We start from the raw sequence: 234461 nt of genomic DNA, 5'->3' as shown, positions 1-234461 counted from the left end.
GAAAAAGTTACATTTGTTTTCAACACCCAGCCAAAACGTTGGGAAAATGTAGGCTCAATATTCAACTACTCTCTCTCTCTTTGTTATTTTTTCTCCCTCTCAGAAGCCGACAATCGTCCGAGACTGATTCGGAACGATGGAGTCACCCACTGAATGAACCATAGTTTCCCCACTCAGCTGAGTTCCCTGCCCGATTTCATCGGTTGACCCCCAGCAGAGTGTTCTGCGGGTGGCTTTATGGAATGTTTTTCCCAAAATCTGGCCGCGGAGCGGCGGCGGCAAGAGGGTGGTCGGCCACCCAGAATGAGAACGATACTACGATGCTGACGCCGCCGACGATTACGATTCCGACGACGACGACGTCGACGCCGAGATCCCGAAGAACAACAACGGGCGCGCTCGAGAATGCATTCGAATTTTCCTCCTTCGCGCTTTTCATCTCAGTTAGAATTCGCTCTCGTCCGTTGCCAGACAAAGGTGGTGATTTTTCATGTGTTGTGATTGCTCGTTGGTTGGCTCGTGTTTGGATGGACCCTGAAAGAGGTGTTTTTTTCTTCTGCTCGGTTCTGTTCTGGCGGCGATGACGGCCCTTCGGAAGGGATAGGAAGGCTTCCAGAAATGTTAGTCGCGATACTCGGGACGACACTGTTGCTGGTTTCTGCTTCCGGCTTTAAGAGGGGTTGATCCATTGGAATCTCTGTTCCGGTTTCGTGTGCAGCAACAAACGACGCTGGTTCCGGCGGATATAGGTCGAAAGTTTTTCTTGTGGCTGCAACAAAAAACTTCCTGAGCAGAGGGATCTATCTATTTGTGTCTAAAAACGGGGGTTCCGGTGTCATCCCCCCATACTCAGTGTGATCTATCCGCAACATATGTGCGTATGTGAATAGAAAAAAACGGAAGGGCTTTGCGAAAAAAGGGAAACTGGAAACGGAAATGATGTGCAAGGCTCGGTCAGAATGCTTATGTGTTGAAATATAGGGGTAGAAAAAAATTGTTTACCGTTCGATCTGTTCTAGGGAACAGTTTCCGGGATAGGTGTGGGAGTGTCCAAAGTGGGGCGCCTCCATCATCCTAGTGGCTAGAGACGTGTGGTTTTCACCCAAACTGGAATGTTTGCCAAGTTTTTCCTGCTTCGTCATCTACTGCCATAGTGATGTGTTTTGATTTTTTGCCCTACTCGCTTAGCAAAAAACAGCAGTAGTAGTCGGGAAAACGGGTTAAACTAAACCCCCTCCGGGGATCATCATTCATCCCCCCTTTCCACAACCGATAACCACAGCAGCCACCCTCCCTACTCGAGGCGCTCTTATGGATGAAATAATTCAGTAGGGCTTCAATCAAAAATTATTGATTGCATCAAGCTGCGAATTGCGGTGGCCTGTGTGGTGCTTGGCCAGTGTCCGTCCGTGTGTTTTATTTGGTGAGGTGGTTGTGGTGAATGTTATTTCCGCAGTTGCATCAGAGTAAAAATAGCTCTGGATGATTCTGTCGCGATCGCCAGCATCCAGCAAAAAGTGTGAAGGCGCGCGTAATTTGCATCGTGCAGTGCACAGCGGCCAATTTCCGCTTCCCCAAATCGGTGGAATCAAACCCAATTCCAGATTGTGTGTACCCCATCAGTGTTAACCGCAAAAAAAAAATAACCATTCAAATCAAAAGTGGCAGGTGTTTGAAGCTTTCATCGTCATCATCACCTGTCTGTGTTTTTCAGGAATCTGTAGGTGCAAGTTTATAGAAGAAAATATTGAAACAGAAATTATCCTAGCGTCAAATTTAATTGAATTTTAATAGCACACGAGGTGACGCTCAACGACAATCAACGCAGCTCTACCACAAAAAATAGGCATAAGTGAGCAGTGAAAGTTCTGGCGAAATCTTAAAATTTTAAAAATAAAAGCCAACTTAAGCTGCAAATGAAGAGGTGGTCGTCAGGAGAGGAGTTGTTATATAATTTTATTTGAAATTGTTCCGTTTGCTGATGGGCTGCTGACTGGCTGAAGCTGAATGGTGCAAAAAAAAATAAGCAAAAAAAAACCTCGATTGGTAGACAACAGACTTTGGCTCCATAAAATAGGCAAACTTTGGCTTTGCTGCTTCGGTGGATGGCAGTCGATGTGAAGAACGGGAAGCTGACCTAGTTTTGTGTTGAAGGAGTTCTATCGTTTTGGAGCTGGAACACCCTCTCCGTGTAGACGCAGTACCGGATTGGAGAAGAACATACGGGTCGAGCTAGCAATTGGAAACGACTGTTTGCTAAAACTTCAATCAGGTAGGTAGGATCTCGGAATTTCGATTACGCAAAACTACTATTAGGTACTTACCAGAAACTAGAGACAGTTGGAACATTTCTTGTATGAATTTATGACATCCTTCAATTTGCCACATTACTCGATTTTAATTAACAATTGTAAAATATTATTGCTGGATCAAAAACTTCATATAAGCTTTTTATTGTGTTGGAACTTTGTTCATATTTCGGAATGGTTTTTTTTTATTGAAAGTTGGTAAAAACAACCCTGAAGTAGATATTTGATTTTGAATACAGATCAAATACGCATCAAAAAAACTCTTAGCTTCAGATTGATATTTAATATGATTTTTTGAAATAATTATCGTATTAGAAGGGAAATTTGATCTCAACTTAATCTTGAATTATATTAGGGCCGGAGTTATTACGAAATGTTATGTGTCAGTCAACATTTTCGAAAAAATTAAGGTTTCGATGGTAAAAATTGATATCTGGCAACAAGTGCTGAAATCATCAGGTTTGTAATTTTGTTGTTTTTTGTCTAATATTTCGTGGACAAAAATTTGTTCTCAACAGTCAACTGTCGCCACGGGCATTCGCAAACTTTCTCCAATTCTGAGTAAGGCTTATTTCTACATCCACTTTCGACGGGTATCGTATTCGAACCAACTCTTTTATCATGATTTCTTTTTAATGATTATCTCACTACTACAACGGCTACTTAGAAACATGAAGTCTGTACTCTCTAGGGTAGGGTTATCATATCCTAGAAAAAAAAACCAAAAAGAGTACAATGAACCATATTCCAAAATTTTAGGAGAAACCATCATTAAATTACTGCCAATGTGACTGACCTCACAATTTTGATTTTTTCTTAATACACTTTTATTCTACTAAAAATTTTCAATAACAGTTTTTAACTACATTCTTGGCATTTTTTAGAGAAATTCAAAGACTCAATTTTGTTGTCGGAAATTTGGAGAAAAATTTTTGATTTAATTCCGAGAAAACACACGTTTCTTTTTCGCTAGAACATTGTTTCCGATTCATGTGCTTTCTATGTGTGAAGCAAATTGCTTTTGCAAGTCAAACTCTTTCACTTTAGGGGTCGCAAGTTGAAATCGGAGCTCAACTTATTTCTCGCGGTATTCGTGCCGTTAATCATCATTAATTTATTTTAATTTCGCGTTTAATCTCCCCTAAGACACGGTAACTAATTACACATGGATTTTGGATAGGTATCTTATTTTATTTTTTACGATCAATGAACTTCAGGACAGTCGAAAAAGGGTATTTTTTTACAATTCGTTCATTTGAAACGGCTCAAACCATTTAGTTTCAAAGGGTAATTTTAACATTTTTCTTTAATGACATTCACACCTATTAAAATGCAGGGATTTCATTGCGACTTTCCTAGAACCAATCGAACCAATGACATTCGCTAGGCAAAAATGTTATTGAGGAGAAAAATTCCATGACATTTTGGTTGGCTAATGTCATTGCAAAACTCATAAACATTTTTTTTTCATTTGCGTAACATTTTTTGGATGACTGTCAATGTCATTAAAGTCTCTGAGAATTGTTATGGGAAATGTTACGCGATTGAATTTCGGAATTTGGGAAATGTTACGCGACTGGACGAGTTTGAATTTCATTTTAATGACATTCTCAAGCCTGCCTGAGACCTCAGACAAGAGACATGAGCCTTGAGAGTTTCATGTCTCATTTCTCAGGTCTCAGGTCTCAAGTCTCGAGCCTCAGGTCTCAAGCCTCAGGTCTTAAGTGTCAAGTTTCATGTCTTATTGTTTCAAGTTTCAGAGCTGCAGATTTTTAATAGTCTTTTTTACACGGTTTTCGGTTTCGGGAACTAACACGTTTTTTTTTAACGTGGTAGTAACGTAACCAGTGTAAAAAAAACTTTACTGCAGTAGAGAGAGCATTTGGGGACAAACTGTTATCCGACATATAATTGAAGGGGAATAAGCTCTGCACTTTATTTTTTGATCAATTCTGTATGTATGTATGTAGTGTATCAGTGGTGTATCCACCTTGGGTGTACGGCAGCGCCGCGGATATTTCTCCGGCTTTCATGATAAAACAATTGTGATAAATACGTTAATTAGAAAAGTAAATATAAAATATTCATTAACTGAAAAAAAAAACTGAACGGGTGGACTAGTATTTAAAAATAAAATTTTTTACAAAATATACCATCTATTATTGAAACATGTGATTCATAGCTGTAAAACTCACTGAAATAGAAAATGAGGGGTTTAGGGGTTTAACCCCCCCCCATAAAGATTTTTTCCAAGTTAAATTTTCACCTTAGTAACGGAAAATTACTTCATCTCAAATGTATTTAAAAATAAGTATTTAAAAACAAGCACGTCAGAAATTTTTCTCATCTTAAATCACCCTGGGCTTGAGACATTTCATTCTACGACACTATTCGACGTTTGCGAATTGAAACTAATAATTTGTAAAGAAACTGAAAACTTGACGTACAAAAACCCTACCTCTTCAGAATAGGATTTTATTAAGAAGTGTAACTAAATAAGAACAGAGTTTGAGACAAACCATTTTTGTATTTAAATAAAAAAGGTTTACTTCATCACAAATGTTATGCTGATATGAAATATTCTTCAAGAAACCAATTCCAGACTAAATTTCATTTCGTGTTTTCTGTTCCTCTAAATGCTCAACACAACAAATAATTTACACAAGGCCACCAAATTTACATTTTTCTGAGGTGCAATGAATTCAAAAGGTAATTTCGACGAATCTAAATGAATCTAAATATGCGATATTTCTATCAGCTTTTGTTAATGAAATGACTTTTGAAAATAAGTAAATTGAAATATTTGAGATATTTCTGCTTTTTTTTCACAAAAACTTAAATCAAAATCATATAATTTAAAAATAAAAGTTTAGAATGTATTATCAACTCTCCTCAAGGCTTCAAGTAATTTTGACTTCTGCGAAAAAAGTTATGGAAATTTTATGCTTTATCAAATTTTCAAGAGGATTTAAACCAAACTGAATTTTGTATATTTTTATGAGCATACATGTTGCAGGTTTCAACAAATATGATAAATGAATTCAAGTTTGTTTACACTTTCTGTTGTAATGTCAAAAATACTTGTAATGATATCTTTCCATTTTTTTTAAACTGTTGAATTTTACATTTTAGATCATTCAGCATTTCCATCATAATATTATTCCTTAATTGGATGAAGTATGATAAACAGAATCAGAATCAGATTTTTTCATATCTGTAGGTTTGTTGGTTAAACAGTTATCAATGTTTGATTTTACTTAAAACTGATAAGTTTTAAATCTCCTTATCACCTAAACAAAAAGTGTTCAACCAAATAAAAAAATCGAGTTCAGGACGATAGAATCTACCAAATCAATCATCAAAAATAAACCAAAATGCTGTTACCTTGAGACATCAATTAAATTATGTAAAAGCTTATGGTGAAACGTGTTTATTTAAAGATAAAAACCTTCTTAAATGTTTTAATACACTTATTTTATTCATTTTCATATTATGTTTCAATTTTCAAATAAATGTCTTTGTGTTTCAATTTGGAATTTTTATGTGCTTGACACATAAGTCCTTAAGTATAAATTTTTAATAAGAAAAACATGGTTTCAACCTTCTGTTCTTTCCAGGACCCAATATCAATCAAAAGTGACAAAATACTTATAGCTTGTAATATTAAACTTTTAATCCTGCAATTAAACATGTAAAAATTTATGTACATTTTAAATCGCAATTAAATATTTTTTTGTTAAAATTCAACATACGACAGCAAAATTTTTCAATCATCCCTTCAATTTAAAATGAAGAAAAGAATTTAAATTATGATGAATTAAAATTAACAATTACACTAGTTACAGCATTTTTGAACTCAGTAAACTGAAGGTCATTTCCAATGTGAAATCGGGCGCTGAATCTGAAAATGAAATTCAAAAAAATCTCAGTAGAACCGTTTTTGAGTTATGCTCCAAATATGAAATTGCGAAAAAAATAATAAAGTTCTTGTACTTAGATTAAAAAATCTGATTTTCTTTTGCGCTTAAATGTCAATTTAAAACAAAGATTTCAAGTGGTTATTTATCAAAATCGGTTGCAAATTGAAGAAGTTATGGCTACTTTACCATAACTGAAATTTTTGGAGTTTTTAATAATTTAACGAACCGCAGTACACTTATCATAGTATAGAAAGAATGAAACATGATAAATCTCACTCGCTCCAAGTCAAAATTATTTATTAGCTTACCAGAAGGTCACATGCCAAGTTTCAGGAAGATCTGAACATAGGGAGGGGTTGCTTAAGTCTCAAACGTGAATAAAATTTTGAGGTATTTTGCCCGGAAGGAACGAAAAATATTGGTTTTTTATCAATAATTTTTTTCATCACTAGCTGATTGTTTTTGATGGTTGATTTTCTTAAAGCCTAAATTGAGACAAATATTTCACCCGAAGACTGCAACTCGATTGGATTTGAAACAGAAAAGTTATTGCGGTTCAAAGATTGTATTTTGGTCGAAAATTCTCGTGTAAAACGCAATGCGTAAAAAGTACTCATTGCGTGTTGGACAAAATTTGCGGCCTTTGAACCGCAATAACTTTTCTGTTTCAAATCCACTTGAAATCTTTGTTTTAAATTGAAATTTAAGCGCAAAAGAAAATCAGATTTTTTAAATGCTACCATCGAGTCTAAAACTTTCGTTGAAACAAAATTTTCTCTTAAAAAATGCGTTTTTTATAATTTTTTTTCTCATAAAGTCACTAATATCAGCAATACTGTTGGCCAAACGCAAAAACAGTGTTCAGATGAGCGATAGAAAACTTATTCACCTTCAATATGCAAAAGAGGGATTTCAAATTACTGTTATGCCGTCCGAGATATTTTAATCTAAGTACAAGAACTTTTTTATTTTTTTCGAAATTTCATATTTGGAGCATAACTCAAAAACGGTTCTACTGAGATTTTTTTGAATTTCATTTTCGGATTCAGCATCCGATTTTACATTAAAAATTTTGGTCAGTTAATCAAGTTCACGATTTTTTTAAAATTTTGTAAACTAGTGTTATTATCATTTAAATAACAACTAAACCTTATCGGGTTTAATTTTTACCTGATTGGACATTTATTAGAGAATTCAGATTTGTTTAAAACTTTGTGTTCTGGAAATGATTATTCTTAATTTGCTTAGAAAATTCTTTGACACAAATTTCTAGTTCAGAATAAAGAACATCATTTTGAAATAAATAATCAATGACTTACCGAAAATTATGAACTTCCATCGTGATTTGATGGTTTTTTTTATCAGTCCATTTTTTTTGTTTGTGTGGTGATCATGAGTAAGAAACAGTGATAGAAGTTCCTTTCCTTTTTATTGTTTATTTTTGGTATTGTTTTTATTTTTAGCTAAATTTGAATTTTGAAACCCCCCTCCCCCCCATGGATGGGCCCTTCGCACGGGCCTGGTAGGTACCTATTAATAATCCAGACACCGTTGAAGCTGAAATTCAAAATATGAGAATGGTGGTAATGAAACATCGATAATGTTAACACATTTTTTTTAAAGTATTGTGGTTCACCGATACTGCAAGGCTTGTGATATAGCTCAGTTGGCAAGTCTGTTGTCTTCTGAGTCGATGTCCGCGAGTTCGAGCCCAAGAGTAAACATCGAACACTGTTGTAAAGGATAGTTTTTCAATAACTGTCCGCCAACTGCAACGTTGATAAAGTCGCGAATGCCATAAAGATGGTAAAACGACTATAATCGAAACAAAAAAAAACCGATACTGCAATCCAGCGACCAATTGGTCGGGATTCGATGGAACCGCATTGATCGCCATCCTACTCGATAGAACAAAATCTGTAACGTTTATAAACATAATCGGTAGTGAACACCGAAATCTATTTTGGTGACTAATTCCATAATTAACGTTATTATTCAGTCATGAAAATAAAGTTCATTATACAAAAAATGTTGCATGAAATTTTATCATGGCATACGGTTAGGTTTATTCATTACTGTTTTATTACCTTTGAAAAAAAGATTATTCATGAAAATAGAAAAGTAAATTACCTAATGTATTTACATATTAACTTCATCATCTACCTAAATGTTAACTACAGTCTCAATCTTATTGAAAACACAAAATGCTAACAAACACCGAGTACAAAACGCAGAAGAGATAAGCTCAGACTATTTCCTATAGATCATTGACTATTGACCTATGTATAGACTGTTGATATGAAATTATTTACATTATTTTGAGAAGAAATGAAGATGAAATGAAGACGTCGTGAAAAGCTGTCTTGAAACTAAATCCGTTTTGTATTTTCGTCTGATCTGCCGTTCTACACGTTTCCTAATGCAAACATTAGACCGCTGCTTTCAATGTTCGAAATTTCAAATTCTTAAATTTTTTCACCTTCCTTAACTTTTTTGGGTTGTTTTTGCTGCCAAAAATAGCAAATAAAATTTTGGAAGCGATCCATCCAGTCCTGAATTGGCGCAACGAGTTTTAATTTTGTATGGAAATTTGTATGGAAAATCAAAATTTTTCATTCAAGATCGCCAGAGATGTTCTGAATGTTCCTAAAAATATAACTTTGGATGAAAAATATTTTCTGATTCTTGAAAATTTTGTTGAAATTTTTTTTTAAATTTTAGTGTTTTTGACTTCTTCTTTCTTTCTTTCTTCTTCTTTCTCTCTACTTGAACTGCATCGCAGTTCGGGTTGTAAGGACCAGTGGCTAAGACTATATGCCCTCAATAATGAATAATTCCGTGGTTTGGACTGAATTTGCTCGGATATTGCCCGGATGTTGGGTTAAAAATTTTGAAATCAACTACGCGGATTGTGCCAGAAAATTGCCCAGATTTTTTCGGTCCGGATACGTCCGGAAAAGTTCTGGCAACCTTATCAAGCTTTTATTTTTTTTGTTAAGCTTGAATAGATTTAGTCTTTTTATATAATCTTTAAATGATAACAATATATTTTTCATCGTGTCCATGAGTTATCCAATACCTTGGGCTTGTAAACCTATATATACGACCTCTTTTGAAGATTATCTCACTTATCAAAATGAATGTAGTAGAGTAGAGTATCGTAGAGTAGTATATTCAAATTTAATTTGTACTTTTGATGAGAATGATAAGTTGTTTTAGATGTTAAAAGTTTCATTAATAGTTTTTTAAGTTATCAAAAAACACATCACCTTGGAACCGAAATCACCCATTTTATAATATTACGAAAAATTTATTTGAAATAAATTTCAATTTTTCTTTTTTCTGACACAACTATTCCATTCATTATCATGAATAGTGATCAATGTAAAAATCCTTTGATATCAGTCGTATGAATTTGCTCTACTAAAGGCTCTAGTTTTCTCATAATTGGATGGTAGAATTATACTTGTGAAAAATTAGACTACTCGTGTTTTAGATTCCGTATACATTTAGAATTTTTTTGATGTGTAAAATAACAGGTTAAATAGAATAAATATATGATTTTTATCATTAAACCTCAAATCTAAGCTTTAATAAACACCTTTAAAGAGAATTGAAGATCTCAAAACAGATTTGATAAAAATTTTCTTATGAATGAATTGCCTCCAAAATATAGCAACCCTAACTTTTGTTTTATTCTATTAAATAATAAAAGAAATAAATTTTTATAAAACTTCAGCTTTATTGAATTAAAGTTATCAGTTTCTAGCATTTCCAATGAAATTATACGGAAATATTGCCAAAAAAACAGAAATTTTGCCAAAACATAAATAGGCGCATGTATGCCTTGACCGGGATTAGATCTCATGAATCTTGGCGTAGATGACTTTAACTCTAATCACTACGCCGAAGCTGCTGGCTTTTTTTCTTTCCAAGAGCGAGCTAATGCGCTGATAATTACTTTTAATTATCACTCTGATCATAAAATTGGGTAAATTAGCCTTTTTTAGCTGTGTTCCAACGAAATACCCCTCGAAGCGTATGGTAGTGATGGTTTACGTTTCTTCTTTTCTTTTGATCCTGACGTCTCTGCGTTCTCTGCTCCACATTGGGCCCGGCCGGTTTATGTTTTCTATTTTTTTTAATGTTTTTATGTAAACATAATGGAAAACATGGACAAATACAATAAGAATAATAACAATCTTTCAGTATTCTCCTGGATCAGACCTAAGTTCTGGCTCTGGAAGTATGAGTGAGTTGTAGAAAAAAGGTCATATCTTTTTTTTTATCAAGGATTCTTTAACTAAATTAAGTATTGCGAAAGCTGAAGAGAAGTTATGGTGACCTAAAACATGTCCTTTTTTATGCAAAATGTAAACTTAAATTTTTTTTAAATGCTTATTGTTATCTCCTATATTCTCTGTCCGTATTTTCAACATAAATAAATCTTATATTTTGGATTTGGAAAGGAAAGTTTTAAGAACTATATCTACATGTGTATATCTGTCTAGGTGTTTTTCGTGTTTGAATTAAAAGGAATCTTTCGATTGCTTTGATTCAGTTTTTCGACGATTCTGAGCTTAATTTGGGATCACAACTTTAAAATGCGGTTTCTGGCCTTTGGAAGCGTTTTTCGGCGATTCTCAGCTTAATCTGGGATCACAACTTTAAAATGCGATTGCTGGCCTTTAGAAGCCTGTTTCCGCGATTCTGAGCTTAATTTAGGATCACAACTTTAAAATGCGTTTTCTGGCCTTAAGAAGCGTTTTTTGGCGATTCTCAGCTTAATTTGGGATCACAACTTTAAATTGCGATTTCTGGCCTTTAGAAGCCACAACTTTAAAAAGAAAAGAATATTCGCTGATGAATACGCTGAAAAGCTTCTAGAGTTAGTACTTGGTCGTGTAACCTTTGTTACGCATCACTTCACGCACCCGGTTTAGCATGGATTCCACCTGCTTCTGGCACGTGGTGACAGGAATGGCGTACCAACAAGCTTGAATTTCTGCTTATTCTTCGACTTCTTTGTGTACACCGACCTTTGCACGATCTCCCATAGATTTTCTATAGGATTAAGATCCGGTGATTGCGCTGGCCACTCCATGACGTCGACTTTGTTATCCTGGAACCACTTTAAGACGGTCTTGGCATTATTTTTCGGATCGTTATCCTGCATGAACTACCATTTCAGGGGCATCTCCCACTCGGCGTGTGGCAGCATAACATCCATTAGGATTGAAGTGTAGAGGTACTGATCCATGATCTTGGTATACTGTGGTATGTAAGCGTAGCCTATTGGACGATGAACCCAAGTTTTTCCGTCCGAGCCGATGAGGTTTACTGCTTCTCCTTCTCCGCACTGATCTAATCAAAATGGTCTTGAACGAATTTCATTCGCGCCTTCAGATGTTTCGGTGTCAACATCGGGACCTTCCGAGATTTTTACCACCTAGCTCTTGCTTCACCAGCCGCCGCTGAACTGTCCGGGAACACACGGACAAGTTCAGTTCGTCCTGGATCTTTTTCGAGGCCTTGAAAGGATCTTTCTTGGAGGCCCGCATTATGGCAGAATCATCTACCGCGGTCGTTTTCCTTGGGCGCCCAGTCGTTTCGGTTCATTTTACGGTCGTGAAGGGCATTAAACACGAAAGTTTTAGATCGTCCCAAGTATTCTGCGATTTTGCGTTGGCTGCTGCCTGCCTTGACTATTTTGCGGATAACCATCCGCTGTGTTTACGTGCAATTGAGTGCGCGACCCATTTTTCGTTGACCGCAACTAGAATTCCAGAATTAAAATTTTTTTTCAAAAATCGGTCGAAGCAACACTTGGTAGCCGAACCGAGGAACTGGTCCTATATTTTGCCGCATCGGTTTTCAACTTTTGACAGCTATCAGTGCGTTTTGCTAAAATGGGTTGCTTTGATTGCGTTAAGCTCGCGGTTTTCAAAGTTTTCATAATAGTAAAAGTGCTCGCTGCTAGGTTTCACATAAACCATATTTGAATTGACAGTGAAAAGCTAATTTGATTTTGTTTGATTAAGTGTGGTCTTAATGTTTTGTCCGACACTGAGTGTGTACCCCTTCCTTCTCATTCTATAAAGTTGCTTACGCTTTGTCTCAAAATTAGGCTAAGTATTGGACTTTTAAAGTTTTGAAACATAGAACAGTCGCGGGGCTTAAAACCAAAATTACATTTAAATACCATGCGCTTATTTTTGGAGATTCTTACAACGCCATATAGAAGTCTGACGACATTCTTTTTGGAAATATAGGCATCAGTTACCTCGACATTGTGCATTTCAACTTGTTTGGAACAGCAAGAAAAACCTACTCCAGAACAGGTGTAGCGCATCGGACACCGACAGAACATAACAACATCACGACGACAACATGATGCACCACCAAGGCTATTCATAGAAAACATCGCGCCGGACGGCATCACCGGGAGAGTGCATTAGATACCCCCACCTAACCTACATTTTCCCTTTTTCCACCCATTCATGACAGGCAGCAGACCTCACAGAATGGCGGCCCCCATTCAATGAATGGTGCAAGTATTTGAACAAGTAATATTAGAACAAGAACACGTTCATACGTACAGATCCAACCAAAGCAGGACGACCATGGCATTAGTTCACATGTGTACTCTCTGTGTAGAGCAACATCGACTATAATAGCGGATATAAAATGCAGCTCTCTACAGCTAACAGACGGCGCAAAATTGCATTGGCCTGGTGGCTGGCGGCAGCGGGAACAAATAACGAAATTATGCTATCCGAAAATCGCCATATCGCCAACAACAACCAGACAGAGGTAGGAAGGTAATGATAGTTTGGTTTGGCTTTCGTGGTTGTTCGAGGTTTGTTGAAATGCATTCCGGCTACGTCCAGTAGTGTAATCAGAAAGAAGGGGCCATGTGGCCCGGAGATGAGGGTCGACTAAAAGTCCCCCCTCCCTACCTCCGCGATTCATGTGCAAACCCAACGAATTTTAAACTAATTTCGCTCGAGGATAATGGAAAAATAGAAATCTGCAGGTTAAGTGCTTCCGGATGGAACGACTAATAAAACTTGGACCAGAATGAACTTTGCACATTTCTGCTCCTAGGTCAGATTTTTATTAGTTTATTCCAGAAAACATAAACTGATTTTACCATCTTCGAACCATCCAACGGAATATAAGTGATCTCAGATCACTTTGCTAGGAACCATATTGGCCGACTGAACAAAACACAAAGCATTTCTCTTGCCAATCATAAAAATCAATGCATGTGCCATAATTCCGGAATGGTGTATTCGCCCCAACCCCCACTCATTCAACATATGTAGAGTAAGGTGGGGTAAAAGTACGAGTCGGGTAAAAGTACGTTTTAGGATTATCACAAACCGATAACAGTAAAATTCAAAACTCTGGCGTGGATTGATAGTGATTTGAACTGCCAACAACCAGCCATAATTTTTTTTTGTAGAAGTTGAAAATACCCCGAAAAATGAGGTGAAGTAGCTTTTTTGCTTGAATTATGTAATATTTCAAAAAACGGCAAACATGTTTATTTAATCAAAAGTCTGGCTTTCAATGAAAGTTTTAATGTGTCTTTTTAGTTGTTTTCATTCACTATCAAATGCCGAAGAAAGAATTTAATTACTATTTCTCTATTCATCACAATAAACTGTGAATCATAAGAAACCTTGAAGGGGTAAAAGTACGAACTGCAAATGGGGCAAAAGTACGAAGGGTCTTCTGAAGTAAATCAGAACGGAAAATTTAAACTTCTTTTTTAAATGCTTTGGAAACAGCAGCGCATATTTTTGTTTCTTCAAGACTTGCTCGCGCAAAAAATTGCTCAAATACGATGAGAACTGGATTTCGAAAACCTGCTGAATATGGACAGCCTAGTGGAGAACTCCAAATTCGCACAGGTTATTTGCCCATGTATAAAATTTGTATCAGAAGCGAACAAAGATGCTGCTGCTGTAAGCAGAGATTAATACACAATAATTTTCCTGTTGACTTCATGCAGAATTGTGGAGTTTTGAATGGTCGTACTTTTACCCCACATCATTCGAACTTTTGCCCCAGAGGTGGGGTAAGAGTACGTTTCGATATCAGTTAGACATTTTCACTACTGCTATCAAATGCGTCGACCGATTATCTCCGTAATTTTGTAGAAGAGAGATCAAAGTTTAAAGAATCAAATGCTTTTCTTGTTTTTTTGGAAAACAACCGGCGAAGTTTTCTAAAAATAGGATAGCTCTAAAGTCGTACTTTTACCCCACCATACTCTACATATGTACGGTAAGTGCAACGTGCAATCACACAATGCACTTCAGTTCAGTTCCAGACCGAATGACCGAGCACTGACTTCATCGTCGTGATTATTTTATAATTTTGAATCTGACGGTCACAACATCAAACCAACATGGTCTGTTGACTTGCACCCGTGTTTCGCTACATAAATTATGAGTCATTATTGGTTCAGTCGGTGCCCCGAGTCTGGGCTATTTTTGAATCATGATTTAACCTCTTCGGAGCACTTATGGAACCTCTTTTTTTTTTAACTCAGTGTCTAGAAATAAAAACTACTCTCCTGGAATACAGTCTTTCGGAGAAGAATTGTAGGAAATGACATTTTGGTGGCTTTTCTGTTATATTTTTGTGATTTTTGTGTAACATTTTTGTGACATGACATTTTTGTAACATTTTGGGACATTTTTGGGACATTTTTGGAATATTAAAGTGACATTTTTGGGACATTTTTGGAACATTTTTGGGACATGACATTTTGAGGAAATATTTAAATCATTCTTGTCATTTTTTGTCATGTTTATAATTTTCATAATATTTGTCATTTTTTGTCATTTTTCAGGGTGGTCACAATTTTTTCTTTTCAAAATTCTCATTTTTTCCGATTTTCCGGTCATAAATTCATGGTTTGATCAAGACTAGGATAGGCTACGATATTCTATCATTTTTTAATATGTTACACGTCTATATTTGCCTTTTACCTAGACCAAGTGTGTCATACATAAAAAAATATATTTTAATTTTTTTATTGTTGTTGAAGTAGGTTTTTTTTAGAAACCATCAATCAAACATTGCACAGTGGTCCAGAATGAAACTTTATGATGACAAAATAACTACGAAGATACTATAAGAGATAGACAAATGGTGTCACACATAAAAACTTTTTCCAGTGAACAGATAGAGCCAAACTGTCTTCTACAAAGTTGTAGCCAACAATTCTTGAGGCAACTTTACCGAAGACACTTTGTACATATTACGTTTTGTAAGTGAGTTACACATTTATCTTTCAGAGCACAAACTTGTATCTAGAGGCGTTCATTAGTTATAACGGATTTTTTTTAGCGAAAACTTTTAAAACTGTCATATCTCGAATTTGTGTAAACGAAAAAATTATTTTATGACGGCATTATTTAGTTCAAATATTGAATATTTGATTGTACAATCATGGAAGATAGGTTATATTTTAAACTCGAGAAAAAAATCCAAAGTTTGTTGATTTTCAATACTTCAATACAACAACTTTTTTTTTAAAGAATTGCAAACAAAATTGTCGAGTTTTTGCTTATAATTTTACCTAAGAATTTCAAATTTTACAATTTTGAACATCGATGTGTTAAAATTCCTTCAAATTAAATTTCGATGAAACTTGTGCAGTATTGTAGAATGATTGAATTGTAACTTCCTTCATTCAACTCAAAACTCTATTTTGAAATGTTTGAAATGATTAACGAGAATACCGATTTACTTCCGTGATTATATTGATTTGTTAAAGTGTTGCCAGTTATTGTTAAAGTGTTGCCTAGTTCTAGATCATTTTTGTTATCAATTTCTAAGTTTTCTTCGAAATTAAACTTTTTGCCAAAAGATTTGATTAAAAATCTTTTTTTTTCAAAACTTTTCGGGTTATTATTTATTTTTGAAGTAATCTCAACACATCTAAGCATCAGTAAAATTGGAAGTTAAGAAGAGTCCAAGGTTCTGGCCTTCGGAAAGCCAAACTTCTGCTTAAAGTCTGAGCCAAAAACCACCCCCTATGACTCAAATGGGTTAAACACCGCTTTCATCGAGGAAAAATAACCTAAATGGGTTAAACTCCTATCAAAAACAAAAAAAATAGGAAGTTCTTAGGTAAAATTATAAACAAGAACTTGAAAATTTCGCAAATATTAAGAAAAAAAGTTGTTGTTGACCCCCAAATCGATTTTTTTTCTGCTGATAGGGGAGAGTTTCCTCAATAATGCAAATTCTCAGAAATACCATTTTTTCTTGAAATTATTCTGAAAAAGACACCGTGATGTATTTTATCTAACTTCTAGTTTTGGGGAAATATTCCCATTTTGAAATTTTTATATTACCAAGTTTTTAGTGAAATCAATCATTGATAACTAATGAACGGACCACTCTATAAAAAACAGAACAACAACCTAATAAAAATAAAAACTGATTTCAAATCTGTTTACTACCCTCCATTTGATAAAGGATTAAGACTTTCCCTAGCTATTCCAGTTCATGAAAAATAAAATAATGCAAAAAAATCCACCAGGTTTAGAAAATTTGATGGAAAAAAAATGTAACTATTACTGACATCACTGAAAAACATTTGTGAGGATTGTAATTGAAGATTTTAATTCAATTTACAATTTGTGGAAGAATGCAAATCGATTTGACTTATGCTTTAGAGATATCTTTGATTGATATTTATTGAAAATTATTTCTAAATATCCTGAAAATTTACTGGGCTGTAATAAATTTGCTTCTGTAACTTTTGTAAGTCAAAACTACTCGAGGTCAACGAAAAAGTTGATTATTGACTAAAACATTCGAATTAAATTATGTTCAAAAATTCTGCTCAAAAATTTTAAACTGATTTTAATCTTTTTCAAAAGTTGATCTCCAATTACCAAAAACTTGTGATAATACAAAAAAACAAGTTGCATATTTGAACTCAGCGCTCTTAATTCAATCTTTTGAGGCAAATGATTTTGAGGCCTTGTGTTATCAAGCAAGAGAAAAAAAAAGTAAAAACAATCAGTTCTAATAAAATAGTTTTATAATTTTGACTGGCAACACAATGAAATCTTAGCCTAAAAATGCCGAAGTTTGGCATGCTGTATTGGACTGAGTCGATTTGGAGTCATTTTTGAATTCCTCAAACCCTGCAGTTTTAAAAGCTTTGATATGGTTCAAAACTTATCCATGATATTTTGCCGAATTTTTAGGTAACGTTTACATGAGTAAATTTGAACTTTTAGTTTTGTATAGGAAAATTGAATATTTTGTACTGAAAAATCAATATTATTTTTGTTTCTTCTGTGGAGCCAAGTCTCCTTATGGTTTTTGTGTAAATTTATAAATTCTCGAAAGGAAATTTTCCGCTTAACAACTTTGTCGAAGACTTTAAGTTTGTATCTTATAAGGCAAGAAAGTTATTAGCTATTTAACAGGGGTTTTGAATTGATAAACAATTAATTCAATTGACATCACTGCTTGTGCCTCGTGAAGCATTGCATGAAAAGTAGTCATGCAATACCTTGCTAGGCACCAAGCAGTGATTTAAATTGAATTTATTGTTTATCATTTCAAAACCCCTGTTAAACAGCTAATAACTTTCTTGCCTTATAAGATGCAAAGTTAAGGTCTTAGACAAAGTTGTTAAGCGGAAAATTTCGTTCCGAGAATTTATAAATTAACACATAAACCATGAGTTGGCTTAATTTAGTAGAATGAAGTTTCATTGTTGGATTTTTTACAATCGCGTTATGCTTCCAAGCATAGCACAATCGTGGCAATCGTAGCCACTCGTAGCCAAAATAAAAATAAAATTTCTACTTTTCAAATATTATGAAAAATTTATTTTGTAATGTTTAATGTTGATTCTTCATATCTCATTAATTGGATGAGCTAGATCCAGATGTTTTTCTCTCGTTGAATTCTGCAACTAGCATTAGAGTAGTTTTGAGTTTCAAAACTCGTGATCTACTTTCTCACATTTTTTTTTCGATCTGTTGAACTCGAAAGATGTAGTAAAAATTCTGAATTTCGAATTTTGGTTTAAATTCCTGATCTTGGAACAAAAAATTATTTTTGTTTTTTTTGGCTATTTATACCGTTTAAGGATGTCATTTTTATCATTTCTGTCATTTTTATCATTTCTGTCATTTTTATCATTTCTGTCATTTTTGTCATTTTTGTCATTTTTGTCAGTTTTGTCATTTTTGTCATTTTTGTCATTTTTGTCATTTTTGTCATTTTTGTCATTTTTGTCATTTTTGTCATTTTTGTCATTTTTGTCATTTTTGTCATTTTTGTCATTTTTGTCATTTTTGTCATTTTTGTCATTTTTGTCATTTTTGTCATTTTTGTCATTTTTGTCATTTTTGTCATTTTTGTCATTTTTGTCATTTTTGTCATTTTTGTCATTTTTGTCATTTTTGTCATTTTTGTCATTTTTGTCATTTTTGTCATTTTTGTCATTTTTGTCATTTTTGTAACTTTTGTAGTTTTTGTAACTTTTTAATTTTTGTCATTTTTGTAATTTTTGTAATTTTTGTAATTTTTGTAATTTTTGTAATTTTTGTAATTTTTGTAATTTTTGTAATTTTTGTAATTTTTGTAATTTTTGTAATTTTTGAAATTTTTGTAATTTTTGTAATTTTTGTAATTTTTGTAATTTTTGTAATTTTTGTAATTTTTGTAATTTTTGTAATTTTTGTAATTTTTGTAATTTTTGTAATTTTTGTAATTTTTGTAATTTTTGTAATTTTTGTAATTTTTGTAATTTTTGTAATTTTTGTAATTTTTGTAATTTTTGTAATTTTTGTAATTTTTGTAATTTTTGTAATTTTTGTAATTTTTGTAATTTTTGTAATTTTTGTAATTTTTGTAATTTTTGTAATTTTTGTAATTTTTGTAATTTTTGTAATTTTTGTAATTTTTGTAATTTTTGTAATTTTTGTAATTTTTGTAATTTTTGTAATTTTTGTAATTTTTGTAATTTTTGTAATTTTTGTAATTTTTGTAATTTTTGTAATTTTTGGAATTTTTGTAATTTTTGTAATTTTTGTAATTTTTGTAATTTTTGTAATTTTTTTAATTTTTGTAATTTTTGTAATTTTTGTAATTTTTGTAATTTTTGTAATTTTTGTAATTTTTGTAATTTTTGTAATTTTTGTAATTTTTGTAATTTTTGTAATTTTTGTAATTTTTGTAATTTTTGTAATTTTTGTAATTTTTGTAATTTTTGTAATTTTTGTTATTTTTGTAATTTTTGTAATTTTTGTAATTTTTGTAATTTTTGTAATTTTTGTAATTTTTGTAATTTTTGTAATTTTTGAAATTTTTGTTATTTCTGTAATTTTTGTAATTTTTGTAATTTTTGTAATTTTTGTAATTTTTGTAATTTTTGTAATTTTTGGAATTTTTGTAATTTTTGTAATTTTTGTAATTTTTGTAATTTTTGTAATTTTTTTAATTTTTGTAATTTTTGTAATTTTTGTAATTTTTGTTATTTTTTTAGTTTTTGTAATTTTTGTCATTTTTGTCATTTTTGTCATTTTTGTCATTTTTGTCATTTTTGTCATTTTTGTCATTTTTGTAATTTTTGTCATTTTTGTCATTTTTGGCATTTTTGGCATTTTTGTCATTTTTGTGATTTTTGTCATTTTTGTTATTTTTTTAGTTTTTGTCATTTTTGACATTTTTTGTCATTTCTGTCATTTTTGTCATTTTTGTCATTTTTGTCATTTTTGTCATTTTTGTCATTTTTGTCATTTTTGTCATTTTTGTCATTTTTGTCATTTTTGTCATTTTTGTCATTTTTGTCATTTTTGTCATTTTTGTCATTTTTGTCATTTTTGTCATTTTTGTCATTTTTGTCATTTTTGTCATTTTTGTCATTTTTGTCATTTTTGTCATTTTTGTCATTTTTGTCATTTTTGTCATTTTTGTCATTTTTGTCATTTTTGTCATTTTTGTCATTTTTGTCATTTTTGTCATTTTTGTCATTTTTGTCATTTTTGTCATTTTTGTCATTTTTGTCATTTTTGTCATTTTTGTCATTTTTGTCATTTTTGTCATTTTTGTCATTTTTGTCATTTTTGTCATTTTTGTCATTTTTGTCATTTTTGTCATTTTTGTCATTTTTGTCATTTTTGTCATTTTTGTCATTTTTGTCATTTTTGTCATTTTTGTCATTTTTGTCATTTTTGTCATTTTTGTCATTTTTGTCATTTTTGTCATTTTTGTCATTTTTGTCATTTTTGTCATTTTTGTCATTTTTGTCATTTTTGTCATTTTTGTCATTTTTGTCATTTTTGTCATTTTTGTCATTTTTGTCATTTTTGTCATTTTTGTCATTTTTGTCATTTTTGTCATTTTTGTCATTTTTGTCATTTTTGTCATTTTTGTCATTTTTGTCATTTTTGTCATTTTTGTCATTTTTGTCATTTTTGTCATTTTTGTCATTTTTGTCATTTTTGTCATTTTTGTCATTTTTGTCATTTTTGTCATTTTTGTCATTTTTGTCATTTTTGTCATTTTTGTCATTTTTGTCATTTTTGTCATTTTTGTCATTTTTGTCATTTTTGTCATTTATGTCATTTATGTCATTTTTGTCATTTTTCTCATTTTTGTCATTTTTGTCATTTTTGCCATTTTTGTCATTTTTGTCATTTTTGTAACTTTTGTAGTTTTTGTAACTTTTTAATTTTTGTAATTTTTGTAATTTTTGTAATTTTTGTAATTTTTGTAATTTTTGTAATTTTTGTAATTTTTGTAATTTTTGTAATTTTTGTAATTTTTGTAATTTTTGTAATTTTTGTAATTTTTGTAATTTTTGTAATTTTTGTAATTTTTGTAATTTTTGTAATTTTTGTAATTTTTGTAATTTTTGTAATTTTTGTAATTTTTGTAATTTTTGTAATTTTTGTAACTTTTGTAATTTTTGTAATTTTTGTTATTTTTGTTATTTTTGTAATTTTTGTAATTTTTGTAATTTTTGTAATTTTTGTAATTTTTGTAATTTTTGTAATTTTTGTAATTTTTGTAATTTTTGTAATTTTTGTAATTTTTGTAATTTTTGTAATTTTTGTAATTTTTGTAATTTTTGTAATTTTTGTAATTTTTGTAATTTTTGTAATTTTTGTAATTTTTGTAATTTTTGTAATTTTTGTAATTTTTGTAATTTTTGTAATTTTTGTAATTTTTGTAATTTTTGTTATTTTTGTTATTTTTGTTATTTTTGTAATTTTTGTAATTTTTGTAATTTTTGTAATTTTTGTAATTTTTGTAATTTTTGTAATTTTTGTAATTTTTGTCATTTTTGTCATTTTTGTTTTTTTTTTAGTTTTTGTCATTTTTGACATTTTTTGTCATTTTTGTCATTTTTGTCATTTTTGTCATTTTTGTCATTTTTGTCATTTTTGTCATTTTTGTAATTTTTGTCATTTTTGTCATTTTTGTCATTTTTGTCATTTTTGTCATTTTTGTCATTTTTGTCATTTTTGTCATTTTTGTCATTTTTTGTCATTTTTGTCATTTTTGTCATTTTTGTCATTTTTGTCATTTTTGTCATTTTTGTCATTTTTGTCATTTTTGTCATTTTTGTCATTTTTGTCATTTTTGTCATTTTTGTCATTTTTGTCATTTTTGTCATTTTTGTCATTTTTGTCATTTTTGTCATTTTTGTCATTTTTGTCATTTTTGTCATTTTTGTCATTTTTGTCATTTTTGTCGTTTTTGTCATTTTTGTCATTTTTTTCTATGATAATGGATCTAGACTTTTAAAAGATAACACATCAAATTGCTTTGCAATTTAATTCACTTATTATAGTTTATTTGGCAAACAACAATTAGAACAGAATCTAATTGGGATGCTCCCAATGATTTTCGTTTATTCAATAATACACTCAGTCTAATTACAGATGCCTAAAGCATTTCCAAAAACAAAGAAATACCTATCTCCTGTATCGATTTCAAACGAAAATTGATCTATTTCCCTCGCGCTTGATTAAACTAATTCAATCAATATGTGCAGCCCTAGTTGAGTCAATAAATAGCCAGCGTACGTGCATCGATATAGTTAGCTGAAACCATTTTAAACGCACAATATTTATTCGGCTATGTAGCGATCGTATGGTCAGGCGAATAAAATTCAATTAACATTATTTCAACACCTACCACACACAAAGTTGTAACCCTCACGGAGATCAACGAGTGTCAAACTATCCAACAACGTCCCACGGCAGCCACGCCACAACACCACTTCGTCGTCCTATCACGTCCTATCATCGTCACCATTTTAGTTGTCGCCTGGTTTCGTCTTATTCCGCAGTGACACGCTCGCTCTTTCTCGGACACCGGATATGTAATTTGTCAGGAAAATTAAAGTGGAAACAGCGAAAGTGGGTGGGAGGTTGGCAAAGGGTCGCCCCCTCGATCTGAGCAAACACTCGAGGAAGGCAGGGGATCAGCCCCGAACTCGAACGACAACACATAGTAATTTGCTGCGCTGCCATTTTGCGTCCACGAGTACATCCCGCAAAGACCTCGGGAAAACCGGGCGACAAATAATTGCTCGGGACACGAGAGATCCATACGGACCACACCAACCCTTTCGAATTCCAGCAACACCCTTCTCCATGTTCCAAGAGGTGGTCCAAGTGGTTGCATCAAACTGCTGCTGCTGCTGCTTCTGGCATGCATTCTCAAGTGTACCGTGGAAATGTGGCTGCAACTGCTGATGGAATTCGGATCACGGATGGGTGGGTGACAAGGGGTCAAGTAGCAGCCGCTGAGCACGAGGGCGGTCAAATGACCACACCATCGCATTGTAGAAAGCAACAATTTTCTGGAAATTTTCCCACGACTGTTTCCATTACGGTTAACGACTGGTCAACGGACTAAAAGTTTGACTTTCTGAAATCATTAGCCTCTAACTAAATGATTGCTATTTATGACGAAAACTTGCGCCTGATAGATTTGAATCCTTGGTACAGAGTTGATAAAATAATTTTTTTGTAGGTTTGATTACATTAACAAAATTCTTTTCAACTTACTCCTCTTCAGCATTAGAATTTTTTTGGAGCTTGGTCTTGATTTGTCTGCAACACTAACTTGTATGGTCACATAAGAATAGTTCGCATCTTCAATCAACCGGAAACCAGGAAAAAGAAAACCCTACAACAACAGACCTCTGGAGGTACTTCATGGAAGTTCACGTGAGTGATACAACTGTTGTTGTAGAGGGAATACATGGAAAGTGGCATAATTTAGTAAATTTAGTTACAGATTGTCGTGGTTACATTATCTTTGTTTGCAAGTTGCAAGATAATAACGATTATCGTAAAAGCAGTCAAATAATACACTACTTCACTGTTTTTTCATAATTCCACAGCCAGAACTTTTGTCTGATCCCGGAGAATAATAAAAGATTGTTATTTTTTCTTCTCTGGTTGTTAACATTAGAAATATTAAAATAATAGAAAACATAACCCGGATGAATAAGGTGTAAACTAGGATACCTTTTTTCTTTCGAAATTCGATCAACACACATTTATCACCAGATATGAAAAAACTCCAGCCACAGCACATTTTTGAATCAACAATTGAAGTATTTCAGAGCGATGAAATTCGCCTTTTCGGCAGAATTTGTGAGCTCCGTCGGAAGTTGAATTCAAACGATTTCACGAAATTACCATTTCAAAAATTTGCGCATTTTAGGAGTAAACTAAATAACTTTACCTCCGGATGAAACGATTGAAACTTCCTGGACACTCACACAGCATATTTTTGCACACCCTCATAACCCAGTTTGAAACACATCCACTACAAACCCGTCGGACAAAAAACAGTTCCGGCGATAAGGGTTTCTATGGACTTCCGGACACTAATTTAATGTATTTGAGCACAACTTATCAAAAAAAAAAAAATTAAACTGAAAACAATCAATTTTAAAGAATTTCTCGGACACCAAAAAAAAAAAAAAAACACGTGCGATGCCATCAGGTCAACGCCTGCTCCTCCCATAGATACCGTCAAATAATTTATTTTACCACTGACCACACTGACTGGACACTTGATTTCGATTTTTGGCTGCTCGAAAAATTAACGAGCAATGTCGATGCCAGAGGCGCTTTGCTCGATGTTGTAGCCCGGCTGGAAAATTAAACCAGACATTTGATAAATATCGATCAGTTCAGACTGCTCGAACGGACTTAACAGGTTGGAGTGCATGTTATTTAGTCAAATTTTTATGTTCGAATGGTTGCCGTGCAATGTCGACGGTAGGAGGCTTTTGAACAAAATTTGAACGAAATTTTGTTTTAAGTGTCATGTCAGTGTAATCAGAGATTTTATTTTACTGCCATCCAAATTGTTCTATGTTTTATAATTTTTGGCCTTTACCACAATTCGAATTCGTTATAATTTCACTTAGGAAAAATAATTAACATCCCGCATGAGCCAATACTGTACGCTGAATCTTCCGTATCATTCTATTCTGATAACATTAATAGTAACGTTCGATATTGCATCTTGGCTAAATGTGCCTTTGCTTGAACGTATAAAATATTATTCCCGAAAGATACGATGAATATTCTTAGGAACAAAATGATAAATTTTGCAACGCAATCAAATGATAGAGAACTATTTTAGGAAGATACAATTAATGGTCTTCAGAATTAATTGAGTATTTTAGCAACACGCACACACTTCTTCGCTGTCACATCAACACGCGGTCGAACTTTGAAAAAAAAAAAGTTTCTCCCGGATGATGTCGGGCAAATTTTATTGTAGGATTCGTCCAGTTACGAAACTGGAACCGGAAAACGAAGGCTTCAAAGAAGGATATATGAGGGTAAGTAAAATACCTTTTTGTATCATAGTGGGAAACTGAAATTATCTTTTTTTTATTCTCAGGCACAGGCTGGAGGAAAGATCCGGAGAAACTTTTTCTTCCGGAGACAGCATCAATGCAAAGAAAAGCATCACAAACCCGCCGACCACTGTAGCAGCCGCGCATTAACAAAGGTTCGGCGGTGCTGCAGCAGCAGGCTGAAGTTCGTAGGTGCTGCAGCGATGGAACATCCGGAAGCTGTTCCTGCAAACATCCGCGGAAGGTTTGTTTTTTTTTTGATCATTCATTTTAGAAGACATCGCGGCGATTAACCAACATTCATTTTAGAAGAATAATAAACTATATGTGAAATAAAATGAATAAAAGTACATTAAACCTTTTTTTTATTTTTTTCTGGAAATCCAATTGCAATTTATAAAATTAACAAATCCCCAAATTAGGTTTGAATCATTTCATTATTGGGTGACGATATGCTCTATCGTTACATTTTTATGAGAGGATCATTAGATAAAGATAACACGAATGATCAAACCGTTTTAGAACGAGTAGAAAAAAGCAAAAAAAATGAATGGTTACTCTACTTAACGACCCGTTCGCTGTATCGTAAAGTGCGTCCAAACGATTCCATTTCATGGAAAAAAGACTACCTTAATCGTACATCAATAATCCAAAACTATAAAGATAATCTTTAGTGTGTCTTAGGAAGAAGATAATGGAAATCGTTATTGTATAATAGTGATTTATGCGGGATAACCAATGTTATGATATTTTTACAATTCAAAATTGATATTGTCGTAAAGAATTCAATTTCGAAAAATCGTGGAAAATTTTCAAGTTCTGTTAAATCTGTGAATATTTCTAAAATTCTGAAATTTGTGATACAGATTCTGTGATGAAAATTTGCTCAAAATTCTGTGAAATTATAGATTTTGATGTGATTACGGTTCCCTTCGTGGCAGCGCTTCTACTTTAAAAAAAAAAAAAAAATCAGTGATCGAATGTGCGGAATCGAATGTCTGGAAGCTTCTTGCGCAGTTTTGACCGGAAACTGTAAACTAATGCATGTATGAAGATACTATTTCAATCAGCTGCATCAAAAAGAAAAGATTGAACTATTCTCAATTTTTTAGATCTGATATTGAGAAAATTGCACCCATTTACACTCCTGAGCAAATAATTCCCACGCAAAAATATTTTCGCACTTACGCACACATAAGGTGGTATGAATAAGAATAAAGCAATTGCTTCGATAGCTTTTACTCAGCTCGAACTTTAGAATGGCAAAATTAGGAATCATTTGCTCAACTAGATATGAAAAAGCAGAGTAAAGCATTTACTTTCAACCAGCTCCGGATTAAAAATATGCATGCCATTCGAAGTATTCGACTCACAAAACTGCTCGAAAACAGCAAAAGCAATTACTAGAGCTTTATTCATATCAGCCATAGACAATCGGTGTCAATTTTTCAAATCATCCGTTGCTCGCTTCTCATGAAAAATAAATTTATTATTATTTTCGAAAGAAATTTTTGGTGGTACTAGATTTTTGTAGAAACGAAAGAAAATAATTTATAAAATCATAAATGGTTGCAAATTAAAATCAAAATAACTGGGAAATAAAGGAAAATTTTATTGCATCCAACGAACATGTTATAGATTTAAGCGATTTACAATTTTGAATCAAAGTAACTCAGATTTTGAAAGAAAAAACATGTTTTGATTCAGAGGAAAACATTTCTTCGAAGCAAAGGAAAATGTATTTGAATCTACTTTACCTACTTTTTATTTGTCCCAAAATGAAAAGAAATTGAATTTCTGCGAGAAGAAAATTGACACATGAGTCACATCAATTTCAGGTTTCAAATTTAGGGTCAGAGGTCGGCCGAAGGGTTCAGGCGCCCGGACAATAGCACGTCGGACGCCGCGTCGCGTCAGCTGTCAACGAGTACTAAAACGCTGACGCGACGCACTGGAAATTTTTTTCAGCACAATACAGATTCCACTGACAAGGCTTTCCAGAATTTATGGGACAAAACTCGGGATGCCAAACATCACAAAACACAGAAAAATGACGATAATTTTATTTCTAAGTATATTTGTGTCCAACTCTGACAAAAAAGCATTAAAAAGAAATATTCAAAACCCTACTGACGCGCTGCTGTTTAGAACAAGTTTAGCGTTTTAGTACAATACTGTCACTGACGCGACGCACCATTGTGGTGGCTTAAACGGAAAACGGTACTCTCCAAAATGAAATGTCAACGCGACGCTGACGCGACACGACGTCTGACGGGCTATTGTGCGGGCGCCTTTCGTCCATTTTAACACGTTTAATATCTTTGCGATATTGACATTATTCTACATTGGATTGAGATGAAAATTTCCGCATGGCAGATTTGAGGAACGCTCTATTGCTTTTAGTTTTCAAATTTTGGGTCAGGGGTCGGCCAAAGGGGTCGTTGATGTTATTTGTTTACTGTTTTTGCGATATTGTCTTGATTATGCATAGGATTGTAATGAAAATTGGCACAAGGGAGTTTTACAGTAAAGATAATTGATATCAGGTGTCAAGTTTTGGATCGTGATCTTGCTGATTCGATCTTGTGATTTGCTAGTTGTTCACTATGAACAATTGATTTCAGGTAGCAAGTTCCAGGTAAGGTTGCCGAAAAAAAGTTCTGTGTTTTAGAGAAAAAAAAAATCTAACTTTCTGTGATTTTATCCGAAAATTCTGTGATGGTTTTTTGGGATGCTGTTTCCTCAAGTTTCATTGAAAACTCATGATGAATTGGGTCCTTTTAACATTTTAGTTGGGAAAAATCCATTAGTATTACCAATTTATATCATACTTTTCTAGATCAAGGTACGAAATCTAAATTTTATATTGATCAAAAGAATTGTATTTTTGGAAATCCATTAAAAATTCAAAAATTCTGTGAAATCTGTGAATATTTCAAAATTCTGTGTTCTGTGATACAGATTCTGTGATGAAAATTTGCTCAAAATTCTGTGAAATTACAGATTTTTCTGTGATTTCGGCAACCTTGGTTCCAGGTCACGAGACGGCAAAAGAGGTCGTCTATATTAACTGTTCTCTGGTGTCAAGTTACTGACGTTATTATACATATTATTTAAATACATCGCATAAGGTAGTTGAAATTGGTTTCAATTATCGAGTTTTGGGCCATGGGACTTTGAAAGAAGTCGTCCACATTAAAAGTTCAGAGTTTTGTGCAATAATTTTGAGGAAGGCAGTCAATTGATACTTGGTAGGGGAAAGTCGAGTAAGACGGACATCCTAAGGTAGAATCGCAATGAAAAATCAGGTATTGGGTTTTTCATCGCATTTCTCGTGCAAATGGATAGTTAAGGATGTTTGCTATCGCATTAACTATTGAAATTAGTAAATTTCCATCATCAAAACTGTCATTATTTGAAATCTGAAACATGCTTGTAAATTACACACAGAAAATAAAAAAAAAGAGGAAATGTACCGAGAAGCGAGGTGATTTTTTCCACCCAGCTTTATCGGTAAAATTTACGTTTTTTTAATACACGTAGTCAAAAGGTAAATTTTAGTTTTTTGCATTCACCTAGCAAATAATATCGTTATCCCATGCTCTGATTTAAAAGGTAAATGCTGTTTTGGTTGGTTTCTTCGATAAAAAAAACAAAAACAAAATTCGTTCAAAAATTGATATTTATTTAACACTAGCTGATCCCATACAAACTCCGTTTCGCTTTCAACTTGGAATACGTTGTACGAAAGTCAATTGCCAAGCATTTTCCAGATGCACTTCTGAATTCATTGTTAAGTAATAATTGCAAAAATATTGGACGATCACTTTGTCTGTCGTCTGGTACTGAATTTGCAATCAGGAATCAATTGACCGTGCCAAAAAACTCCGTGTATGAATTTCGACTCAATCGTTGCATAACAACGCAATTATTGCCAAAAACCTTAACCTCTTTCGGTGGCCTCTTATACAATCTTTGATATCCGAAATCGATTGCCCTTCCCTCAAAACTCTCGTGTGCAAATTTTCAAAGTAATCAATGGTATAATAACGTCAATATTGCTAAAAAAAATAAAAAATTTATTTATATGGACGACCCCTTTCGTCGACCCCTGGCAAGACATTTGACATCTGAAATCGATTGCCCGTCCCTTAAAACAACCGCGTGCAAATTTTCATCTCAATCCGATGTAAAATAACTACGATATAGCAAAAATATTGAAAGGATAATATGGACGACCCCCTTTGCCGGTTCCTAACACTAAATTTAATACTTGAAATCCATTGCTCGTCTCTCAAAACTCTCGTGTACCGATTTTTGTCTGAATCCGATGTAGAATAGCGACAGTTTCGCATCAACAGTGAATAGTTAATATGGACGACCCCTTTGGCCGACCCCTGATTTTAGTTTGGATAAGTGAAATCAGTTGTTTGCCCCTAATAACTCCTATGTGCAAATTTTCATCCCAATCCGATATATAAAAGCGTAGATTTCACTGAGATACTGAAAATTTCATATGGACGACCACTTTTGCCGGCCCCTTACACTGAATTTGATACTTCAAATCGATTGCACGTCACTCAAAACTATCGTGTACCAATTTTCATCTGAATACGATGTATAATAACGTCATTATCGCAAAAACAGCGAACAGTTAATATGGACGACCCCTTTGTCCGACCCCTTACACAAAATTTGACACATGAAATCGATTGCTTGTCTTTCAAAACACTCATGTGCAAATTTTCAACACGATCCGACGAAAAGTAACGTCAATATCTTGTCTTCTATGGACGACCCCCTTCAGAAGGGGTCATCCGAAAATCTAAAAACATTTTTCATCCTTCCTGGTCCTAATGAGCATCCATGCCAAATTTCAGAACTCTAGCTCCGAAGACGGCTGAGTCAATAGAGGACAAACAAACAAACAAACAAACATACAAACATACAGAAATTGCTTTATATATATATATATAGACTAGCTGATCCCATACGAACTCCGTTTCGCTTTCAACTTGGAATATGTCATGAACTGTTTGTATGAAAGTCATTTGCCAAGCATTTGAAGATGCACTTCCGAATTCATTGTTAAGTAATAATTGCAAAAATATTGGAGATCACTTTTTCTGTCTGCGACTAAATTTGAAATCAGGGATCAATTGACCCTCCAAACACCCCTGTGTATAAATTTCAACTCGATCGTTGCATAACAACGCAATTATTGCTAAAAAGTTAAACACCTATCGGTGGCCTCTTATACAATTTTTGATATCTGAAATCAATTACCCGTCCCTCAAAACTCCCGTGAGCAAATTTTCAAAGCAATCCATTGCATAATAACGTCAACATTGCTAAAAACAATGAAAAATTAATTTATATGGACGACCCCTTTCGTGGACCCCTGGCAAAAAATTTGACATCTGGAATCGATTGCCCGTCCCTGAAAACTACCGTGTGCAAATTTTCATCCCAATCCGATGTATAATAACGACAATATCGCAAAAATATTGAAAAGCTTATATGGACGACCCCTTTTGCCGGCCCCTTACACTGAATTTTATACCTCAAATCAATTGCACGTCACTCAAAACTATCGTGTACCAATTTTCATCTGAATAGGATGTATAATAACGCCAATATCGTAAAAACAGCAAACAGTTATTATGGATGACCCCTTTGGCCAACCCCTTACACAAAATTTAACAACTAAAATCGATTGCTCGTCTTTCAAAACACTCATGTGCAAATTTTCAACACAATCCGACAAAAAATGACGTCAATATCGCAAAAACAATATTTGTCTTGTATGGACGACCCCCTTCAGAAGGGGTCATCCGAAAATCTGAAAACATTTTTCATCTTTCCTAGTCCCAATAAGCATCCATGCCAAATTTCAGACCTCTAGCTCTTAAGACGGCTGAGTCTATAGAGGACAAACAAACAAACAAACAAACAAACAAACAAACAAACAAACAAACAAACATACAGAAATTGCTTTTTATATATATAGATAAATGGGGACTTTTCCCTAATAATTTATGTTGGAATGCATCACCGTGTTTAAAAAAAAAATTGTTGAGCCAAGTCCAGACTGACTTTCTTCGTCAGGCTGTTGGCAATTCGGCTCAGGTGATCTTTGTTTTGCTTCATTGCCGGATAAGTACTCCTACTTCCTCCCGGTCATCTTCATCGCGTTCTTCCGAGCCACCATGGCCGCTGAATCCTCCTAAATTGCGTCAACATTCATGTCCTATCCCTTCGATTAATCCGGTCTGGTCCGGCTTTTCCGAAATAATCCGGGGGATGTTCCGGAATGACGTGGAAAACACTTGGAAGCTCTGTCGACCAATCTGTAACAAATGCAAAGTATTATGACGAGAACCAGCACAACTAAAGAAATCTAAGAAAACATTTATCGTACAACTTCCTCAATAAACGGCTTCGGCAAATTGTTACCTTTTTTTTCGAGATGAATTGTATTGTATTCATCAATGGATTCACCTTTTTTTCTACGTGAATTGTACCATTTTATTCAGCTCAATCCAGGTGAACTTCCCCTCACTACAAGGTAAGATTAACCTTTTTTGAGTTCATATTTTTTCTCGGTGAATTATATCATTTTTCCAGCTCGATTCAGGTAAACTCTACCTCGCTGTAAGGTGAGTTTCACCTTAAAGAGGTAGAAGTTACCTTTTTGGCTTTCACGAGCGTTCACCTTGTTATCTCGGTTAATTTTACCTTTTTATTATTTTCCGTGCACTTTTAAAAAATGAACGGGTAAAACCAGGGGGATGGCAAGTTGGTTCTTCTTGCGAACAAGAATCTTTTTCTTTTTTTCTATCTATCGGGAGAAACGTTTATGGTGTTTTCCTCTCAAAGCAGTACGGAGTTGAAAAAGTCAAAACTTCAACCAATGAGGAACCAGAACGATTGTTGTGTTAGTGTGTATTCATTCATAATTCTCTAGGATTCGACATTTAGTCTGGGTCCTTGACAGTCAAACGTCAGCTTTGTCATGGGCCCAGAAAATCGTGGGCCCGTAATTTTGATGGTTGTCAAATTCAATGACAAAGGATAGGGATGCCATCCCCTTGGGTAAAACGGACACTGAATAGAAATGGTACATCTTGCCAGAAAAATTACAGCAAAAGAAGGTTACATACTTTTGTGAGTTAAGTATGAGGAGAGAAAATTTCATCAAATAACGGATCTTTAAAGTTTTTGATTGTTTTGTCAACTATTATGAGACCTTGCTTAATGTAAATGAACAAAGGTTCTCGAAAGTGTTGATACACTAAGGTGAACATATTCCCAGTATTAGATTTGTGCCAAACATTGTAATTTTCTGAATATTGAAAGTGTTCGTTTTACCCGACTTTCCCCTATCCAATTTTACTGTGAAGGTCAAGCTGAGGAGTCGTGCATATGAAACTTTGCAGTTCATTTTTGACAAAATTGCTAATTTGGGATTGAATCTAATTAATCACATAAAAAACCAGGAAAATTGCTATTTGGACCTTTTACTAACAAACATGTATGAAGATTTTCGCGTAATTGAAGCGCAAAACCCTTTATAGAAAAACGAGGCTTCTCATACGGCGTTTGAATATTCCATATTTATACATGAACATCAAAGACCCAACGACCTGCCCAAAAAAAAATTTTCAAAAAACCTGAAAACAAATGCATTTGCAATCTTTTTGCAAGTCGTGAAGATCGTGATCGCGATTATTTTTCATTTTTCCCAGAATTCTCAAGGGACGTTAGCATCAATCAAGTTCATGTGCAGGATATTCTGCAAGGACTAAAAAATCTAGACGCTTCGAAAGGTCTAGGACCAGACAGAATTCCTTCTGTCAATGGAACTGACAGAATCGAATAACTGACAGGCAATATGGCTTTTTCGAAGCCCGTTCAACCTCAACTAATTTAATTGAATTTAGAGACTTTTCATTGAATGCAATGGATAATGGCAACCATGTGGAAGCTCTTTATACGGACTTTAGTAAGGCAATGCTTCTTTTCAAATCACAAAAAATTGGAATAAAATCTAAACTCCTGAAATTGCTTGAATACCATACCTAACGAATCGCCAACAAATAATAAATTTCAATGGAATGGAATCACTCCCTTTTCAAGTCACTTCAGGAATTTCGCAAGGATCTCATTTAGAACCCCTACTTTTCATACTTTATGTAAACGACATTTCCTTTATTCTCAAAAATCTCAAAATGCTTATTTATGTCGACGACATGAAGCTCTATTTGGAAATAAGAAATGAAGAAGACATCAGCATATTCCAGAATGAAATTCACATTTTGCAGTGCAAAAAAAGCCTTCTGAAGCTCAATGTAAATAAAATGCAATTTAATATCATTCAGCAGAAAAAGAACAACACCAAACATCACAATTACATAAGAAGATCAGAATGTAGGAAAATGTGAACGTGTCAGGGATTTAGGAATTATCTTAGACTTTCAACTTACTTTCACAGACCATTACAATACTATCATTCATAGGGCAAATAACATGCAGGGTTTTATTAAGCGCTTTTGCTTTAATTTTTAAGACCCATGAACAATAAAAACACTATATATTGCCTATGTCAGGTCATTACTGGAATATTGCAGCGTTGTTTGGTCACCATATTCAATTTCACACGAAGAAAGAAAAGAATCAGTACAAAAGCAATTTCTACAATATGCACATCGTAAATTAGGCTAGACATCATTTCCACTTCCATCATATAAAGCGCGCTGCATGCTCATTGGCATACAAAACCACCTAATGTTTTAACTACTAGTTTTCTAATAAAAGTTTATTAAAAAAAAAGTTCATAACAAAAAATGAAGTTAGAGCATTGGAAAGATACTGCCCAAAGTCAGAACATGTACAAAGATTTTTACCCATAAAATAAAATGAGGCCAATACCTACTTAAAACAAGCCCAGAAAATGAAAACTGGAAAGACGAATACTCTGGACAGATTCAATAGATTAAAATATTGCGCTATGAGACGAAACCGAATCGTAAAGACTGATGATGTCACAATGAAAGTGTGATATGAAAATGGATTCATCCTAAATGGCTTGAGTCTGTCCTGGAGTGGAAGAAAATCGATGAGCCCGGAAATGAATTTTGAATCTGAATTCCGAATTTCAACCTAACATCCACCAGATGAGCCAGTTAGCGAATAGAAATTTCTCGCTTAATTACGTTGTAATGTATTCCCATTTCCCATTTCTGAAAAGTTTCTGTTTATTCTCGCCCAATTTTACTGCTAATCGATCTTCAACCCAAACCAAACTGCCACGCTTTTCTTCGATAGACAAAGTTGTTCGATTTATCTAAATATCTCCAAATTCAATAACCGCATTCACATTTCGCGTGGAATGAAATAATTCAACCTCCCCTAATGTATACGGCTGCAGTTGCATAGAGAGATAGTTCGACTATGAAGTTGCTCGGGCACTTTGCACCCGTGTAGTGTAGTGTATCTGCAGGAAGTGCGATGCCAGCGATGCGATAGATTCTGAAAAGAAGCGTGGGCGGCAACGATCGGCGAACGCGCGAACTCTGGGAGCTGCTGTATAACATGATCATCATCATTGACAGCATCGACAAGTTGAAAAATGTGTGCAAAAACTGCACCCGTGTTTAGATGTACCTATACCTAGTAAAGTAGCTACGTGTAGAGGTTGTTTTATTATTGCAGCTCAGAAGCACCGTTCGTGAATGTTTTTCCAGCTCAAACTAATGCAGTAGTTATTCTACTTTGAAGGTACGGCGAGATGATGCTTACTTATTGCTTTTCCAATTGAACCAATAAACAATTCACGCAAGTTTCGGAAGGGGAAACGGAGAAAACAACTAGTAACGAGCATTTTCTAGAGCTAGATAGACAGCTTGTCTACGCCTTTCGACAGCACCCGGTCGAGAGAATTCTAACCCTGCAACCGGGAAAATAACGTACAAGTAACGCCGAGTAATTTTAAATTGTTCGACTGAGCTGGTCAATTGATAAAGTTTGTGAACGAATACGTTTTGAAATTTACAATAAGAAAATAAAAAACCCGATTTAGTACACTTGACATTGGATTTAGCCTTTCTTACAGCCTGTAAATTATATTTGGATACACATGGCACAAAATTATGAATTATAATTTTCATATGAATAACATTATTTAAAACTTATTGGAAATTTTTGAATGACTGAATTCTGCAATATCTTGGAGAGTTCTCGGTTCTATGACATTATGATCTTACATCTATAAAATAGAAGAGGTCTAAAAATAAAGAATTAAATTAAAAAAAAAAGATGCCTAACCATGTGTTTCAAATAATTCAACTTCTCAAGTGAAGAAAGCGAATATATTGAAAAAAAATTGAGTAAAATTACAACTGCTAGAGTAAAATACGATGCTTCAACGTAGGTTACAATAATTGATCGAATTAACTATAGATATGAAACATTTTGATAACTTTGAAATGTAAATAATTTCAATTTTATCATTTAGCCATTTTTGTCAATTTTATCAATTTTGTCAATTTTGTCAATTTTGTCAATTTTGTTAATTTTTTCAATTTGGTCAATTTTGTCAATTTTGTCAATTTTGTCAATTTTGTCAATTTTGTCAATTTTGTCAATTTTGTCAATTTTGTCAATTTTGTCAATTTTGTCAATTTTGTCAATTTTGTCAATTTTGTCAATTTTGTCAATTTTGTCAATTTTGTCAATTTTGTCAATTTTGTCAATTTTGTCAATTTTGTCAATTTTGTCAATTTTGTCAATTTTGTCAATTTTGTCAATTTTGTCAATTTTGTCAATTTTGTCAATTTTGTCAATTTTGTCAATTTTGTCAATTTTGTCAATTTTGTCAATTTTGTCAATTTTGTCAATTTTGTCAATTTTGTCAATTTTGTCAATTTTGCCAATTTTGTCAATTTTGTCAATTTTGTCAATTTTGTCAATTTTGTCAATTTTGTCAATTTTGTCAATTTTGTCAATTTTGTCAATTTTGTCAATTTTGTCAATTTTGTCAATTTTGTCAATTTTGTCAATTTTGTCAATTTTGTCAATTTTGTCAATTTTGTCAATTTTGTCAATTTTGTCAATTTTGTCAATTTTGTCAATTTTGTCAATTTTGTCCATTTTGTCGATTTTGTCAATTTTGTCAATTTTGTCGATTTTGTCAATTTTGTCAATTTTGTCAATTTTGTCAATTTTTTTTCAATTTTAGATTTTGTCAATTTTGTCAATTTTGTCAATTTTGTCAATTTTGTCAATTTTGTCAATTTTGTCAATTTTGTCAATTTTGTCAATTTTGTCAATTTTGTCAATTTTGTCAATTTCGTCAATTTTGTCAATTTTGTCAATTTTAAAATCATTTTGGAACCAGAGTTCTGATAAAAAAATTACTCTTAAGATAGGAATAAATAACCTATGTAGCACTCGAATTCATCTGGTTTATTTTTGTTTCCAAAAGATAATTTTAGTTAAGGAAATAATTTACTCTCCAATTCTATTCATTCATCATAAATTCGTCGTCAGTTTTGCGTCTACTTCGCGAAAGTCTCAAACCATTAGTGTGAATCCATTTTCATTTCACACTTTCATTATGACATAATCTGTCTTTACGATTCGGCTTCGGCTCGTAGTGCAAAATTTTAATCTAGCAAAACTGTCTTGAGTTTCCATTTTCCTTCTTTTTTTTCATTTGCCGGACCTGCTTTGACTATCTTCACCGTTTTGTGTTCGGGAAATCTTATTTTCCCCATTTTTCTCAGTCAGACCTTGACCAAGATCTTTTCTTTGCTAGTTCTTTTTTGTTATGATGCTCAATAAAAAACTTATGAACCCTTAATTTTAAGTGGTTTTCAAGTGTTTACGTTAGTTTATTTCTTGGCAACTCCATTTTCCACATCCCTAATTCAGCTGGTGTCAGTTCTGTCCACGCGTTTCAACTGCACAGATTTAATACAGTCATTAAAGACAGCAGCTTGAAACCACGGGTAGGGATTTTTCTAGTGTTTTTGTTTTTGCACTCGAAAGAGTCAACCAAAAAAGTCCAAGCTAGTCAGTCCGCGAGAGCCAAAAACCTAGCTAATCTAGTGATGGTCACAGTTATAAATTTCCCAAACTTTATTACTTATTACATACAGCTCAAGTCTGAACCCGATATTCGTCCCGTTTTATGTGACTATAAACAGGGACTGGTATCTACTGCAAACATATTTTGTACCGCTCCAAGATAGGCAATATCCTGATCAGTTCGAAGCTGATGCTGAGGCGATGCGTCAGCAGAAAAAAGATAATTTATTCGCCATTTTTTTTAGGTTAACTGTCATAATAGACTGAGTCGATTAGGGGTCATTTTTGAATTCCTCAAACCCTGAGGTCTTGAAAGCTACGTCTTGTCCAAAACTCATCCATGATTTTTGCAGAGCTTTTAAGTAACGTTTTCATGGCTCTGGCATTTACCATTGACTCTGTTTGTGAACCTATCAGATCCGCGTTAAATCTCTGAAAAAAGCACTATTTGAATCTAATTTCTAGCAACCAGTGCCCTAAATTTGCATTGATTCAGCATCAATCAATGCTAATAAGCTTGGCCTAATATGCCGCTGTAGTGCTTACATGGTGCAAAAAAGCATCAAAGCAAGCTTGTGTGATGCCAATTTAAACTTACTTACTTAATGATCCCGCGCCGATCCTCCGGTGCATAGGGCCATGGTAAAAGACCTCCACTGTTGACGATCCGGAGCCAGCGTCTTCACCTGGTCCCAGTCAAGATTTTCGTCGACAGTTCGGATTTCAGCGGCTAGGCTTCGCCGCCACGAGTTTCTGGGCCTGCCTCTTCTTCGATGACCTTCTGGATTCCAATCTAGCGCCTCTCTGCAAATCTCGTTTTCATCTTTTCGCAGCGTGTGCCCAATCCATCTCCACTTACGTTCTCGAATCTCGATTTCTAGCGCCCTTTGATGACACCGGCGATGTAGTTCCTCATTCGAGATCCAGTTGCCAGGCCACCAAGCGCGGATGATATTCCGCAGGCAGCGGTTTACAAATACTTGCAGTTTTCGCGTCGTCACCGCATATGTGCACCAAGTTTCGCACCCGTACAGCAATACGGATTTGACGTTTGAGTTGAAGATTCGGATTTTTGTTCGTAGAGAGATCTGGCGTGACCGCCAGATGTTTCGGAGACTCGCAAACGCAAATGGGGCCTTTCTGATCCGGGTTTCGATGTCTTTCCTGGTACCACCATCAGGCGTTATCTGGCTACCAAGATACTGGAAGCACTCCACTTTCTCAACTTGTTGCCCAGCTACCATGAAACTGGAGGGATTTCCTGTGTTGATCTCCATCGACTTGGTCTTTCCGACATTGACTTTGAGATCTGCTGCCTTGGAACTTTCGGTGAGGTCGTCGAGTTTGCTCTGCATATCCGGTTGCGTTTGGGCGAGCAAAACAATATCGTCAGCCAGGTCAAGGTCGTTCAGATGCTCCATTGTTGAAGGATTCCACGGCAATCCTCGGTTCGGTGCACAGTCGATCGATCCAGTCAGAATCTCATCCATTACGATTAGAAAAAGTAGCGGTGATAAAATACATCCTTGTCTCACTCCAGCAGTTACCGGGATTGGTTCGGACAAGACACCATCGTGCAAGACCTTGCATGAAAATGCCTCGTATTGTGCTTCGATGAGATGGACTAGTTTCTCTGGGACCCCTCGTCGCCTTAGAGCCGCCCAGATGTTTTCATGGTTGAGTCGGTCGAATGCTTTTTCGAAATCAACGAACACCAGCAGAAGAGAGTCCTGGAATTCGTTGATTTGTTCCAGTATGATTCGTAGCGTTGTGATGTGGTCCACACATGATCGTCCGGATCGGAATCCAGCTTGTTGCCGTCGGAGTGTAGCGTCGATTTTCTCCTGGATCCTGTTCAGGATCACTTTGCAGAGTACTTTAAGGGTTGTACAGATCAACGTTATGCCTCGCCAGTTACCGCACTCTGTCAGGTCTCCTTTCTTCGGGACCTTTACGAGGATACCCTGCATCCAGTCGGCCGGGAATGTTGCAGTATCCCAGATGTCAGCGAAAAGACGGTGCAACATTTGTGCTGACAGGGCAGGGTCGGCTTTCAGCATTTCAGCAGGGATACAATCGATCCCAGGTGCTTTGTTGGATTTCATGTTTTTGATTGCCGCTTCTATTTCAGCCAGCGAGGGCGCTTCCGAGTTGACGCCATTTATGCGACTTACTGTAGGCGCCTCGAGCTGCGGGTTCTGTTGGCCATCGCTATTCGTGACTCGGAAGAGTTGTTCGAAGTGCTCAGTCCATCGTTTGAGCTGATCTGTTCGATCGGTCAATAACTGACCTGCTCGGTCTTTCAGCGGCATTCTTGCATTAGTCCTTGCACCACTGAGGCGGCGAGAAATGTCATAAAGTAATCGGATATCTCCATTGGCGGCGGCTCTTTCCCCCTCTTCGGCTAGGGAGTTTGTCCAGGCTCTCTTGTCTCGTCTACAAGCTCGTTTAACTGCCTTTTCCAGCTCCGCATATCGTAAGCGGGCGGCTGATTTGGCTGACCCGGTACATGCCTGCTCAATTCCGACTTTCGCCTTTCTCCGATCATCGACCATCCTCCAAGTTTCATCCGACATCCATTCACTTCTTCTTCCACAAACTTTACCGAGAGTACCATGGCTCGTCGTGATAAAGGCATTCTTGATTCCACACCACTGTTCTTCGACTGTTCCGTCTGTCGGCAGCTCCGAGGCTCGGGATTCTAGCTGTTCAACGTATGCCCTTTTCACCTCTGGATTCTCCAACCGGCGGACGTCGTATCGACACCCGACTTTCTCCTCGCGCCGTTGGACACGCGCAACTCTCAGTCGTATCTCGCCAAGGACGAGGTGATGGTCAGATGCAATGTCTGCGCTTCGCTTGTTGCGGACATCAAGAAGGCTCCTTCTCCATTTTCGGCTGATGCAGATGTGGTCAATTTGATTTTCTGTTCGGCCATCTCGGGATACCCAAGTGACCTTATGTGCTGGTCGATGGGGGAAGAGCGATCCACCGATCACCATGTTGTTGTTGCCACAAAATTCTACAAACAGCTCTCCGTTTTCGCTCATCTGTCCTAAGCCATGGCGCCCCATGATGCGCTCAAGGTCTTGATTGTCGGAGCCAATCTTTGCGTTGAAGTCGCCCAAATGGATTTGAATGTCACCCTTCGGAATTCTCTCTACCACGCTGTTCAGTTGACTGTAAAACTGCTCTTTCTCCTGCAAATCGGCAACGTCAGTTGGCGCATAACACTGGACCATTGTAAGGTTTCTAACCCGTGTTCTAAATCTGGCTACGATTATTCTTTCGTTTATCGGTTCCCATCTAATGAGGGCCGCGTAGGCCTGCGGGCTTAACAGGAAACCAACTCCTCGTTCCCGAGTAGCATGTTCTCCTCGTATGCCAGAGTAAAGCAGGACTTGCCCGGATTGAGTCTTGTGTTCTCCAGTATTAGGCCAACGGACTTCGCTCAGTCCCAGAATTTCAAGCTTGAGGCGGCTAGCTTCTCTAGCAAGTTGAGCCAGCTTGCCTTGTTGGGCAAGGGTTAAAACATTCCAAGTTCCAATTCGTGTCCGTGTTTTCATGCTAAAAGTCGTCGCCAAAGTTCCAGATCGGTCATTTCTTTCGGATTCCGTAACAAGTTTATGAATCGGGAGCAGTAGGTTGTTAGCCTAAAGTCCCTATCCCGCGATGGGGCTGCCATCTTGGACTTAGCTGGCGGGAGCCGCATTTCATAAGTTCAGCCGCTTGCTGCAAGACAGACGCTGTTTGAGCCGCCCCTGACCTGGAGAACAGACGCTCGGTTGTTGTTGCACGCCGCCCCTGACCTGGGGAACAGACGCGTGCGGCCACCTTCTCAGTCTGCATGCGACCAAAGCATCCACCGGGGTTGGGTACCCGATCTCCGCTTAGGTTACTCGCACCCCAGCCGGCACCGCGGGGAGGTAGAGATAGGAGTTGTGAATAAGAGGTGATATGACCACTATGGGGTCTCGTGTTGCACATTATCCACCGTTTACCAGCCATGCCAATTTAAAGCTTAGAAAATAAAGCATATTTAATTCTGATTCTGCAAACACTTTTTGCTGAATAACCGATGAGAAAATATCGTCGTTCAATTTTTAATCAGCAATCTGGCTGAAAGAAGGCTTCAAAAATTTACTAATTCAAGTGTATTCAGCTTTTAATCATCTTAATCTGGAGAAGTTATTCAGCAAACGTCATTAAACGTCAATTGAAGGTGTAGACTTTTTGTAGTCCGTATTTGACGTGACTCAACTAGAAAATTTATTCTTTTGTTAATTTACAAAGTTGTTAATAAATATGAGACCAGATTACTTACAAATAAGTCTTCTTCTTCGATCAAAACGAGTTTGCCGAAGATCCTACAATCAGTTCCGGATTCGGATTCCTGTTAAGTTACGATAAAGTTACTTTCTGGTGTTTTTATAACAAAGAAGGTTACTTACGATCTGATGGAGAATATAAAGCAAGATATTTCGCAAATACAATATTTATCCGGGAACGACAATTCACGGCAGTGAATTCGACCTAATCGGAACACATTTCTTCAATTAGCAAATCGTATTTGATATTTGGAGAATATTATCATAACTTACGTTTAATCAACCTACTGATCGGAATCTTGCTAGAATAGCATCAAACTCAGCTAAGAAAATGCTGCACTTCGGCACGAGAGAATACAATTTCAAGCAGAACTAGAATTTTCACCAACCAATCTATCAAACACGTTTTTCAATTTTTTCCGACTTTCCTACTTTTTCTTTTCTCCTTTCTCTTCTCACCTGTCTAACTATCAAACTGTCAAACTAATCTGTCACAAAATGGGTTTGATGTTCCCCCTAATTTCACCCTCTCAGGGCCGTAGCAACAGAAGGATCAATTGGATCAATCACTGTCCCTGAATAGTGTTGTCGTACAAGTATGTGCAATGTGCGTTTGTTTACAGTTTCCGATCAAAATAACACAAGAAACTTCTAAACAATCGATTCGGCACATTCGAATTCTTTAGAAGCTTTCACATTTGGACATTCGATCGAGGTTGCTGAAAAAAAAACCTTTTTTACGAAAAACTGTGACTTTTTATGATTTTAGCCAAAAATTCTGTGATAGTTTTTGTGACGTTATTTCCATTAATTTTATTGAAAATTCAATCAAATCGGATCTTTTTCACATTTTTCATCAGAAAAATAAATTTATTTAACCAATTTTACCATATTTTTCCATTTAAATATTAAAAATACAAAAATCTTATTGAATAAAAAATTATGGTTTTGGAAAAACGTACAAAATTTAAAAAATCTATGATATCTGTGAATATTTCGAAAATTCTGTGTTCTGTCACGCCGAATATGTGATGAAAATTTACTCAAAAATCTGTGAAATTATGGATTTTTTCTGTGATTTCGGCAAACTTGCATTCGATGGGATTTTTGTTTCAAGTAGAAGCGCTCCCCTAGAATATTTAATGCAAAGTCGGTTGGTCCAGCACAAATAAGTTGAAAAAAGGCTTTTAAAAACATGTTGAAACATTTTAATAAACAAACCTCCTTTTAAATTTTTTGTAAAAAAAATTCCACTTTCTGTTCATTACCGGAGTTTCTTGCTTTCCTCAAACTGAGTTTTGAGTTAAATTTATTGACCTTGCAGCTACACGAAAAATTTCGCCGCACCGCATTTCTCGTTCGTCAAATTTTGTAAACAGGACATACGAACTGTCACCACAAAAGACAGCTACGTCATCGTGAACCGACCCATGGAAAATATGACAAGTCTAGCGAAATATTTTAAAAGGGCGAAACTGCCAAATCTAAACAAATCGAGTTACCGGTCATTCCGGATGTACGCGCGCGATTAATTATGACAACGGTACTTACCTTGCTTTTGACTTTGAAGTATCACGGCAAAAACTTATTAAAAGTAATTCAAGTGGGTCCGGGATCCGGATCCGATGTCCGGGAAGACATTCCACAAGAGCCCGTACACACGGAAAATTTCCTTGGAAGCTTTGTTTACATGGGCCTATGTTTTCTGTGGAGACGATAATGGGTTAGAAAATTATATGAATAAAACTTGATTATTTAGAATTCAATCAATCTTAACATACCTTGCTTATTATAAAATTATCGCCGGATAATCACTTCCATCTGTACCGTTGAGCCGTCAACACGTACGCCGGAGCATCGTATCGTTGCTGTGTACCTGCAGGAACATTTTACATTATTTATTTTTTCCTTACCTGTATTTCAATCAGCACTTTTCAGTGCTAAAATTATTTTTTTCATTTTCTTTTATTCATATTTTCTCTTTTCTTTCCAGCATGGGGAAGTCTTCGGCCGGCAAAAGGGCCGGAAGAAAACGGATTGCTGAACCTAATCCAGGGCCATCTGCCAAAAAAGTTGAAATTTCCAATTCATTCGATGTCCTTCATAACATCGGTGATGAGGAAATATTCATATTTAATTCTGATAAGAGTACTAAGAAACCTTCTTCTTCTTATACTCTTAAAAACGAAAAGATTCCACCAATAACGGTCACGATTCCTGACTTCAATGCCTTTCGAAAAGAAATCGTCACTTCCGTCAAGGATGTGAAGATTTCTTTTCAGATCGGTCGAAGGGGAACTGCTCGTATATTGGCGGAATCTTTTAATGATTTTCAAAAGGTTTTAAATTATTTGAATAATAAAAAACACCAATTTTTTACGTACGACGCTAGAAGTGATCGTCCATTTAAAGTTGTACTTCGTGGTCTCACTGGTGATCAGACACCGGATGAGATCACAGCTGAATTAAATTCTTTGTTAGGTTTTTCTCCAATTCAAGTAATTCAAATGAGGAAAAGAACCAACACGAATAATACCAGTAGTGTTGGTTTTGCTCCTGAACTTTATTTGATCCATTTTAAAAAGGATCAGGTTAATAATTTGCAAATTCTTGAAAAGGCTCGTCTTATGTTTCATTGTCGAGTCAAATTCGAACCTTTTCGTAAATCTTCTACCAATTTTTTACAAAACATTACGCAATGTCGTCGTTGTCAAGCTTTTTGTCATGGCACTAAAAATTGTAGAATGAATGCCAGATGCATGTTTTGCGGCTCATTCGATCATGAAAAATCTAAATGCCTTTTTGGTGGTGATAAGCCAAAAACAGAATTTTTTAAGTGTGCGAATTGCGCAGGTAATCACTCCTCGAATTCGCTAGATTGTCCCATCAGGGCAAAAATTATTGCTTCTAGGAAAAATCCCAAAGTTTCCAGAAAAGTTTCTTCTCCTCCTTCCTCTTTTTCGTCTTCACACGTCGGGCCGGCAAACAACCTGCCTGTTCGCGGTCAGCCTCGGTCGACATTGGAATCACGGCTGGGTAATACCCGAAGTGATTTTAATGTTACCTGTGCTGAATCTGCGCCCCAGACTCGTTGTTTATCGTTCTCAGAGGTGGTTGAAAATGGGTTTCCCTCTTCAGGTTTAACTAATAAAAATGGGAAAAAACCAAGTCTCAACGTTCATGCGAAGGCTTGGGAAAATCCCCGAAATTCAAATACTTGTTCTTCTCCTTCATTTTCTGATCCTAACAATTTTGTTGATTTGGGTGAGATTACTGAGGAAAAATTAAAATTTTTGCATCAAAATTTAATGGAAATGATGCAACTTATGTTGAAAGCAAATTCAATGTTTGAAGCTTTCCAAACTTCTTTTAATTATGCTAACAAAATTATTATGACTTTACGATTCCCTCATGGATCCAAATAGATGTTTAAATATTATGAATTGGAATGCTAGATCTTTGCTGGCTAACCAAGATGAATTCTTTTTATTTTTGAAAACTCAAAACATACATATTGCTGCCATCACTGAAACTTTTTTAAAGCCAGACAATAACTTGAAAAGCAATGCTTTCTTTAAAATTTTACGAAATGATCGACTTGATCGACAAGGTGGGGGTGTAGCTATTGTCATCAATAGTCGTCTCAAATTTAGACTTCTTCCTTCCAATACAAAAGTCTTAGAAACAATTGGAATTGAATTAGAAACTTCTATGGGGAAAATTATAATTGTTGCCGCATATTTGCCTTTCCAATGTAGCGGTGAACAGAAAAATTTTTTGAAGGGAGATTTACAAAAACTCACCAGAAATAAATCTAAATTTTTTATTATTGGTGACTTTAATGCAAAACACCGATCTTGGAATAATATTTCATCAAATTCAAATGGGAATATTTTGTTTAATGACTGCTCTGCAGGTTATTATACTGTTGAATATCCTAATGGGCATACTTGTTTTTCTTCAATTAGAAATCCCTCCACAATTGATTTGGTTCTAACGGATTTAGGCGAGCATTGTAGTCAATTAGTTACTCATGCGGACCTCGATTCAGACCACCTTCCAGTAACATTTTCTTTGTCCCAAAGTCCCATTGAAAACCCTTTAAAATCAACTTTTAATTTTCAAAAGGCTAACTGGGAGCGATATATGAATTTTATTGAACGTATTTTAGATGTCAACGTTCCACTGAATTCAATAGAAGATATTGATTTGGCTGTAGAAAATTTGACAACTTCAATAGTCAATGCTAAAGCCGCTTCAATACCTAAAGTTAAACATAAATTTAATCAACCTTTAATTGATGATGATCTTCAGTTTTTGATACGACTGAAAAACATTCGTCGACGCCAATATCAACGTACTAGGGATCCTTATTTGAAATTAATTTATTGCGACCTTCAAAAAGAGATCAAACGTCGTTTAAATTTCATTCGTAATGAAAATTTTGCTAAAGCAGTAGAGGATATAAAACCCTACTCAAAGCCATTTTGGAAATTAACTAAAATTTTGAAAAAGCCCCAGAAGCCAATTCCTACTTTGAAAGACGGGGATAAACTTCTTTTAACTAATTCAGAAAAGGCTCATAAATTAGCCCAACAATTTGAGTCTGCTCATGATTTTAATTTAAACGTTGTAAGTCCAATTGATGCTCAAATTTCCCTAGAATTTGATGATATTCCTTCCAAGCAAAATGTGTTTGAAAGTTCTTGTGAGACAAATATTGATGAACTTAAATTGATTTTCAAAAAATTTAAAAATATGAAAGCTCCAGGGGAAGATGGGATTTTCTATATTCTTATTAAAAAGTTGCCTGAAAGCACTTTAAATTTTTTAGTTAAAATCTTCAACAAATGTTTTCATTTGGCTTATTTTCCCAATAAATGGAAAAATGCCAAAGTAACTCCAATTTTGAAACCTGGAAAAAGTGCTTCAGAGCCTTCAAGTTATCGACCAATTAGTTTGCTTCCTTCTTTAAGTAAACTATTTGAGAGAGTTATTTTGAATAGAATGATGATTCACATTAATCAGAATTCTATTTTCCCTGATGAACAATTTGGTTTTCGTCATGGACATTCTACTACACATCAACTTTTGAGTGTAACTAATATGATTAACGCTAGCAAATCTGAAGGTTATTCAACTGGTGTTGCTCTTCTTGATATTGAAAAAGCTTTTGACAGTGTTTGGCACAAAGGTTTAGTAGCTAAATTAGCTCGATTTGATTTTCCTGTATATCTCACCAAAATTATTCAAAATTATTTGACTAGCCGAACCTTACAAGTAAGCTATCAAAATTCATGCTCTGAAAGGACACCCATTAGAGCTGGTGTCCCTCAGGGTAGTATACTTGGGCCAATTTTATATAATATTTTTACTTCTGATCTTCCTGATGTACCAGAAGGAAAAGGTAGAAGATTATTTGCTGATGACACTTTGCTTTCAGCCAAAGGTCGAAATTTACGGGTGGTACGCAGTAGATTGCAACAAAATTTAAATTCCTTTTTGAATTACTTGAAAATGTGGAAAATTTCTCCTAACGCTTCCAAAACTCAACTTATTTTATTTCCCCATAAGCCAAGAGCAAATTTTTTAAAACCTAATGAAAATCATTCCATAACTTTTAATGGGGTTTCATTAGAATGGTCTGATCACGTGAAGTACTTGGGACTTACACTTGATCGGAATCTTACTTTTAAAAATCACATTGAAGATATTCAATCTAAATGTAATAAATACACTAAATCTCTTTATTCTCTCATCAACAGGAAATCCCGGTTGTGTCTGCGAAATAAGATGCTCATCTACAAACAAGTTTTCCGACCAGCGATAATGTATGCAGTTCCGATTTGGTCTAGCTGCTGCGCGACGAGGAAGAAGGCCATCCAGAAGATTCAGAACAAGGTTCTGAAAATGATTTTGCGGCTTCCACCTTGGCACAGCACCGAAGATCTTCATCGGATTGCGGGCATTGAATCGATCGAAGAGATGGCCAACAAAATCATCTCCAACTTCAGAGGCAAATCGATGCAGTCTTCCATCGCAGAGATTCGTTCTCTCTATAATTAGTTTTAATTTAGGATAGTGTTAGTTTTTAGTAGTAAGTTTAAAATATTTTTTGACATTACAGGATGTTCTCCTACATAAAAATACTTGATTGCACTCAGCAAAATTAATTCAAATAAATAAATTATAGTGATGAGTAAACTATAGGGCTCTGGACAGTTCATCATTGAACTGAACACCTAATTTAATGTAATAATGTAATATAAATGTAATGATGAGTTGATACAAATAAAGACATATTTAAAAAAAAAAAAAAAATCGCCGGATAATGGCTTCTTCTATATAGCAAAGCATTTCTGAACAGGAACAACGGAAAAGGCAGAAACAGAACTGCGACCAAATTCCACAACACAATTCACAACAATCACGCAGCAGGCGGATTGAAATCGAGCCGAAAACGGACCGAAATCTAACCGCTAGAATTCGAGTGTCGCCATCTCTGTTTTGCAATCGGCCCGATTGAGCAAACGTTTCTGACAAAGCGGTTTCACTTTACCTGGGGCGAAACTTCCTGTTGATGCATTTTCGTTGGAACGTGAATTTACGCCTATTTAAAATAGGGTTAATTTCCTTATTCGTGTAGGACCAATAGGCGTAACCGAGTTGACCGTGTGTGACAAAACGGCTTAGTTAGGTTTTTTTGTAGGACCGATGGGCGAAGTTACGCCCATAAATTGGGTGAAACTTGCAGGCGTAACTGGAATCGAAAAAAAACTAGGACGAAACTAGAAAATATACGAAATTTAGTGAAAAAAGTTAAAGTAATGATAATCAACGAACAATAAGAGAATATAATGCACATTTTTTGATTTTCTTAAACTCAAGCTCAAAAAATCATTATTCCCCCATATCATATTTATGTGATTTTTTGTTATACAGGCTTATCTGTGAAAATTTATGAAATTTGCGAAAATAATAGTCATTGTTGGTTAAGGTCCTGGGAAAATTATTGCAATGAGATTTTAGGAATCTCAATCTTGCAATCTCAAGATCAAAGGTTATCTTTTAAGTTCGAAAAATTTTGCGCTATGGAGATATTAATTTAAAGTTGCGAAATTTAGATGCAAATTTAATCTTTCTGCCAAAATTCAATAATCCGACTGTTTTTTAGCAACTTTAAGAGTACTATTGCTTTCCGTTTCAATTATAAGATTTATTTGTTGGAATCAATATAAGTCAATTAAACTTAATCCGTGATAAGATGTTTGAAACTTTTTAACATTTTGATCATGATTTAAAGATAAATGAAATTTTTACATTATTACCTGAAGTTTACTTAAAGAATTCAAAACTTAAAGCTTCTATGAAATTTGAAATCATGGTTTCGAATATGAATAAAACTTTTAATCAGTAGATATTTTAGAAATTCTGATTTTAACTTGCTTTAAACGAACCGCATTACTGAATGTTGAGCCATAAGTTATAAATACTTTAAAATTGAACATTATATTTCTATACAACCCGAAGGACCAAATTTTAAAAGTTTGTCACTTTTGAGTAGCATTTTTCCATTTCGAAACATAGAACTTTTAAGCTATTTTTTTAATTGTCTATATCGGAAAGCGAAGTACGAGAGATTTGGAAAAATGATTTTTTATGATAATTCAAAATAATTAACTGAATAAGTTTGAATGTAGTTCTGAATTCTGAATCTCATCTCTTTTTACTCGATTATCTTAACCTTATTTCTGAATTCTTAAAATTCAAAAATGTTTGTCAAAGTAAGAAACTTGAATTCAATTTACACAATTAGTATTGAGAAATTTGAATCTGATTCAATAACCTTGAATTTTTGTTTTGGTGTGCATGTCAATCTCTTACTTGGATATAAATAAACTATCGGTAATAAAAACGAAATTTGAATTTCGAAGTCAAAAAGTTTTGACTCATGCTTTAAGAAATATCGAGGATTGAATTTTGTCCAAAAAATTTCTTCAAAATTTCCGTTTTTGATGAATTGGAATGAAAATGACAAAACAGAAACTTATATCCCTTTTTTCTCTGAAGTCAAATTATATGTGGTCTTCGGAAAAGTTGATCATTGAATTAAAACTTTTATTTTCAATATCTTTGTCATGTTTTATAGTTTAAAAAAAAGCTCACAAATTTATTGGATGAATTTTTAAATCTATTTTAAACATTCATATCGAACATAAGAGCTCATATTGCGTGGATTTTCAGCCTTGTGTTATCGATATAGATTTTTAATCTGATTTTTAAATCCTTAGCACATTTAGGACAGAAAGGCCCATTTACACTGAACTTGAAATATTTTTTTTCAATAACGCGATTAAACTAAACAAGATTTCGTAACATGGAAATCGATGGAAAATGTTTGAAAGATGAAAAGGAAACTGGTATTGCAATTTAAAACCTCCTAAAACTGTTTTTATTCCCAATCCCCATCATGATGAAATTTCCGCGTCGAAAACCAGGGGAATCGGAATAAAAACAGCTCTAGAAACTTTTGAACAACAGGACCAGCTGGATTTCTATCTTTCAACCAATCTCTATCGATTCCACCATGTTACAAACATTAGTTGTGACGCGGAGTTATAAACAGAATAAGTTTTTTTCAATCCCATTTTCACGGGAAGTGTAAACCAGGCTTAACCCTTCATTTAATGATTTTTTATTTTTCTTTAAAAATCATTTCAAACAGTTGCAAATGATGTGTACATCAAGAACAAAAATTAAAATAAAATACGATTTTCTACTTTTTTTATACATTAATTGTTGCAAATTTGTTGCTTTATGAAACGAAGGGTCCACTACGAAAAATCTCACCTGAAGTTACAATCAAAAAAATAACTCAAAAACTATAACAAATTTACAATATTATGTAATAAAAAACACTATACATTTAGTACAAAAATATAAAATGAAATGAGCTTCAGTGAACCTCAAAATGTAATACGTTTAATCTCAAGTTCTGTTGAAACAAAATTATCAATGCATTAATTTCCAATCAGTGCGTGAACCATATTGACAAATCCTTTTTGCTATCTTGATGAAATATCGAAATTATTTTTCAAGAATTTTCACCTGTATTTATGATTCACCCGTTTCAATGAGTCGACTGACTTCAAAAAAATGAACTGCATATCATATAATATGAATTTGAATTTATTAAAAGTGTCTTTTTTTTAGTTCAGGTAATTAGAAATCAACTTTATTCAGTTATTATCTGGTATTCTTAATGAGTTTTATTAATCAAAAACCTGACGACGCAAGCCTAATTGAATCTGAAATTAGAATTTTCTATATATGATTCTCAATCTATCTTCTTTTCAATTTTTTTTTTAAGTGAACCCTCTATTTGGGGTTTGGGGAGCTATCATTCACCGCTAAAAAGACAAACATTTAAGTTATGCTTACTGTTGAGAAAAAAAGACTATTGAAGCTCCCTTCCAACTAACCTAGTAAAAATGATAAGTACACTCAGAAAAATATTATTATGCATGCCATAAGATTCTCTTATGAAGTGGCGCCATAAGAAAAATCATTGAAACTCATAAGATTGTCTTATGACGCGAATGAATTCTGAAGATGAACACCTAATCCAATGAGGGTTTGTAGCTTTTCATAAGATGCTCTTATGGAAACAGAAAGTCAATTCTAATAAGAATAATTAATGATATTTTACGTTGAAAAGATTCACTTTATTGTTTTCCGAATTTGTTTCAAATAAAATCATTCAAAGTGTTATCAGCAGCACATCAACACCTCGGCTCCAACAAAGATTTTTTTCGCCGCATCCGATTCTTCGACCTTCCGTTTTTAGCCGGTCAGCATACTGAAAGTAAACAAAAAATAATATATTTTAGTTTACAAATATATTAAGCATTCACATCAAAAACATCAACTCAAACTTACCAATCAGAAAGATCACAATGACATTCAACTGTTAAGGAAAACTTATAACTAACAATCGAAAGCTTCGTACCGCTAGACGATGAAAAACTTGACAGAATGAATGAATGTGTTCATTATATTTTCACAATGCCCTTTCTTCTATTTTTCATAAGATGTTCATATAAAAACTGAAGGAATTTCATAAGACTCTTATGAAACACAATATTACACTCTAAAACGCGGTTCATAAGACGCATCTTATGAAAATTATAATAAGAATTGCCTGAGTGTATATGTGTGACTGACTACCAAACAAAGTCGTCATTGATTTTGAATTTATGAAAACAAATCTGTATACATATAGCTGTATTCATGTTAAAAAATCTGTATAAAAATCTGCGTCTGAATCTTATCTGTATTGACGTTGAAAAATCTGTGTAATACAGAAAAATTTGTATATATGACACCGCTGGTTTGGAAGTTCTGGAGCTCCATCTCACTTAATTAAGGTTGCCAGATTTTTTTCAACACGTATCCGGGCCGGATAAATCCGGGCAATTTTGCATAAGCTAAATCCGGGCATTTGATTTAAAAGTTGACAGTTAAAAATCTGATAAAAAGCCAGATATAACTCAACAGAAATCAAGATAAAAAAATGATTTTTTTTTCAAAACTCATTGACAGATTTATATTAGGCTTTTAAAAAACCTTTCAAGATTATTTTTGCAAAACTTGCTAAAAAAGTCTCGTTTTGGAGGCATAAATAAAAAATCTACATAAAAAATTGTTTTTTTTGTTTGATTTGTCGAATGAAGCGAATAAATCCGGGTTCTTTTCAAAGAAATCCGAACTGTTCCCAAATCGATTTTGAAAACATGATATGTTTTGAAGTAAAATTGATTAAGTTTTTATGAAAAAGTTTTTGTTTTGATTGCCGGAACCTGTAAAGGATGAACTGTTTAACAATGTTTATACCTCGAACGTCGTTCATTATGAAAAATGGGAAGAAATTGGCGTTGTAGCTTAGCTTTTTGGAGTACTCTCCTACATAAAGTACGGATTGAGTATTAGATTTGAATTTCTCTTAATTTTAAAATTGGTTTAAATTTATTTACTGAAATCTTAAAACAAGCATAGTGCTTCGTGTTAAACGTTGCTGTTCAATTTGTTTTTTGAATTTCAGTTAAAAGTGTGAATAACGCTATCTGATCGAAATTATGGGTAGGGTAAATGTACCTAAGACAACGGCTTAAGGAAGCTGTTTACATTAATTCAATAGAATTGCCTTCCATGTTGATTTTAAACTGATATTTATTCGTTGAACTATATTTCAAATACTATTTTATGAAACTGTGTAGGAAATAGATCAATCCATTACGTACTTTTGAGTCAATTTATGATTTATTTTTCTCATTCAAGTTCCTCCATTGTCGTACCAGGTCCCTAATTCCGTCGTACAAGGAGACCGGAGTTGTCTCAATTTATTCCACCCTCTTCAGAAATACATTTATTATTTTGCGGTTGCGGTTCATGCAATTAGCATCAGCTTACATCGAACGGATCAACCGCGCAGGATAAGAGCAGAAGTTCTCTCGAGTAACCAGTCGCAATAAGCTATGAAACTAGGATAACTTTATTCTAAACAGGTCTACTATTGCTTGGCTAATGCATCTGCAGGCAACAAAGTATTATACCTTCTATTCAATTCTACCGAAATTGTCTCAAACTATTCCTCCCTCATGAGGGATAGATTTAAAATTTTGCGGTTGCGGTTCATACAAATGCGATTATTTACTTCGCACGGATCAACCGCGCAGGATAACTGCAAAGTTCGAATAAGATCTAAGTCGCAATAAAATGGACTTGCCAAGAAATCCCAAGGTAGCGTTTTTGTAGCTAGGTAGGTACCATTGCTTGGCTAAGGCAATTGCAGGCAGCACAATATTAGACCTTACAAATTGAATCCACCCTGCAAATGTATTTTCTACCAACACACTCTCCAACGGACTGGGCTGCCATGATCCAGGATTTGTCCGTAAAATAAGATTTTATAACATTCAAACAGGCATTTTTCACAAATTACACGGCACAAATTTACACAGTTACTGCATATATTTAAAGAACATCAACATTTTTAATAGTACTGTATGTTTTTCTACGCAATGAGACTGAATAGTAAGACATTTGAGGAGAGGCAGAATCACACTTGCGTTTTGTCAACATGTGTATTCTTATTCATGTGGGAACCCTGGCGAAGGATATCGACACAAAGCAACGCCACGTTGATGCATGTAATGCGTATTAGACTGGTTCAGCTCATCTATTCAAGTTTTTTTGCGAGCGATAAAAGTTTTTGCAAAAATGTTTTTTTCGGAAATTGACGCTTCGTTATTCTTACATTTTGTTGTTTGGGTCAAATTTTTGGGAAATGGCGTAGAGTAATCCAACTGAATTTAAACTTTTGGACTTTTTTTTATTCAAATTGTAATATGTCAAAAACGACAAAACATCTTTTGTTGAAAATTCACTGAGAATTTATAAAAATACAGCAAACATGAGTCAAGTATTAAAATTTATATGGTAGAAATCTGAATATAAGCGGGTTTGATTTTGTTGAATTTTGAACGACTATATGTACAAAAAATCATATCTACCGATTTTTTATCCAAACTTGTATTGAGATCCAAACCAGAGACTCATGAACTCTTATTCCAAAGTTTAAATGAACCATTCATCCAAATTCTCTTGTCATTTTGACCTTCAACGGAAATTTTTTGCATCGTTTTTGCATGCATCGTAAAGATTCAATAAACATCGAGGTTTTCGGTCCAGGAATTGAATTTTTTTCCCCGAGTTGATCCCCATTTAGAGAATTTCTGAAAACTGTAGAAGTTTTAGTTTTAGTTTTCAAGGATCTCTCAGTGACCATTCTGTAGAGCAAAGCGTTTGGTCGTATATGAGATATTGCAGTTTGAATGCAAGAAGTTTAAAAAGTCTAATTTTTAAATAATTGATGTATCTCATGTTTCAAACACTTGAGAAAGGTTTAGTGTCATCAGATAATAGAACCAAAAATAATCAAATCTTAAAATATGAAATAATTTTGAAGAAACAATGTCATTGGAGTTGAACGTTAGAAGTGTGAAAGTTGGAGATATTCTTGCGTGCACCCAAACATCTATTTAATTCTGCACGATACTGTTAATAAATAATTTGTAAAACACCAACCACTAAGCTAAAAAATCCATCAATTCTTTGTTCATTTGAAACCATGCATTATAAGCAATGCTGAACACATTAAAGTTATTTATTAATATAAATAGAATTTATGCACTTCTCTCCCAGCGCATCAAGCTCCTAGCTTCAAAATAAACAAAATTACTGTATTGTGTTGTGATTACTTGGAAATCCATTATGTTCATTCTCTATGAGTCCGACTGTGTTCAGCAAAAAATAGTAAAAATGAACCGGTCTAATTCCAATTCTTGCTAAACGGTTTCCTATTTCTGTCGCAAAATTACGACGAATTATGGGGCCCGAGCGATTCGATTTCAATCGAATATTGACAAATTTATATAGTTCAGATTAGTTTGAAATCATTTTTCTAATTTTATTTCAACACTTTTCTGTTGAATTGGATGATTTTGATCGTTATATGCATTGACAGGAAGCGATAAAACAAAGAACTACGTTGGGGGGATCACTAAGTTCGTTTTACAATATGGCGGAGTGCGTCAATAATTGAATTCACTTCGCGATTTCAATATCGAATAAATTAAAAAATAGTTTTAAAAGTGACAAATTTGTGATAGAAAATAAATTCACAAGCTTAAGTTTATCATGTGAAGTAGCCAATTAAAGTGGAAAGTGATTTTTCGGCTCTAAAACATGCATTCTTGAATTGCGACGAATCAGAGGGATACGACGGAGGAGGGTACACCTACCCTACCTACATATACCTAACACAAAAAATTGTAATTTTTTCATTCACCCAGTATTTATCTTCTTTCCTTCCAGGATTCAATCCTACTAACCCGAACCAATTTACGGCGGACATTTCGAATCAGTTCTGGCTAGCGAGTTGACTTTTTTTTCGAATGGTCTCTTGGAATGTAGGTCCATTTTTGTCCTCCTCCCTTCTGTGGTTTGACGCCACATTTCATCATCCCCAACCAAAGAAAAAGAAAAAAAAAAAAAGGATCCATTGCTCGGATTGTCCGAAAATTGGAAGGACGATAATGACAGTAATTATCGTCACTTTGCTTTCCATTAACCGAAAGCTGCCACCGCTGCTAGTGCTGGTTCTGGTAGTGGGTAGATGTTTCCTGTCTTGTTATGTGAGCTTTTGTGAGTGGTTAATTTGGTTCTTTTCCGACAATTTCGGTTGTAACCCAATCGAATTGAAAAAGGTATATTTATTCAGAAAATAAATCAAAAACTTTTCAACAAAATATCACTGCAGACTGCAAAATTTGACAAAAGTTCGATCCGGTCCGGTTGCCCAGATTTAATTGAAAACAGCCCGGTTTTTGTGCGGATTTATTTACTTTATTTGCCAAAACAACAAAAAATTTTAAAAACTTTTAATTTCAGCGTCCAAAACGAAATTTTTTGAGAAAGTTTAAAAAAAATGATTGGTTTTTTGAAAGCCTGAAATACAAACTTCTGATAATTATCAGCAAATTTTTTTTCGTTATAAATTATAATTTATAACGAAAAAAATGTGTTTTTAAGTTTTTTTTTCTGGATTTGTGTTTAGTAGGCTTTCCCGGATTTTTGGTCGACAATTTTGAAATTAAATGCCCATGTTTTGCAAGGTTTTTAGATAAAACTCCCCGGTTACGTGCTGAACAATTCTGGCAACCTTAGTTTGAGCACTCAAACACTAAAAATCTTCGATTTATAAATTTGTTTACAAATATTATCTGGTCAATTCACTGAGGTAAAGTTCTGATATTTTTAAAGCCTATGGAAGCAAAAAAAAATCGCCCTAGTGCGCTATGAAGTGCAGTACATGCACCATGTGCTTTTAATAACGACGAATTAAATTTGCATAGAACAATTTACCGTGCGAAGGCATCGTTTTCGTTGAATATCACGAGGAAAAGGGGAATTTTTCAATTAGGCCCAGTTTTGTTATCTAAAACAGTTGCTGCCAATGATTATTGTAATGATATGAAGAGTCCCGTCTCGATAATAATAATATAATGTATAATTTATTACAATTATTTTCAGTATTTTTCTAAAATAAATCACAAACAGGAACAAAACTCCCCGAACTGGGAAATCGGATCTGATTCTCTCAACTTAATTAAAACTTTTCCTAAGCGCCCGGCGAAAACAAAAAAAAAGCTTCCCTCCGCAGTTAAACAACACAAATCACAGCACCATGATTGGAAAGTGAAATATGAAACTTTTCTACTAGAAAGTTCGATTTCGAGCAAAGCAAAGTGATACCGGTCGAAACTCTCACCCAAAACAGAACAACTCTCGTAATAACTGGATGGACTGCTTCAAAGTTTTGTTCATCGAGCTACCCGGACTGTATATATCCCTCCCTAGTATCGAATGGACATCTCTCTGAGCCAGTTTCCAAAAGGGGGCAACCCTTTTTCTCGTATTGTTTTATTTTTCCTATTGCAGTTGTTGTTGTTCGATGATTCCCGCTCAGATTTTCTACCCTTCCTCGAACGACCAGCAATCCCAGGAGGGCTTATGTTGAACATAAAAATTGAATTGAACACTACAACTTTCGGCAGCCGGAGCAAAACGAATCCAGTTTTCCATCCTCACGAGATGGCTCCGAGATGCCATTGCAACATCAATCAGAGTCAAAGTTGAAGGTGAGTTTTTTTTGGGTTGTTGTTTTTTTCTCCCTTCCGCCAAATTTATCGACATCGAGTCGATGGAATCTGGCTTGGGAAAGTTTTCCCTTTTTCGGAAAGCTCTCAGCCAGTGAATACTTTGGCCCGAAAGTGTTAGGTTTCCACGAAAAGGTCGTGTTGACTTTCGATGGAGCCACCCGGAGTAAAGTGTCGGGTGGCTCCTGAGAAAATAGAGATTTAATGTGATAATGTTAAGAAGAAAATGGATATATTTTTCATACAATTCTATAAAGGTTTTCAATTTTTTCATTTCTTAATGTATGAGGTTATTTTGGCTTCGGTCTTTTCAAATATTCGCAGCTGTCATTTTTTAACTGAACTGACTATCGAAGTTCAATATTAAAAAAAAAATTTGTTTTCTTCGGAAAAGCGTTTTGGATGCCTTTTTTTTTTAAACTGATTGCTGGTGAGGACTCTTGTTAGCTGGATAAAATTAGATGTAAGTTCCAGCTTTCCGTGCATACAAAGTTGTCAAGAATTAACGAAGAAGCGAAATGGCTAAGGATTTTTTTAAACTTGGAAAACGCGTTTTCAAAAAAATAGTTGTAAGATTTTCCGATTAATTTGATTATCTAGTTTGTAACAAAATGTTTAGTTTACAACCTAAGTATTGGAGAAAAAGATACATAATCATAAATTGATAACCGCTGGTATTCGCGGCACTTGAATGTTAGTTTGAGGAGTTTATTGTGATCATCTGCGCTTCCTATGCCAATCCCGTCTTCATCCACCGGAATGTCAAATTATAACAAACAATCAGCAGCAGCAGCCTTAAAAATCTGTGCTTCCCAAGCCTATTCCGCTTTTTTTTCCTTCGGAAGGCCAAATCAAAACAAACAATCAGCAGTAGCAGCCTTAAAATCAGCGCTTCCCAAGCCAATTCCACCTTTTTCCATCGGAGAGCCAAATCAAAACAAACAATCAGCAGCAATAGCCTAAGAAATCTGCACTTCCTAAACCAATCCGTCTTTTTTCCACCGGAAGGCCAAATTACAAAAAAAATCATTAGCAGATGCCTTAAAAATCTGCGCTTCTTAAGCCAATACGTCTTACTTCACCGAAAGGCCAAATCATATTACAAACAATCAGCAGCAGCAGCCTTAAAAATCTGCGCTTCTTAAGCCAATTCCGTATTTTTTCAACGAAAGGTCAAATCAAAACAAACAATCAACAACAGCAGCCTTGAAAATGTGCGCTTCCTATGCCCATTTCGTCTTTTTCCACCGGAAGGTGAAATCAAAACAAACAATCAGCAGCAGCAAATCAGTGCAAAACAGCAGCTTAAACAAACAATCAATCAGAGCAGCCATAGAAATCTGCGCTTCAATCTGTTTTTTCCACGAGAAGGCCGAATCAAAACAAACAAACAGCAGCAGCAGCCATAAAAATTTGCGCTTCCTAAGCTTATCCGCCTTTTTCCACCGGAAAGAATAAACATAACAAGCAATCAGCAGCAGCAGCCTTAAAACTCTGCGCTTCCTAAGTTAATCTGCCTTTTTTCACCAGAAGGTCAAATCAAAACAAACAATCAGCGGCAACAGCCTTAAAAATCTGCTCTTCCTAAGCCAATTCGTTTTTTTTCCACCGGAAGAACAAATCAAAACCAACAATCAGCAGCATCAGCCTTCAAAATCTACGCCTACTAAGCCAATCCGTCTTTTTCCTCCGGAAGGCCAAATCACAACACAAAATCTTTTGCAGCAGCCTTAAAAATCTGCGCCTCTAAAGCCAATCCGTCTTTTTCCACCGGATGGCCAAAATAAAACAAACAATCAGTAAGAGCAGCCATAAAAATCTGCGCTGCAATCTGTTTTTTTTTCCACCGGAAGGCCGAATCAAAACAAACAATCTTCATCAGCAGCCATAAAAATTTGCGCTTTCTAAGCCAATCCGTCTTTTTCCACCGGAAGGAAGAAACATAACCAACAATCAGCAGCAGCGTTAAAAATCTGCGCTTCCCAAGCCAATTCCACCTTTATCCACCGGAATGCCTAATCACAACAAAGAATCATTAGCAGCAGCCTTAATAATCTGCGCTTCTTTCGCACTTGCTAAGCCAATTCGTACTTTTTCCCCGGAAGGCCAAATCAAAACCCTCCGTCTTTTTTTTTCCACCGGAAGGCCGAATAAAAACAAACAATCAACAAACAACAAACAACAGCAAAGAAGGCTTGGAAATTTGCGCTTGCTAAGCTAATCCGTTTGTTTTTCACCAGAAGGTCAAATCAAAACAAACAATCAGCAGCAACAGTTTAAAAAATCTGCGCTTCCCAAGCTAGTTCGTCTTTTCCACCGGAAGGCCATATCAAAACAATCAGCAGCATCAGCCTTAAAAATCTGCGCTTCCCAACCCTATTCTGCCTTTTCCCATCGGAAGGCCAAATCAAAACAAACAATCAGCAGCAGAAGCCTTGAAAATCTGCACTTCCTATGCCAATTCCTTCTTTTTCCATCGGAAGACGAAATCCAAACAAACAATCAGCAGCAGCAACTCAGCGCTTCCTAGGCCTATCTGTTTTATTTTTCCACCGGAAGGCCAAAATAAAACAAACAATCAGTAAGATCAGCCATGAAAATCAGATCTTGAAACCATTTTTTTCCACCGGAAGGCCGAATCAAAACAAACAAACAGCAGCAACAGCCATAAAAATTTGCGCTTTCCGTCTTTTTCCACCGGAGATCAAATCATAACAGCAGAAAAAGGCTTGAAAATCTGCGCTTCCTAAGCAAATCCGTCTTTTTACACCAGAAGGTCAAATCAAAACAAACAATCAGCAACAACGGTTGGAAAAATCAGCGCTTCCTATACCAATTCTGTCTTTATCCACCGGAATGCCTTATCATAACAAATATTCAGCAGCAACAGCCTCAAAATCTGCGCTTCCTAAGCCAATCCGTCTTTTTTTCACCAGAAGGCCAAATCATAACAAACAATCAGCAGCAGCAGCCTTAAAAATCTGCGCTTCCCAAGCTAATCCGTCTTTTCCAACGGAAGGCCATATCAAAACAATCAGCAGCAGCAGCCTTAAAAATCTGCGCTTCCCCAACTAATCCGTCTTTTCATTTGGAATGCCATATCAAAACAATCAGCAGCAGCAGCCTTAAAAATCTGCGCTTCCCAAGCCAATTCCGCCTTTTTCCATCGAAGGCCAAATCAAAACAAACAATCAGCAGCAGAAAATCTGCGCTTCCTAAGCCCATATGTCTTTTCCACCGAATGGACAAATCAAAACAAACAATAAGCAGTAGGAAATCTGCGCTTCCTAAGTCTATATGTCTTTTCCACCGGAAGGCCAAATCATAACAGTCAACTAGCAGCATCAGCGTTAAAAATCTGCGTTTCCAAAGCCAGTCCGTCTTGCTACCGGATGCGGAATCAGAAACGTTTTTTTTTTCGTTAGTATCAGCAGACTTTAACAAATCTGCGCTTCCTGTGCCAATCCGTCTACCGGAGGTCAAATCAGAAACAAATTTATTTATTCTGTGCGCATCAAGGTCGCCGAAATCACAGAAAAATCTATAATTTCACAGAATTTTGAGCCAAATTTCATCACAGAATCTGTGTCATAGAACACAGAATTTTTTAATATTCACAAATTTCACAGAATTTTTAAACTTTTGACGTTTTTTTTTCAAAATTTAATTTTTTATTTCAATATAAATATTGGATAATCATCTTTGAATTGGAAAAATTTGATAAAATTGGTAATAATCATTGATTTTTCTTGAGTTAAAAGTAAAAAAGACGCAATTTGCCATGACTTTTGTATTAAATTATTGGGAAAAGCATCACAGAAAACCGCACAGAATTTATGGGTAGAATCACAGAAAGGCAGAATTTTTTTTCATCAAAACACAGATTTTTTTTCGGCAACCTCGGTGCGCATCCTTCATATCATCTCTAAATTCCTTCTCACCTCCATTCTCAATTGAATTTTTTTACTTATCGACTTTTGTTTTGTTTTTGTTCCTAAATAAGATTTTTTCTGTTCATCTTTATTCTAAATTCCATTCTAAGCCAAAGCTGTTGTTTATTTTTCCGAATATCCTTCCTCTTAATTTTTCAATCCATTTATAGCACAGACTTTTCAAATGTATAAAATTTAATTTATTTTCTGCATCCTTCATCTCATCTCTAAAGTTGGAATTTTCCTATAAATAGGGCTCTTGCACAGTTCATTAGTATTAGTTAACGAGCCTCGTAGTAAAAAAAGAGACGAGATGTCCCGATTGGAATTTTTCATTAAGCCGTTGGGCAAACAAAAGTGACAACCTCAGGTAAAATAAATACAACTCGATGGAAGACAGTTATTTTTTCCGAATACCTTATGAAAACTTTTGAAAAATTTCTGTAAAAGAGCACATTTCGAGTGAGGTACCCTGAGTAAAACAAAGATTCGATGATGGGTTCGACCAATTTCAGTGGAAACAGTACAAATATTGCCAAAAATTTTATGCTAAATTTCATGACAGAAGTTCCTTACATAATTTTCCTAATTGAAAACTCAATAAGATAAATCAGAGTCTTCCTAAAAAGAGTTTGGAAAAACCATTCTTAGTGCCTTACATAGATGGTCCTTTTTTTTCTGTTTCTGTTTCTGAACTAATTTTCAATCAAATATTCACATAATCGTTTTCACTTGTTAGCAGATGATAAAACTGGGTCTTAAAAATGATCAACTGGTCCAACTGATCCCTGGTCCAAAATCCAAAATCGCAATGTTTCAGAAAATGGTTCAACAATCTCTTGAAATTAAAAAAAAACCAGAAAACCGCCACTGCATCCAAAACTCAAAAAGCGGGTTGCAGCATCACGTTCGAATCTTGCTCAAAATAACCTTCATTTTCCCATCAGCCATTTTCCTTTCTTCGAAAAACCTCCCACTTTCCACTGGAAACTATTTTTGGGCGCTCTTTTTTTGTTTTTTTTTGCATTCCTGCGGGTGTAAGTTCCGGGACCCAAAGTTTTTTTTCGGGAAGATTTTCTTCCTTGCCACTAAATCTGGGCATCGCTTTGCGAGTGTGGGGAGTCTAACGATAGTAGAAGGGAGGAAAAAATGCATCTTTCCCTGCTGTGCTGCACCCGGCCAGCGAAAGTTATCTTATCATGGAAGGAAATCCTTTTCCTGGTGGAATAAATTCTCTGCATTTTTTTTTGGTTGGTTTTCCCTGCAGCGCACAGAGACGTACCCTGAGAAAAGTTTCTTCAGAGTCGAAGGTCTCTGTTTCCGCTTTTTTTTTTCCTTCTTCTGTCAGTCAGCCAATGAGGAGCAACTTTCGCTGCAGGTAATTGTAGAGCGAATCATTGTGAATGGTAAAAAGTTGAGCGGGACTTGATCGTAGTTCGGGACACTTCTCCGATGGGAAGCTAGCAAACGCCACCAGAATGCAGCAATTTCAAATCCTTCTTTGGTCTGTGACAGGTCCGGAAATTGATGTGCACACTCTCCGCGATGGTCGTCGATTCAGCTTCTTCTACTGGTGCTGGAGGACACGAGCCACGAGTGGCGGAAAAAACTAGAAAGAGTGTTTCCGATCGAAATACAGCGCACTAATGGTGTCTTGTGCTTTTACAGGAAAATAAAAATTTATTACTTTGGCTTTTTTGTGCGGACCATTTTGGGAAAGTTTTCCTACAAGAGAGGCTTGAAAAAATCGGAGCCAATCGTTCTGGAAAATGGAAAGTTGAGTCAAGTTGTTTCTCATGTTTTTTTTCATAGACAGAAACGTAAACATTTAAAGCTTGATCCCCCCTTTGATTGAAATTCGAGCCTGTCAATATTTAGCTTACGCAATCGGCGCGATAGAAAACGTGTCTAATTTACATGTGATAAATCACAAGTGCCTGGGAACATATTGGACAAAAATCCCCTCCAGCCAGAGGCTAGACTATAGACACCAGATAGCGTATACATGCAGGTGTTTTCGGAAAGCGATACCTTCGATGATGGTTCGTAAATTTCCCGGTGGGCAGCGTGTATTATAGCACCTGGTCCACTTAGCCCGGAAGGCCTGATCAAACAAATGAAGTGTTAATTAACGACACCATCAGCCAACCCAACCTAGTCATGTCCCATCATAGTCGTATAATAATTCCGGCCCATGCTTCTCACTCGGTAACAAGCCATTCGTTGCGGTGTATGTATGTATTTTGGTGACGATGATGGGTCGCGATGATTACCGTCAACTGGGGCAACATGCAACAATTTTCAACTTCAATAGCTTCTAAAAAACTTATGTTCACAGTTAATTGTATCCTTTATGCATCAATAGTTTTAAGGATGCTGGGACATCAAATTGGCGTAGTTAAAAAAATTATTGGTTTCTTCAGTTATTTTTAATTTTCTAAAAACATGCGATTTTCACCCTTCTTAGAAAATGGGGTAACTTGCAACAAACATTGTTTTTAATGAAAAATCTTTTGAACACGTACAAAAATTCATAATTTTTAATATATTTGCGATGTCTTAAAGACCATTACGCATAACAACACCAATTGCAGTAGTTTTTGGGTCTGTAAAAACAAATTTTCACATTTTTTCTGAAATTAAGGATGCTGCATACATTTAGGGGTTAAATAATACTACGAAAAATTCTAAAAGCTGAAATCATAAAAATAAATGTTTGGATGAATGAAATTTAAATGTTTACAAACGCGTGATTCAAAACATTCATATTCCAACACATGGAAACGCGATTTACAAGGTATTTCTTTGATTTGCATTTTGTTGCATTTAACCCCAGACACCTAACTGAATATTAAAAATATTCATTTAAAAAAATTGGGTGATTGTTCGAAAAATATTTTTACACCAACAATGTTGGTATAATATGAGGAAACCTGTAAAAAGTTTGCAGGTAATTTTATCAAGCCGATCCTTCATACTGGGTAAAGTTTTTTTCGGCATCAAAAAATGTTAAAATTTGTAAATTTATTGCTCGATTTTTCAAATTTTACATAAAAATAAAAAACTTAAGACAACTAGCTTAAGATGCGAGAAATTATGTCATCATCATTTTGTTATCATTAAAAGATAACTTTATTACAATACATTAAATTAAAAGTTGATTAAATGTAGTGTTATATAAATGTTGCATCGAACCCCGCTGTTGCATGATGCCCCGTTTGACGGCATGTACCCACGTTCGCGACCTGGTGATGCTCGACCAGGCGATAGTTGCACGAAATTATATACAAGGTACTTGGTCAAAGATGAGCTGTTTGACAAAAAGGTTGAATTTCATTCAGGTAGCTTAGTGAGTTGGAGAAATAAAAAAACGTCATGGATACTCCTTACTGAATCTGAGAAAAAAGAACTTGTAGCAAATTGATCATCGTTAATAGAGAGGATTGCTGTACAATTCTTAATCCTAGAAACCTGATTTTCCACAGAATTCCGTATGATAATTCCGTCGGTTAAAGTATCCACATTTTCGGAAATGCTGCACCGCTGTCATCCAAAATCGAGGTCGGTTTTTATTGACTTGATCCCTCAGAAACAAGAATTTTCCGAACAATACCTCGAAGTGCTTTCAAAGGCTTATCCTTTCCCATCACCAACTGTGTCCCTCGGTAATTAGATGTTTGAATTGGTAGCCTCCTCTTACCCAGAATGTAACAGATTGACACAAATGTATTTGTGGTCTGACAAGTCATTTCACCACCCATCGTTTTTCGGTTTTCTGATTAACTACATCATAAAAGGGTCCATGTACGTTTGATCCATAAAATGTAGAACGTCTTATGAAGGGAAAAGTCTAAAATGGAAGAATTTCTCATTAAAATACTACAAGACATTGGCTTTGGATCGGTCAAATTTGTAATACATGCTATCGACGAATAATTTTGCATCATTATGCGATGGTTATCTCTAATCGATGGTGCATCGTGTAATTTTGAATGCCATTGCATGTCAGGAAGAACAAGTAGAAGTACAATGAGTATCAGTAACTTGCTGTTGAGTACATAGAATTTGTCAATTCTCCTAAGAGAGTGTTTTCCAAAACGACTGTTTTTTTGCGCGAGTAATTGCTTTCATTATTGTTTCAGAAAACAGATCTTTTCTTGACTCAACTTATAACAATCGCTCAGAAGAATTAGGATTACAAATGGAAAGAAAATCTTCCGTTTCTGCTTGTAGTAAATCAGTTTTGTGTTCAGATTAACAATTGTGAATTTCGTGAAATCCGGTGAAGTTAATATTAGACGTTCCACTGCCTCCATAAACAAGCCAGCCAAGGGGTGTTTTCAGACCCGACTGGTTCGTGCATTTTTCCTTTACGACCTTTGAATGCGTAACCAAGATTAGCATTATTAATCCCAATGAGAATTTGTGGTTGAACATAACTGTATGATTCGGCTGGAATACCTCGTAAATGTTTGTATTTCTTATTCTTCCATGTCTAAAGATTGCTGGAAAAGATCAAGGTATTCGATTGTATGAAACTCATTCAATCGAAATTTTCGCTGATGATAACCAGTTCCCGAAATTCCCATCGAAACATTCTGTGAATTTGTTTCTGTCCAGGTTCATTTTTACCGTTCACTCCAAGCTCAGTTGCAAGTGTTGATTCGATCAGAGTTATTGAAGAATCATCATCCAAAAAGGCATACGTGGACACGTTTTTTTTAGGGCCGTACAAGGTCACGGGGACTACTCTAAATAGTGCCTCATTGTTGGAATAGTGATGCAAATAACACTCGCGCGAAGAAGGATTTGAAGTATTTTGTGCTTCTGAGGCTGCCGTGTGAAACCTTCAAAATTATGCAACAATGCATGGTGTTTATAAGGACATCCATCTTATGTATGTATGTATGTATGTATGTATGTATGTATGTATGTATGTATGTATGTATGAGAACCCACCAGTGCAGTGGCTGATAGGTCTTTCACTTTTTTACATCTTACCTCTTTACCACTTTAAAAGGATACTTGTCTTCATACTATAAAATTCTTCGTGAATATTTGAAAGGCCCACAAATCAGTGCTAAATATTTATCTGGTCGCAGCATGCCGAGAATGTTATAGCGATCGAACCAAAAAAAAAACATATTTTTCCATACCAGCATGATATGACCACTGATCACAATACGACCATCAGATTATAAAAATAACATTCAGATTCGTTGAAATTGGTAATTGGAATGTGGTGCTTATTCTTCAAACTTGATTACTATGTCCATTCAGTAAGAAGCATTCAAGAACTGAGAACAAAACACACTTTACACAACCAATGTTTTACACCAAATGGTTTCTGTTGAAACGAACCATTTTCACATAACCTCAATTACCACGTCGGAGCTTGCGGGTTCTTGAAGTGGTTACATCTCATCGGCATTATGATGCAACGTTTTAGTAAATTTAGTTTTTGTGGTGAAAAATTATTTCTCCTCACGACAGTCACGAACCAGAGAAAGTCACTATCAGTTGCACAAAAAACACTTGCCAAAGCAAACTTGCTGTACGCACGAACCATCCACATGTTCGTTCGAAAAACTTCCGGGGATCAGTGTTCCACTAGACATCCGCTCACTCTTTGAACATATTTTTGTACAATTATTCACAAAATAACTATTAAAAAAAAAACTTTTGAGACTAAATGGAAAATCCTTGAAAAATTTGCGAAGCTTGAAAATTTAACGTCAGTTGAAGCCGCCGACTACTTTGATCTATCCGTGTTCATAAGAGCATCCATCTTCACATCAAATTGTCTGAGACCTACATGGAGTCATGTGATTTCGTAGGTATATTTTGCAAAGCTTAAACTCGTTCACAGCTGACAAACGAGCTTTATAACTGAGAGCTTTAAAACGCTTACATTTTTCTACGTTGAAACAATTTCCTCTGCAGATTTTGCAAATTGTTTCTGAGAACTGCCGTTTAGCTGGGGATTTGTCTTCATATTCAGTGTGTGGACTGTTCCTGAGTTTGATAGAGTGCGGTTCATTTAATGATAGCTTTGCAATTGGCGAGACTGTCTCAGTAAGTTCATATAACCAATTTGAGAACGTAAATATTGTCACTTGAGTGATCGTGCGCCTATGCCTAAGCCATTCGACTTGGTACGATGTTGGAAATTTTCCAACTAGTTCGTGCAAAAGAGAAACATCTAATTCACACGCTTCAATCGTTGCACGTAGATTTTTGACCGTAAGTGCGAATTCAACGATGGTGTCAAGCTGATTTGCTTGAGGGGACGAAGAGTTCCGAATTTTGGTAACCAGGTTGAAAATTATAACTTCCGGATTTCCGAACAACATTCATAGTGTGGAAATAATGGTTGCTACGTTGGGCGGGATGCATCAGCATACAACGAACTGCTTCATGCGCTTTGCCTCGTAGACACTGTTGGAGTCGAATAAGGTTCTCGTCTTGCGTATATCCATACATGTTAATCGTTGTGTGGAAAGTTGAGATGAATAAAGGCCACTCTTCTGCAACTCCGCAAAAAAAGGATAACTCGCGAGAAGCTGCCACTTGACCGCTAGAAAGATCATGTGGATTGTCTGAGTCTCTCCGAAACACTCGGATGTAAGCCTTCCGCGGGGTAGATCGATGTGGCGGAATGAAAGGGCCATCTTTCATCGGTTGCACTATCGGCCAGTTGGTGCGTTCTAGTTCGTTGGGTAATAAACCTCTTGGAAATTGTTGGCGATTCAGTGTGTGAACGTCAGCAAACTGGTTCGGATTAGCGGCATCAGGTCGTCTTCTGGATATATTCAATTGCAGCTGTCCTGGCTTTCCTGCATCAGTCAACCACTGCTCTACCTTCTTCTGTGATTGGTGGTGCCCCATCGTCTGATATTTGGGAAGAATCACTGGCCATTTCTTGGAGCAGCTCGAAACGTTTGTTGAGATTGTCCATCTTACGCCTATGTTCTTCTTCTTCCAGTCGCTGTATCTTCTCCAACCTTTGTAGTTCAAGATCTGCTCGGCGATAAACTGCAGATAGTGTGGATCTTGGAGCTCGATGATAAATTTGTCGATCAGTTCGCCCTTCGCGAAATTGTTTAGGATCCGCCTCTGGCATTTCAGCTGTGTTTTCTATGGGCACGGTGACTACTTTAGAGAATGCACCGGTTGCAGAAACAGATGTCTTATGTGGAATCGACGATATAGGCGGGTTACACAATGGAAATGGTACACCGGTTAGCAGACGTCGGTGTCATCTTCTTGTTGGTCACTCCACTCTTTAGGGTAGCGGTCGATTTCGTAGTCCTACGCATCTTGGACTAAACAAATATTTTAATGTGGAGGTTCGGGAAGCATTATTAAAATATTTCTGTAAAATTTACATTTTTTTTGTGGTAGAGAAATTCGACTGGAAATATGTTTTTTCGGGGAGTTTTTTCGGCTTGCAGTCTTGTTTTTAGCAAAAACGACGTATTGATTTACGTTTCCAAAGTTTCGATCCTTATTGGATCTTCTCACTCACAAGAAAACGGCATCTTTTCGGTAAGAAAGCATACATTATAATCAGCAGAACTAACTAAATAAACACTATTTTAGTCCCTGAAGAAGATCCAATAAGGATCGAAACGTTGGAAACGTAAATCAATACGTCGTTTTTGCTAAAAACAAGACTGCAAGCCGAAAAAACTCCCCGAAAAAAAAAATGTAAAATTTACAATTATTCAGAATAGTTTCAAAACTGGGTATGGAATTGCTTACGTTTACTGCTCCTTATAGTTTAACTCCTCCACTCGACTTTCATCTAAAGTGTTTAGTGCCCAGAAACGCTTGTTTAGCTGGTACCTGTTGTGATTATATCACTATTCTTATAAACCTATAATACTATTTATGTTAAGGAAATCACCTTGATCGTATGATCATTCTATTGATGTTAACCTCGATTGCTGTTCTCTTTGTCCTCGTGCTGCTAGTTATCGGAACTATGTTATACAATTAATGTAAAATTTAACTGCAATTTCAACGGCAAAAAACGTGTCTTTAAAGATGAATATTTTTTTGTTAATCTTTTAGAATTGGCGCAAAACTTCTAATTCTAAGCTCACATTCATCATCTTTTTAACCTTATTGTTATTATTTATATACTAAATTTTCGAACATCGTTTTCTATGACGTTTGTAGACATCGAAATACCATCGGACTGCTGTTGAGTTTACGCTGAGATGAGACGTGTCGATTTGAAGACGTGACATTCACTTTAAGAATTTTCATTGGATCGGGAGGACCAACATGAAGAGTGTTCTGAAGGTTCACTTTATGAATTTTCGTTGGATCGGGAGGACCAACATGGAGAATGTTCTTAAGGTTCACTTCATGAATTTTCTTTGGATCGGGAGGACCAACATGAAGAATATTCTGAAGGTTCACTTGATGAATTTTCGTTGGATCGGGAGGACCAAAATAAAGAGTGTTCTGAAGGTTCACTTTATGAATTTTCGTTTGAATTTCCGTTGGATTGGGAGGACCAACATGAAGAGTGTTCTGAAGGTTCATTTTATGAATTTTCGTTGGATCAGGAGGACCAACATGAAGAGTGTTCTGAAGGTTCACTTTATGAATTTTCATTGGATCGGGAGGAACAACAAGAAGAGTATTCTTAAGGTTCACTTTATGTATTTTCTTTGGATCGGGAGGACCAACCTAAAGAGTGTTCTGAAGGTTCACTTGATGAATTTTCGTTGGATCGGAAGGACCAACATGAAAAGCGTTTTGAAGGTTCACTTTATGCTTTTTCTTTGGATCAGGAGGACCAACATGAAGAATGTTCTAAAGGTTCACTTTATGAATTTTTACATCTGGATGTCATTCATCCTTCCTAGTTTATGTTTTGAAACTTTAGTATCCGATAAATATTTGTTTGATTTTATTATTTTCAGTTCACTTTTCATTCAATATTAATCAGTTTTGATTGAAACCCCATCCCCCTTTTAGTTTTTTTCAACCGTGTTGATATTTTTACCACCAACAGATTGTCTATCCATTTTTATTTCCACAACAGCTTTTAACGCCTAGTCAATTTTCGAGCGGCAACAAAATCAACTTTTTAACGACACTTTTCTCACCGCGCCATCATCAGCTCCAGGCCAGTCAGTACCATTTCAAGTGACAGAAAAATACACTTGCACCTGACTTTTTCGATCGTCTCCGAATTAGGAATTGCTGCTATTATTAGCCCCAGAAATTTATGCCTTGGATATTTGCCAGCTTCCCTCTCAGAGAGACCCCAGTCCATCCTCCCCCGTGAGGACTCTCCATTAGCCACGGAACGAAAGCAATAAAATCTGCGCCAAACGAGCCAGCCAGTTTGGCCGATAAGTTTCCTTCTTCTCGCTCATTTATTTCGGATGGACGGAACCGAAATAAGATTGCAACCATGGAGGCACTTCCCTTTTTTGCGTCCTGTGCGCATAGAAATCGTAAATGGTGGCCAAGATAATACCGTAAAATTTTTATCGCCCCACCGATAAATCTTGAGACGAGACCCGCACACGGTTTGACACCTCTCTTGCTTTTCTGTTTGTTTGTTGATTAAGAAAGACGAGGAAATTGGCAAAAAAAATATTCTAAGCGTGGGCGGTCTAGTCTTATCGATGGCAGATTGAGCAACCGATTGCAGCGGCTCCACCTACACATTACTAGATGGAAGTTGAGTCGTGGACAATTTATTGCGAAATTAGCCAATTTATTTGAATTCGATCTGGAGGGTTTCAAGAGCGTCGATCAGTCGTTTGGTTGAGTTAATTCAGATTCTAACTTACTTATCTCTCATGTTTAGATTATGATTTTTTTGCTGGGAATTTCAATATTCAAGCAGGATATAAGGCTGCAGAATAATTATACTAGGAATTGGATAATAATAAGCAAACGTTAATCATTAATGAACAAACAACCAACAACTACTCTCTCCAGGCGAGATCTGAATCGAGAGCATACCTTCGCAATATAAGCCTCTGACATTGAAGCTCACGCCTCAGACCTTCAGAAAATCGACTCTTGGGTGCGTACATCCATAGGCCTTTGTTTGAACATACGCCCATATCAAATAGTCGAGGGGGTTCAAATTCGGACTGCTCGGAGGCCAAAGATCCTTCATCCAAAACTTCGTATGTTCTCCTTAGGTCCGTTTCAGTTATCCCATCTTCTTGAAAAACAACATTCTCGGGTTCATCAGAGTTTGCCCGAATCCACTGAAGCACCTGCTTCTTAGAAATGTCCATGTAAACTCCTGTTTCGATTTTTACTCCAATTTTTATGAAAACAGGAGGCATTTTTAATCCTTTCGAGACAACCACTCAAACTACCATAACTCCGGAGGTATTTTTGATAGTAAACTTGAAATTTGCATTCTCTGGAACATTTGCATTCTCTGGAACAGACGTAATCCACTGAAAAAAGTTTCTCGTGTGAAAACACGACGATCAGCTGCTTCCTGCTTCTATTTCTACTTAGACAGCAATCGCTTCGAGCGCTCTAGTCCCAGTGCCTTAATTCGTTCTATTATCAAATGACGCTTTACTCTTGCCCTTGATGATGTATTCAAGTCATCTTTGACCAATCGTTGCATGGAAGAATTTAAGATATTCGCTACCTTAGCCTCTGAATCTTACAGGATTCCGCTACACTTTCGTCTTGACCAATTTCACCATTTTTCGTGCATCGTTTTCGATCTTAATTTTCACGAATTTTTTTGCTGTGTACCCAGCTTCCGTGGACATTGTGGGGAATTCAGCAACTTATTTAACTGGCCGAATAATGGGAGACGCATGACTTGATTCGAAGATGACTCGTCTTTATCTGGCCGCGTTTCCCGGAAGTGGTGTGTGTGAGCTGTGAGTGAGTGAGGAGAAGAAGAGAGAGATGAAATAGCTCAGCAAATCCTATCGGGGTTCGGCATCGAAGAATCGAACAAAAACCGGTCGGGAATCGATTAGAAAACGAACCAAGAAACGACCCAAATTCGAAACAATTCAGTGCCAATTTTCCTGACGACGATAAGTTTTCGCGAGTGAGCTGTCAAAACAACCGGGTCGTTTCCAGACCAAAATCGGTTGGTTGTCCAACCAAAATTTCACAGCTTTCAGACCAAAATCGGACAAAAAATGGCTTGGATCCGAAGGGCAGAGCTCCTGTTGTTTTTCTGTTCAATTGATTTGTATAAAAAATTTTCGTTGAAAAAGTTATCAAAAACAGTTGAGGTCATGCATTTTACATAATAACAATTGATAAAAAATATTACTTAACACTAATATCACACAACATTTTTCTGTAGGCAACCCCTTCGCGTTGCCTAGAAGAATCCCGATTGGTTAGGCCAGACTTTTCGTCGAAAAATCCTCATTGCTGGAACTCGAGTGAATGTCGTCGGAATGTCTGGTACATCAATCATCCACTGACGTAGGCGCAGTTTACAAACCGGGAGGTGCCGGAGAGGGACATCCTAAAGAACTGCCAAATCTTCTGCTGAGAAATGCAACCTTTTTGCCAGTCATTTTTCCAGTGTTTTTTCGATGCATTCGTTAAGTACAGATCAAATCAATGCAGCCGTCACTCTGTTACCCAGAGATGTGTTAGACTTCGACATCTTCGCGATTACTGAAGAAATGGTTCTTGATGCTATCAACAATTTGAAGTTTTCTACCTCAACCGGAAAAGATGGAATACTTTCGTGCGTTTTGAAAAGGTGTAGCGCCATACTAGTAAAGCCTCTAACTCACATATTTAATCAGTCCTTCGATCAACAAAAATTTCCTGACATTTGGAAAAGATCACTCATGAGCCCTGTCTTTAAAAAAGGTGACAAAAAGGATGTGCGTAATTATCGAGGTGTCACGTCGCTTGCTGCCTGTTCGAAGGTTTTGGAGAGAATCGTCAATGATGTAATGTTTTCAGCGTGCCGGAATTGGATTTCTGAAAATCAGCATGGATTTTATCCCAAACGATCAGTAACCACAAACCTGACAGTTTTTACCTCATTATGTTTATCCAATACCGATGGCGACAAGCAAATTGATGCTATATATACGGATATTACTGCCGCGTTTGATTCAGTGAATCACAAAATTTTGCTCAGAAAGTTAGGGTTTTCAGAAAGACTGTGTGTATGGATCAGAAGCTACCTAACAAACCGTCGTTTAGCAATCAGAATTGGCTCCGCTGAATCAACCGAATTAAATCCGATTGCAGGAGTACCACAAGGTAGTAATTTGGGACCATTATTGTTCACGTTGTTCTGCAATGATATAAACACGATTCTTGCTGGATGGGGAGTACTTATGTATGCAGATGATCTGAAAATTTTTCTAATCAAAAACAGTCTTACTGATTGCTACGAATTACAACATTACCTTGATACTGTAGTGAACTGGTGTGATGTCAACCTTCTGGGTTTGAGTGTTGCTAAGTGTTGTATCATAACATTTGAACGTAGGAAACAACCTTTCTTGTACGATTATAACATTGTTGGCGAACAATTACATCGTGTAGACCGAATAAAGGATCTTGGTGTTATTTTAGACACTCATATGAGCTTTAAGCACCACTTCTCTGGTACTATTGAAAAAGCTAACCGGATGCTGGGATTTATAATTCGTTTGAGCAAAGAATTTACTCATCCTGCCTGTCTACGAGCTCTATACTGCTGTTTGTTTCGTTCAACATTAGAATCTGCAAGCCTTGTGTGGTGGCCATTTGAAGTTGTGTGGATTGCACGTTTTGAAGCAATTCAAAGAAGATTTGTGCAATATGCTCTTCGGGAATTGTCTTGGGAGAACCCTCTAAACCTGCCACCGCTCAGCGTTGTGCTTTACTGAGTCTTCACACACTCTCGGATCGTCATGCCATCGGCCAATCACTGTTCGTGGCGAAGGTTTTACGAAATGAAATCGACTGTTCATGGTTGCTATCTCGCTGTAATATCTATGCTCCAGAAAGAGCTCTTCGAAATCGAGACTGGCTTTCACTCGAATCAAGAAGTACGCGGTATGGTAGTAACGACCCTTTACGGTCTGCAAAAATTAGCTTCCTACGATTTTATACGCTTTTCGACTTCAATGTATGTACCACAACCTTTAAACGTCGTATTGAATCTTATCTAAGAGATGAATTGAGAAATAATAGTTGAAAAATCATCGCTCGAGCAATTTATTTATTTTTGTAACCTTAAATTAAGTTTAATCATTAAGACAACTATGTCAGACGATTTAAAAGCAACAATAAACAATAAACAATAAACAATAAACAATAGGGCTCACATTATCCTTAGTTATTACAGCCAAAACCAGACTCTGAACTCTGTATCTATTGACTCAGCATCATATTCATTTGACAATAGAGACGAAATCCCAATGCGCTTTTTCCACTTAGCGCGTTGCTAGTTGTTTCAGCATGACATCAGCCTAAGGCTGATGTCATGCTGAAGCAACTAGCAACGCGACCTACAACGCAACGTTCACACGACTAACCAGCTCTCATTTGATCTCCATGGAAATCGCGCAGACCTGTCATACTGGTCGCTTTGTGTAGCGCGACCAATCTGATGCCAATGTGTTTAGTAGCGCGACTAGTAGGAAATCCAATAGGAACATTGTTTTTTCTCGATTTGAAGCAGTGATTCCGGGTTTTAAGCACAATAGTACGAAGATCTGTCCGAACTTGTGATAATAAACTAAAAACTATCTTAATCGGCCAGAAAATTTTCATGAATTCTTAGTTCCGGCAAAAAAAAACAAGGAATTTTGTCGGTTCAAATTTCGGCATTCTTGCAATCCGGGTCGTGATTTGATGAGTTTTTGATGGCTCCGGAAAGAAAGGAGACGATTCAAAGCATTATCAGATGTAGAGGAGTGATGATTTGTAGGGAATTTCAAAGTGACAGGTCGCGCCAGCATGACATACCAATGCAATGCAACGCAATCTTATTGGAACGTTGCGTTGCTAGTTGTTTCAGCATGACATCAGCCTAAGTCCATCTGGATTACTTCTTATTATAAGATGTACCTATACAAAGTAATGCTCTTCTCAACCATTTATGTCTCACTGCCAAGTGCCATTAGAAAAATCTACCATTCTAACTGACAATTGTTCACCGAGATAACAATGCTCATCGTTGTTGATAGATAATATTATTTAGACGCCCAAATCACTTTTTTGCATTTAGTTAACTCAAATCATCACCTCGATTCTGCCAAATTGCATCCACGGTCAATGTGATGCGATAATTTGCATGACAAATTTTTCTCTCCGAAGTGCAGCGTCGTCGTCGTCTCCGAGCGAAAATACCCCGATTACGTGGTAGTTCCCAAAATATCGAGACAACTAGGTACCTACCTACTTTCTCTCGACAGTTTAGAATTCTACGTTCTGTTGACAAATTTGGCATCATTAATCTGAAGTTGCCATTCGTTCCCCGACATTTAATTTTAAGTGCACGCAGAGGCATTTTCTGCTTGCATCCGTCTGTTCATTAGGACCAAATTTGGAAAATATAGAATCTTTCGATTGCTTTGATTCAGTAGAATTATTCAACCAAGTAGGCTCACAACACAACATATTAGAGACAAAAATGACAAAAATGACAAAAATGACAAAAATGACAAAAATGACAAAAATGACAAAAATGACAAAAATGACAAAAATGACAAAAATGACAAAAATGACAAAAATGACAAAAATGACAAAAATGACAAAAATGACAAAAATGACAAAAATGACAAAAATGACAAAAATGACAAAAATGACAAAAATGACAAAAATGACAAAAATGACAAAAATGACAAAAATGACAAAAATGACAAAAATGACAAAAATGACAAAAATGACAAAAATGACAAAAATGACAAAAATGACAAAAATGACAAAAATGACAAAAATGACAAAAATGACAAAAATGACAAAAATGACAAAAATGACAAAAATGACAAAAATGACAAAAATGACAAAAATGACAAAAATGACAAAAATGACAAAAATGACAAAAATGACAAAAATGACAAAAATGACAAAAATGACAAAAATGACAAAAATGACAAAAATGACAAAAAATGACAAAAATGACAAAAATGACAAAAATGACAAAAATGACAAAAATGACAAAAATGACAAAAATGACAAAAATGACAAAAATGACAAAAATGACAAAAATGACAAAAATGACAAAAATGACAAAAATGACAAAAATGACAAAAATGACAAAAATGACAAAAATGACAAAAATGACGAAAATGACAAAAATGACAAAAATGACAAAAATGACAAAAATGACAAAAATGACAAAAATGACAAAAATGACAAAAAAGACAAAAATGACAAAAATGACAAAAATGACAAAAATGACACAAATGACACAAATGACAAAAATGACAAAAATGACAAAAATGACAAAAATGACAAAAATGACAAAAATGACAAAAATGACAAAAATGACAAAAATGACAAAAATGACAAAAATGACAAAAATGACAAAAATGACAAAAATGACAAAAATGACAAAAATGACAAAAATGACAAAAATGACAAAAATGACAAAAATGACAAAAATGACAAAAATGACAAAAATGACAAAAATGACAAAAATGACAAAAATGACAAAAATGACAAAAATGACAAAAATGACAAAAATGACAAAAATGACAAAAATGACAAAAATGACAAAAATGACAAAAATGACAAAAATGACAAAAATGACAAAAATGACAAAAATGACAAAAATGACAAAAATGACAAAAATGACAAAAATGACAAAAATGACAAAAATGACAAAAATGACAAAAATGACAAAAATGACAAAAATGACAAAAATGACAAAAATGACAAAAATGACAAAAATGACAAAAATGACAAAAATGACAAAAATGACAAAAATGACAAAAATGACAAAAATGACAAAAATGACAAAAATGACAAAAATGACAAAAATGACAAAAATGACAAAAATGACAAAAATGACAAAAATGACAAAAATGACAAAAATGACAAAAATGACAAAAATGACAAAAATGACAAAAATGACAAAAATGACAAAAATGACAAAAATGACAAAAAAGACAAAAATGACAAAAATGACAAAAAAGACAAAAATGACAAAAATGACAAAAATGACACAAATGACACAAATGACAAAAATGACAAAAATGACAAAAATGACAAAAATGACAAAAATGACAAAAATGACAAAAATGACAAAAATGACAAAAATGACAAAAATGACAAAAATGACAAAAATGACAAAAATGACAAAAATGACAAAAATGACAAAAATGACAAAAATGACAAAAATGACAAAAATGACAAAAATGACAAAAATGACAAAAATGACAAAAATGACAAAAATGACAAAAATGACAAAAATGACAAAAATGACAAAAATGACAAAAATGACAAAAATGACAAAAATGACAAAAATGACAAAAATGACAAAAATGACAAAAATGACAAAAATGACAAAAATGACAAAAATGACAAAAATGACAAAAATGACAAAAATGACAAAAATGACAAAAATGACAAAAATGACAAAAATGACAAAAATGACAAAAATGACAAAAATGACAAAAATGACAAAAATGACAAAAATGACAAAAATGACAAAAATGACAAAAATGACAAAAATGACAAAAATGACAAAAATGACAAAAATGACAAAAATGACAAAAATGACAAAAATGACAAAAATGACAAAAATGACAAAAATGACAAAAATGACAAAAATGACAAAAATGACAAAAATGACAAAAATGACAAAAATGACAAAAATGACAAAAATGACAAAAATGACAAAAATGACAAAAATGACAAAAATGACAAAAATGACAAAAATGACAAAAATGACAAAAATGACAAAAATGACAAAAATGACAAAAAAGACAAAAATGACAAAAATGACAAAAATGACACAAATGACACAAATGACAAAAATGACAAAAATGACAAAAATGACAAAAATGACAAAAATGACAAAAATGACAAAAATGACAAAAATGACAAAAATGACAAAAATGACAAAAATGACAAAAATGACAAAAATGACAAAAATGACAAAAATGACAAAAATGACAAAAATGACAAAAATGACAAAAATGACAAAAATGACAAAAATGACAAAAATGACAAAAATGACAAAAATGACAAAAATGACAAAAATGACAAAAATGACAAAAATGACAAAAATGACAAAAATGACAAAAATGACAAAAATGACAAAAATGACAAAAATGACAAAAATGACAAAAATGACAAAAATGACAAAAATGACAAAAATGACAAAAATGACAAAAATGACAAAAATGACAAAAATGACAAAAATGACAAAAATGACAAAAATGACAAAAATGACAAAAATGACAAAAAATGACAAAAATGACAAAAATTGACAGAAATGACAAAAATGACAAAAATGACAAAAATGACAAAAATGACAAAAATGACAAAAATGACAAAAATGATAAAAATGACAAAAATGACAAAAATGACAAAAATGACAAAAATGACAAAAATGACAAAAATGACAAAAATGACAAAAATGACAAAAATGACAAAAACGACAAAAATGACAAAAATTAAAAAAAAAATTAAAAAAAAATCGAAAATTTCGTCAACCTTTTTCGTTCGAAAACGTTATAGTCTTTTTTTTCTATCCAGATCAACTGAAGGAGTGTCGAATTTCACACTTCTATGTGTCAATCTGGATGCTTGCCTGGACGCCCCAAGCGCCTGACCAGTGTGCAGTGTGTATATTCTGAATAAATCTAGCTCCCTTCTTGAATGGCCCCAGAAGAACAATCGTTCGATATGAACATCCACCAGCAGTTGAAGGTACCTGCTGTGCTCTTTCTGGCCGCAGCCCACGCATTCACAATCAACCCACAGTTATCCTATCCTAGGTAGTTTGTTCGTTCATGGACAAGAAAAACACATCAACTGAAAAATGATTGATTGTTATGTGTCGGTGCGGAGTTTGACATATGCCATGTCATGGATGGAAAAGCCATGCTGGTCCGGACTGATGTCACATGGGCGCCTTCTTGAGATTACCACTTTGACAGCCAATTTTAGAATAATCTATTTTTAACAATAACATTTAGGAATGTTTCAAAGCTAATTTATTTTGAATTTTTCCACTTTTTTTACAGGTAATTAGAGGACGCCTCTGCAAGATCTGAGTGTTCAATTTTATGCCCTTGGAAAGCCGGGTAAGTTACCTAGGCTAACTAGAGTAAACCGATCGAATGTTTTGCGTGCCTGTGTGTCAATGTCAATGAACTATACGGACGACCCTAGGACAATGTTCATGTTCTTGATGATGATGGCGGCGTTTTATCCATTCACCTGAGCACCACCCACCTCCTGGACTGGAGGCGCACTGCTTTCTAGAAGGATATTTTTGTGGCTACACGATCGAAGCGACATCGCCTTTTTTTTCTCTTTCTCTTTTTGACGGCTACGGTACAATTGACGAGCTGTGTCGCCGTTGTTGCCATGTCGCTTACGCGGCTTGAGGCCATTTGGCCAGGTGGAAAAACGGTGAGGGGGGCGGGGAATTGCGACACCAATCATCATCTTTCTATAGGGAACAAACCCCAAAAAAGGGGGTCACCCACGCGAAATGGTTGTAATCAAAATTTTTACGATGATACTGGGAAACATTGAAATCCAGAAGATAAAAATTTCACCAAATGAATAAGAAGCAGATTCAAAAACTTGATTTAAAAAAAATTAAAATATTTTAACACATAGGGGAGAGTTGGGTAAGACGGACACAGCAGTAAAACGGGCACTTTCAGTATTTCGGAAATTACAGTACAAAAAAATTTAATGATGGGAATTTGTTTTCCTAGGGGTTAACACTTTCGAGAGTAGTAAACAAAATAAACAATAATGATCAGGCTGTCGCAACATTTTCGGAAATTTCAAGCGTTTGGAACAGTGGAATCTTTATAAGGCTTCTCTACGATCGATTTTTTTCGTTGACGGGCTTGAGCACCTTGAAAAAAAAAGTTGCTAGGTCAGGTAAAACGGACACATAAGTTTCTCGAGATATTTCAAATTTTTCATCGGTTTGATCCATCATATGCATACTGAAGACCTCGGCAAGAGCAATTGCCTGTCAAATAGTACTCAGTATCTGAAACAGGCCATAAAAGCTGCAAAAAGTTCATCCCCTGTGAAAACAGCGCCTGCAAAATACGGAATAACGAAAACCACACTATTCCGCTACCGGTTTCTATGCCTCGATATCAACCAAGAGGATCACACGAAAAACCCGTTGGAGAGCTTGATTTTGATGTTGGTAGATGCGATTATAATTCAGTTGCTGCTGCGTATTATTCTACAGATTGGGAATCTCTGCAGGCTGCTGAAAACGTGGAATCTGCTCTTGTTTCTTTTTATGTGAAACTTTATTCCGATTTAAAACAAAATGTACCTTTAAAGTCTGTTTCACATATAATCTGGTCGGATAAAATAGATCATTTCTCCGCAAAGAAATAACGTACAACAAAAGTAAAAATGTCATTTTGTAGGGTTTTTATTGCACTTTTTTTTGTGATACCACCCATCATTTTCTGCACAGTACTGCTGGTAACCTCATTCGCCATCTTGTTCCACCACTTTTCCATTTAAGCGGGTTTTTTTTCATAGTTCTGTCACATTTCTTCAGTTTGCCCTTAACTATTGCCCAATATTTCTCGATGGGACGAAAATCTGGACAGTTTGGTGGATTGATACTTTTTTCAACAAAATCGGTCTTGTTCTCCTTATACCACTTAACGACATCCCGGCTGTAGTGGCAGCTTGCCAGGTCCGGCCAGAACTTCACCGGACCTTTGTGGGACCGAATGAATGGCAAAACCAAATATAATTGAAATCAATATTCACCACACTTATTTTCTTCATACAATGAGAAGGCGACACCATCAGCATCCTCTAGCGGACAAAATGGAAGCACTAATTCGAGGAATTCGTCTAACTTGTGAATAGCGTGTATTCAGACTCGACTTGATCAGGGATGCCAGTTATAATAAATGAAATTGTTTCTTTCTATTCTTGCACCATAAAAATTTTAGTGAATCAACAAACAAACAAAAAGGGGTTTAAGAAAATGTCCCCATTCCATACTTGTAAATATTTCTGAACAAAATATGGAGCGGAGTAATTACTTTCAATTACCTTCCTTATTTGATTGTTTCAAAAGATACATAGATTTGGATGCGCATAAAGTGTTTTTTTAGAAAAGGATTTCAAATTCTATCGGTCAAAATAGAAAAAACTGCTTAACTGTTGATAAAAATTTTGTTAACTAATAGTAAAGGAAAAAAATATTTACGTAGAAATATCATTATTTTTTCTCTACTAGATGACGGGTGACGCTTTTCAATTTGGCAAAAAATGGTTTTTTTAACGATTCGTATTAAAAGATGGTATTGTTATTGCCTCATGCTAGATGTTTCTTGTTAATATTTGAACATTTTCAAACAAATTGGTTTATCATTACCAAACTATAAAGTTTGTTAGATCATTTATCAAATTCAGATCTTAGGTTAACGGATATTATACCGAGCTTTTATCCAGCAATAACATGACAATAATCTACTTTAAATGTTTATAGTTAATGAATTGACTGAAAAATCAAAGCTAACAAATCGTTTCCGAAATGCCATTGCTCAAAAAAAAAAAAAAAACAAAAGGCTAACAACTAATATTCATGTTTTCTGATAATGGACTTGGAATTATGCCTAAGAGACTTGTGACATATCTTCTGAAAACAATGAAAGATATGGCTGGTGGCGCGAATTTTGAATTCATTTCTTAAATGAGCGGAATTAAATGTTTTAAGTGTTTCTGAACTAAACAAAAAATTGATGAAAATTTGTTCGCACGGCATCCCTGATCAGCATTTTGACAGCTTTAGATTAACATTTTGAAAGGGCACAAATTGGTTTTTTTTATTAATTTAGACAAATGTGTGAAACAGAATTGTTTTTTCTTCAAAATTTAAACCATTTGTACTGAAATAAATAAAAAAAATCTTTCGATTCTCAATGAATTATCGGAATGCGATATATTTCTTAATGATTTCCCATCATTTATTTGTACTCGTGAACGCAAAACAAAAATCTAAACAAATACAAAATCAAAGCTGAAAAAGTTTCTCACAAACGATTATCAAGGAGAAAACGAAATTTAAGCACATTTTTTTTATTAACACGAAAATTGTGTGCTCATTAAGCATCATGTCATTTGTTGTTACTAAGAAGGAAAAATTCTGTTCCAGCCATGGAATGTGACGAAATTGAATAAAAATTTAGCTCAGGTTCCAAATGGCATGTATATAAGTTTTGAAATGAAACATTTTTATTTTTCTCACTATTACAAAACAAATCATAATCCAAAACACAAAAAAAAAACTATTTAAATGTAAGTAGGAAAAATTAATAATAATCATTTTTAAATTTCCATTTTTTTTTTTTATCTATATTTAATTTTCGTCTTTCAGCTAAGCTTTAAACACTTTTATTAAGCTTCCGCTTAATTTGATTTGCCGTTTTGTATGACATATATATTCTAGGAAACGGATCGTTGAAACTAAATAGCGCAAATGTTTGATTAAGAATATGTAGTTTGTTTGTTTTCTCGTAAAGTGCTGGTGGAAATTTGCAATGCAAAAGTCTAAAATCTGTGCTGGCAGATTTCATCGCGAATGTCGTAATTAAATTTATTTCTAGTTATTTATGAAGTCATTATAAATAAGTTGTTCATTACGAATGCTTGACCTTGAAGTTTTTGAGTCTAATAACATTCCCTTTTCATTCTTTATTTTGTGAAACTGTGCGCTAAATCGATAGTGATATTACAATCACGATGTTTAAGAGTATCAGCAGCGGTCAGGTGTCAAAGCTATAATAACACTCAATTTTGCTCCTTGGTATTGAAAAGGCAAGCCATGAGCCATATTTGAATACCGACCAGCTCATGACCAGCTCCAGGTGCTAAAGTGTCTAGAAAAAGATTACAAAAGAAAATAGCAACAAAAAACAACAACACCTATCGGAGCGTCACCAGTGGCAAAAATGGAAACCAGTTTTGCAAATGGACTGCTTAAGCAAAAAAAGAACATAGAATGTGTTCCGGGTTAACACCTAGGATAGCACTTACCGCTGCCGATGTTTTAAGGGTTTGGATAACGTTTTAAAAATTGTAACAATATGCGCTTTTTATAATTTTTATTTATTCAAAAAGTACTCATTTCACTTCCGCCTTTTCTATATCCTACGCCACACTTTTTGCGACAGTCAACTGAAAAATCACGACACCTGGCACCTCTGATCAAAGCTCCGCAAAAATTCACAGTGTAATACTTCCATTTCTGTCGCCAGATAGCGTTATTCGTGTCTCCCGATTTCTCGTTAAGTGGTGTATATCGGTTCTAGTATATCTGGGCAAAACCCTCTTCTGGAGGCATTCTTCTTCGTAAACATTTCCATTCATTGTGTCCCCAGTGATGAAATTCTTAGTCTTCTTCCCACAACTACAGATCCCTTGCCAAATCATCAACTTACGAGCGAATTTATCTGCGAAAACAAAATTGAATCTACCCGCAACATTCCCTTTACGCTTCGCAAGGTAAAATTTGTTATCGGGTATTTGTCCAAAATCCATTTTGACGTAAGTTTCGTCGTCCATCAAAATGCATCCGTTGTACTTGGTTAACACTTTCTCGTACAACTTCCTTGCCCTGATTTTGGCAACCAGGTTTTGTTTCAGCGTCCTGTTGGGGTGTTTGCTTGCGTGATACGACCGCAAGCCTTCTCGCAAACATATTCGTCGAGCTGTAGGTACTGTGGATCATCTTGAACTTTTTCGCCAAATCACGCAAGGAGATTCCAGGATTATTGTGAACTGATCGAATTACCTTTGCTCGCAGCTTCCGGTCATATGTTCCACTTTTACGCCTGGTTTGTTTAGCTCGATCCACCGTAAGGGTCTCCCGGTAGCGTTGCAACACCGAATTTACAGTCGATTTTGGATATTTCAGGAATTTCGCGATCTTTACCCCTGACCACGTCGGTTTCTCTACGTGAGTGTGCAGAATTTTCTCTCGGGTTTCGCGTTCCATCGTCGATAACTTTTGACTGACTGCTTCAATCTTGATGAAATTTTCACCTCTAAGTAAACAAACGATCCGGATCAAAACACTGTCAATAGATTCACGATGTGACAACTAGGGGCGCTGCAGTAAATGAAAAGAGGCGACCAGATTCAATGTGAAACAGACTTTAAAATGTACACATCGTTCCAAAACAACAAAGAACGCATGGTGGAACTCCGGTTTAAGGCGACTACCAGTGAATCAAATTGTCCCTGATTTTGTCTTAAAACAAGCGACAAAGTCGACGCGTTGTTTTGTCTTTATTTTGTCTCTGTGCGACAACATTTTGTCTCCTTTGTATGTGAAGCATGACAAAATGAAAAAGGATATTAAGAATTGTCGCGTCGTTGAGAAGATAATGGCAAATTCTTATGTGAAATTGTCCTGAAATTTCAAACTTGGGACAATCCGCTTCGGTTATGTGGGTAATCTATCTGATTTCGTAATAGGTAATGAAAAAATATGTGATCATAACCAATCTGAGAAGAGCTCTTGGCCTAACTTTAAGGGAAACCATGTTAGAAATGGTACAGGGACACTGGGTCTTCAGGAAGGGAACCGATAGGAGAAGCGATTCGGAGACACTAGGCCGTGGCCATGGCCAATCTGGCCGGTTCCGGAACGAAATATGTCAAAGTTATCGGATCGAGACTTGCGACATATTGATAGAAAGCTCTTGACCTCTTCATGAAAAGAATCGATAGGAGAAGCGATTCGGGGAACCTTGGTCGTGGCCATTGCCAATCAAGCCGATTCCGGAACGAAATATGTCAAAGCTATTGGATTGAGACTTGCGACCTATTGAAAAAAACCGCATGCTCTTATACACTGGATTCTTTTTTTAAACGATTGTTGTGTTCGTGCAAAAAGAAGAAATTGTTTAAAAAAAGTTCAAAACAATCGGGCAAAATTCATCACTCATTTCGAGAAAAGTGGCCAACTTGGACTGTAAATCAATCATTTCCAACCAGGTAGACCATTCTGAGGTGATTTGAGTGAAATCGGGAAGCTCAAAGATTTGTTTTAGATTGATCTGTTTTGGATATTAACCCACGGTTGTTCCGGAACTTCCGCAGAGTCTATAAGTGACCATTTCAGCCCATGTTTCTGTCCGAATCAATTTACCACCCAAGAGTGGTTTGGCAAAAAGCGAGAATGTCTAGAACCTGTTTTTGACATGTTCGAAAATCGTCTTATTTCGAGATAATCGTTGAAAGTAAAACCGTGTAAAATAAGATCGTTTAAAAAAAGAATCCAGTGTACTCAACACTTAATTTTTTTCAAAACTATTGAGAATTCGTTGCATCGAAGCAATCGATGGATTGCAATCAAGGTTGCCGAAATCACAAAAAAATCTGTAATTTTACAGAATTTTGAGCAAATTTTCATCACAGAATCTATGATACAGAACACAGAGTTTTGAAATTTTCACAGATTCATAGAATTTTTGAATTTTGAATGGATTTGCGAAATTATAATTTTTTATGACAGTATGAAAATTGAATTTCTTACTTTGAACTAGAAAAATATGATAAGATTGGTAATGGTAATTCATTTTATCCAACTAAAATGTGAAAAAGACACAAGTTATTATGAATTTTCTATGAAATTCAAGGAAATAGCATCACAGAAATCCGTCACAGGATTTTTGGGTAAAATCACAGTAAGTCAGAATTTTTTTCTCAAAAACACATTTCGGCAACCTTGATTGCAACACAAGCATGATGATGTTTATTAGAGCAAGTTCACTCGTGTTGGGAAAAAGTGGTTGAAACTTTGACACTTGTAGCACTGGACACTCGATTTCGATGTTTGGCTGCTCGAAAAATTAACGAGCAACGTCGATACCCGATTCGCTTCGATCGATTCTGTAGTCTGGCTGGAAAATTCGACCAGACATTTGATAAATATCGATCAGTTCAGACTACTCGAACGGGCTGAACAGGTTGGAGAACATGCTGTTAAGTCATGTTTTGATGATCGAATTGCAATGTCGAGCAATGTCGACCTATGAGGCTTCTAGCCAAAATTTGTCAGTTTGTAGCACATTTTGAAAATTTTACCCGGCAAAACAGTTTTCAAGATCTTTAGGCGTTAGGCGTTGAATTTTTTTACAACACTGTTTCTATTTCAGTCGTATGTGTTAGAAATCGAGCTATTTTTGCATCACATCATGCGAAAATAGAACACAGATTATGGGCTCAGCCAAGGTTTTTTGAAACACAAGGTTCTCCGACTTTCACAGTTAGTAGGCGAGTAGAGAACGGGGCTCTCAATGAGTTTGTTTACAAACATAACATTATTTGCTCAGCTTTTCGGTGGTTTGTTAGTAAACAAACTCCATGAGTTCCGCAGTTGCTTAGCTAAATAGCCAAAATGGCTGAATCGGGAATTCGATATTCGGTAACACCTGCTATATACACACACACACACCTTGGCCCCAGCAATAGTGGATAGGAGAAATAGCTGAATCATCAGTGGATAATAGAAGAGACAGCGTCGAAGGAAGGAGTAAAGGCAGGAACACAATACCGCGTCGAACGTCGCGTCACGTCAGCTGTCAACGCCGTCGTCGAGTACTAAAACGACGACGCGACGCAACCGAAAAAATTTGCATCACAATACAGCGTCAAGAATCATAGCAACCAAAAGTTTGTTTTGATTTGCTTCGGGACGAAGTTGGTTTTCGTGTCTGATTTGTTTTCGCCGTTTTTGCGGAAAAAGATACCAATAAGTTTTGTTTCCCCGGTATTTACGCTGCTTGAAGGACAGCTGCTGCCTCACAGAAGGGAGGTTTTTCTTGGAAAATTGGGTCATCATCAAGAGATACAACAGGTAAGGGATCTAAAATACTACTGAAATATTGAAACCAATTTATTTTAACCCATTCGAGACGGCAACTTTTTTCGAACGCGTCCCCCAGGAGCCAAAAATTTTTATTCTTTGATTCGATCAATTTTTATCTGAAAAACATGAATACAATGAAATTTTCAAAATTTAATCGTAAATTTACGAAAAATGTCCATTGCACACCGTGTGTGCAGTGCAATGGGCAGAAAAATGAAAATACACCATTTAAAACATGATCAACCTTCGTTTCAACTTTTGCTTGGTTATAGAAGAAAAAAATATAATGCAAAGAATATTATGTAATGTGGTTTGAACCAACAATAAGTGTTTTTAAAACTTTTTCCAATGAAAATGTGTAAACTCTTGTGATTTATGACGATGGTTTAACTTTGTCGGTTTCTACCCAATTTATTTCTCCTGTGGATTTTTTTCTATCCGAGAACTATTTAAGTAGTCTAACTATTAAACTCCGGTTAACTTATTCTTGTAATAATTTAGAACTTCTCATAAAAAATATGCAATGAAAAATTTAGTGTTCATCACATAATCTTCCGTACATTTTTCTGAATAGCCCCTTGGAATAAGGGTGATTTGTCCAACATTTCATGAAGGCACATCGAACGAAGCGTTCAAATTTAAAAAAAAATTGAATACAATATAAAACTAGAATTTCCTAGAAATTCAATAATTGATTGTTTGAATAAATTTCATGAAAAAAAAAATTAAATTCAATGATGGTGATATTATAAGCAAACACTTACAGAGCTAAAGTTTATTCCATTCGGGTTTTTTTTAAATAAATTGTAACAAGTAACCAATAATTTAAATTTTATTTGATCATTCGATAGCTACCGTAAATAATATTTTCAACTATAAGATAGAAATTTCATGAACACCTTTGTGAAAGTAGAATCTACTAAAACTCCCCGCCAAGGGCTAAATAACCCAATAGCACACTCTAAATCTTGAGAATTTAAAAATAAGACTTTACAATACGGAATTCACACAAACGCTAAACACCAGGTCCTAGATGCATATCAATTTCAGTTATTCTCTCCACACCATAATCTAAACAATCAACAACGCAAACTTCCACAACAACAGCACAAATAGCCTACAAATGCCCTATTGTCTGTATGTACTCTGTACGAAACGAAAATCTGTCTGCGCTGCCTAATTTTATGTCATTTTCATCCCCAGATATTTTGAAAACATTTTCATTCACAGTTAAACCATTGTCAAATTATGTTTACTTATGCTTTACAGATTCTATTGGTTCAAGAACCATTAAAATTGGTCCACTAGTTTCATCAAAATCATGAAAAAGTTAAAACAACTTCCATTACACACACGGTGTGCAATCGGTCTTATAGCCTCGGAAAGTCATTGCACACACGGTGTGCAATCCGTCTCGAGTGGGTTAAAGGCAAAATAATTATTTCTTTTCTGTTTCAGGTTATACTACACATCATAGGAAACGGCCTCCAGCTATTTTGAAGCATATTCGGTAGCCGATGGGTTTCGAGGACGATTTGAATCGGCCGTCGCGTCGGTGGAAAGATTAAACTGTAGAACGGACAAGGTTAGTTCAACTACTCAACTGTACGGAAAGGCAGGATGAAGGTTGGCACAAATTATCATTTCATTGGTATAGTTAAATAAATGTATTGACTCAAACTATTGTTAAAGAAAAACTAAATATCCGAAAATCCATTGGCACAACCACAATATTTTCATGAGACGGCTCCATACCATTGGTTACCCAAGGTATCAAAGAACATTTAAATGTTGAAAAATAATTTGAATGATAAAATTTGATAATTTCTACGTAAACGAGAATGTTGACTTTTATTTAAATTTAGGGTCTGTTTGTATCAAAATTCGGCATAAAACATAAATATGGAATATTCAAAACGCTGGCTGACGCGAGACAGTTTTGATTTTTTTCAAAAAACAAAAAGGCCAAGCCGAAGAACGCTGTTGTTTAGAACATGTTTTGCGTTTTAGTACAATGCTGTCAATGACGCGACGCACCATTGTGGTGGCTCAAACTGAAAATGGTATCCTCAAAATGAAATGTCAACGTGACGCTGACGCGACGCGACGTCTGACGGGCTATTGTGCGGGTGCCTTAAGAGTCGAAGCCCGGAAAGGCAACGAGCCAGGAACCATTTTGGGAGGTCACGAACTAGAGCCACTAGAATATCGTCGATGCAGAACCACAGCGAGGTCGTTGTGCCGGGGTAATCGGAAGGTCGGCGACAAGCCACACGAAAGGTCATCGGACAGGTGCCCTGGAAGGTCGTTAGTTCGGATCCATTGGAAGGTCGACGAGCCGAGAGCCAGCGGAAGGTCGCCTTGCCATTGGTAAGGCGTCGGGCTTAAAGAAGATCGTCTAGCCGGAACCAAACAAGATCATCGAATCGGTAGTTTGTTGGACCGGTGCCATGAAAGGTCATTGGGCTGGGACAACGAAGCAGTTCTCGGGCCAGGTCCACTGGGAGGTTGTCGGACCGGAAGCCACGGTATCATGGAAGGTCGTCAAGTCAGGAGCCAGGTGATGGTCATCGGACCAGGAGCCACTGAAGAACTTACGCGCGAGGTCCCACGGAAGTTCATGAAGCCGGTGCTATGGAAGGTCGTCGGACCGGAAAGCCAATTGGAGGTCGTCGGACTGGAACCATTTGGAGGCATCAGGCCATAGGAAAGGCGTCGAGACGCAGAAAAAGCTTCAAGGCGCAGCAAGGAAACGAGGCCAAAAGTCAACTGGAAGGTCGTCGGATCGTAGCCAGGTGGCGGTCATCGAGCCAGGAATCATGGACGGTTGATGGACTGGATCCACTGGAAGATCGTCAAGCCGGAAACCAGATGAAAGGTCGTTGACTTACAATGGGGACGAGAGCGACGAGCAAATGGAGGCGACGATTGCGGTCCGGTGCGTGCTTCGGAGAGAAGCAGAAGACTGCGGAATGCGTGTGTTGAGGAGGTGTGCTGAGATTTGTCTCATCGAAGCAATCGATGAGATGAAAAGCAACACACGCATGTTGTTTATCAGAAGTAGACAACTAGATATGTAACCATAGGGATGGTTTTACTATAAATAGGATCATAAGATAGAAAATAATGTAACCCAAATTCTACGACCAAGAACAGAACTAGTCTCTCCTTTCAACTGCTCCAAGAGCTGCTTCAACAAAAACAACATTAGGAATCTCTTCTTGGATTTCCGTTTCTTTTTGATACCTCCATCCAGCCAATATGGTATGCACGCATATAGAAAAAGAAGCTTAGTGTTAACTCGAAGTTGAAGTTCTTAATTGATTAAAATTAAACTTGTGAACAAAATGATTTTTTATTTTCCCACTATCCGTTCCAGCAATCCTCACGAAATTGCTGGTTTGGGTTGAGTTATTTGTGCGTACAACACACCACACCTTGTCCCGATGATGGCTGATGTACACATTTGGCGACTACTCAATACGATTGACCTTCAGGCGATACCGTTGTTGTTCCTGGTCCAACCCGGCTGTTTAGCCCGAAAGTAGGACCAACTGAGAAGCACATACATAGGTAGTTAGACTGATGGATCATCGAAAGGTGTGGGTGTTGTATTGTAGATTGTATTTGATTTCCCTCCCCAACCGAATACAATCCTCCTGGGGGTAACAACATCAATAAGCAGGTTGCCGCCTTCCGGGCCATCGCTCGACTGGTAGTGGTCCTAGGATCTGCCTCACCTTTGCTTGCCTCTGGCCGGAAAAGGCCAGGAAATTGATTTCATTTCGTATTTGTGGCTTTTGCGGCTAAATGAAACAATTGGCCAAATGGAACGATTATGATTACACCCGGCCCGTAGAGCGTGGAATTCGAGAAAAGTCTATGCGCTCCCAGTGGGATTTTAGGGGGGTAGGATCCACTCAACATTTGATTGAATTTTGGCCTAATTGAAACATCTGCTTTGTTGCGAATCCGATAATGGTTCCCCCCCAACAGAACATAATAACTTTCCGTTGCACTTTGACAAAGGAGTGATAAATGAAATAATTTCATAATTATATTCTTCAAGACCTCTTCCCCGGTTTGGACCACACCGATACGCCAAAATTATCGTCGAAATGCGTTAAACGCCTTCCGGCAGGCAGAAAAAAATCACTCTCTTCATTTTGGGTGTCCGTAATTGTTTCCATAATTCAATTACTTCCACCAGGCAGCGAGGCTTAAATCGAGCACAATCGGATAAATTATGAACCAAGACTGGCTCCCGGTTGGCCTTCTTCCCTCCCTTCAGAACTTACTTGGCCGCCATTTTGGATGATCCACCGATTATGGCCGCCCCGCGGATCCCGGAAACGAACAAAAGCCGAGAAAAGAAGGCCCCAGTTCCCGGTGCCAGCGCTGCTGTTGTGAGCGTGTAATAATGATGCGATAATTCAATTCTGGTTCAACTGCGTGCGATGGGATGTGTGATTAATGGTGTGCTGTAAATTGCTTTTGCATTTATGCGAGGGATTTGCTAGTGATAAGGGAATTACCATTTTTGTTTTCCTTTTCAGACAATGTTTGACCGAAATAACTGCGAGTCAGAATTCGCAAACTTTATAGTCTAAAATAAAGGTTTGAGTTCATTGATATGGAAAAGCTGAAATTTAGGAACCCACTGCTTCAAACTCTTCTAGAAACTCCCATTCATCACTGAGCTCTTTTGAAACCCTTTAGTTTGAGTCAAATGAAGCTTACAGGAGCCCCTGCAAAAAACAACCATCTCGAATTGGCAGGTTCAATTTCCTTTGTATCGGGCCATTTCCGCCTAACTGGAGTCAGCTGCTGCATTGATTTTCTTCTCTTCTGCTGGTGTCCTGCCAGATAGCCACTGGCAAGATTGAATCAAATTAACTTCCTCCCGCTAGAAGGGAATTTAACTGACCTGTACAAACTTCGAGACATTCATTGAGGCACTAGTTTTCCTGAACCGTTAACTCAAAACAAATGTCAAAATTGTCAAAATTGTCAAAATTGTCAAAATTGTCAAAATTGTCAAAATTGTCAAAATTGTCAAAATTGTCAAAATTGTCAAAATTGTCAAAATTGTCAAAATTGTCAAAATTGTCAAAATTGTCAAAATTGTCAAAATTGTCAAAATTGTCAAAATTGTCAAAATTGTCAAAATTGTCAAAATTGTCAAAATTGTCAAAAATGTCAAAATTGTCAAAATTGTCAAAATTGTCAAAATTGTCAAAAATGTCAAAATTGTCAAAATTGTCAAAATTGTCAAAATCGTCAAAATTATCAAAATTGTCAAAATTGTAAAAATTGTCAAAATTGTCAAAATGGTCAAAATTGTCAAAATTGTCAAAATTGTCAAAATTGTCAAAATTGTCAAAATTGTCAAAATTGTCAAAATTGTCAAAATTGTCAAAATTGTCAAAATTGTCAAAATTGTCAAAATTGTCAAAATTGTCAAAATTGTCGAAATTGTCAAAATTGTCAAAATTGTCAAAATTGTCAAAATTGTCAAAATTGTCAAAATTGTCAAAATTGTCAAAATTGTCAAAATTGTCAAAATTGTCAAAATTGTCAAAATTGTCAAAATTGTCAAAATTGTCAAAATTGTCAAAATTGTCAAAATTGTCAAAATTGTCAAAATTGTCAAAATTGTCAAAATTGTCAAAATTGTCAAAATTGTCAAAATTGTCAAAATTGTCAAAATTGTCAAAATTGTCAAAATTTTCAAAATTGTCAAAATTGTCAAAATTGTCAAAATTGTCAAAATTGTCAAAATTGTCAAAATTGTCAAAATTGTCAAAATTGTCAAAATTGTCAAAATTGTCAAAATTGTCAAAATTGTCAAAATTGTCAAAATTGTCAAAATTGTCAAAATTTTCAAAATTGTCAAAATTGTCAAAATTGTCAAAATTGTCAAAATTGTCAAAATTGTCAAAATTGTCAAAATTGTCAAAATTGTCAAAATTGTCAAAATTGTCAAAATTGTCAAAATTGTCAAAATTGTCAAAATTGTCAAAATTGTCAAAATTGTCAAAATTGTCAAAATTGTCAAAATTGTCAAAATTGTCAAAATTGTCAAAATTGTCAAAATTGTCAAAATTGTCAAAATTGTCAAAATTGTCAAAACTGTCAAAATTGTCAAAATTGTCAAAATTGTCAAAATTGTCAAAATTGTCAAAATTGTCAAAAATGTCAAAATTGTCAAAATTGTCAAAATTGTCAAAAATGTCAAAATTGTCAAAATTGTCAAAATCGTCAAAATTGTCAAAATTGTCAAAATTGTCAAAATTGTCAAAATTGTCAAAATTGTCAAAATTGTCAAAATTGTCAAAATTGTCAAAATTGTCAAAATTGTCAAAATTGTCAAAATTGTCAAAATTGTCAAAATTGTCAAAATTGTCAAAATTGTCAAAATTGTCAAAATTGTCAAAATTGTCAAAATTGTCAAAATTGTCAAAATTGTCAAAATTGTCAAAATTGTCAAAATTGTCAAAATTGTCAAAATTGTCAAAATTGTCAAAATTGTCAAAATTGTCAAAATTGTCAAAATTGTCAAAATTGTCAAAATTGTCAAAATTTTCAAATTTTTTTCAAAATTTTCAAAATTGTCAAAATTGTCAAAATTGTCAAAATTGTCAAAATTGTCAAAATTGTCAAAATTGTCAAAATTGTCAAGATTGTCAAAATTGTCAAAATTTGCAAAATTGTCAAAATTGTCAAAATTGTCAAAATTGACAGATTTGTCAAAATTGTCAAAATTGTCAAAATTGTAAAAATTGTCAAAATTGTCAAAATTGTCAAAATTGTCAAAATTGTCAAAATTGTCAAAATTGTCAAAATTGTCAAAATTGTCAAAATTGTCAAAATTGTCAAAATTGTCAAAATTGTCAAAATTGTCAAAATTGTCAAAATTGTCAAAATTGTCAAAATTGTCAAAATTGTCAAAATTGTCAAAATTGTCAAAATTGTCAAAATTGTCAAAATTGTCAAAATTGTCAAAATTGTCAAAATTGTCAAAATTGTCAAAATTGTCAAAATTGTCAAAATTGTCAAAATTGTCAAAATTGTCAAAATTGTCAAAATTGTCAAAACTGTCAAAATAGGCAAAATTGTCAAAATTTTCAACATTTTTTTTTTTTTTACTTTTCTTGTAAACCAGGACTTTAATCCGATTCAAAAATAGTAAGCAAATAGCTAAATACAACTCAAAAACATATGAATAAAGAGCTAACAATAAAAAAAAGTTTTTTCTTTTTCTCGCTTGAAAAAACAATTTTTTTCTTCGCTCTTTTCACAAGAAGCTGAAGGATGTCATCGAAAGCATTTTGCTGTCGTTAATTTCTTTCAAACTTTTATATTACTCTTTTATTGAAAAGCTTGTAGGAGGAGCTCGAAGAGCACACAGGCATTATAAAAGTTTCACCTCAGCAGAATCACCTTAGAGAAGATGCTGGTGTCCTCAATATCGGTGAGATATATTTTTTTTCTCAACTGCAGATTCCCTTAAAGACTTTGCTCGTTTCGATCATTATGTCTTGCAAGGAAAAGAGATTGAACGAGCAAAAGCAAAAATGTGCATGCAACATGAATGAACAAAAAAAAAAGCTTGCGTTTAAAGCTTCGGTAGCGTTTCGAAAACCGTTGAAAGAGATTATGAAAATTAAAATCTCGCAGAGAATGGTATCAACAAAGATAGCAAGGATGCAACCCATTTGGTTCATCTTTTTCCACTGGCTGTTGTGGTGCTTGTATGTGTTTGAGGAAATAAATGAGAGAAAATAAAAGAACAATTCCTTAGATCCTTCAAAATCGCTGGCACTGAAGGTGGGATTGAAGGAAGCAAAAAAAAAAGCAGCCACGAAGACGAGTGGGGAAAACCGTCATCCGGTAATAAATTGAAAAACTTGATCCATTTCTTTCACCGAGGAGAAAGCTCACGAAAGAATGAATGGGAGAGAGAAATGAAAGAAAAAAAACGCACAAAAGGTATTCTTTACATCTTTTATATGCCTCTGCCCGAATAAATTCCCTCCGGCTTTCCCATCGTTGGGTAATTTTTCCCACCCGCGACGCCACCCACTCGAACTTCCATTCTTGCTGCAAAAGAGAGAAAAATTCTCTGGTATGTAAGTATTTAGGCAGGTATGGATGGACTAAGCTTCCGATAAGTTGAATATTTCACTTGGCATCTGGCCCAGTCTCAAAAGAAGAAAAAAACGGTAAATCTGTGAATAATACCCTTGATGGAGATGTAAGTTCTCCCCCCATTTTGGCTGATTGATACTCGAAAATTGTCGTTTCATTGTTCTGACTTTGCCTTTTCTGTGTTGAATCCTTTTCTCGTTGCGACTGATGAATTGTTTCGAAACAATTGAATGACCCATTCGAATGATTGATTCAGTTGGAATGCAATCCGATTAGACTAAGATTAACAAAAGTTTAATTAATTACTTTAGTTCCTAAAAACCAATAGATGCTTTACAACTTTTTAATCAATGTAGAAAAAAGATAATATTCAACAGCATAGCCATCTTTAAATGTTTTGATAATTTTGGCATTTTTAATACAGACCTTAATCATTTTTATATACTGAACATTCTAAGATTAACTTTCCAATGTTATTCAAATTTTGAACTAGGATTTATTTATAAGAGAAAAATAAAATTTATCCAAAATGCCCCAAACGCCTTCTGAAAATTGAACCCTTCAAATGCGTGTGATCTTCTTTGGAAAAAAGTTGAATTGCGAAAGTCAATCTTTCTGGCAGAATTTTGTACCAGCTGAGCTCATGGATATCTTGAAATGATGGAATCGTCGATCGATCAGTACGATACTTTAGTTGTTTCAGCACTATTTCACCGTTGAAAACGCCAAGCAAACTCGAAAGTTTCACAATCCGGGACCCGCTGCAAAACTCAATCCAGCACACTTCCAGTCGTCCACTGTATTATAAACCTCACACTAATTTTCGTTTAAAAACTTGAAATATATTTGAATTTCAAAAAGAGAAAATAACCCAGCTCCGAAAAACGCGTCTGACACTTTCAACCAACGCCTACTCTTCGGTTTTGACAATTTTGTCAATTTTGATAATTTTGATAATTTTGATGATTATGACAATTTTGATGATTTTCATAATTTTGACAATTTTGACAATTTTGACAATTTTGACAATTTTGACAATTTTGACAATTTTGACAATTTTGACAATTTTGACAATTTTGACAATTTTGACAATTTTGACAATTTTGACAATTTTGACAATTTTGACAATTTTGATAATTTTGACAATTTTGACAATTTTGACAATTTTGACAATTTTGACAATTTTGACAATTTTGACAATTTTGACAATTTTGACAATTTTGACAATTTTGACAATTTTGACAATTTTGACAATTTTGACAATTTTGACAATTTTGACAATTTTGACAATTTTGACAATTTTAACAATTTTGACAATTTTGACAATTTTGACAATTTTGACAATTTTGACAATTTTGACAATTTTGACAATTTTGACAATTTTGACAATTTTGACAATTTTGACAATTTTGACAATTTTGACAATTTTGACAATTTTGACAATTTTGACAATTTTGACAATTTTGACAATTTTGACAATTTTGACAATTTTGACAATTTTGACAATTTTAACAATTTTGACAATTTTGACAATTTTGACAATTTTGACAATTTTGACAATTTTGACAATTTTGACAATTTTGACAATTTTGACAATTTTGACAATTTTGACAATTTTGACAATTTTGACAATTTTGACAATTTTGACAATTTTGACAATTTTGACAATTTTGACAATTTTGACAATTTTGACAATTTTGACAATTTTGACAATTTTGACAATTTTGACAATTTTGACAATTTTGACAATTTTGACAATTTTGACAATTTTGACAATTTTGACAATTTTGACAATTTTGACAATTTTGACAATTTTGACAATTTTGACAATTTTGACAATTTTGACAATTTTGACAATTTTGACAATTTTGACAATTTTGACAATTTTGACAATTTTGACAATTTTGACAATTTTGACAATTTTGACAATTTTGACAATTTTGACAATTTTGACAATTTTGACAATTTTGACAATTTTGACAATTTTGACAATTTTGACAATTTTGACAATTTTGACAATTTTGACAATTTTGACAATTTTGACAATTTTGACAATTTTGACAATTTTGACAATTTTGACAATTTTGACAATTTTGACAATTTTGACAATTTTGACAATTTTGACAATTTTGACAATTTTGACAATTTTGACAATTTTGACAATTTTGACAATTTTGACAATTTTGACAATTTTGACAATTTTGACAATTTTGACAATTTTGACAATTTTGACAATTTTGACAATTTTGACAATTTTGACAATTTTGACAATTTTGACAATTTTGACAATTTTGACAATTTTGACAATTTTGACAATTTTGACAATTTTGACAATTTTGACAATTTTGACAATTTTGACAATTTTGACAATTTTGACAATTTTGACAATTTTGACAATTTTGACAATTTTGACAATTTTGACAATTTTGACAATTTTGACAATTTTGACAATTTTGACAATTTTGACAATTTTGACAATTTTGACAATTTTGACAATTTTGACAATTTTGACAATTTTGACAATTTTGACAATTTTGACAATTTTGACAATTTTGACAATTTTGACAATTTTGACAATTTTGACAATTTTGACAATTTTGACAATTTTGACAATTTTGACAATTTTGACAATTTTGACAATTTTGACAATTTTGACAATTTTGACAATTTTGACAATTTGACAATTTTGACAATTTTGACAATTTTGACAATTTTGACAATTTTGACAATTTTGACAATTTTGACAATTTTGACAATTTTGACAATTTTGACAATTTTGACAATTTTGACAATTTTGACAATTTTGACAATTTTGACAATTTTGACAATTTTGACAATTTTGACAATTTTGACAATTTTGACAATTTTGACAATTTTGACAATTTTGACAATTTTGACAATTTTGACAATTTTGACAATTTTGACAATTTTGACAATTGACAATTTTGACAATTGACAATTTCGGCAATTTTGACAATTTTGACAATTTTGACAATTTTGACAATTTTGACAATTTTGACAATTTTGACAATTTTGACAATTTTGATAATTTTGACAATTTTGACAATTTTGACAATTTTGACAATTTTGACAATTTTGACAATTTTGACAATTTTGACAATTTTGACAATTTTGACAATTTTGACAATTTTGACAATTTTGACAATTTTGACAATTTTGACAATTTTGACAATTTTGACAATTTTGACAATTTTGACAATTTTGACAATTTTGACAATTTTGACAATTTTGACAATTTTGACAATTTTGACAATTTTGACAATTTTGACAATTTTGACAATTTTGACAATTTTGACAATTTTGACAATTTTGACAATTTTGACAATTTTGACAATTTTGACAATTTTGACAATTTTGACAATTTTGACAATTTTGACAATTTTGACAATTTTGACAATTTTGACAATTTTGACAATTTTGACAATTTTGACAATTTTGACAATTTTGACAATTTTGACAATTTTGACAATTTTGACAATTTTGACAATTTTGACAATTTTGATAATTTTGACAATTTTGACAATTTTGACAATTTTGACAATTTTGACAATTTTGACAATTTTGACAATTTTGACAATTTTGACAATTTTGACAATTTTGACAATTTTGACAATTTTGACAATTTTGACAATTTTGACAATTTTGACAATTTTGACAATTTTGACAATTTTGACAATTTTGACAATTTTGACAATTTTGACAATTTTGACAATTTTGACAATTTTGACAATTTTGACAATTTTGACAATTTTGACAATTTTGACAATTTTGACAATTTTGACAATTTTGACAATTTTGACAATTTTGACAATTTTGACAATTTTGACAATTTTGACAATTTTGACAATTTTGACAATTTTGACAATTTTGACAATTTTGACAATTTTGACAATTTTGACAATTTTGACAATTTTGACAATTTTGACAATTTTGACAATTTTGACAATTTTGACAATTTTGACAATTTTGACAATTTGACAATTGTGACAATTTTGACAATTTTGACAATTTTACAATTTTGACAATTTTCACAATTTTGACAATTTTGACAATTTTGACAATTTTGACAATTTTGACAATTTTGACAATTTTGACAATTTTGAGAATTTTGACACTTTTTACAATTTTGACAATTTTGACAATTTTGACAATTTTCACAATTTTGACAATTTTGACAATTTTGTCATTTTCGACATTTTTGTCAATTTTGGCAATTTTGACAATTTGAGAATTTTGACACTTTTTACAATTTTGACAATTTTGACAATTTTGACAATTTTGACAATTTTGACAATTTTGACTATTTTGACAATTTTGACAATTTTGACAATTTTGACAATTTTGACAATTTTGACAATTTTGACAATTTTGACAATTTTGACAATTTTGACAATTTTGACAATTTTGACAATTTTGACAATTTTGACAATTTTGACAATTTTGACAATTTTGACAATTTTGACAATTTTGACAATTTTGACAATTTTGACAATTTTGACAATTTTGACAATTTTGACAATTTTGACAATTTTGACAATTTTGACAATTTTGACAATTTTGACAATTTTGACAATTTTGACAATTTTGACAATTTTGACAATTTTGACAATTTTGACAATTTTGACAATTTTGACAATTTTGACAATTTTGACAATTTTGACAATTTTGACAATTTTGACAATTTTGACAATTTTGACAATTTTGAAATTTTGACAATTTTGACAATTTTGACAATTTTGACAATTTTGACAATTTTTACAATTTTGACAATTTTGACAATTTTGACAATTTTGACAATTTTGACAATTTTGACAATTTTTACAATTTTTACAATTTTGACAATTTTGACAATTTTGACAATTTTGACAATTTTGACAATTTTGACAATTTTGACAATTTTGACAATTTTGACAATTTTGACAATTTTGACAATTTTGACAATTTTGACAATTTTGACAATTTTGACAATTTTGACAATTTCGACAATTTTGACAATTTTGACAATTTTGACAATTTTGACAAATTTTACAATTTTGACAATTTTCACAATTTTGACAATTTTGATAAATTTGATAATTTTGATAATTTTGATAATTTTGATAATTTTGATAATTTTGATAATTTTGATAATTTTGATAATTTTGATAATTTTGATAATTTTGATAATTTTGATAATTTTGATAATTTTGATAATTTTGATAATTTTGATAATTTTGATAATTTTGATAATTTTGATAATTTTGATAATTTTGATAATTTTGATAATTTTGATAATTTTGATAATTTTGATAATTTTGATAATTTTGATAATTTTGATAATTTTGATAATTTTGACAATTTTGATAATTTTGATAATTTTGATAATTTTGATAATTTTGATAATTTTGATAATTTTGATAATTTTGATAATTTTGATAATTTTGATAATTTTGATAATTTTGATAATTTTGATAATTTTGATAATTTTGATATTTTTGATAATTTTGATAATTTTGATAATTTTGATAATTTTGATAATTTTGATAATTTTGATAATTTTGATAATTTTGATAATTTTGATAATTTTGATAATTTTGATAATTTTGGTAATTTTGATAATTTTGATAATTTTGATAATTTTGATAATTTTGATAATTTTGATAATTTTGATAATTTTGATAATTTTGATAATTTTGATAATTTTGATAATTTTGATAATTTTGATAATTTTGACAAATTTTGACAATTTTGACAATTTTGACAATTTTGTCTATTTTGATAATTTTGACAATTTTGACAATTTAGAATTCTTAGATTAAAATAAATATCTACAGTTTAAGAAAAATGTTGCATCGAAGTCTTATAAATATCACTGAGCACTTGACTTAGAAAATTTTTTCCCCATGGGGAATTATCTTGTGGACTTTTTTCCGTTCCGAGATTGCTCGAATCTAATTGAAGCAAACGAATTCGAAACCACAGTCAAGGGAATCGGAAATTGTCTGTGCCAGGTGTTTTAATCTAGTTTTTTTTTCTTCATTTTCTACTATTTCACACGGATGCACACTCGCTCCCAAGAAGTTTCTTTCTTGCCGGCTGACTGGGCGCTTTTGATACCATTTACCGGTGACGGTTCTTGTGGTCGTTGGAAGCTGCGTTCGCAATCATGGGTTGAACTATTTATGCTCGCTAATTAAATTTCGAATGAACTCATTCAGGATAATCAAGATTTCTTCCAAGGCCAAGGACACACTATGAAGTGAGATATTTTTCTGGATGATATCAAGAATTGAAGACATTTATATTTCAGACTTATATAATTTTTAGCAAGCACTTTTCGGTGGAACGTCATTCGGTAAAACCGGATTCTCATTCAACTCCGGTGGTCGGTTTCTTAAGAGTACTTCTTGAGAGTTGATTATCCATCTAAGGACTGAATGAAACGATATCCTTACTCGCGGCTCATGGCTAAGGGTCAAATTTCAAACCGGGAACGTCGAACGGTGGAATGATATTTCATATAATTACCACACTTTCGTCGTCGTTCACCTTCTACAGCCCCCATCCTACGGTTCTTTCATCATCCCCCCTTTCCCAAGGTGGTTTATCGACGGGGATTCGAATAATTAATGAGAGGTCTCGAGCGCATTTTTTCATCCCCTCTTTGGAATATTCAAAACAAGGCGAAACACGCCAAGGGTCTGCTTTAATTTCGCAAAGTGTTAACATAGCCATTTAAAGTTAATAAATTTCAAAATTATGACACGTTTTTATGGATCTGGAGGTAAGAACGAAAAAAAAACAGTTCATACTCAAACCACAATGTGGGTTTTAATTTTAATTTTATTCCTCGGAGCTTTCTTACCGCCTCAAAGCTGCTGTCCTGTTGATGGAAACTCTCAACGAACAAGGTACATGGACTTTATCCCAATGCCGGGCCAAATTATAAAAGGGACGAATGAAATTTTTGACAAGAATTTTTATGATGAACTCCGTGAGCTGATGTGACAGGCAAAATGTGATAGTGGATGAAATTTCTTGAAATCTGATATTTGATTTCTTTTCTACATTCTGATTTCTGATTCCGACTAAATTAAAATTTAAATAAACCTTCTATATTTGATTCTAAATTCTGTTTCCCATATGTGTTTAAAATTTAAAAAAATCAAAATTTCCTCCACTGTGCCTCACCCAGAGAAAAAGTAAACATTGTCTACCACCCACTCTCCCCGAAAAGACAATAAAAGTTTCACTGCCAAACAGTGCGTGGCAGCTTTCAACATAATGAGCACTTTGTGTCAAACCACATGAGCTTAAGCCATGGGTCCACGTCCAAGGTAGGTAACAGGAGATGCAAAACGAGAATGGAAGCGAGAAATGAAATAAAAGCACCTCACTGTCTCTCTCTCTCTCTTTCTATCAACACCGGATAGGAACTCACTCTGTAAGAGTAGGTACATTCTTTGTACGTACCTACGGTGTTTGTTTTTTGCCTTTGCCCTTCATCAACATAACAACTGTTTGGTGTGTGTTCAGGAAAGTGTTACAACGTAGCGCAGCTTCCGAGAAAGTGCCAAGAAATTTCATTATCTACCATCCCAATGCATTGTTTTATTTTTGTTTTAAGAGTGCTACTGTTTAGTCGATTCAATTTTGATTTTGTTTTTCACTTTTTCTCTTGAAGGAATCAAATAGGATCAAATGGCACTTTGGAGGTGCAGTAGCATGATGAAATCGGTTTATCGCTCTAATTTTTTTAATCGAAACAATTTGTGATAAATTACTGAAAGATGTGACTTTATATTACTTACTAAATATCCAGTACGTTTTTAAGTGATCTTAGATGTTTTAATAAATAACTGTATAGGTGCAACCAACCATCAAAAATTTTAAGAGTTTATTGACCAGAGTGATGTGGTTTGAGTTTATTTAAACGCTTACGTTGAATCGTGACATCAAGATAAAGCTTAGTTTGCTCATTTAGTAGCTTTTAAGTTCTATTAATCTCTGGAAACAATTTGGGGCATTTTGTGAACCGAATGGTGGCTCGGTGAATTCTGAATCATACAATGTATCAACCCTGGGAGCTTTAAACATAAATCATTAAGTTATGTAACGTGGCCTGATTCTTAAAAGTCAACAAGAACTAAGGTACTCAGCTATTTTGATTCGCTTCGGCTCCTTGAATCTCGGTATTGGCAACCACGCTGAGAAATAGCCAAAAGTTTATTCCGAGAATTTTCCATTATTCATTTAGCATAGTATTAATTCGGTCTTGCGAATCTCACCAGATTAATTTTAGGCCTTATCTCCTAAAGACTGTTCCGATAAGAAAAAAGACACTATAAAATAACCGTCATTTCGAAAATCGTGTGGTGTTCAATAAAATTTTGGCTGCGTACTGTTGTTTACATCCAACTGAAGTAGGCGTTGTCATTTTTTGTCGTTTTTCGCGAAGAGATCTAAAAATGCGTAGCCTTACTCCCGAACAAAGAAAACTGATTGTGCACAATTGTGGCACTGTTAGTAGTCTTTCAAACTAGCTAAGAAAGGTGTGAGTGTCGTGCAGTTCAAACCGCATTGAGAAAGTCTGAAGAACAGTGTACTTTCGCAGATTCCCCGAGACGCGTTAGGAAACCCGGCCCTGCTGACCCTGGACCAATAAAAAACCAAGGATTACTACAAACGGCATCCTTCGGCCTCAGTAAGAGATGTGGTTAAGAAACTAGGTACGCTATCTTAACGCTATGCGTGCCAAAGAGAGAATTGGATTTCAGACCCATGGAAAGCAGAAGTAGCCAAAAAGAGGAAACAAACCGGCAGAATCCAAGAAACTCTACGACAAACTTCTGATGGATGTTGAAACCTACATTAAACTCGACTAAAAAACTCTGACTGGATCACAATTTTATACCTCACCGAAGGGAAAGGATGTTCCTGCATCATTTACGAGTCATTTACACTGGAAAATTTGAAAAGAAGGTTATGGTGTAGCAAGCCATATGTGAACGCGGTAAAGTATCTCGTCCATTCTAACCACAGATACAGCATAACAATTCTACAATCTTTTGGCCTGATCTCGCTTCGTGTCACTACTCTAATGATGCATTGAAGTGGTATGAAGTCAACAAGGACACTTGTTTACCTAAAGACATGAATCCACCATACTGTGCAGAGATTCGGAAAACCGAAACTTTTTGGGCCTTAACGAAGAAAAGTCTGATGAAATACACGAAAACCAGCGGACAGTGTTAAAAAATTCAAGAAAGATTGCCCTAAAGTAATAAAAATGCTGATATCAATTGGCCAGCAGCGATATTCTATCGACATATAAATAGACACCAGGACGTACGGATCATGCCAATTAGGAAATTTTCTTCTCTGGCCACAAACGACCGACGGTTCCTGCAATAAGTCGTCTCGTTTTTCGGTCAGGTGGTCCAGGGGGAGGTTTCCAATGGCCATGCATCGGCAAGTATTCATCATGCCATTGATGCATCGTTTCTTCGAGCCGCTGAAATCATGGAGCATGGTGCTACTACCAAAACTTCCGTGCTTTACGCAACAAACCTGAAGAGTTGTATCTGGCAACAAATGATTGCAGTTGCAACATCGTTATTTTAACTGAAAATGGCCTGACTGGCTCCTTTGATTCGGTTCAGATTTTTGGAAATGAGTACGCTGTTTTTCTCTGTGATCGTAGTCCGCGGAATAGCGTCAAAAAAAGCTTCGGAGGTGTTCAGATTACAGTGAAACAATGCTACGCCAGCAGTTTTGTCGACACAGAAAATGGAAATGAACCGGAACAAGTTTGTGTTGCTGCTACAATCAATGGTAAAAAATTCCTATTCTGTGCTGTTTATATCCCACCTGATCAGAGCTGCTGTGTCCAGGTAGTTGAGCTCTGGTCTGTGGTGAATATAACCAGACTCGTTTGATGCGGGAAAAAAGCGACATCGGAGCTCAATTGTTAAACGTAACAACCCTTAGTGCTGCTGCCTCTTGCTTGATCGATGGTGCAAATTCGTTGAATCTATCTAAGTTTAATGCAGTCTGGAATCACGTTGGAAGGACATTCGATCTAGTTTTTGGCCCGAGTGAGGAAAAAATTAATGTAAGTACAGCTCCTGAAGTATTAGTACCGGTTGACTTGTATCACCCTCCCATTGTCTTTGATTTACCAGTTGCTTTAACCGTTAAAGAGGCTCAATCAAGTTATTCGATATTTATCATATAACCTCTCAATGTTCGGACAAATTTTGCGTTTTTTCCGCAGTATCTGAGTGGGATGCAGTTTTCAGTAACTCATCGATTGACAACATGACTGAAACGTTTTGCAGCCTAATCAGCAACTGGTTGAATGTGCTTGTTCCTAGATTCAAGCCACCTGTATCACCTGCTTGGAGCACACCTACAGTTCGAAAACTACGACGTGAAAGGAATGTGTGTTTGCGCAGACTTCGTAAGAATCAGACAGAAGACTGTCAAGAACAATTTGGAACAGCTAGCCCAGCATATCGTCGATTCAATGCCTTACTCTAAAACCTTCACGTGATGCGTTTACGATCCGATCTACGCAGTAACCCTCAAAGTTTTTGGAAGTTTGTAAACTCAAAACGGAAATCAAACGTAATCCCTTCGTCAGTGTTCTTCCATGTAACTGTAACTAACTCTCCACAAACGTGTTGCGATCTGTTTGCAGAGCATTTACGAGCAGTTTTTTTTTCGGACAATGCTTCTACTGAACGTGAGTTTATCGAAGCCGTTAGTAATGTTCCTATCGATGCAATAGACTTCAACACCTTTGAAATCAATCAAGAAATTGCTGCTGCAAATAAAACCGAAAAGCTCGTTTGCGCCAGGACCTGACGGAATCCATCAGCTTTTTATTGTCGATGCATCGAAGCAGTATCATCTCCCCTGGCTCAAATTTTAAACCGGTCTTTCCAACAACGGAAATTTCCAGAGATGCTGAAAACTTCGTTTATGTTTCCGATTTTCAAAACTGGCGAACTTCGTAACGTTAAACAATACCGAGGAATCATTAGCTTGTCCGCTTGTAACCCAAGCTGTTCGAGGTAATTCGTTTTGTTTGAATCAGGTTGAGAATAAGAAGCAAGTTGATGCCGTATACACCCTGTGGGGTTTATCTATAGGTGGGGTCAACCAAAAACTTTAGTAATAGTTCGTTGTATCCATACAGTTCGATTGTGACGTAACGCGACGCCATCACGGAGTCAAGTAACTACAAAGGTAGAATCCCGTCAAGACCACCGCCGAATAGGTTCTTCGATTCCTCTTACTGCAAGAAAGACTGTAGCTAAGTACTTGACGGCTACAATAAACCTCATCACAACTATGAGTAGTGTGTAGGATACCTCTACCGCCGCGGAGTATCTGAGTAAAACGCGCTCCCTACGAGGGAAGCTGCGGGGATAAGACTATACCTTTTCGTAAAGCCCCGGAAGTGTGCTGTGATAGGCGCGTGTCCAGGATAAGCTGCTCTCGACCGGCACACGGACGGGCAAAGAGGAGAGAGCCTCGAGCCAAGCCAGGCGGAGCCAAGATCTCAAGTCGTTAGAGGAGAGGTCATTGGTCTCTTGCAGTGGTCTCGAACAGAGGCGGAGCGCACGATTTTCGTGGGAACCAAGCTAGTCTCGAGTTGCGAGTAAAGGCCGGATCTCAAGTCGTTAGAGGAGAGGTCCTTAGTCTTGAATCGTAACAAGAGGCAGGGTATATATGCTGGAGTTTGACTCGAACTGGAGTTTGCCGATGAGCGCTTAAGCGCGGACTTGGTCTCCCATCTCGGGTATAGCTATCGTTGCAGGTCCGGATGGGAATTATGGCCAGAGGCCCCAGGTGGACTTTATGGCGTAGGGGTACTTAGTATCATGAGTCGCACCCCAATTGCACCCATGGACCTAGAGTAGCATACTGGGGGGACTCGGTCGCTCGCCGTGCCTTGGAATGCAATCCGTAAAAAGGATTTACCACCTGGGTGATCAACTAATAAAAAAAACACCTATGAGTAGTATAGATTAGGGTTATACCGCGATCTAACATCGCGTTGCTTTTGGATAGTGGTGTCTTACGAGGCCCAAGACCTTCCTTTAGCTTGGTAAGTTTGGTTGCCTATCTCTTTCTTTCCGTTCATCCTCCCTTCTGATCCTGGATTTATTGCGCTCTACCTCTAAGGCGAAGCTCCACAGAGACGTCTCTTGTTCCGGCATGATCCAGGCCAATGGATCGATGATTTTCAATGCACTTTCACAACAGTATTCGACATGCGAACCAAAACTGAAGATATTGTAGTCCATTACTCTGAGGTACATATTTCAGTTGCTGTAAGCCTGCCTGTAAGATGTGATCAGGAACTGGAGGAGGTACAAATCGGGTTACAAAACCCCAAAGGACAAAGAGTGTTCAAGAAGACACTACCAAAACTTTCTTCAGATGAAGACGTAAATCCATCATAGACGCCACACTCGATACTCCCGTGACTGCTGGGTGAGCGAGTCTTTGGCATCTAACAACGGAGGTGAAACGGAAAACAATTGCACACGAAGAATAAATTGTAGTTCATCGGGTCAACTCTATGAAGTCACTTGAACTAAAGAGCTACAGTTTGACTTGTTTCATCCGACGATTTGGCCTATTGGTTAGGTGTCGGAGAGGTAATCAGTGGACTCGAGTTCGATTCTAACTTCACCCATGTAAATAATAGAATTATGAGCTGGAATTTCGACTGACATTCTAGTACCACTTCTACCTCTCCCCGCCAATTCGTCTTCTTAGCTGTTTCCTTCAATGTCTGCATGACCCGGGGCCTAACATAAAGTGCTTTTGGATTCATGTAGCTTTTGTTCTAGCTCCTGAACCTTAGAATGGAACGACTGTTCGGACTCCACTGCCGTCAAAGCGCTGGCTGAATCAGAGAAGATTACTGCTGAGTATCTGGATTTATGCACTGTGTTCTTGAAAGCTAGTAGAATTGCCATAACTTCCGCGGAAAAAGAAGTGCACTTTTCTGAAAATCGGTAGAAAAGCTCTCTATTGTTCCATGATGTGCCAATACCAACCTGACCGCTTGGGTGCTGTATTTCTATGACCTCTGCTTTCAGTATCCGGATGAAGTGGTACATAGAGTCCAGCGCACTTCAATGCTACCGCCATCATACAGAGCTAACATCTGGCCACCAAATTCAAAATGATCAATCTGCATTGGGATGGTCATGGTTGGCCTTCTGTGACACTTTTATTTGGTCCAAGTCGGCCGCTGGCCTTCGACGCCACCAGTTTCTGGGTCTGCCTCTTCTTCGGTGTCGTTCTGGATTCCATTCAAGCGCCTCTTTGCAAATCTTGTTCTTATCTTTTCGCAGCGTATGCCCAATCCATCTCCACTTACGTTCCCGAATAACGATTTCTAGCGCCTGCTGATGACACCGGCGGTGTAGTTCCTCGTTTGAGATCCAGTTGCCAGGTCACCAAGCGCAAATGATATTACGCAGGCAGCAATTCTCAAATACTTGCAGTTTTCGCGTCTTCACCGCATATGTGTATTAACTTTCACATGTTAACAAAAAAAAACCAAAACGCGATTACTTTCGGCTTGGATTTTGCGCCCACTGTCTCTACTCCATTCGCTAAGACTTGATCGCGGACATCCTTTTCTAGTCGTCTCGGAACGCTGGATTTTTCTAATCCCGCACACGCTATATTGGGCGAATAAAACGGGTTCCCGAAACTCCTTCTTGACAGTCGTGCCAAAATCCCGAAAGTCACTCTCTCCCAAGGTGTGTATATATTCAGGAGGTGTTACCGAATATCGAATTCCCGATTCAGCCATTTTGGCTATGTAGGCTATGCAACTATGCGGAACTCATGAAATTTGTTTACCAACAAACCACCGAAAAGCTGAGCAAAAAATAAACAAACTTATTGAGAGCCCCGCTCACTCCTCGCCTACCTACTGTGAAAGTCGGAGAACCTAGTGTGTCAAAAGACCTTGCTCTCCCCAAAACAGGTCTCGCGAAACGCCAAAATTTTACCATCCTATGCGAGCACGATAGATGCCTGTCGCTGATTGGTTGTCGGCTCGATGCCCTTCCGTTCTGATGCGCTGTGTTCGGGTCTGCAACTATGCTGGCGGTGCGACATTCTTTGTGTCGAGTGAGGGATGTCCTAATTTCAATGAATGATCAAAAGTTGAATACTTATACAAAACATTACTGTTAAAGGACTAATCCAACGGTTGCACAGCTTGTGAATGTTGACTTGGCACATCATCTTTTGCCAATTTTCCAATGATCCACGGATGTCATGATACACATTGAGATAAAGTTAGTGAGATTGCCTCGAGGACGATGAAAACTATAGTTCAGTTATGAACTCATATATTTTTATTATTAAGCCACAGTTAACACATCCTGTACATTAGAAGTAAAGAAAATTGATTGATTATTTATGTTCATCAATTTAAAAAAAAAAAAAAAATGCAAAATCGCATTTTTACGGGTTTCGAAGGAGAACTTCGAAATTATTTAATCAGTTTTGAAGAAAACTTCAAAACTTCCCAAACAAGTTCAAACTTCGAAATCGCTTCAACAAGAAAGAAATGTTCAACCAGATTACAAACGAGAAATGAGTGCCAACAGCAACCAACCCACCAAGGATCGAGGTTCCGTTCCGGTTCGGTCGATGCGACGAGCTGAATCACCTTCCGAATACCAGACATGGACGACGACACGGGTACCCATAAGACTAGAAACGGTACTGGTTCCAGATCAAATCTAAACTGCCAACAAAAGTTATGAATGAAAGTAATTTATCCCGAAGTTTTGTGCTATAAACATTTTAGAAACCGGACACTCGCTCCACTAATCTGGTGGTTGGTCCGGGCAAGTTGGAGCTGATTGAGCTCCATCCCGTTAGGGAAAACTTTTTGGGAAAGGCTTCTCGTTTTTATGCAGTTTTGGAAGTTGTATGGCTTCCATCCTGGAAAGGATGTTGCTCATCGGAGTGGAAGTAATGTGTGAGCCATGGGGGACAACGATGGACGATGCTTGGCCGATGAGATTCTGCGGTGGGTTAGTCTAATTAAGCTGCGGGTGGAGATGATGGGTGGCCAGCCAAGCCAGCAGCCACAGAAGACAGCCCGCTTCCTTGCGAGGTTCTCCTGCAGTGTTTCACATCGGCATTAGTTCTGTGAATAATCGGAAAGTAGTTGCTAATGGGTTGGTAAAATTGCCACCGAGTGGGAAATAAATTGGCCAAGGGCTCCGGCAGTAAAACCGCCATTACGGAGAGGTCTCGGTTGTTTGAAATCGGATTAAATAGCGGTGGACTGGAAGTGGGTTTCTGTTGCAGGAGAATGGAATTCCAGTTCTGTTTAGTATTAATGAGAGAATCTACTTAGGGCCTCGTTAGTATGTTTATTACATGGGACAGTAGACTGAGTCGATTTGGGGTCATTTTTGATTTTCACAAACCCTGAGGTCTTAAAAGCTTCGTTTTGGTTCAAAACTCATCCATGATGTTTACGTTTAGTAACGTTTAAATGAGTAAACTTGAACTTTTAGGTTTGTATGGGAAAATTGAATATTTTGTACTGAAAATTCTACACACTTTTTGTGTGTTCTGTGGCACCGAGCCTGCTTATGGTTTTAGTGCAAATTTATAAATTCTCTATACGAAATTTTCCTTTGAACAACTTTGAAAAGTAGTCATGCAATACCTCACTAGACGCCCTGCAGTGATGTCATTTGAATTTATTGTTTTTAATTGCCAAAAGACATACCCCTTTCAGACACCTAATAACTTTTTTGTCTAATAAGATACGAAGAAACGGTCTTCGACAAAGTTGTTTAGTGGAAAATTTCCTTAGAAGAATTTATAAATTGGCACAAAAACTATATACGATTTCGATTTCACAGAAGCTATGGTATTGAATTTTCAGTACAAAATATTCAATTTGTCCATTCAAACATAAAATTTACTCATGTAGACGTTACTTGAAAAAGCGAAAAATCATGGATGAGTTTTGAATCAGAACTAAGCTTTTTAGACCCCAGATTTTGAGAAATTCAAAAATGACACCAAATCGCCTCAGTCTAATGGCACAGGGCCATAGCGAGTCAAACGGTTGTAATTAATCCATTTCATCCCAAAACAGGGATTTTTAGTTCTATGTATGTATGTATGTTTGACCCACCAGTGGCTTATAGGTCTTTCTACCCGAGTCGATACGGGAAGTCTCGATCGCACATTCAAATACTATAAATGCTTAACTCATCAACAATAATTGCAGCACAACCAAGGGGTCCGATACCACTGGCTTGGGACAGGTTTGACTCATCTTGCCCCCTTCAAACTGTTCGAAACAAATGAAGAATCCTGAAAAGTTACCAAACTTACCTACTCATGATTCTAAATTTGACGAGATACTCCGGCTGGCTTGAAATCATAATCCATTATACATCAGTTTTCAGCTCGTTTGATGCCTTGCCCTACACCCCCACTAATCCCCAATATTATAGTTAAAATATTTCAAATTTTAAATCAATCAAAGTTACAATTTGGTTTGCATTTTTGACATCTTACCTTGTAACCAACTGCAACTTCCTTCTAACATCATGGATTTACTACTGCTTATTCATAATTTAATACAGCAACTATAGATGTTCATATAGTTGATAAAAACCACCAATTTCACCGTATTTGATTGAAAGACTCTTTCAAGGATATGAAATTTTCATTTTAATTTCTAGTAAAAATTTACAGCCAAAAAAAACACGCCTTGACAATTCAGCAAACGCCTACTCTTTTTCATCCCAAAGCAGGGATATTTAGTGTTTAAAAAATACAGCAACTTCATTCAACAGTTGAAAGTTCGTTATTTTCGTTGTTTGATAAGTAACTCCAAGAACAGAGAAATAATCAAAGAAAAGTCTCCCCTCAAATAATCGACTGTTCGCTCCCTGGTGGTGCTGGGTGCTCCACAATAATATCTTAATTTCTGTTTCCGCTTTCCCCCTCCAGGAGAGCGCTCAATTTTTGCACAAATTGAATGCAAATCGATTTCCAAGCCCGGATAGCCTACGGTAAGCTGCGCACCAATTTTCATGAATATTTCATTGAAGCATGGCAGAAAAATAACACACACATATATTTCCAGACCAGCAAAACGGTCCAGAAAGAAAGGCAAATAACACTGAATCGCTCGACTTCAGCTCAGTTCAGTTCGGCTCGTTTCGCTTTCGTTGGATACTATTTCCAGCCGCAGGATGCAAAACGAAATTGATTCTGTGTTCAAAAATTCCAAGGAGACGAGAACGAGAGCGAGAACGTTCTTTCAAGCCAAGACATAGCTAGAAAAACAACCTACATAGCTACCGAATCTTCCTTTTAAAGCCCTGTGGGGTTGTTCTCGGAATAAGCGAAAGCAAATCCTTCTCTTCCCAAACCCTGGCTCCAAAATCGGTTCTTGTGGTATTGATTTTCTTTTCCCTTCACTTATTTTTGCACGCTTTGTTTTTTAACGACGTCTTTATCGTATTGCCAAAAATTGTTGTTGTTATTTAGATTCAATATATTTTTTCCCATTCACGTGTTCTCCCTTTCCAACTTCTGATAATTGTATAGACCGTTCATCGACCAGCTTCCTCCCCCACCTATCTCGATGCGTGGGAAAAAGCGGGAGAATTTGAATCCGTAACCATTAGACCTGCCTTTTCCACTCTCAATAATGAAAAACTCCCCTCCCCGTTGTTTTTTTTTGGTTTCTCTTCGATGGGACCCCGGGGCCAGACATTTCTATTTTGGTTGAAAAATATTCATTTCAATTTGGTCCCTCACCCGGTGGAATGTTTTTCCCCCAGATTCCATTCCATCTCAAATCGGACACCATGTTGATCTGACAGCTAATTTGTTGGAAATTCATTTATTATGTAGGGCAGTTGAATGATTCAAATGAGATTACAAATCATCAAAGTTGTTGTTTTTTTTGTTGGTCTTCCTTCCTTCCTTCCATTATGCCTCTGCTGTTGCCGCGTTTCCAAATTCCAAATGGCCTGCAGAACTTTGACTGATTCGCGACTAAATTGAGTGTGACCCCATGGCCATGCCACCCCCCCTCCGGGGAAAACTTTAGATGAATTCCACTGAAATCGGTAGGTTGTTGAGTGAGAGTGCTTCATTGAATCACTATACATAGACATTCCACCCTGAGCTGCTTACCTTAAGGAAAGAGATGAAAATTTCCTTTAAGTCGAATCCATTTTAATGCAGCTAAATACAATGAACATTCTATCATGTGTTTTGAGCCTACTTGGTTAAATTATTCTTCTGAATCAAAGCAAACGAAAGATTCCCTATAATTTAACCACGGTATGAGAAAAGGTCTATCTATCGAAATATCGGTATCTGAACTTATACCACTGACCATACTGACTGGACACTCGATTTCGTTTTCTGGATAATTTTTCCAACAGTACGCAATGTCGATTCCAGAGTGCGCATCGATCGATTTGAAGAAATGCTATCCCAGTTAGGAAATGCCACCCAACTTTAAAAATAAAACACGCAATTTCTACGATAAAATCGTGCTAAACAGGACCATTTTTCCTACAGGGCATTTTTTTTTTCAAATTTTTCACGTTCGCCACCTGCCGTCGGTATTGCGAACCTGCAAAATCTGACAACAAAAAATTAGACAGAAAATGGTTGAATTTTTGTTCTAAGTGGCATGTCAGTGTGGTCAGTGCTTATACTGTGGTTGAATTAAAGCGAATCTTTCGATTGATTTGATACAATGCACATATTTTTGGTAGCCATACATCGGGTTGAAATTCTGTTGAAAAGGCATACGTTGAAATTCAAACTAATGATTTCTGAAGGTTCCAGATAAGCCTTTTATGATACAGTTTAGTGGGAAGGTTCAAACTTTCAAATCAATGTACAGTGTGGTTTAAGTTAATTTAATAGTTAAGCTCCTGCCACAAGAAACACGTGTATTGCAGGCCCGCGCGAAGGACCCTTTATGGGGGTGATGGGGTTTCGAAATTCATATTTCGCTAGAAATTTTAAGTCAATATTTTCGAAACCCCATAAAATGAATGCGAATTAAATTGTTTTGAGTGATTGGGAAAAACAAAAACTGTGACAGGAAGAATGTTGATGATAAAGATGAAGAAAATTCAGCAGCATGTAAATAATGTTGAAGACAATTTAAAAAAAAGTTTGTTCGAAGAATTCTGTACATCTGTTTGTGGCTGGCTTAATCTTAGGCAAAACGCAGACACATGTTTTTTTTTTTGTTTTTTTGTTTATTTGTGTAAAAACATCAACGGATCACATGTTGATAGTAATGATTTTGATAATTTAAAAAAAAAAAAATGAATTAAAACTACTTAAATCTACAAAGTTCTCAAAACCATTAAAATTTTTCTTCGGAAAGTAGCCCTTGAAACGTCGATGGCTCCGTAGTTATTCAGCCGGATGGGAACATAGAGTCGCAGATTTTGATTCCTTATACCTCGGGGTCGCACACTGAGGGGAATAGCCTCCAACTGCATGGGAGAGTCAATTCTCGACTAGACTAGAGAACGTGCAGCGTTTCGACGAATTTGAGGCGTATCTAAATCAATTAGGCGGCAACGGTTTTCGTAACTTGGTAAACGAAATGGATCTAACCAAGGGAGGTGCAGTGATGTCAACCTTCCAGATTTTGTCTGGATCTTCCAGACTTTTGGACTTCTGCCAGACATTTTTTCAGGTTTCCAGACTTCCAGACTTTTGTCATTTCTTCCAGACAATTGCAGACTTTTGTGTTAGGACGTAATTTATTCTTAGAAACTATGAAAATTCAAAATGGTCATGGTAGAATATGACAGGAAATCATTATAATTTATGAATAATGCATTCAGGAGTGGTTGAAAAAGCTATTAATTGACAAGGAATATTTAAAGAAGGTAGTGTCAAGGCAGCCCTGGTTTAGTATTAGTACATACAGCGACGTCACAATCACGAAAAATCTGTTAATTTACTAGGAAATTTGCATTTTTTGTTGATAACTCGGAGAATTTTCTGGAAATTTTCCACTTTGAAAACATGTTACTCTAGAAGGATACTTGCTCTTCAAAATCGGTACGAAAAAGTTGGATTATCGAGTTAGTTTTATATAACAGAGACCATCAAAATTCGAAAAAGTGGTGTAATTTCCCTACTCAAATTTGCTTCACTTAAAATTTAGTTCAAATTTTTCCATGAAAATGATCAAGTCAGTGCAGTTTAAGATCCTTATTACAATAAAGTTATCAAAAAACAAACTTTCATACAAAACCACAATTATTTATTGGCATTTTAGTAAATCGAGTTAACAATCTTTAATTGATGTCAGTTGTTCTACATTAGAATTGAATGTTTGATTAAAATCAGGACAATCAGTTGAACTCTCAATAACTACCAGCTAGACCTATTAAAGCTGATTTTTTCTTCGTTTTTGCACGTTTTAGCTTCAAGATGACATTGCATACATTATTAAAATGAGAAAAAAACATAATGCGATCTTCAAAGGACCAAAAAAATTCATAACATAGTGAAATGGAGGCCTTACAACACAATTAAAAAGAAATTCGAATTCATTTTCTTTCTAAAACGTGTTTTTCTTTGAAATTTCTGCCATTCGCATATAAATTTTTGATACATTCGTTTTTGCGACGTCACAAAAAAACCAATATGGCTCTCGATACTACCTTATTTGACTATCCCTTGATTATTATGGCAAATGCATCAAGATGTAGTCCAACAGAACATGTAACTGATGATAGTTACAGAAACAAAGGATTTGTGGCTATCTGCAACATGGAGATCTGGCGACCAAAAAAAAAAGGTCACCACCTTCAAAAGTAAGCTATCCAGACATTTTCAGACATTTCCAGACATTTTTGCAAAATCTTCCAGACTTTTTCGAAAAACAGTTGGCAACCCTGGGGAGGTGTACTGATCTATCGAATTTCCGAATCAGCCATATTGCTTTCTCAAATTGGCTACCGAGGCTACGTTGCGTTTGTTCACCAACAAAGCACTCAGTTTTTTTTAGTTTTATCATAAGTGTAATTTGATTCGAACCGAAATGCAGTGAAAAGCATATCCCGAAGGCCTTGTTTGTTTTATGGACGTGGAAGATTTTCAAGGACCTTAACTCAGAGGATACCTACAAGTGTCGAGAAGTTGGAATCTACTTCGAGAACGTCGTCATCAGTTGGAACAAGGAGATCTCCCTTCCCTAGGGATCGTGCTTTATTGATTGCCCTATTACGGGATGAATGTTGGATAGTTTTCGGAGCTGTTCTCCAGATCGCGGGACTTGCAGTAGATATTATTAACATGAACGAAAACACAAAAAGCATACAGGTTTACAATTTATAATTACAGATTTCTTTGCGATGCAAAAACCGAGATACGGTTTGGTAAGAAAAATACGTCTGCATGAAAGTTGAATAAACTACAACCGTCTGAGATTCAAATTCTTTATTTTAAATCACCCAATCCCGTAAGTAGCGTTCCATATGAAAATAAAAAACGAAAAATCGGGTAGCCGTAACCGCTAAACGCTGAAGAATTGAAAATAACCCGTCAAATAGCGTCGCGAAACGGATTGATAAGAGGTCATGAAGAACCAGAGCATAAGCGAAATATCACCAAATCGACTGGCTCACCGGACGTATTCTAGCTGCTTAACATAAAGTGAACCTGAACCGATCACTTGTGAAGAATTTTTACATTTCTTTATTAAATACAATGTGTTCGTTAAGGATCAGCTAATTATACAACAGATAAAGTTGAAATGATTATTGATTTTGTAAAACAGTAAATAATGAGTTGTAAAATATAATATTTTATTTTTTTTCCTGCTGATACAAAGTACATACAGTATCGGACAATAGAATAAGACCACAGCTCAATCCAAAACAGAAAGTGACAAAACTTTGAGGAAAAAATTTCCATTTAAGTACATCAGACCATTTAAAATTACAGACCATTAAGAAATTAAAATCATCCGTAGTTAAAACAATTGTCCTTTATTTAAAAATGCGTTTTAAGCATACTTACTGACTAAAATTACGCGACATAAAATAGGACCGCTCTAGAATTCATGGTAAAAAAATTAGAAAAAAAGAAATTCATACCGTGATCGATTTGCAGGGTTAGTACTTGGTGGTATAACCCTTATTACGCATCACTTCTCGCACCCGGTTCGGCATCGACGCCACCAGCTTTTGGCACGTTCTCACCGGGATAGCGTACCACACCGCCTGGATTTTCTCCCACAGCTGCTGATTGTTTTTTTGATTTTTCGGTGTACACCTAACGTTTAACTATTTCCCATAGGTTCTCTATGGGATTGAGATCAGGGGACTGTGCTGGCCACTCCATAACGTCAACCTTATTATCTTGGAACCACTTTTTAACCGTTTTAGCGGTATGTTTGGGATCGTTGTCCTGCTGGAACTGCCGCTTTAGGGGCATCTTTCCGTCCGAGCCGATGAGGTTCACTTTGGTCTCATCCGACCTCAGCACATTTCTCCATAGTTTCTCCTTTTCCGGACCGACCCAATCGAAGTGGTCCTTCGCATACTTCAGCCGCGCCTTCAAGTGCTTCGGTGTCAGCATCGGCACCTTCTGGGGACTTTTTCCTCCTAGTCCCTTCTCCGCCAACCGTCGCTGAACCGTCCGGGAACTCACAGATAAGTTCAGCTCGTCTCTGATCTGCTTGGACGCTTTGAAAGGGTCCTTTTGCGAGGCCCGCTTGATTGCCGAATCGTCCTTCGGCGTCGTTTTGCGGGGGCGGCCGGTCAGTTCCCGTTTGCCGGTGCTGTGAAGCGCGTTGAAAACGAAAGTTTTCGACCTTCCTAGTAGTCGGCAATCTCGCGTTGGCTTTTGCCAGCCTTGTACAGATTCCGGATGATCGCTCGCTGGACCTCCGTGCAGTGCTGTGCCCGACCCATCGCTTTTTCGCTGAAAACGGAGTAGGAGGAAGGAAATCTTTATTTTATGTTTGTTTTCATGATTTACATGATTAATTTTATGGGAAATACTTACCAGGACACGAAAATGGAAAAACAACCCCGAAAACAACGACGACGCTACTTTTTTTACGACGCTACTTTTTTCACCCTCTGACCTGACAGCTTTCCGGTCGAGTAGAACAAACGGGTTGCTTTGATTGCAACAAACGTGCAGTATACAAAGTTGGCATACTACAATAAGTGCTTGCCACAAGGTGTCGCATATTATTATATTTGAATTGGCAGTTTAAAGGTGATTTGAATATTTTGCATTAGAGCGGTCCTATTCTATTGTCCGACACTGTATAACTACAGTTTAAAGCTTTCTTAAGAATTCCGAATTGTGAAAAAATCGTTCTAGATGCATTATCACTTTAAAAACGAAAAAAAGAAATTTGTTCTTGCTGGACAGCGTTTCCACTAAACATATGCGCAGCTAAGGAATGTTTCTATTATCACAACCTTCGGATCCGGGAGGCCCATTCTCAAAATTCGGTGAACCTTGTCAAACCAGATCGCTAAAAACATCTAGGTGAGCTTAGCTTATCGATTGCTCCAGCTCACCTTTCAGCTGCTCATCGATCAGAAATTTACATTCCGTCGTGTTAACGTTGACTGAACACCTTCGGAACACATTTTCTGAATCCAGGCAGGAAATGGAACTCAATCTGCGATCCGCGATCTAATCAATCAGAATAACATTTTAACCATTTGAAAAATTAAATTAAATTTCGTTACATACCGTGCACAAGGAAGAGGAATTTATTTTCTTCGAGTTTGTAAGACTAGCCCCGAAAGAGATGAACACTTCCTAACGGAAACGAATTTCCGCATTGTTCGAGAATTTTCTACGAATACAATTTTTTATGTTTACAAACAAACGCAACGAGCGTACCACTTGCTTCCACTCATCACCGCGCTCTCCTCGCCTACTTACAGTAAAAGTCAGGAAACCTGATGGTGTGGAAAAGTTTGAGGTCGTCGGCATACGCAAGTTTTGGGCCGTCCAAGAGAGTGAGTACATCGTTAAAACAGATGACAAAAATTATCGGTCCCAAGTGGCTACCCTGGGGCACACCTGAACAAGTGAAGAATTGTCTTGGAAAGTAATTTCCAGTTTTCATGTATAACTTTCGTACCGTTAAATTTCGAAACCAGTCCAGTAGGGATCCACATTCGAGTTAAGCGATAGCAATGTCGTGATTTACTTTCTCGAAAACAGCAGACAGGTCAGTTTGGGACTTAATGGTGAAGCTATCTTGCACGCACGATGTAAAAGTCAGCAAATCTGTTGTCATGGATCGTTTCCGCAAAAATCCTTGATTATCGTTGGAAAAGTATTGCTTTTAGGACGAGAAAATCGAATTCAGAACAACCAATTCGAACAGTTTGGCTATCGAACACAGAGCTGATATTCCGTAGTTGTTCACATCTCTCTTATCTCCTTTTCGGGGAAAAAGGAAACATGTAAGCTTCTTTCCCGAGCGAGGGAAAGATTTCGAAGTCCAGCGAAACTCGAAAAACATGTCTGACGGGATGCATGAAACGTTTCAAGAAGTTAGCTGGCATCCCGTCCGGACCCGTCGATGATGAATTTTCAAGCTTTGCTGTCGTCTTCAAAATGGCTGCGTCATCGAAGGGAATACTGTTTAAGGAAAAATCTAAAGGTGCGATATTTCCTACAGCCATATCCCGTTGTTCTGAGGAATGTACCCAGTTGTGAAAACGCTAAAAAATTTCTCAGCAAAGAGATTGCAAATTTCAAGATCGGTGTTCGCTGCACAGCCGTTCAAAAACATTTGGGACGGAAGCCCGGATTCTTTCCGCTGATTTTTGACGTACTTTCAGAAATATCTCGGGTTGATCTTAAAATTACGCTTTGGCCGGTGGAGATAGTTCTAATAGCAACGCCTACTGCATTTTTTTGTACGGCGTGTTCAGCTTGTGGTATCCTTCCCTTGTGCAGAGAAGGAAGTTTCGAAGAGCACGGTTTTTAGCCGGCTTCAGTTGTCGCAGTTGATTAGTGACCCAGGGAGCACGTGGGTTGGAGGGTAAGCTACGTTTCGGAACATGGCGGTCGATTATGTAGTTCAGTATGTTTGAAAAAGTCGTAGCGGCTGCATCTGGATATGATATATCGAGCTCGTTCTCCCATTCGATAAAATCCAGGACGAGGGAGATAGCTTCGTAGTCCACGTTTTTGGAGTTCTGGTAGAAGAGAGCGGTTTCTTCTATGGGAGCGTTAATTTTAGTGACATCAAGTGAGACCACTAAAGCTGGGTGGTGAGAAACAACTTTAACAAGAGGAGCAGGAGCTAAATCAATAGTCGGATTCCTTGATCCGTTTTCGATTTCAAAGCTGTTGATCTGGCGAAGAGTCGCGGTGCTGAAAGAGTCCAGGAATATGTTGGAAGGAGCCGAGAAATAAGAGCGCATAAGGTCTGGGAACATAAAGCCGCCATTGGAAGGGCACCATTTTAAGCCAGGCATGTTGAAATCACCGATAGCAAGTAGCAAGTATGTCATCTTTGGGAGAGCAGATTGAGCTTACTTTGGATAGACACCGCGCGAAAAACTCAGCTACAAATAGGTCGCTAGAACGATCAAGAGGCACGTACACTACGCACAATTTCCGATCACCGAGATCAATGCCGTACTTTATTTAGTTTCAGTCAAAAATAAATCTGTTGGTATGATTTCAAATTACTCAAATGAGCATGGCTGGTTTAATGTTTAAAACTATATCTTATTTGTCTTATAAATTTTGAAACTATTACAATATTCGGGTAAAAAAATCATTTACATAAGTTTCAATTATATTTAATCGAAATATTTTCTCTTTTGAGTACGCTGCTTCATTACTTATCGAAACCCGTCAATGTATTTATGCAATAATTTTACATATTTTTTACTTAAGGTTCCATTATTATATCAATTTAAAGACGTGAATCTGAAAACAATCTAAAACAAATAAACATTTAAAACACAAATTAGCACATATCTAGAGAAATAAGATATATATTGCCAATCATTGTATTTTATTTTTTGAAAAAGTTTGCTGAATGGATTCGTCTCTTTAAGTGTAATAAAATATTTTAAGAAATACAAAAAATACCCCTAATCAACTCAGTCTAATGTACCAGTATCCCAGCGCCAGAATTACTTATTTATGCCGCTGCCACGCAGTAAATTAGTTGTAATTCTAAAATTCACTCTGTGAATTTCTAATTTTATATCATCTTAATCTGAGATTTTGTAAGTTATGAAATTTTAAATCAGATGGCCGACACATGCCTAGATTTCAGATGCTCCGTGGGAAAAATCCAAAACTGATTGCTTCGCATTGCAGGAGAGCTATTATTTTCTTGAATTATAGGAATCTCATGCTTATCGATTTTATCTGTTTGCAATCCAGGTTATATTTCAATTCACTTCAGAAAAAATAAACATAACGGATGATCAACGGAAAACGTTCATACAATGTTGCCTTGAAACATTATCGGTGGCTTAGAGTATAAACTGACATCAAAATGTAACAATCGATCATCATTGTTACTCGCACAGTCGGCCTTTTTACGGAATCGTTGCTGTGTGAGCTTTATTTTAACATCCAGAGATTGTGGAATGAATTCCCATGTTTTTCAACAATTTTCGGTTTTTCAATTTTATCTCAAAATGTTTGAATCTTGTGCAAAATATTCTTTTTCTTTTGCCCATTATCCAACCGAATGTCCCAGATGTCTCGATGGTCACACAGCCTGGAAGCGGTAAATTAAAAACAAACACTCGTACCTGGTGTACCAGTATCAGCTAGCACCGCCAAATTGGCCGAAGGCTCCCGGACGGAACAGTCGCGGTCTTATCGGTCCCATCTCTGGTTGGGGCGTATTCAATATGTATCGGGTAAAACCGACGACGACCGATGAGGTTTTCGAAATTCGATCAATGATGTTGCCAGCGACAAGGCATGTGATAGCGCGTGGATGGTCCGGGTCAATCCGAGGGATGCTGTGGTTTTCCGGTGGTTGGTTTGTCCTTGCTGAGATATTCGTAAAACTCGACAGTGCAACTTAATCGCTGCGGTTTAACTTCGGGGTCCAAAATTGGGAATGAAATAAAAAAAGGACTCCAAATCTGCAAATTTTCTCTAAAAATAAATTAAAAGTTCGAACCCTAGGTCTAAAAATATCCGATCATCGACCGATGGAAGTCACAACTCAACCACCTGAAAAAAGGAAGGTAAAGACACAACCACAACCCCGAGAAGGGGGAAGAAAACTATATCGATTTAACACATAACGACACCACCGATCGACCCAAGCAGAGTCAGAATTTGGTTTGGGTGACGGGCGGCGGCGAACCGAAAAACCACCTGATTGTGGCTTGTTTTGCTCCATTGCGGGACACTTTGGGGTAGGTCCTTTGCTGCGGCCCCAAACTTATGCCAGTGGGTGTTGTAAAATGACTTTTTTTTATTTTCCATTAACGATGGCCTCAATTCAAAATTTTTTAAAATGACAAAAATGACAAAAATGACAAAAATGACAAAAATGACAAAAATGACAAAAATGACAAAAATGACAAAAATGACAAAAATGACAAAAATGACAAAAATGACAAAAATGACAAAAATGACAAAAATGACAAAAATGACAAAAATGACAAAAATGACAAAAATGACAAAAATGACAAAAATGACAAAAATGACAAAAATGACAAAAATGACAAAAATGACAAAAATGACAAAAATGACAAAAATGACAAAAATGACAAAAATGACAAAAATGACAAAAATGACAAAAATGACAAAAATGACAAAAATGACAAAAATGACAAAAATGACAAAAATGACAAAAATGACAAAAATGACAAACATGACAAAAATGACAAAAATGACAAAAATGACAAGAATGACAAAAATGACAAAAGTTACAAAAATGACAGAAGGAAATCAAATAATTATATCCGATTTTTAATTTTTTTAAAATTAGTTGAATAAAAGAATATTTTCTCCTTAGGTTTTGATTCATTAAAATTTTAATCCTTTTTTCTTTAATTTTTCTTTCAGGTAAGCATCAAAAGGCATCACCTCCTTCAAACGAAAGGTTCGTATTCGTTTTAATAACAGCTAACGGAAGGCAGTTTTCCCACAGCTTTGAACTCAAATCTAGATCTAAAAATCAAGTACCTACAGTTTTCCATTGCAACCCACCACACACCGTGCCTCTCTATTATCGTAAAAGTTAATTGCATTTTGAGGAAAACTAGTACACGAAAGCCATTTGCATGCATTCATGTGGATGGGGATGTTAGTCGTTGTTCAGTTCTGTGCATTGTGCTGGGAGCGAGACTCTATTAACTACTGACATTTCCATTTTTGATGGTGAGGGAGTGTGATGCGAAAAAAAAACTGATGGGTGTAAAACATAACAACTTTTTTTGGGGGGAATTAAAAATAATAGAAAGAACGAAATTGGAAACGAAACCGTGAGCAGAAATGGAAATTTTTAAAGTTTTAGATTTAAAATTGTCAAATTGCAAGAAAGTTGAACATAAAATTAAATAAAATTTAAGAAAAACTGAGGAGTTTGAAGGGTAAAACAAAAAAAATAAAAAAGTACTATCATAACCATAAAGGAAAAGCTCAACTGCCAGGGCAATTTTCAGCCCCGGAATCACCAATCCAATGGCGCCAATGAGCGAACGAGTGAGCAAGCGACATGTGGGTAATGGAATCCCGTTAAATGAATTATTTTTCTCATTAAAAAACGGAGGATTTTATCCTTTTAAACCGGGCGCGGTGACAACATGCAGGAAGCAAAAAAAAAATTAAATGATCCATCATCAGGACACGCAACGACGACGTCGTGTGTTAAGTGGTTTTTTTTTTAGTTTTAAAAAAAAATCATCTGTTATTTGAATGTTGTTTTAATGTCAGAAGCTCGAACGAGATTTGTTCTTATTAATTTTTGAAATTAAATCTAACAAGAGCCACGCCGTGATTCGTTTCGCGGAACAAGGGCACATTCATCATTGCCATCATTTCTGTGGTTCGTAGCGCAGCGAATGGGTTTTTTCCGTTGAAAAGGAGAAATTAAAACCAGGGTAAAGACTCTTTTTCTAAGCTTTGCTACTTGAAACCTTTTCCACCGCGGGGAGGTTAAAGTTCAACTGCATCTTTGAATGGAAAATTTTCTGAGAAAATTTTAAATCTTTCTGCCCAGAGGCTTTCGAGTAATTAAGTGAGAACCTTCATTCGGAATCAACACAAAGTGATGCAAAAAGGGAGCAATCTTGTGCAGTTTAACGAGAAACCCCACAGAGAAAGGGGGGATGAAATTAGCATTCGAGTGTTGGATGAGTTTTGTTTTCTGTAATCCTTTCATATAGTTTGTGATGCACGGGTTTCCCGTTTTAAGGTGTTTTGCTACTTTCAACGTTACTGTTCAATTTTTTTTTCTGAAATTTGTTTTGAGGAAAGTTTTTTATAAAAAAGAAAAATAAAACATAACGTTTGCTTCCATTCATAGAATCTCATCAACTCTGTTCTGAATTTGAAACTCGTGAAGCTGTAGGTACCGGCAATCAAATGAAGTAAACCGATTCCAATTTTCCCACTTTCAGTGTGGTTGCTACAGTCACAGAATGTGGAAAATTTAACTCATACACACTTTTGTCGACACGTTCGTTGTGGGTGGAGTGTGAGCTTCCTTTTTCAGCGATCGAGCACAAAAGCAAAATGGGAAAGCGTATGGGTAGGTATTACCGTAAACATTCCGGTGGTTTTATGTTGGAAGCCTTTTTTTTCTGTGCTTCTCGTTCCTGCATTGTTTTTTCACTCCTCCTCTCGGTGCAGGAATCCGCACTTTTTGTGCGAACGATCAAGGAGTGGAAAGAAAAACAATTGAAAAAGTCCTGATTCAATTTAGTTGACAGTGGATTGTAGCCTTTCTTACAGTCTGTTATTTATACAAAATTATAAGCAAATGATAGTTATCTTAATTCTGAATCATAAATTATGATTAAAGAACTTCAGGGAATCCCAAATTATTTGAAAAAATTAAAATTCAAAATTTTATATAGGGTAAAAGTATTTGAAAATTTTCCTTACTCAATTTTGTAATTTTGGCAAATTAAATTATAACTGAAAATAATGTCAATTTTATAAACTTAGTTCAATTTTATCAATTAAGTGAACTGCATAATTTTTTGTAACAATTAATTTGTCATTTTTGTCATTTTTGTCATTTTTGTCATTTTTGTCATTTTTGTCATTTTTGTCATTTTTGTCATTTTTGTCATTTTTGTCATTTTTGTCATTTTTGTCATTTTTGTCATTTTTGTCATTTTTGTCATTTTTGTCATTTTTGTCATTTTTGTCATTTTTGTCATTTTTGTCATTTTTGTCATTTTTGTCATTTTTGTCATTTTTGTCATTTTTGTCATTTTTGCCATTTTTGTCATTTTTGTCATTTTTGTCATTTTTGTCATTTTTGTCATTTTTGTCATTTTTGTCATTTTTGTCATTTTTGTCATTTTTGTCATTTTTGTCATTTTTGTCATTTTTGTCATTTTTGTCATTTTTGTCATTTTTGTCATTTTTGTCATTTTTGTCATTTTTGTCATTTTTGTCATTTTTGTCATTTTTGTCATTTTTGTCATTTTTGTCATTTTTGTCATTTTTGTCATTTTTGTCATTTTTGTCATTTTTGTCATTTTTGTCATTTTTGTCATTTTTGTCATTTTTGTCATTTTTGTCATTTTTGTCATTTTTGTCATTTTTGTCATTTTTGTCATTTTTGTCATTTTTGTCATTTTTGTCATTTTTGTCATTTTTGTCATTTTTGTCATTTTTGTCATTTTTGTCATTTTTGTCATTTTTGCCATTTTTGTCATTTTTGTCATTTTTGTCATTTTTGTCATTTTTGTCATTTTTGTCATTTTTGTCATTTTTGTCATTTTTGTCATTTTTGTCATTTTTGTCATTTTTGTCATTTTTGTCATTTTTGTCATTTTTGTCATTTTTGTCATTTTTGTCATTTTTGTCATTTTTGTCATTTTTGTCATTTTTGTCATTTTTGTCATTTTTATCATTTTTGTCATTTTTGTCATTTTTGTCATTTTTGTCATTTTTGTCATTTTTGTCATTTTTGTCATTTTTGTCATTTTTGTCATTTTTGTCATTTTTGTCATTTTTGTCATTTTTGTCATTTTTGTCATTTTTGTCATTTTTGTCATTTTTGCCATTTTTGTCATTTTTGTCATTTTTGTCATTTTTGTCATTTTTGTCATTTTTGTCATTTTTGTCATTTTTGTCATTTTTGTAATTTTTGTAATTTTTGTAATTTTTGTAATTTTTGTCATTTTTGTCATTTTTGTCATTTTTGTCATTTTTGTCATTTTTGTCATTTTTGTCATTTTTGTCATTTTTGTCATTTTTGTCATTTTTGTCATTTTTGTCATTTTTGTCATTTTTGTCATTTTTGTCATTTTTGTCATTTTTGTCATTTTTGTCATTTTTGTCATTTTTGTCATTTTTGTCATTTTTGTCATTTTTGTCATTTTTGTCATTTTTGTCATTTTTGTCATTTTTGTCATTTTTGTCATTTTTGTCATTTTTGTCATTTTTGTCATTTTTGTCATTTTTGTCATTTTTGTCCTTTTTTTTCATTTTTGTCCGATTTTTAAGATTTTCTTTCCAATATAAGATTTTTTTGGGTTTTGAAATACAGATTCAAATGTGGCATCACTGGTTGTACCCCTTGATGCAATCCAATTTTTATTGATATGAAACAGAGCTTCAGCCCCAAATTTTTGGCTCCGGTTCGGCTAGAATCTGAACTGGAATACAATCCGAATGGAAAAAAGTTCTTATCAAAATTGCCATTTTGACTACTTTGTGGTTTTGTCAATTATTGTCATGATTTTTTTTTTGTCGAAGTTTCCCTCCTCGTTTTTTCACGGGAAATTGTACACTAAAATCGTGCGTATGACGTCATAAAAATTATGACGTAATATTTTTTTTTATCATCTTGAGTAGTGATTGTTAGATATTGCTAGCAAGCCTAATGGACACGTTTTTTGTAAGGATCATTGTATGATAATTTACTATGAAAAAAAAAAATTAAACTATTTTTTATTCTTTATTACAATAGATCAATGATTGCTGATGACAGGTGATGATGATAAACGCGGTACAAATGTTTACATCATTACACGGCTAGGGGAGAATACTCAAATTGGGTTTGTGGTAACACAACAGTGTTGCCAGATATTCTGGGTAAGAATATCAAAGTACTCATTGAGAAATGAGTACTTTCCCGGTTAGGGAATATAAGAAGTGGAAAGTGACAATTAGCTGATAACTGTACCATTCTGTAAGAAAGGCAAAAAAGCACGAAAAACGGTTTCATCCCCCCCTACCTTCCATTTTTACAACAGGAACAAGTGCCAGTATCAACCAGCAATAATAATAATAATGACACTCCGTTCTCGTTCCCGTTTTCGCATTGTTCTCTTATTTACCCGTTTAAATTGGAACCCGGAACAGGTGAGGTGAGTTTGATGAATGGAATTCTGGAAAACATTTCCCGGATCAGTTCCACTTGGCAGTGATGAAAGGCAGCCCCCATTCAGGAGTTGGGCAGTTATTTTTAAACACAATATTATTGCGGCAAATGATCTGGTGAAAATTGCAATTCCAACGCCGTATTGTCCTTCAAATGATGGCTATTTTTGTAAACTGAAGAACTTTGATTTTTTTTTCAATTCTGGGGAATACTTAAAGATTGTTTTAAAATCCACCTTCCAAGTTTTTCAAGTTTCAGAGGAAACTAATCCATCTGGACTCTATCCATATTATAGCTTAATAGTGATATGATTTCATACTGAACATTATTCTTCGAAAAGCACAGATGGATGCCTTTGATGAAACCCATCCAAGCACATTATCCCCCGGATAGTTTTACGTTTAACAGCCGAACAGAAAGTTAAAAAAAAACTCCAACAGCATCACTCTACACTAAATCATTACCACAACCAGCCCGAAGGACCAAGTTTGGCTTGGCGTCGCACAGTGGGCCAGGAACCACACTTTTACGGTCAAAATTGACTGTAGGCCAGAGGCTTCGTTGTAGCTCATCGGTGTCTTCGACAAAGTTAATCGACTATATTTGCGCTATCTATTGATGGATTTGAATTAGTTCTATTTTTCTCCGCAAGGTGGCGCCAAAATCTAACTTTTTACAGAAGCAAGATACAGGCATTGTTTCTCCTACAAAGTTTTTTATTATACCTTTAACATTAACTTTGTAGAACATTGTTAAGCTCTATGTTGTGAACTTACCTTGCAAAAATAATAATTTAAGAAAACCTTGCAAAAAAATGGTTTTTTTCACCTATTTTTGTTTTAAGCTATACAATACCTCAAATTTCCACAGTATTCGATTGGAATAGACTCAAGTGAGATATTCTAGTGGAAAACTTTTTCGTTTCACAGATTTTTTCTGTCAAAATCGCAAAAAATAGGTTAAAATTATATATTTTTCAAATTGCAATAACTTGCTTGCGAGCAGTTTGGCGCACCTCATTTTTTGAGAAGTGGCAGTTGTCATTATTATCTAAATGCAAGTAAAAAATGTCGGTGGGTTCTCGTGGGTTCCTTGCCAAATGATTTTATAAAGTTGGTTAATTTTCAATACAAATTCAAACATTTTAAGACCTTTTTCAAAGAAAACATCCGCATTTCTCGTAGAAAAGTCGAATTTTCGTCATTTTAATATTGCTTTAGTTCATTGCGATGCTTAATTAAGCAATTAAGCACATTTGGTCAAATTTATTAAAAAATAAAAAAATAATTTAAAACTGTTTTTTAAATAATTTTTGAAAATTTTTATTTTTACAAATTTGATCAAAAGTGCGAAAAATGTGCTGAATTATTTATTCAAGCATCGACTCAACAAGCAATAGATTCATCTTATAACTGAACGATGAAAATTCGACTTTTCTACGAGAAATGCGGATGTTTTCTTTGAAAAAGGTCTTAAAATGTATGAATTGGTATTGAAAATTAACCAACTTTATAAAATCATTTGGCAAGGAACCCACGAGAACCCACCGACATTTTTTACTTGCATTTAGATCATAATGACAACTGCCACTTCTCAAAAAATGAGGTGCGCCAAACTGCTCGCAAGCAAATTATTGCAATTTGAAAAATGTATAATTTTAACCTATTTTTTGCGATTTTGACAGAAAAAATCTGTGAAACGAAAAAGTTTTCCACTAGAATATCTCACTTGAGTCTATTCCAACCGAATACTGTGGAAAATTGAGGTATTGTATAGCTTAAAACAAAAATAGGTGAAAAAAACCATTTTTTGCAAGGTTTTCTTAAATTATTATTTTTGCAAGGTAAGTTCACAACATAGAGCTTAACAATGTTCTACAAAGTTGATGTCAAAGGTATAATAAACAACTTTGTAGAAGAAACAATGCCTGTATCTTGCTTCTGTAAAAAGTTAGATTTTGGCGCCACCTTGCGGAGAAAAATAGAACTAATTCAAATCCATCAATAGATAGCGCAAATATAGTCGAGTAACTTTGTCGAAGACACCGATGAGCTACAACGAAGCCTCTGGCCTGCAGTCAATTTTGACCGCAAAAGTGTGGTTCCTGGCCCACTGTGCGTCGTAATGGTTCCGTTTCCGGATTTTTCATTTCCCGGCACAAATCCTACTTTTCACAGGCTTAGGTCACTTGAAACGAGCGGGAATTCCATCCAAACGCATTCATCCCATCGTCGTCGTTTCCATCATTGGCTTCCCTCGAATAGTTCCGGCAAGCAGCGATCTGTGTCACCATTTCGGGTAGTTTCAAACTATCTGTCTGTCTATTTCAGAAGGGAGACAATGGGGAGGCTCCACCCGTTCGTTGGTTGCGTAGAATGAGCATAGTTTTTCAACGAATTTCTATGAGCAAAAAGTGCAGAAACTGTATATAACTGTCGTTCAGGCGAAAAGGGGCTTATGGAATTTTCTGACAAACTCTGCTATTCAAGAGGCTAGTGGAAAAAATCCGTGTTAGATATCACACTCGGAGCTTTTCGAGTAAACTGACAATGAGATTGCTTTCAATTTTGCAACAAAAAAAATATGTGAAAGGGGTTTGATTAAAGTGTAAACGTTTGGAAACTGGCTGGTTCGGTACATTTTGACTGGAACAAACATTCGTGTTGCATATTAGTAGGCGTTAAGTCGATCACGAAATAAATGCGACATTTTTTAAATTAAATGAGTTGCTGATCCACTACTAGTCGAGAACTTGGCGTTAGAAAAGCTAATCTATTCGTCCTCGATTTGAGACTAAAATTTATGCAGTAAAAGTAAAATTTTAGCCGGAAGGTTCTCATTGTAGATCCTCTCAAGGAATGTCCTCACAGGGAATGTCCTCTCAGGGCAGATACTTACACAGAAAAAATCTCAGGCAGACTCTCTCAGGGATATCCTCACAGGGAAAGTTCTCAGGGCAGATCTTTTCTAGAAATGTCCTCACATGGTGATCCTCTCAAGAAATGTCCTTACAGAGAAAGTTCTCAGAGCAGATTCTCTCTAATGTCCTCACTGGGAATGTCCTCACTTGGAATATCCTCACAGGGGATGTTCTCTCAGGGCAGATCCTCACAGAGAAAGTTCCCATGGGAGATGCCCTCTCGAATAGTTCCTCACAGGGAATTTACTGTGATATTCGGAACTACACAACATTATAAATAATTGAATTAATATCTACTTGGCAAAACACACCTTCACATTTTGTCTCTCCTTATACACTCTCAATCTTAGGAGCTCAACCCACATTAGAATCTATGCACTTCCTCCACATACCACATCCGCCCCTCAGAGCGAAAATCATAATCCTAAAGTGTATTATCCATCCTTATATCTGAACCCAGAATTGAGAGCATTAAAATCATCAATCTGAGCACACTTGACTTGACTTGAACTACGACGTGTGGCAATCCTCCCGTTACCAAAACTTTCAACTACTAAGCCCTCATCTGTAAGTCGAACAAAGGTAGTTGGCTTTTTATCATTGCATACATATTTTGAACACCCTGTCATCCCGATTCCCTAATCTCTACGTTCGGGAAATGTACACAGAAATTACCTACATTCCTTCCCTTCGACAACGTTGTTATATGCAGGCCGACTTGAACAAATTCATTTAAATCCCCAATCCAACTCAGGAATCCCCATGACAAATAATTTAACCATAAAAAGAAAATGATAGCCTTTAAAAAATGTTTTACTAAAATTACAAACTCGTGTTGCTTAAGTACAAAACTGAGCTCAAGAAAATTTAAATAAAAGCCCATATATCAGCTCACCAGATATCTGGATCTAAATGAACTAAAAGCTGTTTGACAAAATTTACAATCCTGGACATCCTGAAATACCGTCGACCATTTCTTCGAAATTATTTGTAGCAACATCCGTTCTATTTATTTTTACTTTATCATTTTTATTTTTTATTTTACCATTTTTTTACCATATTAGCCAAAATATCCTTGGCAATGAGCTGAACTCTACTCAAGGTTTCAAACATTCTTCTTGACAAGGAGCTTTACTCTACTCAAGAAGTTTGAATTTTTATAAGCAAAATACCCTTGGCAATGAGCTTTACTTTACTCAAGATTGTCGGATTCATCGATTGAATCTTCCGGACAACAGCATTTGGTTTGATGCACTCTAGTCCGTTCACGCCAAAATTCGTTAATCGACTGCCTGTTTTCATCTCTATCTGTCCTAACCGTTTCTACAAAAGCCTTTTACACGCTCATAAAATAACATTCAATTCGATGTGTATATTGATCAAAATCTTTAACCATTACTTTGAGCTATTTAATTCTCCTAAGGTTCATCTGTATCCTACAAAGATATCAAACATTCTTCTTGGAAAGGAGCTTTAAGCCTACCCAAGTAACCATAAGCACTAAAACATAGCCCTTAACCAACACTATATTCCCATATATAACTCTGTATTAATGCTTGTTTTGCACTATATGCGTATATAATGCAGATTTAATGCTAAAAAGGCGAAATAGCGGGCTGATTAAGTGCTATCACAACATAGCCTTTAATAAGCATTACAAATGCTGAATTAGAGCACCATCAAAACGTCATTTTTCGCAAGTCGTATAAAAGCATTAAAAATGCATACTTAGAACACCTTTTGTTTATTTAATTATTATTTCTTGAATAATTAAAATGAACAAAAATTCTAAAAATAATTATTATCTACAACAGCAATCAACCTGCTGAATGAAGGATAATGCCTACTTAATGAATTCTTCTGTGAAATAAGAAGTGATTATAATTGAATTATGGATTACATTTGATGAGTCTCGAACCGAGGATCCCGCAGCAGCCTTTATCTTTCCTAACGCCTTTACCATTTCGACCACTCTCGATGCTGATAAGGTGGGTGAAAAAAACTCTTACTTAAAGTACTGTTTGGGTCATACATCACTCTTAATGCTTGTTAACTTTATATAGGAGCTCTATATGTGCATATAGTGCTATCATTAGTGCTAATTTTCTTTTTTGCTTCTATGCATTAATAATGCTTATATAAAACTAAAAAGCATTATGAATGTTGATATAATGCCAACTTGCATTAGAAATGTTGATTTCATGCTAACTTGCATTAGAAATGTTGATTTAATGCTGATTAAGGGTTTTGGCTTAATGCTTATGGTTACTTGGGTAGTCCACACTAGGCAACATGAACTGCGATTTTTGTTATTAGACGAACTTTGTTGTTGTTGTTGGAAAGCTGAGACGGTCTCAGTGTCTCCCGAAGAAAATGGGAGACGCTGAGACCGTCTCGAGACGAACCGTCTCCTAGTGTGGACTAGGCTTTACTTTACTCAAGAAGTTAATCTCTTAAATAAATTCAACGATATAGCCTCGGCAATGAGCTACTCAAGGTTCCGAACGTTTGTTTTCTTGCTAGCAAAATTCCCTTGGAAATGAGCTTCACTCTACTCAAGGTTCCAAACATTCTTCTTGGCAAGGAGCTTTACTCTACTCATGAAGTTTGTCTTTTTATCAAAAATGTTTAATTCTTCGCTTGAAGTTTCGTGTTGTTACTTGCTAATGAACCGAACTCTACTCAAGTCGTTAAACAAGATTCATGGCAAGGAGCTGAACTCTACTCAAGATGTTTAACATTTGATAAATTCATACAAATCAGTTATCATTTCCTTGGCAAGAAGCTAAACTCTACTCAAAGTGTTACTGTGCAACGAACTTTATGAACATTAAACACATATTAAGGAGGTAAGGAGCTCGAGCAAAGAGAATCACTTTTTAACCATGACTTTCTCGGATAAAACTAAGAATTTTCAGAAAAACACGTTTTTTACATTTTGTTAACCTTTTTTTATTATTTAGTTCTTTTCTAATAAGTAAGTCTCCAAACAAAACTACAATGTGAATAACAGATTTTTTTTTAAAAGTGTTGCTAAATTCCGAACGATTCATGTACCAACACGGATTTTTTCCCAAGCGCTCCACGACAACTAACCTTCTGACGTTTACTTCTTACGTGCATGAAAGTTTTGCTGCGAAGTCTCAAATCGACGCTATTTACACCGATTTGTCTGCGGCATTCGACAAAGTCAACCACGATATTGCCATTGGAAAGCTCGAACGCCTGGGTTTCTGTGGAACTCTTCTTGACTGGTTCCGGAGCTACCTATCAGGACGTAAATTAACAGTTCGCACGGAGGATTCTTTCTCCAGACAATTCTCTGCTTCTTCTGGTGTGCCTCAGGGAAGCCATTTAGGGCCGATTATCTTCTTAATCTACTTCAACGATGCGCTCTCACTCCTCGACGGTCCAAAGCTATGCTAGGCTGATGACCTAAAGCTTTTTTACAACATCAACGGCCAGAACGATATTGATTTCCTACAAAATCAATTTAATCTCTTCGCACACAGGTGTGATATAAACTGCCTGCCTTTGAATCGCAGTAAATGTGCAGTCATCAGCTTTTCAAGAAAGCGGCAGTCTTTTTCCGCTGAGTACTTGCTCGGAGATTAGCCAATTGCACGCGTAGAACACATCAATGATCTGGGTGTAATTCTAGACCGGAAGCTGGAATTCAGGACACACACAAACTACGTTGTCGACAAAGCCTCGAGAAGTCTTGGATTCTTATTTCGAGTGTCCAAGGACTTCAAGGATGTGTATTGCCTGAAAAGTTTGTATTGCAGTATTGTTCGCTCTATCCTTGAGTATGCATCAGCTGTTTGGTGTCCCTACTACCAGAATGGGGCCGAACGGATCGAGGCTATACAGCGGAACTTCCTGCGATTCGCCCTTAGACACCTGCCTTGGCAAGACCCGTTTCACTTGCCAAGCTATGAACATCGATGCCGTCTCATAGATATTGACACTCTTCAAGCCCGCAGAAACGCAACACGAGCTTCCTTCGTCGCCGATCTCTTGACATCGCGAATTGACTGCCCCACGCTCCTAGAAGCCATTCCTCTAAGTGTGCGACCCCGTGGACTTAGAAATCAAGATCTTCGATTGTATGTTCCCATTCGTTCGAACAATTATGGAGCTAATAGCGCTATCATCGGTGTAATGAAAACATTCAACCGTTTTTCTGAGCACTTCGATTTCGACGTTTCGAGAGATGTTTTCCGTACTAAAGTTTTAAGTGTATTGAGAACCCTGTAATTAGACTTAGTACTCTTTTTATATTAATTTTAAGTCATCATTTGGACCAATATGTGTTCCGTTGATTTGTAATAAATAATAATAATAAATACATAACTGTTTGTTGCAGTGTCATTCAATGGTAAGGGCCAAAGCATTTTTGTTTATTTTAGGGGAAATATTGCAGGATCGCCAATGTGATATCCGGCATTACACAACATTATAAATCATCGAATTAATATCTACTTGGCAGAACACACCTTCACACTCTCAATCTTAGGAGCTCAACCCACATTAGAATCTATACATTTAGGGATTCTAGGAGAATAGGTGGTATGAAAAAACCCAGCAATTGCTTTTGCTAAACCAAATCGAGCAGTCGAGTAGTCACTTGAAGCAATCGCTTCGGTTGCTATGAATAAAGTTTGTTTTGACAGCTGTTTTCTCTGACAGAATCTTTCACTTTTAGCAGCTGTTTTCTCTGACAGAATCTTTCACTTTTAGAACAAGCTAGTTTGGTATGAATAAAGCCCAAATCTGAAGCAATTGCTCGACAAATCTCTAAGCAATTGCTTTACTTTCTAAGCATGCTCGGTAGCAGTTTTTTCTAATAAAAATTCTTTTATAACGTCATAAATTTATGAAATTGGCAATATTGCACTTCAAAACAATTCAAATAGGCATTTTCAGCATTCCCAACTGGCCCGAACTTGGAATAACATTTTAATAATTTTTAACGATTTTTTTTAAATTTTAACAAAACAAACGTTTTTATTGATTTTAAAGTAGCTAATTTTAATTGACAAAACATTTTGTTTTTAAGGTGAACTAACTGTTTCTTGCTTGCTTGACCAACTGGAATTGTCCTATCTACAAACGAACATTTCAACCTGCGCTTTTTAGAGCTTTTCATGCATTGACTCAAATACTTTTCGATCGTTCTTACCCGCACCGTTGAGATCGTGGCTATTTTAGTCGTAATTTTCAATTTTCTGATCGTTTTATTTCAATTTACTTTAGAAAACTACAGATTCTGCTTGTTGGATAGCTCTATTTTTCAGAGCAAAAGCTATGTTCTAAAGTTTTAGTACACATCCGCTAAGCAAATGTTTATTCATACCAAACTAAGCAAATGCTTTGAGCATTTCCTTTGCTTGATTTCGAGCTATGTGAATGCCACCGAAGCTATTGCTAAACCTTATTCTTACCACTAAATGTTTTCTAATAAAATGTCACCGAAACCGCCCTTCACTAAGTAAACTGTCGTGGTATCATATTGAAATTCAACAATTCAAAATGCCTTTAGTCTATGCACAAGTAACCTTCTCACTCATTGCATTTAATTCTCGAAATTTACAACTTTGTAGGCATTTTGCCTATAGATAAACGAAGCTCAACAACAGTGTGCATTCTCTTGCACCACCTTAGTAAAATATACCTCATTGAGCAAGAGCAACAAGCCAACTTTTGATACTTTTTACAATTTGAAAATTTTACCAAATTTGATGAATCTGACTGTTTGAGCAGTTTTTATTTTACTTTTGGCAACGTTTTAAGAAGATTTTTACAAATTGACTTTTTTGACATTTTGCCCTAGCATTTTTGAATCAAGCCCTTTTTGTCATATACAGTAGTTTTTCAACTTTATCACTGTGCGATTTTCCAATACTCGCTAAACTCACGCTCGATTTAATCACGGTTATTGTTTCGATTTAATCTCGTTGTTTTAAAAAATCATTCAGAAATCATTTGCCGTTTTTCTATTTAGTTTCAAGTTTCGCCAAATTCACGGTTTTACCATTATCACGGTGAATTAAGAGTGATAAAATCGAAAAACTACTGTACAAATGTAGAAGGGTTTTCATTTTATAATATTCATTTGTTTATTTGTCAAAACTTGTACAGTGCTATGAAGCCAACTGGCATTCAATAAGAAATCTTGAGTGGGTAACAATATCTCGATGTGTGCTCAACCTTTGGAATGAAGTTGTTTTGTTAAAGCAGTGACAATAAAGTGAACCACGTGCAACTATTGTTTGGTGGCAAGAAATATCCTACTCGCTAAACATCATCGATGAAAACACAAACTGCCAATTAATTTTGAAATTGTGAATATTTCTAAGTCTAGAATTTCTGAAGAAGGTGCCTAATTAGGATTACTCTTTGTCGTTAAACAATTGAACTGAACCATAGAAGAAAACAGCAACAACAGTGAATGATTGAATATTTGCTAGAGCCATTCCTCGCAAAATGTTAGTTGATAACTGTTCTTAGCAGAGTGAAATACGACCAGGATGCGTTCAGTATCTGAAAATGGAACACATGTTTGAAAGCGCCAGTAAAGGATAAACTTCTCGACAATTTGTTAGTCAAGATTCTTGCTCACCATTCCGAACGTGTTGATCGTAATAGGCCACAGCTTCCAGGCCATCAGCACCATGGGTTGCTGAGCTCGGACAATCACGGGAATAAGATTTTTGCCGAAATTTGCTCCGGACACAGCCTGCTGATACCAGCGGCAACCGTACGCTGCCTGGGCGATATCGGAACTCTACGTATGTGTGGGAAGAACAAGCATGTTATGTCAAATATTTACTATTTTCCGGCTGCTGCTGTCGGCAGCATGGGGAAAAATTACCTTCTGTAGCACTTCGTCGCCATAGTAGCATAGGAAAAATATTTCCACCAGAAAGCACACCATGAACAGCGTAAACTTGATGACCACGTAGAAATCTGCCGTCTAAAATCAATATTGGGTTAATTTTTTCCATCTTGTTTGAAGTGTTCTCTTATCAAGCTAACGTAGACTTACGGTGATTAAAAATCCCTGCATGCACATGATGATGGTGCTGGCCGCAAAGTTGAGAAAGAACGTGGTACTGAAAACGGTTTCCATGGCATCCTTGCAGCTTTTCGAGGCGTGAAGACAGACAGACAGGAGGAGACAAATAGTTACCGACACATCTCAGTTGAGGATGGTCATTAAAATTTAATAACGGTTGCCCGCCACAATACCTGAGCAAACTCTGATGGCGCTGCACGGCACGGTAAAAGTTTTCCCGGACAGCTGCCTGCAATTCCGATTCCGGTTGCTCCGGAATGCCGTCCGCAATCATACCCTCGATGGCCGAGCTGAGCAGCTTAAGTTGCATCGTTAAGTGAGCCGTCAGCAGACAGAAGATGTTATCAAAACCCTGACGGCGAAGTTATGAGCAGGTTTTATTTTCGAAAATGGTTGAAAGTTTTGCCGGTGACAGAAAAATATTAAGCTGTTTCTTGTTGGGATAAAAATAAACTGAATTCCATTTTCAAATTTTTTCATCAGGTGGAAATGGCTGTCAAATGCTGACAGCATTGATTGAAATTTGTGATTGTTCTAAGTTAATCTAAATTACTAGCCTTACAAATTTCTCTACCCAATCTCATGAAACATATCAAATAATCAGTCAATGTGTTCTAAGCTTACTATCGGGCATATAGTATGAGTCACTAGTCCACAATCAAACAGAAATCGTTCTTTACTTGGAGTAAAAAAAAACTTACGACATTTCCAACAGCAACAATAAATCCCGAGTAGACTTCGAAGAAATAGATCGGATAATAGATGAGTCCGGCCGTGGCATCACAAGGGAACCAGATCCGATAGGGCAGCTGCCGGACCCATTCGCCCGTTTTCCAACGGTTGAAAATCATCTCCGGAATCGGTAGGAAGTTGAAGGATGACACCATCAGAATGTTACAGAAGGCAGCGGCCGTCGTGATGGCCATCGTCGGACGAATCATGCGCTCGATCAGCTTCCGGTCGGTCGGGTTCTCTCGGACCAGGTCGTTCCAGCGCGTCCGGAAGTCATCAATCACCTGGGCGAGCAGATTGCGGTGATAGGCGATGCCATACATCTTGAGCAATCCGATGATGCAGAACCCGGTGCACACGATTTGGATGGCAATTTCTTCCAGGGCACTGGTCGTCTGCCGATGGCCAATCAGCAGCAGGACAACGTTCACCAGCTGGCCAAAGACGCAGTAGGCCAGCATCGAGTAGCACAGCCAGAAGACGGCGTTCGTTTTTATCGTCTGCAGCCAGGACTCCGGATACCGGTCAAAACAGCATGGGAAACCTGACGGAAGTTTAAAGGAAACCGGATAATTACATCAGTGTTCTGGATCAAATGGCTTTGACTAATTACCGACACACACAGACCTACATACATAAATATGCGTGTATGAAACACTACTGATTAATAAAGACTGAGAGAATGAAAGTAAACTGATCTAACAAATTCGGATGCAATAATTATATTTAACATCTATTATTGAAATTGACTAAAAAAGGCGAAAACTCACCAATTAGACTTCATTCACCAGTCACAGATCCATAATCTTATACTTATACTTATACTTATACTTATACTTATACTTATACTTATACTTATACTTATACTTATACTTATACTTATACTTATACTTATACTTATACTTATACTTATACTTATACTTATACTTATACTTATACTTATACTTATACTTATACTTATACTTATACTTATACTTATACTTATACTTATACTTATACTTATACTTATACTTATTCTTATACTTATACTTATACTTATACTTATACTTATACTTATACTTATACTTATACTTATACTTATACTTATACTTATACTTATACTTATACTTATACTTATACTTATACTTATACTTATACTTATACTTATACTTATACTTATACTTATACTTATACTTATACTTATACTTATACTTATACTTATACTTATACTTATACTTATACTTATACTTATACTTATACTTATACTTATACTTATACTTATACTTATACTTATACTTATACTTATACTTATACTTATACTTATACTTATACTTATACTTATACTTATACTTATACTTATACTTATACTTATACTTATACTTATACTTATACTTATACTTATACTTATACTTATACTTATACTTATACTTATACTTATACTTATACTTATACTTATACTTATACTTATACTTATACTTATACTTATACTTATACTTATACTTATACTTATACTTATACTTATACTTATACTTATACTTATACTTATACTTATACTTATACTTATACTTATACTTATACTTATACTTATACTTATACTTATACTTATACTTATACTTATACTTATACTTATACTTATACTTATACTTATACTTATACTTATACTTATACTTATACTTATACTTATACTTATACTTATACTTATACTTATACTTATACTTATACTTATACTTATACTTATACTTATACTTATACTTATACTTATACTTATACTTATACTTATACTTATACTTATACTTATACTTATACTTATACTTATACTTATACTTATACTTATACTTATACTTATACTTATACTTATACTTATACTTATACTTATACTTATACTTATACTTATACTTATACTCTGACGAATTATACCCAATAGACTGAGTCGATTTGAGATCATTTTTGAATTTCACAAACCCTGGGGTCTGAAAAGTTTCGTTTTGGCTCAAGACCCTTCCATGATTTTTGGCAGAATTTAGGTATGGGAAAATTAAATGTTTTGTACTGAAAAATCAACATAGTTTTTGATTCTGTGGAAGCGAGCCTGCTAATGATTTTTATGCCAATTTATAAATTTTCTAAAGCAAACTTTTCGCTGAAATCAATTCAGCTAAAAATAATACCACTACCAAAAATACACACTTAATTCGGTAAGTCTTAAAAAAAGTATTAAAAATTATGTTACTCCATGTTTTGTTGTAAATATTGAAAAAATAAAGCACTTCAAAATCATTGCTTTAAAGTTACTGGGGGAAAATTGATCACCTTTTTAATGAATTTTCGAATATTTTGTAAGAGGTTGCTTTTTCGTAACACATACAAATTTTAAAATACTAACTAAGGTAAGTAGTAGAAAGCATGATCATTGCTAGCAGAATATTCAAACGACATTAGTGGGTATAACCAAATGTTTGTTACAAAACCAGATTTCGTGTTAACAGTTTATCACCGCTGGTTTATGACCAGATTAAAACCAGATTTCATGTTTTGGGTTAAATTTGATCACTATGGTTTTAACGTTTCAACATCTTCAAAACTATTGGTTTGATGGCAATTAGCACGAAGGCTTAAAACATCAATAACAGTATTTTTTTGTTTAGACTCACTTGAATTTTTCAAAAACAAATAGGTATACTCAAAAGATGGACAATTTTACTGCATACATATAGGAGGCAAAAATTATCCCAAATTTTGTTGGCCTCAAAAACAGATGAAATTTTACCTTCATGCATTTCCCTGCGTCCTCCCACTGTTCCACTGTTGTTTTAGCCATTTGTGCTATTCAGGGTTTCTCATAGAAAATGTCCGTTTTTTTAAATATACTAAAATTCTTATAGAATGACCATAAAAATAACTCTTAAACTATACCTAAATATAAGTGACTCGATACCTGTTCAGTGTGTGAGTGATGCCTAAACTTCCGCGCATTCTATAGCTGTGTGTGCGTTTCATAGAGCAGTCATTAGTCAACCTTGATGGGGTCCAGTCGTGTTGCATGTTGAGTAGGGGAAAGGTTTCCTAAATGGGCCTATCGGGTTAAATGACCCTACGGCTGTTTGATGAAATGGCTGACTAGACAGCTTATTTGACAAATGCATTTTGAGGGTGATACGCTTAGAACATAAGGCAAGAAAGAATTTTATCAATTTACAAACTCAAAAATATTTAAAAAATCATACAAGGTTTTGATACATTTTGATGTAATATTTCGACTTTTAAAAATTATACGTAAAGAAGCTTAAAACAAAAACTAGGATGGTTTTTGTTTCTAACTCAAATGAACATAAGAAATTAAACATATTTCAGCTTTTGTGGAGGTTTATTAATGATTATATAGTGGAATAAGAGAGTGTTTTTGTATGCCCCCATCATGTTTCTAAAATGCCTCCATCCTAAAATAACAGGTTAAATAGAATAAATAAATGATTTTTATCATTGAAACTTAAAATCTAAGCTCTGAATAACATCTTAAGAGAGAATTGAAGATCTAAAAACAGATTTGATAAAGTTTTTCTCATGGATGAACTGCCTCCATAGTATGGCAACCCTATCTTTTATTTTATTCCATAAAATTATAATATACATAATTTTTTTATAAAACTTCAGCTTTGTCGTACGGAAATTATTACTTTCTAGCAGTTTGAATGAAATTATACGGAAATATTGCCTAAAAACAAAAATTTTGTTCAAAACATAAATAGGCGCATTTAGCCCGCACGGTTTTAGGTTCGGCATTTTAGACAACACTTATAATAAAATCGTTTTCTTGGTAACAGAAGAAAATATTAACACAAAATTTACTCCAATGTATAGAAAACAGATGCCTGCACACGTGTATATAGTTTTTGTACACATATTCGATGTGATATTTGTTTAAATCAGTGTTCTGCTTAATAGGCGCATATAGCCCGCTCCTCCCCTAATTCCTTGTGAATGTCCAGTTTGCATTGTTGCCATAATCGAACGGGGTCTGTAGTTTAACTTTTCACTTTGCCAATCGCAAACAAATGATAGATTGTTCGCACGTTTTACGCGCAGCTGTCATCCGCTTGCCCATCTAACGCCAGCCCAGTGAGTAGTGTCGGATTCTTCTAAGGCATCTTCCGGACAATCACTTAGAAAACGTCCGTTACTGCCAAAATTCGTTACTCAACTGATTGCTTCACGAATATTTGCATTTCCTCATCTCCTTCTCTATTCTAACTGTTTCTAAAAAGGCCTTTTACACACTCAACTAGAACCATTCAATTCCATGTATATATCGACAAGATGCCTAATAATTATTTCAAAATATTCATTTCCGCTAATGTTCATCTGTATCCTACAAGTAGGACTGCAGGGAGTTTGACCTTTGTACCCTATGATTTTGACATCCCGACCTGTAAATCTGGTCCAGAATTTGCTTATTGTTTTATTGTTTATTAGAATAAAATCAACGGATCATATGTAGATCCTAATGATAACTTAATAGTAGATAATAACAATACAAGATAAAAAATTAACACAGGTCTATACAGTTCTTGAAACAGTTAAAATTTTTGTCCGGAACACGTTCCTCGAAACACCGAAGTCGAAATGCTCAGAAAAGCGATTGAATGTTTTCAATATGCCGATAAATGCGCTGTTCGCTCCGTAGTTGTTGAGACGAATAGGTACATAGAGCTGCAAAAGCTGATTTCTCAATCCTCGGGGACGCACGCTGAGAGGAATGGCCTCCAGCAAAACGGGACAGTCGACTCTGGACGTTAAGAGATCAGCAACAACTAAAGCGCGCGTAGCGTTTCTGCGAGCTTGAAGCGTATCTAGGTTTATGAGGCGGCAGCGATTCTCGTAACTTGGTAAACGGAACGGGTCTTGCCAGTTCAGATGACGTAGGGCATACCGCATGAAGATGGCTGGATGGCCTCGATTCGTTCAGCCCCATTCTGGTAGAAAGGGCACCAAACAGCTGAAGCATACTCGAAGATGGAACGAACTCTACAGCAGTAAAGACTCTTCAGGCAGTACACGTCTTTGAAGTCTTTGGCCATGCGAAATAAGAATCCGAGGTTTCTGGATGCTTTGTCGACGATGTAGTTTGTGTGAGTCTTAAACTCCAGCCGTTGATCGAGAATAACGCCCAGATCGTTGATGTGGTCCACCCGAGAAATGATTCCGTCTCCGAGAGCGTACTCCGCATAAAGAGGGTGTCGCTTACGAGAAAATGATACGACCGAGCATTTACTGCGATTCAGGGGCAGGCAGTTCAGGTCACATCATTGAGCAAACACAATGAACTGCTGCTGCAGGAAATTGATGTCCTCTTGGCCGTTTATGGTATGAAAGAGTTTCAGGTCGTCGGCATATGCAAGTTTTTTGAAGTCAAGGAGCGAGAGTACGTCATTAAAATATATCACGAAGATTAGTGGTCCTAAATGACTTCCTTGAGGCACGCCGAAGCAGGCAAGAAAATGATTTGAAAAGGAGTCACCAATACGAACGGATAACTTTCGACCTGTTAAGTAACTATGGAACCAGTGCAAAAGGGATCCACAGAAACCCAGACGTTCCAGCTTTGCGATAGCGATATCGTGGTTCACCTTGTCGAATGCAGCAGAAAGGTCAGTATTAGGGTGGTCGGATTCATCGGTTTTTTTCAAATCGTATTTCGGTATTTGGAATTTTCAAAACCGATAAAACCGGTATTTTTCGAAGTAAATCGAATTCATGAAAAGGTTTCGTCTAATTGCAATTGCAATGGCATAAAATGCGCAGAATTCATAACGCGATAGATTTTGCAACATTTTTAATTGAAAAATATTGCATTAAGCCTTTAAATTATCACTTTGTAATAAATCTATCATCACCCTCATGATAATCATGATATTTATCATCGTCATTTTATTATTTTAATTTCACATTGAGGATGCAGAAATAATAGAAGTAGAAGTAGTAAACTCGGTAGAACAGTATTGAAGAACAGATTTTACAGATTTAGTAACAGTTGTTATAGTCTTTCATGAAAATGATACGAAATTTGATATACAAAAAGATTTTCCGTATAAAAATGACTTAATCAATTACCAAACAAAACTCAAACACTGTCACAAAGTTTTTGGTTGACTCACAAAATTACAGATTATTGTTGTCTTAAATACGAATGTTTTCCTCGCAACCAAGGTCGTGATAGCATTATGTTTGCCTTTCCAAAATTAAAACAAACAAATAGAAAAGAAAATCTTTTTAAAAATCAGTCAAAATTCAGCAATAAAAATAATTGTTTGGATCTGATCCATACGCTCTTTGTTGCTATAATACTGTTGCAAATTTATAAAAACTTTTTTACTGCTTTATCGGAAAATGAAAATGCTTCAACAGCATTAAAAATAAAAACAACAGAGTTTCATCAATTAACTTGAAAACATTGATAGAGAAATTTCATACAAATATTTCAACATGTGTTTAAATGCTGGCTCTATTGAAACATTTTAATTTTTAAAACAAAGTAGGAAGTTTCTAATCAACATTTTCGGTTTTTAATTTTTGAAAGCCCTTCACCGTTTAGAACGGTTTTGAAAAACTTGGCCTGTTTATAGATAAAACATGTTCGCATCTTTTGACCAAATTCCAATTTTTCAATGAAAACTACTGTGATATGATAATCAAGCAATCTTAAATTTCTTGTAGCTGTTTCTTTTTCAGTCATTGTTCACTTGTACAGTCTTGAAATGTTGTGAAGCGTTAGTTCGAAATCTGAACTGAAATGTGTAAAGTTTCATGAAAATATTTCATCTGAGTGAGAGATGGCAGCTTGTCAATGCTTTTTTCAACGCCACTCTAGCTTTAATTCCAAAAGTACATCGGCAAGTTTTAGCAACAATCATATCTCACATACTTCTCGCTAAATTTGAAATACTCAGAGCCCGGCTCCATTTTACTCAGACATCGCCTTTTGTATGACGAAGCCGTCGCTTGATCTAAAACGACTCAGTTTTCCCGAGTAGTGGCTACTCAGACGACACGAAAATTGGCACTCAGCTAATTCGAGTGCTTGAAGGCGACAACTGAGTAAATGTTGATCAGTTTGTTCAAGGCCTGCCATCACTAATCGTCTTTGTCTGCAATAAACATCCGAAAACCCATTTTCTAATGGTAAATATAAGCTTTAAATAACAATTTATGAACAATCAGATGATTTAGATTTTATTCCAGGGCACGATAATGGAAAATACCCTCATCTGTGGATTAACGAATCATTTTCGGATGTGCACCAGCAGCAGCGAGGCAAATCACAATGAAAGAGCAACAATTGTTAAAATTAAGTTTAAGATTCCTGGAAAATATAATACTATATTCCACAATATTTTACTGTTTTTATTATTTTTATATACATTATTAATCATTTAACTGTAACCCCGACTCAGTTGTCGCGAAAAGGGCTGTTAGTCAGTTCTGAGTAAAAGCCATTTAGTCAGAACTGAGTAAGTGCGGTTTTGACGACAACTGAGTAGCCGTCACTCTGAACTGAGTAGCTGAAAATTAGCGAGTTAAACCTTGTAGCAAGGTTTATTGAGCTTAGAGCTTGAAACTGATTGAACAAAATATAAGTATTTGTACTCATACATATTCGGTAAAAAAACATTTAGCTGTGTCAATTTTATTACATTGCCGATGATGAAAAGATGATGAAAAGTTGATGAAAAATTTACCGGAAATCCCGGTTTTTTACCGTCCCAAAAGTCGGTATTTCCGGTATTGGAAAATGGACGGTTTTACCGGTTTTACCGGTTTCGGTAAAACCGGTTAGACCACCCTAGTCAGTATGGCATCAGTTTGGGTTTTCATAGCAAAGCTGTCTTGCACAAAAGATGTGAAGGTGAGTAAGTTCGTAGTCGTGGGTCGTTTAGGCATAAACCCGTGTTGATCATTGGAAAGTTGGTGCTTGAAGAACGAATTAATGGGATCCAGGATAACCAATTCAAACAATTTGGCCATAGCGCATAGAGCTGAAATTCCGCGGTAGTTGTTAACGTCTCTCTTGTCACCCTTCTTGTGAACAGGAAACATGTAGGCTTCCTTCCATAGTGAGGGAAAGATTCCAACATCCAGCGATGATTGGAAAATATGCCGAATAGGAAACAGCAGAAGTGGCATAAAACGCTTCAAAAAAGTAGCAGGTATACCATCCGGGCCCAAAGATGTAGAGTTTTTCAGCTTAACTGTCGCTTTCGATATGGATGCATCGTCGATTGTGATACCGTTAAACGAAGAAGGTGTAGGCAATATATTTCTCACAGCTCTAGCCAGTTGCTCAGGAGAAATGGATCCAGTTGTAAAAATGCTGGAGAACTTCTCGGCAAATAGATCACAAATTTCGGGATCAGAGTTCCCTGTGTCGCTGTTCAAGAACATGTGAGACGGAAGCCCTGATTCTCTCCGCTGATTTTTCACGTGCTTCCAAAAAGATTTCGGACTGCTCTTGAAATTCTGTTGTAACCGATTAATATAATTCTGGTAGCAACGCTTAATGGCTTTCTTATAGGCAGAATTCAATTTGCGATATTTGTCCTTAGTGTAGAGGGACTTGTGTTTGTTGTAGTTGCGTAGTGCGCGCTGCTTAGCCGTCTTAAGTCTACGAAGACTTCCAGTAACCCAGGGGGTCCGTAGATTGGTAGCCGTGCTACGTTTCGGCACATGGCGAACGATGATATAGTTCAGGATGTTCGCAAACGTCTCGGCAGCTGCATTGGGATTTGAAAAATCGAGCTCAGCCTCCCAATCAATGGATTGCAGGACGAGGGATATGGCTTCGAAGTCAACGTTCTTAAAATCGTGATAGAAAGACGCAGTTTTCTCTTCTGAGCCAAGTATTTTAGTGATATCGAGTGAAATCACTAAGGCTGGATGATGCGGGACAGTTTTAACCAGAGGAGCAGGAGCAGATTCGATCGTCGGGTTCTTGATCCCTTCGTTCACGAAGTAGAGATCAAGCATACGGCCGTTTTCATTTTCAATTTTGTTGATCTGTCGTAGAGTCGCGGTGCTCAAGGAGTCAAGGAAGATATTAGAGGATACTGAGATTGAAGAACGAGCAGGATCCGGAAATAAAAATCCGCTTGGGGAGGAGCACCATTTCGAACCGGGTAGATTGAAGTCGCCGATGATGAGTATGTCGTATGTATTTTGTTAAGATAAACAACTTTGTAGAAGAAACCAAAGCTCTTAAATGCTTAACAAAAAAGTTACCATTTTTATCTTGCTATTGGTGGACCTCTCGACTCTATATTTTATTTCAAAATATGCGCCTTGTTAAATTATGCAATGTTGTCGAAGACATCAAAAGTCTATCTTTTCATCCCTAGGCGCTATTAATTTAGTTTCGCTAGATTTATGTTCTGTATCAGTGTGCACTGGTCGCCAAAACAATCCACCAAAAGGTGAACCACAGCCAGGCGAACATTACTGCCCTTTCCAACAATGACTTCATCTTCTTGTCCATGAACCCATCCTTTGCGTCCCTCGACGTCAGCTGACGGTTCTTCAAGGTGACAGCCACATACAAACGACAAAACGACCTTGACTTGTTCATAATCTTCTTCCTTAGTCAACCTAACGACGGTCCATTGGACAACACGGATCACCAATCTTTTCAATCGTTTGGTAACGCAACAGAATGTATGCAGCAGAACATTCGATAGTGGAACCCAACTCGCATTGACGATCGGTTTGTCAGGTTTATTGAGCGATGTCCCGTTAGAATCTAAGCAAGGACTCGTACCCCACCTGGTGAGCATATCTGCCATGTCAGCCTTCGATGGCATCCAGCGCAATTCGTCGATCTTTGTCCTCTTTAAGTCACTGTTACCTTCAACCGAGTTCAAGAATCTTCTGTGCGCGGGTTGGATCCTTCTTCAGCACCATCGGGCACCTAACGGGCAGTTCGGACTTATCCCGCTTGAACCGTAAACTGGTCTCGAAGTGGCACTCCACACGTACAGTTGACCCACGTTGCTGCCGAGAGTTTATGGACCAGTTCTTATGTAAGGATCGGATTGACAAAATGATCCTGTAGGTTGACCACCTCCAAATGGTCGCATAGCTCTTGGATCGGCATCCCGAAGGGAATGAAAGCTTCGAGTCGATCGCTTCTCGGAGCATCCGTCTTCCGCATGTTGTTCAACAGCGTATGAATTTGCTGCTCGGTTTTGCAGTCGTACAGTATGCGAAGCATTTCAATCACCTGCGGCACGGAATTTGGCGGGAGTTGCCGACTGCGGACGGAATCCAGTCCGGGCCTTTAAGGCAGTCTTGAAGTCGGAAGAGGTTCTCGACGAATTCGCAGGCATCAGTCGAGTTGGTATAACTCCTGAAAAACAGCGGCCAATTTTCACTCCTTCCGGTAAATGTAGATTGTTTCTTAAACAGGACTTGACGGTTGTGCCTTGATGGGCCACGACCCGTCTCGAGAGTTATTCGTCAACGTAGAAGATACCTCCTCATTTCTGGTAGTGCAGATCTTCATTGGGAATTGATAGATTGCCCTGTCCGAGTGACCGATCATTGATCGCTCGATTCGTCGGTACTTCCGGATTCCGTTTGGTACTCTGTTTCGCACATGTTTAGATCCTTCAGCCTCGCATCCGGATCGATACGATGGATGAGCCACTTTCTCCCGGCTTTCGTGTCCGGAAAAATCCCTCGTATTCTTTTCTCGTACGCTGGGTGTACTTTCAGCAAACCTATGATATCGATCCAGAATTGATAACTTAAGTCGTTTACAATGGTGATGCAAATCGCATTTCTTACTGCTTGATGAAAAGATCGTATAAAAGTCAGTTTGAATCGGATATGATAGAAAATTCGCCGTGTTTGTAAATTTTGAAATGATTTTGCTTCTGCGCGGGCTTTAAGTGAAAAAATCATTGCCATGTTCTCTCTGCAACCAACAGTCCATCGATAGGGCTAAAAATTAGATGGGAGTGGAGTAATATAAACCAATGAGAGAACTGCAAAATATTGTCGCTGGTATCGATTTGAAGGCTATGAGAGCTAAATCTTGAGCTCACTACTGACATTCTTTCGATTGCCGATTTCGATTGTATATGAAAAAAGCATTTGAATAAAGCTACAAGAATGTTTGCTGGGCTGCTTCCGTTGGAAATCGATTCCTCCGGCAAGCTGCTTCTCACCTTTTCCTACGCTAGCTACCTTTCCTGCAGTTCCTTTTCTTGCTGGAATCGTTTCTGCGATAGCCGCTGTTCGAACTTGTAACCATTTGTTATAAAATTCTTGGTGTTTGTTTTATAGGAAGTGAATGTTCATTTGTTTTATTTCTTGTCAGAGTAAATAAAATATTGTGAGATTTAAATTAGAATAAGAACATAATTTATCAACACACTAAACCACATGGCACGAAGTGGGTTGAATGCTACGGGAAAATTCTTCCCTTTGCAAATGGAAAGAGATTTCATGCAACATAGTTGGCTGGGGGAAATGGTTACGGCGTTGACGTCTTGATACACAAACAGGGTTATTTCAATTCAATGCGGTCATTAGTTAAATAGGCGTGAGTGTGATCAAACGATAAAATGGAGTAAAAAAATCGGTGAAAAAGTGTCACGGTGGCTACATTTTGGACTACTTACAGGTCACGAGCCGTATTCAGGTATGGTTAAGCCTGCCCTAATGTAAGTGGTCAATATTTACCATCTGAATTTCCTTTCAGGACCTTTTCTCTTATTATCAAAAATCTTCTCTCGCTACTCAAGCGGCAAGCCTTTTGAGAAGTCCCCGATCACACTGCTTGGCCTAGTGGGCCCGTAAAAGATCGTCGAGATCATCTGGTCTGCGGGCATTTATCGTAAACCATGAATTTCCCTCGGGTCGGGGAAGACTGGATTGTAACTTCCAAGGAGGGCCCTTTTCGATTCTACCAATTAGATTGACCTGGGTAGGTTGCTTGAGTCAAAGGAGGAAGCACCTGTAAGATCCCCCTTACTTCACGTCAGAATCAGTACAGTTGTTAACAGTTGACTGACTCTAGTAAGCCACTATTTTGTTCGGCGGCTACCACAGAAATCAGCTCCAGCAAGCAGCAGACAAGAAACAAGACAAACGAGCTGGCCTGGCTTATGCCGAACTGCCATGGTCCAAAGAGTAGCAAGAGACGTCTCCTTGCGAGCGTGGCACTATCGAAACTATGATAAGGAGGGGCGGCCTGGAGCTCTGCTCAAGAGTTGGAACGCAACAGATCGAAATTACGGAGTACACATCGGCTGATAGCCTTGCGAGTTTGCTGTGCATACAGGACCATCTCAACAGATGCTTAATGTCAAATTTCCATCTTGTAAAACAAACTATCTCTTATTCGGTCTGCTAATTGTTATTTATAGAATTTCGAACGACCCTGTTCTGAATGCAGACTTAACATTTACAAATCTTAGGGCATTAAAATGTGAAAAAAAAAAATCATTCAAACTTACCAATATATTTCTGAACTTTGATGGTAAAATCAAAGGTGTCGTCAAATTGCAGATTACTAGACATCGTAACTTCACAATGAGCGTGCCCAAAGTGACTTTTGTCACCTTTTTTCGTGGCAATATTTATATCCTTCCATTACAATTCGAATAACAATATCGCTTTCCATAATTCACCTGAGCTCATCGAATCAGCTCTGCTAAAAAATGAAAGAGAAAAATTGATAAGTGCCTGAATATTTAAACATTCACCAATCCTTTTAACTGCATACATGTAACGGGTACTTTTGAAGTCTGGCAGTAATTTCCATCGACATCATCATCATCATCGTCGTCGTCGAAAAAAAAAGATTTCCATCAAGCAACAAATGGTGTAACAAGTGTTCCGGTGATTGCAAATTTGAAAGATGGCTTGATAAAATATTGATACCCTACTACCCAGTAGGTACACGTTTGCCATTGATGGCACCCCAGTGGGGGTTTGATGCTGGGTATTGCGGGGTAATTTTCTCCAATATCATTTGTCAGTATTCCTTTCTTTCCAAGTGAACCTTCTTACTCCGACATACTCGAGTCGAGCTTTTTTTCTGCATCGTTAAGGAAGGTGCTACACGTTTTACAAGTGCCTGGAAGATTGTGACATTCCTGGTTTTATTTATTTACATGTTTTTGCTCCGTTTTCCCCCTGATTCCATAAACATCAGTCACATCAGTTGGATAAATGCAATGCAAACATCCTTGCCCTGCGAACGTTTGATTGACTCCTGGCTCTGACAAAGACAGACAGCAAGTTCAAATGATTCTTTATTGGGGATTGTGCTGTTTGATGTTCATCAACCGTTGAAATATTTATGGAGTCTTGAAAAATCAGGAACTATTAAAACTATCATGACAATAAACACAAAAATGACAAAATCTACAAAAGCGCCAAAAAAAAGGACAAAAATGACAAAAATGACAAAAATGACAAAAATGACAAAAATGACAAAAATGACAAAAATGACAAAAATGACAAAAATGACAAAAATGACAAAAATGACAAAAATGACAAAAATGACAAAAATGACAAAAATGACAAAAATGACAAAAATGACAAAAATGACAAAAATGACAAAAATGACAAAAATGACAAAAATGACAAAAATGACAAAAATGACAAAAATGACAAAAATGACAAAAATGACAAAAATGACAAAAATGACAAAAATGACAAAAATGACAAAAATGGCAAAAATGACGAAAATGACAAAAATGACAAAAATGACAAAAATAAAAAAAAAACACAAAAATGACAAAAATGACAAAAATGACAAAAATGACAAAAATGACAAAAATGACAAAAATGACAAAAATGACAAAAATGGCAAAAATGACAAAAATGACAAAAATGACAAAAATGACAAAAATGACAAATTGACAAAATGACAAAAATGACAAAAATGACAAAAATGACAAAAATGACAAAAATGACAAAAATGACAAAAATGACAAAAATGACAAAAATGACAAAAATGACAAAAATGACAAAAATGACAAAAATGACAAAAATGACAAAAATGACAAAAATGACAAAAATGACAAAAATGACAAAAATGACAAAAATGACAAAAATGACAAAAATGACAAAAATGACAAAAATGACAAAAATGACAAAAATGACAAAAATGACAAAAATGACAAAAATGACAAAAATGACAAAAATGACAAAAATGACAAAAATGACAAAAATGACAAAAATGACAAAAATGACAAAAATGACAAAAATGACAAAAATGACAAAAATGACAAAAATGACAAAAATGACAAAAATGACAAAAATGACAAAAATGACAAAAATGGCAAAAATGACAAAAATGACAAAAATGACAAAAATGACAAAAATGACAAAAATGACAAAAATGATAAAAATGACAAAAATGACAAAAATGACAAAAATGACAAAAATGACAAAAATGACAAAAATGACAAAAATGACAAAAATGACAAAAATGACAAAAATGACAAAAATGACAAAAATGACAAAAATGACAAAAATGACAAAAATGACAAAAATGACAAAAATGACAGAAATGACAAAAATGACAAAAATGACAAAAATGACAAAAATGACAAAAATGACAAAAATGACAAAAATGACAAAAATGACAAAAATGACAAAAATGACAAAAATGACAAAAATGACAAAAATGACAAAAATGACAAAAATGACAAAAATGACAAAAATGACAAAAAAGACAAAAATGACAAAAAAGACAAAAATGACAAAAATGACAAAAATGACAAAACTGAAAAAAATGAAAAAAATGACAAAAATGACAAAAATGACAAAAATGACAAAAATGACAAAAATGACAAAAATGACAAAAATGACAAAAATGACAAAAATGACAAAAATGACAAAAATGACAAAAATGACAAAAATGACAAAAATGACAAAAATGACAAAAATGACAAAAATGACAAAAATGACAAAAATGACAAAAATGACAAAAATGACAAAAATGACAAAAATGACAAAAATGACAAAAATGACAAAAATGACAAAAATGACAAAAATGACAAAAATGACAAAAATGACAAAAATGACAAAAATGACAAAAATGACAAAAATGACAAAAATGACAAAAATGACAAAAATGACAAAAATGACAAAAATGACAAAAATGACAAAAATGACAAAAATGACAAAAATGACAAAAATGACAAAAATGACAAAAATGACAAAAATGACAAAAATGACAAAAATGACAAAAATGACAAAAATGACAAAAATGACAAAAATGACAAAAATGACAAAAATGACAAAAATGACAAAAATGACAAAAATGACAAAAATGACAAAAATGACAAAAATGACAAAAATGACAAAAATGACAAAAATGACAAAAATGACAAAAATGACAAAAATGACAAAAATGACAAAAATGACAAAAATGACAAAAATGACAAAAATGACAAAAATGACAAAAATGGCAAAAATGACGAAAATGACAAAAATGACAAAAATGACAAAAATAAAAAAAAAACACAAAAATGACAAAAATGACAAAAATGACAAAAATGACAAAAATGACAAAAATGACAAAAATGACAAAAATGACAAAAATGGCAAAAATGACAAAAATGACAAAAATGACAAAAATGACAAAAATGACAAAAATGACAAAAATGACAAAATTGACAAAAATGACAAAAATGACAAAAATGACAAAAATGACAAAAATGACAAAAATGACAAAAATGACAAAAATGACAAAAATGACAAAAATGACAAAAATGACAAAAATGACAAAAATGACAAAAATGACAAAAATGACAAAAATGACAAAAATGACAAAAATGACAAAAATGACAAAAATGACAAAAATGACAAAAATGACAAAAATGACAAAAATGACAAAAATGACAAAAATGACAAAAATGACAAAAATGACAAAAATGACAAAAATGACAAAAATGACAAAAATGACAAAAATGACAAAAATGACAAAAATGACAAAAATGACAAAAATGACAAAAATGGCAAAAATGACAAAAATGACAAAAATGACAAAAATGACAAAAATGACAAAAATGACAAAAATGACAAAAATGACAAAAATGACAAAAATGACAAAAATGACAAAAATGACAAAAATGACAAAAATGACAAAAATGACAAAAATGACAAAAATGACAAAAATGACAAAAATGACAAAAATGACAAAAATGACAAAAATGACAAAAATGACAAAAATGACAAAAATGACAAAAATGACAAAAATGACAAAAATGACAAAAATGACAAAAATGACAAAAATGACAAAAATGACAAAAATGACAAAAATGACAAAAATGACAAAAATGACAAAAATGACAAAAATGACAAAAATGACAAAAATGACAAAAATGACAAAAATGACAAAAATGACAAAAATGACAAAAATGACAAAAAAGACAAAAATGACAAAAAAGACAAAAATGACAAAAATGACAAAAATGACAAAACTGAAAAAAATGAAAAAAATGACAAAAATGACAAAAATGACAAAAATGACAAAAATGACAAAAATGACAAAAATGACAAAAATGACAAAAATGACAAAAATGACAAAAATGACAAAAATGACAAAAATGACAAAAATGACAAAAATGACAAAAATGACAAAAATGACAAAAATGACAAAAATGACAAAAATGACAAAAATGACAAAAATGACAAAAATGACAAAAATGACAAAAATGACAAAAATGACAAAAATGACAAAAATGACAAAAATGACAAAAATGACAAAAATGACATAAATGTCAAAAATGACAAAAATGACAAAAATGACAAAAATGACAAAAATGACAAAAATGACAAAAATGACAAAAATGACAAAAATGACAAAAATGACAAAAATGACAAAAATGACAAAAATGACAAAAATGACAAAAATGACAAAAATGACAAAAATGACAAAAATGACAAAAATGACAAAAATGACAAAAATGACAAAAATGACAAAAATGACAAAAATGACAAAAATGACAAAAATGACAAAAATGACAAAAATGACAAAAATGACAAAAATGACAAAAATGACAAAAATGACAAAAATGACAAAAATGACAAAAATGACAAAAATGACAAAAATGACAAAAATGACAAAAATGACAAAAATGACAAAAATGACAAAAATGACAAAAATGACAAAAATGACAAAAATGACAAAAATGACAAAAATGACAAAAATGACAAAAATGACAAAAATGACAAAAATGACAAAAATGACAAAAATGACAAAAATGACAAAAATGACAAAAATGACAAAAATGACAAAAATGACAAAAATGACAAAAATGACAAAAATGACAAAAATGACAAGAATGACAAAAATGACAAAAATGACAAAAATGACAAAAATGACAAAAATGACAAAAATGACAAAAATGACAAAAATGACAAAAATGACAAAAATGACAAAAATGACAAAAATGACAAAAATGACAAAAATGACAAAAATGACAAAAATGACAAAAATGACAAAAATAACAAAAATGACAAAAATGACAAAAATGACAAAAATGACCAAAAAATGACAAAAATGACAAAAATGACAAAAATGACAAAAATGACAAAAATGACAAAAATGACAAAAATGACAAAAATGACAAAAATGACAAAAATGACAAAAATGACAAAAATGACAAAAATGACAAAAATGACAAAAATGACAAAAATGACAAAAATGACAAAAATAACAAAAATGACAAAAATAACAAAAATGACAAAAATAACAAAAATGACAAAAATGACATTTTCTTTTCATTTCTATCATTTTTGTCATTTTGGTCATTTTTGTCGTTTTGGTCATTTTTGTCATTTTTGTCATTTTTGTCATTTTTGTCATTTTTGTCATTTTTGTCATTTTTGTCATTTTTGTCATTTTTGTCATTTTTGTCATTTTTGTCATTTTTGTCATTTTTGTCATTTTTGTCATTTTTGTCATTTTTGTCATTTTTGTCATTTTTGTCATTTTTGTCATTTTTGTCATTTTTGTCATTTTTGTCATTTTTGTCATTTCTGTCATTTTTGTTATTTTTGTCATTTTTGTCACTTTTGTCATTTTTGTTATTTTCTTTGGAAGATTTCAGGAAGTTGAATGTAGTTTTTAGAAGTTTTCGTTGTTGTTTTGTTGTTTTCTCAAACAACGCAAAATTCATGAGAAGCAGTCAAATTTTCAAATTGATTTTAATTGACTTGGTTTCTAAGAAAATGAAAATTTTCATTTCGAAGAATACAAAAAAACTTCCCACAATGCTTGGATTGCGAAACGAACGAGTTGAGCTATTTATTGTTTGCACAAATATAATTAACATTTGCTTCTGCAAACTAACTTATCGTCGTTCGAGAGTCGCTCTTTTGCAGTGGAGTGCATTTTCGAAAGGATTTTATTAACTTTTTGCTCCTAGAAAAGTTTGATAATTGAATGTAACAAATCATTGTCAAAATTTTTCGTTCCTATTCTCCACTTTCGGAATCAAATTCTTTTTTCTCCGAATGTGCGCCTCTGGAAGCCTCGGAAAAAGTCAGGAAAATTCAAACTAGGAAATTTTCTGCGCTGTACGAAGCTTTGCGTCGGTTGACGTTTTATTGTTCATCTTTTGGTTCGTTGTTTTGCTGGTGAAAGTTCTTTTGTTCTGACACCCACCCCAGTTTGAAAGCTAGCAACCGGAAGTTGGAAGCTGGGGAAATTTGCTCTCAAACCAACTACAGAAACATTCTCCCATATTAACTTCGTTGTTTAACTTGATGGAAATGTCAATATGAATGGCGGCAGAAACGCATGAATGACACTAAGAGCACACCCACTCTAGTGAGCATTTTAATCAGGTGTAAGTGAGTAGTTCAGTTCATTCAACTTTAGTTGGAAAGTTACTCCAGATGGCACAGTGAGGTTAGTTTGAAATTTTCTGCCAAGTATTTATATACATATAATCGAGGAATCTCAACTTATGAAGACACATTTTGGTGGAAAGTGTGCCTCAAAACTTAACACCTAAATTTAATCTACAAAAAAAACTTTCCTCTAGAAATTTCGAAAATCTTCTAACCGGAAGTCTCGGTCAGCTCCACTTGACCGGGGGGATAATGAAATTTAATTCCCTGTCCTGATCTTAATTAATATCAATTGTCGGGCAAGCTTTCTTTCTGAAAACTTCCTCCGTTCGATGATGATGATGACGGTACTAGCAGTGGTGCTCAAACAGGAAATGCGAAAGACCAACCGAAGACTGAAACGACGTAGTCAAAGCGTTTGAAAGTTTTCGCCGACACACCGTAAAATCGTTCTCTATTCATTAAAACTCCTTACCTACCTTCTGAAGGAAGCTGGGTTGTGCTCGTGATGCAGTTTTAGCTGGGCAGGAAGCGAAAGTGGGAGAGCATTTAGGTGGCTACAGGACAAGACTTTGCACCGGAAACGTTTGACAACAACGATAGAACTTGGGTAATAGTAGTTAGTTACCCCGAAGAAGATTTGAAAGTTTGCTGTGTGCGAGCTCTTTGGGGTTGGGGTTTGTCGGTGAGTTTGAACAGTTGTTGGGGTCAGTTTTTGAGCCATAATTTAATGAATCAAATTGTCTCGATGGTGAAATTTCGCTTAAGGGGTTTCTGAAAAGCAACTATTCATGGTGGATTTAACTTTTCAGTCGAATGAGCTCGTTATCTTAAACTTGTTAAAAAAAATATTACAAATATTTCTTAAAATTTCTTTAAAAAAAAATTTGGTATGTGATGGTAATGCTTCTAGACAAATTCTACCCGCTCATTTTCACCATCTTTCATTTCTTCTAACCTTCTATCCATCTATATAAAAATTTCCTAATCTTTAGATGTCCCTACTAAAAAGGACATCACTTTTCACCGCTAGGCCGATAAATCAAAGTAACAAAACAAAAATTACGGTGGTTAATCTCTTCATAAAATTAAAATCTTTTTCCAAAAGATATGCAACCTTTTATTGGGTGTACATTTGTACATAAGAAATTATTTTAAAATCGATACAAAAATGTTCAAATAGAAACATCACTTTCAATCTTCTCATCTTTTCCTTGCCCCACGATCCAAACCGTTTATAAGATTCACCCGTTTAAACTTAAGCATAGCTGATGACCTCTTCTCAGTGAGTGCCAAGAATTTCCGTACTAATGGCTTGTTTCGGGCAAACTGCTGCTGCTGCTGATGCTGTTTGGGTGATGATTCTAATGATGGTTTCCGATGTCAGTTTCTCAAACTTCTTCCCAATTCTCATCCCCCTTCACAAACACAAAACTTGAACCCAAAATTCGACTGGAAAAGTTTTTCTATTAGTTGGGAACGCGGAAAATTGAACCCACTCAAAAATGGCAAAATTCATAGTGGGTGGGTTGTTGGTTTGGTTCGAAAAATTTGCCTCCAGGGTGATTAGATTGAACCATTTTGTGGCTACACAATAACTGAACAGAACTTAGCTTTGGGCGCGGGTTTTTCGCGAAACAAAGACTCGTTAAGATTATTTCTCAAATGGCCGGTTGTGCTGACTGTGTGCCCATTAACTTAAGTTGAGTTTATTGGTGCCAATGTTTCTGGTGGTTTCTGGTTCGCTTGAATTGTTTAGCCTGAAAAATTGTTAAACGTTAGTTGAAGTTATCGCGAAAATAATAGATGCAGGTTATTGATTTCGATGTTTCTAAATTTTAACGTTTCGGGATTTTGTAATTATATGAAACTAATATATCTCGTTTCATTTTCGTTTCAGGTTGGTAAATGCTGTACTCTCCAGATCGTTTAAGCGTATGTAATTCTTGAATATTTTAGAAAACTTATTTATGAACTTATGATTTCTTTGACAGAAAACATTCAGACGTTTCTTAAGTTAAAGGTTTTTAAGATTTTTCACTACAAATAATACTTTTTAACATATACATGGATAAGTTGAACCAATGAGGATCATTGGTCGACAGATCATTCGACGGAGTGCAAAGTCCAAAAAAAAAAATTCCGACTCCTTTCAGTACTTTAGATTTTTGCTTCCTGAAGAGGAATTCAGACTAAATATCACGGCATATTCTAGTGCACTACGAACCAAGGCAAGCCAAATCGATTTAAGGCAATGAAAATCCCCAAAATCAGCAGTTTTTCTCAGGATAAAACCTAAAATGGCAAAGGCTTTTTCTATGTGATTCGTAAAAGCCAGTTTCTGATCAAATCTACGCCCAAATCTTAGATTGTAACAACTCTTTTCAAAAAGTTATACATTTGCACATGCTCGTGCTAGCTAACATCCCGTGACATCCACACCAGTCAGTCCAGAGGTGTCGAGGTGTCAGCTTGGAAGGCTGCACAACACACTAGTGAACCAAAAATACTGTAGATTTTTAGATCGTTTGCCTAAAATAAAGCTTAGTTCTTTTAGAAATGGGACACTTTCATTTGCTAATAGCTCGTTAACTAGTTATTGGATATTAAAAATTTGAACAGCATTTTGTTGCCTGTAAAAAATACTATTCGACCTATTTTTTTCAAAATTTAAAATTTACGCGTTTTTGAGATATGTACGATGCTTGAGAAAAAGAAAAAAAAATTTTTGCACAGATTCCTTTAAAATTCGTCATTATCAAATTGATAGCTGAAAAAACCGTTGATTATTCAAAGAATTACTGAGTTTATGTGGTGGATAAGTATGCAAACACTGTCAATAATGTCCACAAAGTTCAAATCAAGCATTGGAGTGAAGCAGATGATCGGCAACAACGGTTAAGGATCATCAAGGAATGCAAGTCTCATACCAGCATTTTTAATTTTCAATAAACGAAAAGCTAAGGGTAGATCGCTGAAATGTCCAAAACAATTTTCTCCGATAAGCTGAAAGTGTTGCCTAGTGATGACTCATTGAAATCCAACCTCAAACAGCCATTTTTTGATAGTTCCAAAGCTCTTAAGCTGTAATACCGGTACCGAAAAAAAAACGTTCAAAAATGTGATAAAAAATAACCAAATTTGTTCATTTCGAAACAACTGTATCCACTAAAATGCTTCCAGTTTCCAGTTTCCAGAGAAGTATTGGACCAAAAAGTATCAGAAATTGAAGAAGGAAGGTGAAGCCACCTAAAATATAGATTTTACAAAGTATAAGTTGGAGAAACTGATCAATACCATGACAGAAAAAAGTGTGCGCCGGCCAATGGGAGACACCAAGAATAAAGTAGAAATTTCTTTTACAAAAAACGGTAAATATTTTTTTTCAAATTTTTTCATGAAATATCATAACATTGCCTACTTTTCCTTCATAGAAAGTATTTCGTTCAAACGAATGGTTTTTGAGATACAGGCATTTGTAACTGTCCCATTTCTAAAAGAACTAAGCTTTAACTTTGAAGAATTCAGAATCCAAGCTAGGTCGTTTACATACATTACAAAGATGAGTGGGCCTAGGTGACTTCCCTAGGGGATTCCGGATGGAACGTAATACGGCTGGAGCGCGATTTCTCCTAAGTTCACAAATGCTTGGCATTTCTTCAAGTTAGGTTGCACTCTAACCACGTTGTAGCTCACGACGGAAATCCATGGCGTTCGATTTACCGGATTCTGAGTTCGTGCGGTACTTTTTCGAATACTATAGGAAAGTCCACATAAAAAGCATCAACTTGTTGTTTTTTGTTTATAGCTGTATGCAGTGTATTAGAAAAGCTCGTCAAATTTGAGGCGGTCGATATTTCCCCGTTTTCAAAAGTGACGGAAATTATCAGCGAAACATGAGATAGCAAAGAAAGAAAGAACAGCCGTAAATATCATGAATATTTCGAAAAAGATACAACGGCTCACCGACAGGACTTGAACCCGAAATTTCCGCTTCAGTGCAAAGACGCGTTTTTTAAATTACACCACGGTGAACGTGACGAAATAGCATGACGACTGCTGGATCCCCCATCGATACACTCTATGTATAGCTCGCATGTGTTCTTTGCCCACTATTGACCTCCCTGTTGATTCTCTATCACCACCTATTGACACGGTATTTTTGCTGAGCACGCACATGGTTGATAGCTTCTGGTTTGTCGTTACTTACCATCATATACAGGGTTGCCAATATGCCTGATTTTTCAGGATTTGGCTGATTTTTTGAAGGCACATCTTGACAACATGATAGGCCTCTTTTTTCCCTGATTTTTGAAAATAGGCCTGATTTTCTCTGATATATATATTTCCACGAAAAATAACATGTTTCAATAAGAGGACTGATAACCATATGAGCATGGACTGATTCGATTTGGGGTCATTCCCGAATGTATCAAACCGTGAGCTCTAATAAAATGTGCTTTGGTCTAAACTCATCCAAAATTTTTAGCAAAAATTTAAAGTAGAGAGTAAATTTTAGCTTTTAGCTTTGAATATGAACATTTAACTTTTTTTCTGGAAAACGAACGTGATTTTTTTTAAACTAGCCAAGTCAAGTCAATTCATCGTTTTTGTGTTCGGTTATAACTGTGAAGTTACGGTCATTGACAGTTTTTTAGAAATTCGAAAATGACCCCAAATCGACTTAGGTCTACCAAATATACCGAAGCTTCTAGAAACCGATTTAATACACTCGATGAATGATCGAAGATTCTCTTACAGATTCTTAACTGATTTAATATAGGTACGTCATAACAAGGAATTCGAAATTCGAAATTTTAAGTCAGAATATCTGTCTTTTAATCTATGAACTTCAAGTGCGGAGATATGACCATTCATTTAAAGCTTCTGATAACATATTTGATTAGACTTTGTTCAACTTACGCACTTGAAATTCCATGATCGCTGACGTGGCTAAGCAAAACAAGTTCTGCCTCGCCTATGGTTGCTACTCCGTGATTGATCGAGACCATCAGTTTTGTGCAAGGGCCAAAAGAATGATGCTTGGGAATAGCAGTTCATTCACAATGCACAAAACCCATGCTTTCCCTTTGAAATTGATCAATAATGGCGCCGGCCACGTCCTAGTAGCCAATGAGGAATGAAGGAAAGATTGTTAGTAGGATAGTAGGATATATAGCATCAATCAACAACCTTTTGTCCTTATATATTCTTAAAACTTATTTTGAAAATTGCAGAAACAAATATTATAAAGAAGTTAATATCACCAACTATATAGAAACCGACTAGGTATTCGTCTGCGAATCTAAATATATCTAAATATCCAAGGAAAGAGTTGTGTTAGTAGGAAAAAGGTTATATATCTGGATCCATTTTTTTAAATGGTGCGATCGAGTTTTCCTACACCTCCTATGCTTCTATATTTTTCATAATGAAACTCCTATTTCTATCTTTGAGGCAATGATAAGAAGTTTAATAGTGAAGTAAAATATGTGTTAAAATTCACTTATAACTAACTCTTGAATTCTTATTCCTGATCCACTAATGTATTTAAAAAAACGACCTTTCAAGGTAAAATTAATTGTATCAAACTTCGAAGAACATTTATAAAGAGATATTTAAAATATTTCATTTTTGTTGATGGATGAAGTGAACCTTGTTTTTTCTTTTAAATTTTTAACTTGTTATGTGATAACTGAATAAGATCGTTTTTTGAAACACAACACAACAATGCAATTCAATTCTTTGCCTCATGTTGATTTCACGATTGCACGGGGAAAACAAATCAACCGAAAAAGTTGTGTATTCATAGTATTCAAGCGAGATATGTATGCACTCTCAATTAGCGGATTAATACATACTTTTAACATCATTTAATTTAAATTATTTTTTTCAATAAAAAAGATTTATTCGAATAACATCAGATTTTCTGGAAGTATAACGTCCCATTTTCACCACTTTTCCCAGGTTCGTGAACCAACATAAAAAAGTCAGTCCTTTTCAATACTTTTGCAGCAGAAACGGTATGACTTTATGTTAAGCCGATGAATTATGCCGATAATTGACTAAGATTTTTTTTTTCAAAATTAGATCCTTATAATGCACATACATATCATTTTTGCAAATCAACTAACAGTTCAAACTTACATTTACCTACGATATTTTACGAACTTCCGTGAAATAATCGAAATTATTCTTTTCAAAGTAGTTACAATGTTCACATTCATTTATAAAAAATGCAGCTATAATACAGAAAAATAAGAAATGGTTTAAAAGCGTGAGGATCCTGAAAAGAAACATCAAGGAGTTGAGATATTCTAAGACGATCAAAAAATGAATAAAATAATCATCAAAAATATTTAAATTGAGAAAGAAATGTTAAACTAAAGATATGCTGATAATTCATTACGAAAAGATGAAAAAAAAATGACGGCTCAAGATTATTTTTATTTTCTGAAATAATCAAATAAAATAAGCATTTCGGTGGCACTCCCGTTAATATAAGTTTTTAAAGATTTCTTAAGAAAACTGTTTTGAAACTTATTGAAATTAATAAGTGAATCGTCAGATATTAGAAATGTTATTGAATTGTTATGTCCTGATATTATGAATTGATATATCTAAACAATCAATATTATTTAAATTTGAAATTTAACACATATGGCATACCTATGGCAGTATTAGAAACTGAAAGGAAACAAAAGCGAGATTAAAAAAATAGGTTCTAATACAATAAGTCAACAATATGATGATCAAGCTTTTGACTCAATATTATTAAAACTAAATTTTAACCAAGAGACAGATTTTTTTTAAATTAAGCTACTTTTCATTGAAGCAATTAACAACTTCAAAACCTTATCGATCATATGAATAAGAATTTTGCTTCGAATTGAGTGAAGAGCGAATGCGCCACATCTCTGTTTCGAGAATGCCGAATATATACAGTAAAAATATACCATTGTTAACTATCCATTCACTTTTGAAGACTATGATTTCACGCAATGTATTCCCGATAGCACTGGAGATCAGGGACCCAAAAAATAAATATAATTCAAGCTGCGACAATCTATTATAAAATAGAACAAATATTTAGCTTCATTCCACGATCCGCTCCTTCGGATGTGTTTGGAAATTGGAAGTCGTTAACCATAGTTTTCAGAATATGTTGGCACTGTAGCTCTTGCTGTTTCCCGCTTTGTTCTGATTTTCGTCCTTTTCATTGACCTGAACGAATAGTAACGGCGTAACATCCCGTTTTCTGCCACTGTGGATCAATTACTATGTAGGATGGTCACTCTTTTGTGTTGAGAGCCTACTTGGTTGAATGATTCAACTGAATCAAATCAATCGAAAGGTTTTTTTAATTCAACCACGGTAAATGAAAAGTTCAGATACCGGTATTTCGATAGCAACTTACTATCTTCTACAGTGAGCGTTTTCAGATAATCCAAATCGATCACAATTGTAACCTGACCTTTATACATGACCAGAGATGCGTAAACTCGCCTCGGAAAGAATCATTCGGCTGATTTCTTCCGAGTTTAACTTGCTATTTGCAGATTGATTTCATCTTTGTTCCAATCATCACATCAATGTGCACAAAACGAAGAAAACAGTTTTGCATTGATGTTTTCCATGCCTCGCAGGAATGAAATCACAACAACGAAGCTGACCGTACACGAATGCACACGAGCGATCGTTGCCCGACGGACCGAGTTAACATTCCTCGCACCCTTCTCTCGCTCGTTTCCTGTTCCCTTGTATCTATCACTTTTAGCCACGCCCCTATGCGTTGTCCGATTGATGTGTTCGGCTGCCGAACTAAAACGATTTTTTCAGAACTGTACGTTCGTTTCGCTGATGTTTCGCCCGATTGCTGTTTACTCCTGCCGAGTTTACCCGAAGCTTCCTTCCTGATGCTTTCCGAATTGAACTATCGATAGCATCATTGCAGTTTGATTTTAACGAAATAAAATCGTTCTGCAAAGAAGGGCAAAGTGCGAGTATGAAAACTCGCGATTTTGACATCTCTTTACATGACTTGACGAGAAGAAATGACTTGACAAGAATTAGTATCAGTTTACGATACAAATTTTAATTTAATTTTTTTTTATTAGAGAGGCTTGCTTGGTAGATTCGCCTCTATGGTTACGATACAAATAGTATTCCATTTTATTTTATATCACCAGCTCATTATAATCGGTAGCATGGGGTGACTACACACATCTTGCATTGGCTTATATAACCAGAGCTGAATAATCACAAATTAGTTCTTATGGATGACATTCTTATTTCAAGTGCTCCTACTGAAGAAATGTGTGGTAACATAATGCACTCAGTGACAAGTCAATGTAATTATGGTGGAGAACGTCCAAAACAGAAAAACAATTTCTCTCGGTGCAGAGAGCTCACCTGAACTAGAAGGATGATTCAGAGTTTGAACAGTACAATGATGGATATACTTCTTGGAAGCTAGGATTAGAAAAATTAAACAACAAGAAATCTCACCATAATCCATCGGAAATCTGGAGTATGTTAGGCACACACTTCTTTTTCTCAGCGTGTGATCTTCAACGCGTTGTTCTTGACGAAGTTGTCGAAATTTCCATTTTCTTCATTTTTATTACTAATAACCACAGCAGGCCGCAACATCCTTTGGCTGTCACAGGTAAAAACAACACTTTTTTGTGATGGCCGCAAAACTCACTTCCCTCAATCTTTTTTAATTAATCGTTTTATTTTCCAAATAAAAAGCGACACTCCATTCTTTCAATCAAACCATTCTCGCCAACAACATACACACATATGGAACGATATCTAGTTTAAATTAAATATTTTCAATTCCGGGGGACCAATTCCTGCATAGTAGCACAGAAACACCATAATAACCCACGCCTTCCCAGCTGGCTATTGAAAAAAATCAGCAAAACATGCCAAATTTCAACATCGCACCACAACCTATACAATACGTGTTCGGGCCATCCCGAAACAATTTTTTTTATCAAATATTTTCTATTATTTCATAATTTTCACTTTTAAAACTTGAAAATTTCGTGGGCGGAGAAAAGATGCGAGTGCTGCTATCAAGTCAACGCCTACTCCTCCGTATGTCAAGAATCCTTTTTTACACTAAGTTAATTTGAAATGGTGAAGAATCCTGATTGATAATATTATTTAGAGCAAGTTCACTGGTGTTGGGAAAAAGTGGTCGAAATTTTGACACTTACGGTACATTTTGAAAATTTTGCCATGTAAAAACATTTTCAACATCTGTGGCCTTCTAGTATTTTTTACAACACGTGTTGTATTTTCGCATGCTGTGATGCAAAAATAGCAATATTTCTATCACATACGGCTGAAATAGAAACAGTGTTGTAAAAAAATACAACGCCCCAAGATCTTGAAAACATTTTTGCATGGTAAAATTTTCAAAATGTCAAAATTTCTACCACTTTTTCCCAACACCAGTGAACTTGCTCTTACTATGCAAGTTAGAAAAACTTTCATTAAGGACTTGTTCAATGAAAATACACTGGCACTTAACCATGCACATAAACAAGTTTCTTTATTCATACTTACTTGTTTTAGGAAACTTTTTGTACTTATATGCTCCACATGAAAGAATATATAGTTTTTAGTTTATGTGACTATTAATCCACATTTTTTTGTGCCTCATACAGAAATATTAGTGAAGTAACGCTGATAACTGTTCAGTGTTTGTGTCTACTTTATTTGCTCATAACCTTTCAAAAATTCATATTCTTACTCAAAATGTACTTCCTTATAAAATATCTTTTAATTTTTTTTCATGCGTTACTGGAACACTTCAAAATCCAATCCGACAGCCGTTCTCTTCCTTCAAAGTCGACCTGGTAATAGGCGTATCTTTGCAGCACCACCGTATCAGCATTATCGATCCGCTCTGTGATCAGGTAGTCCCTTGTCCTTTTATGCCAGTACACATTGAATTCAGAAGTAATCTTCAGGGTATTATTCCTATAGTTCGGCTCAATCAACCAGCGGGAATCGGTTTCTGACTTAAACCCCGGCAAGGGAACCTGTTTGACTCCCACGTAGCTGGTGTAGGAAACAATTCCGGGCGTAAATGAATCAATTGCCGAAAGCGCGGTTCCATCGGCAGTTTTCAATTCAACATATCTTTTATCCGGAGTTGGCACTATTTGGAACGTAGTACAATCGGCTGTTTTGCCCGTTACAACAATTTTTTGAAGATTTCCAACTTGCTTTTTTTGGAACACATCCTTGAATTGTTTTACCACTTGGTTGGATATTTGAATACATTTGTTGGATTTTTTTTGGAAAATTTGTATCGCTTTTGTGCAATTTTCAATGACTCGTAAACTTTCGGGCAGTTTTGGTTTTATCATTTCTACGATAGTTTTCATTTCTTCAGATTTGGTATAACTATCGTCCATACCGATTGACATAATCGTCATCAGCGTGTAGGAAATCTTTTGATCCAGCAAAATAAGCGCCCCTCTATGCTGATTGATTCCGTGGGTCATTCCTAGCAGCTTGACGTAATTTCTTATCATATCAAACTTTGCCATGCTATCCGTCAACTCAAGAAATTTGCGCTTCAGAAAAGAATCCAAATGAACGATTTGTTTCGGATGGAATGATTCGAAATGTACCTTCAAATCCTGCAACATTCCTTCTGAAAGCTGATCGATCCATTTCTTATAGGAACCGGATGCCATGGATGCGAATACGTGCGAGCTTTGGTTCATCTGGTTTAACTTTTCGTCGGTGATTTGAGATCCATCAACGACCAGGTCGAGCAATCGATAAACCATTGTTTCAATTAGTACCAAATCCTTCTCTTTGATGTTCATGTCGACAAATGAGATGTTGAGAAGAGTTATGAATGCTTCTACTCGATCGTCCAAATCCGGATATTCAGCAGCAAAAAGGATAAGATTGACAAAGTTGGAAGTTTTATGGTGCTCAACCATGGTGTGAATAATGTTCATGAGGTAACGAGAAGTCATTTTCTTCATATGGTGGATGGCGTTATCCAAATTATTGGAAGACAAATATTCGATGCACAGCTCTTTTCTGACTTCATCTGCTTTGGATTTTACGAAACGCAGTTTGTTTTCCAGTTTACCTGCTGTTTCATCCAATTCTCCAATTTGCTCTTCTAGTTCATCGATAATTTTCCGTTGATCAGCTTCGATGTGTTCTTTTAATTGAGCAATTTCGCCTTCCAGGGTGCTCACTTGATTCTTATAGCCTTTAACCATTTCCTTCAGCTGTTCGTCACTAGTATATCCTTTGTTCATGAGCTTGTAATGCTGCGTCATCGATCGCAATCTCAAGTTGATTTGTTTAAGCAGTTTGCGGCATTCAGAGTCACTATTTTGATCTTCGATTCTACTGTAAATGGTTTTATCCATGTTTTCCAGGATATCCTGCAGCTTGGCCAGCTCTGTGATTGATATGTCGCAATTTTTCCCAGCACTCACTGAAGATAAAATTACCAAGATTGAGCAAACTATTGTTACCCACTTCATTTTCTGACATAACAAGGTCTTCCGCAATCTTCCACGTGAATAACTTCACCTTCAGGGTTGCGCGCTATAAAAGGTTCTCGTTGATGTTTGCTGCCAGAAACTGCAAACAAAGATTGTTCAAACAGTAGATATATTTTGTAAATAAACCGAGTTTGTTTGGGTTCCTTGAGTGCGTCATTGTTGCAACTTTGTCTTTGAAATTTTTTTTTATAGACTTCTTTATCTAGCTTTTACACATGTCAAAAATACTTATAATGTTATTCATTTGTCTTTATTATTTTTCATATTGACTCTCTGTTGTTAAATATTTTTTCGATTTGTTTTAACATTTTATCGATTTAGATTAGGGTTACCATATCCTTCAACGCCAAAAAGAGATTTTGATTTGAAATTCGTTTATTTGGAAGGGTGCCGTGCGCTATACCGATTAAACACCCTTCCGCCAAAAAGAGAACGTTGAAATCATATTTCCAAATATTTAGGAGAAACAGAAGGAACCAGGAAATTTAAGGCCATTCAAATAGTGACAATTAGTTGCTAGGTAGCTGTGTGTTCTTCAGATTTTTAGTGAAAAAACGAAGGGTCGTTGGATTGTTCGAAGAAATAGAGATAAGAACATCGCAAACATAAGAAAATGTTGCATTGCAAAAAGAGTTCAAATTGCTGTTGTGCTCTTTGCCAACTCTTTGGGCGCTAATTGCATATTCAAAGACGCTGATACCCTTCCCAATTTATCTCGACGCCAGGGAGAAGCTTTTCTTAAAAGCGGTTTTAAAACTTTCGAAGCTGCTGTATATAACTTATAGAAAAGTACTTCTGATCAAAGAGCAAACTTGTTTTAAACGAAAAATTTACATTTTAATCGATTTGTGATGCTTTCCATTTTAATTTATCGTCTTGAAAATTCAACAAAGTAGTAAAACCTGAAGTACCGTGCCATGAATGCATGAAGTTGTTGAAATAGGTGCATGCTGTTTTAGTTGCTTTGAAAGAGTTATGAATGCTCTGTTTAAACTTTAATAAAACACAAGCATAGAAGTTTGCTTCATGCTTTCTTTTGCATGTTTTGTAATAGCACTCATTGCTAGATTATTAAACCGCCATAAAACTTAGTATCAGTTCTTCTTTTGAATCTCTGTCTTCTCAACATACTTGGGAAAATTTTTAAGGACACCTGTTTTTTATCATACAAATCGGAGTTTGGCAGCACGGCCTGCTGGTGTGCCGGAAAACTTTTACGTGCCAGAAAATTTCCGAAATTTGTTCGAAAGGTGGATAAGATCTGGCTATTTTTACTGAAAGTTCAGTTTTTTAAGATTAGTACCAAAAGTGAAGTGAAGAATCTACAAAAGTGTAAAGCCTATTATTCAGGTATTAAAAGTGAAGTGACTGAAGCGAAAGGGCCGGTACTACGCCCTCCGGATCAACCCAGGAGTATTTTTCAACCAGACGGGCGTTCGATTTCGGAGATGAGCTCCATCTACCCATAAGCTAAGTGGATTTTTTTTAAATTTAATTTAATTTTTTTACAGTTCTCAGTTTGCGAGAGAATTGATAAATATTCCCATTGTTTGAAAATGAAAATAATTTTAATTTTTTTTTGCGCACCCCTAGTGAAATGTCAAAGCATGAGCGGAGTCACTCACGAACTCACCGTTCACCAATTCACCGTCTCTGTTTATTGGGAGAGACGTAAACAAAGCATAATTGAATACAGTCAGTTTACCTACCAACCAACAGCAGTGTCGACGCGTTTCTAATCGATCCGAAACACCAAGTCCGGGCAAATTGAAAGCTTCCCCCACGGTCGAAAACGGGAATAAAGTGCATTCGAAGTGTAGTGTGACCGATCCCCTCCCAGTGATTAGAGTTTTACAGTCCACAAGGTTTAATTTGAGGGTTGATCGAGAACATTTTGGTCCATTCGAACCGAATCGAATCAGTGTTTTTTTCTTGGACTGTTCGGAAATTTTGTGCTGGTGGTTCAGTGATTGGTTTTTGGGTTTGCGTCGGCATTTTGCTGAAAAGAAGCAACAGCGCCATTGTGTTTTGGTTTGCGGTACGATCGCCTTCCAGTGGATCTCAACGAGATTTGAATACGAAACAAAAGCTTTAAAATTGGAATAATTTCACGGGTTTTGGCCCGAGTTTGGTCAACATCGGAATTGGATTGGAAAACAGATAAGTACAGTGCATGTTGGTGGTTGCTTGCCACCAGTATAAATAGGATTGTGGTTCAAATAAATTTTAAAGTTTGAGTATATTAGGGTAGTTGAGCTATTGTTGATCAACCACGATCATTGATCTTTTTGAATTTGATTTACATAGTTTACTGATTATTAAATTAGTTCGAATTCGAGTTTGTGTACCGACTTTTGCATTGGTTTCTGATTATCGTTTGGTTTACTGATTTTTAATCAGTTTTTGCTTTTGTTGATTATTTTGGATAGTTTCTGTCAATTGACTGGTTTTCGTTCGTTTTTTTAATCGCGTTTATGAAACATTGAGCAGTTTTAGACGACAGTGCTGGTTTGATTATCGACAAGTTGTGCCGGTTTGAAACAAAGTTTGAAGAGTGAGTTGCAGTTACGTGTCTGATATTGTTGGAAAATTTCTAGTGAGCTGAATTTAAGTCTGTGTGATACTGATACGAAGTTTTTGGGTTTCGATCAGCGTTTTTTAGTTTGTTTTGTTCGAAAATGGAGGATTCGGGTTTGCTGAAAAAACAAGAGCGTCAACTGAAAGCATCCTTCAAAGGAGTTTCTAAGTTCGTTCGAGACTACAATGCTGATCAACATGAGAACCAAATTGATGTTCGTTTGGGTCTTCTGGAGTCTGCCATGAAAAAGTATTACGTGGTAAGATAAAAATTGGAAGTTTTGTTGGATGACGCAGATCTGGAAGACTCTTAAGCTGATGTAAAGGAACCCAAGCAGACAAGAGGCGGCGTTTAAAGATGCTTGCGGCCGAACGGGAAGCGAAGTTTGATGAAGAAACGCTGGAGATTGAGGCGCAATATTGTAGTGTTAAGGCTTCCCTCATAGCGTTGCGTCCCAAAAAATCGGAATCATTGTGTTCATCTAACTCTGCAGAAAGGTCTGAAACAATGTCTCGAGTGAAGCTTCCGGACATCAAGCTACCAATCTTTAGTGGAAAATTGCGAGATTGGATTCCATTTCGGCACATGTTTACCAGCTGAATCCACAATAACGAACAGCTTTCTGATGTGAATAAGTTTACGTATCTACGGCCAGCTTTAAGTGGAGAAGCTTTGCTAGAAATAAGCTCAATCCAAATATTTTCAGACAATTACCATGTAGCCTGCGACATTTTGGAAAAACGATACGAAAATAAGAAGTTAATCGTTAAGGCATATCTGGATGCCCTGTTTGCCATCGAACCCTTGAGGAGCGAAAATGGCGAATCGTTGAATCATCTTATCAGTGATTTTGACAAAAACGTTCAGATGATGGGAAAAATTGGTGAGGATACGGAGAGGTGGTCGACGATTTTAGCGTACATGGTTTGTTCGCGTTTGGATTCCGTCACCCTTCGACAATGGAAGAGCCACCATAACTCGAAGGAAGTTCCATCGTACAAAGTTGTCATGAACTTTTTGCGAGATCAGGCATTGGTGTTGCAATCAATTGTGCCTAAAAGGTCGGAAGACAACGAAGCTCGTCGTCAGCGCACTACTGTGCATACAACTTCGAGGTATCAATATAATTGTGTGTTTTGTGGAAAATCGTATCACCCAGCAACAGCGTGTAACAAATTGAAGATGACATTGCATCTACTGTTTTGGATCTGAACATTTTGAAGATCAGTGTACTAAAAGTTCCTGCAGAGAGGGTGTAACAAAAATCATCATTCCATGTTGCACAACAAGTTGTTTAGTCAAGGCTCCGTTTCACAAAACCAGTCGACAGTCAATAATCAACCTAGTAAAAGCAATCGTTTAGTTTCTTCGGGGCGAAATCAAAATCAGATGTTTGTTAGATCAAATCAACAAGGTCAAGATTCAATTTTGAGCTCGTTTGCACAACAAAATGTAACCAACTCCTACCCAATTATGCAGACACATACTCAACACTTTCAACCACAATTAACAACAGAAAACTCTCACACGTTTAATGCAATACATGTATTTTGTGTATTTTGTGTATTTTGTTATATGACCATAGATTTTGTGAGAAAGCTGAAGTTCAGAGCGATTTCTGACTTTTTAAAAGTTCAGGGAATTGGAAACGCGTCTGTTACGTCAAAAAGGTCTGTTGAAGCAAGAATTCTGCCACGTTTACCCGAAATTTCTTAATTTTGTGAAGATATAAAGTTTCACGTTTTGCAAAAAATCACCAGTGCGCAGCCTGTGAAACAAGTGTCACTGCAGCGTTGCAGGATTCCGTCAAATATGGTTTTGGCTGATCCTGAGTTTTGGAGTCCAGGTCACATCGACATGATTATTGGTGCAGAATACTTTTTTGATCTGCTACGATCTGGAAAAATGAAGCTTTCGGAAGATGGTCCTACGCTTCAGGAAACCGTTTTTGGCTGAGTTGTTTCTGGAAAAACTCCAGCAAGTTTGTTTGAAAGGTCAACGTTTTTGGAGCGAACAGATTGTTTTGTTAGCTCGACAGTTAATTTGGAAGAAATGATTTCAAGGTTCTGGGAACTTGAATCATGCCACATGAACAGCACTATGTCGCTTGAAGAATCAAACAACAGTTCGCCTTCCAGTGACCCTTCCGAAAAAACACAAGGTTTTACAAAAGCTTGGAGAGTCGAGAAGTATTGCTGTTAGACGATGTCTTGCTTCAGTTGTTTATTTTTTAATTTTTCGAAGTATTTCACAAAAACATCCTCTGCTCTTCTTGGATCCGTTCAATTATCTCATTTTCTCGAATTATCTTCTCATCATTTCATCTGCAAGATGTCACAAAACATTCGCATTAACAGAGATCCACAGAATGTCATTGGTTCCGTTGATTTCCCGTTGTGATCCTCCAAACTCGTAATTCGTAGTCTGTTTTTTTTTTATACAAATGTCCTCTCAAAACGCTGTTTTTCTTTGCGGTCCTCCAAACTCGCAAGCTTAGACTGTCCTCTCAACTTACCTTTTTTATCCAGCTGTCCTCTCAACACGCTGTTTTCGTTTGCGGTCCTCCCAACTTGCAAGCTTATGCTGTCCTTTCAACTCGCCATTTTTTTTTATACAGCTGTCCTCTCAACACGCTGTTTTCTTTGCGGTCTTCCCAAATAGCAAGTTTAGGCTGTCCTCTCAACTCGCCTTTTTTATTCAGATTTCTTCTCGACACGCTGTTTTCTTTGCGGTCCCCCAACTCGCAAGCTGAGGCTGTCCTCTCAACTCGCCTTTTTTTATACAGCTGTCTTTTCAACACGCTGTATTCTTTGCGGTCCTTCCAACTCGCAAGCTTAGGCTGTCCTCTCAATACGCCTTTTTTAACCATCTGTCTTCTCAACACGCTGTATTTCTTTGCAGTCCTTCCAACTCACAAGCTTAGGCTGTCTTCTCAACTCGCCATTTTTTTTTATACAGCTGTCTTCTCAACACGCTGTATTCTTTGCGGTCCTCCCAACTCGCAAATTTTGGCTGTCCTCGCAACTCGCCTTTTTTATCCTCCTGTCCTCTCAACACGCTGTATTTTTTGCGGTCCTCTCAACTATCAAGCTTAGGCTGTCCTCTCAATTCGCCTTTTTTATACAGCTGTCTTGTCAACACGCTGTATTCTTTGCGGTCCTCCCAACTCGCAAGTTTAGGCTGTCCACTCAACTCGCCTTTTCTATCCAGCTGTCTTCTCAACACGCTGTTTTCTTTGCGGTCCTCCCAAATAGCAAGTTTAGGTTGTCCTCTCAACTCACCATTTTTTTTCTATAGCTGTCTTCTCAACACGTTGTATTTCTTTGGCGTCCTCCCAACTCGCAAGCTTAGGCTGTCCTCTCAATTCGCTTTTTTTATACAGCTATCTTCTCGACACGCTGTTTTCTTTGCGGTCCTCCTAACTTGCAAGCTTAGGCTGTCCTCTCTACACGCTGTATTTCTTTGCGGTCCTCCCAACTCGCAAGCTTAGGCTGTCCTCTCAACTCGCCATTTTTTTCATACAGCTGTCTTCTGAACACGCTGTATTTCTTTGCGGTCCTCCCAACTAGCAAGTGTAGACCGCTTTTTTATTCAGCTGTTTTCTCGACACGCTGTATTCTTTGCGGTCCTCCCAACTCGCAAGCTTAGGATGTGCTTTCAACTCGCCTTTATTATACAGCTGTCTTCTCAACACGCTGTATTCTTTGCAGTCCTCCCAAATCGCAAGCTTAGTCTGTCCTCTCAACTCACCTTTTTTTTCAGCTGTCTTCTTGACACGCTGTTTTCTTTGCGGTCCTCCCAACTCACAAGCTTTGAATATTTTTGTTTTCTTCGTTCGTTTGATAAAAATACACAGAGTCCACGTAAACGAGTTGAAACTGTATTGATAGCTTTTTAATCTCAATTTTAAATATATTTTTCAAAATTTTAACATTAAAGCAAAGTATATCTGACGCATTTTTGATATCATGGACAATTTTTCAAGCGCACATGTTTTCGCTTCGTCAACCGTTAATTAATTCCGAACGTGGCTCGTATAAATTAAGAAAAATTGAGACTAAAAAAACTAACATGAACATCTTGAACCTGAAAGGATTTCCACGACAGACTGGTGCTGTTTTAATCGTTGATACTTAAGCTGGGGAAAAAATGGAAAGTGTAAAGGAAAAAATCCCTTAGCGAAATGAAACGAAAATCAACGGTTATCAAGAAAGCACAGAAGCGTTACAACAACTGCCTTCACCCTTTCGGAGGTTTTCTATTTGTTGCTGTAGGAGGATAGAGTGAAGAGGGAGAAAAAAGGCAGAAATACATCCGTCCCGGAAAAGAAAAATGCTGACACCGGCCCGCAGCAGATAGGACTTTTTATGGGAACCGGTCAGCTTCGTAAAAGTTATGACACAGAGGGAACAACAACAACGACTACTAACAGCATCCCGGATCCCTCCCTGGAAGGGGTTGATTATCATAGCCGAACGTGACTTAATTTTTGTACTGCTGCATTGTCTGCCGTTGCAATGAATTTAGGAACTTATTTTCATGAATTTAATTAAACTTCGTTGAACTGGAACTAAATAAACTAAACGATTTGTTCAAATCAGAAAAAAAAACACTCATAGGAAAGATGGAACGAAGTTTTAAACGAATTTTACACCGATTCATCTCGCTTCGAAAGAAAAGTTTGATCAAAAATCCATCGGTTTAATCCTAGTTGGATACCGCAAAGTGACATCGCTTATTTATGTTTTTGTTTCCGTACAACGGCAATGTTCCAAACAGCTCTTTATTGCACCGGGACAATCAACAGAAGAAATAACCGCACCTAGGAATGCCATTTTCCAGTTACTAAATAGAGAAAATGGAAACAAAATCCCTTCGTGCTCATCAAAAAAAAAAATAAGTTGAACAAAAAACACCTAAAACAAACCATCCTATAACGAAATGTGATCCTCGAAAGTTTCACCTGAACTGCAGAAGCAGCAGCTCTCTCGAATTTGTGTGGTTTTTGTATGATGTTTTCATAACCCAGCAGAATCGTTTGTTTTCCGCCTTCCCGGTGATATTGCAACCGTTCCATGACACCTCGCTTTTTCTGGGGCCTGGACTTCAAATGGAAACGAGGTCCCACGTTTGTTGGGCAATGGTGGTGTTAAGAGAACTTTTTTTTGTGCGGTAAGGTGAAAAGGATGAGAACTTTTATTTTTTAGCAGCAGCCATGGGATTTGGAGTTTCCAGCGACGGAAGTGTTGGCAAACAAAAAAGTAAATTTTTGTTTGATTAAATGTCTAATATTTTTTTAAAGCAAATTTTGTTTTAAATTTGTCAGATTTTCACCAAACTATAATTTTTGTCATTTGTGTCATTTTTGTCATTTTTGTCATTTTTGTCATTTTTGTCATTTTTGTCATTTTTGTCATTTTTGTCATTTTTGTCATTTTTGTCATTTTTGTCATTTTTGTCATTTTTGTCATTTTTGTCATTTTTGTCATTTTTGTCATTTTTGTCATTTTTGTCATTTTTGTCATTTTTGTCATTTTTGTCATTTTTGTCATTTTTGTCATTTTTGTCATTTTTGTCATTTTTGTCATTTTTGTCATTTTTGTCATTTTTGTCATTTTTGTCAATTTGTCATTTTTGTAATTTTTGTCATTTTTGTCATTTTTGTCATTTTTGTCATTTTTGTCATTTTTGTCATTTTTGTCATTTTTGTCATTTTTGTCATTTTTGTCATTTTTGTCATTTTTGTCATTTTTGTCATTTTTGTCATTTTTGTCATTTTTTCATATTTGAGTTTTTTGTCAAGAATATTGTTGTTTTGCAATTTTTTAAAGCTTCTTAGTATAACTTTGACAGGTTTTGAAAAATCTTCAAAAAACTGCACTGGCAACATTGGCAGCACTGCCAACGAAAACACGTTAGCGAATTTATTCTGTTTGCGTCCCCTAGGAAAAGAGGAAAATGGATGCAGAATGGATGCTAAAAATGGTAGGAAATCCAGCAACTTTCACCACGTATTCATTTATCATAGTTCTATGGGACAGATGAATGTTCGTTTGAAAGTTTTTTTTTCTCCAATGTGCCAGCATTTTGAATTTTCTCCACTCTGAAGGTGCAATATTTTTTTCTCGTCCTCACCCAGCCTGGATTGTTGCTGCAATTGATAGTGTCGCAAAACTTTGCTCATTCCGGGATGCAGCGAAATGTAAAATAGCATCATTTATGCCGGTTTGCCTTCAGTGAATAGTTTTGGGGATTTTTTTCCTTGTGAAAATTGTGGAATTATTTCAAACGCTTCGTTATCAACCATTAATCTTTGTTTTGTATTTTTTTACGACAAAGTTGGAATAACATCTAAACTATCTATCACAGCTTATAGTGTAATTTTTGTCAGCTTTTCTCAATTTTAAAAAAATATCTTCAAGTTCAAGTTTTGTTCTGAAAATTGACTTTTTCAAATATTTTTAAAGTTAAAAATAAAAAAAATGAACAGAAAAATGAAGAGAGAGTATCTTCTTTGTGGATTTAAAAACTTGGATTCTACTAGCACCACAAAAAGTAAAAATGGAAAGACACAAAAATGAGAATCAGGAGAATTTATTTGCTCGGAAAGACAGCAAATCCATTTGATCGAAACCTATTTCGATTGCATTTTTCGTATCCATACCCGAATCTTTCCCAATTGGATTCTGAAAAACCGACTGTAGAAGGTACACATTGGCCAGTCGGTTTCCATTGTGAACACTCAATTAAGCCAGTTAAGAATGGGAATTGATTGTTTGGAATTATTTCAACTTATTAAAGAAGAGAGCAGGTAGGATGAAATTTTTTCGATATCTTTTAGAAATCGATTTTCGAAGAATTTCCGGCGATCCGAAGATTGAAAATCATTGATGAAATTCTTTAACATTCAAGTGCACGAGTATTAACAACTTTTCAGATACTCACTCTTCTACAGACAGTGTCTGATGATTTCGTCCGATGGATGGCGAAATATCGATAAGACAGGAAGCTTGACGCCTAAAACCCTGATATTTACCTTTTTCGGGTCTTTTTTCCGCCGTTTTTCTGACCGCAGACAGCCACTTTAGGATATGCTTTCACACTAATAGGTAGGAGACTTGGGTTCAAAAATCAATTTTAAATGTTTTTTTCCTAGAAAGATCTTGAAAACATTTTTGCATGGTAAAATTTTCAAAATGTGCTACAAGTGTCAAAATTTCTACTACTTTTTCCCAACACGAGTGAACTTGCTCAAAGGTTGTGAAGTCTAGTTAGTCTAGGCTAGTAGTTAGAAATGATCACCAACCGAAAATTTACGATTTCAAAAATAAAATCACCCAGTAGGCTGGGCAATGCTATGCTAAGAAAACGAGTTCCCCAAAAACCACTGACGGACGACGACGAAGACAACGACGGATGAACAACCGCATCGCCATAGCTCAGCGCAAGACAAGAAGGGGAAGGATAAGTTCATTAATTTAGTGAAGTGAAGTGAAACTTTGAAGCTTTCCGAGAAAAAGGGGCCTTCCTGTTTCGAACGTTATGGGAAAATGGCGAGCGGTTTTAAACGGTTTTAACGAAACGGTGTTCTCTCCTGAAAGAGATTCGTCCGTTTGTTGAATGCTATAAAAACAATGGAATTTACCGAGGCCGTTGCAGCTATTTGATGTTGGCAGGAGTCGTGCATTAGGATTGATGATTTCCGAAAAGTGTAATGAATTTTTGATAAGCTTATATCCACACAGCTGTTGCGGGCGGAATTATCAATTCAAAAAATGCTTAGTCTTGACAGCAGTAGGACAGCTTCAAGCTGAAATTTTATTTTAACATTTAAAACTATTCTAATTTTAGGTTAAAAAATTGATAGTGACATACAAAATCAGTGCGTAAATTTAGCCATCACGCCGAACAACTTCTGTGATTGTGGTTATGAGTTTGCTGTAACTAGTAGAACGTATTCCGTGTCTGTACAGCAAACTACCGGATGTTTCACTTAATGGACAATAAAGTCTGTTTCACATAGAATCTGGTGGCATTTTTTCATTTACTGCAGCGCCCCTAGTTTTCACATCGCGAATCTATTGACAGTGTTTTGATCCGGATGGTTTGTTTACTTAGTGGTGAAAATTTCATCAAGATTGAAGCAGTCAGTCAAAAGTTATCGACGATGGAACGCGAAAGGCGAGAGAAAATTCTGCACACTCACGTAGAGAAACCGACGTGGTCAGGGGTAAAGATCGCGAAATTCCTGAAATATCCTAAATCGACTGTAAATTCGGTGCTGCAACGTTACCGGGAGACCCTTACGGTGGATCGAGCAAAACAAACCAGGCGTGAAAGTGGAACATATGACCGGAAGCTGCGAGCAAATGAAATTCGATCAGTTCACAATAATCCTGGAATCTCCTTGCGTGATTTTACGAAAAAGAAACTTACGTCAAAATGGATTTTGGACAAATACCCGGTAACAAATTTTATCCTGCGAAGCGTAAAGGGAATGTTGCGGGTAGATTCAAGTTTGTTTTCGAAGATAAATTTGCTCGTAAGTTGATGATTTGGCAAAGGATCTGTAGTTGTGGGAAGAAGACTAAGATTTTCATCACTGGGGACACAATGAATGGAAATGTTTACAAAGAAGAATGTCTCCAGAAGAGGGTTTTGCCATTCATTCGGTGAATTTCTGGCCAGACATGCAAGCTGCCACTACAGCCGGGATGTCGTTAAGTGGTATAAGGAGAACAAGATCGGTTTTGTTGAAAAAAGTATCAATCCACCAAACCGGATTTTCGTCCCATCGAGAAATATTGGGCAATAGTTAAGGGCAAACTGAAGAAATGTGGCAGAACCATGAAAAAACCCGCTCAAATGGAAAAGTGGTGGAACAAGATGGCGAATGAGGTTATCAGCAGTACTGTGCAGAAAATGATGGGTGGTATCACAAAAAATGATCGAAAATTCATCCGAAAAGCTGACGAATGATTTTTATGTTTTTTTTTTCCTTAAAGTGCAATAAAAACCCTACAAAATGTCATTTTTACTTTTGTTGTGCGTTATGTTTATGCGGAGAAATGATCTATTTTATCCGACCAGATTCTATGTGAAACAGACTTTAGATTGAGCATGGCAGGGGTGAATTTTGTACTTTCCTGAGTAGAGGCCCTGTAGCTGAGTAAGGCTAGAGGTGAAAGCTTATCCCAATTCTTCTGGTCTTTGTCGATGAATTTTGCAAGAAAATCCAGAAGAGTTCTATTGAATCGTTCGGCTAGTCCGTCAGATTGCGGATGTAAGGGGGTAGTTCTTGTCTTTTTCGCTCCTAAGACATTGAGAAGGCATCCGAAAACTTCGCTTTCAAAATTTCTACCTTGATCGGAGTGAATTAGATTCGGAACTCCAGAGCGGCAAATCACTGTTTCCGATAACTATTTCGGCAGTCTGCGATGGGATGGCCACAGCTTCTGGCCATTTAGTGAAATAGTCTGTCATAATTAACACCCATTTGTTGCCTCTATCGGTAACTGGGAACGGCCCGAGAACATCGATTCCGAATTTTTGAAATGGTTCGCCGACGATCGATGGTTGAAGCTCGCCACGACTCCTTTTGGACGGCCCCTCACGTGCTCCACATTGCGGCAGGATAAACACCACAATTTGACATCTCTGGAGATACCGATCCAGTAACATCCTTAGCTTCACTCTAAGCAGAGTCTTGGTGATTCCGTAATGACCTCCAGTAAGCCCACTATGTATTTTCTCCAGGATCTCGTTTACCATTGCACGGGAGACTATTATTTGACGACGAGAATTAGGATACTCAATGACTATCCGGCAAAGCAGCTCGTCATGTACCAGAAGTGTATCGAATATTGACCAGTAGCTTTTGCATAACGGGCTCAGACCAGTGATTGATTCCAAAGAGGGTCGTCCACAATGGTTTATTTACGATATTACGTTCCGAAGTACATCATCCTTCTGTTGTGCCTCTCGAGATCGATGGTCATCAGTTGATAAAAGGAGACACATTTGCACAGGCTGGTCTGTGGTAGCGAAGTTTTGCTTCATTTGATCAAGTTTGGTGCAGTGCTTACAACCAAAAACGTAGCATGGTCTTCGAGAAAGCCCATCAGCATTGGTATGCCGTAATCCAGGACGATGCACGATAACGTAATCGTAGAGCGAAAGGCACTCAATCCATCGAGCTACTTGGCCTTCCGGATCTTTGAAACTTTCTAACCAGGTAAGAGCAGCATGGTTGGTTCAAAGTAGGAAACGTCTGCCGTACAGATAGTGATGAAAGGGCTCAGCCGCCAACTCCTTTCGAGTGACGCAATAGTTGCGTTCAGCGTTCAGTATCTAGTAAAAATTCTCCGGCCTCCTGGGTAAAGGCAAGTATCGGTGCTTCCGTCAGCCTGATTTTTAATTCTTGAAACGCATTTTCAGAGTTCGGCATCGCTAACTGAAAAATTAGCGCCGCTAATTGAATCGCTAACTTAGTCAATGTGTAAAACTTCTCAGCTCAGTGATATTTGACGGTCTTGGCCACTGAATAACTGCCCTTGTTTTCTCTGGGTCGGTTTGAATACCATCGACAGATATCGTATGTCCCAGAAATTTTACCTTTGCTTGAAGAAACGTACATTTGCTCGTGTTGGTTTCCAGATTTACAGCATGCAGACGGTTGAAGACTTCTTCAAGCTGTTTTAGGTGTTCATCGAAGTTTCGAGAATGCGCTATAATGTCGTCCATGTATATGATACAAAATCTCCAGGAATCACCATTTAAGACGAGCTCTATGAGCCTTTGAAAAACGGCAGGACTGTTGCACAGTCCGAATGGCATGACTGAAAATTCCCAAAGGTCTCTTCCGGTTGAGAATGCTGTCATTTCACGATCGACGGGATCCATCTCAACCTGCCAGAAACCGCTTTTTAGATCTATCGTAGAGAATAATTTGGAACCACTGAGGTCGTCTAGCGTGAGATCAATCCTAGGGAAGGGGATAGTAATCCTTTTTAGTAATGTCGTTAAGTTTTCTGTAATCTATACAAAACCTGAAGGATCTTTCGAGGAGCTTGTTTCATGGGTACATGATGACCAGTATCGACTCGATGTTCGACTACGTGTGTCCTCTCCATGTCACTCGATCCAGTACAGAAAACGGCCGATTTTTTCAGTAGGAAGCTTGCAAACATCTTTTTACTGGTTGGGTCGATATTGGTCGTCGAATCTTCGAAAACTTGCTGCAAATGCAAAGGAATTTTATGAGTGGGTTCGCTTTTTACGGGAATCGATTTCTCAGGATTGATCACTTCAACGGACCATTCGCAATCACGGTTCCTTTCGGAATATTTACCGACTGTTGCGAGGCATTCATCAATCTGACGGGGACGGATGACTCTGATTCGCCGTTACATTCCGCGTACGTTATCAGCTCACTCCAGAGAGCTATGACTACCTCTTCAATTGAACTTATTTGAAACACTCTCGGCACATCCTTTTTGTCCACTCGAAGCGGTATGGGTTTACAGTCCGATACCCGCAACACATTTCTCACAAAGTCAATAACACAGCCATGAGCACGGAAAAAGTCATTACCAATTATGTAGTCTTCGGTAATATCAACTATCCAGTCTTTGTGTCTTACAAAATGTTTTCCAAACTTGAACCCTATCTCTTTTTCCGCGATCACGGGCAAAACTTCACCAGACACTGTTTTGATGCACTTTGGTTTATCCATTTTGTTTACACTTTCTCCAAGATCCCAAAAAGAACGATCAAGAATCGTTACAGCGGCTCCACAGTCGATGACAGCTTTACAAGATACTCCTTTCACTGATACATCCGTGAGATAGCTCCCGTGTTGAAGGTTGAGCGAATGAACGAGCAAAACATCAGACGGAGCAATTGATTCTGCCAGTCTATGCTCCTCTAAGCTGGCGTCTTCCCGTTTCCCGAATTCTTTGAGTGGTAGCTGCGTGATTTGAAACGGCGACGCTGAATTTGAGTTAAAGTGGATCTCACGCCGTAGACAGGCTCTCCCTCCTCCAGAGATTCTTCTTCGGATCCTGCACTAGAAGCGTTCTCGGGCTCGCGAACTAATCTCACCGAATGGATATGCGATCTGATTGCATTACGAGAAAGGTGGAATTGATGAGCTGACTGTATAGCTTAGTCTAAGTAGTAGTAGTAGGAGATCCTGAATAGCGGGATCGTTAAGCCCATCAAGAAAGTGATTCATGGCGATTTTATCATGGGCATCTCTTGGACAGTCGTGATAGACTGACGCTGTCAAACGTCGAACGTCCTCAGCAAACTCAACGAGGTCTTCACCTTTCTGCTGCCTTCTTGAGCGGAGTTGAGCATGGTGGAGGGCTTGGTGGAATTGTTGTCCAAATCTTCTTTCTAAACCTCCTTCCAGGCACGAATATGACCGTCTCTCGTTGGTGAGAATATTGACGACCATTTATCACAGCACTACAATCGCGCACATTCTGTAGAAGGTTCACTTGAATTTTCATGCGTTCTAATTCGTCATTGAGATTTTTCATCTCTAATCGAACGTCCTGAATGTTATCTGCAGTTTGATCTCCTAGAGCAGTGAACCGACAATCGATGGACGAACTTAACTTTTCAATCAAGGCCACATTTTTTCCGTCGGAATCCGAGTTTTTTTATTTCGCATGGCTGGCGTGAAGAAGAGAGCGAGCGAGACCGCCAATCATCTGACAGTTCAAGGGAAACGTCAGTTAATCTGCCCGCCACCAAGGTGTGTATATATAGGAGGTGTAACGATATGAGAAACTCCCAATTCAGCCATTTTGATTTGGCTACTATGGAGTTCGTGGAGTTTGTTTACTAACAAAGGCCTCAGCTCGAACAAATTTCCCGATGTTTACAAACAAACTCACTGAACCTCGCCGCGCTCTCCTCGCCTACTCACTGACAAAGTCAGAGAACCTTGTGATCTAATACCTCGCTCGCCACTAAACTGCATTTCACAGCGGCGCGTCGAAAGCAACGCTTCCAGCGTTGTCGATGTCAACACGGTATTTCGAAATAACCTAACTGTAGGATGTTTTCAGTCACTATTAACGGACTTAAGAGGAGCATAGTGCCAACAAATTTAGTAACAATTAGACTAAAATTAAACAAACACATTTTGTTAAAATTTGACCATAAACTTTGTTGTAATAAACACAATTTTGTTGACGTGTTCGTTTCTCGCTATAAAACCGAAAGTGAAAAATGACCGCTTTGATTGGATTTTAATTATCCACCGCCTGTTGACTATGAACCCTTCTGATGTAGAGAGCCAATCGAGAATTACCTTCCTAAAAATAGATTGCCTGAAAATGTTGATCCACAGCCTGTGTGCGCACCCTATCGACTTCCATGAATGGAGGAAAGGCTCGGTTTTTCATTAGAATCGGACAAGGGCTGGGAAATGAGTTTTCGATTGTATAGTAGCAAGGTACACACTATCATCATTCAACTGAGCTGTAACACGTTTTAGATTGCATCACACCATAAAAGGAACTCGCGGTTGCTGCCGATCGAGAGCTGCTGTTTTTGGATGAAAAGATGTTAATGTGTAGTTCGTGGGCGTCAATGGGATCGGATGGAATGGAGGCGTCGTTGTCCTCATCCTCTTCCCTTCTCTCTCTCTTTCATGTAGGGATGTTATTCGATCAAAGCCTCATTCACAACAGAACGCGCGTTGTACCCAACGTGATGTGAATTGATTCGAGCTGTGCGGGAAAATGTAAATCAAATTCAGAACGCGCAACAGCTTGCTGGCAGCCAACTGATGATGATGATGGTGGGAAATTCCACCTTGAGGTGTTTTCTTCCAACCTACCAACCGAAAAACCTTGATGAATAGAAATTCTCATTAATGCTACGCATCGTGGAACTACACCTGTTGCTGCAGCTCGAGTGATTATTACCCACTGACTGGAAGGGAACGTCCTTTGAAACTTATGAAAACATTTTTTTTTCATTCATTCAACATTCATTCACCGAAAACTTAAAAAATATCTGAAATTGAATGCGTCAGTTTTGCGGGTTTTTATAATTTTCAATGGCATTTTTCATGGACGCTTCATATAATTTTAATTCACAGTAGATATGTGAATTTCTAGATGATTGTGATTTTCATTCGAGTGACAGGTGATAGAGTGTTATCAATTATCGTTGATTTTCAACGTTTCAAGAATCAAACTCAATGGGAAGTTTACACGCCAACTGGAGATTATTTTTTTGTTCATAGCTTTTAGATTCCAAGAATTGGAACAATGAAATGTTCATTGATGTACAATTATACTTATTAGCTTAAATGTGTGAACAAACTGATAAATACGATGCTTTGCATCATACAATGAAGCTTTATCATTATAATAGTTTCAATCAAGTTCTGACACCTAAAAGGAATTCGAGAAGTCAGCCAAATCATCATCATGAAAACTGAAACTGAACTGAAACTGAACTGAAACTGAACTGAAACTGAACTGAAACTGAACTGAAACTGAACTGAAACTGAACTGAAACTGAACTGAAACTGAACTGAAACTGAACTGAAACTGAACTGAAACTGAACTGAAACTGAACTGAAACTGAACTGAAACTGAACTGAAACTGAACTGAAAATAAAATAAAACTTGATCCTTAGACTTAGAATTCCAAAGATTCTCCAGAACTTATCCGGGTCGGGCTATTCCGGGCGATTTTTGTATGAGCCTGGAAAAAATTGGGCATTCGATTTCAGATTTTTTAATCCAAAAACCGGACAGTATTCAAAATGTCAAAATTGACAAAAACGACAAAAATGACAAAAATGACAAAAATGACAAAAATGACAAAAATGACAAAAATGACAAAAATGACAAAAATGACAAAAATGACAAAAATGACATAAATGACAAAAATGACAAAAATGACAAAAATGACAAAAATGACAAAAATGACAAAAATGACAAAAATGACAAAAATGACAAAAATGACAAAAATGACAAAAATGACAAAAATGACAAAAATGACAAAAATGACAAAAATGACAAAAATGACAAAAATGACAAAAATGACAAAAATGACAAAAATGACAAAAATGACAAAAATGACAAAAATGACAAAAATGACAAAAATGACAAAAATGACAAAAATGACAAAAATGACAAAAATGACAAAAATGACAAAAATGACAAAAATGACAAAAATGACAAAAATGACAAAAATGACAAAAATGACAAAAATGACAAAAATGACAAAAATGACAAAAATGACAAAAATGACAAAAATGACAAAAATGACAAAAATGACAAAAATGACAAAAATGACAAAAATGACAAAAATGACAAAAATGACAAAAATGACAAAAATGACAAAAATGACAAAAATGACAAAAATGACAAAAATGACAAAAATGACAAAAATGACAAAAATGACAAAAATGACAAAAATGACAAAAATGACAAAAATGACAAAAATGACAAAAATGACAAAAATGACAAAAATGACAAAAATGACAAAAATGACAAAAATGACAAAAATGACAAAAATGACAAAAATGACAAAAATGACAAAAATGACAAAAATGACAAAAATGACAAAAATGACAAAAATGACAAAAATGACAAAAATGACAAAAATGACAAAAATGACAAAAATTACAAAAAATACAAAAATGACAAAAATGACAAAAATGACAAAAATGACAAAAATGACAAAAATGACAAAAATGACAAAAATGACAAAAATGACAAAAATGACAAAAATGACAAGAATGACAAAAATGACAAAAATTACAAAAATTACAAAAATGACAAAAATTACAAACATGACAAAAATGACAAAAATGACAAAAATGACAAAAATGACAAAAATTACAAAAATTACAAAAATGACAAAAATTACAAAAATTACAAAAATGACAAAAATTATAAAAATTACAAAAATTACAAAAATTACAAAAATTACAAAAATTACAAAAATTACAAAAATTACAAAAATTACAAAAATTACAAAAATTACAAAAATTACAAAAATTACAAAAATTACAAAAATACAAAAATTACAAAAATTACAAAAATTACAAAAATTTCAAAAATTACAAAAATCACAAAAATTACGAAAATTACAAAAATTACAAAAATTACAAAAATTACAAAAATTACAAAAATTACAAAAATTACAAAAATTACAAAAATTACAAAAATTACAAAAATTACAAAAATTACAAAAATTACAAAAATTACAAAAATTACAAAAATTACAAAAATTACAAAAATTACAAAAATTACAAAAATTACAAAAATTACAAAAATTACAAAAATTACAAAAATTACAAAAATTACAAAAACTACAAAAATTACAAAAATTACAAAAATTACAAAAATTACAAAAATTACAAAAATTACAAAAACTACAAAAATTACAAAAATTACAAAAATTACAAAAATTACAAAAATTACAAAAATTACAAAAATTACAAAAATTACAAAAATTACAAAAATTACAAAAATTACAAAAATTACAAAAATTACAAAAATTACAAAAATTACAAAAATTACAAAAATTACAAAAAGTACAAAAAGTACAAAAATTACAAAAATTACAAAAATTACAAAAATAACAAAAAAAAAAAAAAATTACAAAAAATACAAAAATTACAAACACTGCGATCTTGCTGTGGTACTTCTTCGCATGGATGCGGCGACGGACAATTCAACGTGATACCGAAAGCTGGAGCTCTTCCTGTATCTGCCAGATCGTAATTTTTGGGTTTTCTTCACCTCAAGAAAAAATTTATTGACCCTTCTGGCATCTGTTTTGGGCTTCCGTCCTCTTCTCGGGCGATCCACCACCGATTCGAACGTTTTTATCTTCTTCATGATTTTTGACACCGCTCTCTTGCTGATTTCGTAGTGCTTGGCTACTTCCAGGTGCGTTTGACCATTATTGACATCACGAGCAACCAGTTTCCGGATGGACAACGGAATGGAACCAGAAATTTCGGCGTTCTCCATATTTTACAACTTATTCGAATGTAGACACCTGTTTGAATATTCCAAAATCAAGCCAGTTGTTCATGAAACGTCAAAATACACAAAACAAACAAATTCGAGGGGCCCCGCGATGGAAACTTATCGAAATTATATTGATTTTTGAGTTGGAGTGTTCTGGAATATTAACTCTTTTTTTTCTATCAGAAAAAACTTTCTTTTTTACCAGCGCAACATTAACAAAAATTGTAAAGAACATAATAAACAATATTTTAAAAATGACCACGATGTGTTTTCGTTGAATTTTAACCAGAAAATTAAAAGAAATGATAATTAAATTAAAATTGCGTTCGATGCTTTGAATTTGAATTTTTTGATGAATTAAGCAAATCCAGGCAAAAACCCTGCAGTTTTTTAAGAAATCCGGGCCTCCAGGCTGGACCAGACTCGCCTCGAATTTTTCCTTGAATATCCGGGCAAGCGCGGATTGAATTTTCTATAACATTTTTTGGTTTTATTATTTAAAATTTATTATAGACATTTTTCCACGGTTGTGGCTTTTGTGTCTCTAGATTTTGTGATGTTTTTTCAAAATTTATTGAAAGTTTCATAAAACTTAAACTACAACGTTGAGACCAACCTTGATTTGCTATTTTTTTAACATTAAATTACATCAGAACCATATCTTTAACGAAACTTCCTCCGAACATCTCTAATCCGAATGTTTTCCATTTGTTTTCATCTCGTTTCAGATGACAATCATCAATCCGAAGGCACCTGCACGCTGTCAACCCATCTCAGAGTGACAGCTTAGGAGAAGGAGGAGTCTTTAAAACAAAACAAAAAAACCCCAAAAACCTTCAACCGGTAGAATGCCATCACTCTCGCTTTCTGGCGGCCGGTTGTGAAGAGGCAGCCACCTGCTGCGGCCAAACAAAAACCCCGGACTAAATTCCGACTGGGTCCGTGAGTCTCAGTCGGTAATCAATTACGATAAAATCCCCACTCCCTGTTTTTTGAAGGAAGCCCACGTGGATTGCGGACAAAAGGATTGTAATAGTAACAACAGCCCTTTTGCAGCTTCGCTAGGGTGTGAAATAAAAGCCATCGTCGTCGTCGTCGTGTTTTGTGATGTTGTTGCTAGTTAGAGAGCATCCTTTTGTCATCGATGGAGGAACAGCGCGAATGACGATGAGCAAGAGCTTCGGGTTAAGGTCGATAGGTTAGGTTCTGCTCGGTGTCACATAGCATAGTAATTATAGCGCTGCTGGTGGATGCTTTGTATTTTCCGGGATAGTAAGCCAGAGCAATGATCTTTGAGGTACGGTCTAAGCTGGGAAAGTGTATGTTTTTCTGTATGCATAGGAAGCAGACACATATCACGATATCAAAGGTTTCAGCGGGACCGTGTCAAGTAGCAGATGAAAGCTTTATGAGCCATTGTAGTGGAGAGATCAAACAAGAACGGAAGAATGCAACTGATTAGGGAGAAATTGGAAAGCACAAAGTACTGAGTGGTTGAGTAGGGAGGAAAACCTGTCGTGGTCCGTATATGGACGCACTAGCCATTTCGCGCCTGGTCGATGAACTCACGATTGGCAGCTCGCAGTATAGTTTGCAAAGTAGCAGTGTAGCGACGTCTTCCGGGGTGCTAGGGAACTTTTCGACGGTGGCACCAGCAGCAGCAGTTGTTGGCGGGTTTAGTGACGTCCATCAAGCGGTTCCCGTTGCCCTGTTGACGCTGAATCAAACGCTGAGCCACGCCGTAGCTGGTGCTACCGGTCACGGAGGTTCACTGGATCTAATTGGGGGTGCAGCGGCTAGCAGCACCACAAGTCCTGCGGGATCTATCGTCGCTTCGACGGTTCCGGACAATGCCCTGGAACATGAACCGGAGATCGACACAATTCGCAAGGTGATGATATGCATCGTTCTACTAGCTGTGATATTTGGCACGATCGTAGGCAACATCCTAGTCTGCGTCGCGGTGTGTCTGGTACGAAAGTTGAGGCGACCCTGTAACTATTTGCTGGTGTCACTTGCCGTTTCGGATCTGTGCGTGGCCTGCCTGGTGATGCCACCCGCGTTGATGTACGAGGTTCTGGGCGAGTGGAACTTTGGACGAGTTTTCTGTGATATTTGGGTTTCGTTCGACGTGCTCTCTTGTACGGCGTCGATTCTGAACCTGTGTGCAATCTCGGTCGATCGGTATTGGGCCATCACGAAGCCCCTCGAGTACGGCGTCAAGCGAACGCCCCGCCGAATGATGCTTTGCGTAGGACTGGTGTGGTTGGCCGCCGCTTGTATTTCGTTGCCACCACTTTTAATTCTAGGCAATAAACATACGATCGGCCAGGGCGAAGAGCAGCGCCCATTTTGTGCCGTTTCCGAAGATGTAGGTTATCAAATTTATGCCACCTTGGGGTCCTTCTACATACCCCTGGCGGTGATGCTTTTTGTATACTATCAGATATTCCGAGCCGCCCGCCGAATAGTTAAAGATGAAAAGCGGGCCCAAACAAGACTGGAAAACTCCCTCGCAGTGGACAAAAGTCAAGCCATGCTCAAACCCCCGGAACCAGTGGCGCCCAACAATTCACCCCATCAGAAGAAGCTGCGATTCCAGCTGGCGAAGGAACGCAAAGCGTCCACAACCCTGGGCATCATCATGTCCGCTTTCACCGTCTGCTGGCTGCCCTTCTTCATCCTGGCCCTCGTAAGGCCACTCATGGACGACGACTACCCTACGCTGTCGTCGTTCTTCCTGTGGCTCGGTTATGCCAACTCCCTTCTCAATCCGATCATCTACGCCACCCTGAATCGGGACTTCCGGAAGCCATTCCAGGAAATACTGTACTTCCGCTGTTCGAACCTGAACATCCTGATGCGGGAAGACTTCTACCACAGCCAGTACGGAGAGCCGGGCTCGCAGCGCTTCGTGCTGGACAACGAGGGCCAGCACACGGCTCGGGAGAGCTTTCTCTGAAATCCGCAACCTGCCGGTACAATCATCACTAGTAGTTGTAATAGCAGTAGTAGCACACCGATACCGATGCCTCTGCAAGCGTCGATCGTAACGTAACGTAACCAGCACAGCACCCCTGCGAATATCAAACATTACCCTTGCACCACCTAAACATACACACTCACTCACTGGAACAAACTCGTAAAGTATATTGTGCTAAGTTGTGTTAAGAAATAGAAACCAAAAAAGTGTGGCCGTTTAGGAATGAGAGCGTTTGAAGGAGCGTGCGTTAAGGCTTATGAGAGAGATAGAAAGAGAGCGTTTTTATTAGAAACAGCCACAGGAAACAAAGAGAGGATATTTTCGAATAATTTAGTATCAACCTACTAGTTGTAATGAATTATGAATCGGTTCTGATGTTACGAAGAGATGAAATTGGGAAAGATCAATCATGTTACAATAGGTTGAGGTCGATAACGATTGGAGGGTTTTCATTCAGATCGTCTTTTCAAATAAGGTCATGTCCTTGTATTTGTATTGAGAAGTAAAAATATAGCACGATGTCCAATTTTTCATGCCATTCCATCCTCAGGGATACGGACATCGGTTTGGCAAAAAGAGGCATGTTTGTCAAAACGGCTTTGTGAGTTGATTCAATTGCCTTTCGGGTTGAAAAAAGATCCAACATTTTTTCAACTAATGATGGTCTATTTTAGAGCTTAAGGGCCTATCCTGCTATGAGCATAAGCTAAATTTTCAATACCGGTGCCCTTCATTGTCCAATTAGTGATATTCAATCAGCAATCCAATTTATTGATCAACACATTAGAGACATCAAACTCGGGATATCACACTGATGTTCTGGGTTGGAATTTTTCGTTTCTCATTCGGGAGCTATAGGGTGTCCTATCATGTCTAAGTACGATTTAAAATGAATAGTATGTATGTATGTATGTATGGTTCCCCCATCGGTAGCAAGGTCCAGCCTATGCCTGTGTGGCTTGGCCTTCGAATTGCTTTTCAGGCTTCCACGGCCGATGGTTCGTCGAGGGAAGTCATCCAACCTACAGAGACCTACAATGGTTGGCAATCCACTCCGCTTGCAATAGTCTCTTCAGATTAACCCCATTCCCTCTGAAATATATAATCATTTATTCAATGAAACACATCTTACCTATCGGCAACTTGTGGGATTCGAACCCAAAAGTTTTTCTTGCCGATACCGGGAATCGAACCCAGTACGCCTGGGTTACCAGACTCGCGCCAGCCTATCCACTAGACCACATCAGCGCTCAGCACGATTTAAAATGAATAGTATATACATAATTTAGGAGCAAATTATTTTTTCACTATTTTGTTCTCTGTAGTCTTCTTTTACAGTGAATCAATGAAAAATTAGATTTCAGTCAATCGTAGACCAGAGATCGAGTTTTTAAACGGCGACTTCTGATTCGCTTCAGCACAGACTGGTTTTGGCCACTTTTTTCGGTCTTTTGCGAAGTTTTCGGTGGAATCTACAGGCTTCACATGTTGTCTCAAATATGATTAGGTAAGGCCCCAAATTTTTTTTTTATCGGTCTCGCTTGAGGAGAATTTGTCAGATTCATCTGCTTCGGAACGATCTGGACTTTATTGGATTGTTAGCAAGCCGTCGTGTCGTTTGAGAATTGAACTGATGCCGAATCAAGCCAAAACAGTACTGGGTGATTATACTTGCTTGTATCAGTAAACATAAACGGATCGGAAAACATGCCTCACTATGGCTTGTCAAACCATCGCCTTTTTAAAAAAAAATTCGGTAAAAATTGATGTTTTCGTCACGTCAATACTTTGGCCATCTCGAATAGTGTTATAATGGTCACTCGGTAGCGTGTTATAATCAAATTTACATGATCGTTGATAACGCACACTGATTTTTCACACAGCAGTTGTTCATATAATTTTCGAACTCTTGGTTTGACGGAAGCAGCCTGTTTTTTCACTCCGCTTCGACTTCTTATGCTTATTATATGTCTGTAGATCCAATCTTACCTTGGTACGATAGACTGTGCTACGCGGGAATCCCACTTTTTTGGCTAGATCCCAAATTAAGGCAGTCTTCTTAATGTCATCAGTGCGCATGACTTTTCGGTCCAAAGTTTTGACCACCGGACCAGATTTCCACAAAGTTTTTTTCGTCCACGAAGCAGCTTTTTTTTGATCACTTGACCCGGTTTCCACCTAAATTGTTTTTGTCCATGAAGCTGCTTTTCTCTTCATACTTCCAAATAAAAATTTCAGACCGCTCCAATGCTTACTTCTTCCATTTTAGCCAACTCAGTAGGCAAAATGTTGAGGATAGTACATCATTTGTGTACTACTAAACACCACCAGAATTATAAAAACTGGAGCTTACGATTCACAGAGTTTTAAGTTAAACTGTAAACAAAATGAGGAGGGTTGTATCCAAATCGTGCTTAGACATAATGAGACACCCAATAAGATGGCCAATTGTCAGATCTACAATAAGGATAGTTTCCCATCAACGTTAAAATTTCCCTGGAAATCAAAATCAGTATAAGAATTCTTCTAAAAGGAACAGAGAACTCAAATTTGACTCTATGAATTTATGAAATTGCCGTTTGGCTTGAAAAAAGAACCGGAAATTTTCCAAGGAATGATATTTTCGAAGCTTTCCATATTTCGGCTGGACGATGGGAATGAAACACTTTAAAAGCTGACCGATTCAATTGAATGAGTGTGTGTGACTGAAAAAAAAACAAAAATAAAACAATGGCTCACTATTTGATGATAAGAAACATTGGAATTAGTTATCAAAAAAGAGAAAATACCCTGAAAATTGCTACTGGCAGCAAAAAAAAATCACACTAATTTAGGGACTGAATACGAAGGAGGTTATTAAATTAATAACGATCCGGTTCAATGAGATTCGCATGACAACTTTTGTTTCCGAAAGACAGTTTATGTAAACGTGTAAAGGCAGTGTTAGATTAATCGTTAAGTAGGGAAAATAAAGAGAAAAAAAGTATAACAAAAACACACACAAGTTTGAGCTTCCGGCAAAGTTGTTATTCTGTCGTTTGATAATTTTAGGATGTGAGATAAAAGTTGTACCTATAGGTTCGTTGTTATGTTATCAGTATTTTTGAATGTTTAATCCAAATGATGCAGCTGGTGCAGTGCTAATCACAAATGAGACGATAAACGAAAGGTGTTCACGATTTATTTTACGCACCGGAAAACAAGTTCCAAGCAGCTCGAAGAAAGTCTACTCTTATATACATGTGGTTATACATTAAGTTGAGATTCTCCAGTGCGCAGTACTTGCGGACATTTTAACACAGTCCCTGATGTTAGAGACGCAACTTTTGCTTAGTACACTACTGTCGTGATAAAAATATTCATATTTTTTCGATCTTTTAAGGAAGCTTAACAAAACCCCCTGGCGTTCACCAGTGAGGGAGAAATAGATGAATCGGTTCTTGCAATTCCTAACCCGATGATAAATGAATACGAAAATAAAACAATCAGACTCGTTGAACAAAGCAAAAAGTAGTAGATCTGTTTATATTAAAACATGTATCGGTAGCTGAACGTTAGTTGAATTTTATTTTCGAATCCCACACGTGTTAACTGATAAGCTGGATAGAAAACTGTAAAGCAGCTTTGCGAACGATTCCTAGCAAAGAAAAAACAAACAAGTCTAAATTTACTTGTACTAAGATCAGTACGTAGAACATGTCAACTGTCAAACTGGCAATGAACAGCAGTAAAAACAAGCTGTGGAACACAAACAGTAGCACATTACAACTAAGGTAAACATTAAATGTCAATATGGAGAGAATAAAAACATTCATGTACAAACTCGGCACAACTAGAGCAGCCAAGTGAAATTCATCCGAAAAGTAGAGAACTCGAAGTACTAAAATCTATCTTAGCGATCGGGCGAAATCACCTGTAAGCTAAATAAAAAGGTTAAAAATTCTGTAGAGGAAACCTTTTTTATAAACACTAATTCAGTGAAAAGTAAAAACTATGTAGAAAACACACTACAACAAGTATTTGAGCGGAAGAGAGAGTTGTCTACCTTAAGAAGCTAAACAGAAAATGATGAAACTCGCTACAAGTAGGAAGAAAAAAAAATTATCTAACGAAGATATATCAACTATACTAAAGAAATGAAACCAAATTGAGCAATTTATTTTACTATCTATACACTTACACTAAGCAAATCAAATGTGAAAAAAAACGTTAAGGAATCGATACCAAAAATGAAAAATAGGGAAAGAAACAGAAACGAAGAGAAAGGATTGTTTATGACTGCTACCCTAGAACAAATACCAAATTATTTATAGCTTAATTCGGAGTCTATCGCATTATTTTATGAAGGTTTTTTTTAAACTTACCTTAAGAGAAAGAGAGTGTGGGATAGCTCAAATTCAGAGTCAGAAAACAAATCAGCAGCAAAGGAAAGATCCCTTCCATAAGCAATCGCAAATGGTTTCGTCTATTTACACAAACACACAAACACAAACAGAGAGTATTAACTTTTAAGTAAAAAGTGTTCAAAAGCTAGAATGTTTTTTTGTTTTCTATTTTAAATATTTGAAATTAAAATAATTGAAAGAATCATTTCGAATTGTTAAGAAACATTTCTGATAGTCCAATATGTGTCGTTGAGTAATTTTACAGAATCAAAGCAATCGAGGAAATTCCCATTGATTCAACCACGGTAAACTTTTATGATACTTTTAGGGAGATCTAAGCAAGCATCGTTCGCTTGAAGACCTGTTTGACAGCCGCTCCTGAAAATTTTAATCAGCTTCATAAAATTTAAAAATCAAAATTCACAGTTTAAGTAACAAGAGTTCCGTGAAAGTTGTTGAACATTAACTGGCGAACACATGCATAATGACAAAGATTGGTTTACCTGTGGAATAAACATCAAACTGTGGAAGTTTCGGGTGAGATAAATCTATTTTTTTTATGTTTCTTTAAGTTTTCAACTATGCAATTAAACATTATCATTTCATAATCAAATTCTATGCAATCATTAGAATTCAAATTCAAACTACTGACAAAATAAGCTGATATTTTTTGAGTGAGTTAGAAAACAACCCGTTTGCTATCAATTTTGAAAAAAATTACGCACTGTTGAATGAATGTTTCAATTTTGCTGAAATGCCACTCATTCGAAAGGATTCTTTCAATTACTCGAATTTCGGAACAGAACATTGTAGGTTCCTAGAGGTAAACAATTTAGGACGAATCAATCATCATCAAACGAGCGATCGAGAAATTGTTTTCAGTTTTCCAATCGTAGGTACAAAGTTGTGTACCACACTTTTATTTTTCGCAATCTGGCAAATCAAATAGAACGTGAAAAATCAAATGTAGACATGTAGCATATTCACCGAAAGAGAGAAAAAAAAACATTAATGGACGGGCGAATATTTTTACACACCTATTTACCTTTCACAAATACACACAAATACAAACATTCACCGATGATAAATCATGAGAGATGAAGAGAGACAGATGAAAAAAAAAAACACTCACTTACATATGAGTATGATAAAATGATACAGCGGAAAAGAGCAGAAGAAAAAAAAAGCACCAAGTAAAATCAAAGTGTTGAAAAATACAACAAGCTGGGCGAACGGTTGCGGGACTCGATAAAACCGATTCGAGAAATAAAATTATTAAAATATAAACATGTAGAGATCAAAGCAAAAATTTACACGCTTCCGTTTTAATGATGGTACTCTATAATTTCACCGATGACCGCTCCCTGGTATGAATTATGTTTCACCAAGCTTTGGTTCGAATCCGGAAAATTGAAATAAAAAACGTTGTGGTTTTCCCTTCGGAGAAATAATTGTATCCTGTATCCGGCGAGGGGAAAAAAAAAGAATCAATCTGGATCGGGCTCTTCAGAATTGGAATCAGAGTTGATGATAACCACCAGCAGCACATTTTCGAATCCGAACGAGGAGTTAATCGAGGTCGGTTCCCCTAAAATATTTTTCCAGCTGGAATGTTTGTACCTACCATTTTTCGGATTTTATTTTTTTTGCCTTCTCTTCACAAATATGGTTTGGCTTTTATACAGATCAATCAAGCGAGCAGTTTATTTTCCGAAATTGGAAAACTTGGTGTTAACAGATTGAGTGGTTTTTAATGCCCATTCATGGACAAAATTGATAAGGGCCTTTATCGTTGGGCCCCTTTATAATACTTAAACAGGTTTTGAATTTGAATTGACCAAATTTTTTATAAAAAATTTATTGCTCGACTGAGAATAATATCTAGGTGATGAATTGGCTTTTCGGTCTTAACAGATTGTTTATACACTTTTCATATACAGTACCGTTCATAATTGTATAGAAATTGGAAGCAAGCGCACTGTCACTTCGACTTTGAACTTCCATAACTTTTTACTCTGATGATATTTTTTGATCAAATTTTGGACGAATTTTGGACGAATGTTTCCATAGGAAAATCATATTCTCTGTTCAACAACCAGTAAATCTATTTCAACCGAAAAATCACAACAATATCGCGAGATTCTGATTTCAAAACACAAATGGATCATTTATTTCTTTTTTTCTTTTCTTCATTGCTTTTGCCAGACATTTTTTGTCTGATTGGTGGAGGAAACGATATTGTTCTCATGAATCGTCCAAAATTCTATAGAAATCGCATTTCAAGGTTCATGCCTGAAATATTGCACCTCGCGTAACTTTTGATCTCATCGTTAGAACTTTTCGAAAACTTCAGACATGCTAGCTTCATATTTCAACAATCACTGTGAAAAATTTCAATGAAAAATGTAGTGAAGTTTCAGAGATATTGCAGTTTGAATGAGAAAAGTCCAAAAAGTCCGATTTTGGTAAAATTACTGTTTCTCAGGCCACACAAACTCCAGAAAGCTCAAATTTTGTGATATAATAGTGTGACAGTTGATCTATCTAACGCAAAAAATTTGATCAAAAAATATCATCACAGTAAAAAGTTATGAAAGTTCAAAGCCGGAGTGACAGTGCGCTTGCTTCCAATTTCTATACAAATATGAACGGTACTGTATTTAATCCAAGGTTTCGAATGATATTAATTTCTTATCAAGGAAATAATACTTAATACAGAAGCATAGAACATATTTTCTCATAATTAATTTTACTCAAACATTCGTGTTATTATTTAAAGCAGATGCACTCCTAAAGCGTTCATCAATCGTCGAAATTCTGGCTATAAATTTTGAATTTGAATTCTTATTTCTTATCGTAAGTGAGGAGAAAAGCTTGCGTGTGACGCAACTGTTTGTTATTAGAGCTCCTGGTGCAAACTAACTCATCATTCCTGAAGTATGGTTTCCCGAACATGTTATGATACCTGTTGAGTTTATGATAAATTATAGTAACCTATGAGTCAGTTGTCAAGAGTAACAAACTGTTTTCAACGTTTTCAACCCCCCTCCCCCCTGCGTAACACATTCTTATCAGATTTTCTGCTTAATATTTGAATGGACCCTAAATCATTTAATTTTCAATTGATGAGTCGAAAATATTCTTCTTTTTGTATCTCAGTTAGTTAAAATTTTAGTTTTAATGTATCGGATCAATTCCATTCTTATTGAAAAAGGGTGTTTTGAATTTTTGAATATTCGAAAAAAGATTCGCAGTTCTTTCAAAAAAAGTCTTTTTTTTTGTTTTTTCTTAGCGGCTTACCACACTCCCCCACACCAAAAAGCTCGATTTGAGCCTTCTGGTAATGGACGCTTATTGTTGTAACTGGTAATTTACACTAGGCTTTTTATTTGAGAATATATTTATTACATCATCTGAAAAATTCAGATGATGTAATGAATATATTCCCAAATATAATGAAAAGTTTAAATCGTTCACCAGAAGACCTGTTTTTTTTTTCAAAAGAACTGCGAATCCTGTTTTTTTCAATAAGATTTACAATATTTCAGCTTTGAAAATCTTCAAATCTATGACTTTTATACATTTGCTAAAAAAACTGATGAGAAATTTCAAATGTCAATTTCAATTCAATATGAAGTTCTTTTAAAAATTTACTTATTTTAATGATTGAAATAATAATTATTAAATATGAAGAGTTTATTTTCATATGTAGATTTTGTTCCTCAAATTTGAAATCTTTATGAATCTATAGTACATTTCAATCATCGGGACCTTTTTTCACTCAAAACAAAACAAAACACAAATTGAACATCATAGCAACTTATAATATTGAACGCAGAAAAATTGGAGCAGGCTGAAAATGCTTGAAAAAAAAAATTAAATTTCTACATATTTTTCTACGTGTCATTAGAACACGTTGAGTAATTTTTGAATGCTAGCGCCATCACAAGGGTGTACCAATTGCGAACTAAGCAGTGAAGACGCGAACCTACGGTTGATGGAATTGTGGCGCGCTGTTCAGTTTCTATCAATCTGCAAGCACGGAAAAAGTTGACAAAAAAGACCATAGCAAAATACTGGCAATCCGAGTGAAATATAACGATCAGTTGAGAGAAAAGTTTTATGGGATTAACACCTGGAATGTCTCGTTTACCTCTTATCAATAAAAGTGAATATTTGTTTGATTTTAATTCCAAGTTTTTTTTTCAACCGGAAGTAGAACTCGGCCCGAAATCATCCGAAGTCCATCCAAGCTTCAGTTTTTTATGGATATTGGTATGAGAAAATAAAATTTTTGCATTAAAAATCACCAGAGATGTACTAAAGATAAAAAAAAAATATGATAAATATTCCTTCGCTCGTGCAGTAGGGGAAATAAAGGCATAATGGCCACCTTAAGAAGGACGGTTATTTAATCATAGAAAACAGATATGATTTGTGAGTTACTTCCCAAGTAACCATAATCATTAAGCCAGAACCCTTAATCAGCATTAAATCAACATTTCTTATGCAAGTCAGCATTATATCAGCTTTAATAATGCTTTTTAGTTTTATAGAGGCATTATTAATGCATAGAAGCAAAAAATAGCACTAATGATAGCACTATATGCACATATAGAGCTACTATATAAAGTTAACAAGCAATATAACTGTAGCACTAAACCCTAGTAACCATAAGCATTAAGCCATAACCCTTAATTTAAAAAAAAACATTTCTAATGCAAGTAAGCATTATATCAATCTTCATAATACTTTTAAGTTTTAAATCAGCATTATTAATGCATAGTAGCAAAAAAAATGGTGTGACCCGAATAGTACTTGAAGTACAGGTTTTTTTTTCATGCTGTAGATTATGCTTTTATTTTTTGAATTTCCGTTTCACATCGATCATGACCAACCAATTTAAAAATTAAAAGGTGTTCTAAGTATGCATTTTTAATGCTTTTATACGGCTAGGGAAAAATGACGTTTTGACGGTGCTCTAATTCAGCATTTGCAATGCTTATTAAAGGCTTTGTTGTGATAGTATTTATTCAGCCCTCTATTTCGCTTTTTTAGTATTAAATCTGCATTATATACACATGTAGTAAAAAACAAGCATTAATCCAGAGTTTTATTTGGGAATATAGTGTTGTTTTAGGGCTATGTTTAAGTGCTTATGGTTACTTGGGTTCATTGTTTCGTGATCAGACACTATCAAAGTGTGTTTCCTGATAAGCTTAAACTTGAAAAAGAAGTTAAAATGGTTAAAAATGCATTTAAAATTTAAAGCTGATAATCAGTTACTGTAGGAGTATAATGAAAACCCCCACTGGGGCAGTATAAGTACCATTAATCCGGGCACGATGAGCATATTCTGCCGTAGAATCTAGCAGCAAATTCAACTCTATGAAGTCAAATCAGAGATCGATTCCTTTCCGAGTTTTTTTTAAATTTATCATTCATGATCGATTATTTCGATTGGTGCATTATACGGATAGTAGCATCATCCACTAAACAAAGCACCAGAAACATAATGGAAGAAACATTTAATTACCCTTTCGACACCTAACCAATTGGCTAAATCGTCTGATGTAAACTTGTTAAGCTGCTAGATTCTACGGCAGAAAATACTCATCGTAATCAAAAATTCCCTTCGGAGCTCCGGGCCGGTCTGCATAGGTAGTTGTATAATCATGATCTTTGAAGATCGATTCAAGGGACCGAAAGGAGGAAAAATGCAACCAAAGGCAACGTATCCGATCAGGAAAAAGTACCAAACGAGTTCTAAAATTTACACAGCTAGAGGACAGTTTAAAATTTGGAAAAGCGGATCAGCTTGAAATTCATATCAATTGAAATTCAAGCGGGTTAAGAGGACAGCTTGAGAGAAGATTAAACTTTAATGCGTTTTGAGAGAACAGATTAATTCTCTTATCAATTAAAAACCAAGCGGGTTGATAGGACAACACGAAATAAGATTTAATTATGAAGCAAGTCGAGAGGAGTGCTTGAAATTTGGAAAAGCGAGTCAAAAGGACAGCTTGAAAAATGGAAAAAAAAGTCGAGAGAACAGCTTTATTATCCTCTCAGTTGAAATCAAGCAAGTTGAGAGGACAGCTTGAGATATGATTTAACTATAAACTGAGCCGAGAGGACAGCTTGTGATAAGATTTAACTACGAAACGAGTCGAGAGGACATCTTGAAATTCTGAAAGGCGGGTCAAGAGGATAGCTTAAAATATGGGAAAAGCGTCGAGATGATAGCTCGATTATCATATCAGTTGAAATCAAGCGGGTTGAGAAGACAGCTTGAGATAAGATTTAACTATGAAGCGAGCCTAGAGGGCAACTTGAAAATCGGAAAAGCTAGTATATCGATTATCATATCAGTTGAAATCAAGCGAGTTGAGAGGACAGCTTGAGATTCGATTTAACTATAAAGCGAGTCGAGAGAACAGCTTGAGATAAGATTGTCTAAGAAGCGAGTTGAGAGGACATCTTGTGTATATTACAACGGGTACCCTAAAATACATCTGCGTACCCCCGATGGTCAAGACGATGATGAAGGCATGAGAGAGAAAAGCGTACACGATCGACACCGAGAGATGGGCAACAACATGGCGAGAGATGGTCACCGAGCGATGGGATACGAGAGACGGGCAGCGAGAGAACCAACACCAGGCATTACCACCACAGCAGCAACCGATGGCAACAACAATACCACCCCCTACCCCCGGGAAACCACCCCAATAACACCCTAATCCGACGGCGATCGGATCAACCCGGCCTGCTCAATAGTTCAATTTGAGCTGGCCCGGGAGTACTGAATAAGAAAGCACCAAGCAATCAAGCCACCCAAATTTGTACCTTTTAGAATGTTTTATGTTAGTTAAATATATGATGTAGTTAAGTCGAATAAATGTATTGTCATTAGCGTCGCGTTTTGTTTAAATCTCCGTCTTGTTATTGTGCGTCCGGAACGTCCAGTACGAAATTAGTAGGAAGTTGAGAACGTGGCCTACAACATCCAATCCATCCTACAACGGATTCAACCCCAAGGAACCAAGGCGTAGCCCACACCCAACATTGGTCACCCAGGCAAGACGTCCGCCACCATACAGTCCACTCCAATCATCGGATATCGAGGCAAGGTACTTACCCAACATCTTGAAATGGGGAAATAAGCGAGTCGAGAGGACAGCCTAACTATCTTACCAATTAAAATCAAATGGGTTGAAAGGACAGCTTGAGATAAGATTTAATTAAAATACAAGTAGAGAGGACAGCTTGAAATTCGGAAAAGCAATTCGTGAGGACAGCTTGAAATATGGAAAAAGCGGGTCGAGAGGACAGCTCAATTATGTTATTAATCAAAAATCAAGCGGGTTAAGAGGACAGCTTGAAATAAGATATAACTATCAAAGTAGTCGAAAGAACAGCTTGAAATTAATATTTCATAGAAAAACAAAATAGAAAATTCTTATGGTGCCTATTTTGAAATATCTTAAAAATAGATAGGGTTTAAGTTGTAGGGTAAGTAGGTAGTTGTGTAAGGTAGAAGTTTAGAAACTGTTATATCGGATTTTTTTACCTGATGGGTTTTCGCCGGTGGCCTTCAGATTTTCTCCAAATATTTTTTAAACTTTGATACATTTTGTGAATTTAACACAATGACTTTAGCGGAGTTTTGAAATTTTTATTTTAAGAGATAATAAAGGTTTCATTTTGTAAATAAAATTGAACCATATTTCAAATGAGCATAATTTTGTCATTTTAATGGAAATCATAATAAGCCCATAAAAACGCATTGAAATGTTATCAGCTTTTCAAATCAAATATTGAAACAAAATTGAACAGTGTAGTTGTACGTATGTATGTATGTACATAATCCACCATGGGTGCACGGATTCACCGCAGTTTCGCCAACGTATGCGCTGAATTGCATTCTTTAAATCATGAGTTCGGCTAATCTTAAATGCAAAAAATCATATACCCGACACCATGGCTTCGTGTGAACTGTCATGTAATGAATGTGTTTTGTGTATGTGTGAGTCTTATTTGGAGAACGAGACAATCAGTTTCGCAACCGTATAAGATTCATCACATTTTCAGTGTTATGAACCTACGACAGGTATTCCGCACTCGTGTATATACCTGACCAGCTGGCAACTGATTGAACATTCTTATCATATAGTCAGTTATAAGAAAAAACACACCATACCGGAAATTGAACCGAGTACGCCTGGCATATCAAAACCAAACTCGCGCCAGCCTATCCGCTATACCACATCAGCGCTGAAGTGTAGCTATTCAAAAATTCGGAAAATTGCATGTTTCATTGCATGCGACTTTCATTTGAAGTAAAAAAAAATGGGCCATTCACTACTTTGAGAGTGATTCATGAAGTAATGCCAATCAATCTCTCTAACAATTCTTGAACAACTGCACTCATGCAGTCAAGAGCAGGTAAACATCTTTTTTTCGTGCATTGCACAGCGATTACAAGTCAAATGCCTTAAACCATTAATCAATTGTTATTTTGTTAAGGAGAAAATAAAAAATAAATATTTCAAATAAATATTAAGTTTTTTAAACTACCTCAACAGCGTTCAAATCGGGTTTCAGATTTTGTGTAACTCGCTCAAGAATTACTTTATTGGACAATAAATTCACTTCTTTAGAGTTTTCTGATCGTTTGTGAAAAATATTCATAAACATCTGGACTAATTTTGAACTTTTTCACACAATCTCCGGGAAATCCAGTCGGACCAGAGTTTTCAATTTCTGTATGAAATACTCGAGTAAGCCAGCCCAAGCAATCAAAAGTCCCATAATACAGTTACAAAAAAGCTTACACAGACCCATCATTGATATGAAGTACGTTCTGTGCAGCTCAAAATTTAAGTTCTTAATGATAATATTAAGTTCCAAAACAAGTCCTAATGATCGTCTATTCAGCTTCCAGCGGTTTTATAATTCAGCTTAAAAAAACGTAAAATGAGCAAAAACTCTCTCTATCTCAACTGCACCCTTGGCATCGGTTCATATAAACTTGATAATTTACTCTGTTCAGAACCTGGTGCCGCTATGATACCACGCGCCGAATTCCAAACTCGACAAATCGCTCAATTGCTTCTTTCCTACATTTCTTTCATATCTCGCATCAGAATGGTCACTCAAGTACCAAATTACTTATTAAAAAAAACTTGCCCGGCTTGGGAATCGAACTTCGACCTTCGTGGTGAGAATCGAACACGTTACCACAAGACCACGCCTAGATGTTGTTCTAAATGAAACTAAAACTCGAAGTGGTGATTTGATTTGGAAAGCACCTCAAAGCACTTTTTGTTACTTAGTAAATCCCGTTTTGAGCACTTTTGTGCTCTTTATGTGACTTAAGTCCCGTACAACTTACATATAAATCACTTTTGCAACTTTCAAATTCAATAATGAGTACATAAAGTGCACGCAAGGGAATTGGGCAGTTTATTCTCTTTGTCAGCCAATTGTAATTTTCAAAGTATTCATTCAAGTCAATATGTGACTTTTGGTTGCTTGGGAGGATAAATCCGGAATATCTTAAATGTTTTCTCTAGATAATGTTTTGGAATAACATTCTCAGATGCCACAACATTATTTCATGCTTTCTTGATAAATATTAATCAAATAAAACGTGTATGAAGATTACATTTATCACAAAACATCAAAATGGCGACCCAACCTTAGCTACCAGCTCCCTGAATTTGATTAATCATCTGGAGGAGCCTCGATAAAAGCCCAGTTTGGGTTCCGGAAATGTGTGTACGCCCTAAAAGACAGGAAGCCACCGCATGTTGGGACACAAACCTGAGGCAATCATTGTTTTCAACCTTCCACAATTCCCCCTTTTCAGGTGCTGATTTCCTCCATCGCACCCTGACAGTTGAGTTGTATTGCGTTGTCTGTCTGCCGCCATCCAGTTTTCGAAGATTTTCCATCTTCCCATCAGATTGCCCTCAAAAAGAGATGACGAAAGCGCTCGAAGCCAATCCCGAAATTCAACTTACAAGTAGCAGAATGCTCGTTTGGATATTGCCTGAGTATTTTTAGCATGTTTCAGTTTTATGTTCGAATCAGATATTCCCAAAAATAATGTGTGAAGTACATGTAAAGAAATGTTTTCAATATTTTCAGTTTCGAAAACCCGCTTCCTATAAACGGACATATTTTGAGAGTTTGGTTCAGCATTCCAGAAAATTGAACCAGTCCAGCACACCGGTGTGTAGCTGTTTGTTCCTGTTCGTGGGTGCGTGGAAGCAACTTGATTTCCATTCAGTCAGCAAACAGTCGTTTATCACCGGATAGCTCCGGCTCACGCACTCACACACACTGCTGTAAGCTTCAAAGATTCCTGCCGTTTGTTCGTTCGTTCGGAAAGACAAATCATTTCACATGGTGACCGTTTTTCTTCGCGTGCGCCTGAAGTTAGATGATGATCGGCGGAAGACTGACTGAAAGGGTGAAAGGGCTGACGCCTGACGCGGGTTACAATATCACACATAGACGTTTTTTGAGGGAACCATTTCTCGGTATTAAGAGCAAGCAGCTCTGTTTTACATCGGATAGGCATATGGGCTTCGATGGTTATGTAAATTTCGTCCCGGGAAATCTCATATAAACTAATGGCTTCGTAATATTTCAGCACGATCATTAGACGAATTCCGGCGACCGCTGCTGGTGGTAATGATAGGGAAGCTGTGTCAACAGTTGTTTAATACTATGCAAATTTTGAAGAGAACCGGATATTATTGTTGCCTCAAGATGGGAAATATTTCAGCTTGATGATGGATTTCCTCAAACTAATCAGGTTCGAACGTTTCTGAGAAAGGAAAAGTTGATCTAGAAATCTACTAATCTTTTTCGTCCCAGAACAATCTAGATGGTCTGGTTTCAACCATTATCTAGAGTGAGATTGCAGGATTATTTCCAGCACGTATTGGGATATTCAATTAAAATAAAAAAAAAAACCCATTGATTTTTTTTTATCATCGTATCTCATCAACAGATTTTTAATCTTATTTTCGCATTTTAAAAAACAGTTCAGGATTTGTTTGACGAGCGATAAAAGTTTCAGCAAAAAAAAATTGTTTTCGCAAATTTACACTTCGTTATTTTTAGAGCAAGTTCACTCGTGTTGAGAAACAGTGGTAGAAATTTTGGCACTTTTAGCACATTTTAAAAATTTAACAGCACGGTTTCAATTACAGGCGTATGTGATAGAAATATTGGTATTTTCTCATCACAGCATGCGAAAAAATAACACGTGTTGTAAAACAATTTGAATGCCGCAGATCTTGAAAACGTGTTCGCATGGTAAAGTTTTCAAAATGTGCCACAAGTGTCAAAATATCTACCAATTTTTTTCAACACGAGATAACTTGCTCTAAAATGTTGTTGTTGTCTATTTTGGTTATAAGTTTAGGTACAGTAAGAGCAAGTTCACTGGTGTTGGGGGAAAGTGGTAGAAATTTTGACATTTTGAAAATTTTACCATGCAACAATGTTTTCAAGATCTTTGGGCGTTGTATTTTTTTACAGAACTGTTTCTATTTCAGCCGTATGTGATAGAAATATTGCTGTTTTTGCAGCACAGCATGCGAAACTACAACACGTGTTGTTAAAATACTTTAAGGCCACAGATCTTGAAAATGTTTTTGCATGGCAAAATTTTCAAAATGTGCTAAAAGTGACAAAATTTCTTCCACTTTTTCCCAACACCAGTGAACTTGCTCTAATTCACCCAAAATTCAACTATTCGGGAGAGTAGGCGTTGACCTGATAACATCCTACGGTTTTTTGTCGGGGGCGTAATTTTTTTAAAAATTGATTGTTTTTATTATAACTTTGGTGATTAGTTGTTCGAAAATATATAAAAACGAGTATTCGGATTTCACTAGAAAAACACATATCGTTAGAAGTGTTTTACACGTGCCTGTGGACGGGTTTGTGTATGTGTTTTAAATAGACTTTTCGGTGTGCAAAATTTGGCTGTGTGCAAGAGGTTTCAATCCGGGGGTGAAGTTTTTTATTTTACTCAGAAAATATTCAAAATTTTGAAATGGTAATTTCATAAAATCGATTAAATGCAACTTCAGACGGAGCTTACAAATTCAGCCGAAAAAGCGGATTTCATTGCTCTAAAAAATTTCAGTTGTTGTTTCAAAAATGTGCTGTGGTTGGAGTTTTTTTTTATATCTGGTGATTAATGTGTGTTGATCGAACATAGAATTGAGGAGCCCATTCCAATGAAAAACAGTCACAACTGAATTTCAAGCATAAATGTTCAAATTGGTTTTTGGATTGTGATTTTTAGAAAATGAATGGGCGTTTCATGCACTAGTGAAGAAGAAAGGTTTCCCGATTCGGGCAAAGGCCGTAAGGGTCTTGGCATGCTACGATCGGATAAATATGTTTTAGTTCCGAAGGGACTGAAGGAGCGTAAAGAAACTGCTGAAGCCTTATTATGATTCAATGATAAGCAATTTGACATTATTTTTGTATTTTTACTTTATTTTTAACATTTCATGTTTTTTTTAATGGAAATTCTGAAAACCGGAAGAATACAAAAATATAAATTCGTTTTGTTTAAATATTGACTAATATTACTTTTAATTACCACTCTAATTAGAATGTTTTGAACAAAGACTAGGAGAATAATAACAATTTTTTATTATCCTTCGGGATCAGTCATAAGTTCTAGCTGTGGAAGTATGAATAGTGAATAGTAATGGCGCCGTTATTAATGCTCTTTTCAGCTTCAAACCGTAGAGGTCAGTTTCCGAAATTTTGGAAAATTTCTGACATTGTGCCAATCCATAAAAATGGTTCAAAAATGCCTGCTGAAAATTATCGTGGGATACCAATCCTGTCTGCCATACCCAAACTGTTCGAGAGCATAATTTATGATCAAATGTATCCTTTGTTAGAAGGGAAAATGTCGGAATTTCAGCATGGCTTTTTGAAAAAACGATCAACGGTTACGAACTTGGCAGAATCTGTCGCTCGAACTCACAATGGATGATGCATGGTTTTCAAGTCGATGCTATATACAGTTGCGTTCATAAAAGAATGAAATCATGTGAAGCTGCGCACCCACTTCTAACTTTGACAAGTTGCCATTTCTCTCTCGGTTAATATTTTTTCATGAAAATTTCACACAATTTAGTTCCACTATCCAACTAACACTCCACAAAATTTGAAGTCTATACAATGACGGGGAACAAAAATACAGCTATTCCCGTAAAAAAGGGAAATTAAGAACTGCTTCACTAAATTTGCTGTATCTTTGACAATTTTCATTGAAAAATCTTGAAATTTGGTCCAAAGATGTAAAAATGTTTGATCTAATACCAAGCCAAGTTTCGTCAAAATCGATGAACCTGATCAAAAATGGTGCCGGATTGAAAATGAGGTTCATTATCGCCCAGCAGACGATTTCATTCTTTTTTGGACGGATGTTTGTATGGAAAACATCGTAATCCATGAATTCTTGGTTTTTTCTTTAACAAAACAAAAATTTATCACAAAGAATGTTGTAAATAGCTAAAAACATCATTCGTACTTTGTTTCGAAAGAGAAAATGTTCCAACAGGGTTCAAATAAAAAGAACAGAGTTTCAGTAATGACCTGCTAATTACACCGATAAACAAATTTGATCCACAATTGAAACGAATATTCTATTCGCACTTTTGTTTCAATACCAGCTCTGTTGGAATTATTTCTATTTCTAAACAAAGCAAGAATGAAGCTCCTATCAATTTACAACATTCTTTGTAATAAATGTTGGTTTTGTGAAAGAAAAACCAAGAATACATAGATTACGATGTTTTCCATACAAACATCCGTCCAAAAAAGAATGAAATCGTCGGCTGGGCGATAATGAACCTCATTTTCAATCCGGCACCATTTTTGATCAGGTTCATCGATTTTGACGAAACTTGGCTTGGTATTAGATCAAACATTTTTACATCTTTGGACCAAATTTCAAGATTTTTCAATGAAAATTGTCAAAGATACAGCAAATTTAGTGAAGCAGTTCTTAATTTCCCTTTTTTACGGGAATAGCTGTATTTTTGTTCCCCGTCATTGTATAGACTTCAAATTTTGTGGAGTGTTAGTTGGATAGTGGAACTAAATTGTGTGAAATTTTCATGAAAAAATATTAACCGAGAGAGAAATGGCAACTTGTCAAAGGTGGAAGTGGGTGCGCAGCTTCACGCGATTTCATTCTTTTTTGAACGCAACTGTATACCGACATGTCAAAGGCTTTCGTCGTGATTAACATAAATGCTCTCTTGTCAGTGCTGTGTAAAACTGGGATCACCGGAATTTAACTTCAGTGGATACGTTCGTACCTGAAAGAAAGAGTCCAATTTGTGAAGATAGAGAATGCGAGATCCAGGGTATTCTTGGTCAACAGCGGCGTACCACAAGGGAGACACTTGGGACCCCTTCTTTTCGTGACTGTTATGAACGAGTTTTCCGGAGTGCTGCATGACGTGTTTGTGTTGATATACGCAGATGATCTAAAGCTGTCCCTCCCTGTGCGGTACCCAAAGGATTGTTTGACCATACAAAATGCGCTTTATAGATGGTCAGAATGTTGCAGCAGTTTCGGATTGAAAATCAATGCCTCAAAATGTAATGTGATTACCTTTTCTCGGAAAGTGAGTAATATTGTGCACGAATATTGTTTCGAGAACAGCTGTATTATTCGCATTCGCATTCGCATTCGCAGGAGCAGTCGCCTAAAACTTCGGTTGGCGCTACGCAACAACTCTCCGTTTTATGAAATTACAGTCGGTCGGAATTGCAACATCTTCTCTTTCAAGATTGTGGAACATTTCCTGACTTATAATTCCAATAGAAGCTAGGTCTCCCATTTCGTTGCCTCAGATTATAAAATCTCTTAAAATGGAAAACTAGCCCCCACAGAATGTTGATGGTGCCCTGACCGAACCCTGCGGACTGTGTGAGGAAGGGGGAAGGAATGTTAGTCAACGTTTACTTTACAGATAGATGCAGAGATCTCTACGACCCATCCATAAACGTGAGGAGGTTTTGGAACATTGTTAGTATAGTATAGTTTCGAGAACAGCTGTATTATAGCTAAAAAATCCTCCGTGAAAGATCTGGGAGTCGAGTTGGATGAAGAACTCAGTTTCTCAAAACATATTGAACAAGCAAACTCTATGTACGGAATGGTAAGCAGGATTTGTAACGAGCTAGAAAATCCTTACACTATTGTCTCTATTTATGTTGGGCTTATCCGAACAACTATTGAATACGCCAGTATAGTGTGGCAGCCGTATTATAACGTTCATAAAAACAGGATTGAAAGGGTTAAAAAAGATTTCTGAGATATGCCTTAAGGAACCTTGGGTGGCAAAAATAAATGCCGGAATATCGATCCTTATGTATGTTAGTAGGACTGAAGTCACTCGAAACTCGGAGGAAATCAACAGATTTCAACAGATACTTTTCACCGTATTTAGTATCACAAATTTCTTCGAATGAAGGACGTAGCAGTTTGCACAACGTGAGACCGTTTCAGCTTCCAAATCGAATACAGAACTACACTCTTAATGAACCAATATATAGAATGATGGCGCCATGCTTGGCGTCGCTCCTCAGATTTGCCCGTTCAGAGTAAGAGCGTGTATTTTTTTCGCTGTGCTCTTCCCAAACAGAAAATCTTTAAAAAATGCTCAGTTACCTCCAGAGCGACCAAGCGTCCACCCAAGTGTGGGCAAGAGAAGCAAGCAAACTGATGAAGTGCGTTCTCGGTGCAGATAAATTCGTTCGCACTCGGGCGAAAGAGAAGCTTTACAGAAAACTCGGTTTGTCTTCATCGGTTGCGTCTGGATCGATGTTTCGAAGTGCGTCTGAATTTACAATGCAGAACATAAATCTAACGGAACTAAATTAATAACGCCAAAGGTAGTTAAGATAGAATGTTGGTGTCTTCGACAATATTGCTCTGTATAATAAAACGCATATTTTGATATGAAATTTAAAGTTTAGAGGTCCACCAATAGCAAGATATAAATCATAACTTTCTTGTTTAGCATTTTAGAGCTTAAGTTTTTTCTACAAAGTTATTTATCTCAACAAAACACACAACTTTGCTTAACATGTTAAGTTTCTACAATCTTAACCCAAGGAGATACGGTTAAATTAAAAAAAAAACTTTACAAAAAGTTATTGTTATTATCGCGCTATTTGTAATCTTTCCACTTTAAATTTTATATCAGAATATGCGAATGAACAACTTTGCCCAAAACTCCTATCTGGTCATTCCTGAGCGAGTTCCTCTAGATTGATGTTCTGCACCAGGACCAATGATTAGCTACAAAAGCTTTCTTGGGTCAGAAAATATCGAAAGCATAGCGGTAAAGGAAGATAAATCCTAAATTTTACGATTTGTGAAAGTTTTGCAGTTTTATTACTAAAATTTGTCCCAGATCCCTGCGTAATTTTCACGGTTTGTTTAATAGACAAATATTTTTGAATAATTTTAGTAAATGTTACTTTGCGAATTGCTGCTTTTGTAAATTAATGCTACCCACGTACGATATTTAAAGTACATAAACCTAAGTATACAGCAATTTGCGGATGCCCGGATATTGTGAAAAAACTACTTGGATTTTGCCCAGTTTTATCCACATTATTTGGAAAATGAAACAAGAAAATCGAATTCAGTTTAAAATTGTTTGTCGATAATTGGATTTGTGAAAGTTTGTTTCATCAAAAATCAAACCAAAACTTTCCTTCGTATGCTTTAAACATAAATGTAACACTGCTGATGTGTTGCGACAAAAAAATGTGAGTCGTTTTTCTTCGCTAGATAAATGTCTGGAATTTCCTCAGATTTGGCCGGATATTGCTCGGTTTTTGGAATGGAAAATTTCAGATTATTTACCCGGTTTTCACCATGTTTTTCAAATAATTTGCCAGGAAGTGCCCGGCCCGGCTACGTACAAAAATATTTTATACCTTCATTGGACCTCTTCGACTGATGCACTGTTCCGCACTGCATAGCGGCTTTTTTTGAAGAAAACATTCCTGCATTGAAATCTTTCTGGCTTGATACACTAAGCGGCACAGCAGCGTCGCTAGAGCACAATTTTCTAGCCTTCTCTTTTCTTTAGAGCGAGCGACGTCCACCCGACCGTCAGAGCAACCGCAATCGGGCGCACTCGGCAAAAAGATAAGTGAACGTTGATCGGCTGAGCAGTGCACTCGGAAACCGAAATGATAAAAGTGTAATTCGTTCTCTGCTCTGTTCGGTTTGCGAGGTGTTGGACAAGCATGGATGGCGCTTTACAACGCACATGCTGATGTAATCAAACTGATTATGTCCAGAGAACAAATAAAAAATAGTCTTAAGATGTTTTTATCATAGATGTGTTGTAACTATTTAGGATCAAAGGCTGAAGCTTAGAATCTGATAAATAAATAATAATAACAGCTTTTTGTCATTTGTGATCCCGAACGAAAAAATAAAAATAAAATATGTGAAATATAGTGTACAATCCTTAAATTCAATAATAATAATAAAAATAATATAGTAATTCATCAAAAATTCGACGAACATTATTTTCACCACAGTCAGTTTTTTTTTATCCAAATTTGCATTGAAATCTAAACCAAAAACTCATGAAATCTAACCTCAAAATATAAATAATCCATTCATCCATTTTTTGGTTCGTTTTGACCTTCAACGGAGATTCATTGTATTGTTTTTCCATGCATCGAAAAAATTCAATTAAACTCGAGGTTTTTTTGTCCAGGAATTGAACATTTTTTCACGAGTAGTTTTTTTTTAGTTTTCAAGGATTTGTTAATGACTTTTTGGCAGAGCTAAGTGTTTAGTCGTATGTGAAATATTGCAGTTCGAATGAAAAAAGTTGGAAAAGTAAAATTTTCATAGAATTTTGAAGCTTGAGGTTCGAATATTTGAAAAAAAAAAGTATAATATCGTCAGATTATGGATCCAAAAATAATCATATCTCAACACAAACCAATTCTTGCAAATCGGTTTCTTCTTCGCTATCGCTAAATTATGACGAATTATGGAGGCCGAGCGATTTGATTTCAATCGCAAATTGATAAATTCATTTAAACCGTAATAGTTTGAAAACCTTTTTTCTTATCATATTTCAAAATTTTTCTGTTGAATTAGATGACTTTGATAACTAAAAACATTGCCAGGAAGCATGAAAATTAAGAAACACGTTGAGGGGGTTAGGGGTTCACTAAATATGTCTATAGTAAGTTTGCCGTGAACACCAAGTCCCTACGCATCATCTATTCATCGACTTCAAAGCCGCATACGACACGATCGACCGTAACGAGCTATGGAAAATCATGGACGAGAACGGCTTTTCCGGGAAGCTGATCAGACTGATCAAGGCGACGATGGATGGAACGCAGTGCTGTGTGCGGATTTCGGGTGAATTGTCGAGTTCATTCGAATCGCGCAGGGGGCTTCGACAAGGTGATGGTCTATCCTGCATGATGTTCAACGTGGCGCTAGAAGGTGTTATTCGACGAGCGGTGGGCGAAATGCGGGCACGATTTTCAACAGATCCAGTCAACTTATCTGCTTTGCCGATGACATTGATATAGTCGGCAGATCATCTGCGGCGGTGGAGGAGATCTACCGCAAACTGAAACGCGAAGCAGGAAGGATTGGGTTGATGATTAATACGTCCAAGACGAAGTACATGCTGGCCTGCGGATCCGAGACCGACCGAACCCGCTTGTCCAGTAATAACAAGGTCACGATCGACGGCGACGAGCTGGAGATAGTCGAAGACTTTGTCTATCTCGGTTCACTGGTGACCGCAGACAATGACACCAGCCGTGAGATCCGGAGGCGAATTATCAGCGGAAGTCGTGCCTACTATGGACTCCACAAGCAACTGCGGTCGAGAAGACTTAGCCCTCGCACGAAGTGTAACCTGTATATGACGCTCATTAGACCGGTTGTTCTCTACGGGCACGAGACATGGATATTGCTCGAGGAGGACCTGCGTACACTCGAAGTATTCGAGCGACGAGTGTTAAGAACCATCTTTGGCGGCGTACAGGAGAACGGAGTGTGGAGGCGAAGGATGAACCACGAGCTCGCGCGACTCTACGGCGAACCCAGTATCCAGAAGGTGGTGAAGGCTGGCCGGATACGCTGGGCGGGACATGTTGCGAGAATGCCGGACGACTGTCCTGCAAAACAGGTGTTCGCTACGAATCCGGTAGGAACAAGACGAGCGGGGGCGCAACGAGCGAGGTGGTTAGACCAAGTGGAGCGTGATCTGGCGAACGTGGGGTGCCCGAGAAATTGGAGAACGGTTGCTATGAACCGAGTGAATTTTAGGAATTATGTTCGTCAAGTTATGTCGTGAGACGGAATACTATGTAAATAAATAAAAAAATAAGTTTGCCAGATTTTTAATAAAAACTTTGCGAACAGTTCGGCCCGGCCCGGTTACCTAGATTTCACTGAATCCGGATTTTGCCTGAATTTATTCACTTCATTTGGCAAATCAAACAACAATAAATACAAGTTGTGTTTTTAAAATTTCATATTTATGCCTTCAAAATGAATTTTTTTTTTAGTAAGTCTTATAAAAATAAACATAAAAAGTTTTTTAGAGCTTAAAATACGATTTAAAATCTGTCGATAAATGTTGATAGAAAAATTGATTTCTCGTTTTTTTTTGTCTTCTTTTTATTGATTAATTTTTCGATTTTGATAAAATTTTCCCGGATATTGCTCATATTTTTTGTCGCCAATTTGAAAACAAATGCCCGGGTTTTGCCAGGTTTGTATATAAAATTGCCGGGATTTCCCCGGCCCGGCTACGAGCTGAAAAAAATTTGGCAACCTTAGTCTTTAGGGGAGAATGAGGATACTTGATCCCTGGAGATACTTGATTCCTTCGCTATATCTTGAACCCGGAATGTCAATCGTTAGAGTATAATATAAACTTCATAATAGCGTATTTTCAAAGCAATAGAAAACTATCAATTTTTTTTCAAGAAAATTTTTTCCATAATGTATGTTATGGGTTCAACTGATCCCTAGAGTCCAAAAAGATATATTTTACTTCCAAATGGATTCTGATCATTACTTTTCACGAAATTACTAATATTTGACCAATAACTAATGTTTATCCAGTGATTATATGTTAAAATGGACTCAAAATACTGTATTTTTCTAAACAAATTCTAATGCAATGACTCTAGGGTAAGGTTGCCAAAATTTTTATAGCACGTACCCGGGCCGGACAATTCAGGCAATTTTCTATAAAAACCTGACGTTTCATTTCTAAATTGACGATCTAAAAATCCGGGCAATATCCGGGCAAATTTTGTCAAAAGCCATAAATTACTCATCAAAAATCAAGATAAAAAATTTGAAAAAAATAATTTTTTTCATCAAAATTTATAAACAGATTTTAAATTGTATTTTAGACTTCGAAAACACCTTTCATGATAAATTTTGCAAAATCTGCTCTAAAAAATTTAGTTTTGTTGGCTTAATAAAAAAAAGTTTTCAACACCATTTTTTTTTTTTGATTTTCCAAATAAAGTGAAAAAATTTGGACAAAATCTGAGCATTTTTCAATGAAATCCAGGAAACCGGACCGGGCCGAACTGTTTCCAAATTTTGTATCGAATATCCGGGCAAACCCGGATGAAACCGGGCAATCTGGCAACCTTACTCTAGGATAGTAGATAGACTTTTAGAATTTTCTTTGTCAAACCGTGAAATGAGAACTAATATGGCAAAAAATAGTCAACGGACTTTTAATCTTTGGATTTTGCTAGATTTTTGCCTAGGGTCAGGGCACCCTGAATTGAGGATCACGTCTCCTTTGATGAAGGGTCAAGTCTACTTAAACTTAAAAATTTTCATAATTTTTTTCGTCTCACAAAAATGCTTCTAGTTCATCTACGGTTTCATGTGCCGTTCTAACTTTTGTAGCATAAAGCCTTGAAATTACACGCTGTCTGTAAATGCAAAAGACGACGAGTTGCCTAATTTTCCCAAAAAGATATGATGAAAATATGAAAAAGGGATCAAGTAACCCCATTGTTCCCTAAATATGATGGAGTGCACTTATAATTATCTATAATTATCTCTATAATTATCTCTCTTCGTGATTTCAAAATTAAAATATCTCAAAACATATTTTTATTTTGTAAAATTTGCGATAGAAAATAGTTTAAAACGCGAAGTTTATCATGCGAAGAAGTGATTCAGAGGCCGTAGCAGTAGGCCATCCCGAGCAGACTTTGATGCCTGAAACGATAGCAAACAGTAACCAAAATAGGCTATCAATGGCATAATGATAGCATAATATAGTATCGCATTTTTCACGATGGCAAAATTAGGTTTCATTGAAGCATCAATATGTCGATATGTGATGCCAAATTAATACCTAAATAAGGCTCTGAGACCAAAATGAAAGCACTATTTGGTATTTTTTTTTTCAAGATAACTAGATAAGGCATCATTAAGGTTTCATTTATTACGATAGAGCAAGAAAGTGAGATCAAAATGATAACATGATTCGGTATTCAATTTTCTGTGATACAAATCAGATTTATTTAGGTGTTAAAAATTTAATCGAACTGAACACAATCAGCAAATTTGTTTTTTTACCAGCATAGTACTCTGATTACAGCAAAACTAGGTATCATTCAAACATCTTTTTTTTTTATTAAATATAGTAACTTGAGACCAAAATTAGGTGTTAAGAGTTTAAATTATCAAAAAATTAAACCACTCAAGTTATCCAGAACTGTATGAAATTAATTCCAAATCGAACAGTTTTTTGGTAAATTCTTATGTCAGTTCTAAAAAAAATAAAATAAAACATGTAGAACACGGAAATTAAATAATCCGTATTTAGTGTTTGGTGTTTTTTCGGGTACTCAACTATATTAGCTCTACAGTTGACCTGACATATCCTTTTTTGAAATTTCATTTAATCTATCTTAAATAGTATAAATTAGAAAGCTGTTTTCAAAACTCAATCAATTTTTAATTTAATCTAGTTTTGAGTGAATTTTATTGGCTTTGACAAAGAAATATGGTTTATTTTTTTTATTTATGTGAGATTAAAAATGATTTTATAATTTTAATAATGCTGAAAACAGCATCATAAATTGATGTTGATAATTGTTTGCTCTAAAAATTCATGTCAAAAACTTATTATACTATACAAAGTTTCAAATGAATCTTTAGAAAGATAAAAATTGGATAATAGCTTTAGGAAATGGCTAAAAGTGAAGTTAAAGTAATACAAACAAAAATAAATTTTGCTTGGACCGTTATTTTCATCTTTTATTGACGCATGTAAAAGTTTAATTAAAAAAAAGTGGAGCTACATAATTAACGCTACAATGTTATATAATAATAGTTTGTTCAATGTTCACAGCTCTTAAAAATTCTAACATCATTTAAAAGAAGATGCAATCTCTTTTTAAATATTTTTTTCTTCGTACAACTCTCTTGAAAATACATATCGTGTTGAATTTTTGAATGCATCTTAAATCCTTTTCTGCACTTTAAAACATTAAAACTTGATTAAAGATAATTTTACTTTATACAGTGCAACATCAAGCAAACACACTACTAGACATATGTTCGCAGTTACTGGTCCAGTAATGAACAAAATATTTACAAATGAACGTCGCGACGCGGTGCGAACAAAATTAATACAAGTATGCGTGCAGTTGTACAGTTTTGTTTTGAATCACAAAATTCTTGTCGGTTTCAATCAAATTCTTGCATTGTTTGAAGGTATCCTTTGCTAGTCTCGCTGAAAGTAGATGAATAAACAGAAGCAGATCCAGAAAATTCAGGTAAATCATAAACAGAATCTCATCCTGAAATATTTTATCCAACCGAAAACAAATGATAACGTTCCAGATGGATCCCTACACCTTCCATTCCGAAAACCATGTTTCGATGGAGAAAAACCACTTCAATTCTGCTGTGCGACGACGCAGCCTTTTGAAACGCTGGATGCGATCACCGGAAGCACTATTAAGCCCAGTTGTACCAACTTGGTTGCCTGGACCCGCTGATAGTTTCTTGATCCTGTGTTGTACCGGTGTATTACAGCGATCCGATAAAATCGAAGTATAGGTGCCAAGAGTTAAAATCGCTTCCTAGAATCCAGCATCTAGAAGATGTCCGAATCTTTTAACGAAGAATTTTCACCCCTCATGGAGAAGAACAGGATTGGCTCATTGCAAAAAGCGGTAAACGATAACGTTCTGGGTGATCCAAACAGGAGTTCGGTTGTTCCTACACCAGCTAGAAGTAGTTTTGCAATGAGAACATTAGTTAAGTTTTGTAAGTACATACCTTTTTTCTTCTACTCTATCAGATCTGGTCTTAAGCCTAGTCCACACTAGGAGACGGTTCGTCTAGAGACGTTCTCAGCGTCTCCCATTTTCTTCGGGAGACACTGAGATCGTCTCAGGTTTCCAACAACAGACAACAAAGTCCGTCTCATAACGAAAATCGCAGTTCATGTTGCTTAGAGCAAGTCCAATGGTGTTGGGAAAAAGTGGTAGGAATTTTGACAGCTGTAGCACAGATGGGAATTTTTCTATCGTGAAATATAGACCAAAAATGTTGGCCGTCTACCGGTGTGATAGCATACGAAGGTATAAAATCGAAAGCAACCAGCGATGCCAAGTGAATTTGCTTTTCAGTAATTTTACTGACTTTTTTTTATTTTGAATTCACCGTTTGAAAATTGAAAACAAATTCATTTTACTTGATCATTAACTTGAAATAGTACCTAGTGTCAATATGAAAATTTTATTATTTATATGTATGAACAAGTATTGTTTAAGTTATAATGCATTCCAAGATTAAACTGTATTCTGCAGGATTAGGAGTTTTGTGTTGGAGTGCATTTGATTACACGAGTTGATAAAGTTTTTGAACTCTTCCTAAATCATTTTCAAAGTGATAATTAAGCAAGTGACGTATAAAAAGTATAGGTAATTCAAACACAAGCTGAATTTTACTCCCGATTCGACGACTACGTTTGATCTGATTGACACTTGTCGAATTAACAGCGAGGGTTCCGTTTTCTTAATATGATGGATCCATTAAAGGCGGCGTTCCGAACTTGTTATCGGACATTCCGTCGGAATATCTTTTTCAAATAAAAAAACGAAACAATTGCCTTCTCCCGAAAACCGCTCAAGTAAAACAAACAAGCAGAATTTATTTATTCACCCAGCTATCTGGCATCTCTGCGCCTCAAAATGTATTTGATTGGCAAGGGCATGAATAAAATTGGCTGTAAGTTTGAAAGAGTTGAATAACTTCATTGCAATTCGTATCAATTTAGGTGATAAAAGATTTAAAAAAAAAAAAGAAAATATCACTTTATGTTTAAATCCTGAAATTGCTCAATTTCCTTTATTTTCCCCTCAACTGAGGTTTTGAGCATAAGTTAGATGGCAGCACCGAAGCGTTTCATGCACGAATACTGTATTGCAACGCCGACTCTATCACTCGGTTCGGTGTTGCAAAACATCGTGTTTTTCTATCACCCTCCGCTAAAAAGTGTTATACGATACAAATTTTGCAGCGCGAAACTGTTCGAATATCAGATTTTCCCAACACCGCACACAGGGGTAAATGAGCAAAAAAGGTGATCATAATTATTTGCGGCCAAACGGTACACGTTAGACATTTGATGTCTTCGAGACATTTTATGTAAATTTAATGATCTTTCATATTTCATTAAGTAAAATGTAATTAACTTACTAAGGAGGGAGATAAAAAAATTATTTATTGAAATACTTAGTTTTGAAGCTTGACATATTCAGTAAAGTTGTAGATCATGTAATTTTAAGAAACTTTGTCGAAAACATCCTCAAAATTGCATTTGAAACAAAAAAGTTACAAGCATTTTAAAAAAACTGGTGGACTTTTAAATTTTTTGAACGAACACGAAAACAGCAAGGAGGGCACAACTCGAGGCATGCCACGTATAAACGAAAACGTTACTAGTATTGATAGGTACTAGATTGGTTGCTTAGTTCATTTCGCTTCGTTGTGATGGATTTTTATAGAAGATTTTACGACTGTTTTTGGGGAAAAAACCTATTATTAGTAGGAAGTTTGCAAAACTTCCGCTAAAATCCGTTCCTTAATTCAAACATGATTCTGAAACTTATAACTTGGATAACACAATCCATTCATAAAATCATACGAACTCGTCCGAACTCTTCATGTTTTAACTGTCCGAAAAAAGGCAATTTTCACCATATTTATTGTTTTATCTCATTTGGAAGACGATTTTTCCTATTAAAATGTTCAAAAAAGCTGTGTGGTTTTGCAATTCAAACAATTTGTTCTGATATATTAAGTTTCCAAATCATACACAAAAAAAGTTAATTAATAAAAACTGAAAAGTACTTATTAATTTTTTAAAATGCTTGTAACTTTTTTGTTTCAGATGCAATTTTGATGATATCTTCGACAAAGTTTCTTAAAATTACATGATCTACAAATTTACTGAATATGTCAAGCTTCAAAACTAAGTATTTCAATAAATAATTTTTTTATCTCCCTCCTTAGTAAGTTAATTACATTTTACTTAATGAAATATGAAAGATCATTAAATTTACATAAAATGTCTCGAAGACATCAAATGTCTAACGTGTACCGTTTGGCCGCAAATAATTATGATCACCTTTTTTGCTCATTTACCCCTGTGTGCACCGGTGGACGGCAAATGTGTTGTGATGTGATGTAAACCTTCGAAATTTCCAACTCCATCTCAACCAGTGAACTTGCTCTTAGTGTGGACTAGGCTTTAGATGTTTGTTGCAACTATTCACAGGTCTAAAGACCATGTTCAAAAGCTTCAAGTCATCATCGAGTGCTGTTAAATTTCCCGAGTAATCTGATAGACCTGCGACTGATTGCAGCAGACAATAATTTAGTTCACCCACGATGACGGGTACGCATTTTGTTTTACTGTAATAAGTTTTTGGTGTCCTATATTGCTCGTGAAACATACATGTTTCAAATTTCCTGAAAACGGAACATCTTCAAATTTCATTGCGTACTCGCTGCACGGTTAGACTGGGCTTAAGGTATATTACTGAGTTTACAAACTTCGTTAAAATAAACCAAATTTAATGCTTCAAAATTCTTTTCTTTGCAGTTCATTTAAAAAAATCAGTCTTTTATCGAGCATTAATTTTTTTCGAAGTATTGTTCATGCTATAAAAGATCTGTAAAAAACCATGAGCTCAAACATTGATTTAACAGATAACCATTGTATGACGCCTAAATGTATGCATACTACTTCTAATAATGAATTTCTGGAAATCAAATGTCGCATGTCATACGACTTAAGGGCTGTTTAAAGACGTTAAAAAACGCGAATCAGAAAAAATAATTGCCTGGGTGCAAATTATTTCTTTTCTAAACCGATTTAAATTATTGGATGCTGAACAAAATATAATTAAAATGTTTTATTTTCAATCGATTAAAAAAATCCGCCAACTAGTAACATGTGTATTTTTTTCATTTTCTTCCGAAACGTTTGAAAATCACTTTACGTTCATTCATGTCATTGTTTTATTCTTGAGTAATTTTTTGTATTATTGATACTGACGCAAATAATTTAACTCGAAATAATTTTACCCTGTGTACTTTTCTGCACAAAATTAATAAACATTTTGAATTCAACATTCCGGTTTCTTTTTGAAACTATTCTCATATTTAAGTATTTGAAAAAATGTTGACTCTGTTTCTTGTATTTCATTAAATTTTAAATGTTTTTGTTTTAGATTTTGTTTCTTTTTTAATTTTTGTATTTAAAAAAACAGCACTATTTAATTAGAAAAATGTGTCACGCGGCTAAATTTTTTATTTGATAGAAATTTGGGTTGAAATTTTTTTTGGGGCTTTATTAGCCTACATTGGGGCGTTTCAACTTATTGTATTTAAACCATTGCTTTGAGAAGCGTTTCTAAACAGTCGATTTTTTACGTAATGAAGGGATAAAAAAAATTGTTTTTCCAAAATATAGTTAGTAGCTGCAAACATAATGAACATGTTATAAAATTTCGGGATTTCAGGTGGTGCGAGCGAGCAGCAATGCTATCATGTCTTGCTAGCAGAATTTGTTTTTTTTGCCTGAATTAAGGTGGTACAATTCCAAAATTTTGCTCTCGATTGGCATACACGAATACCACAGTTATGCCAAATTTTGTTTCTGATCAAAGCGTAATGATGGCCAGCTTTTTAAAAGGAATTTCAAAACTCAATGATGTAAAATTTGGCAGTAAATTATACCTAAAAGAGGAATCATTATCTATGCCTTCAAAATTCGTTTTGAAACATTGGTTAAATAAGGCATATGTTCTTTGAATCATACAATTGGCATGATAGACGAACTCGTATTTGAGAAGTGAGACCAAAATTTTGACATTGTACTCGTACTGTTATTTTTCTGAACCATGAATATAAACACTTTTTTGCATAATTAAGGGCGATTTTCATCATACATTCCGAGCACATTTTTATGACAAAATAGCACCTATTTTTGCTATCATGCCCTGAATGTAAAATTTGGTATTATTTTGCCGAATAAAGGTGGTACAATACCAAAATTTGATTGAATGATAGCCCAGTAATGCCAAGTTTTGGTTTTGAATTGAAGCCTAATGATGCTTCGTTTGACTGCGTTTTAGAAAAGAATTTGATATCACAATGATGCCAAATTTTGGCTGTGAATTATAGCTCAAAGTGGCATCATTATGCCCTCAAAACGAGTTTTGAAGCGTTAGCTAAACAAGGTATCATTAAGGTTTCAGTGAAACCTGCACTTGACATGATTGAGGTATCCATATATGAAAAGTGAGACCCAAATTTTGGCATTGTACCACCTTTATTCGGGCAAAATGATACCTCATTTTAGTTTCAAGGCATGATAGCAAAATTAGGTATAATTTTGCCATAAAAGTCTGCTCGGGATGACTGTTGGGCATGCACGCGTTTTGTTTTCGTCCATCAAAAATTTAAATCAATCTAAAGTAAAACTTATAATTTTAGATCTAAACAGTGTAAAATGATTGAATAAGTGCCCGGCGGAAGTTCCCGGAGTAGTTTGTGCTTTGTTTACGAAAGCTGAAGCCTGCTAGGAGGAGTGCAGAAGTAATCAAAAACGACAGTCGGTCCGCTCTAACTAGAGGAAGAGGTTTCTAGTCGAAAACAACGAAAGCTAATTAGGTGAGATCAGACCTTTTCTACTATTTTCAACGATTATATGAGCTCATGTCTCATGTCTCATGCCTCATGTCTCATGTCTCATATCTCATGTCTCTGGATCATGTTTCATGTCTCACGTCAAATGCCTCATATTTCATGTCTCATGTCTAATGTCTTGCGTATTAATCAACTATCGGAGCTAGATTTTAAAATGAGCTCGTTTTTTTTACCTGGGGAGACGTTTCGTGTAAAAACCTCAGTATATAGAAATCCAATGAAAATACAACTTTTAATATACTGTCGACTTTCTGATCCTTTGAAAATTCGGACCAACAAAGGAAAGTTGCCTAAAGCTTTATAAAACTTAAAAACATAACGATGCTTAACGACCCTGTCCTGACTAGTAGCTGCAAGGTCATCGTCTCATAGCCGGTCTTGTCGTCTTCGTCGTCGTCCTCCTCACTGGCTTGTTGGAAGGCCATAAGGACGATGATGAACTCCCGAAAACTCTCCCATAAATCACCGAAACCACACGCACGCAGGCAGGAGAGACAGCAGACTTGTCCTACGGCTGTCCCGGCCCAGTACTTATCCGTGCGGTTTGCAAAGTTTGCATTATGTTTAATAAATGTGGGCACTCCGAACAATGATGGTCCCCTTCTTGGGGAAACGAACTCAAACATTTACACACTCAGCCACGAACCTTATATCGTCGCCGAACATAAACCTATTTGAGGACCCATCCACCTTCACACACACACTCAGACAGGCAAACATACAATCACAAGAAGAAAGAGGTAACGGCAGCACAAATAGCTTTCCTACGTGATTGTCACCGGCCGGGCTTTTCGAGCGATGCGATTGGGAGGAGGAAGAAATTTGGTTGCCATGTTTACTGAATTATGGGTCTTTCCGGAGCTGTCCGGCTGAATCCGAGTCTGATGCCAACAAGCAAACGGGCGGAAACTGGCAAAAGCCGGAAGAGGTGAGGCTGAACAAACCGAAGTTGACAAAAAGTTTTCATTTTGTGCCCCCTATGTCGAAATCTGCCACTCCTGGCAGTTTCTGGGATAATCTCATTTTAATGCCTGGCTCGTATTCTTGGGTAGATTCATCCCCCCTTTCCTAAATCACCTTCGACCGAAATGTTTGATTCATGGTGAGTCTCTCAGCCACAGTTTGAAAGAAGGCAGCACATTTCGATGGATAACTTTGGGAAGAAAGTTTGCTTCTTGGCAGCTGTTGGAACCTTAATTGAGAAGAGTTTATGAGGGAAGCTGCTTCGGTGTCACACATGTCGACGATACACAAATCTTGATGAAATTAGACTAAATCTGACCTCCTGTTTACTGGACTTTGAAAGCTCTCGGCTTAGTTCGAAGATGTGGTGAGGTGGCTTAACTCATGAAACCATTAATCAAACTCACTTTATTAAGGAAGCTGACAAAAATGACAAAAATGACAAAAATGACAAAAATGACAAAAATGACAAAAATGACAAAAATGACAAAAATGACAAAAATGACAAAAATGACAAAAATGACAAAAATGACAAAAATGACAAAAATGACAAAAATGACAAAAATGACAAAAATGACAAAAATGACAAAAATGACAAAAATGACAAAAATGACAAAAATGACAAAAATGACAAAAATGACAAAAATGACAAAAATGACAAAAATGACAAAAATGACAAAAATGACAAAAATGACAAAAATGACAAAAATGACAAAAATGACAAAAATGACAAAAATGACAAAAATGACAAAAATGACAAAAATGACAAAAATGACAAAAATGACAAAAATGACAAAAATGACAAAAATGACAAAAATGACAAAAATGACAAAAATGACAAAAATGACAAAAATGACAAAAATTACAAAAATTACAAAAATGACAAAAATGACAAAAATGACAAAAATTACAAAAATGACAAAAATGACAAAAATGACAAAAATGACAAAAATGACAAAAATGACAAAAATGACAAAAATGACAAAAATGACAAAAATGACAAAAATGACAAAAATGACAAAAATGACAAAAATGACAAAAATGACAAAAATGACAAAAATGACAAAAATGACAAAAATGACAAAAATGACAAAAATGACAAAAATGACAAAAATGACAAAAATGACAAAAATGACAAAAATGACAAAAATGACAAAAATGACAAAAATGACAAAAATGACAAAAATGACAAAAATGACAAAAATGACAAAAATGACAAAAATGACAAAAATGACAAAAATGACAAAAATGACAAAAATGACAAAAATGACAAAAATGACAAAAATGACAAAAATGACAAAAATGACAAAAATGACAAAAATGACAAAAATGACAAAAATGACAAAAATGACAAAAATGACAAAAATGACAAAAATGACAAAAATGACAAAAATGACAAAAATGACAAAAATGACAAAAATGACAAAAATGACAAAAATGACAAAAATGACAAAAATGACAAAAATGACAAAAATGACAAAAATGACAAAAATGACAAAAATGACAAAAATGACAAAAATGACAAAAATGACAAAAATGACAAAAATGACAAAAATGACAAAAATGACAAAAATGACAAAAATGACATAAATGACAAAAATGACAAAAATGACAAAAATGACAAAAATGACAAAGATGACAAAGATGACAAAAATGACAAAAATGACAAAAATGACAAAAATGGCAAAAATGACAAAAATGACAAAAATGACAAAAATGACAAAAATGACAAAAATGACAAGAATTACAAAAATTACAAAAATTACAAAAATTGCAAAAATTACAAAAATGACAAAAATTACAAAAATTACAAAAATTACAAAAATTACAAAAATTACAAAAATTACAAAAATTACAAAAATTACAAAAATAACTAAAATTACAAAAATTACAAAAATTACAAAAAAATACAAAAATTACAAAAATTACAAAAATTACAAAAATTACAAAAATTACAAAAATTACAAAAATTACCAAAATTACAAAAATTACAAAAATTACAAAAATTACAAAAATTACAAAAATTACAAAAATTACAAAAATTACAAAAATTACAAAAATTACAAAAATAACAAAAATTACAAAAATTACAAAAATTACAAAAATTACAAAAATTACAAAAATTACAAAAATTACAAAAAATACAAAAATTACAAAAATTACAAAAATAACAAAAATTACAAAAATTACAAAAATTACAAAAATTACAAAAATTACAAAAATTACAAAAATTACAAAAATTACAAAAATTACAAAAATTACAAAAATTACAAAAATTACAAAAATTACAAAAATTACAAAAATTACAAAAATTACAAAAATTACAAAAATTACAAAAATTACAAAAATTACAAAAATTACAAAAATTACAAAAATTACAAAAATTACAAAAATTACAAAAATTACAAAAATTACAAAAATTACAAAAATTACAAAAATTACAAAAATTACAAAAATTACAAAAATTACAAAAATTACAAAAATTACAAAAATTACAAAAATTACAAAAATTACAAAAATTACAAAAATTACAAAAATTACAAAAATTACAAAAATTACAAAAATTACAAAAATTACAAAAATTACAAAAATTACAAAAATTACAAAAATTACAAAAATTACAAAAATTACAAAAATTACAAAAATTACAAAAATTACAAAAATTACAAAAATTACAAAAATTACAAAAATTACAAAAATTACAAAAATTACAAAAATTACAAAAATTACAAAAATTACAAAAATTACAAAAATTACAAAAATTACAAAAATTACAAAAATTACAAAAATTACAAAAATTACAAAAATTACAAAAATTACAAAAATTACAAAAATTACAAAAATTACAAAAATTACAAAAATTACAAAAATTACAAAAATTACAAAAATTACAAAAATTACAAAAATTACAAAAATTACAAAAATTACAAAAATTACAAAAATTACAAAAGATACAAAAATTACAAAAATTAACAAAAATGACAGAAATGACAAAAATGACAAAAATGACAAAAATGACAAAAATGACAAAAATGACAAAAATGACAAAAATGACAAAAATGACAAAATTGACAAAAATGACAAAAATGACAAAAATGACAAAAATGACAAAAATGACAAAAATGACAAAAATGACAAAAATGACAAAAATGACAAAAATGACAAAAATGACAAAAATGACAAAAATGACAAAAATGACAAAAATGACAAAAATGACAAAAATTCATAACAATCCAATTTCGAAATGGTTTTTCAAGTATATTTTTTCATCTCGTTACATCAAAACTGGATAAAACAGGGACGAGGAAAGCGCCATTTTTAGCTGTCAAAATTTCAAACTCAATCGCTATTTGCTTGCTGCATGCATAATGAAATTCAATCCAATCGCTATCTACCATCGATCAGATGACCGGGAGGCAGTCACGCATAATCAATCGCCATCCATGACGGACTCACGGACATCCAATCGACCAAATTTGCATCCAACAATGCATCAATCATGGCCAGGATTAGGATGGGATCGAAACAATAGGTTGTGTTTAAAACCTATTTCCTATAGGATTTTTTATTAGAGTTTTGTTTTCGTTTTATACAGTTTTTAGGTGATGGTTTTGCAGAACTCGTGTGTTTTGCAAAAAAAAATTGAGGATGAATTTTGAACAGCCAATTTCATTATATCATAGGTCCGCAATTTGAAGTTTGAGAATTGAATGGAAAAGATGTGAATTTACTAACTTCAAAGTCACTCCATTTGGTATTTGCGTAGGAACAAAAAAAAGCCGACCTTTCAATGCACTTCTATGACTTGTCGTGCTGCGTATCTCGTATTCAGTGGAAGAGAACCAAACGAAAGGCAAATTGAATTTTACAAGTTTCGTTCCCAAACTCCACTGAGTTGAAAGGCAGTCCGTAAATTTTCACTTTTTTCCAAATGGGATCGTAGAGAATATCAAGCGCAATCTGAAAGCTAAATATCCGCAAGTGTTCGACTGAATCTGAAGCATTAGGAATCTCCATCAGTTGAAGTTCAACCTTATCTTACAATCAGTTTAGAGGGATCACAGATAAACAGCTCTAGAAATCTCCAAATACTGAGAATTAGAGTTCAAAATCAGAAGATTTTAATCACTTACAGGGTAGCAACGCGAAAGTGATACACTTTGTATGTGCCATAAATCTCAAACCAGTTTTTATTTCTCTTCGGAATCGATTTCAATATCATCTTTAAGTAGTAAAAGTACAAACTAAGTACTAAAGTTAAAAAAAAATCACTATGGTTGTGTCTTTAAGTGTTAAGATTCTTTTTTAATTTTGCTTCATGTACAATACACCATTTAAGAATTTTCCGAACCGACTTGTCTGTGATCACGCTCTACAACGCAACAAACCGGAACAACTTTACAATCGACTAAGCCCCCATAACAGCATTGCATTGGACTATCATGCCAGCAACAACTACCTACTACAGTAAAAAAAAACGAAATCACTTTACATACTTTCCCAGCAGCAAAATCAGCCGGAACCCAGCTGCGGTACACCAACTCACTTTCCCATGCTGTCTGTATGGTCTAAGCCTTTCGGTGTTTTATTTTCTCCCGAAAGGGATAAAATCTATTGGAAATTTCTTCAACCCCGGACCTAGACGGAATTTTAGCGGCTGTTATGGGAGGGAGAAAATTGAAAGTTTGGTGTGGGAAGCCTTTGGGAAAAAGCTTCTCTCTTTTGTCTCTAGTGTTCATCTGGGCTGTTGTTGTAGTGCAGCATGTTATTTTGTGCCCAGGACATCAATTTTTTTCCTCTATGGAAGCAATAAAAGGGAGTTTTCACGCTGGGTCATATAGTGCCATTCTTTACCGAGTTGGGCCAACGAGATGGGAAGCCAAAGGCACATATTCCTTTTCTTCCGACTTTGAGCCGAGGCAGGCAGCATGGTTGACAGGGCCTGCGAGCAATTTCAAACATTTCAACGGGAAAATGTGCTTCGATAGCAACACTTGGCCACACCTGGTATTTGGTGGGTAAAATTTTCCTCCGAAAATTATGGTGGGATTAAAGTATCTAAATTCTATAGCAGATTTTATCCAGAAATTTTCAAATATGCTTGATAAATATCCCAATTTCAATCGAGAGTCCCTGCATACTACATATTACATAGATTTTTACTACTATCTCTTGCTGTCATTGAGTTCCATGGGAGTTAAATTTCACGATCACCGTGGATTATTTGGCTAACGCGCCGTTGTTTTAAAGTGGAGATTGTGGGTTCAAACCCCATCGGTGAGCCGTTGAATCTTTTTTGAAAAATTAATTACATTAATGGCTTTACTTTCTTTTAACATATTTTCTGATAGTTGTCTTCAAGCTGTTCAAAATTCAAAATTCGATATTCAGACTTTGCTCCTATCATCAGTTTTCTTTATTTTAATGCCATTGATATAAGATGTGAATGCCAGCGGCGCACACAGAGGTAAATGCACCTTAAAAGCGATCAAAATGATTTGCGGACCAACAGTGAACGGTAGACATTTGATGTCTTCACAACATTTTGATATTTTGTGATGATCTATCAAACACTAGATAGAAATAAGTGATTTTTTCACCTGGAAGGGAATTAAAAAAAAATTCTTAAACTTATTTATTTAGAACCCTGATGTCTTCACAAAAGTTAAAGATTTTGTTGTAATAAGAAACTTTGTTGAAGACACCATGAAGATCGCATGAAAAGCGTATTGAAAATAATACAAGTAATTTTGAGTTTTTTTTAAATATCTTATACTAAAGATTTACAAACTTGGTATGTTTGAGAAGACTACAAAATATCCAAAATAATGCTTTTTTCAGTAAGTTATAACCTTAAGAGTTCGGCCGAGTTCGTATAATTTTTTGAGTGGGTGTGGCTTTTCAAGTTATTGGCTCTCCATTGAAATTAAACATTAGTTTTGGATAGATTTTTTTCAAACTAACAATCAAAAATGAGCTTTTCCTCAGTTTTTGCTGTTTTCAGAGGAAAAAGCTCATTATTGATTGCTAGTTTGCCAAAAAATCTATCCAAAACTAATGTTTAATTTTCATATCAATAGAAAATCAATATCTTGACCAACAAAATCCACTCAAAAAATTATACGAACTCGACCGAACTCTTAAGGTTATACTTACTGAAAAAGGCATTATTTAGGATATTTAGTAGTATATCTCCTTTCTTAGTTGAAATATGTATTTGATATGTTCGGGAGTTGTGTGTTTAAACAATTTGAAGAACTTTTTGAAATATTTCAAGTTTGTAAATCGTATCCCAAAAAAAGATATGAGTAAAAACTCAAAATTACTTGTATAATTTTTAAAAATGCTCGTAATTTTTATGTTTTTCATGCGATCTTCATGGTGTCTTCAACAAAGTCTCTTATAATGACAAGATCTACAACTTTTGTGAAGACATCAAGTCTCTAAACTAATTATTTTAAGAAAAAATTCAATTTCCTTCCCAAGTGAAAAAATCACTTTTTTCTATAAAAAATTTGATAGATCTTTAAAAAAATATGAAAATGTTGTGAAGACATCATATGTCTACCGTTTACCGTTTCACGGTGTCACTGGGAGAAAACTTTATTTTGAGCCCAAACTTGAAATAATCCATCGGGGGTTCTGAACCAATTTATTTTTTTGAAGATTATTTAACCTTTTCAATGTTTTTTAATAGAGAAAATCATACAAGCCAATCGCTGTGAAAACGCTTACCTTACCTTTAGCGTTAATCCAACTCCATATGTCAATAACATGATTTAATAGGAAGTTTCGCTAGCTACAATTTTGCAGAAAACATGAATGTGATACAAATTTATCGAAAAGAGTTGTAATGTGACAAACAGAGTGATAATTATTTCATTTGAAAAATCTAATAAAATCTCTCATCACTGATTGTACCAATACCAGAAATAGTATTCTACGAGCTTAGTTAGGCTGGAACAAACATCAATTCTTCTTTTGTCACCCCCTCCCCTTCTAAATTTACAAAAACCCGAAGGGGGGAATGAATATAAGTAAAAAAGATTCAAGTATCCGAAAGATTAAAAGACCATAAAACAAATATTGAAAGATGGGAGTTATTTCATCTTCTGTATTCTTGTTTTTATTGAACTTTTCCAAAATAAATTACTTGAATTATAGGTACTGTGCCTTGATATAGTATGCAATTTTGTTGCATATAAGCTCTCGTGCAATTTATTCCAATTTACTGGTTTTTCGCATTATTTTTATCCCCCTCCCTTCCCTTCTCCCCCACGATGTTCCAACTCCAACTGATAAAAGAAGAATTTGAAATTTGTTCCGACCTTATTGATTGAAGAGTGTATAAATGTTCAGGATAGTGTAATTACATTATAAAATGAATTTTGCATCTTTCATGTTCAGGATAATCTGAAGTAAAGAGCATTTTTAGGGTTTTATTCTGAAAAAAAAATGTCTTCCGCTTCTTTTGAAAATTTAGTTATTTATATTTCGAGCTAAGTTAGTGTGAGAATTTCATGAACAAGAAAATATTTGTTACTAGGAAACAAATTTGGCTTACTTCTTACATTTAAGCTCAAATTTTAAATAATCCACCTGGATTTCAAAATCAAATAGCTTTGTTGAAAATCTTTCATCCTTTTTGATGATTTCTGCAGGTTTTCATACTTTTCACTTTTAATTGGTTGAAAAACCTTAGACACGGGTACCACAAGGATGATTGAGTGTCATTTATAAAATAAACAAAAATCAACCTTTTGTTTAAATTTCATTGCATGAATTAGCGTTCTTGGGGGCATCCATGTATGTAAAACTGATGGTCGAATTGAAGTTTTCAAGTGAAAATTCAAGATAGTTCATATTTGTCAAAAGTACACACCTAATGTTTTTCATTGATTTTTTTTCGATAAAAAGGAAAAAGAAGATTACGAAATTTCAACATATACTTTGTTTTTAAAAATTTTAAGTGGTTGATTTGATGTAACATTATTATTTGAAAATATTATCTTTATTCACTTTAAATTGTCAGATTTTAAATTATCAGTTTTTTTTGCAATTTTTTTATTTCATTTTGATGATTTTCTTCAATTTTTTTTCAGTAAATTAAAAAACATGGATTTTTAACTGGTAATTTGGAACACTGCAAACATTTGTCTGTGGATTTCTGCATTTTTTGGCTTCCCCCTGGAATGTTATTTTCTTACTTTTATGGAAACAAAATATAACATGGTGTCAGGAACAGAAATTAAAACAGTTGCATAAAATGCTTAAAATAATTTTTTCTCATTTTTCTTTGAAAGGATTATCCTTCTTCTACGTAGGAAATGGCATAAATGTGCATATTTTTCTATTTTTTGTCGCCCATTCGAGCATCTGTTGAACACTAAAAAAATGAAATTAGTTTTTTTACAGGACTAAATAATAAATTTTAAAATAGGGGTCCAAATCACTTCTTCAATTTAATGCTATCGACCAACCAAGAAAGGTTTTCAAACATGGAAAAACTAACCTTTTATTCAAATAAGGGCCAAATAATAGTTATATATGGGTAGTGAGGACTCTCAATTAAATGCTTTCATTAAGCTGGAACAAATATCAATTTCTTCTTTTGTTAACCCCCCCTCCCCCCTTCGAAATTTTTAAAAACCCGAAGGGGGAAATAAATAAAGTTTGAAGTATTTAAAGTAAATTTAGAAAAAAAATTAAAGAATCCAAAAGACGAAAAAAACAAATTTTGGAAGTTATTCCACCTTTTGTATTCTTAATTTTATTGAATTTTCGATAAAAAATTACTTGTTTTTTAGGTTTTGTGCAATGATATTCTTTGCAAATGTGTTGCATACAAGCTTTCGTGCAATTTATTCCAATTTATTTGTTTTCGCATTATTTTTTATTGTCTCTCCCTCGCGATGTTCCAACTCCGAGTGACAAAAGAAGGATTTGAAATTTGTTCT

At 35.5% G+C, this 234461-nt stretch overlaps 3 protein-coding genes across 3 annotated transcripts; 1 reads left to right on the top strand and 2 right to left on the bottom strand.

The window, feature by feature from the left end:
• The first annotated feature begins 458 nt into the window (after positions 1-458).
• On the top strand, positions 459-197487 carry LOC129745758 (5-hydroxytryptamine receptor 1-like). Its single transcript, XM_055739087.1, has 2 exons — positions 459-2272; positions 189551-197487. Exon 2 carries the CDS (start codon positions 190351-190353, stop codon positions 191782-191784), a length of 1434 nt encoding a protein of 477 aa, XP_055595062.1. The 5' UTR covers positions 459-2272; positions 189551-190350; the 3' UTR covers positions 191785-197487.
• LOC129745780 (odorant receptor 4-like) lies at positions 136043-151403 on the bottom strand. Its single transcript, XM_055739125.1, has 7 exons — positions 151308-151403; positions 138792-139366; positions 138264-138442; positions 138061-138157; positions 137887-137988; positions 137635-137799; positions 136043-137555 (listed from the first exon to the last, which is right to left on the bottom strand). The coding sequence occupies exons 1-7, from the start codon at positions 151369-151371 to the stop codon at positions 137502-137504; spliced, it is 1236 nt and encodes a 411-aa protein (XP_055595100.1). The 5' UTR covers positions 151372-151403; the 3' UTR covers positions 136043-137501.
• LOC129738337 (uncharacterized) lies at positions 167475-169215 on the bottom strand. Its single transcript, XM_055729522.1, has 2 exons — positions 169173-169215; positions 167475-169120 (listed from the first exon to the last, which is right to left on the bottom strand). Exons 1-2 carry the CDS (start codon positions 169213-169215, stop codon positions 167475-167477), a joined length of 1689 nt encoding a protein of 562 aa, XP_055585497.1.
• Positions 197488-234461: the final 36974 nt, after the last annotated feature.

Source organism: Uranotaenia lowii, chromosome 1, assembly GCF_029784155.1.
Source record: "Uranotaenia lowii strain MFRU-FL chromosome 1, ASM2978415v1, whole genome shotgun sequence".
In the NCBI taxonomy this organism is placed as follows: domain Eukaryota; kingdom Metazoa; phylum Arthropoda; class Insecta; order Diptera; family Culicidae; genus Uranotaenia; species Uranotaenia lowii.
Note: the sequence above shows the minus strand (reverse complement) of the source record. Positions and strands in the feature narration are given on the sequence as shown.

Bases quoted from the DNA above. Each gene is read 5' to 3' on its own strand.
- LOC129745780 (XM_055739125.1), bottom strand. From the start codon at position 151,371: ATGTCTAGTAATCTGCAATTTGACGACACCTTTGATTTTACCATCAAA. The intron at 137,989-138,060 runs GTAAGTCTACGT...TATTGATTTTAG, and splicing joins TGCAGGGATTTTTAATCACC to ACGGCAGATTTCTACGTGGT. The intron at 137,556-137,634 runs GTGAGCAAGAAT...TTCCATTTTCAG, and splicing joins CGATCAACACGTTCGGAATG to ATACTGAACGCATCCTGGTC.
- LOC129738337 (XM_055729522.1), bottom strand. From the start codon at position 169,215: ATGTCAGAAAATGAAGTGGGTAACAATAGTTTGCTCAATCTTG. The intron at 169,121-169,172 runs GTAATTTTATCT...TATCAATCACAG, and splicing joins CAATAGTTTGCTCAATCTTG to AGCTGGCCAAGCTGCAGGAT.
- LOC129745758 (XM_055739087.1), top strand. From the start codon at position 190,351: ATGGACGCACTAGCCATTTCGCGCCTGGTCGATGAACTCACGATTGGC.